At 38.9% G+C, this 240,195-nt stretch overlaps 24 protein-coding genes and 1 pseudogene across 36 annotated transcripts; 18 read left to right on the plus strand and 7 right to left on the minus strand.

Moving 5' to 3' along the window:
• Nucleotides 1–9,265: 9,265 nt before the first annotated feature.
• LOC106098922 (uncharacterized) lies at nucleotides 9,266–12,892 on the plus strand. Its single transcript, XM_019364309.2, has 6 exons — nucleotides 9,266–9,590; nucleotides 10,152–10,412; nucleotides 10,490–10,580; nucleotides 10,805–10,894; nucleotides 11,000–11,063; nucleotides 11,153–12,892. Exons 1-6 carry the CDS (start codon nucleotides 9,266–9,268, stop codon nucleotides 11,186–11,188), a joined length of 867 nt encoding a protein of 288 aa, XP_019219854.1. The 3' UTR covers nucleotides 11,189–12,892.
• Nucleotides 12,893–22,275: 9,383 nt separating this feature from the next.
• On the plus strand, nucleotides 22,276–61,669 carry LOC102076153 (sialic acid-binding Ig-like lectin 12). The gene is made up of 16 exons (XM_019364308.2): nucleotides 22,276–22,471; nucleotides 22,676–23,035; nucleotides 23,748–24,029; nucleotides 24,764–25,024; nucleotides 25,100–25,193; nucleotides 25,418–25,510; nucleotides 25,613–25,676; nucleotides 25,765–25,796; nucleotides 27,458–27,486; nucleotides 33,071–33,430; nucleotides 56,239–56,520; nucleotides 60,149–60,409; nucleotides 60,487–60,577; nucleotides 60,799–60,891; nucleotides 61,004–61,067; nucleotides 61,157–61,669. Exons 1-16 carry the CDS (start codon nucleotides 22,426–22,428, stop codon nucleotides 61,190–61,192), a joined length of 2,448 nt encoding a protein of 815 aa, XP_019219853.1. The 5' UTR covers nucleotides 22,276–22,425; the 3' UTR covers nucleotides 61,193–61,669.
• Nucleotides 39,990–47,138, plus strand: LOC102076258 (myelin-associated glycoprotein). 5 transcript variants are annotated; one of them, XM_025911835.1, is made up of 10 exons: nucleotides 39,990–40,288; nucleotides 40,615–40,730; nucleotides 41,895–42,257; nucleotides 42,918–43,208; nucleotides 44,882–45,130; nucleotides 45,598–45,858; nucleotides 45,973–46,063; nucleotides 46,549–46,641; nucleotides 46,747–46,810; nucleotides 46,900–47,138. In XM_025911835.1, the coding sequence occupies exons 3-10, from the start codon at nucleotides 42,146–42,148 to the stop codon at nucleotides 46,933–46,935; spliced, it is 1,197 nt and encodes a 398-aa protein (XP_025767620.1). In that variant the 5' UTR covers nucleotides 39,990–40,288; nucleotides 40,615–40,730; nucleotides 41,895–42,145; the 3' UTR covers nucleotides 46,936–47,138. The 5 variants fall into 5 exon arrangements, with proteins under 5 accessions (XP_025767620.1, XP_025767621.1, XP_025767618.1 ...); XM_025911836.1 differs by lacking the exon at nucleotides 40,615–40,730; XM_025911833.1 differs by lacking the exons at nucleotides 39,990–40,288; nucleotides 40,615–40,730 and adding an exon at nucleotides 41,712–41,782.
• Nucleotides 61,670–72,156: 10,487 nt separating the features above from the next.
• LOC100706774 (myelin-associated glycoprotein) lies at nucleotides 72,157–74,259 on the minus strand. The gene is made up of 4 exons (XM_003454350.4): nucleotides 74,100–74,259; nucleotides 73,936–73,988; nucleotides 73,481–73,858; nucleotides 72,157–73,384 (listed from the first exon to the last, which is right to left on the minus strand). Exons 2-4 carry the CDS (start codon nucleotides 73,973–73,975, stop codon nucleotides 73,107–73,109), a joined length of 696 nt encoding a protein of 231 aa, XP_003454398.2. The 5' UTR covers nucleotides 73,976–73,988; nucleotides 74,100–74,259; the 3' UTR covers nucleotides 72,157–73,106.
• A 1,545-nt stretch (nucleotides 74,260–75,804) lies between these two features.
• LOC100707044 (uncharacterized) lies at nucleotides 75,805–90,435 on the minus strand. Of its 4 annotated transcripts, none has more exons than XM_013277029.3 (10): nucleotides 89,192–90,435; nucleotides 78,765–78,881; nucleotides 78,569–78,629; nucleotides 77,908–78,300; nucleotides 77,794–77,814; nucleotides 77,652–77,702; nucleotides 77,448–77,568; nucleotides 77,029–77,103; nucleotides 76,690–76,768; nucleotides 75,805–76,588 (listed from the first exon to the last, which is right to left on the minus strand). In XM_013277029.3, exons 3-10 carry the CDS (start codon nucleotides 78,627–78,629, stop codon nucleotides 76,514–76,516), a joined length of 876 nt encoding a protein of 291 aa, XP_013132483.1. In that variant the 5' UTR covers nucleotides 78,765–78,881; nucleotides 89,192–90,435; the 3' UTR covers nucleotides 75,805–76,513. The 4 variants fall into 4 exon arrangements, with proteins under 4 accessions (XP_013132483.1, XP_003454399.2, XP_005472566.1 ...); XM_003454351.5 differs by lacking the exon at nucleotides 89,192–90,435 and adding an exon at nucleotides 83,793–83,928 and having other exon boundaries at nucleotides 77,908–78,294; XM_005472509.4 differs by lacking the exon at nucleotides 89,192–90,435 and adding an exon at nucleotides 83,793–83,928.
• Nucleotides 78,995–83,206, plus strand: LOC100697723 (uncharacterized). Its single transcript, XM_019364836.2, has 11 exons — nucleotides 78,995–79,518; nucleotides 80,017–80,107; nucleotides 80,189–80,323; nucleotides 80,480–80,557; nucleotides 80,739–80,887; nucleotides 81,101–81,237; nucleotides 81,316–81,409; nucleotides 81,532–81,864; nucleotides 81,943–82,123; nucleotides 82,313–82,440; nucleotides 82,542–83,206. Exons 2-11 carry the CDS (start codon nucleotides 80,026–80,028, stop codon nucleotides 82,860–82,862), a joined length of 1,638 nt encoding a protein of 545 aa, XP_019220381.1. The 5' UTR covers nucleotides 78,995–79,518; nucleotides 80,017–80,025; the 3' UTR covers nucleotides 82,863–83,206.
• Nucleotides 84,053–96,513, plus strand: si:dkey-238d18.4 (GTPase-activating protein GYP7). 2 transcript variants are annotated; one of them, XM_003454405.4, is made up of 10 exons: nucleotides 84,053–84,131; nucleotides 87,666–87,851; nucleotides 87,982–88,100; nucleotides 88,383–88,486; nucleotides 94,211–94,278; nucleotides 94,387–94,533; nucleotides 94,942–95,032; nucleotides 95,189–95,337; nucleotides 95,452–95,593; nucleotides 95,716–96,513. In XM_003454405.4, the coding sequence occupies exons 1-10, from the start codon at nucleotides 84,074–84,076 to the stop codon at nucleotides 95,882–95,884; spliced, it is 1,233 nt and encodes a 410-aa protein (XP_003454453.2). In that variant the 5' UTR covers nucleotides 84,053–84,073; the 3' UTR covers nucleotides 95,885–96,513. The 2 variants fall into 2 exon arrangements, with proteins under 2 accessions (XP_003454453.2, XP_019220383.1); XM_019364838.1 differs by having other exon boundaries at nucleotides 95,455–95,593.
• A 519-nt stretch (nucleotides 96,514–97,032) lies between these two features.
• On the plus strand, nucleotides 97,033–101,568 carry hsc70 (heat shock cognate 70). The gene is made up of 8 exons (XM_019364835.2): nucleotides 97,033–98,554; nucleotides 98,715–98,920; nucleotides 99,208–99,360; nucleotides 99,433–99,988; nucleotides 100,080–100,282; nucleotides 100,405–100,603; nucleotides 100,712–100,944; nucleotides 101,133–101,568. The coding sequence occupies exons 1-8, from the start codon at nucleotides 98,350–98,352 to the stop codon at nucleotides 101,313–101,315; spliced, it is 1,938 nt and encodes a 645-aa protein (XP_019220380.1). The 5' UTR covers nucleotides 97,033–98,349; the 3' UTR covers nucleotides 101,316–101,568.
• Nucleotides 101,569–102,011: 443 nt separating this feature from the next.
• Nucleotides 102,012–103,911, plus strand: LOC100707571 (chymotrypsin-like protease CTRL-1). The gene is made up of 7 exons (XM_003454353.5): nucleotides 102,012–102,154; nucleotides 102,392–102,495; nucleotides 102,621–102,700; nucleotides 102,781–102,862; nucleotides 102,962–103,142; nucleotides 103,335–103,465; nucleotides 103,660–103,911. Exons 1-7 carry the CDS (start codon nucleotides 102,019–102,021, stop codon nucleotides 103,819–103,821), a joined length of 876 nt encoding a protein of 291 aa, XP_003454401.4. The 5' UTR covers nucleotides 102,012–102,018; the 3' UTR covers nucleotides 103,822–103,911.
• Nucleotides 103,912–104,057: 146 nt separating this feature from the next.
• LOC100698257 (chemokine-like receptor 1) lies at nucleotides 104,058–106,259 on the plus strand. Its single transcript, XM_019364834.2, has 2 exons — nucleotides 104,058–104,467; nucleotides 104,822–106,259. Exons 1-2 carry the CDS (start codon nucleotides 104,458–104,460, stop codon nucleotides 105,862–105,864), a joined length of 1,053 nt encoding a protein of 350 aa, XP_019220379.1. The 5' UTR covers nucleotides 104,058–104,457; the 3' UTR covers nucleotides 105,865–106,259.
• Nucleotides 106,260–109,256: 2,997 nt separating this feature from the next.
• LOC100698519 (chemokine-like receptor 1) lies at nucleotides 109,257–111,473 on the plus strand. Its single transcript, XM_019364201.2, has 2 exons — nucleotides 109,257–109,395; nucleotides 109,905–111,473. Exons 1-2 carry the CDS (start codon nucleotides 109,386–109,388, stop codon nucleotides 110,906–110,908), a joined length of 1,014 nt encoding a protein of 337 aa, XP_019219746.1. The 5' UTR covers nucleotides 109,257–109,385; the 3' UTR covers nucleotides 110,909–111,473.
• A 2,789-nt stretch (nucleotides 111,474–114,262) lies between these two features.
• Nucleotides 114,263–120,547, plus strand: LOC106098924 (formyl peptide receptor 2-like). The gene is made up of 3 exons (XM_019364233.1): nucleotides 114,263–114,311; nucleotides 118,694–118,810; nucleotides 119,209–120,547. The coding sequence occupies exons 2-3, from the start codon at nucleotides 118,801–118,803 to the stop codon at nucleotides 120,288–120,290; spliced, it is 1,092 nt and encodes a 363-aa protein (XP_019219778.1). The 5' UTR covers nucleotides 114,263–114,311; nucleotides 118,694–118,800; the 3' UTR covers nucleotides 120,291–120,547.
• Nucleotides 115,257–116,308, plus strand: LOC112848138 (uncharacterized; annotated as a pseudogene).
• Nucleotides 120,548–121,706: 1,159 nt separating the features above from the next.
• Nucleotides 121,707–125,049, plus strand: LOC109204054 (formyl peptide receptor 2-like). Of its 2 annotated transcripts, XM_025911215.1 has the most exons (3): nucleotides 121,707–121,842; nucleotides 123,165–123,281; nucleotides 123,647–125,049. In XM_025911215.1, exons 2-3 carry the CDS (start codon nucleotides 123,272–123,274, stop codon nucleotides 124,726–124,728), a joined length of 1,092 nt encoding a protein of 363 aa, XP_025767000.1. In that variant the 5' UTR covers nucleotides 121,707–121,842; nucleotides 123,165–123,271; the 3' UTR covers nucleotides 124,729–125,049. The 2 variants fall into 2 exon arrangements, with proteins under 2 accessions (XP_025767000.1, XP_019219776.1); XM_019364231.2 differs by lacking the exon at nucleotides 121,707–121,842 and having other exon boundaries at nucleotides 123,106–123,281.
• Nucleotides 125,050–134,791: 9,742 nt separating this feature from the next.
• LOC100698787 (chemokine-like receptor 1) lies at nucleotides 134,792–137,944 on the plus strand. Its single transcript, XM_005472508.3, has 2 exons — nucleotides 134,792–134,862; nucleotides 136,406–137,944. Exons 1-2 carry the CDS (start codon nucleotides 134,853–134,855, stop codon nucleotides 137,482–137,484), a joined length of 1,089 nt encoding a protein of 362 aa, XP_005472565.1. The 5' UTR covers nucleotides 134,792–134,852; the 3' UTR covers nucleotides 137,485–137,944.
• Nucleotides 137,945–144,180: 6,236 nt separating this feature from the next.
• Nucleotides 144,181–146,525, plus strand: LOC100699060 (C3a anaphylatoxin chemotactic receptor-like). The gene is made up of 2 exons (XM_003454409.5): nucleotides 144,181–144,671; nucleotides 144,771–146,525. The coding sequence occupies exons 1-2, from the start codon at nucleotides 144,662–144,664 to the stop codon at nucleotides 145,829–145,831; spliced, it is 1,071 nt and encodes a 356-aa protein (XP_003454457.1). The 5' UTR covers nucleotides 144,181–144,661; the 3' UTR covers nucleotides 145,832–146,525.
• A 17,543-nt stretch (nucleotides 146,526–164,068) lies between these two features.
• On the plus strand, nucleotides 164,069–166,983 carry LOC100699330 (chemokine-like receptor 1). Its single transcript, XM_003454410.5, has 2 exons — nucleotides 164,069–164,172; nucleotides 164,274–166,983. The coding sequence occupies exons 1-2, from the start codon at nucleotides 164,163–164,165 to the stop codon at nucleotides 165,341–165,343; spliced, it is 1,080 nt and encodes a 359-aa protein (XP_003454458.1). The 5' UTR covers nucleotides 164,069–164,162; the 3' UTR covers nucleotides 165,344–166,983.
• Nucleotides 166,984–169,419: 2,436 nt separating this feature from the next.
• On the minus strand, nucleotides 169,420–174,552 carry lin37 (lin-37 DREAM MuvB core complex component). 3 transcript variants are annotated; one of them, XM_019364542.2, is made up of 10 exons: nucleotides 174,140–174,542; nucleotides 173,842–173,917; nucleotides 173,704–173,757; nucleotides 173,531–173,560; nucleotides 173,170–173,255; nucleotides 172,871–173,031; nucleotides 171,487–171,618; nucleotides 171,284–171,354; nucleotides 170,742–170,819; nucleotides 169,739–169,872 (listed from the first exon to the last, which is right to left on the minus strand). In XM_019364542.2, coding segments are annotated over exons 1-10 (723 nt in total). In that variant the 5' UTR covers nucleotides 174,174–174,542; the 3' UTR covers nucleotides 169,739–169,871. The 3 variants fall into 3 exon arrangements, with proteins under 3 accessions (XP_003454459.1, XP_005472564.1, XP_019220087.1); XM_003454411.3 differs by lacking the exon at nucleotides 170,742–170,819 and having other exon boundaries at nucleotides 169,420–169,872; nucleotides 173,704–173,754; nucleotides 174,140–174,552; XM_005472507.3 differs by lacking the exon at nucleotides 170,742–170,819 and having other exon boundaries at nucleotides 169,420–169,872.
• A 126-nt stretch (nucleotides 174,553–174,678) lies between these two features.
• proser3 (proline and serine rich 3) lies at nucleotides 174,679–179,170 on the plus strand. Its single transcript, XM_003454412.4, has 13 exons — nucleotides 174,679–175,073; nucleotides 175,150–175,258; nucleotides 175,351–175,622; nucleotides 175,796–175,944; nucleotides 176,040–176,143; nucleotides 176,638–176,723; nucleotides 176,798–176,931; nucleotides 177,029–177,258; nucleotides 177,335–177,837; nucleotides 177,940–178,084; nucleotides 178,472–178,643; nucleotides 178,750–178,831; nucleotides 179,005–179,170. Exons 1-13 carry the CDS (start codon nucleotides 175,033–175,035, stop codon nucleotides 179,054–179,056), a joined length of 2,079 nt encoding a protein of 692 aa, XP_003454460.3. The 5' UTR covers nucleotides 174,679–175,032; the 3' UTR covers nucleotides 179,057–179,170.
• On the minus strand, nucleotides 179,073–182,351 carry hspb6 (heat shock protein, alpha-crystallin-related, b6). Its single transcript, XM_025911492.1, has 4 exons — nucleotides 180,906–182,351; nucleotides 180,652–180,809; nucleotides 179,759–179,881; nucleotides 179,073–179,674 (listed from the first exon to the last, which is right to left on the minus strand). The coding sequence occupies exons 2-4, from the start codon at nucleotides 180,805–180,807 to the stop codon at nucleotides 179,519–179,521; spliced, it is 435 nt and encodes a 144-aa protein (XP_025767277.1). The 5' UTR covers nucleotides 180,808–180,809; nucleotides 180,906–182,351; the 3' UTR covers nucleotides 179,073–179,518.
• Nucleotides 182,352–182,604: 253 nt separating this feature from the next.
• On the minus strand, nucleotides 182,605–184,721 carry psenen (presenilin enhancer, gamma-secretase subunit). The gene is made up of 4 exons (XM_025911493.1): nucleotides 184,564–184,721; nucleotides 184,114–184,191; nucleotides 183,801–183,905; nucleotides 182,605–183,056 (listed from the first exon to the last, which is right to left on the minus strand). Exons 2-4 carry the CDS (start codon nucleotides 184,172–184,174, stop codon nucleotides 182,917–182,919), a joined length of 306 nt encoding a protein of 101 aa, XP_025767278.1. The 5' UTR covers nucleotides 184,175–184,191; nucleotides 184,564–184,721; the 3' UTR covers nucleotides 182,605–182,916.
• Nucleotides 184,722–186,310: 1,589 nt separating this feature from the next.
• On the plus strand, nucleotides 186,311–216,939 carry kmt2bb (lysine (K)-specific methyltransferase 2Bb). 2 transcript variants are annotated; one of them, XM_013277028.3, is made up of 36 exons: nucleotides 186,311–186,715; nucleotides 188,118–188,196; nucleotides 188,363–191,938; nucleotides 192,042–192,223; nucleotides 192,401–192,520; nucleotides 192,709–192,895; nucleotides 193,234–193,465; nucleotides 193,561–193,628; nucleotides 193,705–193,950; nucleotides 194,108–194,214; nucleotides 194,503–194,646; nucleotides 195,173–195,286; nucleotides 195,442–195,588; nucleotides 195,666–195,758; nucleotides 195,841–195,958; nucleotides 196,045–196,158; nucleotides 196,354–196,538; nucleotides 197,534–197,635; nucleotides 200,616–200,726; nucleotides 200,859–200,935; nucleotides 202,705–202,919; nucleotides 203,007–203,110; nucleotides 203,544–203,681; nucleotides 203,826–203,984; nucleotides 204,120–204,237; nucleotides 204,344–204,422; nucleotides 204,529–204,689; nucleotides 204,784–204,942; nucleotides 205,044–208,077; nucleotides 208,843–208,943; nucleotides 209,110–209,244; nucleotides 209,348–209,600; nucleotides 210,117–210,224; nucleotides 210,466–210,549; nucleotides 214,277–214,406; nucleotides 214,526–216,939. In XM_013277028.3, the coding sequence occupies exons 1-36, from the start codon at nucleotides 186,386–186,388 to the stop codon at nucleotides 214,799–214,801; spliced, it is 11,586 nt and encodes a 3,861-aa protein (XP_013132482.1). In that variant the 5' UTR covers nucleotides 186,311–186,385; the 3' UTR covers nucleotides 214,802–216,939. The 2 variants fall into 2 exon arrangements, with proteins under 2 accessions (XP_013132482.1, XP_005472575.1); XM_005472518.3 differs by having other exon boundaries at nucleotides 186,311–186,691.
• A 341-nt stretch (nucleotides 216,940–217,280) lies between these two features.
• igflr1 (IGF-like family receptor 1) lies at nucleotides 217,281–220,078 on the minus strand. The gene is made up of 8 exons (XM_003454414.5): nucleotides 219,828–220,078; nucleotides 219,549–219,750; nucleotides 219,290–219,317; nucleotides 219,166–219,210; nucleotides 218,734–218,803; nucleotides 218,565–218,642; nucleotides 218,226–218,318; nucleotides 217,281–218,064 (listed from the first exon to the last, which is right to left on the minus strand). Exons 1-8 carry the CDS (start codon nucleotides 219,928–219,930, stop codon nucleotides 217,739–217,741), a joined length of 945 nt encoding a protein of 314 aa, XP_003454462.1. The 5' UTR covers nucleotides 219,931–220,078; the 3' UTR covers nucleotides 217,281–217,738.
• A 398-nt stretch (nucleotides 220,079–220,476) lies between these two features.
• kcnj20 (potassium inwardly rectifying channel subfamily J member 20) lies at nucleotides 220,477–228,919 on the plus strand. The gene is made up of 3 exons (XM_003454415.5): nucleotides 220,477–221,691; nucleotides 222,525–223,761; nucleotides 226,763–228,919. The coding sequence occupies exons 1-3, from the start codon at nucleotides 221,557–221,559 to the stop codon at nucleotides 227,125–227,127; spliced, it is 1,737 nt and encodes a 578-aa protein (XP_003454463.2). The 5' UTR covers nucleotides 220,477–221,556; the 3' UTR covers nucleotides 227,128–228,919.
• Nucleotides 228,920–229,281: 362 nt separating this feature from the next.
• Nucleotides 229,282–239,846, minus strand: zbtb32 (zinc finger and BTB domain containing 32). The gene is made up of 6 exons (XM_005472503.4): nucleotides 239,649–239,846; nucleotides 239,214–239,541; nucleotides 235,589–236,640; nucleotides 234,428–234,531; nucleotides 232,663–232,827; nucleotides 229,282–230,556 (listed from the first exon to the last, which is right to left on the minus strand). Exons 3-6 carry the CDS (start codon nucleotides 236,608–236,610, stop codon nucleotides 230,327–230,329), a joined length of 1,521 nt encoding a protein of 506 aa, XP_005472560.1. The 5' UTR covers nucleotides 236,611–236,640; nucleotides 239,214–239,541; nucleotides 239,649–239,846; the 3' UTR covers nucleotides 229,282–230,326.
• Between the last annotated feature and the right edge of the window lie 349 nt (nucleotides 239,847–240,195).

The raw sequence follows: 240,195 nt of genomic DNA on the forward strand, positions 1-240,195 counted from the left end.
AGATTTCTTCAGATTTCAAACTCTGGAAATGAACCACTTTTTTCTCTCGTCATATCTTTTTTTTGGATTTCCACAGAGACCTGAAAATTTCCATGACTGTTCACCAAAGCCTGCTGTCTCTTACGGTGAAAGAATGATATCGATACTCCAAATAGATTTAGAGTTAGAAAGCGTTGTTTGAGGGCAAGTCAAGGCAGTTTTTGCTTCGCCTCTACTCAGTTATGGTGCATTAGAAGTCAAATATCTTTAATAATTCATATTTTAATGATAAATTGTTAATACTGTAAGATTCCCCCATCTCTTCTGAACAAAACGGTGTAAGAATGACCGTTCTAGCCCCTACGGTTAGGAAATTATAGCCATTTGTTTGAGAGGAATCCTCACTATGAGAAATAGACTGCAAAAATCCTGCCTCTCTCTGTTCTGAGTGTGTGTAAAAACGGCTGCACCTGTTTTGGCGGGAAAAAGTACACAGCCTCTCTGATTGGTGGATTCAAATTTAGCAGCTCCCAGGCTGCTTGAATGACCTAGCAAGTTGCTCCTCTCTCCCTGTGTGTGTGTGTGTGTGTGTGACAGAGAGAGAGAAAGAGAGGGCGAGACAGAGTTTTTATGGGAGCATCTTATTGTATGATTTAAATTCAATATATTTAGACTGGTTGACTGAATTTGATCCTGTGTGTGTCTCTCTGTGCATGTGTGTTTCCATATGTTTCCATATTTGTGATTGTGTGACTGTTACACTTTTTTTGCTGAGTTTTTTTTTCATTTAACAAGTACATTTGAAGGACCCTTAGCATGTTCAGCATTTTTTCAGCTGTCCAATTTGCTTTTCCAATTTTTCTGTTTAAGTTATTACTATTGTGCTGAATCATACTATTTCTGCTATTTTATAAGATTTGTGCTAAATATAGTATTTCTGCCAAATATAGTATTTCTGATTAATTATAGTTTTTCTACCAAATCATATTACAGAATTTTTGCTTTTTATACCATTTTTATAGGATATTTATATTGCTTAATATAGTATTTCTGCTTTTTATAGGATTTGTGCTTAATACAGTATTTCTGCTAAATGTAGTATTTATGCTTAATCACACTATTACTATATATTTGTGCCAGCTTCCCAGCCAGCCAATCATATCTGCGGTCTGCAGTTTCTTCTCTCGTCATATCTCAGCGACGGATGTACAAAGGGCAATGAAAATCGCAGTCAAAGTACACCAAAGTCCGCTGATTCACCCAGTACAAGAATTATGCTTCTAGTCCACCTAGTTTTTGAGTTACATGACGTTTTGTAACTCCAAAAAACGGCGCTCTTTGACTCTCACCGCGATCTAATTCTGATTGCTCATCACCCTGTTTCCCAAGAGCTCACTGTCTTTCCCACTGGCGCAGCTGGTAATGACACAGGTCTGCAACCCGAAGGTCGTTGGTTCAACTCCACCTTGGACAACATGTTTTTTGCCCTACAAATTAATACACTATCACAGACCACTAATTCATATTCATCATTTATTACAATTATGAAAACTTTTTACCAGCTTTTCTAATATGGACCTCACATTCTTCTTAACACTCCATGGCACAAATACTCTTCCCTTTAGGCTCTGTGAATGTGTGTGTGTATCAATATTTCTCCCATTTTAAAGTATTACTCCTCCATAATTGTATTTCTCTTAAATCAAAGTACTTTTACTACATCTTAGTACTTCTGCTCAATCATAGTATTTCTGCTAAATTATAGTATTTTTGCCAAATCATGATTTTTGTGCCAAATCATCAGAATCGTGTTTATTGGCCAAGTATATGTGCAGACAAATACAAGGAATTTGGTTCCAGTAGATGGTGGCTCTCGAGCACAGCAATGTAAATCTCACACACACACACACACACACACACACACACACACACACACACACGCACCCACACACACACGTATCTATATATACATTACACATGCATACACATACATACACAAAGCTGTGTAACCCAACTACAAATAACTAATCTAAACGTATATACATAAAATACAGAAATGAAATGAGGTGGAATGAATACTACAGAATGTACATAAGGTGCAGATGCAGTCTGGCAGTGGGAGCAGTGTGACAGTTCAACTGTTTAGAAGGGAGATGGCGAGGGGAAAGAAACTGTTCCTGTGTCGGGTGGTCCTGGTCTGCAGGCTTCTGTACCGTCTGCCAGAGGGCAGCAGATCAAAAAGTCTGTGTCCAGGGTGTGAGGGGTCTGTGATGATTTTCCCTGCCCGTTTCCTGGTTCTTGAGAGGTACAGATCCTGGATGGAGGGCAGGGGGGCGCCGATGATCCTTTCTGCTGCCCGTACAGTCCGCTGCAGTCTGCACCTGTCCTGTTTAGTGGCTGCACCATACCAGACTGTGATGGAGGAGCACAGGACAGACTCAATGACTGCAGTGTAGAACTGGATCAGCAGCTCCTGTGGAAGACTGTACTTCCCCAGTTGTCTCAGGAAGTACATCCTCTGCTGGGTCTTTTTGAGGATGGAGTTGATGTTGGTCTCCCACTTCAGGTCCTGGGAGATGGTGGTACCCAGCAACTTGAAGATCTCCACAGTCGACACAGGGCTGTCTGATATGATGAGGGGGGGCAGAGTTGAGGGATGTCTCCTGAAGTCCACTGTCATCTCTACAGTTTTAAGAGTGTTCAGCTCCAGATTGTGCTGACTGCACCAGAGTACCAGCCGCTCAACTCATCATAACATTTGTGTTATGTTATAGTATTACTACTAAGTGGAGAAATTTCTAAAATGTTACAGTATATGTGCTGATTACAGTTTCTGTATAATAGAATTTTGGCAAATCTCCTCACACCAACACAAAGTCTGAAAACTGCATAGAAAGTCAATGGAGAGCTTGTTCAAAATCATCGCTGGATTTCTCTAATGAGAGGCATTTTCAAATCGTCATATCTCCTTAACGCAGCAAAGTTAAGACATGAGGATTGTGCCAATATATCTTCAGACACTCCTGACGCTCACAATTCAAGAATTTCTTTCTCACCTATTACCATTTGGCCATGAATTGGGTTTGTTTGAGGGTAGGAAATTCATCCCTCGCTCAGATTTCTTCAGATTTCAAACTCTGGAAATGAGGCACTTTTTTCTCTCGTCATATCTTTTTGATGGATTTCCACACAGACCTGAAAATTTCCGTGATTGTTCACCAAAGCCTGCTGTCTCTTACGGTGAAAGAATGATATCGATACTCCAAATAGATCTAGAGTTAGAAAGCATTGTTTGAGGGCAAGTCAAGGCAGTTTTCGCTTTGCCTCTACTCAGTTATGGTGCATTAGAAGTCAAATATCTTCAATAATTCAGATTTTAATGATAAATTGTCAACACTTTAAGATCCCCCCCATCTCTTCTGAACAAAACGGTGTAAGAATGACTGTTCTAGCCCCTACGGTTAGGAAATTATAGCCATTTGTTTGAGGGGAATCTTGACTATGAAAAATAGACAGCACAAATCCTGTCTCTGTGCTGCATGTGTGTAAAAACAGGTGCACCTGTTTTGGCGGGAAAAAGTACACAGCCTCTCTGATTGGTGGATTCAAATTCAGCAGCTCCCAGGCTATTTGGCTGCTGCTGCTGCTAGTGTGTGTGTGTGTGTGTGTGTGTGTGTGTGTATGTGTGACAGAGAGAGAGAGAAAGAGAGGGCGAGAGAGCGTTTTTATGGGAGCATCTTATTGTATGATTTAAATTCAATATATTTAGACTGGTTGACTGAATTTGATCCTGTGTGTGTCTCTCTGTGCTTGTGTGTTTCCATATGTGTACATATTTTTGATTGTGTGACTGTTATACTTTTTTTTGCTGATTTTTTTTTCATTCAACAATTACATTTGAGGGACCCTTAGAATGTTCAGCATTTTTTCAGCTGTTCATTTTGCTTTTCCAATTTTTCTATTTCAGTTATTACTATTGTGCTAAGTCATAGCATTTCTGCTGCTTTTCAGTATTTGTGCTTAGGCAAGACACTTCACTCGTTGCCTACTGGTGGTGGTCAGAGGGCCCGGTGGTGCCAGTGTCAAGCAGCCTCGCCTCTGTCAGTGCGCCCCAGGGTGGCTGTGGCTACAACGTAGCTTGCCATCACCAGTGTGTGAATGGGTGAATGACTGGATATGTAAAGCGCTTTGGGGTCCTTAGGGACCATAAAAGCGCTATATAAATACAGGCCATTTACCATGTCCATATTTGTAATTGTGCAAGTTATTACTATTATGCTAAATAACAGTATTTCTGCTACTTTTCGGTATTTGTGCTAAATACAGTATTTCTGCTAAATCTTAGTATTATTGCTTAATCATATTATTTGAGCAAAATCATAGTATTTGAGCATATTCTTTCTATTTGTGCCATAGCATAGTATATTTGCTGAATTACAGCATTTCTGCTATGTTGTACTATTTGTCCTAAATCACAGTATTTGTGCAATGTTTAGGTATTTTTGTTTAAATAAAGTATCTATGTAATCTTGTACCATGTTTGCTAAAATCCTGTATTTCTGAAAAGTTATCTTGTTTCTGCTAAGTTACAATATTTATTCTAATTTCTGCTGCTAAGTTCTGCTATGTTATTGTATTTCTGCCAAGTATTATGTTTTCTTTACGTTATTGCAGTTCTGCTAAGTAATTACATTTTTGCTAAGTTCTTATGCTTCTGCAAAGTTATTACAAGTTTTTGCAAAGGTTTTACAAATTCTGCAACTTTTCACCTTTTTCAGCTAGTTTCAGCTGACAGCTTCAGCTTTACAGCATCCACACTGCATTTTCGCAGGAAATGCAAATTTTTCTAGTTATTATTATTCTAGTTGCCACTTTTTGCACTTTTTTTGGCACTTTTCTACTTCCACAATTTTCAGCCGATTTTCACCGTTCAAATTTTAAACTATTCTGCTATTTCTGCTAATGTGCGCTATGACTTTTGGTATTTTTAACTATTATACTTTTTAAAATATTAAGCTTTTTTCCTTTAATTTGTCCCATTGAAATGAATGGGAAACTTCCGCAATTCTGCTAAAACTTGCTTGTTTTTGAAACTTAACTACTTTTTCCTACTTTCACGTAGAACAACCATTCAAACTTTAAAATGTTCACAAATTATTGGGCTATTCATTAATGATTCAGCTTTTTCATATCTGTTACCGTTTTACTTTTATCCCTCTTAAAGTTTTGAGTTGCAAAATTGTGATTTTTCAGAAAATACATGCGTTGTTATGGTTGCTATGCACTTGGCTTCCAGTGTGCCACTGTAGGTTTCGCAGTCTTCTCTTCATGTCCGAACAACTTCTTGCTACTTGCTCAATTTTCCCTCAACTTCCACAAATTATACATCAAAACGTAGGCATTTTTGCTGGCTTTCCGAAAATGTCACCATCATTGTTGTGAGATTTATAGAATTTTGGCAAATCTCCTCAGACCAACACAAAGTCAGAAAACTCTCCATAGAAAGTCAATGGAGAGTTTGTTCAAAATCATCGCTTGATTTCTCTAATGAGAGGCATATTCGAATCGTCATATCTCCTTAACGAAGCGAAGTTAAAACATGAGGCTTGTCCCCGTATATCTTCAGACACTCCTGACGCTCACAATTCAAGAATTTTTTTCTCACCTATTACTGTTCTGAAATGAGTTAGACTTGTTTGAGGGTAGGAAATTCGTCCTTCGCTCAGATTCCTTCAGATTTCAAACTCTGGAAATGAACCACTTTTTTCTCTCGTCATATCTTTTTGATAGATTTCCACAGAGACCTGAAAATTTCCATGATTGTTCACCAAAGCCTGCTGTCTCTTACGGTGAAAGAATGATATTGATACTCCAAATAGATTTAGAGTTAGAAAGCGTTGTTTGAGGGCAAGTCAAGGCAGTTTTTGCTTTGCTCTACTCAGTTATGGTGCATTAGAAGTCAAATATCTTTAATAATTCATATTTTAATGATAAAGTGTCAACACTTTAAGATTCCCCCATCTCTTCTGAACAAAACGGTGTAAGAATGACCGTTCTAGCCCCTACGGTTAGGAAATTATGGTCATTTGTTTGAGGGGAGTCGTCATTATGAGAAATAGACTGCAAAAGTCCTGTGTCTCTCTGTGCTGCGTGCACCTGTTTTGGCGGGAAAAAGTGCACAGGCTCTCTGATTGGTGGATTCAAATTCAGCAGCTCCCAGGCTGCTTGACTGAGCTAGAAACTTACTTCTCTCTCCCTGTGAGTGGGTGTGTGTTTGTGTGTGTGTGTGTGACAGAGACAGAGAGAGGGAGAGAGAGAGAGAGAGAGAGAGAGAGAGAGAGAGAGAAAGCCTTTTTATGGGATGATCTCATTGTAAAATTCAAATTCAATATATTTAGACTGGTTGACTGAATTGGATCTTGTGTGTGTGTGTGTGTGTGTGTGTGTGTGTGTGAGAGAGAGAGAGAGAGAGAGAGAGAGAGAGAGAGAGAGAGAGAGAGAGAGAGAAAGCCTTTTTATGGGATGATCTCATTGTAAGATTCAAATTCAATATATTTAGACTGGTTGACTGAATTGGATCTTGTGTGTGTGTGTGTGTGTGTGTGTGTGTGTGTGTGTGTGACAGAGAGAGAGAGAGAGAGAGAGAGAAAGAAAGCCTTTTCATGGGATGATGTCATTGTAAGATTCAAATTCAATATATTTAGACTGGTTGACTGAATTGGATCTTGTGTGTGTGTCTGTGTGTGTGTGTGTGTGTGTGTGTGTATGTGTGTGTGTGTGACAGAGAGAGAGAGAGAGAAAGCCTTTTTATGGGATGATCTCATTGTAAGATTTAAATTCAATATATTTAGACTGGTTGACTGAATTGGATCTTGTGTGTGTGTGTGTGTGTGTGTGACAGAGAGAGAGAGAGAGAGAGAGAGAGAGAGAAAGCCTTTTTATGGGATGATCTCATTGTAAGATTCAAATTCAATATATTTAGACTGGTTGACTGAATTGGATCGTGTGTGTGTGTGTGTGTGTGTGTGTGTGAGATGATCTCATTGTAAGATTTAAATTCAATATATTTAGACTGGTTGACTGAATTGGATCTTGTGTGTGTGTGTGTGTGTGTGTGACAGAGAGAGAGAGAGAGAGAGGGCGAGAGAGCCTTTTTATGGAAGCATCTTATTGTATGATTTAAATTCAATATATTTAAACTGGTTGACTGAATTTGGTCCTGTGTGTGTCTCTCTGTGCATGTGTGTTTCCATATGTGTACATATTTCTGATTGTGTGACTGTTATACTTTTTTTTGCTGATTTTTTTTCATTTAACAATTATATTTGAGGGACCCTTAGCATGTTCAGGATTTTTTCAGCTGTCCATTTTGCTTTTCCAATTTTTCTATTTAACTTATTACTATTGTGCTAAGTCATAGCATTTCTGCTGCTTTTCAGAATTTGTGCTAAATACAGCATTTCTGCAAAATCATACTATGTCTGCTATTTTATGAGATTTGTCCTAAATACAGCATTTCTGCTAAATCATACTCTTTCTGCTATTTCATAAGATTTGTGCTAAATATAGTGTTTCTGCTATTTCTGCCAAATTTAGTATTTTTGATTAATTAGGGTTTTTCTACCAAATCATAGTACAGTTTTACTGCTTTTTATAGGATTTTTAGAGGATATTTATATTGCTTAATATAGTATTTCTGCCAAATATAGTATTTCTGCTTAATTATAGTATTTCTGCCATTTTATAGTATTTGTGCTAAAACATAGTATTTCTACTAAATGTAGTATTTATGCTTAATCATACTATTTGTATATATTTCTGCCAGGTCCCCAGGCAGCTAATCCTCTGTGAGGACTGATACATATAAAATTTACATATCAGGGCCTGCACGGCTTCCCAGCCAGCCAATCATATCTGAGGTCTGCCCTTTCTTCTCTCGTCATATCTCAGCGACAGATGTACAAAGAGCAATGCCAATCACAGTCAAAGTACACCAAAGTCCGCTGATTCACCCAGTACAAGAATTATGCTTCTAGTCCACCTAGTTTTTGAGTTACACGACATTTTGTAACTCCAAAAAACAGCGTTTTTCGCCTCTCACCGCAATCTAATTCTGACTGCTCATCAGCCTGTTTTCCAGGCGCTCGCTCTCTTTCCCAGTGGCACAGTTGGTAATGACACAGGTCTGCAACCCAAAGGTCGTGGGCTCAATTACACCTTGGGCAACATGTGTTTTTTCCCTACAAATTAATACACTATCACAGACCACTAATTCATATTCATCATTTATGACAATTCTGCCAACTTTTATGATTTTAGCAGCTTTTCTAATATGGACCTCAGATTCTTGTTAACACTCCATGGCACAAATACTGTTCCCTTTAGGCTCTGTGTATGTGTGTGTGTATCAATATTTCTCCCATTTTAAAGTATTACTCCTCCATAATTGTATTTCTGTTAAATCAAAGTACTTTTACTACATCTTAGTACTTCTGCTCAATCATAGTATTTCTGCTAAATCATAGTATTTCTACTATATTATATTTTTCTTTCTAAATATAGCATTTCTGCTATATAATTGTATTACTGCTATGTTATAATATTTGTGCTAAACCAGAGTATTTCTGCTGAAACATAGTATTTCTGCCAAATGATAGTATTTCTGTCAAATTACAGTATTTGTGCTAAAACATAGTATTTTTTTTTTTTAAATTTCAATATTAATAGTAAATTACAGTGTCTCTGGTAAATCGCAGCATTTCTGCTATGTTGTACTGTTTTTCTAAATCATAGTATTTCTGTAATGTTTAAGAATGTTTGGCTAAATATATTCTTTCTGTTATCTTATACTATTTCTCCTAAATTCTTGTATTTTTGAGAAGTTATCGTGTTTCTGGTAAGTTACAATATTTCTGCTAAGTTCTGCTATGCTATTGTATTTCTGCCAAGTATTATGTTTCCTCTAAGATATTGCAGTTCTGCTAAGTTACTACATTTTAGCAAAGTTCCTTTGCTTCTGCAAAGTTTTTACAAATTCTGCAACTTTTCAGCTTTTTCTGCTAGTTTCAGCAGACAGCTTCAGCGTTCCAGCATCCACACTGCATTTTCGCAGGAAATGCAAATTTTTCTAGTTTTATTTATCTTTAAGCTTGAAATCAGACTCAAAACCCTTTACTGTGAACAGTTTATTAAGTTGACCAAAATTTAAAGTTGCATAAAACATAAAATCAGCAGCTGTACTGGTTAAGTGCATTTGTATTTCCATTACAGTAAACTTACTGCCATGATGGAGTTCTGGTTTATGACCACAGTCTTTTTTGTTAACACAGGTCAACCCGATTTATCTGTGCAAGAGGAGGTAAAGGAGGGTGAGAATGTGTCTGCATCCTGCTCCGTGTTTCACTCCTGCCCCACATATCCACCTTCTTTCATCTGGAGTCACTCTGGAGAACAGCACGATCAAACACAGCAGCTTCATGAAGGCCAGTGGAATTCAACATCTACTCTGACCTTTCACCCAAACCGCTCTGATCACAACAAGCCTTTAAAATGCAAAATAACATACCATCATGGGCTGTACGTGGAAACCTCTAAGATACTTCAAGTAAAATGTAAGTATACTGCAGATTTACCAGGGTATTAACCATTGTAAATAGTATCCAGCTTTTATAAACTAAAATATTATTTACAATTATATTAAAAAATAAAAACGCAATACAATCAATAGCAATCAATCACACTGCATGCTTATTTCACACCCAGGCATATCTTTGCTACCGTTCAGGGCCCTGTTCATTTGAACCCTCTTGGGTACTCCACACAGTGATTACACTCATCGAACAAACGAGAAGGGTCAAAAGTACTGTAAGAATCACCTAGTGTATGGAGAAACAATAGCATCAACAATTTATTATGTTAGAAGTAGTTTTTCTCCCAAACACAGCTGTGTTACACATGAAAACATATTTATTACTTCATAACATTTGCAATTTCTTGCAATAGTTTAATTATCAGGGGATTCAAAGTAGTCACTAAAAAACTTAATACCTGAATTGCTTCAGTGATGCTAACCCTGTCAGCAGCTATGAGTGGCACAGTTAAACTGTCAGCAGAAATGCAGTAGGGCCCCTGTACTGCACTGCCATGTCCTATTATATTTCTTGTCCTTAAAGATGCCCCTGACATCAAGACTTCCTCAAAGTGCTCCTCCGAGGGCGGCGTGGTAAAGTGTGAGTGCATCGTAGAGTCCGAGCCTCCCAGCATGGTCTATTTTATTCTTGGTGACAGAGTCATGCAAAGCAGCAAAGCAGAGAAAAATGGCTCTGTTACTATTGAGACTCTGCAGACAGACTTTGGGTCTTTCAGCTTTGTGCACTGCCTGGCAAACAACAGGCTGGGATATGACAACATCTTACTCTCTTTACCTGTTAAAGGTAAGAAAGACTTAGGATGGGTTGATCTCTCTATTTTTACTTGTTTAAAATACTTAACATAGTTTCTTTGTCAACAGACAACATGCAGAATATTCTTATCTCGTCTGGAGCAGGTGTGATTTTGCTGATTATTTTGATAGGAAGTGGAGTGGGAGTTGTTAAAAAATGGTAAGTTGTCATGAACATAATCATTGCAGATAAACAAGTAAGTCATGTATGTGGGAGAATCTGTAAATGTTGCATATGTCTCAAATAATAGTCACAATCATGATTACAGCTATATGAGCACCAGAACAATTTTTTCTGTCCTGACAGCCGGTCTTTAATTTCAGAGGCTGTGAAAAGTGTCAGTTGTCTTTCTCATTTAACTAAAAACATGTTACTGCCAGCAGGGGGAGATCAAGAGACACAACAACCACTAACTTGAGCACCATGATGTCAGACAGACCTGTGGAGCTCCCTCATAGTGGCCCACCAAAAAGGTTTTAATTCTTCACTTCTGTTTGGAAAAAAAAAAAAAAATCTTACTCATAAATATAATTTTAAAGATGTGTCACTTGTTTTAATATTAGCTTTTCTTTCTGCAGGAAAATGAGCCGTAAGGACATCCCTTCCCCTGATGTGTACACCAATTATCCTGTCTATGGCAACGTAGGGATAAGTAATGTTTTCTTCATTAGTTCATTCATATTGTGCATGCATGAAACAGGGGAGTGAATTAATCTTGTTTCTCTGTGCAGACTGACTGGGATGAGTCAATATACGCCAATGTGTAGCATGTGGAAGACCAGCTGCAGTCCATGTTTGTGTCCTGTGATATATGAGTTAACAACGAGTCAAGGTTTTTTTTCAGTCTCATTCATTTTTCAATATTTATCACCTACATCTAACATATATAATTCACATTTTATTTGTAGAATACAATAAGTAAATATTAATGTCTAAAACTGTGATAATCTTATGATTCCTGTTATAAACTGCAAAAAACTGGAAGAAAGTCATTTCATCAGAAATCAGGTTTTTGGGGTTTTTTCTGTCATTTGTAAATATTTTGTTTATGAGAGATGGCACAATATCATGTGATCCCATTAAGTCTGGTGATTTTAGTTTTGTTTTTGTGAGTTTTTTTTTAATTCCTGTGAACAGTTCCTCTATCCAATCTTTAAATGACACAGTGCTGCCACCTGGAGCTTATTTCTCTCTCTCCCTCATTCGTATATATATATATATAAAATCAGTATATCCATGTAAATCAGTGACTGAACTCATATTATCCAGCAACTTAAGTTTTAAATATCTGCCCACCACCTCGAAGGCCAAAACTGGTTAAGATATTCCTTGATTAAACTTTGCATGTAGATTTCAACGATAAAATGGATAATTGATAGTTTATTCTCAGTGTTAGTATAATTCATAATCCTTTGTATTGTGATCCATATATTCAAATGTTTTCTGTTCCAGTTGATCATACTGAGCAATCTTTTGACTGATGCAGATCTTTTCTCCAGATGAGTTGTTTCTTTCAGTGTGTGTCATAAGTAAGTTTGTGTTTGCTTGTTATCTTGTTTATAGTCCCGTTCATGTTACTTCTTGATATTTTTTCCAGATCGTCCATATTTTTGATGACCAACACTTGAGCTTACACTGGGGATCCATTTAGTTTGATGAATATATTGCAGCTTGTAGTCCAAGTACTTTAAAAGTTTCCCAGTGTTTTTTAAAGGTTATGTGCTTCCCTGTTTGCATTGTGTTTGGTTAGATCCTCATTTATAAAGACAATATATCCTTCAGATTTCTCCCCCGTTTCAGCAGTGTGTTCTTGTGCTTCAACATGCTGCCCAGAACTGCCATTCACTGGACAGTTTCTCCTTGTCACACCACTCTCAGTTAACCCTGGAGATATTTATCTCTTTTAAGTTCTTTTTGTATTTTTGGAATTTCAGCCCTGGAGTGAAAAAGTCCAGGATCAGGGCTGCAGATGCTGTTCATCCATGGGATCATTGTCATGCTGAACAATGAATCTGCTGACAATCAGATGCTTTCCAGATGGGATTCCAGGATGGATCAAAATCTGATGATGCTTTTCTACATTCATAATTACATCGATTTCATTGGTCAGTAGATGGCTCAAGTGAAGGGCCAGATGCATTTTTCAGGTCGTCTTTTTTTCTTTCTCATTTCTTTCTCATTTTTGGGGCATGCTATTTCTGCTAATGCCCTCTACCTGTCCAGTTTTAAAAGACACACTGCACACCATGCGAAGATATCCACACCTTTCATCTAATAACTTTTTGGGAATCACGTTGTCAGTACAAAAATAATATTGCATAACTTTTTGTTGTTTATAAATGTACTGTCTAGACACAATTCATTCTCTGTAGATGTGCTTTTGGTCAAATAAATTCTATCCATTATCATACCACAACAGGATGACATTATTCCTTGCAACTCCTGAACAGTAAAGCTGTACAGATGTTTAAAGTTTGACATGTGATATGAATTAACATTTAGAGGAAGAAGTTATATTGAGGTAATATTATGTGAAACATGAACTTGGTTCACATCATATTCGAAATATCACAGAGCTCCGTTCCTCTTCCCCTCATCATAGAGAGCTTATTTATTTATTTTGTCTTTTGATATCGTCATATTCTAACTTTACTCTCAGTTTTCTGTATTTTATTTTATTTTAATTGTATTTGTAATTATTTTTATTTATTACATACCACGTGTTTGCAAGCAGAATACAAAAAAGACAAAACATTGCCGATGTGATCAGTTGTCCCCTATTAAAAACTTTCTAATTAGTCTTCCCAGACAAACACAGAAATTCCAGAAAGAAGCAATTAAAAAACTTGATGTTGTTTTTTTGTAGTGGGTTAGATTTGGCTGATGTTTGGTTATTGCATGGTGTTTGTGAACGCAGCATGAACGTTTACGCCTAATATAAGGAGCAGCTGTAGCCTACCCCCAATTCCTGGCAACTTGCACTCATTCCTGTTGAAGGCGGTGAAGATCACAAGCTGTCTTTAAATATTGCAGATCGGCTTCATTTCTCCTGGCAATTGCTCAAAGCTTTGTAACTGTAAAAGGGTGGTAAGTAGGATCCTGACTGTCTGCAGTTTGGCTTAAAGTAGCGTGGACCCTGGGTAACTGCTTTCTTTCTCTTGTTACAGGCCTACACGCAAGGGGTGGGTTTTGATTATCGATTTATCGATTAAAATTGATTCTAGCTTGGATAACGTGATATCGATTCATTAAAATCCTGAATCGATTTTTAAATATAACTAAATTTTAACAACCACCAAACTGCTAAAACAGTAAATGAGAGCAGGTACACGGATTCTGCACTAAGATGTAAACACAAAACACGGACCCGCCGACGGATCAGAATCAGTGAGATGTCGCCTTTCTCACCCGGCAGCACGGACACGGCCGGGGCTGAAGGCCGACAGCTCACTGACTCTGATGTTTCGGCGGGTCCGCGCTTTGTGTTTACGCCCTACGCTCGATTCTGAAGCTGTAGGTTTTATCTCTCTCCAAACAATATTGTAACGTTCTCAAGAACCAGACGTTTTGGTCTCAGTTTGTCCGTTTATTCGGTGACATAGGCAAACGGGCCGTTAACTCCGGGGAGAGTGCTCTCATACAATACGTCACTTCAGCCCCGCACAGTCACACACAACAACAAGGACCCCCCTCCCCTTCCTGCACACATTAGCTGTGTCCCAAAACGTAGGCTGCATCCTTCGGAGACCGCATTTGAAGGCCGATTACGTCAAAGCCAGGCGACGAAGGCTGTCCCAATTCGTCGACTCCTTCAAATGTGACCCACAAATGCGTCCTTCATTTCCCTGAATTTGAAGGATGGGTGGGGTGTGTCCTTTGTGGCCCACCATATCCCAGAATTCATAGCGCAGCCCAGCCAGTTCCAGTTTCCAACAATGGCGGCTGCTACTAAGTTTTAATATTACTCTTATTATTCTTTCTGGGTCACAAAATAAACTTTTAACATATTTTCAGAAAGTAGCCGTGTAAACTTCAAATATCTGCTTGGTTTATCAAGACATCGCATATTTGCAAAAGTGCTCCGACGTTTTCGGAGATGTCTGTTACCCACCAGCTCGATAGCTAACTGGGGGGTTCAATGGTCACTCGAGCCGGCGAGAGCAGCGGACTCCCGGCTAGATCGTTTTCAGACCCCCGCTGTCTTTCGCTACTCAGGTTAAACATGATATGTAAGTTACTCGGATAACTTAAAAATGTAATTGTTTGGCTTTTTTCTGTGTTTTATTTGTTCCGGAGTAAATCAGTTTGGCTGAGATCAAAGTTATTAGATTAGATTAGATTAAATAAAACTTTATTAATCCATCGGGTGGGTTCCTCCGGGATTTTCACACAGCTGAATAAATGTCAAAAAGAAAACTGATTAAACAGAAGTGTGAGACGGTCGAGAATTTACTCCAGTGTCCTGTTATATTTTAGATAGCAAGGAGCAGACAGGTGAGTTTATTAAACTCCACTGAGACCGCGGTGACGCAAATCTGGAGGCTAGACTATCCCATTTCACAGCCTCGCACTTCCGGCTTTCTCGGTCTTCGACGGACCCGGTCCACGTAGACCGCGAAGGCCGGGTCCTCCGAAAGATGCAGCCTATGTTTTGGGACACAACTATTAACTCCCCTTTTCCCTGCAGCACAACCAAACATGTAACTTAAAGAAACAACAGCGTGCAGAGATAACCAACCTGACTGTAACATAACATTTAACCATCATTACAATATTGACTGAACCAGCAGCAAAAGAAGATCCAAACTACGCTTCACATTTCGCTTCACATAAACATCGTCATGAATTCTTAGTTTTCCTCTTTTGCTTTCACCACGATAAAATCACACTTCCTGCAGAGCTCGTTGTCTCTCTCTCTCTCTGTGCACTTCAAGAACAGTTTCCAGTCTAAAAATCTCTGTTTTCTGCATTATTCGCTTGCTTATTAGGCACAAGTCTACCGTTTTTAACAGCGCTGTCGGCCGCTGTTTTTTCCTTTTACTTTTCCAACAAGAAAGCCTCATTTCTGCCGTTCAATAGATTACTGAACAAATTTAAACTTTTTAAAATTATGCAAAATTGCAAAACGCTTGGCTGTGTCTCTAATAAAACTTCTATAACTTTGCTCTGCTTCACTTCAGCAGCATCAGGTAATGTTCATGTGTTGATTAATGGTTTTCTTTCGATTTTGATTTACTGCATAATATTTTTAAGGTCATCTGCTATAAAATCCCAGGCCAGGAAAATCTCCTTCATGTTTTTCTGTGTTTTATCCTCAGTTACTTTGACACAAAGGCATCTGCTGTGATGCTTACACCTTTGATAAAGTCTCGCAACTGTCAGCTTTCTTTTTATAGACCAAGGGCGTAGATTTGGTTTTGGCATTGGTGGGGACTGATGATTCAACCACCGAACCCTGCCCTGTTTCTTTCTTTTTTTTTTTTCCTTTTTGTCTTTGCTTCTTGATTAAAAAAAGGAGAAATATAATTGCCTACATATGCTATTCTACATGCTTTTAAACCATTTAATATTACAATCCATAGTTTTATATGTGAAATATATAATGTTCAATTACTATTAAACAAATGACTAAGTATTTTAGACTTTAGTTTACTTCAGCCATATTCCATATAAATCAGGTATCATACAAAAATAAAAATAGCTTCAAATACAGTCATGACAATAAAAGAATATGACTTTAAGGACTTAACAACATTACTTCAGTTATAGTACACCAACATGTCTTATACATTAGCACTAAGGGAACCTGGTGGACATTGTACAGCCTCTGTAAACTAATATCCTGGCTTGCTCGAGGCTCCGTTTTCTCTGACAGTTTCAATCAAAATTAGAAATGCTACTCTGGGAGACTGAGATAACTAATAGTGCTGCCTGTTGTGCAGTTAGTTTCCAAAACACGTTATTCATGGTTACATACAATTTTAGACTGATGTGGGCCAAAGCCTAGCATAGCCTGTAACGTTATTGTGATGGACACATTTTATGAGTGAACTTGACTTTAAGTGACTTACAGGTTTCTTTGAAAAATACTTTGTTATATCCAGGTTCTTCCTTTTTGCTGCCATCCTCCTCTCCTCCTTGCAGGTCCGCGCAGCGCAGGCTTGTCGCTGCTATAACTAAACAGAGCTCCCTGAAAGGCACAGCCAATCACATTGGCCATATTTGTCACATGGAGTAGGACTCCAGTAGAGAATGTAATTTAACTCTTTCTGCACTGCTGGGTGAATGAGACGTTGACAGATCGTTTTTTTCTTTCTATCGGGTTTGTTTTTCTTTACTTGAAGAAATGAAATTATTGGTGGGGACAATTCAATAACCGCTGGATATTGGTGGGGACATGTCCCTTCCGTCCATGCCAAATCTACGCCCTTGTTATAGACAAAAAAATATGGAAATGTACTGATGCGTGATCAGAATTATAATATTTCTGACTGTCTGAGGCAAAATTTCCCCGAATAGAATCAAATTGTGGATCGAATCAATTTGGGACCTTGTGAATCGGAATCGAATCGATTCTAGAAATCAGTGACGATACCCAGCCCTTCTACACACTGCTGCTGTCTTGTTGTAGCCTTGTTGTTGCTTGGTTGCTGTCGTGTTGATTGGCATTTGTTTGTTGTTTTATAGTGTTTTAGTGTTAATTGTTTGTTATATTTTAATCATGCTTTTAAAAGGAGTTATATGTTAAAGGCTGTGTGTGTGTTGGTGCGCGTGTGTGTTTACTTACTGTTTCTGTGAATGCCTGTGAATATACACACCGGGAAGAAAGTATAACACACCATTTAAGTTGCAGAGTGGCAGTGAGCACTGCAGAGAGACTGCACGGGTGAGTAATTGGGGACACCCTTGGGCACTCCTCCCTGTAGGTTGCCTCCCCAAGTGGTGGTCTCCATCATTTTGTTGAACTATTTTAATGAGCTGATATTTTAACTAGGGCAGCATCGAGGCTGCGAACTTTGTTCCTTTAAGTAATGTTTGTCAATAAGTGTCTTAATTAACTGTTCAGTATTGCCATCCCTGCAACTTAAGTTGCTGCCTTCTCTGCAGCTCTTTATTTATATTTGTTTTCTCCCGTAATATGTGAAATGGACTTGTCACGCCTCTGCTTGTTAATAACGAACCTGTGTGCCATTTGTAACTGTTACAATGCTTACACTGGCTATTGTACTCCCCCCCTAGGTGGCGTTGTCAACACCATTTAGTTACCTTTACCAGTTTTCCTCCTTCACGCTGCCACATCGTAGTCAGTAGTTTCTGTTTCATTCCTAAGTCCGAAACGTTTGGTGTGCATTTGGCTCTGCGTCCCATCTCTGTGCCGCACTCTGCCCCCCTGGCTTCACGCCTGCTATTCTAACACTGTGGAGAGTGGGATTTATCCATCTGAAATCCTCACTCCACGAGCACACAACAACATAGCAAGTACACAAACACCAACTAATGTAGTAAAATAAAAGATGTACTCGAACATTGTGTTTACCTACACGTGTGTACCCATATAAACACTTTGTTTTTTTTGTTTTTTTGTTTTTTTACAAGAAAGCACAGAGTAAGGGTAGTGTAGTTTTGTGTAGTGTTACTGTGATGGACCGAGCAGCGAAGGAAACTTAGGCACAGGTTAAGTCCAAAAAAAGGATTTTTTTTTTATTTAACCCAAAAACATAATTGGTTAAATCATGCAAAAAGAATCAAAATCTTGGGCCCATAAAAGAGGTCAAAATAAGATAGCTCTACTCAAAGTTAACAAACCACACTGATAACGGAAACAAACTGACCTAACTTAACAAGACAAAGGGGAAACTTAGATAGCGGCTGATCAGCCCACAAAAACACAAGAAAGGGTAAAACACACAAAAGCTAACTAAAACTAACATAATGAACTCCAATTCCCCCCCCCATGGTCCAATTTGCAGTCTTCCATTAAAGCTTGCTCCGCCCCTTTTCCACCTCTTGGTTCCTCAATCAAGGGACTGGAGCAGCTGCAACTAAGGCTACGTTCACACTGCAGGTCTTAATGCTCAAATCCGATTTTTTTGTCTGCTTGTTGACACTACAAACAAAATGCGACAGCAAACGCGCTCTAGTGTGAACGCTCAAAGCAGCCCGCATGCGCAAAAGAAGACGTCACACACAACTTGCTCTGTTTAGACCCACACTGAAAAAAAGGGATTGGCCAACTCTTGGATTTACGTAAGCATCTTGCGTGTATTTAACATAAGTGCCTCATGCTTTAAAGTTAAGTGTAACTATATAGTGTAGAAACTACATGATATGCAGAGAGGCTAGATTAAATTGTTCATATCATGTTCGAGTGAAGTAAGTCAATAACTTTCAGTCTCGTACGCTTTGGATCGTGGTTTCAGGAAGGCATCCGTCTCAGTCAAATCAAGCAAATTGGGTGGTTGTTACATTAAAAAAGTCTGACTTGTAATTTGAACACAATAATATCATGTTTCTATAAACGTAATTAAATCATGAAGGATCTGTATGAAATTCAACAACTTAATTTGTTCTTGTTGAGATGACATGATACAATCTAGTAAGAGTGGTTAGTTGCTGATCTCATGAAATTCACAAGATCGCACGAGATGTCAAACTGCAGGGAAATCACTGGAGTTATAAGAGGCAGACAACTACACACACACCACGTGTATGCTGTCGCTATTTATTGTGGATTAACCTGTCAAGGACAAAAACGTACAACAAAATTCTGCATCAAGCCTTGAAATCATAGCTTTCCTACTTTTGTTAAGTCCGGATTGTTGGCATGGTGGTTAGTGCTGTTGCTTCACAGTAAGACGATCCTGGGTTCAAATCCACAATCTGGCTAGTTTGGACTGGTTTCTCTCTGGGTATTCTGGTTTCTTCCCACAGTTAAAAGTCATGCAGTTGTTAGGTTAATTGGTGATTCTAAATTACCTGTCAATGTAAGTGCAAATGGTTGTTTGTGATAGACTTGTGAGTTGTCCAGGGTGTACCCTGCTTCACAACCTATCACTTCAGAGTTATTTCCCAGCCCCCCTGCAACCAGGATAAAGAAAGGAGGATGGTAGTTGTTTAGATCCATTCAATTTTTATGGTAACCAGGATCTAGACTTTGTTGAACATTATATAATATGAAGAGAACATGTAGTATTTAAGTGACCAAGTAGTATTGGGGTATAAGTTATTGAATAGTGTTGAAATAAAATGACAAAATTGTGAAGGATTAAAATATTCCAAGAGCTCAACTTACTTCATCTAAACATGTTTCAATCGCGTTTTATGAACTCAAAATGCACGTTTATTGAATATGAAAAAGTTGTGTTGATTGAACTCAATTGTTTAAGTTTCTGCCAAAGCAAAACGTTTGTGTGCAACCAATGTCCACTATTGAATCAAGTAAATCCAACATGGCCTTTTTTTCAGTGCAGAGCATACAGTATTGTTTGACTGATTGCCCTTAATATAAAGACTTCGGACTTTATGTTTCCCAATTTTTGCTTTAAGTTATTTTGTTATTTACATAATAATGTAGATAACCTAATAATTATCCTTATTGCTGTTTTAGAGAAACGGTGCTTCAAAGGATAGTTGCAGATTTCTGTCAGAATCTGCAGAAAATACAGTACAAATAAAATGTTCACGTTTCTCCAACGTGGTCTTCCCAACAGTTTCACCGTATGGCCAGGAAGCGTTCGCGATGTCTTCTCCGGCGCTGATAATTGGCGTCTGTCTTGTGTCAGTGACGTAAAAGACGGATTCAATGCGACATGACCGTTCAAACAGCAGTTTTTTGACCCTATGCGACCCATATCCGATCATGGTATGACTGTGTGAACGGCACAAATCCGATATTTTCAAATCCGATCTGGGTCACTTTCGTATGTGGTACTGAATCCGATACATATCCGATGTTTTAGAAAGCGACTGCTGTTTGAACGGTCATGTCGCATTGAATCCGTCTTTTACGTCACTGACACAAGACAGACGCCAATTATCAGCGCCGGAGAAGCCAGAGGACATCGCTAACGCTTCCTGGCCATCCAGTGTAGATGTCAGTGAAACTGTTGGGAAGACAACGTGAACATTTTATTTGTACTGTATAATCTGCAGATTCTGACAGAAATCTGCAACTATCCTTTGAAGCACCGCTCCTCTCTAAAACAGCAATAAGGATCATTATTAAGTTATTTACATTATTATGTAAATAACAAAATAACTTATAGCAAAAATTGGGAAGCGTAAAGTCCGAAGTCTTTATATTAAGGGCAATCAGTCAAACAATATTGTTTGCTCCGGGTCTAAACAGAGCGCGTTGTGTGTGACGTCTTCTTTTGCGCATGCGGGCTGCTTTGAGCGTTCACACTAGAGCACGTTTGCTGTCGCATTTTGTTTGTAGTGTCAACAAGCAGACAAAAAAATCGGATTTGATCAAAAGCCTAAGCCTAAGGTAACTCAGAAAACAAAAGATTAATCATTCATAACAGTGTAAACTAAAATGTGCACACTTATTTTAGAATGCAGTGTTATGTGGATATGTGAATTAATTCTGAACCAAACCAGTTATTTGTCCTGTAAATTAATTCCTATATTTAAAGAAAAACAAATGTGAATGCAATGTTATGTATAAGCCTCTACACTAACATGGTGGATATTACCACTGTGTGGCTGTAAGTGCAGCCATCACAGTTACAAAGTGTTATATTCACAGGTTGTTGCTCACATTACTTTAGAAAAGCCACAACATAAAGAGTGAGATCTTGATGCACTGTCATGTGACATTGCACTTTACTAAAACAGAGCTTCGAAGAGAAACATTGCTGTCAAATTATAAATAATCCATTAATATTTAGGCATTCTATATACCAAAGAAGCTGGTTCCCTGTTAATTTAATGAGAAATTTAATAGAGCTGAAATCCAAACAACCAGAGAAATATTTAAATTAGGTTGAGTTTTTTTTGTTTTTTTTGCAATTTTATTTCTTTAGATACACAAAAAAGAAATGTTTTTTTCCACCGTCACAATTTTCGAGGCCACTAAAAATATTGGGGTGGCACACCATACACAGAATTTCCAGTTTTATTATGCTCTTGTCAAATATAGGTCACTTTAAATATGTCAAGAAAGAAAAGAATTATAGTCATAGTTAATTTTCTGCTATTAACATTGATAAAACTGAAAATAGGTAAATATGAAAACGAAATATAATTTTATAATATAATATATTTTTTTTTTACAATAACTTGTTTAAAGGAGGAATAAATATCAAATATTAATTTTTTGATGCACTGTAGGGTGTCCTTTTCTCACTTGTGCTCACATTTACTCTCGGGGGGACCAGTGAATTTTGGGGGATGGATGTGGGGGGGCTGTGTAACCACAACTCACTCTGAAAATGTCAAATATAAAACCTAAAAAAATACATACAATGATTAACCCTGCCATGTATGAAGTAGTACAACTTCAATCAGGATTTTTGTTTTAAGTGTTTTTATTTATCTTTAGGCATGAAAAGGTTAATAAAAATACTTAAAAAAAAATCCTGATCGAGGTTGTCATAGTTCATACATGACAGGGTTAAATAACAGTAATTACAATGAAACGTCATACATCAGTAGTAAGATTAAACGACCAGTGGGTGGCAGGGTATGGAGTTACACATCAGTGTCCAATGTAGTGGTTTATGTGCAAGTATACCACCAACACTGACACAAATACAAGGAAACAGCCTTTGAATAGCTGTCCACTGTAGTGACCACTATGAATGAAAGGGTTAGTCTAATTTTCGTCTCCATTTTTATTTTACATAACATGCAAAAAAAATAACATGAGTGTGATAAAATAGTTGCAGAACGTGTGAGGACAGTGGAAACTTCATGTCACGTGTTTCTGAAGGAAATTAAAAAAAAACCCACACAGACGTCCTTGTCACCATATTTGTTGGCGTGGCAGTGAGAAGAAAAGATGATCTTACAGTGGTCTTTGTTCTTCATGTACATTTACATTAAAGGTATGGATAGTGTATACCTTTAAAGTATAGCTGTAATCTTTAATTCTCACATTTTCATACATCTTTGTGTAATTTGTAATTCTGTAATTTCTGTATTACATAATCTTTTCTCTATTTTCACATACATTTAAATTTTCCTTCTAATGTTGGTAGTCTTATTCCTGTGTTTTGTTTCATCACATTTTACTCTGCACTTTATTACAGTTACTCCAACAGAAGCTTCATCTTGGACTGCTGCTGTGCCATCCTCAGTGAAAGGTCTCCTTGGATCATATGTGGTGATCCCCTGCTCTTATAACTACCCAGATCCAAAAACCAGTACCACAGGCTTTACAGGGATTTGGTACAATGACAATAATCAAGTGATCTGTCATTCTGATAAATCTCAAACGTTGGATCAGTTTCGGAGTCGGACAAAGCTGCTGGGAGACCTCAGCAAGAAGAATTGTTCTCTGATGATCGAAGATCTTCAACAAAGTGATGGAGGGCCTTTATATTTCCGGATTGAAATTAAAGGCTATGACCAGTACTCCTACAAAAATAACAAAGTCTCTGTTTCAGTCAGTAAGTAAAATAAATATGGTTACCAGTAAACTCTTGTGTTCTAGCTCTAATAGTTCTCTTTTTATTTCCATTATTTTTACCATCATGTTTGACGTTTGACATTCAGCATTCCTGAGCATTTTAGTTTTAGTGAAACAGGTCTGATCTAAGTCATTTATACTGATGTGAATATAAATATGAAGTGAATATTGTAGGGTCAGGTTGCAGTGCTCTGGAACATTTTGCATTAATTTTTGCAGACTTGCTTAAGTTGTTGAACTACTCATTCAAACCTAAGATGTAAAAAATGTATTTGTACAACTCATCAAATGATGATAATGAATCAAAATCAATGGCAAGAGCAGTTATCTTTATACTCCAACCATGTTATCAATTTTCTGGTTTCTAATTTTTGCCACTATAACAGGCTGCGTTCTTCATCGCTGCGTTCTTTATAAATTGTTTATTGTAAAACTACTCTTCTTCTTCTTTGTCAGTCAGATATTGAAAGTAATTATCACCGAGTTTATCTCTTACTTTATTTATCTTTAAGCTTGAAATCAGACTCAAAACCCTTTACTGTGAACAGTTTATTAAGTTGACCAAATTTAAAGTTGCATGAAACATAAAATCAGCAGCTGTACTTGTTAAGTGCATTTGTATTTCCATTACAGTAAACTTACTGCCATGACGGAGTTCTGGTTTATGACCACAGTCTTTTTTGCTAACACAGGTCAACCTGATTTATCTGTGCAAGAGGAGGTAAAGGAGGGTGAGAATGTGTCTGCATCCTGCTCCGTGTTTCACTCCTGCCCCACATATCCACCTTCTTTCATCTGGAGTCACTCTGGAGAGCAGCATGATCAAACACAGCAGCTTCATGAAGGCCAGTGGAAATCAACATCTACTCTGACCTTTCACCCAAACCGCTCTGATCACAACAAGACTTTAAAATGCAAAATAACATACCACAGAGGGCTGTACGTGGAAACATCTAAGATACTTCAAGTAAAATGTAAGTATACTGCAGATTTACCAGGGTATTAACAACTGTAAATAGTATCAAGCTTTTTTAAACTATAATGTTATTTACAATTATATTAAAAAACAAACAAACAATACAATCAATAACAATCAATCACACTGCATGCTTATTTCAACTGCACCGCAACCCAGGCCTACCTTTGCAACCGTTCAGGGCCCTGTTCATTTTAGCACTCTTGGGTACTCCACACAGCTGATCAAACAAACTAGAAGGGTCAAAATGTATGAAGAAACAATAGCATCGACAGATTATTATGTTAGATTTTGTGTTTTCAACCAAACACAGCTGTGTTACAACTAAAAATATATTTATTACTTTAGAACATTTGCAATTTCTTGCACTAGTTTCATTATCAAGGGATTCAAATTAGTCATGATGCATCTTTATTATAATCACTGTAAAGATGTCTGTTTTACACTTTTTTACACTAAAAAACTTAATATCTGAAGTGCTTCAGTGATGCTAACCCTGTTAGCAGCTATGAGTGGCACAGTTAAACTGTCAGCTGTCAGCAGAAATGCAGTAGGGCCCCTGCACTGCACTGCTATCAACAAAGATAGATGAGTCAGATCAAGCCCTGTTCAGCTCATGTTATGTGCTATGTTACACTAGACTAAATCCAAAAAGAAAAGAGATTTTTATTTCATTTAAACATATATAATATATGCACGGCTATGTCCTTATTATATTTCTTGTCCTTAAAGATGCCCCTGACATCAAGACTTCCTCAAAGTGCTCCTCCGAGGGCGGCGTGGTAAAGTGTGAGTGCATCGTAGAGTCCGAGCCTCCCAGCATGGTCTATTTTATTCTTGGTGACAGAGTCATGCAAAGCAGCAAAGCAGAGAAAAATGGCTCTGTTACTATTGAGACTCTGCAGACAGACTTTGGGTCTTTCAGCTTTGTGCACTGCCTGGCAAACAACATGCTGGGATATGACAACATCTTACTCTCTTTACCTGTTAAAGGTAAGAAAGACATAGGATGGATTGATCTCTCTATTTTTATTTGATAAAAAAAACTTAACATAGTTTCTTTGTCAACAGACAACATGCAGAATATTCTTATCTCGTCTGGAGCAGGTGTGATTTTGCTGATTATTTTGATAGGAAGTGGAGTGGGAGTTGTTAAAAAATGGTAAGTTGTCATGAACATAATCATTGCAGATAAACAAGTAAGTCATGTATGTGGGAGAATCTGTAAATGTTGCAATATGTCTCAAATAATAGTCACAATCATGATTACAGCTATATGAGCACCAGAACAATTTTTTCTCTGTCTTGACAGCTGATCTTCAATTTCAGAGGCTGTGAAAAGTGTCAGTTTCTTTTCTCATTTAATTAAAAACATTTTACTGCCAGCAGGGGGAGATCAAGAGACACAACAACCACTAACTTGAGCACCATGATGTCAGACAGACCTGTGGAGCTCCCTCATAGTGGCCCACCAAAAAGGTTTTAATTCTTCACTTCTGTTTGAAAACAAACAAAAATCTTACTCATAAATATAATTTTAAAGATGTGTCACTTGTTTTAATATTAGCTTTCTTTCTGCAGGAAAATGAGCCGTAAGGACATCCCTTCTCCTGACATGTACACCAATTATCCTGTCTATGGCAACGTAGGGATAAGTAATGTTTTCTTCATTAATTCAGTCATATTGTGCATGCATTAAAGAGGGAGGTAATTAATATTGTTTCTCTGTGCAGACTGACTGGGATGAGTCAATATACGCCAATGTGTAGCATGTGGAAGACCAGCTGCAGTCCATGTTTGTGTCCTGTGATATATGAGTTAACAACGAGTCAAGGTTTTTTTTCAGTCTCATTCATTTTTCAATGTTTATCACCTATATCTAACATATATAATTCACATTTTATTTGTAGAATACAATAAGTAAATATTAATGTCTAAAACTGTGATAATCTTATGATTCCTGTCATAAACTGCAAAGAACTGGAAGAAGGTCACTTCATCAGAAGTTGACTTTTTGTAGTTGTTTTTCTGTCATTTGATTTTTTGTTAATGACAGTGGCAAAATATCATGTGATCCCATTAAGTATGGCAATTTTAATTTTTTTGTGTGTGTTTTTTTTTGTGGTTTTTTTTTTTTTTTTTTGTTACCTGTTGCTGTGAACAGTTCCTCTATCCAATCTTTAAATGTTTAAAGTTTTCTTGGGAAAACTGCAGTTAACCCTTGACCATGCCTACATGCCTAAATGCACGGAGTAGCCAATGTGATTGGCTGATTATATATTTGTATTAATAAGCAGCTGAATATGTGTACCTAAAAAGAAGAGGCAAATGAGTGTATGTGAATTTATTCAACTTCAGTCATACTCTTGTTACACGCTGAGCTCTTCATAAGGATAATTATGGTGTACTCTACCTCCTGCCCATCTTTACCTCACACGGCATTCTACTTATAAAACGTTGTTCAGGGCTTCACATAAGCATGGAGAAAATTTCAAGGTTGACACTTTTTCCCACTTCCATGTGTTCATCCTCTTTGACTAGCTTTGAATGACTTCAGTTTAACTGGGCAGGAGTGAGAAACAGAGCAGGAGACAAATCATTCTCCTCCACAGACAAAGATGGAGACGTGGGATTACCTACAGAGTTGTAATATGAGGCCGGCATTAGTCATAATACAATGAGTTATGTGTAGTTTAATACTAAAACCTAAAAACCAGTTGTATCCATACAAATAACACAATTGACCTTTTTTTTTTTTTTTTTTTTTGCTTTTTTGTGATAGAAGTTTTTGTGTTTTGGTCATTATTGTATTTTTATTTATTTTTATTTATTACATACCACATTTTTACAAGCAGAATACAAAAAAGACAAAACATTGCCAATGTGATCCACTGTCAAAAAAAATTCTGATTAATTTTCCCACAAAAACACAGAAATTTCTGAAAGAAGCAGTAAACAAAAATGAAAGACAAGCCGTACCAAAACAGCTTAGTAGATGTCCAGATTGGCCTTCTTGAGTTAAATTATTACACATGGCCAAAAGATGGCTCTGTAAGACAAATAAATTCAAATTCAAATTTTATTTGTCACACACACAACCATACACAGTATTATAGGAGGTGAAATGCTTGTAGCTGTGCAGTGCCCGACCTTTAAATGACAGTAGGTTTACAGTAAGATATACAAATTTACAGGTTACTACAAAATTTACAGCTTTAACTTAGACATTTACAGTAAAAATGTGCAAATACCAGTTTACTTAAGAGATTATTAGTCAAAAGAAATGATAAATTATAGGAAGTGTGCAAGAAGAAAAACCAGAGTGTGTGTGGTGATGTGTGTGAGAGTCCAGTCCTACACCTGGTTCAGGGCCCGAATAGCCTGGGGGAAGAAGCTCCTCCTCATTCTCTCTGTTTTGGCCTTAAGGGAGCGGAAGCGCTTCCCAGACCTCAACAGTAAGAAGAGTCCATTGTTGGGAAATGAATAACAGAGTACTAACAGTGATTATAATTATTAATATTGAAGTGAAGTAAACATATATTTTTTATGCGAATATATAAAATGAAACCAGAAAGTATTTTTTTATTGAGTTTGTGTTGATGATATCGCTTGCTGCCCCTGGCTCTCTTCCTGGTTCTCTCTTTCTCTCTCTTCCTCCTACTCTGTTCGTGTGCTACTGCTGGGAGTGTAACTACTACTCCTGCCCCCTCTGCTCAGCATAAACACGAGGCTCACGTGCGGCGTGAAGTGAAAAAAGTGAGAGAGAGACAGAGTGAGAGGAGTTGTTCACTTAAAGAGCTGGCTCTAAGAGCCGTTTCGTTCATGACTGACACATCACTAATCCGATGAGAAATACAAACTTTACTGATTTATTTTTTGTCTTCAGACTCAGATATTAAGAGTGTGAGCTAGGAATACAAGAAATCATATGTGTTTCTTTAGTTGACTGGCACTCCAGCGTATCCCAGAGTTAATGGATGGTCCACCTGTTATGTGGAGTGTAGGTCCCAGGTGTCAAGGTTCCTTGAAAAATTGCCACATGATTTGAGGTCTAGTTTCCATCAATATATTCACCCTCAAAACATTCCCATTCATACACTGAGGGACTTCTTTCACTGGCTTGAATATGAGCTGCAGGTGCAAGTTGATACGGCACAGTTCAGCTCAAAGAAAGCAGTTGTTCCGAGAAGAGAGGAAAGGAGGAAGTTCACTGGTAAGACGACCACGATACTGTTGAAAACTAAGCCAGTGGGGCACCAGGGATCTGATGATCAGCAATACACCTCTTCCAATTAATGGCTAATTAATACTGTGCTGAAAACAGTCCAAAAGATTCAATAAGCCACATCAGTGTCTACTGTCTGTCTACTGTTTACTATCAAGTGGCTAACAAAGGTAAACAGCAGTTTTCCCAATCCCTACTAATTACTTTTATCTTGCTTCAGGATACATAATACCTGCCATAATCCAAAGACACATCTGCTTACCTGTATCTTTTTCTTGTTTCTCCTCTTCTTTTCTCTTTTTTTCTAAACCAAGGACCTGATGGCTTTGACCTTTTCTTGTCCATCTTCCATCAGTAATTTTGCACCCCAGTATCAACACCCACAACATAAACTAATAGACTAACAGACCTACACCGTGTATAGTTTTTTTTTCCTGGGATTTCACACAACCCAGAAATAATAATTAATACATACTGGGCTTGGATTGACAATATTATGAATGAAATGTGAAACTATTTAAAAGCAGCCCGCCCTCTCCACTTTCGACAAGTTGTGTGTGAGACTTCAGCACAGCATCAGCAGCAAGAATTGCATTGCAAATGGGCAATAGAAAACCGGTTGGTGCTCAAGCAAATTCCCAAAATGCGCTGGTATGATGTCGGGGCAGCATGGGTGCGAGCAAATTTTTTTTTGCCGATGCCATGATGCCGTCCCCACCACACTGCAACCTTGGGCAACCGTCCATGTCGCCCATATCACTTGTCTACACGTCATCACACCATGCAGCCCACCTTTACCCAAAGCTGATCAATTTCAGACATTCAAGGAGCTCCTTAAAGCTACAGCGCAAATTCTGCGTGAGCCAGCAGATGCCACTCTGACTGCAGAGGACTACCAAAGAGCAGAAACCATGCTGCTACAACATGTGCGGCAAGAGTGTTTCCCCTCTGAGTTGGTTCACTTACAAGAAGCAACACCTAAGATCTTGCTGTCTGCTCACTCTGGCTCCCGAGTTGGATACAAATAAAGGACTCATTTGTTTAGGGGGATGTCTTCACCAGAGTCTCCACCTGGACCAATTCACCATCCACCCTGTTGTGCTTCATCCTAAATATAAGATCACCCAGTTAATTATTAAAGATACGGATGAAGCCTTATGCCACCCTGGAGCAGAGAGAGTGTTTGCGGAAGCTAGGAGGTGCTACTGGATACTACTTTGATTTGATTTGATATACCTTTATTAGTCCCACAAGGGGAAATTTCATGTTAAGGCTGCCGACCTATTGCACGCAATGGCGGCGCCATCTTACCCTCCGACCATACATACATTACTCAAAAACATCACATGGGGAAGACAGGTCAGAGAGGTATAACATGGAAAAGCACAACACGAGGAAAGATAAGGAGAAAAAAATAACTCCCCCCCAGACTGAGCTCCAACAGGGAGATCAGTTTGAGAACAGAAAAAAACACCTCTGCACATAGCACATGAAAAAAACTCTAATACACCAAAGAAACACATGACAAGCAAGAGGGGCGGGTAAAGGGTGAGAGACAGCCAATATAGACAGTACATCCGGGCCTGCAGCCTATGCGCTGGTCTCCATGATCCACCGTCAGCATCAGAAGGGAATAAGCGTCGAAGGCGTTTGGAGGGGGGATGAGTGTATATCTGCATGTGTATATATGTCTGTGTGTGTGTGTGTATGCCCAGAGTTCAGCTGAGACAGTGTCCTTCGCCCTGCCAGGCTAAGTAAACAGTCTTCCAGCCAACCCAGGTGGCCTTGCATAGAATGGGAAGAACAGTCTCCACACAGTCGTTATCAGGGTGTTGTTGTTCAGCTCCAGCCTTGAGACCGCAGCAGGTGCTGAAGGGGTCTCCGCGTGAAGTGATGGTGGTTTTAACTTTATTGCGAACAACTCATATGAATTTCAAAGCTGTTCTAACAGTCCAACACTGGTCTCTCAATCTTCTACCTGCATGGGAGAATCACGATTCCCACAGTGGCCAATAGCCACTCAAAGTGTGAATCTGTCCTCTCCTTGCTGTGGCAATTGAAAGTGTAGTCGGAGAGTAATGCTGCTGTAGGCATGGTATGGACTTAAACAGAACTGGATTAATGCTGGCAAGTAACCACATCCTTACTCGCCAGCGAGAGTGTGTGTTCAATGTGGGCTTGTTGTAAATAAAGTTTTTCACTTAACACTGTGACATCATTCCACGTCTCTGACATGACTTTATTACCAGGGAACAGCACAGAATCACGTTTCAGAGATAGTGGACTAGTGTGTCCGCTATAACAGCAAGAGCAGAGAGCTCTCTTGGCACGTGTGGCGGAATTCCCTTTATCCATATGAATGTACACATGGGAAAGCAAGTGTAACGCATCACTGTTTCAGTGAAAGCGGCAGTGAGCACTGCAGAGAGACTGCAGGGGTGAGTAATTGGGGACACCCTTGGGCACTCCTCCCTGTAGGTTGCCTCCCCAAGTGGTGGTCTCCATCATTTTGTTGAACTATTTTAATGAGATGATATTTTAACTAGGGCAGCATCGAGGCTGCAAACTTTGTTCTTTTAAGTAATGGTTGTCAATAAGTGTCTTGATGCTGCCTTTTCTGCAGCTCTTTATTTACATTGTTTTGTCCAGTAAACTGTGAAATGGACTTGTCACGCCTCTGCTTGTTAATAATGATCCTGTGTGCCATTTATAACTGTTACAATGCTTACACTGGCTATTGTACTCCCCCCCTAGGTGGCGTTGTCAACACCATTTAGTTATCTTTACCAGTTTTCCTCCTTCACGCTGCCACATCTTAGTCAGTAGTTTCTGTTTCATTCCTAAGTCCGAAACGTTCGGTGTGCATTTGGCTCTGCTTCCCATCTCTATGCCGCACTCTGGCTTCACACCTGCCATTCTCCCTCCCGAGGCGTAACATCCCGACGTTTTGTCACGTCCCGCGGCGTTCCTGAGGAACGCGAAAGGTGACCTTCCGCGTTCTTATGGTACGCGCCGGGTTATGGATGAAATCCGGTGGAATGACGGTCCCGCGGTAATAGACGTTCCAGCCCTGTATTCCTGCCCTAAACCTAACCTTATCCCTAACCATAACCTTATTCGTAACCTTAACCAGCACTTTAATGACGTTAAATAGTGTTTTCGCAAGCGATTTTAAGGAAAAGATGAAACATGTGTAGATTGAGTCCAAAGGGTTCTCATATTTCCTCATTTTTCCGATGTCGTCATTTAGGAACGTGTTGGGTGCCCGAAAACGTAATATGTTGACGATTTGTCACCTAGCATAAAATGTTACGCTTTGGGAGTGAGAACGTGTTGCCTAATGGAACACTGTGGAGAGTGGGATTTATCCATCTGAAATCCTCACTCCACGCACACAACAACAACATAGCAAGTACACAAACACATCACCCAATGTAGCCAAATAAAAGATGAACTCGAACATCGTGTTCACCTGCACAAGTGTGTACCCATATAAATACTTTTTTTTTTTACAAGAAAGCACAGAGTAATGGTAGTAATGGCAGCTGCAAAGTTAACCAGTGCTGTCAATTAATAATCCAGTCAAATAATCCATTACTATTTTGGTAGTCATTCTATATACCAAAGAAGATGTGTTTTTTTTTTTTACAATAATTTGTTTATTAAAGGAGGAATAAATATCAAGTTAATATTTCGACGCACTGTAGGTTGTCTTCCTCTCTCTTGTGGTCATGTTTAATCTGGGAGACCAGCGAATTTTTGGGTGTAAGAAATGCAAAGACTAAAATGCATATCTACAATAACTCATACTCTTAAACATGTAGAGCCATCAAAATGGACTTTCTGCTGTGTGTGTGTGTGTGTGTGTGTGTGTGTGGGAGAGGGCTGTGTAACCACATTTCACTCTGAACATGTCAAACTGATGTGTAAATAAGGAGGCAAAGCCAGCAGGAAACCACACGCTGTGATCAAGCACCACCTATTTATAAAACCTAACAAAGAAAAAAATACATACAATGATTAACACTGCCATGTATGAATTATGACAACCTCAATCAGGATTTTTTTAAAGTATTTTTATTTATCTTTAGGCATGAAAAGGTTAATAAAAATACTTAAGAAAAATATCCTGATCGAGGTTGTCATAATTCATGCATGACAGAGTTAAATAACAATAATTATAATGAAACGTCATACATCTATAGTAACATTAAACGACCAGTGGGTGGCAGGGTATGGAGTTACACATCAGTGTCCAATGTAGTGGTTTATGTGCAAGTATACCACCAACACTGACACAAATACAAGGAAACAGCCTTTGAATAGCTGTCCACTGTAGTGACCACTATGAATGAAAGGGTTAGTCTAATTTTCGTCTCCATTTTCATTTTACAGAACATGCAAAAAAAATAACATGAGTGTGATAAAATAGTTGCAGAACGTGTGAGAAGGACAGTGGAAACTTCATGTCACGTGTTTCTGAGCAAAATGTAAAAAAAAAAAACCCCACACAGACGTCCTTGTCACCATATTTGTTGGCGTGGCAGTGAGAAGAAAAGATGGTCTTACAGTGGTCTTTGTTCTTCATGTACATTTGCATTAAAGGTATGGATAGTGTATACCTTTAAAGTATAGCTGTAATCTTTAATTCTCACATTTTCATACATTTTTGTGTAATTTGTAATTTTGTAATTTCTGTATTAAATAATCTTTTCTCTATTTTCACACACATTTAAGTTTTCCTTCTTATGTTGGTAGTCTTATTCCTGTGTTTTGTTTCATCACATTTTACTTTTTATTGCACTTTATTACAGTTACTCCAACAGAAGCTTCATCTTGGACTGCTGCTGTGCCATCCTCAGTGAAAGGTCTCCTTGGCTCATGTGTGGTGATCCCCTGCTCTTATAACTACCCAGATCCAAAAACCAATACCACAGGCTTTACAGGGATTTGGTACAATGACAATAATGAAGTGATCTGTCATTTTGATAAATCTCAAACGTCGGATCAGTTTCAGAATAGGACAAAGCTGCTGGGAGACCTCAGCAAGAAGAATTGTTCTCTGATGATTGAAGATCTTCAACAAAGTGATGGAGGGCCTTTATATTTCCGGATTGAAATTAAAGGCTATGACCAGTACTCCTACACAAATAACAAAGTCTCTGTTTCAGTCAGTAAGTAAAATAAATAAGGTTAACAGTAAACTCTTGTTTTCTAGCTCTAATAGTTCTCTTTTTATTTCCATTATTTTTACCATCATGTTTGACGTTTGACATTCAGCATTCCTGAGCATTTTAGTTTTAGTGAAACAGGTCTGATCTAAGTCATTTATACTGATGTGAATATAAATATGAAGTGAATATTGTAGGGTCAGGTTGCAGTGCTCTGGAACATTTTGCATTAATTTGCAGATTTCCTTAAGTTGTTGAACTACTCATTCAAACCTAAGATGTAAAAATGTATTTGTACGACTCATCAAATGATGATAATCAATCAAAATCAATGGCAAGAGCAGTTATCTTTATACTCCAACCATGTTATCAACTATCAATTCGCTGCGTTCTTTATAAATTGTTTATTGTAAAACTACTCTTCTTCTTTTTGTCAGTCAGATATTGAAAGTAATTATCACCAAGTTTATCTCTTATTTCATTCATCTTTAAGCTTGAAATCAGACTCAAAACCCTTTACTGTGAACAGTTTATTAAGTTGACCAAATTTAAAGTTGCATGAAACATAAAATCAGCAGCTGTACTGGTTAAGTGCATTTGTATTTCCATTACAGTATACTTACTGCCATGATGGAGTTCTGGTTTATGACCACAGTCTTTTTTGTTAACACAGGTCAACCCGATTTATCTGTGCAAGAGGGGGTAAAGGAGGGTGAGAATGTGTCTGCATCCTGCTCCGTGTTTCACTCCTGCCCCACATATCCACCTTCTTTCATCTGGAGTCACTCTGGAGAGCAGCACGATCAAACACAGCAGCTTCATGAAGGCCAGTGGAACTCAACATCTACTCTGACCTTTCACCCAAACCGCTCTGATCACAACAAGACTTTAAAATGCAAAATAACATACCATCGAGGGCTGTACGTGGAAACATCTAAGATACTTCAAGTAAAATGTAAGTATACTGCAGATTTACCAGGGTATTAACCACTGTAAATAGTATCAAGCTTTTATAAACTAAAATGTTATTTACAATCATTTAAAAAAGACAATAAGTTTAAAAATTTGGACTAAAAAATGATAAATTAGAACAAAATAGGGGAAGGGAGCACAAATAAAGAAATTTACAATTTATTTTATAGTCACAATAGACACAGTTGCCTCGCACCATCACTGAATTTGACAGCCCCCACACTACTCACCTGAAAACTTTATTCATGCTGCCAGTAAATGAAGTTCACCAGAGTTAATTTTTTTTTGTATTGAAAGGGGAAGCTGCCTTTTTATATACTATATTTCTTAATGATCTAATAATCAATCACACTGCATGCTGATTTCAACTGCACCGCACCTAGGCCTATCTTTGCAGCCGGGCAGGGCCCTGTTCATCTGAACCCTCTTGGGTACTCCACACAGTGATTACACTCATTAAACAAACGAGAAGGGTCAAAAGTACTGTAAGAATCACCTAGTGTATGGAGAAACAACATCAACAGTTTATTATGTTAAATTTATTTTTTCTCCCAAACACAGCTGTGTTACACATAAAAACATATTTATTACTTTATAACATTTGCAATTTCTTGCACTAGTTTCATTATCAAAGGATTCAAAGTAGTCATGATGCATCTATGTTATAATCACTGTAAAGATGTCTGTTTTATTTTTTGTTTTTTGTTTTTTTTTACACTAAAAAAAATTTAATACCTGAATTGCTTCAGTGATGCTAACCCTGTTAGCAGCTATGAGTGACACAGTTAAACTGTCAGCTGTTAGCAGAAATGCAATGTTACGTTACACTAGAATAAATCCAAAAAGAAAAGAGATTTTTTTTAAATTCATTTAAACATATATAATAAATGCAGAGCTATGTCCTATTATGTTTCTTGTCCTTAAAGATGCCCCTGACATCAAGACTTCCTCAAAGTGCTCCTCTGAGGACGGCGTGGTAAAGTGTGAGTGCATCGTAGAGTCCGAGCCTCCCAGCATGGTCTATTTTATTCTTGGTGACAGAGTCATGCAAAGCAGCAAAGCAGAGAAAAATGGCTCTGTTACTATTGAGACTCTGCAGACAGACTCTGGGTCTTTCAGCTTTGTGCACTGCCTGGCAAACAACAGGCTGGGATATGACAACATCTTACTCTCTATACCTGTTAAAGGTAAGAAAGACTTAGGATGGATTGATCTCTCTATTTTTATTTGATAAAAATACTTAACATAGTTTCTTTGTCAACAGACAACATGCAGAATATTCTTATCTCGTCTGGAGCAGGTGTGATTTTGCTGATTATTTTGATAGGAAGTGGAGTGGGAGTTGTTAAAAAATGGTAAGTTGTCATGAACATAATCATTGTAGATAAACAAATAAGTCATGTATGTGGGAGAATTTGTAAATATTGCAACATGTGTCAATATAGTTGTAGTCATGATTACAACTATATGAGCACCAGAACAATTTTTTCTCTGTCTTGACAGCCGGTCTTTAATTTCAGAGTCTGTGAAAAGTGCCTATTGTCTTTCTCATTTAATTAAAAACATTTTACTGCCAGCAGGGGGAGATCAAGAGACACAACAACCACTAACTTGAGCACCATGATGTCAGACAGACCTGTGGAGCTCCCTCATAGTGGCCCAACAAAAAGGTTTTAAGTCTTCACTTCTGATTGAAAACAAACAAAATCTTACTCATAAATATAATTTTAAAGATGTGTCACTTGTTTTAATATTAGCTTTTCTTTCTGCAGGAAAATGAGCCGTAAGGACATCCCTTCCCCTGACATGTACACCAATTATCCTGTCTATGGCAACGTAGGGATAAGTAATGTTTTCTTCATTAGTTCATTCATATTGTGCATGCATGAAAAGGGGGAGTGAATTAATCTTGTTTCTCTGTGCAGACTGACTGGGATGAGTCAATATACACCAATGTGTAGCATGTGGAAGACCAGCTGCAGTCCATGTTTGTGTCCTCTATATATGAGTTAAGAACGAGTCAAGTGTTTTTTTCGATGTTTATCACTTATATCTGTCATATATAATTCACATTTTATTTGTGTAATACAAAAATTCAATATTAATGTCTAAACTGTGATATTCTTATACCTATGATAAACTGCAAAAAACAGGAAGATGGTCACTTCATCAGAAGTCAACTTTTTGTAGTGTTTTTTCTGTCATTTGATATTTTTTTTTATGAGAGTGGCACAATATCATCTGATCCCATTAAGTCTGGTGATTTCAGCTTTTTTGGTGTTTTTTTTTTTTTGTAACCTGTTGCTGTGAACAGTTCCTCTATCCAGTCTTTAAATGCCCCAATGCTGCCACCTGGAGCTTATCCTCCCTCTCGCTCACTCTCTCGCTCTGATATATATACATCTCCATCCATTCTCTAACGCTTATCATTTTTTAGGTTCGCGGGGTGTGTTAGTGTGTGTATGTATTTATGTATGTATGTATGCATGTATGTATCAATTGATGGATAATAAATAATTACATTTTTACTTTTATCTTTGTAGACTTAAGTGTTATACGTTTTATCAGTGACTGTACTCATATTATCCAGCTACTTCACTTACAAATATTTGCCTACCACTCTCCTCCTCCACCCATGTTTTGCTAGTTTATATACCTGAGTTCATAAACCTCCATTTCAGTCCTATGTTCCTATTAACCCAGGTTTTACATATAGCAATGATACTGAATGCTTGTGAAAACTGGTTAAGATATTCCTTGATTAAAATTTGCATATAGATTTCTAATGATAAAATGGATAATTGATAGTTTATTCTCAGTGTTAGTATATTTCATAATCCTTTGTATTGTGATCCATATATTCAAATGTTTTCCGTTCCAGTTGATCATACTGAGCAATCTTTTGACTGATGCAGATCTTTTCTCCAGATATTTCTTTCAGTGTGTGTCATAAGTAAGTTTGTGGTTGCTTGTTATCTTGTTTATAGTCCTGTTCATGTTACTTGTTGATATTTTTTCCAGATCTTCCATATTTTTGATGACCAACACTTGAGCTTACACTGGGGATCCATTTAGTTTGATGAATATATTACAGTTTGTAGTCCAAATTTCCCAGTGTTATGTGCTTTCCTGTTTGCATTGTGTTTGGTTAGATCCTCATTTATAAAGACAATATATCCTTCAGATTTCTCCCCCGTTTCAGCAGTGTGTTCTTGTGCTTCAATGTGTTACTCATTCAAACATGCTGTTCTGCATAACTTGGCTGTAATGAGTGGTTCGCGGAATTGTGAACTGCCATTCACTGGACAGTTTGGTCTTTGTCACACCACTCTCTGTTAATCGAGATGATTATGTGGGGGAAATCCTAGGAAATCAGCATTTTGTGTAGTCGCACCATTGGACACTGGCAACCATACCGTGTTCAAAGTCACTTAAATCACATTTCTTCCCCATTTTCATGCTCAGTTTGAATTTGATCAGGTCATCTTGACCATGTCTAAATGCACAGAGTAGCTGCGATGTGATTGGCTGATTATATATTTATATATAAGCAGCTGAATATGTGTACCTAAAAAGAACTGGCAAATGAGTGTATGAGAATTAATTCACCTTCACCAGATAAATATTCCTGAAGAGTTCACAAAAACATTAAGTCCTGTAAATAATCGATAAAAATAGTGAAGACGGCGATGTCTTCCCTACGTCCTATCTCCACCACCTCTCACCAGCAGCCGCTGAGGGACAGGTGGAAAACGGCAGTCACTCTTCTTTACCTTTTACTTATTAGCTGGGCGAGACTTACCCCACAAGGGCAGAGCTCCAAACTCTGCCCGCTGCTGTCTTAGGCTCAAGTGTGCATCAGGTATCTCATCTCCCGCCCGTCTAGCATTACTTCTCCACTCGTTCCTCAGTCGCGAATTTCCCTCACTGTCAACCTCTCGCAGGATATCCTCCGTCCTCTCTCCACTCTGGCTGCCTCTTTCCGCTTCTGTGCCATTCTCCGCGATAACCACCGACCACCAGGCTACCACTCCATTTCTCTCTGCTCCATCTCTCATGCCTCTTCTCTCTCATCTGCCAGGTCCTCTTATTCGCCTCTGTGCCCTCCCAAATGTGTCCAATTAGTGATTAGTCTCTTTGGCACACATCAACAAAATATACATTCTAGGAAACATGCAGTCACTGCAAAGATGAAAACACTCAACAAAACAAAACACAGCAAACATCCAAACAACACATGCAAGTTTAAAACATGTCATGCTGCTACTGTTTAGCGTGACATCCGCTGGTCTCCTCTTTCTGGCGCAAAGTGGGCGATAAACAAACAAGAGAGACGGGACTTGCAACAGAAAAGCCGATCAGCTGATCATTGATCAGTTTCATGACTGAAGTAGCATCAGGAGAGGGAGGGGGAGAGAATGAGAGAAGAAGATGCAGCTGTGCAGGGAAAAGACAGAATAACTACAGCTTTGTGTCTTTTTTTCATTCTCACTGAAGTACGGGAAAAATCACCGTTGGCAGCCCACCGGGCATTCCAGCTGTGGCTCCCCACCAAAAGAGAGAGAGCGCATGCGAGAGAGAGACAGAGCTTCCTCAGTCAGTCTTCAGTCAGATCCACATCAAAATACAGCGCCAGTCGTCACAGATACAACTACGTTTACTTCTCTAGCGAATCAACTTGGTTCTCTTTGTAGTGGTTAGATTTGGTAGATGTTTGGTTAACGCATGGTGTCTTCCACGTTTGAGCGCAGCTTGAACGTTCACTGTTAATATAAGGAGCAGCTGTAGCCTACTCCAAATTCCTGGCAACTTGCACTCAAGGTTCAAGATTCTTTATTTGTCACATGCATAGTTATACAAGTATAACACACAGTGAAATGTATCCTGACACGCTCCTCAACATGTGCAAAAAAGGGGGGGGGGGTAGAGGAATAACATTATAATTATATATATATATATATAGTATATACATTGGGTGAATGTGCAGTAGTAGCAGCAAGCAGGTGAATTCTGTACATTAATATGAATAGACATCTGACTATTTTACAGAATGGACAATATAAACATATTTAAAGTTAAAGGAATTGAGTGTCTGGAGGAGAGTCTCAGTCAATTATAGATGATGTGAGAGGGCGGGTGTGTGTGTGTGTGGGGGTGGGGGGGTTGGTTTAGGGTTCGGATGGCTTGAGGATAGAAGCTCCTCTTGAGTCTCTCTGTCCTTGCCCGGATGATGCGGAACCTTCTACCAGATTGTAGAAGTTGGAACAGTTTGTTGCCAGGATGGGACGGGTCCTTCAGTATCTGCGTTGCTCTAGTCCGGCATCTCCTGGTGTAGGTGTCCTGAAGCGGGGGGAGAGCAATCCTGCAGCAGCGTTCTGCTGTACGGATCACTCTCTGGAGAGTGATCATTCCCGTTGAAGGTGGCGAAGATCACAAGCTGTCTTTAAGTACTGCAGATCAGATTCATTTCTCCTGGCAATTGCTTAAGCTGTGCACCTTGTAACAGTCACAATGGTGTGGTGTCTCTTTAATGTAACATAAGTCAAGGGGTTATGAGGTCATTAGTGTGCGCCACTGCCCTCTCTGTGATTTATGGGAACAACTTGCTTGCATGCGAATACATGTAGAGAGACAGACTTTATATGTTTTACCTCTCCAGAAACCTTTTGCAACGTTACGGGTTGTATGAACACTGTCTGTCATGTTTGATAAGCAGCAGCCATTCAACTGGGCCTTGTATGGTTGATGAAGAGAATGTGCATTAAAGGATATGCTGTGGAATTCCCAGTACCATTTTGATCATGTATTCTTCCTACTATCCTGCTAAGGTTTCTACCACCTTCTCTCAACCACTGAACACAACTCAATGCTACAAACTGTAAAAGGGTGGTAAGTAGGATCCTGACTGTCTGCAGTTTGGCTTAAAGTTGCGTGGACCCTGGATGACTGCTACACGCTGCTGCTGTCTTGTTGTAGCCTCGTCGTTGTTCCTTGGTTGCTGTCGTTTTGATTGCCATTTGCTCATTGTTTTATGGTGTTTTAGTGTTAACTGTTAGTTGTATTTGTATGTTAGTTGTATGTTAAAGGCTATGTATGTGTATGTGTGTTTACTGTTTCTTTTGTATCTCATTTACTGAGTTGTTTTTATATTGGTTGATTTATAAGGGTTTTTTTTTTCTTTACTGGTGTCACGACCACTTCCATGGTGGGGCTAGGCCAGTGTGGTGGAGTTCCCTTTTATGCATGTGAAAGTACACACTGGGGAGCAAGTATAACGCACCATTTAAGTTGCAGTGAGAATGGCAGTGAGGACTGCAGAGAGACTACACGGGTGAGTAACTGGTGGCACCCTTGGGCACATGAGCTAAAAATGTTATATTCACAGGTTGTTGCCCACATTACTTAGAAAAGCCACAACATGAAGAGTGAGGTCTTGCTGCACTGTCATGTGACATTGCACTTTACTAAAACAGAGCTGCGAAGTGAAACATTGCTCTCAAATTAGAAATAATCCATTAATATTTTGGTAGTTATTCTATATACCAAAGAAGCCGGTTCGCTGTTAATTTAATGAGAAATTTAATAGAGCTGAAATCCAAACAACCAGAGAAATATTTAAATTAGGCTGAGTTTTTTTGCAAATGGCCTGTATTTGTATAGCGCTTTTACTAGTCCCTAAGGACCCCAAAGCGCTTTACAGATCCAGTCATCCACCCATTCACACACACATTCACACACTGGTGATGGTAAGCTACATTGTAGCCACAGCCACCCTGGGGCACACTGACAGAGGCGAGGACACTTTAGGGTGTCCTCCTCTCTCTTGTGCTCACGTTTACACTGGGGGGACCAGCGAATTTTGGGGGGTGGTCAGTGTAAGGAATGCAAATGCTAAAATGTGTATCTACAATAACTCATACTCTTCAACATGTAAACATGTTCAACCATTACAGATAATCTAATTCTGTTGTCTGTGTGTGTGTGTGTGTGTGTGTGTGTGTGTGTGTGTGTGTGTGTGTGTGACCACATTTCACTCTGAGCATGTCAAACTGATGTGTAAATAAGGAGGCGAAACCAGCAGGAAACCACGCGCTGTGATCAAGCACAAACCATTTATAAAACCTAACAAAGAAAAAAATACATACAATGATTACGTTCATTTTCTTCTCCATTTTACAGTACATGAAAAAAAAAAGTAAGATTAGTGTGACAAAGTGGTTGTAGACTGTGTGAAAAGTAAAGAGGCAACTTCATGTCACGTGTTTCTGAAGGAAATTTTAAAAAACACACAGACGTCCTTGTAACCATATTTGTTGGCGTGACCGTGAGAATAAAAGATGGTCTTACAGTGGTCTTTGTTCTTCATGTACATTTGCATTAAAGGTATGGATAGTGTATACCTTTAAAGTATAGCTGTAATCTTTAATTCTTCTTATGTTGGTAGTCTTATTCCTGTGTTTTCTTTCATCACATTTTACTCTGCACTTTATTACAGTTACTCCAACCGAAGCTTCATCTTGGACTGCTGCTGTGCCGTCCTCAGTGAAAGGTCTCCTTGGCTCATGTGTGGTGATCCCCTGCTCTTATAACTACAAAGAACCACAAAAATACCCCAAAACCTTCACAGGGATTTGGTACAATGACAATAATCAAGTGATCTGTCATTCTGATGCATCTAAAACTTCGAGTCAGTTTCGGAATCGGACAAAGCTGCTGGGAGACCTCAGCAAGAAGAATTGTTCTCTGATGATTGATAAATTTACAAAAAGAGATGCAGGGACCTTTCATTTCCGGATTGAAATAAAAGATTATGAGCTGTTTTCCTACTCAAAGGACAAAATCTCTGTTTCAGTGATCGGTAAGTTAAATGAATGAATGCTAATAAATACAGTTACACTCAAATTTTCCACTCATAGTTTCATTAGTGAATTTTTTGATCAACTCTGTGAAAAGTGTTACGGTACTGGTTCATTATTTCTATGTTTCTGGACTAAATAGTGTTATCTGAATGTTCTACGTTGATTTCTAATTAGTGTCAGCTGTGTTTCCACCTGCTCGTTATCCTGTTGCGTGTTTTTATGTCCTCTGTTTCCCTCTGTTGCGTCTCTTTGTGTTCTGTGTTTTGCTTCTAGTTTCCAAGTTCCTTAGCTTAGTTTTTGAATTTTTTATTTGTTTTTTTACGTACAGCAACAAAGCTGCCTCTTTAGTTTACCCTTTGGTTTCCGAGTGCTGCGATTGGGTCCTGCCTTACCTGCCACACAGCAGAAAGTCAAATTATAGTAAAAAAAAAGTCCACATTATCAGATTGTTACATTTTTTTAATAAGAATGGTTATTTTTTTCTCTTATTCCCTTCTCCTTACCTTAATCTGTTTCCTATATTAGTTCTACTAATTACGGTATTTGGAAGTTCAACAACTCTTTTGACTTGGGTTAGTCTTCGGATTTGCAATAGACACTACTTAAAATAATCACAGTTAGTTTGGGTCTTAAATTCATGATCTTTCTTGTTAACACAGATGAGCCAAATCCCATTGATTTCTTTCTGCAAGACGAGGTAAAGGAGGGTGAGAATGTGTCTGCATCCTGCTCTGTGTCTCACTCCTGCCCCACATATCCACCTTCTTTCATCTGGAGTCACTCTGGAGAGAAGCACGATCAAACACAGCAGCTTCAGAATGACCAGTGGAAAGCAACATCTACTTTGACCTTTCACCCAAACCGCACTCATCACAATCAACCTTTACAATGCAGAGTTACATACCACGGTGGAAAACATCAGGAACAATCCAAGACCCTTAAAGTAAAGTGTAAGTGTGCACTCACAAATCCTTGTAGATGACAGAAGAAAATCCTATAAGTGTTGTAAAAATGATCACTTTTTAAAAATCTAGAATACAATGTTCTTTGCGGTTATAAAGAGAAGACTGTAGAAATCATAAAAACAGCGAGTGAAAAGTGAAATTGCAACAAACCAGGCTAAAGATGGCACAGACCAACATACTAAAAAATAAGGGTATTCTGATACTAGGCATGGTTGCTTTTTACCATGTGTGCGCAATGAGTGAAAATTGTTAAATTTAGAACAAATTAGGGAAAAGAAACATAAATACTGAGAATTACATTTAAAACAAAAAGTGTGCAGTGAAAAATTGAGGGGGAAAAGTGAGAAATTTTACAGTTTAATTTGTTACTCATGAATTGTATTTATTTTTTTTTACACAGAATGTGAAACTGTTTGTCTTTAAATATATATTTATTACAAGCTGGCCTAGAACAAAGTGCCATTTGATTGTGTATGTGGATGAGTTCATGTGATTTACAGTAAAAAGCACTCACTTTTATGACAAAAATATTATATGTGCAATCATGTTAAAGAATGCTTACACAAAACTCGAAAGTAATTTGAAAACTAAGCACAACCCAAGATTCAATCGCATTTAGAACCACCTTTGGCTACAATAACTTGTAAAGTAAGTAGCCGTTTCTCACATCATTTTGAAGAAATTTCATCTTTCACATCTTTAGAAGGTTGCTTCATTTCATTGAGGTTTGTGGACACTTGTTTATGCACAGCTCTCTTTTAAATTGTCACCACACAATTTTAATCTGGTTGAGATCTAAATTTTGACGAGGCAACTGCAAAACCTCAATTCTTTTCTTTGTTAGTCATTCTTTGGTGGGTAATGTCATTGGGATTATTAGCCATGCTGCCCAGATTTTTGTGGGATTTTTGCATTTTTTTTTTAACATTGCATTTTTAAAACATTTTTTAGCATTGCAGTCTGACTTTGGGTAGAATTTGCTGGGACATCAACTCCTGGAAAGACTGCAAACGCTCTTGAATGTTTCCTACAGTGAGAATAAGCTTTCACACTGTAGAATGAGAGACTTATTTGAAAAAGGGCCATATAATCCATTTCAGAATGATGGGCAGTAACAACCGCTTTTTTAATTTCACGGCTAATGTATTTCTTCCTTTGTGTTGTGGTTAAAACACACCCAAATGCTACAGACCTGCAAACTGCCAAAACCTCTGCTTGCTGAGACAATAAGTCATCTTTCAGTTGCCAGTAATTACACTGGATGAGCTTTAGCCACAAAGAACTGTAAATTCTATGCAATTCTATATGCATCCTTTTTTAAAATGCGTTTATGAATTATTTATGAATTAGTTTTTCTTTCCTTTTTGTTCAGCTAGTATTGGGGTTTAATGAACAGCGACGTCAGTCTAGTGGTATGACAATGAATCACTGACTTAAAGTCAGTGTAGTCTTAACAACTACTGGATTGACTGCTTTGATATTTTGTCAGTATATTCGTCATCTCCATAATATTGGTGATTTTCATCGACTTCCTGAAGTTTTTCTTTGGTGCCACCATCATGTCAGAATGTTGAAATAAGCTCAACCTTGACCTGACTGTATGTAAAATAGGATCAAATGCTGCACAGTAACATAAAGGACTACATGTTTATATGCAGATGCTCCAGTGAATGTAAAGGCTGAGTATCAGTCAGATGTGAATGAGGGAGAGACTGCACACCTGAAGTGCTCCAGTGATGCAAACCCTGTCAGCAGCTATGAGTGGCACAATGAAACTGGAGCTCTGCTGAATAAGGGACAAACCTACACAATGTCAAATGTCTCCAGACACTCAGAGGCCATGTACTGCACTGCTGTCAATGAAGAAGGACGAAACAGATCAAGCACCGTGAAGCTCAATGTGTTATGTAAGTACAAAATGGAAGAAATATAAAAACAAAATAGATTTTCGTGTCAGTCAAAGATAAACTTATTGGCAAAAATATTAGGCCACACCTATTAATCTTTAAATTCAGGTGGTTTCAGTCCCGTTGCCACTGGTGGATAAAATCAGTCACCCAGCCGTGCAGTCTGCCTTTGCAAGCATTTGTGAAAGAATGGGTCGTTCATTTCACTTCAGGGTGCTACTGTAATAGGATGTTACTGTTGTGAGAAGCCAGTTTTTGGAATATCTAGGAGGAAGAAATTTCAAAATTAACATAAAGTTACAAATCAATGTCACCGAGTACTGAGGCACATAGTGTTTAAAAGTCAACATCATGGCAACATGGCATGAGTTTAGAGTGCTGAGCAGCTACTTTTATCCATATAATGTATATAATAAATGCACAGCTATCTTTTATCTCCTAATTATAGTTCTCTATTGTCCTTACAGATCCCCCTGATATTGAGACTTCCTCTAAGTGTTTCTCAGAGGATGGTGTGGTAAAGTGTGAGTGCATCGTGGAGTCCAGGCCTCCCAGCATTGTCCATTTTGTTCTTAGGGACAGAGTCCTGCAAAGCACCAACGTAGAGACAGTTGGCTCTGTTACTACTGGGACTCTGCAGACAGACTTTGGGTCCTTTAAGTTTGTTCACTGCCTGGCAAACAACACACTGGGAAAAGCTAACCTCACACTCTCGTTACCTGCTAATGGTAAGAAAAAATTTCAATCTCAAGAATCTCAAGCATTAATTATTATCACTTTATATTTACATGGCAAAACAACAACAACAACAAAAATATTCAATGTGCTTTCTTTTTGAACAGACAACATGCAGAATATTTTCATAGCCTCTGGAGCAGGTGTGATTTTTTTGATTATTCTGATAGCAACTGGAGTGGGAGTTGTTAAAAAATGGTGAGTTTTAGAAAATATTTGTATTCCTGAAATGGTGGGCAGAAAAATCTACACAATAACAGACATTTTTAGGTTTTGACAGCCAGAAAACCTAAACAAGGCATCTTGCCTATGCAAATCAAACAATATTAAAGACAAATTCTTCCTTTGTTATTCAGTCAATAGAAAAAGCAGCACATAACACAGGAGTTTAAAAAAAGTATTCAGAGTAGCAAAAGAAGAAGCAGAGCACCATGTCTCTTGGAAAGTACAGAGGTGATTAACTATGAAGTCAGAGCTACAAATAAAACACAGACACAATCCTGTAGCTTGAAAGAAGAAGTCACACACATGCATTTCTTACTTCTGCTTTGGTGAGTTATAACAGTCAATATTTTTGTGAAATCCATCTCTGATGTTATTTGCATCTTTCTGAGTATCAGCACAGAGAGAGAGGCTGCTGCTGTCTTTCCCATGTTCTTATTTATTTTATTGTTTTCTGCCAGCAGGGGGAGATCAGGGGAGACACCAACATCTGACTTGGGCACCATGAAAGCAGAGAGACCTGTGGAGCTCCCTCGTTATGCCCCAACAAAAAGGTTTTAATTCTTCATCTTAATGTTAAACAAACAATCTCACTTGTGATTAAATATGATTTTAAAAGATGTGTAACTAGATTTAATGTTTTTGCATTCTTTCTGCAGGAAAGAGGACAGGAAGGATATGTCTTGCTCTGACATTTATGCCAATGATCATGTCTATGGCAATGTAGGGATAAGTAATGATTTCTTCAATAATTCATTCATAATGTGCATGCATAAACAAAGTGAGTGAGTGAATCTTGTTTCTCTGTCCAGACTGACTGCGATGAGTCAATATACAACAATGTGTAGTGTGTGGAAGACCAGCTTCAGTCCATGTTGTTATGTGAGTCAAGAAAAAAGAAAAACCTTAAACAATTTGAAATATTAATTGCATTTCATTTTCTTTCTAAAACACAACAAGTAAATACTAATCTTTAAAATTGTGCTTGTTGCTCTCAGAGGATTTCTTTATTTGTTATCAAATGATGTGCTTTAAATTATTACCAATAAAGTACTCTAATAATACCAAAGTTGTCTGGTTACTAAACATATTTAAACTTTGATTTTTATTTAACCCATTATATAAATGAGTATAATAAAAAAGGGGGGGCTTACACATAGAGACAGACAACCATTCGTACTCACATTCACACCTACGGGTAATTTAGACCGACCCCACTAACTGCATGTCTTTGGACTGTGAGAGGAAGCCAGAGAGAACCCATGCAAACACAGGGAGAACATGCAACCTCCACACAGAAAGGCCCAGCTAGGTGGTGGAGACTCAGGACTTTCTTGCTGTGAGGTGAGGCAACAGTGCTAGCCACTCCTACATAGTGCTGCCCTAAATAATTTCTTATGTAACAAAATATAAGAAATAGATCATTTTTAATAATAACTAATACTAATAATTATGAGTTATTATTGCAGCATAGTGTCTGACTCAGTAATGTGCTATCAATTATTTACCCTTAAGAAGATTTATAAAGTTAGGTAAGTCAATAACTATTTTCTTCATTATTTGAGTTCAATGACGTCTTTTATTATTTGTGTCGTGGGTTATCAAATACCAGTTAAGGTGGATAATGCTGGTCTGTCAGCACAGGTTCCTAAAAGATGTTTGGCCTTCATGCCACCGTTTTGGAGCCTGTTTCTAATAACTTGATCATAAATATGCCCAAGTGGAATAGAAAGGAAGAGATACCAATCTTGCTGGTATTACTTTTATGGCCTGCCTAGCTTTCTTTGTGTAACAGCCTGTCTTCTGGTATCTCCTCCTTCATTCTTGAGGCTGTCTTGGGAGAGGCAGCAGTAACATCAGCCATGATTGTATTCAGAGATTCGCCTGAACTATGTTATTTGCCTGATTTATATTATTTGAGTGAGACCAGTGGAGAGTGTAGCAGTTTGGAGTCATGATGTTGATACATGACTTTGTGTTTTCAGAACTGTGTGCCTAATTTCAATGTTTGTGTATAAAATGGGGCACATTTGATAATAGACTTGAAAAATTTGGCTATTTTGAAGATTGGAACTAAAAGTAATGGTTCCTGGGTCTCCTGAGTCTTGGACCCAGGATTTTGAGTTTCTTGTTAATTTGTTCTTGTTCTTGTTCTTTTTGGTTTTGAAAGAATTTGTTTGCTTTTTTTCTTTTCTTTTTTTTTTCTTTGCATTTCTTTTCATTGTTTTTTTTTTTTTTTTTTTGGTAATTTTGTTCATGCATTTTTCAAAACAGCGGGTGAACCAAAAAATCAAAATGTTCATTTTTTTGCCTCAAAACCTTTCAGACTTTGTAAACAGTTCTGCAAAGGTGCAGGCCTAATATAAATTGTTGTGTGATGTGGGGTCATGCTTGAAGTCGCCCCACCCGTGTGTAAAAGTTGATCTGAAGGCTGCAACAGAGCCATTTTCATGTATTATTTTTCCATATATCCTAATGGTAGATTAAGATCTTTACTCTTAATCAAAACCATAAGAAAAATCAAAAATATAATCCTGATCAATATTTTAACTGAGAAATGTGGTTGGAGTAGTGAACATGTCTGGTCTAATGTCTGGATTTTGTGTGTGGACATGATCCAGCTTTTATATTCACACCTGGGACTGAGAAGATAGGAACTGTGTCACCAATCCATTCATGCCCATCATTATAGATGATTTTGAATGAGAGAAATAGCATTAAGTGTTGTAATGCTCAAACAAAGAATCACATTTTGCTGATAGTTAATTATGCTTCTACTGATCAGAATATAACTCGGTAAATATAAATCTGTTTAACCTGACCAAAAGATTCAAGCAGTCCTTCTCAAATAGTCATCTGTGACCCCGGGGAACATGCTTCTTTTTCCCTAGAATAAAGTGTAATTGCACATCTACTACAGTAGGTGGCAGGGTTTTTGGCACCGAGCATGCTCGAACACACACACAGAGCACAGAGCAGGAGATATGAAGTGCCGTAAACAAACCCTCAAGAAAAATGGAAAAAATATTTAACGGTGACAAAAAGAAAGGCGGAGAGAGACGGAGATAAAGAAACAAACGAAAGTCTCCTGAAACCTAAGACGGGAAATATGACGAAGCGTATGTAGCGCTCGGTGTGTGTGTGGCACTCTGATCTCTGAATGTCTACTTTAAAAATTTCTATGATTTAATAAATGTATTGAGTAAAGTCTGATAGACAAACAGTTTTAAAGACAAAATGTTACTACAACTGGTTTAAAAGCGAATACAATAAATAACAAATGCTAAAATAAAAATTCTTGTGAAAATGTGCTAAGGACAAATCTAAGTAAAGTAACATAAAATGAAGACATGAAATAACCTTTGAGATGAGCAGTTCAGAAGATTGGATCTCAGAAGTCAACCATTGGAAATTTCAGCAGAGACACAAGAGGTATCAAACCATCACCAAAACTGTGGACTTGTGGACAATTTGGTTCTGTATTTTTGGCTTTTCCTGTTCATTTTGCTGGGTTGAATGATTCATTTAGAAGGTCGTGGATTTTCATCATATTTCCACTGAATGCCCACAGGGGATATTTTCCCTTGTTGGAATATCATCAACTAGGATGAAAAATAAGTGCATCTTGTGATCCAGTTGTACTTATTCTCTCCAATTTTTCTCCCCCCCCCAAAGATGAAGAAAAAAATTAGCATTACGTTAATTACATAGGTGTAATTGATTTGATTTGATTTGATTATTATGTTGTTATTATTATTATTATCATTATTATTATTATGTTAATATCATTGAAGCTACTGTAATAAAACTTCTTGAAATTAAAGACTAAATAGTGAACATTAACTTTTTAATCCTTTGTGAAACAGTAAAGGAAAAAAATATTTTGGCCGGGAGGGTGGGGCACGAAAATGAAAATAAACAGCTTGTAGTGTAGTATACACTACACTGTATATAGACAGAGAACTAGAAGGGACGTCTATGGAGGTGTGGTCCTGCTCCAGAAATTCAGATAAATTATCTCCAACTGAACAAGGAAATAAGATTAACTTGATAGGAGACACTGAAACACAAAATACAGAGATGAGACTGGAACAGAATGGGACACAATTAATTAAATACACCCAAAAAAGTTACAGAAACTCAAACATAAATAATCAAATAAAAAGATTGGAAAATAAAGCCTTCTGAGGCCTTCCCCAAAGCGCAGCATCAATTCATGCTTAAGCCATCTGCCATTATCTACTAGAAATGCTGTCAAACCTAAAATGAGGATGTGGTCTCAGCTAGTGAACTGTATGTTACTTCTTGGTATGTTGTTTCACCCCACGCACCACATTCCAACTTCACTCATTGCCTCTTGTACATATTGTCCCGTGCTTCCTTTCTCCTTTGTTGAATAGTCCTTGTTGTGTGTGTATGTATGTATATGTATATGTGTATATACATATGTAGATACATACATATACATCTACATATCTATATATCTATATATCTATCGGGTAAATGGTCACAACCAATCACATGCTTAGTGAATACTTCAGGCAGCAGAAACCAGAGGACCAAGAGGAGGAACCACTATGGAAGGACAGGCCCTTGCATGGTATGTACTACAGGCAGATAAAAGAATTGGCTGACATCCAGAGGTCCTGCCAGTTCCTGGACTGAAAGAGAGCACAGGCATAGTAATCATGGCAGCACAGGAACAATCTCTAAGCACAAGATCCAGAGGTGCTGGGGTCTACCACACCAGGTGCAGGCTGTGTAAAGATGCCCCTGAGACAATCCAGCACATGACAGCAGGGTGCAAGATGCTGGCAGGCAGGTCATACCTGGAACGGAATAAACAAGTGGCCAGCATAGTATACAGACACATCTGTGCTGGCTATGACCTGGAAGTCCCTAAGGCAAAACAAGAAAAGCCCCTAGGGTGGTTGAGAATGAACAAGCTAATATCCTGTGGCCAGATACAAAACTGGTGTTGGCTAACCAACCGGACATAGTAGTGGTGGACAAGCAGAGGAAGATGGCTGCAGTGACAAATGTGGCTACAATTAGCCGTAGCACCATATTAACACATACTCACAATATCACTTGGAAAGGAAGGTCAGGATGTGGTGAGGGGAATAAGGTCTGGAAAGGGCTGACAAGGTATAGCTAAGTGTTAATGCAGAAGTTTGTGACTGAGGCTAAAAGTTGCCACTGGCTGACCCGCACTAAATGTCAGGTGCACCGAAAGAGAACAGGTTTGATTTTGATTCACTGATATTTTAACTTTCAAGAACAATAGATATTGAGCCTGAACACAAATTTTGTCACTTTAATTATCTGACAAAAAGTCAAGAGATGGCTCAATAAGTAGAGAGACATTTAGGAGGCACATGTGAACCAGGACAGAGCTCATACATGAACAGTTTCTCTCACTATAAACACCGGAGAGGAACTGAAACTGTGAGCTGTGTCACTTTTTTCTATTCTGAAATGAATGTGCAAATTTTCTTTCGCAGTTGTGTATGGCCTAGTGAATAACACATAAATCTAATTGGTTTAACATCGTCTTGGTAATTTAAAACTCCGATAAAAGGAGAAATGGGACTACAAGATGTGCGAGGGTATTTTACGCATCCACAGCAGCTGCTGCTGCTGTTTAAGAAACAAATGAGCCGAAGACAAATTTAGTACCCAAATAAAAATAAGCAAACAACGAACAGGGCTTAAACAAGAATCTAAACATTTTAACAGAACAGTTAAAAGTGCCATTGACTTGAAGCTGAATTCCAATCAGCTCTACAGAAAGGTTTTACTCAGATTCATGATGTAAAGAACCCCCTACAGGGTTCTTGCCTGCACTTTACCATTGAGGCCACCCTCGGTAAGATCCACAACACAAAATACAGCATCGTACAGGAATATCTTTTTGCTTTCTCTCGTTACTTTCCTTTAGTAAAGACACCTTTAGTAAAAACTTGTCTTCTACTAATTATTTCTTCCTATTCTATGTAGACAAATCTAGATCTGTGGACTAATAGGAAACAGCTATTTCTTCTGAAGTTAATCTTCATATCATAAGCATATAATAGAATACATCAAATCCACAAACATAAACTAGTAAAACAAAAAAACCCAAGTAATTTGAAATTAATCTTTAAATGATTGTAACTTAAGTACAGATTGCCTTTGTTTCTGAAAAGCAGAAAACGCTGCATGAACCCAGCTGTAGCAAAGTCCAGGCTGAGTGTCAAGTTGTGGGTCAGTCTTTTTCTGTTCCTGCCACAAAATCCAGGTTACTTCCTCCTGGTTAGTCCAGCTTCCCACTCTTTTCCCAACACAACTGCATCCCATCATCTCCAGTTAGGATTCAGCATTTAAGGACCAGCTCATGGCCTCATTCCCTGCCGAAAGATCTTCTGTCCTGTTAAACTTTTATACTCCTTGTGCTCACTCATCACAGCCGGCCAATTGCTTTGCCAAAAGGTAGGGCACACAAAGCCTCATTCAACAGTGCTTTTATGTGTGTGTTTTTTAGCCTGTTTGATGACACAATAATGGGGTTACAATATCCCAACCTCTCAACCTCAGAATCACCTCAGATCCAGTTCACAAAAGAAACTAATTCTAACTTTTCAACAGTTCGAATAACATAAAAAGCTGATGTCGTGTCATTTCAGAGAATTGGGGCCTCATTTGTCTTTGGTCACGTCATTTATATATGTAAAAAATAAAATTCCCCTTTTGCAGTCTATCCTTCAGGCTCAGGTCCTCTATCAGAGGCCTGGGAGCTTGAGGGTCCTGTGCAGTATATTAGCTGGGGTCTGGGCTGGTGTGATAGACCCCAGCCTCTATGGATCTTGTGCTCAGAGCTTGCTCCTGTGCTGCCATGATTAGTGCCTCTGTGCTGTCTTTCAGTCCAGCTTTGTCTAGCCACTGGTAGGATTTCTGGATGTCAGCCACCTAATCTATCTGCCGGTGATGCATACAGTGCAGGGGTCTGTCCTTCCATGGTAGTTCCTCCTCTTCCTCCTCTTTCTTGGGTTTCTGCTTAGGGTATTCACTGAGCACGTGGCTGGTGGGGTGTTCAGGCCTATGCAGAACAGCGCTGGGGACAGAGCATCTCCTTGGCTTGATGGTGACTTGTGCTATGGGCTTGAAGTTGGCCTCTAGTGTTGTACGCCATAGTCCCATTGAGTTCCTGATGAAGGCTCTTAGGGTCCTGTTGATCTTGTACAGTTCTAGGCATTCCAGGCATTTCATAGCCCTTCTTGTAACCCAGACCTTCCCAAAGTGGGGGGCGCAGAGCCATTGCAGGGGGGGCGCGGTATGAAAAGGGGGGGGACAATGCTTGGACACTGCTAGCACGGGGCGCCCACACAAACGCAAAGCAGGAGATGAAGCATCACTGAATATGTTTCCAAACCACCTTCATTCTAAGCCAAAGACTAGAAAATATGGTGAAGCATATCTTCCCTTTGGTTTCACCTGCACAAGTACCAAGGTAGGTCTCCCCTGCAGAATTGGTTTTCCCTGCGTCGGGAGCAGCGCTGGGCTCTTCAAATCACGGAAAAACAGTATCCCACATTCTTGATTTTTAGTTCACAAACACTTCTTGACTAACTACTCCTGACATTTTGGAGATGTTAGCTCTTTATAGAGTAAAGTTACAGTGGGATACAAATAATATCAGGCTCATCCTGACACAATTTGTTCCCCCTGTCTAAATCAGGGACAAACATTGTCCCACAGTTGTTTATGTTTTTAAACCCATTTTGCACAGAGAGGCATTTTTTGAAAAATGTATTGATAGCAATGTTGAATATTATTACACAGGAAAAAAACAACTACATGTAAAATAATTACACCGTAATGCCTCTGCCTTTCTAAATAGAGGGACAGTAACTGCGTGTGTATATGTAAGCGTGTAAAACCTGAAGATGGTCAGATTAACAGTATTTTGTCTCTATCTGCCATTCTGCAATTCATCTCATGTAAACAATAACGTGACGTGAAAAAAGGCACGTACCTTTGACGTTGCGTGATGAACTCTGTATTCCTCGTCCACAGGTAAACACAAAAAAGGAGTTGGGGGGCATTTTTCTTGTAAAACAAAGGGGGGCCCAACAAAAAAAGTTTGGGAGTCACTGTTGTAACCAGTCCAGGCAGTGCACAGGTTGGTCAGCCTAGCCTTGCAGTCTCAGGTGACTGTTCTACTGGTGTTTCGCTCCTCTGATATTCTTGCCAATTCCTTTCTGTGCCCCGCTCATGTGCTTATGTGTGTGTGAATAAATATAGTTATATTATCTTAGGTATAGTGGTTGTATAGTAGTGTATAGTAGTGTTGGACAGAGTAAGATGGCCATAGTGATAGACATAGTGATACCGAATGACAGCAACATCAGGAAGAATGAACACAAGAAGCTGGAGAAGGACCAAGTGCTCAGAGAAAAGCTCCAGAAAATGTGGAGGGTGAAGAGCCACATGGCACAACATAGAAAAGCCACCTCGGCGAGACAAGGCTCAGCTGTTCATCTGCACCTAAAGGACAAAGGTCACTCTTTCAAGGATGCCAATGTTCACATTTTGGAAAGAGAAGACAAATGGTTTAAAAGAAGAGTGAAAGAAGCCATCTATGTCCTCTGTGAATGGCCATCTTTGAACAAGGTTAGTGGCTTACAACCTCAATTCTCTGCCATCTATAATCCAGTTTTGAGATCCCTTCCCAGACACCTTAACACCCACCCACATCCTGGGCCATTTGACCTCAGGAAATCACATGATAGGGTGGGGCTAGCTTTCATGGTGGGTTCACCTGAAACCTTGGCTGATTGTGACCCACACCCGTTTTCACGCCTTTGCTCATGTGATTAGGTAGAGGACAAATAGGGGGTCCACGTCCCTCTTGGGGGCACTCCCACAGGGATTAAAATCTGGGACTCTCCACCATTTGACCTTAGAACTGAAGAAGCTTCTCGGATGAGAGGTGAAACGTCTTAAAGCAACTTAAAGAAGTCCAGACACTTTTCTTCCAAGCTACTTAGACCTGGATCACTGAGACCTTTCAAAGACATACAATATATGAAACAAAGGTGAGATTTTGTGTTTGACTTAAATGTACTGTGTCAAAAGCAGAACAGAAACTGTGATGTCATATTTTTACAAAAAGAAATAACACCAGCTTTATCGCTTTATTTGCTGAAGTGAAGAGATGAATGCTTTACAGTGGCTTTTGTTGTCCATGTGCATTTGCTCCAAAGGTATGTGTGTTCTGTATAATGTATAAATTCTTATAATATACAGAGTTAAACAGTATGTGTTTTGTTTTTTTTATCTTATTTAGCCAAGGAAAAAAATTTCATTATTAAGATTTTGTCCTGTGCATTGTCTTCCTCTCATTGGTTGTTTTTGTTCTTTTCTTCATCACGTTTTGCTCTCAAATTTATTGCAGTGACTCAACCTGAAGCTTCATCTTGGACTGCTGCTGTGCCATCCTCAGTGAAAGGTCTCCTTGGATCATGTGTGGTGATCCCCTGCTCTTATAACTACCCAGATCCAAAAACCAATACCACAGGCTTTACAGGGATTTGGTACAATGACAATAATCAAGTCATCTGTCATTCTGATGCATCTCAAACGTTGGATCAGTTTCAGAATAGGACAAAGCTGCTGGGAGACCTCAGCAAGAAGATTTGTTCTCTGATGATAGATAATCTTCAAGAAAGTGATGGAGGGACTTTATATTTTCGGATTGAAATTAAAGGCTATGACCAGTACTCCTACAAAAATAACAAAGTCTCTATTTCAGTCAGTAAGTAAAATAATTTATTTTAAAAATTATTGTAAGCATGTTGTGAATCTTAGCATAACTATGTTTGTGAAAAGATAACATCAGTAATATCCAACGGATGTTTTCACTGTTTTGTTTGCAATAAAATAGGAAATATCTCTCCATTAAATAATCCCTATGCCCATCACTGTTTTTAATCTATTTTACTTTTCACAGTTAAATACTTATCAAATCAATTCACTTGATCAAAATTGAAAGCTGCATAAAACACAACATCAGCAGCTATACTGCTTAAGTGCATTTGTATTTCCAATACAGTATACTTACCATCACAACTGCATTCGGTTTATGATCATAATCTTTTTTGTTAACACAGGTCAACCCGATTTATCTGTGCAAGAGGAGGTAAAGGAGGGTGAGAATGTGTCTGCATCCTGCTCCGTGTTTCACTCCTGCCCCACATATCCACCTTCTTTCATCTGGAGTCACTCTGGAGAGCAGCAAAATCAAACACAGCAGCTTCACGAAGGCCAGTGGAACTCAACATCTACTTTGACCTTTCACCCAAACCGCTCTGATCACAACAAGCCTTTAAAATGCAAAATAACATACCATCGAGGGCTGTACGTGGAAACATCTAAGATACTTCAAGTAAAATGTAAGTGTACTGTATCAGTTTATACTAATCAGGGCTCTAGACTAACTTTTTGACATGGGCGCACCGGTGCGCCTAACTTTAAAAATTTAGGCGTACCGGCACAAAAGTTAGGCGCACTCAAATTTTTCAACCGCATCGCTTAACACCGCAGTTTTACATGTGCACTTTCTTTGGGGGGGGGAGTCCATACAGACAATATTCATTTCTAAATTATTAACTAACTAACTTGTGCTTAAATTGCTTTGTCAATATTGTAGAAAATGTTAAACTTAATCATCATCTTGGCTCCTCTGACGACCTGTTTGCTGCTGCCTGCTGCTGAAAGGCAGTGGGGAGAGGGGACACTTGGGCAGTGCATTTATTGAAGCATATAATGTGTTTTCTGGATACACTGCTGTTTTTTCAGCATTCAAAGATTGATGGCACCGTGTCAGAGCTGGCTATGAATTTCAGATGGATCAGTCCTTAACTTAACACAAAAGTTATCAATAGTTCTTTTCATCGTTTCTTATTAGCCGCAGATACATCCACTTCTGTCAGTCCTAGGCTGCTCACTAGGGCTGGGGATCATCACTGATTTCTATAATCCATTCGATTCCGGTTCTCAAAGTCCTGATTCGATTCAATTTAGCCTCAGACAGTCAGAAATATTATAATTCGGATCATTTATCAGTACTGATACACATGAGACTTCATCAGAATTGTGAACATCACAGCAGATGCCTTTGTGTCAAAGTAACTGAGAATAAAACACAGAAAAACATGAAGGAGATTTTCCTGGTCTGGGGTTTTATAGCGGATAACCTTAAAAATATTCTGCAATATTCTGCAATTTTGCATAATTTTAAGAAGTTTAAATTTCTTCAGTATTGAACAGCAGAAATTAGCTTTCTTGTCCGAGGTCATTTAAGTGAAAAAAAGAAAAAGAAAAGAAAAAGACAGCGGCCGACAGCGCTGTAAACAACTGTAGACTGGTGGGTAATAAGCGAATGAATAATGCAGAAAACAGAGATTTGAGACAGCAGCTCAGAATCTAGCGCAAAAAAGACGGAAACACAGCGCGGACCCGACGCATCAGAATCGCTAAGCTCCGACAGCGTGTCCGTGTTCGGGCCGTGGGGTGAGAAAGCCGAGAAAGACAAAGCTGATTCTGATGCGTCGGGTCCGCTCTGTGTTTACGTCTTTGTGTGGAATCCGTTAATGAATTGATATCGCCTTATTAAAGCTACTCACCTTTTCTCTTCCACCTGCACTTTCAACTGGACCACGGCCAATCAGAGAGGTCCCGCCCCTGACTATCTCTGATTGGTTTAGTCCACGATAGGGGCATAATGTGTGTCTGTTGTTGACCACACGGGGAGTTGCAGAGATTTTTTTTATTTTTTTTTTTTTGTTACCCGAAAATATTTGGTCGCACCTGTGCGACCAAATATTTTTTTTTAGTCGCACCACTGAAAAATTTGGTCGCATTTGCGACCAAATTGGTCGCACTCTAGAGCCCTGCTAATAGCAGATAATTCTACCAGTGCAGATAATCAAATCTGTTTTAATTGTGTGTGTGTATGTGTTTCCTTTTAATTTTTAGCTGTGCCAGGAAGGTTTTGTTTTTGGTAGTGGTCGTGTGGGGGTCCTTGTGTGTATAAACATGATAACTTGAAAAGTGCTGAATAATTCTGATAAAGCTTTGTAGGAGTCAACGTCAAGGTCGACTTAATGATAGACTGTTTAAAAACTTACAAAAAGCCTTGTAACCTAGAAGGTATGATAGAGTCCCAGTGTGGTTTTAAATCTTGTCGCAGTGCTGAGACGGCAGAGTTTTTAATGATATTCTTTTAACTGTTGACTCAGGTTGTTCTGTTGTTTTAGTTGTTTTAGATTTGACTGCCGCATTTGACATAGTTGATCATGACATTCTTTTATCGAGACTTGAGCATAATTTCGGTCTTAAAACTGCAGTTTTATAATGGTTTAAATCATAACTATCAGAGATGTCTTTTTCTGTTGCTATTGGGAAATACTCCTCTTCCTCTGCCCTATTTGTTGTGGTGTGCCAAAAGGGTCTGTTTTGGGTCCCACTCTGTTCTCCTTATATATGCTGACTTTGGGATCTATTTTTAGGAAATAAAACATCCCCATTCACTGTTATGCTGATAACATCCAAATTTACTTCCTCTTGAGACTGGATGTCTCTGTCCCCATTTGTCTACATCAGGGGTGGCCAACTCGAGGCCTCGAGAGCTGGTGTCCTGCAGGTTTTAGATATCAGCCTGGGTCAACACACCTGAATCAAATGATTAGTTCATTACCAGGCCTCTGGAGAACTTCAAGAAATGTTGAGGAGGTAATTTAGCCATTTAAATCAGCTGTGATGGATCAAACACATCTAAAACCTGTAACCCACTAATACTTTACTGTAAAAATATGCTAAGAATTGCGCTGGGAGACACTTAAAAGAAGTGGAGGATCTATAGGTTTTGTGAGGAAAGAAAAGATGAGAGGTAAGTGTGTTAGCCTAACTATTAGCCTAAAAATCCGTCATCAGTATGAATCATGATAAAACACACCTACCATGTTTTGGGTTCCTGCAACTGGTCCGTCAGGTTATTGTCTCCCCGGAAACACTTCCCTTGTGCTTTTGGAAATCTGTTTTTTCCTATTTCTGCTTTGTTTTTTCCTGTTTCAATTGTGTTTTGTGTGCTTTTGCAGCGTTTTTCTTATTGCTGGTGTTTTCTTAAGTTGCAGTCTGTTTGGCCTCTCAGGGCCACCATGTAGCTCTTTGTGATAGCAATTGTGAAAACCCGTTTTTATCAGTTATGTGAAATTGCCAGAGCGAAGCCTTATTTTCCTCCAAAAGACCTAGAAAAACTTTTTTATGCCTTCATCACCTCTGGACTGGACTACTGCAATTCTCTCTATTTGAGTCTTCAACACTCATCTCTCCATCGCTTGCAGTTAGAGCAAAATGCTGCTGCACGTCTTTTAACAGGTGTTAGAATGTATGAACACATCACTCCAGTTTTAGTAAATTTACACTGGCTCCCTGTCAAATATCGTATTGATTTTAAGATTCTTTCACTTACTTTTAAAGTTAAATGATATGGCGCCCAGTTATTTAAGCGAACTCCTCAACATGTATAACCCCAAAAGAGCACTGAGATCGTCAAGCCAGATGCTCTTACTACAGCCAAGGTCTCGATTGAAGCATAGAGGAGATCGGGCCTTTGCAGTTGCAGCGCCTAGACTCTGGAATAATCTGCCAGATGATATTCGTACTTCAGAGTCTATTCAATCTTTTTAAATTGCATCTTAAAACTCACTTTTTTAACGTTGGCCTTTAATTCAAGTTTAGTTTGAGTAGCATCAGGCTTGTTTTATGTTTGTTAATGCGTTATTTGTTTCTCTATTGTTTTCTCTTGTTCTTAATTATTTGTGAAGCACTTTGGTCAACTGTGTTGCTTTTAAACGTGGTATAGAAATACATTTTGATTTGATTTAGATCTTAAAGCTTTAATTTAAAGTTTGAGTACAAGTCAGATGTAAATGAGGGAGAATCTGTACACCTGAAGTTCTCCAGTGATGCTAACAGGATATGATAAATCCCCACTAATTATATTTCTTGTACTTAAAGCTGCCCCTGACATCAAGACTTCTTCAAAGTGCTCCTCCGAGAACGGCATCATAAAGTGTGACTGTATCGTTGAGTCCGAGCCTCCCAGCATGGTCTATTTTATTCTTGGTGACAGAGTCCTGCAAAGCAGCAAAGTAGACATAAATGGCTCTGTTACTACTGGGACTCTGCAGACAGACTTTGGGTCCTTCAGGCGTGTGCAGTGCCTGGCAAACAACATGCTGGGATATGACAACATCTTACTCTCTTTACCTGTTAATGGTAAGAAAGACTTATGATGCACTGATCTCTCTGTTTTTACATGGCAAAAACACTCATTATGGTTTCTATCTGGACAGACAACATGCAGAATATTCTTATCTCGTCTGGAGCAGGTGTGATTTTGCTGATTATTCTGATAGGAAGTGGAGTGGGAGTTGTTAAAAAATGGTAAGTTGATATGAACATAATTATTGAAAATAAGTGTTTGTTATTATTGCATCATTTGTGAAATAATAGTCATAATTACAACCAAATGAACACCAGAATGTATGTGTGTGTGTGCACATCTATCTATCCATCTATCCATCTATCTATCTAGTCTTTTTGGTCAGATGCTGTGACAAGTGTCAGTTTCCTTTCTCATTTAATTAAAAACATTTTACTGCCAGCAGGGGGAGATCAAGAGACACAACAACCACTAACTTGAGCACCATGATGTCAGACAGACCTGTGGGGTTCCCTCATAGTGCCCCACCAAAAAGGTTTTAATTCTTCACTTCTGTTTGAAAACAAACAAATCTTACTGATGATTAAATATGATTTAAGTAGATATGCAATTAGATTTAATCTTTACCTCTTGCATTCTTTCTCCAGAAAAAACAGCTGTAAGGACATCGCTTGCCCTGACATGCACAACAACTCTCCTGTCTATGGCAACGTAGGGATAAGTAATGTTTTCTTCATTAGTTCATTCATTTTGTGCATGCATGAAAAGGGGGAGTGAATTAATCTTGTTTCTCTGTGCAGACTGACTGCGATGAGTCAATATACGACAATGTGTAGCATGTGGAAAGCCAGCTGCAGTCCATGTTTGTGTCTTCTGATATGAATCAAGAAAAACATCCTTGCGCAACTTTATCGCATATTTCTATCATAGGTTTTTCACACTTTCTTTGGAAAATAGAGTAAGTAAATAGTATTTGTTAAAATGCTCTTGTTAATCTCATCTGATTTGAGACAACATTTCCTTTGGCTTATCAAATGATATTCTTTAAAAAATTACCAATAACGTATTGTAAAAATCTTTAAGTTGCTAGGTTGCAAAGGTTGCAGATTTTAAAAAATTCAATCGCCGAATTATTATTATGAAGTATATAACATATGACATTCTTTTTTTCACAAATGTGTAATTCACATTTGTACATTCTTACTGTAGATTTTTACAAACCTACAGTAAGAATGTACTCATGTTCAAAATTATCGCAACATATTGTCTGATTAAATTATGTATAAACTTGTCAAATTATTAAAAATGTTTTGAAACTGTGTTGTTCATTATTTATACTCAATATCATTTTTCTTTATTATTACCTTTGTTAAGAGCTGTTATGGGTTATCAAATACAACATCAGTCAAGTTATATGATATTGGTCTATCAGCACAGGTCTAGTTGAAGGATGTTTGACCTTCATGGGGTAAGGGTATTTGTGGAGAATAACTATAGAGTAGTCCTGGGCATTTATGCAAAATGAAATAAAGAACAAAAAAAGTGTGTTATTCAACCATATTTCATGTCTTACACAATCGTTTACACATAAAAAAAACTACCATCAGAATTGTTCATGTATGTTTTTGCTTCATGAAGCCATGTTACACATTCTATGCTAATTTCCTTCTGTTTCCTAGGACCAGTGCAATTTACTCAAGGCCTGTTTTATATTTTGATACATGACCAAAGTTCTTGCAATTCAATTTCAAGAAGTGCAACACGAGTGAGACTAATTGGTAATCAGGTCTGGATTTTGAAGGCCAGCATGCCAAGGTGAACAAATGTAGTAAATGCTGCTTTGAAAAACTGATTTTGAATATTTGATCAATACTAGTGGAATTGCTCAGATTTTATTAGTTTGATCTTTCTGTTGTTAGAAATGTGTGGAAAAAGTTTAATTCAAAGACTTACAACAATCATCTGGGCCAGAGACAGCTTGCTTTCAACTCAAGTTAACACAGACCTTTATATCAAAGATATTTAAACAGACTGCGACTCAGTAGTCAATGAAAATATTAATACTGGTCAGAAGATGGGGCTGTTAACCAAAATTTAAATGTAACAGTTCCTGAAAAGGTTCAGCAAAAAATTTGAATTTGAAATATTAAAAAACATGAACATGCAACAATAGATAAACTGAAATATGGTTTATTCTTCATTAAACATTACAAAGCACAAAATAAAACCAAGAAAAACATGCTCAAAAGTCACAGAGTAAAGCATGTGTGTGAAAAAAAAGGAAAAAAAAGTGATTAATATTTGAAGTCATATGAAGGTGATGTAAACTAACGGACACCATCAGTCCAGAAAACAACTGTTTTTTGTTTTGTTTTGTTTTCATGACATGGTGTGTTGTGCAACTACATTTTAATTTGAAACTGAAAACATCAGAAATTAACACCACAACTTTCAGGAATTCAGGAAGCTGGAAATCAGAGTTAAGGGGAAGAAGAACACTATGAAGAATAGTACAAAAAGTTAAGTAAAAAAAAAAAATCCTTCTTTGTTTTAATTTTTTTCTGATATTTTCATATTCTAGATACATATTTAAGCATTTTTTATTCATCTTTAGGCATGAAAAGAATATTTTTGAACTTCATTTTTTAAACATGTACTTTTAAAAGAGTTTTTTACATGTCGACTTAGGTGGACAATTTATGTGTACTCTATAGTGAGACATCAATGTCCAATGTAGTGGTTTATGTGCAAGTATACCAGCGACACTGACACAAATACAAGAAAATAGCCCTTGAATAGCTGTCCACTGTAGTGACCACTATGCGTGAAAGGGTTAAACATACCTGATTATATTCTGATCAGTATTAAGCAATTAAGCATAACTGACTATCAGAAAAAATACCTAATACCATTTCTCTTATTCACAATCACGTATAATGATGAGTTGTTTCACGGTACTGGGTCATGTGACCCAGTGTTTTTGAGTTTCATTGTATTTTGTCATTCATTTGTGTTCTAGTTTCAGTTTAGCTTATCTAGTTAATTTCTGCCATTTTAGTCCTTCGTTTTTTAGATCCTTTTGTGTCATCTCCCGCTGTAGTAAGTCTCCCTGGTTCGTGTGTCTACCTATCATGGTTCTTGACTGTGTGGTTCTTGTTGTCAAGTTCATGGCATGTCCGCGTCTCGTCATGTTTCCTGTTTATTCTGAAAGTCTTGTTTCCATGTCTGGGTGGGGTGGCTGTGGCTCAGGTGGTAGAGCAGATCAGCTATTAATTGGAAGGTTGGTGGTTCAATCATTGGCTTCCCCAGTCTGCATGCCAAATATCCTTGGGCAAGATACTAACCCCAAGTTGCCCTCCGATGTGTTCATTGGAGTGTGAATGTGTGACTGGCACTACTACCTTCTAGGTATCCTATGGAAGATTCTCATTGTATCACTACATGCAACACGCAGCTTCTGCATGCTACAGTGATTGTAAGATGACCACAAGGGGGCAGTACATAGTGGTGTGCAATACGTTTCAAAGCACGGGCGGGTGTCCTGCAGGTTTTAGATGTGTCATTGTCTGATCGAACACAGCTGATTTAAATGGCTAAATTACTTCCTCAACATGTCTTGAAGTTCTCCAGAGGCCTGGTAATGTACTCATCATTTGATGCAATGGTATTTGCCTGCACATAGAGCTTACAGTGCTGCCTGTATCATCATCATTAATTTCATCAATAATAAAGCATGGATCGTATCTTTTTAATCAGACTTACACTTTATTTACATATTCGATTAAAAATAAATATGATTTACTATTAGCTAAAACATACAGATAAACTTTTGATAAATATTTGCAGCTCTGGAGGCCAGTATCACTGAATTGGAGAGTTTGCTTTAAACCCTTGAAAAACCCCTAGCTAGCCAGGCCCCTGTAGCTGAATGTAACGCTTGCTGTCCCCTGGCAAACTGTCCCAAGCATCCGGGGAAACAGGATCGCTGGGTGACGGTGATGAGGAAGCATAATCTTAAACAGAAGCCCCAGATGCAGCACCAACATGTTCATGTGTCTTCCCCACTGGGCGACACACCAGCCAAGGATTAAATTCTAGTAATTGGCGATTCTGTTCTGAGACGTGAAGCTAGAAACACCAGCAACACCAGTCTTCCAGAGGCCAGAGCCTTCAATGCACATATTAGATTCAAACCACAAACTATATCACTCTTTCACAACAAATAATAACGCACACAAGTTGTTTCAATGGTAACAAACTATATTAATTATAGACAATGCTGTTTATCAACAGTGAAGGCATGGATGGTAACAGATTAACACAGGTGAAACTGCCCCTGACTAGATCGTGCAGAGTAAAAACACAAAACAACCACTCGAGGGCAATCTGCAGAACAGAAAATACCTAATTCCATCATACTGAGGGAAATTTAAAACTGCTGGCTAAGGGTAAATGTAAATTCACTAAAATCATGATTCCCAGCAGTAATGGCATCTGGTTACATTAATCAGAGGACACTGAAATCAATATTGAAAGGGTGTGTAACTTTGCCAAAACAATGTAGTTTTTTCTGGTCCCCTCCCCAATCGGACCACGAATGACAAGTTTAGCTGCATGTTCTCCTTAAATTGCTGTCTGTCTGAGTGGTGTCCCACAAATGATGTGGGCTTGATAGATAATTGGGAAACTTTCTGGAGGAAACCTGGTCTTATTAGGAGAGACTGCATCCATCCCACTTTGGATAGAGCAGGTCTCATGTTTAGAAATCTGGCCAAATTTATCAAAAACCCCTAAACGTGACTATCCAGAGTTGAGACGAGGAAGCAGAGTTGCAGTCAGTAGCGGTTTTAGATACGGGCGACACGGGCGGTTGCCCGGGGCGGCATCGTGGTGGGGGCGGCATCACGGGCATCGGCAAAAAAAAATAAAAAATTGCTCGTACTCATGCTGCCCCGACATCATGCCAGCGCATATTGGGGATGGCATAGGCACCGATCGGTTTTCTATCGCCCATTTGCTGGGAGTAAGGGCGCCCTCCGTTTGCGAGGTGCGCCTGCTGCTTGCGGCACAGGGAGGAGAGGGCGGGGCGGCGGGGGATTCTCTGGCTGGCTGGAGCAGCATCTAATAACCAACTCGCAAAATAAAACAAAATAAAAACAAACCAACAAACAGGAAAACACCGGACATTATGATAAAGACTTATAATTTGCACCGATGTTTTTCTATATTTCCCTCGGGATGAATAAAGCATAATCAGTCAATCAATCAATCAGTACACGAAAAGTGAGCGCGAGAGCCCTCGGTGAGCCTGCTCGCTGCTGAAGTCAAAGTAAACTTTATTGTCATCTCCGCTACATACAGTTCAGTATATAGAGAGACGAGACGACGAGGCTCCAGTTACAGCAGTGCAAGTAAACGAACAATAAATATTTAAGAGTAAGAAAATAAATATACACTTTAGGACTCGGGGTAAAGGGATCAATAACAATTTAAAATGTATATTTTATATTTTGTTGATTTAAAGTCTCACACACAACCCGTTTTTAAAGTTTAAAAAAGAGAAAAGAAGAGGAGGAGTGCAGCGACTTCCACAGTCGCTAGAGGCCGGGGACTGAGCCTATTTGCCTGACGCGCTGTCAACTTTACGCAATAATGCGAGAGGTGGAATTGCTTGCTTGTTTATTAAAGTGCTTGAAAAGTTTACAGAGCAATGTGATCGGCTCGCGATTCAAACTCTTAAAACATCACAGGCTCTAATGCAACAAGAGGAAACTCGTTGTGCTGCGGTCAACAAAAACTACGGCTACCCAGCCCTCCTCTGTCAAAATCAAACCAGTGAATGACAGACTGACAACGCCCTCTTAATGTCACCGCTACCACCCACGTGACTCCTGTTACACATCACCATAGCAACCAAACAAATGAAAACCCAGTGATCATTAAAATTCAATATTTAATTATGGCTCCTACAAGGAGAAACGAGCAAAAGATACAGGTAAGCAGATGTGTCATTGGATAAAGGCAGGTCATGTATCCTAAAACATTAAGAATACTTTCTTAATTATGTGGGTTACAGCTCCTCCAAGAAGAAATGGTAAAAATAGTTACAGTAACAGACTAAACTCCAAACAATATATACAATAATATAATATTAATATAATATTAATTAGTCATTGTCAATTGTTGATTTGTCCTGTTCTCATTGTATGACGAATTATGATGTCTGTTTAGTAGCCGTTTGCATACTATATTTTCTCTGTCTTCGTGTGTGTGTGTGTGTGTGTGTGTGTGTGGGGGGGGGGGTCGCCAGAGGGAGTGTTCGCCCAGGGCGCCAAATAGGCTAGGACCGCCACTGGTTGCAGTCTTACATGCCTCTCTGCAGCTTCTCTCGTCCTGTTATCCCCCAGAACCCCATCCCCTTAGAGACTGTGTCAGCTCCCAAATAGACAAGAAACAAACTAAAAACCTGCAAAAAATGACTGAAACACAAGAAATGACAATGAAAGAGCAATACAGTACATGTGGTCAGGTCTGTCATGCCCCAATCCTGGTTTCGGCACCACTGTAAACAAATGCACAACAGTCCCGACCACACGTTCACACTTTTCAGTACACTTCTTTATTGCGGCTGTCGACTTACACGCGCGGCTGCAGTTTTTCAGCAGATGCAGCGGATGCCCATATTATTAACATGACTGCCGTGAATTTCTTTGTTCGGCTTTAAAAGTGATTCCAATGCTAAACATGACTTCCACATGACTTTTCTGCCAGGTAACTTGCGCCCCACCTGTCAGAACTCTGCCTCCCACCAGTGGGGCGCGCCACACACTTTGAGAATTACTGGCATAACCAAACAGAAAAAGTTTATAACATTTCATAGTTAGCATCAAAGTAGTGGCTTTAAAAAGTTAAAGAAGAAAGTAAAAGCAGAAGAAAATGCACATTTAAATAAGCACCATAGTATGACATTACTCCACAGTATATGTGAAAAAGGTGAGATTGAGTGTTTGATCAAATTGAAGCAATGAGCATTAAAAGCAGAGTAGAAACCACACAAGTCAAGTTTCTCCAAAAAGAACTAAAAGCAGCTTTACGAATATTCACTGCTGTATTTGATGATGTGGCAGTGAGAACAAGAGGAGATGAATACTCTACAGTGGGTTTTGTTCTTCGTGTGCATTTGCACTAAAGGTATATGAGTTCTGTATATTGTATGATTTCTTGTATTATACAGAGTTAAACAGTCAGTGTTTTTTGTTGGGTTTTTTGTTGTTATTGTTGGGTGGTTGTATCTTAATCTCAAAGGCAAATAATTCTTTTTTTCCTTTCCCATTGTCACAGGATTTTATTTTGTATTTTGGAGGTTATCTTGTTATGCTGGTGATTATAAGTTAGTGTGTTATTTTTATTTAGGTTTTAGCGGAGGTTAAGGTTAGCCATTACTTATCATCTGTGTCCTTATTTTCTGTGTTTGGTTTCTTGTCTAGTCTGTCATATGTTTCAGGTCTGTTAAGCTCATGGTGTAATGTCTAAGTCTCCATGTTTCCTGTTTTATTTTGAAAGAGGTCATGTGTTCTGTGTTCATTGTTGTAGTTTCACTTTCCCTGGTGGCGTTGCCATGCTAATTTGTATCAGCTGTATCCCCAGTTGTTTCCCGTCCCCTGGTCACATATTTAGTCCGTGTGCCTTCCTTTGTTCATTGTCATGTCGTCTGTGCTACGAACCCCACGTCACGTCACAGTTATCCTGGCCGTGATCCTAGTTATTCTCAGAGTTAAAGTCATAGTTCTAAGTTATGGTTATTGTTTTGTTATAGAGTCATAGTTGCAGTTTTTTTCAGTTCTCTCACAGTTTAGTCTTCTTAGTATATGTTTTGGTTTTCCCTCATTCTGCCTTGTTTCATGCTTGTGAGTATCAGCTCCAAAATAAAGGCTCGCCTTGTGTTCAAGTTTAGTTTTGTCTTCTCGCCTTTGTCCGCACCTGGGTCCTCAGTCAACGTGAAGTGATATATTTAATCTCTCTTCTTCTCGATTGGTGTTTCTGTTTTTGTACTTCATTTCATCTCATTTTACTGTCAAATTAATTACAGTTATTCAAAGTGAAGCTTCATCTTGGACTGTAAAGGTGCCATCCTCAGTGAAAGGTCTCCTTGGCTCATGTGTGGTGACCCCTTGCTCTTATAACTACCTGCAATGTTTGTGTCGTCTGATATGAATCACGAAAAACATCCTTGTGCAAGTTTATCACATATTTCTTCAATTTTTTTCTTTCTCATTTAAACATGTCCTCAGTTTCCAGGTTTATCCAATATTTCTGTCATTGGTAATATGCTGTAAAAATTATGATGACCCGGTTATAAATATGTTTGACATCTATTTTGTTCATTATTTGTGTTCAGTAATATTGTTTTATTTTATGTTTTGGTTTTTTGTTTTTTTATGGGTTGCTGTGGGTAATCAAATACCACAGTAGTCAAACTGCATAATGATGGTCTTTGAGCAAACATCACACTAAAGGACACTGGGAACTTTTGACCATGCTTTTATCACAAATGTGCATATCAATAGCCCACGGAAGGAAATTTTGTAGAGCTTTTTCTGGAGCTCAATATGGGATAAGTGTAGATACAGTGAACAACAATACATGACGACACTCTTCTTCTTTGCACCAATGAACAGATACCTGTCCCACTGTGAGGCTGATGCCCTTCTATAACCCTGCCCACCTCTGCTTGTGTAACGACCTCTGTGCTGCTATCTCCTCCTCCACTTTTGAAACTGTGTTTGAAGACGCTCCAAACCTTCTCATGATGGCACCTATGGGTGTGCCACGCTGGAAAAGCTGTATGTTGGCTTAATGGACTGCAGGTACTTCATCCTGCCAGCAGTGACGAGGGTGCCAACAAAAAGTTTCAACAGGTACAACATGAGTAAGACTAGATGGTAGTCGGTGTGTTGGATTTTGTACACATGTGAACAAAGTGCACTAAATGATGCAATTTGTGTTCAGAAATATGAAAATTTGGTTTAGAATATCTGAGTGAGACCAAAGGAATTGTGGAACCGAATTTAGCAGTTTGGAGTCATGTTGATGATACATGAAAGTCTCTTTTTTAGAACTGTGTGCTAAATTTCACCTTTTGTGTGTCAACAATGGGAAGTCTTCATTGATTAACATTTCAGCTAGAATGTGACGCTGCTGCTTATATTAGAGTGGAGGTGATTCTAAAAAAAAATACAATCATCTGTAGCACAATATTAAAACATATTCACAATATAATCAATATAATTTGCAACCAAAGGTCAGAATGGGAATAAGTTGCAGCAAAGGGCAGTCAGGGTATGGCTAAATGGAGGCTGTGGCTAATGCAGGATTATGTGACTGAGGCTAAGAACAGTGAACAATCTTGCAAGAACAATAGAAGTTAAGCCTGAACACTAGTTTCTCACTTTAATTCGCAAACTAGCCAAGTAGTGCATCAACATGAGGCACATATGTGAAATGGTTTGTGTAGGAAGATGGATGGGAGGCATGTGTGAACAGCACAGAGTTCATATGCAAAGAGATTCTCTCGGCATAAACACTGAGGAGGAACTGAAACCAGATAAGCTGGATCACCTTTTTTTCTTCCTTTTTCTTAAATGAGCTCAAAGATAAAATGTCTTTCTTTTGGCATTGTGCATGTCCAGTGAAATAATTCTATAAACTACAATATTTTAATTGCTTCAGGCTTATCCTGGTAATAAAAAGTTCAGATAAAAGCAGAAATAGAACATCGTGTGACTTTATTAGCTGCAGACTTTGTTCAAGTATAGTTAACCCAGTCATGGCAGTATCACACCAATGTGTGTCTCTTACATGTCACCACTACTGCTGAGCAGAAACAAACAAACAAATGAGCAGAACATGAGAGATAAATGTGTTACCACAATTTTTTTTTATTTTTTTTTTATTTTTTGCAAAGATAAAGAACAAAATCTAAACATTTTTTCACAAAAGTTGAAAGTAGCCTTAACTTTGAGCTACAGTCCAATAAACTCTAAAGCCAAGTTCAAAGTAAGTTCATGCGAGAGGTGAGGAGGAGCCAGAGCAGTAAGAATGAGAAGTAGTCAGAGAGAAGGAATGGCATGATTGTGGAGGTGAGCCTAGGGACTTTGAATATTAGGACTATGACTAGTAAATGAATATAGCTGGCTGATATGATGGACAGGAGGAAAATAGATATATAGTGCATGAAAAACAACAGATGGAAGGGAAGCAATAGAGATAGTGGATACACTGGACAAAGGATGTTGAAGCAGGAGTAAAAGAGGAAGACTGTAATGCATGTAGTGAAGGAGGAAAGTAAAGGATGAGATGAGATGGGGGCAGATGAGCTGTCTGTTGGGGAGACCCCTAAAGAGTGCAGCCAAAATAATAATAATAATAGGACACTGTAGTGTCTCGAGTTTTGGAGAAATAAAGGCACATGTACATTCTTTTTATTAGCCTCGTCCAACACATGTAACTAATCTTTTCAAGTGCTTTGTATAAGAAGAAAGACAGATAAACACAAAATACAAGCACCTGTTTTTCTGCACCATTATTATAGCATCTTTAGAGGTCATGACACAGCACATTTCTTTTGCCTTCGTGCTTGATTAGCAAAGCAGGCGATGTCAGTTGTTTTACTGTTTAGAAAATGTTAAAGAAAAAAAAAGAAAGTAAAAAAAAAGAATAACCCAAATTGGAGCCACATAAGTAAAAAAATAAAATAAAAATGAATGCACAATGTTAGTGGTGGTGGTCTAGACTTAACAGCATGCCTAATATACCTCACAAAATTTGCACTGGAGAAATTTAGCATAACCAAATGGAGGAAAAGTTTATAATTGTCAGCATGAATCTAATAGCTACCTGCCTGAGATCTTTAAGAGAATAAAGATGGAAGCAAAAGCAGCAGATAGGCCCACCCCGCAATAAAGCCACAATAGTGATCTCACAGAAAAATATTTAGATACTAATTTGCAAATTCAAAAATACTGAAAATAATGTAATTCATCTGCACTCTGCAGCATATGAGACAAAAGAGAGATTTTGTTTGTGATAAAGTGGATGCAGTGAATATTAAAAGCAGAATGTAAACCGTACAAGTCACCTTTTATCTGAAGGAAATAAAAGCAGCCACACCATGTTTGTTACTTCATTTGCTTGCCTGTCACTGAGAATGAAAGATGGTATCGCAATGGTCTTTGCTCTTCATGTGCATTTACTTTAAAGCTAAGGATAGTGAATATATTTAGGAGTCATCTTCTCATGAGATGTAGACTTAAACAGTCTGTTTTTGTCCTGTTCATAGGTCTTGTCCAAAATATTTTCAGTATTAGTTCAGCTTTTCTGTATTTTGCCAATCATGTAGGCTCTTCTTGTCTTATTGGCTGTTTTATTTCTGTGTTTCACTTTATCATATTTCATTGTGCACTTTATCACAGATCCCCAAACAGAAAGCTCATCTTAGACAGTTGATGTGCCATTCTCAGTGAAAGGTCTCCTGGGTTGATTAGTTGTGATTCTCTGCTCATATAACTACCAGAACCAGAGGGGAAGGTCAGAAAACTCAGAGGGATTTGTAAAAATGTCCATAATCAAGTCATCTAAAACTCTGGAACTGAGAAAGGTGCTGGGAGACCTCAACAACTGTGTTTTTCATCATGTTTGACGTTTGACTTGTTTGGCATTTCTGAGTATTTTAGTTTTAGTGAAACAGCTCTGTGTCATGGCTGTGTGCGAGCAGGCAGGAAAAAGGACCCAAAATGCAGACTGGTGGAGGCGGAATTTAAGCTCAAAATCCACTGCTTTATTGCAGGCATAAATTAGGAAATGGAACAGAACGATGAGGGCATGAAACTGAACTACATAGGCCAGAATGAGGGTACGGCGCGACAAAGAGCAGGAGCAGTCACAGACATTAAATACAAGAGGAAAGCAGGGCAAAAGGAAAACACCTGGAAGACGCAGCTGACATCAATTAGCAGACAGAACAGGGAGACACCAAACTAGAAACGCTAACGTAGGGCACAGACTGTCAAAGCAAAGCAGGAAACAAACTGCCACAGAACAAAACCAATACTAAACACTAGAAATCTCAAACTACAAGAAAATCATAAAATAAAAATACACAAAACACTGGGTCACCGACCCAGGACCGTGACAGTCTGATCCAAGGCATTTATACTGATGCCATTTTGCATTCATTTGATTTACTTTAAATCATACATGAAAAAAGTGAATTTCTATACAGATCTTTACAGATTTGGGCAAAATGTGCTCTCTTTCTAGTCCCTGCCAGTACTCTTGCGGCCGCAAAGTTTCTGAATTGCAAAATATGTTTCATAACTACCTTATTATTTTTGTCTTATTACATGTCACATAACAACACCTCTTTCTAAGAATATTATTTAAGAATATATATGTATCAGATTTTTTAACTGCATTTTAACGTAAACATTTGGAGAAATAAAACGGTTGATCACTTATCATCCACCATAGATGATACACTAAAACATGTGTTTTTAGTGCAGACACACTCTGTGACGTCCACTCAAACCAAACAATCACAAAACCCCTTTGGGCTTCACAAATAGCAAAGCTATCTGTTTTAAGATTCACTTTAAGTAGTTTAAACACGATATATACCCCAAATGCTAAATTAAAACCTTCAATTAATTTACTGTGTAGAGTAAGAAGTTGTACTTAGATCATGCACTGGGTTCATATTAGAAGAATAATGGAGCTTTGTGCCTCCTTCCCCCCTCTGTGTCGCACTGTGCAGTTTAAAGGCTTGTTGAAATCGGTGGCTAAAGGCGGAAAGGTCAGAGTTGACACTGTTTGCCAGTTCCATGCATTCACTTTCTTCGACTGGCTTTTGATGACTCCAGTGTGACTCCAGGAGAATTGAGGAGGAATAGATGGGCAGGAGTGAAAAACAGAGCAGGTGGCATATACCTGATCATTCACCTCCACAGACAGAGTTGGCGGTGGGGGGTTGCCTGCAGAGTTGTAATATGATACCACTATTACTCAAAAAAGAACAACTTTTTTTTAAAATTTGCATTTTCTTTATAATTACTTTATAAATTACTTACGTATAACATCAATGGACACAGAGTTTTGTGTGTATGAGAAGCTTTTGTATTGTGGCATTTCAATCCTGAAGTAAAAAGGTCCGACATCAGTGCTCCGGACACTATCCAGTAGCATCGTGCAGTTCCGTGTTCTCAGTTTTGCCAGAAATTGAGTTCGTTTTTTGTACTCCACAGGCAGTTTCCATTTTTGGATAGAGGTTGCCAAAACCTTGTTCCCTTTCTTCCAGAATCCTAACCAGCTGTTTATGATCTTTTTGGAGCTAGGTCTGGGGTAATTATAGGTGCAGGGAATAACCACACAGGAGCCCTGCACAGCTGGAATGGTTGATGGTACGAGTGCCATCCACTGACTTTTGGCTGACTGGACATCATGAATCACTAATAAAAAAGATAGCATTGAATTACTTTCATATGTAGAAGGTAATGTGCTGTGCCACCACATTAAAGTTACTCACCAAAAAACATCAGAAATGAAAGGCACAACTTTAGTTTCATCACTGATGAGAACCTGAAAATAAAAGAGTTAAAAAGCATAAAGGAGTGAGGAAAAAAATACACATAGGTGTATTAAAAACAGATTTCCACTGCTGTACTTTTTGCAAATATTTCATTCACTCACCTCTGAATCCGTTTTAATCACTGACTGATCTTCACTTGTAGTCCTTGTGAGATTTGGAGTCGTGTGAGATTTGGATGCCATATTTGTAGTCTAGTTTTACGCTCAAAAGCTGTGTTACCATTTTTGTATTTTGATTGCTTATACCATGTGTTTACCAGCAGATGCCTTTGATACCGAGAAAGTTGCAATATGTGGCCAGCAGTCTGGCATTTAACTTGTTACATTTTGGTTAGTCTTTTTGCAGGCAAATGAACATTTCAGAGAACGCTGAGACCCAGGAGTGCACAAAAGCTACAGTTTCATGAAAAATAGCATGTGACAAATTACAAAGATGTGCATACAAACACATGTTGTTTAAAAAAAGGCTCTCATGTGATGTTACTGCAGGCCTTTTTAAAACTAAACTGAAAGCCTCTTACATAAAAGCTGCATAATGATGTAATGAACTGTTCATTTATAATGTTACCACATGTAAATGTGGTATTGGAAAAGATAAATTTACCACATTTAAATCAGAGGAAATAAGCGTTTCTTGTCCTAGCCTTCTTTGTTGTATGCATTGTGTTACATTTTTAAGTCAACATTCCACATAATATAACTTTCTCATAGAAGATGTAGAATGTTTCTTTATTGTAAGTATTTTTCATTGATGGCCAATTAAGTATGTTTCTCTATCTCTGGACACCGTTTTCTGGTTAGTGTTTATAAAGTAAACAAGTTAATAATGAATGTAACTCACTTTTCTACATTTGAAGATAATACTGACCTGTACATTTCTGTAGTTTAGTGCATGAAAACAGCCTAAAAGACAAGCTGTGGGAAGAAAACAGATTCCCAGCTATGACGATAAGCCAGTGCCAGTAATCAGGGCACTGATACGGCCAAGGTCGAGAACATTGAGTCGTCAGCACAATCTTGTCAGGCTCCTTGTATTTACTTTCAATGTCGGTTTACATGAAAATATCAGTGAATGGACTTGGTTTGTTTCAATGATGAGATCTTACTTCTGCTTGTGGCAAGATTACCTTGAAAAATTTGAACATCAACCAGTATTTCATTTTTAATGCCCCAAGGACACATGTTGTTTGTCTTAAACTTGGTTTTGAGTCCAAGAACATCCAAACATTACATTTTGCTCCTAAATGCAATTAAATGCTTTCAGTGATACTAAAATAATGTACACTCCGTCATGACTGTATTTTCTTCACATTATCTGAATAGTCATTTCATGTGGATAATAGAGTTTTCACTACGCTTCTTAAGTAATGCAACGTTCCAGGACTTCTGCCTCTCAGTAAGCATTGCCCATCAAAGTTAGAACAGAAAGCAAAAGGTATTAGCAGCATTTACAGTTTCACTCAGTTTAAATTACAAATAACCTCTACATATTTTCGCAAATTTCTTTAAAACTGCAGTCCGTCCATCTTTTTCAACCCTTTAAATAAGTTCCAGCAGACATGACACAGGATGTACCCAAAGTGAATGTAATTTTCACCCCTCACTTCTGTATTTTAACTAGTTTAGTTAAAATGGGTAAATTCCAAAGAAAAGAGAACTCCACTCAAGAGATATTGCAGCGAAGTTGCAAAACTGATGCTTGATTTCATTTCCTTTGTTACTTGGTGGTGTAACACTGGCAGGTTTATTTACCAAGGTCAAAGACACTGATGTAAAGCAAAAAAAAAAAGAACTGCATAAGATCAAGTATATTAATAAAGTTGCTGTTTTTATTTATTGTTACAAACTATTTGGCAAAGTTGCTGTCATCTGTATTGGTTACATTTTGTTATGCTCACCAACGTATATTGCCTGTGTTAGGCAAACCGGGCAAGAACATTGCAATGGGAGATTTCTTTAAAAAAAAACAAAAAAAACAAAGCATTTGAAAAAAAATGAAATCCTTCCTAATTTTCAATCCCAACAGGTTTGTATTCTCCCATTCCACAATATACCACAAGTAAGGCTAGGAGAAGACTCTTTCTGACAAAACTAACGTGGCTAGGGTTGGAGAAAGATTATTGTTACTGTGTGCCTACTGTTCCCCTTCTCTAACACTGACATCTCACTTCTGATTTTATGCTATATCATTGTTACATAAATTCATGTTTTGAAACAACATTTTTGTCTGACCATCTGAAGGTCTGCAATCCCAAGTACGCAAAAAAGGAATTATCATTGTTTTGCAATGCTGTGCAGGTTTTTGGTTTTTTTTGGTCATTTAGCGTGTTGTCACACTTTCATCCTTCAGTTGAACCCACAGCAACTAGTCAGGATTTTTTTTGTGCATATGTGAACACTCTCAAAAAAAGACAAAAAATATTAAGACCTGCCTGAAATGTACAGAGGCACATAGTAATACATACACATGAACATGTGTAGAAAGCATCATACACTAATGACATGCAGCTTTCCTTCTAAGTTCTGTAATCCACATTTGCATATATATTGTCTGCAGAACTGCTGTTTGGAGCCATGTGACCTGTTGGGGCCTGCAGAGACAAGAGGTTACATAAAAGTTGGCTTTAGTTATTTTCATCTTTGCTGTTAACTTCTTGGGACAGTAAAACTTGTATCAGTGCGGGTATTGTACCTTGACATTGATGTAAACAGGATCATCAATAGCTTTCCCTTCAGGCAGCTTCTTAGCTTGTGTGTCACAAGTGACTTCTCTAAAAAAAACAAAAAAAAGAAAGAGAGCAAGAAATTAAAGATGCCAGGTTGAGGAAAAGGTCATCAGAATTTTGTCACTGTGCATCAAATAAATGCATAATTATATCCTGATAACACAAATGTATCAAATGATACAAAACCAAATTACAATAATTACTTTTGGATTCATCATAATGACACATTCAATTAAAAATAAAAGAAATGTCAAGCTTCTTAGATGGGTACACATGTATGGTATACTTTTTCCATTAATGCAAACCTTTTGGGTGGGTTTGATAGTGCTCTGCTAAAGTTTGCATAGTATCCAGAGTCCTCCCTGGTGACACTGCGTGACCTGAGAAAATTATGATTACTGTTATTGTGGTTGTTTGTACATAACTAAAATTTAAACAATAAAGTTAACATTCGAAGCACTCTGGTATGTTTATGATAAATGAATATAATCTGCTTTGGGTTATTTCTCTCTCGTACTGTAGATATGCTTCACAGAAAGTTAAATTTCCACATTTAAATGTCTTTTAATTACATATATGCTTTGCTTTACATACCACACATTTGCCTGAAAAGTATCCAGATGATAAACTATGTACATCAAGTATATCAATCTGAGAAATAAAGCTCATTCATGTTTGCTGCTTGTAGGCCACACATTCAGTTTACAAATGATGAAAAAGTTACCTCTTGTATTTTATAAAAATAAATATCCCAGCAACAAGAAGAATAATCACCACAAGAACTGCTACAGGGATGGCTACAGACAGTATTGTTGCAAGGCTCGTGTCGTTTTCATTTGCTTTTGCTGCAAAAAATAATACGTTCAGTAAAGAAAGCTGAAGTACAGAGTGTGACATACTCAACAAACTGTGTTTATATTAAACTTACTTATTGTTGTTTCAGTGGGCAAAGGGTCATGAGTCATGTAGGAATCGGTACCTGTTGAAAAAATATTACACAGCATGATGGCAAATTTTAAAAAAGGCTCTGTTCAATGTAGATATAAATAATGCAGAAATGAAGTTAATACCTGGGTCAGAAGCCCCTGTCCCTGTGGAGGAAACATGCAAGCTATTAATTTCTATTTTTTAAATAAATACATAGTTTAAATCAAAATTTAAAAATAATTTATTTTAATTCTGACCATTCATGGAAAATGAGACACTGACAAGGTCCTTGTCGAAACTGTATTTATCTTTCTGCACATCAATTCTCACATAGATCGCTTGCTCAATATGTGTGATGTTGGTGATCTGGAGAGAACAGTTGCCCTTGTTCTGGTCTCCGATGAGCTTAGTCTTTCCTCGGTACTTCTCAAGCACACAGTCATTATTTGTGTTAAAAACAAACGCCCACTTGTGCTTGTCTTTGTTACTGCACTTAGTTGGGTCTTTTACTGATAACATTTTCCAAAAAACTGTAACATTATTAGTGTGGTATTCCTGTGGATAGCTAAAGTTGCAGTGTATGGTAACGGTTGATCCAGGTTGTGCTGTGATCGTTCTTTCGACATTTATTTTCCATTCTGTATCTGCAAGTGAAAACAAAGCAAGTCAGAGATTGCATTTATTTTTCAAAGGGTAATTTTAAAGCTATAATTTAGATTGTAGAACAAATTGTTTATTACAAAAGCAAGGCCAGCATTAAAACAGCACATTATATGACAGCTTCACCATCATTAGTGTATGAATCTGTGTAAATGGATGAATAAGAAGCATGTAAAGTGCTCCAAGTACTATATTTACTACATAGTGAAAGTGCATTTCCAATTTAAAACAAACACATGAGCTCATTATCTCACTCACCTTTTGAATTACAAGCCAGAACCAATACTGAAATGAAACCAATAAGGCCTGGCAGCTGCATCTAGCCAAAGCAAGACAGTCACAGGTTAGTAGACACAATCCTGATTCAGTTTTACAGAATCCTCATCACATGTAGCCAACATACTGTACAGCAAATTGCCTATAGTCTACTATTTAGCACATAGTAAATACTCACTGTGAGAGGAGGGAGGTGTAAGAAAATGATGTTCCTTTGTGCTTTCTCAGTATGTATTAGATCTCTGCACTGATGTGAAATGACATGGGTCTGTTTCCTGTTGCACTCTAATGATCACTTGAAAAAAAAAAAAAAAAGGAAGTTGGGAAAGAAAAGTGAACGCCGTCCCCACAGTAACTATGTTCAACTTTGCGGGCAAATTTTAAGCACATATACTGTATATCAGAAACACCCTCTTCCTTCTCTTATATCATTTAATTTTTACATATTAACCAAAGTGTAAAAGTCACACTTTGCTGAACTCCTCCCTTTTTCTTTTCTTTGATTAACATTTGTGAAAAACACATCAGGTCAGTGTCACAACAGCTGAGAAGTGTTTGCAAAACTGTCTTTTCTAACCCAACCCAACTCTGTCAAAAATATTAAACCAGACTATAATTTCTATTAATTGAGGAGGATTGAGCTTTACACCTGACTATATGGCACGTGAACAAAAGATAGATGCTACACAGCAAATCTCTGGAGTTAAATATTCTGGAGTTAGGCATAAAAGTGCGCAAGAGTTACATTCCAGGAGTTTATTTTTCACCTTATACTACAGTCAGTGTTGGGGAGTACTCTCAAGCGGTGTAATATTTAGGTGTTCATTCACTGAGTGCTAAGGAGTCTAATTCAACACGTTGCTGGTGTTGTTTGTCTGTCGACCGTTACCCTGCCTATCTGTGCTTGTTTCTTGGACACCGACATGTAGGAGGTAAAAATACTTTATTTACTTTGGGGTTTTCTGTGTGTGGTGTGACGTTATTTGTATATATTTGGTTACATGGATGCATAAGTAAAATATTAAGTTAACTATCACTACACGTGTTTTCTGCATGTTATGCGGATTCGGTGATAGCAGCTAGGCTAACATTAGTTAAAAGTTAGCTAACTAACTTATCTTACTGTATTTGAAGATACACAGTTCACGTTGTCAATGAACATCAGTTAGCCTTGCTTCACACTGAGATATGCACGCAACCCTGTCGCCAGACCTGAAAAGACAAGTACACGGCAAACATGCGGTCACATTGTCTGCTAAACCTAGCCTAGCTAAATAGATTTTAAGCAGTAGCTAGTGTGGACAGGCTAACTCAATGTAAGAAAGTGTTTATAGATTAAGTTATACACAGTTCACATAAAGTTACCATAAACAGCCTCTTCTTCTTCCACATGTTGTGTTTCATATTAGTAAAGGGTTTTTTTTCTGTAGGTGGCCAAGATGTTGATAAAAGTAAAACACAGAGAGATAAAGAAATATGTCAAATTGGAAGAAGTCAGCTTCACAGATTTTATGAGTGCAGGTAAGTTATACATGGTTTGTAATAAGTCATTAAAGTGGAAAGGATAATGTTGTTATTAACTAAGTGATGATTTTACTTCAGTGCAGCAGAAGTTTCTCATACCAGAAACTGCAGCACTGAAAGTCACGGATGAGCAGGGTATAGAGGTGGATGAGGATGTCTTTCCTGAACTTGCAGGAGTCAAAGAGGTGTGTTTTGTCATCTATACAGCTGAAGGTAAGTAAATATATGCTCTGATAGACTTTGTAGGATTTGATTTGTACAGCTACTTCTAAATAAACATTTTTAATTAGTTTAATATCCTGTGGTAACAATCACAAAATGCTGCTTTCATGGCTCAACAGTAAGTTGGATTTATCACATGCATTTCAGACATCCTGGAAACAGAATCATCCAAGAAGCTGCGTGACTGCTCAGACCTAACACACTATGTGACACTCACACCTTGTGGTATGTAAATGGTATATTACCATAATAAAATACAAAATAACCATCTGTTCTCCTGGGAAAAAGTATAATTTAATCAAAGCATACAGTTTACTGGCCCTATGTGTGTAAATGGTAGCTTTGTTGTGGTTGATTTTTGATTGTATATGCTTTATATTCTAATATTTTTGTTTGTCACCCTCAGATTTGACTGTCCTGAAGCAACATGTGGAAGAGCCCTCCTCTCCAAGTCTAACAGATACATTGTCTGTCTCAACCACCAGCAGTCAGGGCAGTGACACAAGTGATTCCGGACTGGTTCAGCCTCTATTGGAGAGCATACATGCAAGAAATGTAGATACATTACTTAATAGACTTATACTTGACTCTTTAGTTGTCAGTACTTGAAAAAGCTTAAACATGAAGATAAAACAGATAAGAGAAAAATAATTTGATATAGTATTTCTTGTATTTCATATGTATAATCCACAGATTGAAATCGTTGTTTGGGTTAAAATTGTCTCATTTTTTGTCAATTGTTTTGTTCTTTGTATCAAATGTGTTTAGACAGTGGAGCAGATTCTGACTTCCAAACCAGCAGGGGTGACTGTCATCCATGAGTATGAAAAAACTGGGAGTTTGAAAGATTCCACCAGGCGATTAATGGTGAACATCATTGTAGCTCACATGCGTGAAAAAGAAGGGTAAGAGGAATGATGTTTATTTTATTCATTTTTAAAACTTGCAAGGATCCTATCACAAAAACACTTCTGCTTTTGCAGGAGAACTGTAAGTAAAGCAACAAAGGAGTTTCATGCGCTTGGAATCGTGTCACTCTTCCCATCTTTGAAGGATCCGTACTCCAAAAAGGGATATGTGAGTTTGCTCTGCAACTGTAGTGTGTAATAAGACTTGCTCTCTCTCTGTCTCTCTCCCTACACATATATATAAATATATATACACACTCTACAATGTATGCAATTTCTTTCTTTCTGTAGGAGCATTTCTATGACATTCAGAGCAACAAAGGTTTTCTTGAGTGGCGTATCAAGACTGTGCAACGTCAATCCAAAACCCCCACTGCATCACAGAACAGAGTGGAACTGAAAGGAGGGCCCACATCACGAAGAACGTTTGGTTTAACTAATGACCAGCAAACAAGAGATCAATGTATGGAAGCCATGTCTCTTCTTCATCACACCACTGACCAAGATATAGTCTTCCAGAAGATGAGAGAGACATTCTACTATCGTCAGCAGATACTGCATGACCCACAAGAATCAGCAAACATTCTTCAGATGTTTCCTCGTTTTTTGGACACTAAAGGATTGGTAGGTGAACAAATGGGAATCTGAAAAATACTTGACTTAAAAAAATAGATTTTAATGGACATACTTCTCCTTTGTTAGATTTTGCAGGACTTTGCAATGATGTTTGGAGTAGAGACGGCTTCCAGGTTCCTGGAAAAATGGAACACCACTTTTAAAGACAAGGTTGCCAGGGAAGCCAGAGACCTTAAAGAGACTTGTCTTCTGAAAAGATTGCTGAAATCTGCCTTGAACCAAGAAATGGATGATGCTGATGAGCCAGGTAGTGTCCTAAAGTAACACTTTATTAGTGTAGTAATTTTAGTTTTCATTTTTAAAAGTTATCTAAAAAGCAGCAGTGTGCATAATGTTTGTATGGATCACTTCTTTTCTGCTCATACCCTCAACTAGTTGTTATATGTTTGTGAAGTTCAGTTCTATCTCCCCATTAACTCCTTAACACTGTCTGCAGAGTGGGACAGCGACATGGCTTCTCTTCTTGTTCTGCTGCACCTTCTCACACCACAACCAGCTGGAAGGAAACGGCCAAAGAAGATGAGTGTTGGAGAGGCAATAGATCATCTGGTTAAATTTCACAAGGTTTGTCAAGATAATGTGATCCAGTTCCAGATACTGTGGTTCATGGAACACTTTTTGTTAACCTAAGGGTTTATAAAGTGATGCTTTTTATTGTGTTTCAGTCCTGCCAGAGCCTTGAGGATCACCTCATGAACAATGAAGGAAACCCTCAGCCATATCTCCTGGCCACAGGGACTTCAAAAGCACAGGTTTTCAGCTTCTACATAGTCTTGGATCGAAAGCTTCTTCCATGTCAGTCATGTACATCACTGGGTGCATTTGATGAGCTGTTCAAGTGTCACTTCGTTTTCAGTGTGAAATATGAAGACGCTCTGTCCAGCCTGTACACATTTTTGCAGACCACTGTGTACAATATTGATGTAGGCACAACGGTGGAAAGTCCAAGAGTCAAAGAGTTGCGAGCAAAGCTGTTGAATAAGTAGTAACCAGGTTATGTATTCAAAATGCTGACCTGTTTTCTCTGTGCTTTATCCTTTGGTACAGCTTTACTTTTGTTCAGACATTTAAAACTAGTTCATGGAATGTATCCTGGCAAAAATTTGAAACTAAAATGTGGTCAGATAGGATGTTGTTTACAATTCTCAAGTTATTCTGGATTTAGAAGACATCTGGATAAGATACATGCTACTGTTAGCACATGTGTTCCTCATGAGACCCCTTCTGACCATGATACCTGAATATATATATAGAATGTCACACAATGTCTCAACTGTTTAGCTGCCATAATTGTTGCTGTTTTAATGTTGAATGTTACAGTGCTGTTACACAGAATGTATGTTAGTTCATGCAGCATTGAATTTTGAATATGACATTTTTAATAAATAAAATTCATACATTCATAATAATCAGTATGGTGTTTTGTAGTAATTTTCACCTAAAACCTTTTTTCATTTGATGAGTAACACTATAAAAGAGTTAATATCAAAATGAACTCTAGTTATGAGTTAAACTTTACTCTTTATGGTAGTAGAAATTTAACTCCATGAGAGTTTAGTTTTAACTCCTATAAAGAGTTGAAAAACCAACTCCCAGAAAAGAGTTACTCTAACTCTGCACGAGAGTTCATTCGATGGTCACGCATGTACACTCAAATGTAGTTAATCTGAACTCCCAGAGAGTTTATTCCAAAGACCAGAATTTGCTGTGTATTATGTTATTGAGAAAAAAAGACTGAGTTGTAAGTTGGATTAGACCTTGTGTGTGTTTTTCCTTATCACACAGAATGTCATGATCCTGGGTCATTTTGACCCAGCGTTTTGTGTTTCCTTGGAGTTCACTTTGTGCCTTGTGTTTATTCTGATTTTGTAGTAGTTTAGGGTTGAATCTGGAGCTCAGTGTTTTATCAGCCCTACCTGTGTCTGTCTTCGGTGCTCTGTCATGTCCTCGTATTGTAAAACAGTCTGTAGGTTTCCTGTTTTACTTTGAAGGCTCGTGTTCTGGATTTCCTGTTCTGTTCTGAAGGTCTGTGTCTGTTATCGTGTTCAGCTTGTATCCTCAGGTCGTCTTGTGTATTAGAATCAGCTGTGCTCCCACCTGTATGTCATTACCTGGTCTCCTTGTTTGTGTGTGTATATATATATAGTGGGTGTCAGTCTGTGCCTGTCATCGGCTCGTCTGTGTATCTCTGCGTTCCATGGTGCTTCGTTCCTGTCTGTGTCTCTCTGCCCCTCAGCCCTTTTGTATGCTCTCAGGTTTGTTATTTAGTTTATCCCAGTTTAGGTCTCCTTCAGTTATTTGTCATGCCTCACTGCCGGTTTGCCACCCTGCCACTTCTGTAAATAAACTCTCACTCATATCAACAGTCGGCTGCCTGCATTTTGGGTCCTCCTTTCATTCCACAACACGACTGCTGCCCCAGCCGTGACACAGAAGAGATTCTGTGAATTTGAAATGTTATACTTTTTGTTACAAGAAGTAATTATAGCTAGACAAATATTTGTATTGATGTCAAAAATTGCACAGCGTAGAGGTCAAATCAAATATATGGACCCACCTACTCTGGTGACCCCTTGTGAATGAGTGGTAGCAGACTGCAGAGTCCTCGTCAGGCCAGGACTCTGCAGTCTATTTACACCTACAGGCCAGTGGACACTGTTTCAGTGATGAGGATGTAACATCCTGGACAAGGAGGAACGCTGGTTTGAGCACGGAGTCAAGGAGGCCATTACCGTGAAAAGGGAAAGACCATCTCTGAATCGAGGAGGGGGCCTAAGGGTACATCTGTCACCATCTTACAATGCTGTGATTGCAGCCATTCCCCAACTCTCTGTGAATGGTACTCATGGCCATTGATCAGTGGTCTTTGATCAGTGGTTGTTTATCAATGGTCATTAGAATTTCTCTAATTATGTTGAAGGAACTGACCTCCCAGCCCATTGTTCCTTCAGTGGGCTGGTTTCAGTCATACTGTTTATAAGATTGGGGAAACCTGCAGTCAGCTGAGACTGAAGAAGTCACTTGCATGGGTGACGAAGCGTTTCTCCCACTGAAGACGCTACGTCCAGATGAACAGAATCAACTTTTGGAGAGAGTGGTAGCTTTCTTACTATAAGCTAGGTACTATTTGGTGTGTGGAGTGGCTTGATTATGCACAAAATATATGTGGTAGCCACATTCACTGGCCACTTTATTAGGTTCACTTTGCTGATACTGAGTTGGACCTCCTTTTGCCTCCAGAACTGCTTTAATTCTTTATGGTATAGATTTAACAAGATGCTGGAAACATTCTTCAGAGATTTTGGTCCATGTTGACATGACAGCATCACGCAGTTGCTGCACATTTGTCAGCTAGACATCCATGATGAGAATCTCCCAGCCGACCACCTCCCAACAGTGCTCTATTAGATTGAGATCTGGTGACTGCAAAGGTCATTAAACATAACAATGACTTCATATGAATTAACTTATGTTTAAGAAACCAGTTATGATATGATTAGAGCTCTTTGACATAGTATGCTAACCTGCTGGTAGCAGTCAAGATGGGTACACTGTGGTCACAGGGGGATAAAATGGTCCTCATCAATATTCAAGTTAGCTTTCAAATCTAAATAATCATAAATTGTTTTTTTTTATGTCATAAAACATTTCCCCCGCCATTTTGCTACCAGCAGCAGCCTGAACTACTTATACAAGACACGATGGATTCATGCGTTTATGTTGTCTTCTCCAAATTCTGACCAGACATTTTTATAGTTTTCTATTGTAATGAAAAATTTGGTCTTCTGCTGCTGCTGCAGTTCATGTGCTTGAAGACTTAACTTGTGTGTTCAGAGATGCTCTTCTGTATTCCTTGGCTGTAAAGTGATTATTGGAGTTACCGCAGACTTCCTATAACTTCGAAGAAGTAGCTGATATGAACTGCTACTCACTGGATATGTTCTTTTTTTCCCCAGGCCATTCTCTGCAAACCTTAGAGATGGTTATGCGTGAAAGCCCCAGTGATCAACGGTTTGGAAATACTCAGATCAGCCAGGCTGGCATAAGCAATAAAGCAATAAGAAAAAAACAAGTTAGCGAAATCCCTCTTCTGGGGGACATTTGCTAAATCCAACCACTAGATGGAGCGAGATATACGCACAAGTCCACTGTGAACTTTAGCACATGGGTTTGGACTCCACCTGGAATGTGGGGCAAACTGGGATCTTAAAGGTGCAGTCATATGACTCCCAGATGGCTGAATGAGAGTTATTCTCCCTGGATATGGTTTCCTGAAAGTCATTCCGACGGGTTTAGCAAAGTTAAAACGACTTGACCACGCTGCTGGAAATGAGTCTTGAATGATTTCAGTTGTAGCTCACGGAGGGAGACGAGCTGTGTTGTTTAGGAAGCGGTGGGCCATAGGAGGATGATTATGTTGCCTGTTATGTGGATGCAGCGCGAATGACAAACTTCACCCCTGCGTGGTTTAAAACCGCAGGCACACATGGAAGATCTAAACACAGGAAATCCAAGGCAGACCTCAGAGGAACAGTCGACAGCCAGCAGCCACCAGCTGCATGGAGGCTCTCAGAGGAGAGTAGCAGCGATCAGCTCTCCTGCTCTGGCTGTAGCGCGCCTCACTTTACCCAGAGTCATGGACGCCGAGGGGAGGGTCGACGAGTGCAGGAGACATGAAGTAAGACTGTTTGTCCGCACTTCCGTTGTTATACTTTAGTGAGTACGGAAGGCCAAGCAGAAATCTTGAAATATCTAATTATCGACGTTTAGAAAAGCAAACTCTTTTCTCATCTAGTTAATTATAAGTTTGAGAGATAATTGCGTTTTTCTGCATTGATACAGTATAACAGGACAGGGGCTGGCAATCAGCGCAGTCCACGAAGCAGCTGGATTTGAAGCTGTAGTTTCTCACACCGACTGCTGCTGAGGCCTCAGGTTGTTCTGAACAAACCTGAAGGGACCGCACCTGCTGATAAAAGGCGTGACTGCATTCGCTCAATGTGTGTTTTTAGAAAAATTAAATTTGACTCTTCGGAAAAATAAAAATAGGCTATAGTGTTTTGAGAAAATATACATGTGTCCATTTTAGCACCGTTTTGGTGTACGGTGAAAATATTTAACACGAACTTTTTTTTTTTTTTTTTTTTTAATGGTTTTCATTCCTAAGGATTAAGTCAGGTGACGCTTTGCCTCTGGGGATAAGCACAATCAGACGATTCTCTAAAGTCTAACATTTCACTGTTCACCAGACCCCCTGGAGCAAAGAACTCCAGCGTGACTACTGTGATAAAGCGGCTCCATTTATAGGGTTGGTAGGTTTTCTAGGAGTGAGATCACATGAGTGTCAATGGCTCCATAAACATATGCTGTGAACTGGAAGGAGCAAAGACGAAGAGAATACGTCTGTGTTCTAGCTGTGTTTTAAATGCAAGAAGACTGTCATCTCATGCCAGAACTTATCCGCACTTCAGCAATCCTGTTCAATCTGTCCTCTTTGTGGAGGAATGTTGAACTCCACCAGAGACTAAATAACCTCCAGAATAAGACGTTACAAATGGCCTCTTAAATATTTGTCTCAGCAGGCTCAAGCTCACTAAAATATGTATTTGCAGTCTCTTTGCTCTTTGATTTAAATCTAAAGTTTGTTCCTTTCAGGTTTGATCTTCCCATGCTCTCTTTCAGAACAGTGGTGACTGGTTTAACTGAATGTTAGGAGGTCATGTAATGATTTGTCTTCAATGCACAACTGTCCACTGACAATGATTGAAAGGTCTGCACTCTCTGTCCAGGTGGGGTGTGTCCATCTGAGCGTGGCCTCGCGTGGCGGTTTTTGTTCGGGATGTATCCATGCGGTTCAACAGCTTTAGAGCGCTCGTTGCTGCAGGAGCAGTTGGTCGTACGTTATCAGGTGATGAAGAGAAAGTGGCAGCACTTCCTCCCCTCAGCCATGCGAATGCACCTCAATGGCACTGATGGTAAGTTATATAGCTGTCAACTGAAAGCCACGTATCTTCCTTCTTTTTCAAATTTTTGTTACTATTCTTGTTTGTTTTTAACTGCCCTGATTTCTCACTCTTTTTCCTAAATATCTTCTATGTGATCAAGCTGAGTTGCTGGCAGCCGTCAGGTACTTTGACCAGAGACAGGCACAGACCCAGCAACAATCTCAGGACAGGTCAGAGGCAGTCAGAGTTAGAATGGCTTTTTTGGAGCTTCAGGCACAGGTCAGTTCAACTAAACATCCATGAGTATTATTGTGACCTGTCTGATATCTGGCTTTTTGCTTCTTTTACACATACTTTTCTCTACGCGCTATTTTTCTGCATTGTTTTTTGTTAAGTTATATTTAAAATGTTCCTTTTGGTTTTTCTTTATAGAACATAAGAACAGTTTAAAGTAGTAAATGCAGTGTATTTATTCAAATGAAACAACAGGATCTAAATTAGTTAAAGGGTTTGCCATTTACCTACTACCTCTTTGTACTAACTTTTCCTTGTTATAAACAGATATTGTTTGAGCGGGTCACATTTGACCGTGAGGAGCTGCAGGAAGCCATTCGAATCATTGATAAAGATGTGCCCCGAACCAACAGAGACCTGAGCTATTACCAGTAAGTCATTGTCAGTTATGGTATTTTATTTTATTTTATTTTTTTTTACTAACTTTGATAGTTGTTTAAAGAGGTGTGCAATCACTTATTTTGTCTGTCTCTCACCACTGATCAAGTACCAGATGTCTTTCACAGCAGCCAGCAGAAAAAATAAAAATCCCAATATCCAACTGTTTAAATTGAAGGACAAAGTAAGTTTCTACTCTATAAAAGGTTCGGGGCAAGACGATAAAAAAAAGAACACCACAGTTAGAGCTGTTCGATATGATGATATATATCGGATGACGATATGAAAACATCTATCGTTTCATATTATACGCTGTCATTTGTTTCGTTGTGTCGCAAAATAAGCTGGTTACGGCAATATTTTTTCATCGTTTTGATGGTCACTGTAGTGGCAATATTAATTTCTTAAAGTTTTCTCTTTCTCTTATTTAAAATAACCACACTACGGACGGACAAGCGGCTGTTTTTACGCATCGGTTCATTAGCAACAACAACGGTAAAACCATCGTGTAGCTCTGCCGTCCGCTTGTTTATTTACCACATAAACCTTTCACAATAAAGCTCAAGATCCTGTTAAAACTTTTCAAAATAAACTGAAATGATGGGAAAATACATTATTCGCAAAGATCCAATTTCAGAATATGCATTAAAAAAATTTATCTCAAATAAAAATATGAAGTAACTATAAATGGCGCTTACAGTCAACACGTGGACGCAGGCACAGAAAATACCAGCATGGCCAGTGAAGATGAGGCAGAACCAGGTAGCTCCAAACAGAAGGACCAGTCAAAACTAATCGAGGACCCTATTCCTAAACGAGGGGCTACCTCTGTAGTATGGAAATGGTTTGGTTATGAAAAGTCTGACACAGACCGCAAACAGGTTCCAACCACAGACTCAAACACAACAAACTTCCTCTAATACTTACGCAAGAATCATGTGAAAGAGTATGGAGAGAGTTTACGGATGAGAAGCCAAAAAGAGCTATCATATGCTAAAAAATAAACCTTACACTTAAACATTAGAACAGGCTTTTCTCCACAGCGCGCCATGTAATAAATACTTACAAAAACATGGTGGCTGTTACAACTTATGTCCAAAAAATATATATTTTTATGCATCGGTCAAAACACTCGACTCCAGGTACATGACAACTAGCTGAAAACACTCGACACAAGTCGAGTTGCCCGAGATTCACTGAAATTACAGAAAATGTAAAATTGTTGTGATATATTGGGATCGTTATCAGGATGAGAAATGTTTTATATCGGGATATGAGATTTTTTTGGGGGGGGGTCTGTCACATTATCCATGTTGGGGAGGCAGCAAAGCATTTTAACATTTTGGAGCCATATAGGTTCTGAAACCAACACTGGAAACCTTCATAAAGTATGCGGTTAAATGTTCCCTGGAGCACCTTGGAAATAGGTTTGAGTGGTGGTAAGGCATCATGGCAGTTGTTGTTTACACTTCTGATCATCTGATTATCTCAGCACTTTTAGCTGCTGAAAAGTTTGAAGCAGCTAAAACATTCCTGTAAAAATGTTCTTCTGATACAATACAGAGTGTCACAATTAACACAGAATAACTTCAACCCCCCCAAACATTATAATCAAACATTACAGTCCTGTTTAACTTATTTATCTGCTCGTGTGTGTGTGTGTGTGTGTGTGTGTGTGTGTGTGTGTGTGTGTGTGTGTGTGTTTAAAATAAGGGTTTTACTAACATTGACTCATCAGTGTAATCTCAGAGACACCCACTGCTGGACATCACATATTTATTTTGAGTTCAGAATCTGTAAGTCTGTAGTCTCCATCTTTCTAACACTGATACTTTGTCGGCAGTGAGACAGCTATCAGGTTGTCCACACGTTCACCTGCACTGAAATTTGTTGAGATTTCAATTTTACATAGATCTGTTGCATATTACTGTACCGATTGCTGTTAAAATGAAGTAAAACTGTATAAAGCTTTTGAATTAGAGGCCTTTCATCATCATTATACAGCAAGCTGCTGTCAAAATGGAACACAAAACTGTCACAGTGACCCAAAAGTGATCCATTATTAGGTTGAAAAATAACAGGTGTGCATCAACAGGTGTTCAAGCATAAGTAGTATAACATATGATGTAAATATAGACAAAACCTGTGCATGTAGGCCAACACAAATGGGGTATATAGGTCAACACGCATACTAATTCCCCTTTATATAAGCATAAAAAAGCAACACTTTCTTTAAAGATAAAACGCTTTTTAATTTCAGCATGATATGAAGACAGAGGGGAAATATAAAAGTGAGGTCAGAGGTGAAATGTGACATGATATTTGGATGCAAGCTATAACTTGATATTTAGAATCCCCATAGAGCAGTATAGCAGTACAAAATGTTACCAATATGAACAAAGATGCTGGAATTTTAAGCTTCTTTTTTGTGATAAAATTTGTTTTTATAAAAGTTTGACCTTATTTGACCTGGAAGAAGAGGTCCAAACTAATGTGATATTTAGAATTCCCATATATCATTAGTTATATGCCTATGTATGTTGGCAATACAAACAATGGCATTAAGAAAAACAGTTTTAAATAACTCTATACAGCATTATTATCATCACGCTGACCTTCAAATCAGTCTGACTTTGAAGGAGAGGTAAGAGTTTAAATCTAACATATTTTAAATCTTTATATGATAAATTCTTTATTTTGACAATACAAAACATGCTTGTCCTTACTCAAAAGAAATCCTTTTGAGTAATTATGCTTACCATCAGAATGACAATAACTGAGGTATGATCATGAGGTAAAGTGGTTATGGTACAGAGTTATAGAGTTGTACATTTAAGAGTTGTAGAGCTAAGTATTTTGTAATTTCACAGTGACTTAATAAATAACAATACAATATTACACAGAGTATAGATAAAGATTATACGGGGTATTCTAAAAATTTAAGGTACCACTCATTGTGGTACTGTACAGGAGAGAACTTATTGCACAAACAGGAAGACTATTGATCAAAGAGGATGTGGTAACGGTGGTAGAGAGGGGAGTCAGTGCAAAGTTCACCGTTGTACTGGTGCTTGAGAAGAAACTGTTTCTTTTTGGTCCCCTTTGGTCAACAAGTCGCTGTAGCTGATGCCAGAAGTGAGCAAGTTGAATCAGTCAGAACAAGGATGTGATGGATCCTCTAAAATATAAGCCAATCTCCAACCTTCCTTTTATCTAAAAAAAAAAAAAAAAAAAAAAAAAAAAATTCTTGCAAAAGTAGTAAAACAGATCATCTGCAGAGAATGTTTTTCAGTCAGGTTTCTGAGCTCATTACAGTACAAAAACAGTATTAGTGAGGGTTACAAATTATATTCTTATGGCCTCTGACAGTGGACTCATACATCTGCTTGTCCTGCTAGACCAGGAGTGGCGAACTCCAGTGCACTGTAGGTTTTAGATGTGTCCTTGAGCCAACACAGCTGATTTAAATGGCTAAAAATCCTCCTCAACATGTCTTGAATTCTCCAGAGGCCTCGTAATGAATTAATCATTTGATTCAGGTGTGTTGACCCAGGGTGATATCTAAAACCTGCAGCACACCGGCCCTTGAGGCCTGGAGTTCACCACCCCTGCAGTAGACCTTAGTGCAACATTCAATACTGTTCACCATAATATTTTATTACAATGTTTAAAGAATCCTGTAGGTATTAAAGATAATGCGCTGTGCAGTAGTATGAGTCATATCTATCTAACAGATTGAAATTTGTTCATGTAAATGGAGTCTTCTTCAAACACTAAGGTTAATTATGGAGTTCCACAGGGTTCTATGTTAGAACCAGTTCTGTTTATGTTGTACATTCTGTTTACATAGAAGGCATAGCATACATTTTCCCTGTTCTGCAGATGATACCCAGGTCTCCATGAAACCAGATGACGCACATAATGATCTGCCTCTAATGACCTCTAATTACCTCTGATTTCTTGCTTCTGAATTCAGATAAAACTCAGGTTTTTGTGTTCAGCCCTAAAAATCTTAGAAATGTGATGTCTAACCACATTAAACCAGATTAACCACATTTTCAGGTTTTCCTAAAACTCCCTCAAAAGCCTTTAGTTGTTCCAAAATGCTACAGCAAGAGTACTGCCAGGACTAGAAAAAGCATATTTCTCCTATTTTGGCTTCCCTGTTACATCCAGAATTGAATTTAAAATCCTGCTCCTCACATACAAGGTCTTGAATAATCATGCCCCATGTTATCTTAAAGACCTCATAGTACCATATCACCCCATTAGAGCACTGCACTCTCAGACTTTTGGTTTACTTGTGGAACCACTGCAGTTTGGATTTGGGAGACAGACGCTCTCTATACTTTTAAGATTAGGCTTAAAATTTTCCATTTTTTTTTGTTTGTTTTTGTTTTCACAAAGTATATAGTTGGGGCTGGATCAGGGGACCCTGAATCATCCCTTAGTTATGCCACTGCAATAGGCCCACACTGCTTGGGGCTTCCCATGATGCAGCATTTCTTCTTTACTCACCTTTTTCTCACTCACTATGTGTTTAATTCACCACTCTGCATTTAATTCAGTTTAATTCCAATCTATTTATATAGGGCCAAATTACAACAGTTGCCTCTGTCTCTCTTCCACAGCATGTCCTTAGTCCTGTCTTCCTCCCATCACCCCCAACCAATTGCAGCAGATGGCCACCCCTCCCTGAGCCTGGTTCTGCCGCAGGTTTCTTCCTATTAAAACTGAGTTTTTCCTTCCCACAGTCAAGGAAGTCAGGAAGTGAACAAGTCAAATAGGGCAGAGAGGACCTGGTGATCTTCTGAGCTGTATTAATTGATGTGCTGTAGCCTCCTCTCTGCTTCAGTGCAGCTCCTGTACCAAAACATTTAGACGCATGACACAATGGTCAATGAATAATCATTTCTTCACTGATTGGAAAAATGCCTCATGTATTGGCATCATGTTAGAGGTGATGATGTGTAGATTCCTAAGTCTTAAATACATTTCAGATTCTAAATTTGGACTAACTGCGGCTTAAAATTAGTTTTTGCAGATATCTGAGGGAGCTGGGGTAAGCTCCAAGGCCAGTGTGACACTGAACTGGAAAAGTGGGTGGGAAGAGGGAGAAAAGGAGATATTATGAAGGCCTTTCATTAATAAGATATTTATGTTCCCACTTTTAAATACAGCCAATAAATGCTTCTTTTTTTTTTTAATGTAGTTCTACTACATTTTTAATGCATTTTGACAAAGTTTTACCTCTTTTCTATGCAAATAACCCAAATCAGTGTTACTGGGTATGAATAACATTTAATGTTCATAATAAACTGCCTTTTTTTTTTTTTTTTTTTTTTTTTTCCAGTTTCTGTCACCTGCATTTTGTTCTTGACAAGCTTAATAATTTTAAACATTTAAATTTTGGTTAGGATTCCAGCTTGCTCTATTAAGGAAAATTGAAGTTGAGTAAATGATGACTAAGTGGACAACACTGAATAAAAACCCCTAACTTTGTTTTCTTAGCCTAACTTAAAATTATTTAACTGACTTTTAACTGAAGACTTAGTAGTTAAATGTCACATCTGACAATTTCTTCACGAGTGAAGGTTTAATTTGGGGCATAAAGCATCACCAGTGTTACGCATCAAAACACGTTTTGGCAGCTGTGTTAAACTAATTCTGCTTATTTATAACATACTAATATTGTTTGTGTCTGTGTGTGTTTGCAGGAATGAAGGCTTAGGCAATCTGTTGGTTCTGCGAGAAATCCTCATCACTTATGCTGCTTTTCATCCAGGTAAAAGACCTGAGTCAGGTTTGCTGATGCTGACTCGGTCTGGATCAGATGGATTTAAAGGTTTTTTGTTGAACTGTTTATGCATTGCTCCCTTTGCTGTAAATCCAGAGGTCAGTTATGCCCAGGGGATGAATGACCTGTGCAGCCGATTCCTGGAGGTCCTCGACTGTGAGGTTGACACTTTCTGGAGTTTTTCATGCTACATGGAGAAATTCTCCAGGGACTTCAGGGCCGATGGTCTACACAGGAAAATAGGTAGTGATAACAAAACAGATATTTTAAAAATTACTTTGACACCAAAAAGTGTTTTGTTTATATCTGCCACACCCACTGTTGTCACGGTGTAAGATCTGTAAATTGAACTTTCCTTTTCTGTTTTAGATAATACATTTCATTCAGCTTATGCACCGTAGTGCTCATATGCACCCTTGTTTTAATAGTTTAGTCAAGCACTGCCTGTTACTTTATGACCCCTAGTGGTCAAACAAAGACACTGTAACTTTGCTTCCAGAGTAGAAGTTTGATGGTAGGTCGGATATACAGAACAAAATCATATTGGACCAAAAATCAAATTAAAATAGAATTAAGTCTCTATAAAAACAAAAAAAAATGTTTTGTATAAATTAGTTTAGCTAAAGAATAAAAGTTTTTTTTAACATCTAGAGTTGGAGGCAGCTCTGCTGAAGGAACTGGACCCTCCGCTTTATGCTCATCTGGTGAAAGACAACATGGAGAGGTTTACATTTTGTCACAGGTAGATCTGCAAAGCTTTGTTTTTCTGTACTCAATTGCAGTTTTTCAAGTTTTGTTTTGCGTGGGTTTTTGTTTTTGTTTGTTTTGTTTCTGGTTTTTTTTCCCCCCCACACAAACGTCTTATTTACATGTAAGTACGTGTTGCCCCTCCTTTAAGGTGGCTGCTGCTTGGTTTCCAGAGGGAGTTTGAACACAGCGAAGCACTACGCTTGTTCGAGATCCTGAGCTGTGACCACCTGGAGCTCATCTCACAGCAAGTCGACCGAGCTCGTTACCAGGAAAGAGTAGCTCAGAAATTCAGCACAGGTAAAACCCGGAAACACAAAAGAAAAAGTAGAAAAAAAAAAAACACAAAAAAAACCTGCAAGGGGTTGCCTCTTTACTAATTCTTATTATGCCCTTGCCTTGTGATATTGCCAGAAGACGGTTCAGAGTCAGAGCTGCAGGCGATCAACACTGACTTCACCTTTGAGCTCTTCATCTGCGCAGCCATCCTTTTAGAGCACAGAGAGTCTCTGTTGCAGTGCCCAGATGACGTTCAGCTCCTCCAATATACTAACGGGTTTGTTTTTGTGCTGCATCACACGGCTCATCACAAATAAGATGTGCAGGTTAGTTAATGTGTGTGTGTGTGTGTGTGTGTATGTGTGTGTGTGTGTGTGTATGTGTGTGTGTTTTGTGCAGCCTTCAGGGGACACTGGACCTGAACAGTATACTGAAGAAAGCAGAGAATCATTTCTACAACTACTGCAAGCGCTGTGCTTGGGATTATACGAATGGTCGCTGCAGGCCTGATCGGAGCAAACACGAGGACTTTTTTTATCATCTCCGTAGTTTATTTGTTTTAAAATGATTTTATTTTTTTTAATGATCTTAGAGGTTGTAATCTGTAGCTGACAAATGATCCCTACATGCACTTTTTGATGCCACTTACTTTTTTGTCTGAGGGAAATGCACTAATGTACTGCTGGTTGCTGCTCACTTTAAATTTGCTCACTTTAAATTTGCTCACTTATCACTATGAGTACGTGTACACTATTTATTGTCTTATAGTTGACCAACACTGGGTGTGAGTTGTTGTGCGGTGATTTTTTTTTTTTTTTTTTTTTTTTTTTTTTTTTTTTTTTTTAAATGTAAGGCCTAATCTTTTATTACTTCACAGTAGGAGCTTTGTTTTATTTTTTTCCAGGTTATCAGTTTATAAATAAGCCCGGTCTCTTCGCTGGCAGTTATATTTAATGCTGGATGACACATGTGTCAGAGGGGCCTACAGTATGTGTACCACAGTGTCCAAGTGTCCAAGAAACCACATTGCATAACTGCCCTAAATAGAGAATGACAAACATGCACACTATGAATGTTTGGAAAAAAAATGTACCTCAGTAAAAGTGTTGAAGATTTTTATTCTGATGGTGAATAAGGCTGTTTCATTTTAATTTTTGAATCTTTTAAAATAAAAGATGACCTTGTGTTTTGAAAGAACCTGTTTTACTATGTGAATTGATTGAGCTGAATTAAAGTCATTTGTCATGTAGGAATGCAAAAGAAGATCCTCTAAGATGCCTTAACATCAAATGTGAATAACTGTGCAACTTCAGACACATAAAAAAGATGGACTTTACAGACGATTATAGCAAATGAGGTCAGTGCTATAAAAAATAGTTATGCTAAAGTGAGTTAATGTGCGCCATTTGCTTCTGATTTAACTGACTAATAGCTGAGGGAGTTCTGCAATATTTACAAGCTATTTTTAATAAAAACAGCGTCCTCATTCTTTACCATTTATAGAGTATGTGAACCTAATTATCAATGTTCAGGAACTACCTTTCTTCATTACAGAGCATGTTCTGTAATGCCTATGTTCTGTAAAACTGGGAGAGAACCACAGAGTTAAAAATAGAAAGAGGCTTTTGCATGGAAATCTATTTGGAGATTCGGAGAGAGAAGACGTGGGTCGAGAACTTTCCTCGATGGGATCACCTGACACCCTCTCTCCTTTGCACAGTCCTCTTTATACACTGGGGAACTGACACTCGTCCTCTTAGTCCGCCTGCCAGGAGAGGGGAAAGGAGTGCTGGAGAGAAGCTCAGACGGCTGTGTTGGGTGTTGAGCGAAAAAAAAGAATCATTTTAATTCTGTAAAACTGTTAAGCGCTAAAATTCAACAGGAAAGGTAACAAGAATAAAAAGCAGATATTGCTTTCTGGCCTGGCTTCATAGTCTGTCTTGCTTACTGCTTTCAACGTCTAACTGGCAGAAGTCAAATTCACAAGTGAGGCTTGCATGGTTCCTTTCAAACAATCGCATGACAAAATAAATCAAGTTCTTTATGAAGAAAAGTGCTCGCATTTCTCAAATTTCCAAAAAGGTCATGGGTGGTTTTTGTGTGGGTGGTTAATTTCCATGTAAAAACGGTCTTGCAACAAGTTTCAGATGTTGGTACGGTGCTGCCAAAACAGTTTGTCAGCATTTTCTGCTCTGTGTTACCCAACTGGATAACAAGTGATAATTCAATAACAAGTTCTGTTTGCAACAGATCTGGGGCCTTGGAGGAACAACGCTTGACACATTTACAGAAAAAAAACAGGAGATAAGCCAAGAAACATTATGCTCTGTGATTTAGTGTAATAATCAGCTGGGTGTTTGTGATTTTCACAGCTCCTGAAAGGGTCTTGCTCCCTTAGTTTGGCAGTTAATTCAAAACACGACTCCAAGAACTGTGATAATAAGAGGAATACTTTGCTAATCCAGTACTTTTGCTTCTGAATGTCAATGCTGTCCTTTTTTCTTTCACATCATTTGTTTTAAAAGGAACCAGGCCAGGTTCGAGTCTCTGATTAACTGATCCCTGAAAATTTTTGTCACAGTCCATTCATTACTATGCAGACATGATGATACCCTATATAGTAAGTGAAAGCTATTTAGAGCCAGCTGTCGGAAAATAGATACACTGGTCACTACTGCAGGATTAGTGTAGCACATTTAAAAGCTTGAGTAAGACACTCTAGTATTATGTTGCCAAGGCAGAAGAGCAGTAGCATATGTTTGAAGTGTCAGGTGGTCATTTAAGTCACTGTGGTACTGTGACAGCACGCCACCGCAAACCGGACCTCACGTGGTGGTGGTAGTGGTGTCTGGACTTATGTAACAGCACCAGGTTCACCTTTCTAGATGCTTACAGTAACATTTTAAATAACATTTTCACGCAGAAAATGTTAGAACTATAAAAATACAAACGGGTAATAATCCTTGGCTCAATAATGATGAGTATGTGCAAAAATGTGGGATTGCAGTACTACGTTTCTCTTCTGTGTCACAGATGTCTAAAGGACCAGCAGTGGGTATTGATCTGGGTACCACATATTCCTGTGTGGGAATCTTCCAGCATGGCAAAGTGGAGATCATTGCTAATGACCAAGGAAACAGGACGACACCCAGTTATGTGGCTTTCACAGACACGGAGAGACTTATTGGAGATGCTGCCAAGAACCAGGTGGCTATGAACCCAGCCAACACTGTATTTGGTAAGAACTTCAATACCCAACTGACAAATCGCTTGAAACAGTGATCAAATAAAAGTATTCTTTGTGTCCTCAGTTTATTACCACGTAAATCTTGTTGATACACTCCAAACTGAACATTACATTAACCAATTCTAATTTCTTCCATTAAATCTATTTCCAGATGCAAAGCGTCTGATTGGTCGTAAGTTTGATGATCCCGTGGTACAATCTGACATGAAGCACTGGCCCTTCAAAGTCATTAATGAGTCATCCAAACCTAAAGTGGAGGTTGAATATAAGGGTGAGATCAAAACCTTCTACGCAGAGGAGATATCCTCAATGGTCCTCACCAAAATGAAGGAGATTTCTGAAGCATATCTTGGCAAGGTAGATAAAAGTGAATGGATAACAGGATCATTGAAATATAGGTGGAAAAGTTGGGTTTTATGCAGAAAAAACCCTGCAACTATCAGCAAACTAAACTGGCTAATCTTTCTAAATATGAACACTTCTCGAAAATATAATAGCACTGAGGTTCCCCAGGTTATCTAGTGTCTGTGGTGTCTGTATAGTAAAATATAGTTAGATAAAGTGGTTCCTTACAGTTTTCATGTTTGCATTTTCAGATCTCCAAAGAAAAGCAATATTAACTTAGTGCCTTATTATCTTTATAGCCTGTGACCAATGCAGTTGTCACAGTTCCAGCTTACTTCAACGATTCCCAGCGTCAAGCCACCAAAGATGCTGGGGCCATCTCTGGCCTTAATGTACTGCGCATCATCAATGAGCCTACTGCTGCAGCTATTGCTTATGGACTGGACAAGAAGGTAAGCTAACCTTAAAATGTTCATCTTTTGCTATTTTGGCTTCCTCTTCGTAATTCTCTCCTGTTAATTTAGGTTGGTGGAGAGCGCAATGTGCTTATCTTTGACCTCGGAGGTGGTACTTTTGATGTGTCAATCTTGACTATTGAGGACGGTATCTTTGAGGTGAAGGCCACTGCTGGTGACACACACTTGGGCGGTGAGGACTTTGACAACCGCATGGTGAACCATTTCATCGCTGAGTTTAAGCGCAAGTTCAAAAAGGATATCATCAGCAACAAGCGAGCCGTGCGTCGCCTCCGCACAGCCTGTGAACGCGCAAAGCGTACCCTTTCCAGCAGCACCCAGGCCAGCATCGAGATCGACTCGCTCTACGAAGGTACAGATTTCTACACTTCCATCACCAGGGCCCGTTTCGAAGAACTCAATGCAGACCTGTTCCGTGGAACCCTCGAGCCTGTAGAGAAGGCCCTGAGGGATGCCAAGATGGACAAGTCGCAAATCCATGACATTGTCTTGGTGGGTGGCTCCACACGTATCCCTAAGATTCAAAAGCTGCTCCAAGACTTTTTCAATGGCCGTGACCTCAATAAGAGCATTAACCCTGATGAGGCCGTCGCCTATGGTGCAGGTGGGTCACTATATATTTCAGCTGTGGCTCAATAAAACAGAGCTGCTGACTGAAACCATCATCAGTTTAACTTTATGGAAAATCTCCACAGCTGTGCAGGCCGCCATCTTGGCTGGGGATAAGTCTGAGAATGTACAGGACCTACTTCTGCTGGATGTCACACCCCTTTCCCTGGGAATCGAGACAGCTGGAGGAGTAATGACTGTCCTTATCAAGAGAAACACCACCATCCCCACTAAGCAAACCCAGACCTTTACCACCTATTCAGACAACCAACCTGGTGTGCTCATTCAGGTACATCAGGGTTAAAGTTGTGTAACTGTTCAACCCTTTTTGCTTAGCTGCATTCTAGGTATTTGTGTACACTGAAAATGGACTCTGATACATTAAGCTACAATATGAATAATTGTTTTCAGGTGTATGAAGGTGAGAGAGCCATGACTAAGGACAATAACATCCTTGGGAAGTTTGAACTGACTGGTATTCCACCTGCTCCCAGAGGAGTCCCTCAGATCGAGGTGACCTTTGACATTGATGCCAATGGCATTCTCAATGTGTCTGCAGTGGACAAAAGCACCGGAAAGGAGAACAAGATAACTATCACCAATGACAAAGGTATAATTACAAAAATACATACTAATTCTTATATCCAGCAGCAAATGTAGCATAAAAAAATCAAATCCTATACATGAATGCAGGAAAACAAATTTCATTCTGTCACAGGCCGGTTGAGCAAAGAAGACATTGAGCGCATGGTGCAGGAAGCAGAGCAGTTCAGGGCTGAGGATGAAGTCCAGAGGGAGAAAGTGACAGCCAAGAATTCCCTTGAATCTCTCGCCTTTAACATGAAAAGCACCGTAGAGGATGAGAAACTCCAAGACAAGATCAGCCCAGAGGACAAGAAGACTATTGTGGACAAGTGCAACGAAGTCATTGCTTGGCTGGACAGAAACCAGGTAAAAAGCCATGCCTTAAAAGCAGACAGAGGTTCCTCTTTATCTAAAATTGTGAAAGCAGTGAGCATTACATTGTATCAAAGTTATGAATCAATATCCTTCTTCCTTTTCCTGTCATATGCTTCATGTCAACTCCTGACCCACGAAGCCTTCTGTCATAGAGTATATTTGCTCTTTTCTTTCCCCAGATGGCAGAGAAGGAGGAGTATGATCACCAGCAGAAGGAACTGGAGAAGGTGTGCAACCCTATCATTTCCAAACTTTATCAAGGGGGCATGCCAGGAGGAATGCCAGGAGGAATGCCCGGTGGCTTCCCTGGTGGTGCAGCAGGTGGCTCCTCTTCTGGCCCAACTATCGAGGAAGTTGACTGAACTCAGTGTTTTTTACTATTTGCCAATAGATATTTACTGTTTTTAAGGTATCACTTCAAATGTTCTTACCTAGTATACATCTAATAAATATCTAGTCAGGTTTATATCAAATGTTTTGGAATATCTAAGCACACAACAATTTCAATATCCAGATGCATATTTAGATGATTTAAAAGTCACACCTTTGTATCAATGCTTTTTATGCAAAAAATCAATAAATGTCAACAGTAAAATTCTGATTTGAAAACTGTAACGTGTGTTTCCTCTCATTCATGGTGAAACTAAGGTATGCACAGAGACACTCAACTTGCAGCTGTAGAAAAGTTCAGATAAAACTGGTTCCTGTTAACAGACCACATGTGATGTGATCAATATCTTTTTCCTGCCTATTAACAAGAAATATTTACAGGAAATATAGCCATACTGAAAGAAGCTTTATTTCTCTGTGTTAAAAAAGGTGAGATGTTGACTGCAAATGAGTTTGAAAGATAAGATGCAAGCAAGAGTATGTACCTTGGAACATCTTGATCAAAGGTCAAAAAAAGGTTTTCCTGTCTATAACATGACAACTTGTTGCTTTTGCCTTTTAGCAAAATTCATTTAGAATTCAGCAAAAACTTTTTTTTTTATCACCAGATGCCATTTTCCCATACTGTGGGCAGATGAAAGGGGGGGATTGTGGGTGGGGCATGGAGACCTACACATGCAGTTCAGGGTCAAGCGTATTGGATGTGCATATAAAAGCAAGTGTGCCCCACATCTGAAACTCAGGAATCACGACCAAAACACAAACATGTTCTTGATCATCAGTTGCTTTGCTCTTGTGGCCTCTGCATTAGGTGAGTTTTTTGTGACAAAGAAATCTGCTACCACACTCTGAGATCTGTGGTGGCAGTTGTGGATTTTACTCTTGTTGTTTGACTAGCTGCACAAAAGGAAAGTAAACACTTTACCACTGGTCAGCTGTGTGTGTAAATGGGAAACACAGTGAAGGGTTTTGTGCACCACTAAAAAAGACAATAACAAAAACACACACAAAATGAACTTTTAGCTTTTTTTATGTCACTGGATCTCAGGGTGTGGAGTGCCTGCTATCAAGCCCCAAGTGAGTGGATACAACAAGATTGTGAATGGGGAAAATGCTGTGTCTGGCTCCTGGCCTTGGCAGGTTTCACTTCAGGTAGTTTCAGTTATTTACTATTCACAAACAATGTGGTTTTGCTACAGTCACAATTTACAACAACTTATTTTATTTTAAATTAAAATTTAGACGTTTATTACAGATATGTGTTTTCTTTATTGCAGGATAGCACTGGATTCCACTTCTGTGGAGGTTCACTGGTCAACCAGTACTGGGTTGTCACTGCTGCTCACTGCGGTGTGAAGTAAGTCACTTGAGTGCTGTAACAAGACAAAAAGTCTTCCAACACTTTGATCATCCTCCTGATTTATTTCTTTTTTTTAGTCCATCATACCACCGTGTGATCCTGGGAGAATATGATCGCCAGTACAATAGTGAGCCAATTCAGGTCATGTACATTTCTAGGGTGAGCTATAATACAACACAAATGAAAGAAGTCTTCATCAAAGCCCTTGCCTGAATCGTATTATATTTGTGTGTGGTTTATCCTCCCCTCTTCATCTAGGCCATCACTCACCCCTACTACAACTCCCAGAACTTTAACAATGATATCACTCTTCTGAGGCTGTCCTCCCCAGCACAGTATACTTCCCGTGTGTCACCTGTGTGCCTGATGTCCTCCACTAGCAGCATCCCCTCTGGAACCAAATGTGTCACCACTGGATGGGGCCGGACTGGAGTAACATGTGAGTTTATTTCCAAAGGGTAAATTGAGATAATCATTTCACAATACACAGGGGTAAAAAACTTACACAAAGTTAATGCAAAAATAAATAAATAATACACACTGCTGCATAGTTCCTGGAGAAAAAAGCAAAAGGCTTGCTTTGCAATTTGACTCATTCTTTTTCTTCCTATTCCTTTTTTGTTTTTCTCAGCAAGCCCTCGCTTCCTCCAGCAGACTGCCCTGCCTCTGATCAGCCCTGATCAGTGCAAGAGCTACTGGGGTTATAACAGAATCACTGATGCCATGATCTGTGCTGGTGCTTCTGGAGTGTCTTCCTGTCAGGTAATAACCACTTCGTAATGATTATGACAATGATCAGAAATACTCTTAGAAGTCAAAATTTTAGTGGGTAGCTCAGAATTTTCAGAAAATGCAGAAATTAAATGCATCACTGCTGAATAATATCAAGAGCTTGATAAAAATATGTTTTTTCTCTTATATCAACTAAGTAAAAACATCCCCTTTGTCTGCTTTAGGGTGACTCTGGTGGCCCTCTGGTCTGTGAGAGCAGTGGTGTATGGTACCTCACTGGTATTGTGTCCTGGGGAACCTCTAACTGCAATGTCTACGCCCCTGCTGTGTATTCCCGTGTGTCCTACCTGCGCAGCTGGATCGACCAAACGATTGCTAATAACTGAAGCTTAAGACAAAAATAAATAAATCAGCAACACACACATGTGTAGGCTTCCCTTTAATATACTGCTAGCAAAATAAATAAGAGCACACCACGTTTCCCATCTTTCCATCAATGATTACAATATGATCGGTAAATGAATCACAATTGCATTAGTATTTTACTAGTTATTACTATTACAACTGACATTTGATGTTAGCAAATCACATGGTACTGATGTTTAGTGAATTTGTGACAAACAGAGCAATAGATTTCTAAAACAGCTACTGTTGGTTTGTTGTTTTTCATGCCCATCTGATAAGCCAGAGAGTGAGGGTGATTGGGTAGGATAGTGAAAGTGGTTACTATATACGGCATAGCAGAACTAAAATGTAGGAAACCACACACACTATACAAGACAGACCTTGTACACTATTATACATGTAAGGCGTCTCCTACTTTTGAAGCATAATTACAAAAGTGTTGTAGCATTAGCATATTCTGGGGTGTTCCTGTTTTTTTATCAGCTCATTTCTGCGTGCGTTGCTTCATTTGCTACTGCGTAAACTAAAAGGGAAGAGTAATCAAAGACTTCTAGAAGAGGCAGCAGGAGACTCAGACCAACTTAGAGTAAAGACAGAATCTCTCAGCTAAAAGAAACATGGGGACTGGTAAGATACTTTAAACAGACATTGACTTTACAGGTGATGTGATTCTTGATGAACAAATTATGCATGCCTGTTGTCAGTTCTCACTAAAACAGAAATTTAGTTAAAGTTGTGCAAATGTTAAGTTACACAAAGAAGTACTTCACATGACCTTGTAATATAGTGCCTAGATCATGTGCCAATACTTTAATATACATCTATAAACTCTACAAAGCAGCTATTTTGTGTGTGTGTGTGTGTGTGTGTGTGTGTGTGTGTGTGTGTGTGTGTGTGTGTGTATATATTATATTATATTATATTATATTATATTATATTATATTATATTATGTGTTAAAATAATAATACAATACTTCACAGGTCAATCTACACTGGAAGCAGCTTCGACACACATACAAAGAGCTGCCATTATCATGTACTGCTTGATAATTATAGTTGGAACTCTGGGCAATGCTCTGGTCATCTACGTGACAGGATTCAAAATGAAGAAAACAGTCAACTCAGTTTGGTTTCTCAACTTGGCCATAGCTGACTTCCTCTTCACGGCCTTCCTGATGTTCTCAGTCATTTCTCTCTCTCAGAGTCACCGATGGCCTTTTGGACAATTTGTGTGCAAGCTCAACACCTTTGTGAGTGTAGTCAACATGTTTGCCAGCATCTTTACTCTGACAGCTATAAGTTTGGATCGTTGTTTGTCCATCTGGGTGGTGGTGTGGGCACAGAACAAACGCACAGTCTGCAAAGCTCAGATCATATGTGTTGGTATCTGGGTGATTGCTGCGATCTGCAGCACTCCTTATGCCACTTTTCGCACTGTGTTAGGAGATAATGGGACATATTCCTGTAGTTATTCTTTGACACATGAACAAAAATGGAGTCTCCACATTTTTCGCTTTCTTATGGGCTTTGTGATCCCTTTCCTGGTAATAGTCATCTCTTATGTGGCCATAGGGATCCGTGCAATGCGCATGCAGAGAACAAGGAGAAGGAGATCTCGCAGAATCATTTTCTCCATCATTTTTGCATTTTTCATCTGTTGGTTGCCCTTCCATGTTTTCAGCTTTATAGATACATCTAACCCAGATCTCAGGAACATTGTTTTAATCGTGGGTCCTCTGACTGTGAGTCTGGCTTTTCTGAACAGCTGCCTGAACCCCATCCTCTATGTTTTCATGTGTGAAGAATTCATGAAGAAGCTTCGACAGTCCATATGTTTTGTACTTGAGAGTGCTCTGGCAGAGGACCATGTGTCATTTATGTCCACTCGCTCCATGTCATCAACATTTTCAAGAATTTCACGAAAGTCAGATGCTGCCACAACTTTAGAGAAGATCGACCCAGCTGCTTTTGAATCCTGCACAGAAAGCAAAGTGGTCATCACTGAAAAGACACTGAGCATTTAATAAGATCTCACCAATGATGAAATAAATCAGTAATGCAAGATGTTCATCTCATCTCTTTGAAACATATAATGTTGGTACCCTGGCTCTGATTATTATGGGTGTCCTATAAGTCTGTTGGGGTAAGGCATAATATAATTATGCATGAAACAATAATCAAATCAATTCAGTCAGATTAAGTTCTTGGATGATCAATTAATGTAACATATAACCCAATTTTTTTTAAAAGAAAATAAGACTTCTATGCTGTTGTTTTGAAGATATTGGATTTCCATCATTTGAATGTCAAAATTTTTGTGTCATTTTTATATTTGTATATCTATATACAGCTTCTTTATCCATGTAAATTACTATCAACATGTATAAAACTGTGACAAGTGACTGAACAGTGAGTTTTTTGCATTTTTTTTTTTGTCTGGTGAAGAAAAACATGATAAAAGGGTGCATTTCTCTGACAAACCTGACTTGCGCCCTGGTAACCGCTGTTTTATCTTACAGGATATCATGGTGTTGTATACCTGACTTCTTGCATTTGCAAAATGGAACACATTGCGTAAATCAAAGTACACCACAAACCATAAAAACATCAGTTTTAAAACAAAACAAAAATGAAAACAGGTCCCAAAAATTACCAACATTAATATTATTTGTAAGCTATTAAACTATGAAGTGTGGTACATGAACCTGACATTTAAACAGTTGCGTCTGTCTTATCTTGCTGCACAGATGTGCTGTGCTCGCTTCTTTTTTCTTGTGGTTTTTTTATAACCAGAGCAACACCTGCTTCACTATTCACGCTAAGACTAAAAGTGGAACTCAGTAGCAATAAAAACATTGTTACAATTTTTTTTTACCACAATGTTGCTGAGAAACATTTTGCAATATCGCTAAACACAAAACTGCAATCCTACAATGGCGGCTGTATGATTTACATTATTAGACTCCAGAAGTAAACATGGTCATGTGCTAAGTCAGCAGCATCTAAACTGTCTCTGAATTACATCCATTAGATTCTCCAAAACTGTAAAATTATACAATATTTATCTGTCCCTTTAGCACATTAAACCAAGTCATTGTTAAAATTCCAAATAAATCCAATATTGCTCAAGAAAAACAATTCCACAAATGCTACATTCAATCTGCCTCCTTTATTTACTATGAATGCATGCAAATTGTGATACACGTGCAGGTATTGGGGTTTCACCTCTGACTAATAAAGAAAACTAGTTTTAAGTTACAACCATGAAAAAAGAGGGAAAAGTTACAACCATGAACATGCCAAAATGAGTCATAATATACCTTATTACTTAGTACGATACTCTTAGGGACTCATTGTTAATACATACCAAAATAAAAAATGTAAAACTAAAAATGGAAGATTTACTTGATTTATTAATTTATTTTTATATAAATTATATTTGTTGAAAACATACATAAAGACTTTGATACCTTAAGCTAGTTTTATACCAATAACTCATAATGAAACAAGCATTTCCCAGTTTCTAACTCAATCCTCACACTCAGTTTTCCATTCTCCAGTGTGAAAATGTTAGAAGAAGGACAAGCAGTGTACTCAGAGTTGGCTAACAAGCTCAACCCTGACAACCCATCCTTCTGAACACATTGTCCCAAAACTGGTCATCAGTGATCACTCCCTTTGTTAAGCTGTTTAGAAATGAAACAGGTGTATATAAAAACTCGAAACGTCAAAGACTGCAATTGTCTTTGTCTAATGTTTCTTTAATTCTATATAAGTTAGTTAACGGGTGGCATTCATGGAGGATTTGAAGTATCAGTAAAATTAGATTTTGGAAAGCCAACAACTTAGACTCATCAGCCACTTTATTGGGCACGCCTGTTCAACTGTATGTTACGGCAAATTTCTAACCAGTCAATCACATGACAGCAAATTGCTGTAATGTTTGGTACTGCCTAGAAACCGGCTAAGGATTCAATATGCACTGACACATAGAACTGCAATACTGAGCAAACACCATCTCCATAGACACAATGGCCATGGAAGCAAAACAACACCATATCAAAGGCCTCTGTGCAAATGTGAGTAAATGCTGACTGGGCCTTTGTCAGTATAGGAAAAAATGTTACAGGAATTTGAGGACATATATATATATATAGACATTTATTCAGTTTTGTACCACTGTTTGCACCATGACAAGCAGACAAATTCCTCATTTGGGTAAAACCTTGGTGATAAATGTAATTCTGTTTGTGATTGTGATTCTGACGAGCTATTTCATCAGGCCAGGTCTCTGCAGGCTTTTGTGTCTAAAGTATCTGAAGCTTCACAAGTTCTAATGCTGCTTTTGGTACATATGACACAATAGGCTGACACAAGGAAAGTGTAATAGGAAAATTCTAGTTAACCCTCACATTTAGATTTAGGTGGTTAAAATTTCACTGTATGATTTCTGTATAACTTTTTGTATAACCTGCTTAAGATGAAGTAAGTATGTGTCAGCATGACCTTGTTTCACTATGTTATCTGCTAACTGTTTTGCTCAGAAGGATGATATGCATGGCCAGCACCAGGTGGTGGCCTGGGAAAGGATAGTGGGAGTCTTCTTTGTGCAGCAACAGCCCAGGTTGGACAAAAGACTGTTGTAACTGAAAAGATACACAGAGTTTGTGCGATGTTATAAAAGGGGCGCTGCGACGTCCCGAGGTTAGAACGCTCATTACCATGAACCTGTCATGTTTGGGAGTGTGTATGTGTGTTCTCCTGCGCAGTAACAAATAGTTTGATCACAGCTCTTTCAGTGTTGCAGACCTTATTTACAAAATTCCACAATAAAAGACAACAAAGAAAAGCACAAATATTAAAAATGAATGCAGACACATTTGCAACTGTGGTATTGGAGCTGTCCTGTTGGGATATATCTGCAGCTATTCAGTAATTTCAGTATTTGTTAGATGTAACACCTCTTTGTCATCTGGCCACTCTTCTGAGTGGCCAGTGAAGTATCATGAAGGCTGTACACAGAAACTGCTTTTGTTGTTGAGGTGCAGAGAGTAAAGGTGCTGCTGAGAATGTTATCCGTCTCTATCTTGGTGATTCCGAACCACATAATGAACGCTCACGTTACATTTTTTTCAGATGATTCTCTGTAAATCCTAAAGATGGCTGTGTGGGAAAATCCATGTAGATCAGTAGTTTCTGAAATACTCAGGTCAGGTCTTCAAGACCTTGCTACAAAAAGTTACTCAGTATGAAGTAAACAACATTACCACTTTGGTTTGATTGCTTTGATATAAATACTACCTTTGTAAGGCTTATTCAATCTGTTGAATTCTTTTGTTGTTTTAAGTTTGCTTTTCCTTTTTGCTGAATTAGCACGTTCTAGAGTGTTCCTGTTTTCTTTTCCCAACCCTTTTCTGCATGTGCATACTGCCTCATTTATAGCTGCATAATCTGAGAGGGAGGGTTAAACAAAGACAAAGAGCAAGCAAAAAAAAAAAGACAAAATCCACTTGGAGCAAAGACAGACTCTCTCAGCTAAAGAACCATGGGGACAGGTAAGATCATTTAAACATCTATGAGCATTTCTTTTAAACTGCATTAGGTGAATGATAACGGGATTTCTTGATAAACTGATTAATATGAGTGTGCCTGCTTGTTATTAGTTCTGAAGTTAATAAATGAATAAGAAATTAATAAATAAAAATGTGAAATTTCACAAGGAAATCTGTAAGTACTTCACATAATCTGGTACTGTATACATACATAATGTTTTTAACCTGATAGCACAATCGAATCTTTTTTGTTGTTTTGTTTCTTTTTTTATCTTGTTTTTCTGATATTTTATGTGATTTTTTTATGATCATAAAAGAAGTATGTATGTCACATATTCTGGATACTATACTAGAAGCTAGTATTGCACAGAATATGTGCTAGAATCAAGCACTATAATATACAACTATAAAAACTACATAGCCATGTGCACTTAATTAAAGATGCATTTTTTATCAGTTTCAACTAATGTCTGTGATGCATTGCTTTCTTTTTTTTTTATGTTTCGCAACAGGTCAGTCATCTGGGCTTGAAGCAGCTTCCACACACATACAAAGAGCTGCCATTGTCATCTACTGTGTGATATTTATAGTTGGAACTCTGGGCAATGCTCTGGTCATCTACGTGACAGGATTCAAAATGAAGAAAACAGTCAACTCAGTTTGGTTTCTCAACTTGGCCATAGCTGACTTCCTCTTCACGGCCTTCCTGATTTTCTCCATCATTTCTCTCTCTCAGAGTCACCGATGGCCTTTTGGACCATTCTTGTGCAAGCTCAACACCTTTGTGAGTGTAGTCAACATGTTTGCCAGCATCTTTACTCTGACAGCTATAAGTTTGGATCGTTGTTTGTCCATCTGGGTGGTGGTGTGGGCACAGAACAAACGCACAGTCTGCAAAGCTCGGCTCATATGTGTTGGTATCTGGGTGACTGCTGCGATCTGCAGCACTCCTTATGCCACTTTTCGCACTGTGTTGGAACATAATGGGACACATTACTGTGGTTATTCTATGACACCTGAGCAAAAATGGAGTCTCCACATTTTTCGCTTTGTTGTGGGCTTTGTGATCCCTTTCCTGGTAATAGTGATGTCTTATGTGGCCATAGGGATCCGTGCAATCCGCATGCAGAGAACAAGCAATCACAGATCTCGCAGAATCATTTTCGCCATCATTTTTGCATTCTTCATCTGCTGGTTGCCCCTCCATGTTTTCAACTTTATAGAATTAAAGGCTATGAATAACCCAGACCTCTGGACCATTGTTAGAATCATGGGTCCTTTGACTGTGAGTCTGGCTTTTCTGAACAGCTGCCTGAACCCCATCCTCTATGTTTTCATGTGTGAAGAATTTCTCAAGAAGCTTCGGCAGTCCATATGTTTTACACTTGCAAGTGCCCTGGCAGAGGACCATGTGTCCAGTCACTCTATGTCGTCAACCATTTCAAAAATGTCTCAAAAGTCAGATCCAGCTCCAGCTTTAAAAAGAATTGACCAGCCGTTTATGAACAAATCATAGTAAGCAACATGATCATCACTGAGGAGATTCCAGTCTCCAAGTAAGATCAACACCCAGCAACAAAAAACAATGTAACAAAAGGCAATGTAAAAAGGAATTAATGGATTTTTAATGCAAAACTTTCACATCAGATTATAACATAAAGTACATTCATGCACAGAAACACAAAGCACATGTTTTTGTCTTGTCATACTATTAGACGAGCAAGAAAGAGTCAGAGTAACTGAAAACCTATGTTATTGTGCTGCAGCTTTGAGTTATAGCTATTGAGTTCTTGATTAAAACAAAGTATTACATGAAGCATTTTTTGTTTTTTCATTCTTTGGGGAGGAGGGGTTGTTTTTGTTTCTTTTTTTTTACTTTATATTGTTGCTAGAAATTGGATTGCCATCATTAAATTTCCTTTGAGAACAGTTATATATGTTTCTAAGTAAGCTTTTAATACTCCTGCTTATCAACCATTTTTTTAAATGATCAGAATTCATAATAATGTCAGAAGACACTGAACTTTAATTGTGCTTTATGATTTTGTTACGCTTGTATATAAAATAAAAGAATAAAAACATTCTGACGAAGTGTATTTGTCTCTCTGCATAACAAACCTGGCTTAAATTACTGACTCTGAACTGTCTATCCAATGGATCCTCCAAAACTCTAAAATTAGAGTCAAGGAACCCCTTTTATGTGAAAAGAGAATGAGCATTTAGATCCAAGAGAGGCCCAGTGCACAAGGCCTATGTGATTACTTTGAATGTCAAAGGAAGAAATAATAAAATCAACAAAACCTATGTTGTTATCACCATAAAAGTAGCAGTTTTTTCCCAATATTTTATTTATTAATTGTGAATTGCCATTGATGAACAATTGAAAGAGCCTCACGTATGTTGGCACAATAGGAGGAAATAGTATTGGCTGATACATCACAGTCATAGCTCACAGTCTTTAACAATCTCAGTTTTTGTTTTTATTGTATGAAGACTTCTTCAAAAGATGTGTTTATCATAATTTTTCTCCCCTTGAAGGGAGGAAGTATGTAACTGTTTAAGTTTGTTTATCTGTTAGTTAGCAGTCTAGTGTCTAGAGATTTCAAAATATCAATAACAGCTCAAGCTGATTTCATTTTGGTGACAATCAGGTCGATGTAACACCAAATGTGAAAATCAGTAAAAAATTTTATATTACCCAGTTTTTATGAATTGTCTTCAAACTTCACAATAATATACTAAGCCTTTGAGGACATGAGTACCTAGGCAGGCTAAGCATTTGACCTTGCCCAAGGTCAAAATTGTTGTTGAACAAAAATTCCAGAAACTACATTGTGTAATATATCATACGAAAGGGCATAGAAAGAGCTGTAAAACACACTTTTTTTTCAATATGTTACTCTATGACATCACAATGATACTGTAACAGCATATTATAATAAGAACATCATAAAATATCAGAGTTTTAGTATAGGCCTTGGCCATCAGGGAAAATTGTGTTCTCTGAGCATTCTTGTTGATAGTCTGATATGACATTGTCAAAGGAGTTTGCAAAGAAAAGCGTCTGGACTTCTTTGAGTTGCTTGAAGATGTTTCACCTCTCATCCGAGAAGCTTCTTCAGTTCTAAGGTCAAATGGCCGAGAGTCCCAGATTTAAACCCAGTGGGAGTATCCCCCCAAGGAGGGACAAAGGACCCCCTGGTGATCCTCTAATCACATGCGCCAAGGTGTGAAAGTGGGTGTGGGACCTAATCAGCCAGGGTTTCGGGTGAGCTCATTGTGAAACCTGGCCCCACCCTATCATGTGATTTCCTGAGGTCAGATGGCCCAGGATATGAGTGGGCGTTAAGTGGGCGTTTGAGTTCCCTCCCCAGTTGCCTTAACGCCCACTCACATCCTGGGCCATCTGACCTCAGGAAATCACATGATAGGGTGGGGGCAGGTTTCACAATGAGCTCACCCGAAACCCTGGCTGATTAGGTCCCACACCCACTTTCACACCTTGGCGCATGTGATTAGAGGATCACCAGGGGGTCCTTTGTCCCTCCTTGGGGGGATACTCCCACTGGGTTTAAATCTGGGACTCTCGGCCATTTGACCTTAGAACTGAAGAAGCTTCTCGGATGAGAGGTGAAACGTCTTCAAGCAACTCAAAGAAGTCCAGACGCTTTTCTTTGCAAACTCCTTTGACTACGATGACCTGGATGACTGAGAACCTTCACAGACATCTGATATGACATGTAACTATTGGTTACTTTGTAACCTTGGTTCTCTGAGTGAGAGACTATCTCTTCACTCTGTTATGTATTTCATATGTATCGGGTATGAATCCACTTTAGTCATGGGGCGTGGTTACTTCTTTAAGACAGGACAGACAGGAGATCAGACAGCACCATGTCTCTGTGGCTTTTAAACCCCAAAACAAAAACTGATCCACCGCAAGGATCAGGTCCCCCGGCACAAACAGAGTAATGTAGTGTAGGTTGTTAAGTGCCAGGAGGATTGTCTTGATTTATACATCGGGTAAACAACCAAACAACCTTTAGTGAAGCTAATGCAGTGTTGGGGAGTACTTGTACAGGCATTACGTATTTAAAATACAAAATATGAGTAACTGTATTCCGTTACAGTTACCGTTTAAAAAGGTGGAATGGATTACACGGCGGTCTTTTCCTGTTTCATATGCATTAAGAGGCTCTAATGCCTGGGTCTCAGTCTCACGGCCCATGCCACCTCTACAAGCGGCCCACATAATGACATGAAGAAATATTGTTTAAAATTATTATTCAAAAAATTATCTAATATGAAGGCAATATGAGAAGAGTGTTACAGGCATTGCCCTATACCAGTTATGTGCAAAAAAATAAATAAATAAATAAAAGAGGAGAGTCAAAAAGTACGAGATGCCACCGACGAGAAACGGGAGATCGAAGTATGTAAATATAATAATAACCACTGCAGCCAGTACGTTCAGAATACGTTACTGTCACGGCTGGGGCAGCAGTCGTGTGGTGTAGTGAGAAAAGGATCCAAAATGCAGGTACTGGCTGGGGTGCGAGTGAGCGTTTATTTGTAGTGAAAGCAAAGTACAAAAGGAACAGGGAGCAAATAAAACCTAGACTGGGAAAACTAATAAACAAACCTGAAAACATAAGGGCACGGGGAGACATGCAGGGAAGACACGGAGAAAGGAGAGCAGGGAGACGCGGGGAATACCAAATCACACAGACGGAGCGATGAGGAACACAGGCAGGCACACACTATAAGTGCACACAAGGTAATGAGGGAATGACACACCAGAGGGGAACACAGCTGAACCTAATTAGACACAGACCTTCAAAATAAAATAGGAAACTCACAAACTGTTCTACAAACACAAACTCAGGGACACGAACAGAGCACAAGGGGGAAGAACACAGGTAGGAATAATAAAACACTGAACACCAGAACCAAACCCTAAGAACTAATTCAAAATCAGAAGAAACTAGAAAATAATACCAAAAAACTCAAAACGCTGGGTCACCGACCCAGGACCATGACAGTTACTCTCATTGAGTAACGTAACAGAATACATTACAAAATACATTTTGAGGCATGTATTCTGTAACCTGTAGTGGAATACACTTTCAAAGTAACCTTCCCAACACTGAGCGGATGGCACAACACAGAAGACCTAACTCGTCAGGCCAGGACTCCACAGTCTATTTACACCTACAGGCCAGTGGACACTCTTTCTATGATGAGGATGTACACATCCTGGACAGGGAGGAATGCTAGTTTGAGCACGGAGTCAAGGAGGCCATTTACATGAAAAGGGAAAGACCATCTCTGAATTGAGGAAGAGGACTAAGGGTACATCTTTCGCCATCTTACAATGCTGTGATTGCAGCCATTCCCCACCAACACTCTGTGAATGGTACTCATGGCCAATGATCAGTGGTCTTTGATCAGTGGTTGTTGGTCAATGGTCATGACAATTTGCATAAACCTGCGCAAATTTGCGTAACCTCCCTAAACCCAACACCCCCTAGAATTACTGGCTTTTTTATTTTCTGGTGCAAGTCCCGAGGTGTTAATCACCCCTGCTGAGATTTTCACAGGTCGTCAGCTCGTTTCTCCTCCAGCTTTTGTTGTGCAAACCACCCATTATCCTTGAGGCCTGGCACATTTGCATTTGCTCACTCAGAGTTGCTCAGATCCAAGGCAGGCCAAACCTCTGTGTTACAACTTTCAGAAATGCCTGGTAGAAATGCTTCAACTTACTCATGAGATTTTGACCACATTTCTTGCGGAAGTCAGAGCTATACTGAATGCACGACCATTGTTGCCAGCTGCAAGAAATGCTTGGTAGGGAGCAGCTGTTCCCTACCAAGGTTCGTTGTCCATTCACACAGTATATTGCAACCAAGCCAGACAAATTTGGGATCAAGTTCTGGATGGCCACGGATTTGGACACCAAATATGTCTGCAGTGCATCTCCTTTCTTGGGAAAAGACCCCAGTCGTCAGAAGGGAGAGAGGCTGGCAGAGAACGTGGTCATGAAACTGATGGAGCCGTTTTTGGATGATGGGAGAAATGTCACAACGGACAATTTCTTTACTTCACTGTCACTGTCGCAAAACAACGTTACTGGGCACGGTGAATAAAGTCCGGCGTGAACTTCCTCAACTTGCAAAAGATACTGCAAAGCGAGAGGTATTCTCCACTTCAGTGCTTAGAAGTGGCAGTGTCTCCTTGACAATTTATGCACCTAAAAAAAACAAGACCGTGTGTGTTCTAAGTTCCATGCACCAAGACGTGACGATCGGTGACGGCAGAAAGAGGAAACCCAACACGATAACAGACTATAACCACATGAAGGTATGTGAATGTGTGTACAATTTTACACCAGTGCTACAATGTTTTCTGATGTGTGCTATACAGCCTATAGAAAAAAAACATATACTCATGACTCTCTCTCTCTGCTTTTACAGTGTGGTGTAGACGTGTTGAACCAAATGGCACGGATGTATTCCGTAAGATCAGCAACACGCAGGTGGCCAGTAGCGGTTTTCTATATTATGCTGGACCTGGCGGCGGTGAATGCCTACATTTTGTACAAGGCATGTACAGGGTGGACAGGCAAAAGAAGATTGTTTCTGAGTCTTTTAGCTCAGCAACTTCGTTGCCGATTCATGCAGCACAAGGAAATATTAGCACAGAGGCAGGCTGCTGCAGCTGCTGCAGCTGCTGTGCCAGGGAGTGTAAAGACAACACAGTGCCAGGTGCAAGAGAGCTGCAACAGGAATCGCAGCAGGTTTACCTGTGCAACGTGTCAGAAATTCACCTGTACCAAATGCAGGGATGATGGACACTGGGTCTGCAAACGCTGTAAAGTTTGAAACACTTTGAAATAAAACAGACTTATGTACCCATATATTGTGAATGTGTGTCTTTTGTATGTAGGTTGTAACACCGAGGTTTGGCCTGCCTTGGATCTGAGTAAACAAATGCCAATGTTGCACACACACACACACACACACACACACACACACACACACACACACACACACAGCAAATCTGCATTTATTTGTCCCACAAGTGGAAAATCTGCATTGTCATTGCAAAAAAGTGGACAGTGCAGGACAAAAGCAGCTAAATAAAAACTGTACAAAGAGCACGGTATAGAAAGTGCACTATACAAACAATCTGCAAACATAAATATGGACAGGTGTATTCAAAAATATCTATCTCACAATATCTCACATCTATATCTACATATATATACACACACACAGATAGATAGATAGATAGATAGATAGATAGATAGATAGATAGATAGATAGATAGATAGATGTGTGTGTGTGTGTGTGTGTGTGTGTGTGTGTGTGTGTGTGTATAAATAGACTTTATGCATATTATGTAAGGTGTGGCTATATAAATATATGTACAACTCTGTGTATATATATGTTTATGGACAGGCATGCAATCTAGTGACAAGGATTGACAAGAACTAATATTGCATATGAGAAATATTGCACATAGAAACTGCCATGGTGTATTGTACGATGCAGGTAAGGAAGGAAAGTAGCCTTGAAGGAAAGGAAAGACCTGAATCTCTCATGGTTGGGGGTTGGGGGAGGGTGTGTTTGCACAACAAAAGCAGGAGAACGATGGAGTTGAAGACCTGTGAAAATCTCAGCGGCGTGCCAAGAGCTGTTAGGGTCGGGGGAATTTACGCAAATTTGCGCAGGGCTAGTAAATCTAGTAGTAGGGACTTGCACCAGGGAAAAAAACGCTCAGTAATTCTAGTGTTAATGATCAAGGAACCAACCTCACAGCCCATTGTTCCTTCAGTGGGCTAGTTTCAGTCATTGTGCAAATGTACTGTTTACAAGGTTGTGGAAACCTGCAGTCAGCTGAGACTGAAGAAGTCACTTGGATGAGTGATTAAATGTTTCTCCCACTGAAAACGTTACGTCCAGATAAACAGAATCAACCTTTGGGATTTACTTACCTGGATGATTGAGCATGCATCAAGACAACATAGATGTATTGAGTCGCCAAGTCATTTTCTCGATTCATGTATTTTACTATGTACACTAAGCAGCTTGATAATGTGAAATGCAAATTGTGATACATCTTCAGGTATTAGGGCTTCACCTCTGACTAATAAAAAAACTGACAAGATACTCAGTATGAGTGAGAAACCAGGAATGAGTCATGAAATATATCTCTTTATCTGTAGGGTGCTCTTAGGTAATTAATGTTGACGCATGGTGAAGCTAAAGTGGAAGATTTATTTAAAAATATCAATTGGGCTACACAATCAATTCTGAAAAGAAAATTAATGGGGTTTTTTGCTTTGTTTTGTTTCGGGAAGTGTATTACGCTTCTGTGGAGATTCACTGATCAAGCAGTTGGCTCTTAATGTGTCCCATAGCAAGACAAAAAAAATCTTCCAGGAATCTGTAACTCTCCTATCTTCTTTGTTTCCTTCAGTCCATTATATCACTTATTGATCATTTTAGTATTATTGTAGTAAGGAATATGATTATCATTTCAAATGGGAGCAAAGCACACTTTTAGTGTAAGGAACAACACAACACATCAGATCAATTCATCAAATCCTTTCTCTGTATTATATTTATGTGTGATTCATTCTCACCTCTTCTCGTGGCCATCACCTAATCCTACTACAACTTGCAGAACTTTTCACTTGCAGAATTGAAGCGTTCATGTTAGTTTTCCCAGTTTAGTTGTTGTTTAGCTCCTTTTGCGTTTTGTTTACTTTGTTTATTTCAACCTTAATAATACGGCTTGCTTTTAGTTAAAATTAAGTTTGTTTTCATACCTCATTTTGTCTGTGTTAGGGTCCAATCCATGCACCGGCCACTCAGCTGTGACAATAAAATTAAGACTGAACTGAACAGCATCATTTTTTTACTGAATTTTATTATTTGTATTGGCACTTGTTAACAACAACCTTTGCCAAACAGCCACTATAATGTTAATTGGTACATCTATGTAAAATTTTGAAATGAACTCTAAAACTATTAGCATGTGTGTGTCTTTCATGTCCATCTGATAAGTCAAGTGACTTTTTGCAGAAGCACAATGTAGGTAACCACAAACGGTGACTCTCTACAGCAAAATATGCAAGATGGGTACAATACATAGCTATAAAATAATACTCTTTTAAGACTTGTCATCACAAAAATGTTCATTCAGTTCAGGCAAATGTTGCTGCATTAGCATATTCTGAGGAATTACTGTTATGTTATCTGCTCATTTCTGTATGTGCATACTGCTTCATCTGCAGCTGCAAAAACTGAGAGGGAGGAGAAATCAAAGACAAAGCGCAAGTAGAAGCAGTAACTGATAGAGATCAACTTCCAACCAAGACAGACTCTCTCAGCTAAAAAGAACATGGGGACGGGTAAGTTAATTTAGTCTAGACATATATTACTATTTCTCTTTAAACTGCAATATGTGATCTTTGCAAGGTTATTTGAGTTCTTGTTAAACGGTTCAAAATGAGCACTCATACCTGTTATTTATCCTGTTATTAACCACAAAAGAAACTGAGTTAGATAAATGCAAATGCCAACTTGCACCCAGAATTCTGTATGTGCATCACAAAAGTAGAAGCTAGGATTGCATAGAATATGTGTTGGAGCCAACTATGAAAATGCATAGCTATATTTTGTTAATTAAAAATAAAATTTGTATAATTTGGCAACAAAAGTAATGAAATTCTCTTATTTTATCTGTTCATATAATATATTGTGGAAACATGATTTGTATAATACAACATTTTTTCTTTTTTGCTTTTAGATAACAGCACTTTCAGTGCAACTCAGTCACCTGAACAAGGCGCAGCTTCCACACACATACACACAGCCTCCATTGTCATCTACTGTGTGATATTTATAGTTGGAACTCTGGGCAATGGCCTGGTTATCTATGTGACAAGCTTCAAAATGAAGAAAACAGTTGACTCAGTTTGGTTTCTCAACTTGGCCATAGCTGACTTCCTCTTCACGGCCTTCCTGATTTTCTCCATCATTTCTCTCTCTCAGAGTCAACAATGGCCTTTTGGAGCATTCATGTGCAAGCTCAACACCTTTGTGAGTGTAGTCAACATGTTTGTCAGCATCTTTACTCTGACAGCCATGAGTCTGGATCGGTGTTTGTGTATCTGGGTGGTGGTGTGGGCGCACAACAAACGCACAGTCATCAAAGCTCAGCTTATATCAGCTGGGATCTGGGTGATCGCTGGCGTCTTCAGCACTCCTTATGCCACTTTTCGCACTGCATCAGTGAGGAGCAGTGGGGAAAGTTCCTGTAGTTATTCTGCAAAAATCACACACAAATGGACTCTGGACATTTTTCGCTTTGTTATGGGCTTTGTGATCCCATTCCTGATAATAGTGATGTCTTATGTGTCCATTGGTATCCGTGCAATGCGCATGCCGAGAACAAGGAGACGCAGATCTCGCCGAATCATTTTCTCCATCATTTTTGCATTCTTCATCTCTTGGTTGCCTTTCCACATTTTCAATTTTATAGAATTAAGGTTTAGTACTAACTTAGAGATCCTGGGGATTGTTAGAATGTATGGTCCTCTGACTGTGAGTCTGGCATTTCTGAACAGCTGTTTGAACCCCATCCTTTATGTTTTCATGTGTGAAGAATTCCAGAAGAAATTTCGACAGTCCATTTGTTTTGTACTCGAGAGTGCACTGGCAGAAGACCATTTGTCATTTCTGTCCACCCGCTCCATGTCATCAACCTTTTCAAAAGCTTCCCAAAAGTCAGACACTGCTGCCACTTTAGATCGGATTGACCCAGCCATTTATGAAAACATCCCAGAAAGCACAGTAATCATCACTGAGGGGATTCCTAGGACTGAATAAGAGTGCACCAGCAGACAATGAATATTGAAATGAATAATTGTTTTTTGTTTTACAAACAAGCACATTTTAATAATTTGCTCGTCTGCCTTCACATGTATATGAACTTGAATGAAATCCCATTCTAATGTATAGTGTTTAATATGATGTTAGCCCGCCCTTTAACTCATCTGAGAAGTTTAGGAGTGTGTTGACCATTCTTCCAGAAGCGCATTTGTGAGATTAGACACCAATGTTGGATGAGAAGCCCTGACTCGCAGTCTGGGCAAAGATGTTCTATTGAGGTCAGGAATCTGTGCAGGCCAGTCAAGTTCTTCAACACCAAACTCGTTTATCCATGTCTTTATGGACACAGTGCTTTGTGCACTCTCGCACAGTCATATTGGAACAGGCAGGGGCCATCCCCAAATTGTTTCTAAACAGTTGGGAGGATTAAATATTGTAAAATGTCTTGGTATGCTGAAGCATTTACAGTTCCTTTCACTGGAAACAAGGGGTTAAGCTACAATCTTGAAAAACAACCCCACACCATAATCCCCCAAATTTTACACTCGGCACAATGCAGTCAGACAATTACCATTCTCCTGGCAACCACCAAACCCAGACTTATCCATCAGATTTCCAGACTGAGAAGCATGTTTCATAACTCCAGAGAACCATCAAACAAACTCCAGAGAGTTTCCTTTTTTGTTTTCATGCTGTCAGTTTCCATGATTTGAAATACCATTGTGACATTTCATTTTAAATTATGTTCACTTTTTTGTATGTAAGTTTCTAACCATGTTTAACCAACAGGCATCATACTCTCACAAGAGAGTGATGTTTTTTTTATTGATCATTAAGGCCTTTTTTATTAACCTGTGAATAAAAACATGCTGATGTTGTCTGCATGAAAAAACTGGCTTACACTCTGCTTACTCTTATTTTATTTCACGGGATATTTATAAGGCTGTATACTTTATGTCACAGTGTAGTATTGAACACACTATGGAAATTGAAAAATAAAAGGAATCCTTATATATATAAATCCTTTAAAACATAACCAGCAGATTAACACATTCGATTTTTTGTAGGCTATTAAACTATGAAATACAGTCAAAGAACTAAGGATTGCCTCAGCTTATTATAGGTTTGTTATTGAACAAATGTGCTGTGCCCTTCTCAATTAGGACTTGTGGTTGTTGCAAAATCAAAATGGTATCGCCTCATTATTCGTTCTTAGACTAAAAATACAATTAAGTCAAGAATGTTTTAAAAATGGCTCCAAAACACATTTTTCTTACACAAGGATAGATGTAGAACTGCAAAGCAAAAAATTTATAACAGGTATGATGCTCTGGCCTTGTTATTGTTTGGTGGGCTTGTTTTTGTTTACTTTTGTCATATCCTCATTGACAGCTCCTCCCATCCATTGAAAGAAAACCTGTTTAGTATACGGTTTATATTACTTTCTTCTTATAACCAGGACAGAGGAGAGAAGAGAAGGTGCGGCGAGCAGAGGAGCTGAACAGTGAGATACCAAAAGAACAGGAAAGAAGTTATGAGACCAGGGCTGGTAAAGTTTAAAAACTGAACTAGATAAATACTGTCACAAATGAATACTTCATCAACATTTTAACATTTTTTTTAAAGTTTTATTCCTGCTACTTAAATTTTTTTTTTTAAAATTGCATCAAACAAGAAGAACTCAAATTGAACTGTTTATTGTTTACTGTTTATTTCCGCATCATTCTAAGAATTCAACCTTTAGTGTTCATAATGTTTGATATGTTATATAAATTTTACTATAAAATGTCATTTTAAAAAAAGTTTAAAGAGGTGCTGTTATCAAATGAAAATCCAAAACATTTCAGGGCTGGGCTTAGAGCTCAGTGTTTCAAAACCCTAACAATGCCCCTGGTATAAAGTAACAAATTTACTAGGAAATAAGAATAACTGAATGTGTGATTAAGAAAAAAGCAAAACTAATAAATTAATAAATAAACAGAAGAACATAATAAAAACGCACACCTGCAACAAGCTGTCATTTAGGATGGCACTGTGGTAGTAGAATCCTGAAAGAGACATTTGTGGCAATGATTTTGATATATGACAATTTATTTCATATTTTTCAATGATCTTACTGAAGTCAAGTATTCAGTGGAGAGTTCAGAAATTACAAAAGAAATAGCAATATCATTTAAATAAATTATAAACAAACCACTATTAATGCAAATGATTACCCAGTGCCATGTGCAGAAAGTAATGATGCTCATAGTAGTGGTATACACTGTTAAATGCATGACCACTGAGAAAAATCAACTGCTTGAGACAGATGGTATTCTATTATTTGAAAAGTGTCCTTGGGCGCCTCTACTTAGTTCTATTGAACATCTAGATCAACCAGATAATTACAGCTAATGTGCAAACACACAGAAACTCTCCAACACATACATGCAGGAAGGACTACTGTGTTTTTAAAGCACAGCTAATGCTAACAGCATTGACACATAATAACAACAGTCTTTGCCAAGCAGCCACTGTAATGTTATTTGGTGAATCTTTATGCAATAAGCTCTTAAATTTTTAGCTCTTGTTTGTCTTTTGTGTTCATCTGATGAGCCAAAGACTGTCTGTAAGGGTGCATGAATGTGAGTACAGTGCAGCACAAGAACAATGTAGCTAACCACAGTCAGTGATTGTCTACAGTGATATATGTACAACATTGGCACAACATACAGCTAGAAATAATACTCTTGTAAGATTTGTCCAACATTTTGAGTGTCATCACAAAAATGTTCATTCAGTTCAGGCAAATGTTGTTGCATTAGTGTATTTTGAGGCGTTACTATTAAATTATCTGCTCATTTCTGTATATGCATATTGCTTCATCTGCAGCTGCAAAAACTGAGAGGGCGGTGTAATCAAAGACCGAGCGCAAGTAGAAGCAGTAACTGATAGAGATCAACTTACAACCAAGACAGACTCTCTCAGCTGAAAGGAACATGGGGACGGGTAAGTTAATTTAGTCTAGACATATATTACTATTTCTCTTTAAACTGCATTATGTGAAAGGTTATTTGAGTTCTTGTTAAACGGTTCAAAATGAGGGCAAATACTTGTTATTAATTTTGTTATTAATCACAAAAGAAAATGAGTTAGATAAATGCAAATGCCAACTTGGACACAGAATTCTGTATGTGCATCACAAAATCTATTAAAAGAGTAGAAGTTAGTATTGCATAGAACGTGCAGGTGTCAAGCCCATTAATACACAATTTGGCAACAGAAGTAATGAAATCCTCTTATTTTATCTGTCCATATGATAAATTTAGGAAAAAATTATGTGGGTATTACAACACTTTCTTTTTTGCTTTTAGATAACAGCACTTTCAATGCAACTCAGTCACCTGAACAAGGCGCAGCTTCCACACACATACACACAGCCTCCATTGTCATCTACTGTGTGATATTTATAGCTGGAACTCTGGGCAATGGCCTGGTTATCTATGTGACGGGCTTCAAAATGCAGAAAACAGTCGACTCAGTTTGGTTTCTCAACTTGGCCATAGCTGACTTCCTCTTCACGGCCTTCCTAATTTTCTCGATCATTTCTCTCTCTCAGAGTCAACAATGGCCTTTTGGAGCATTCATGTGCAAGCTCAACACCTTTGTGAGTGTAGTCAACATGTTTGCCAGTATTTTGTTTTTAACAGCCATGAGTCTGGATCGTTGTTTGTGTATCTGGGTGGTGGTGTGGGCACACAACAAACGCACAGTCATCAAAGCTCAGCTTATATCAGCTGGGATCTGGGTGATCGCTGGCGTCTTCAGCACTCCTTATGCCACTTTTCGTACTGTTTCAGCAAGTACTGGGAATATGACCTGTTATTATGAGTTTAAAACTAATGAATCAAAATGGACTCTGGACATTTTTCGCTTTGTTATGGGCTTTGTGATCCCATTCCTGATAATAGTGATGTCTTATGTGTCCATTGGTATCCGTGCAATGCGCATGCCGAGAACAAGGAGACACAGATCTCGCCGAATCATTTTCTCCATCATTTTTGCATTCTTCATCTGTTGGTTGCCTTTCCACATTTTCAATTTTATAGAATTAAGGTTTAGTACTAACTTAGAGATCCTGGGGATTGTTAGAATGTATGGTCCTCTGACTGTGAGTCTGGCTTTTCTGAACAGCTGTTTGAACCCCATCCTTTATGTTTTCATGTGTGAAGAATTCCAGAAGAAATTTCGACAGTCCATTTGTTTTGTACTCGAGAGTGCACTGGCAGAAGACCATTTGTCATTTCTGTCCACCCGCTCCATGTCATCCACCTTTTCAAAAGCTTCCCAAAAGTCAGACACTGCTGCCACTTTAGATCGGATCGACCCAGCCATTTATGAAAACATCCCAGAAAGCACAGTAATCATCACTGAGGGGATTCCTAGGACTGAATAAGAGTGCACCACCAGACAATGTAAATTGAAATGAATTTTATTGAATTGAATGTTTTTGTTTTGTTTTGTTTTGTTTTTTTGTTTTTTTACAAATTTTAAACTCTTGCACAGAAATATAAAATGTCAGCATGTTAGTATGGTACTTGTCTGTTGTTGCACATACAGGGAATATCCCACTATGCTTACACAATGTTTACTTACAATAGTAAGAAAGAGGAGTTACAACTTTATTTAGCCAGAATACATTAAAACCTATGCGTGCTGCATCTCTGCATTAAAATTCACTAAAACAGTTTAACATATGAAGAGATTTTTGTGTTGTTTGTTCTGGGTTTTTTTTACTTTGATGCTGTCATTTTTCCATGATTTGGATTTTCATCATTAAATTTAATTTTAAGTGACTTTTATGTTAGAAGGTAGATGTAGCAAAGCAAAAAAATATAATACATCAATTCTTTCCTAGTTCTTCATGTCATGCCCTTAAGATACTGTTCATCTGTTGTTTGGCTACTCTTTGGGAAACATCTAGCTGTAACAAAAATACAATTTTATGCCTTTCAAGCTGTTATCCTTGGCATTTTTTCATCGGTAAATAAATGGGAACAAATAATGCTTATGAAAAAAGGTGCCAAAATTCATGAATTACAATAGTTTATTTGCTTGGTTGGCTGTTATGTGTAGACACCGAACTGGTCTGTCCCTTAAGTTAGTTGCAATTTTTGTGCTTTATTATGGTAAATGGCCTGTATTTATATAGCGCTTTACTAGTCCCTAAGGACCCCAAAGCGCTTTACACATCCAGTCATCCACCCATTCACACACTGGTGATGGCAAGCTACGTTGTGCAACAGCCACCCTGGGGCGTACTGACAGAGGCGAGGCTGCCTTGCAACCTTCCGATTGCAAGGCGAGCTCCCAACTCTTGAGCCACGATCGCCACGCATTATATATCAGTGTTAAGTGTGTTACGAAAAACATTACTCTGAAAATGGTTAGAGACTGAATGAGTGAAAAAGCAGCCCATTTCTAAAGAAAACTATTGGTCAAGACCCCTTCAAAAATTAAGTAACGAATTCTGACACCTTGGAAACAAAATATAAAGAAATGTATAAAGAAAACATGCTGGACAGTCAGTTTTGTTACATTTACTATTCAGTATGTAAACAAAAAGATGCAATAGTTACAGTTCAAGGAGCAGTGTGCTGAAGTTAGTATGAAAATGTAGTTTATTTTCTTTTTCCTTTTTTTTAATTGAATTATGATATTAAGGTCTGAGATTAGAAAAGATGTACATCCTTGACATTTAGCAACATTTAAAAGCCTTGATTTCAGTTACTTTATATTCAAGTATATTTTTTAAATATGCAAATGACCTTTTTCGGGATTTTTTTTTTTTAAATACATCATTAGGCCTTGGGTTGTGGAGTGCTGTCTTTCTTTCTTTCTTTCTTTCTTTCATAGCATACCATTTCCTGAAAGAACATGATTGTCAGCTCAATAGTCCTACAAAGAACAGTTGTAAGCAGTTGGTTACCAAAGCAGTAAAAATGAAGATCAAATTTACGGAAAATGGTATCAAGAGGGAGGATGTAAATTATGAAGAGAAGAGGGTCGAAGACTGAACCTTGGGGTACACCAGAAGTGACTGGGAATAGACGAGAGTGGAATGATTTGAGTTGAATAAACTGGGAACGGTCAAGGAGATATGATTTGAACCAGGCTAGGGGTGTGTCAGAGATACCAAGACAGGAAAGTCTGCTTAGAAGGACGGAGTGAGAGATGGTGTCGAAGGCTGAGCTCACCAAAAGGATTAGAATGTTGAGAAGACCAGAGTCAGCTCTGAGTAAAAGATTACTTTAAGTACAGCAGTTTCTGTACTGTGACATAATCGAAAACCAGATTGAAATCTCTCGTAGATGTTATAATTGACCAGGTGTGAATGAAGTTGAGCTGCCACTACTTTTTGAAGTATTTTAGAGATGAAAGGTAGATTAGAAATCGGATGGAGGTTGTTAACGTTGTTAGGATCTAAGGAAGGTTTTTTCATACTGGAGTGACTGAAGCAATCTCGAATAAGGAGCAAACAATGCCAGTGGTGAGTGAAGAGTGAATGATAGCAGAGATGAGTGGGAGTAAGGAAGTTAGGCAGGATTTCACAAGCCCTGTAGGCATAGGATCGAGATGACATGTGGCGAGCTTTGATTTACATATGAACTCAGAAATATCAGTTAAATCAGGAAGATGAAAGGTGGAAAAGGGCTCAAACTGGAGAAACGGTTCTGGAGAGGGAGTAGACACAACATTCGAACTGAGTTGCTGGTGAATGTTATTAATTTTTGTAGTGAAGAACAGCATCAAGGAGTTACAGGTTTCAGAAGAATAGAAGTGTGGTGGTAAAGTGTTGGGGGGCTGAAGAAGTTTGTTGAGAAGTGAAAACAGAGTCCTGGAGTTATCCTCACAAGAAGTGATAATACCAGAGTAGAAGCTTTGTTTAGCCTGGTTGATGGAGTCTTTATATTGGAGTACATGATATTTATAGATTTCTGCATAAACAGTTGAACCAGATTTCTTATACCTACGCTCTAGCTGCCGAGCTTTGGCCTTCAATGCTTGGAGGTTGTATAGGAATTTCTTTTATTTATGTATTATTCACATTATTTTATTGTATAATGCCTTGATGCCACTGGATTTTAACTGAGAGCCATGTTAGGCTCAGTGAGACTGAGGGAGCAGAGCGAGTGAAGGAAACAGAGTGAGTTTTTACAGGAGCGAGAGAATCAAGGACACTGAGTAAACAATTATTATAATATAAATTCAAATCATCAGGGGTAGAATAGTGGTCCGGAATCTGAATATTGTCCAATCTGGTAGTAAGAATGTCCATATCAATGTTCTTGATGTTGCGGAACGAAATTAGGCGGGTTGGCTTGGTAGAAGCGCAGCAGAGAGTGAGGTTAAATGAAAGGAGGAAGTGGTCAGTTTTGGGGAAAGTAGGAGAGTAAGGGAGTAAGGGTGTAAGACCAGAACAGCAGATCAAGTCCAAGGTGTGTCCTTTGGAGTGAGTGGGAAAGTCGATAAACTGTTTGAATTCAAAGCCCTCGAGATAGGAGAAAAGTCTCTGGTGAGCAGAAGGTTAGTATTATCCATATGAATGTTGAAATCTCCCATCAAAATAACATTTGGGGAGGGGGTTGAAAGGTGGGTTAGTAGGTTAGCAAAGTCACTGAGGAAGACAGAGTTAGATTTGGGGGGGCGGTATACAGTAGTTTTGATGGAGGGAATAGCTCCAGTCAGCTCACATGCAAGGCACTCAAGGGGACTAAAGGTGTCAACATTAACTGGCACGACTTTCAAGTGCTGGCGAAGAATGATCGTGAGACCACCCGCAATACCTGAGCAGAGAGGTTTCAAAAGGTAAACAAACCCCGGAGTAGTAGATTCATTCAGTTGAGAAAAGTCATCAGGTTGTTGCCAGGTTTTAGTTAAACAGAAAAAGTCAAACTTACAGTCAGATAGGAGGTCTTGGATGAGAGGTCCCTTATTTGTTAGTGAACGGATGTTTAGAAGACGGAAGTTGAGTGGAGTATTTTCTTTTTTGCTAATCGCGGTGGGTGCCCTGGGTAGATGGACTAGAGACTGGTGGTTGACAGCCTGATCAGGGTTCCTGTGAGGGCAGCGAGTAGCAGACCAACACGATTTCATTCCATTGGCGCTGTGAAAAATCCTGCAGGACCCACAATGGATATATCTCCGGCGAGGCTGGAAAGCAATGTCAGGGTGGTAGTGAAGCTCCGCCGGCGATCGGAGCGACAGCTGACCGCAAAGGCGCAGGAGCTCAGCGGCCATATAGTGAAGCAGTCCAGCCGTACAATGGTAGATGAGCATCAGGAGAATCCAGAATAGTGCCAACCAGCACAAGAACATCTTGGCCCACATCTTAGACGATGTAAAGGCGAAAGAGCCAAGCCGGCCGGAGCGACGAACAGGTTGGCTACAGTAGCTCAAACAGTTAAGCTAGTACAGCTCACTGAGAAGATGTCACAGCACATTTAGCTGAAGTAGTAGATGTTTCTGACAAATGATGTAAATCAATCCCTGGATTGAAATGGTCCTGAAGTGTAAATGTCCCTGTATATATATGTTGTTTTTTTTCCATGTTCAGTTTTTATAAAACTATATATCCATATGCAGACAAATATACATACAGTATCTCACAAAGGTGAGTACAACCCTTACATTTTTGTTAATATTTTGTTATATCTTTTCATGGGACAACACTGAAGATTTGCCACTTTGATACAATGTAAAGTAGTCAGTGTACAGCTTGTATAACAGTGTAAATTTGCTGTCCCCTCTAAATAACTCATCATACAGCCATCATTGCCTAAACCGCTGGCAACAAAAGTGAGTACACCCCTAAATGTCCAAATTGTGCCCAATTAGTCATTTTCCCTCACTGGTGTTATGTGAGTCGTTAGTGTTACAAGGTCTCAGGTGCAAATGGGGAACAGGTGTGTTGAATTTGGTGTTATTGCTCTCACACTGTCTCATACTGGTGACTGGAAGTCTAACATGACACATCATGGCAAAGAATTCTCTGAGGAACTGAAAAAAAGGATTGTTACTCTACATAAAGATGGCCTAGGCTATAAGAATATTGCCAACACCCTGAAACTGAGCTGCAGCACGGTGGTCAAGACCATACAGCAGTTTAACAGGACAGGTTCCACTCAAAACAAACCTCACCATGGTCAACCAAAGAAGTTGAGTGTGTTATATCCAGAGCTTGTCTTTTGAAAATAGACGTATGAGTGCTGCCAGCATTGCTGCAGAGGCTGAAGGTGTGGAGACTGCGCCTGTCAGTGCTCAGACCATACACACACACTGCATCACATGGCTATCGTCCCAGAAGGAAGCGTCTTCTAAAGATAATGCACAAGAAACAGTTTGCTGAAGACAAACAGACTAAGGATATGGATTACTGGAACCACATCCTGCGGTCTGATGAGACCAAGATAAGTACTCCAACATGATAACAACCCCAAATACACCTCCAAAAAAAGAACAGTGCCCTGATAAAAGAAAAAGAAAAGAAACTGAGGGTAAAGGTACTTGACTGGCCAAGCATATCTCCAGATTTACACCCTATTGAGTATCTGTGGGGCATGCTCAAATTGAAGGTGGAGGAGCACAAGGTCTCTAACATCCACCAGCTCCATGATGTCATCATGGAGGAGTGGAAGAAGATTCCAGTGGTACCCCGTGAAGCACTAGTGAACTCCATGCCCAACACAGGTAAGGCAGTGTTGGAAAATAATTGTGGCTGCACAAAATCTCGACACATTGGGCACATTTTGGACATTTTCACTTAGGGGTGTACTCACTTTTGTTGCCAGCGGTTTAGATGTTAATGGCTGTATGTTGCGTTATTTTGAGATGACAGCCAATTTACACTGTTATACAAGCTGCACACTGACTACTTTACATTGTATCAAAGTGTCATATCGTCAATGTTGTTCCATGAAAAGATATATGTAAAATATTTACAAAAATGTGAGAGGTGTACTCACTTTTGTGAGATACTGTTTATATGTAACTGTCTAACCTAATCAAATCCTGTTTTTTTTTATATGCATATTCTATATTATGTTGAATACTTTCCTTCTTGTTTTAGGTAACATCAATTCCACAACAGATCAATCATCTGAACAGGATGCAGCTTCCACACACATACAAACGACCTCCATTGTCATCTACTGTGTGATATTTATAGTTGGAACTCTGGGCAATGGCCTGGTTATCTATGTGACAGGCTTCAAAACAGTTTTTTTTATACGGGCGACACGGGCGGTTGCCCGGGGCGGCATCACGGGCATCGGCAAAAAAAAAAAAAAAAAAAAAAAAAAATTGCTTGTACTCATGCTGCCCCGACATCAGCCAGCGCATATTGGGAATGGCACAGGCACCGATCGGTTTTCTATCGCCCATTTGCTGGGAGTAAGAGCGCCCTCCGTTTGCGAGATGCGCCTGCTGCTTGCTGCACAGGGAGGAGAGGGCGGGGCGGCGGGGGATTCTCTGGCTGGCTGTTGCAGCATTTAATAACCAACTCGCAAAATAAAACAAAATAAAAACAAACCAACAAACACGAAAACACCAGACATCATGATACAGACTTATAATTTGCACTGGTGTTTTTTCGAAATTCAATACGCGAAAAGTGTACCACCAGTGTATGAATGTGAGCGTGAATGAATAATGGCATTGTAAAGCGCTTTGGGTGCCTTGAAAAGCGCTATATAAATCCAATCCATCATTATTATTATTAAAAGTGAGCGCGAGAGCCCTCGGTGCGCCTGCTTGCCGCTGAAGTCAAAGTAAACTTTATTGTCATCTCCGCTACATACAGTACAGTATATAGAGAGACGAGACGACGAGGCTCCAGTTACAGCAGTGCAAGTAAACAAACAATAAATATAAGAAGAGTAAGAAAATAAATATACACTTTAGGACTCGGGGTAAAGGGATCAATAACAATTTAAAATTTATAATTTACAGTTTGATGATTTAAAGTCTCACACACAATCTGTTGAAAGGGGAGGGGGGGGCGGCTGCTTCCAAATAGAGCACATTTCATTCATAATGATGTAAATCCAAACCCATTATGTATTCATGATTTGAATCCTGGGTTGTGTGAAATCCCAGAAATACACCTTAGACAAAGTGAATCTGTGAACTAAGATGTAGGTCTATTAGGTTATGTTGTGGTGATCCTCGGGTTGGGGGATTTGTGTTCCTACTGGAGTGCAAAATTAAAACCAATGGAAGATGGACAAGAAAAGTTCAAAGCCATCAGGTGCTCAGTTTAGAAAAAAGAGAAAAGAAGAGGAGGAGAAACGAGCAAAAGATACAGATAAGTAGATGTGTGATTGGATAATGGCAGGTCATCCTGAAAGAATCAGAATCATACTTTATTAATCCCTAAGGAAATTATGTGGATTACAGTTGCTCCAATAAGAAATGGTAAAAATAGTAACAGTAACAAACTAAATTCCAAACAATACATTATGTTACAGATTTTAATATTAATTAGTCAGTGTCAATTGTTAATTTGTCCTGTTCTCATTGTATGATGAATTATGATGGCTGTTTGGTAGCTGTTTGCATACAATGCATACTCTCTCTCTCTTCATATGTGTGTGTGTGTGTGTGTGTGTGTGTACGTGTGTTTCTCTGGCAAAATTCAGTATGGTTCCGACAACAGTTTTATGTTAATGTATAATCCTTAATATGTTTTGTGTGTGGGGGGGGGTCCGAGGGGCCCGTCCAGCAGCCTGCCTCCGCTGGAGGGTCCAAGGGAACCATCCAGCCTGCAGTGCCACCACCGGCTCCATTGTTTGCGTCCTGCCTCACCTGTTCCTGCCTCGTCTGGTCCTGGTGCCACACCACCGCCTCATCCACATCTGGCTCGGCGTCGGCGTCCACCTTCCAGGCCGCTGACTGGACTTTCTCTGCGGCCACCTGAACTGCTCGGATTTCTGTGCTGTCGACCCCCCGGGTCGCCCTCCTGAACTGTCTCTGTGGACTCTGTTTTGGTTATGCTCCGATTGTATATACGCGCTGTGTTTTCCTTTGCTCTCTGTTAGCTGTGTGTTTGTCTTGTACTCCTGTTTAGTTTCTCTGTTACCATTCAGTCCTTAGTTCCTCTGTTCAGAGTTTTCTTTTGTTTTTGTGAGTTTTATTTATGAGGAGATTTTTCCAGCAATAAAGGTGCGTTTTCAGAGTCCTGTTCTTGGGTCCACATTTCCGGCCTGCCTACCACACAGCATATCATGACAAAAACCTGGTCACCTATTTTCTGTTGGATGTAATCAGAGGACCGGCTGTTTGGGGGTAGCATTATCTTGTTTTCATATTTAATGGTCTAATGTCTCCTGACAGAAATAAGACCAACTCCCCTTCCACAATTTTCAGTAGCATCTTTTCAACTTCACCCTTCATCAGACTGCAGAGGACACTAAACAAATGTTTTGTTTCAGAAGGGGTAAAATTACTAAACATTACTGAAATCTTACCAAATCAAAGTTAAGGTTCTCAAACTGAAGCCCCAATTTGATTTTTACCAGCATAATTATGATATCTTGTTGAATTGTAAATAGTTGGTTTTTGTATTTTATAATTTATTTATTTTTTACATTTTATGTGGAGTGAATAAATAAAAGCATTGTGGCAGAGGTGTGGTCTTGTGTCTGCTGCAGAGGAGGGGTGACGCAGTGAGCTCGGAGGGAAGACACGGAAGCGTGGTGGGAACAGGTGTGTCTGGGCAGGTTGATTGATGATGAGTCTGTGTATTCTGTTCTAGTGACGGCTGGGCAGAAGTGAGGTGGCAACAAACCAGGATTGTCTGCATCCTGAGCTGAAAGGCTAACAAAACCACATTTTGTGTTGCCATAAATAAAAGGGCTGCTGCCCAAACATAGTGTGTGCGTGTGTGTGTTCCGGGGTCCTGTGTCACAAGCATAAAAAATTATTCATTTTGTGCATAATTTTATATTGTTGTTGATAATAAATTAATTAAAGCAACAAAACAACCTGAAATGCTGCTTGGGAGCCGAAAGAGCTGATTCTCTAAAAAGAGCTGGAATTCCCATCACTAGTGGCATCAATAGATGCCAATCAATAGCTCAGGATGTCCTCTTACAGGATATTGCAGTAGGACATATATGAATTACAGGAATGGTGCTTTATGTAAAGGTCTCACACTCATGTCCCTGGCAAAAATGAATTGCTGAGTCTTTGAAGAATATGCGAACCCAGGGACTCGTATTTGTCCACCACAACAATCCACTTCAACATCTTGCCCCTGAACAGACACAGGTCACATAGCCATCCTTTCCCTTAAGAAGTCAATCACCATCTAAGGTGTTATTCAGTTTCAGTAGCAGTTATTGCACTGAAGGTCTGATGTGTTGCTGTTTTTACTGACATTTCCTGTAGCTTCATGTTGCTGAGTCATTTTAAAAGCACAGAAATCACAGAAGGTAATCCTCACAAGGCAGCTGTAAGCTCACTGCAGCATTTAGATGATCCCCTCCCGGATTTAGTCTGTATGCAAATTGCAGAGGAGTCTCTCCAGTGCCTTCATCACATGTGATGTGGGGGCAACTGGATTATAGTCATTCAGTTCTGATGGTGTTGGATTATTCAGTGCAGAAACAAGACAGGATGTTTTCCATAACACGGGTATCTTCTCCTGAATTTCTGTTTTTGTATTTTGGTTCTGTATTCCTTATTTAGTCTTCTGGTTATGAAATTATATTTACATTCCCAGGCTTAGGAAGATGCTATGTTCTGTACCTGTAGTTTCCTGATTGCATTTTCTGTTGGGTTTATTTATCCCCTTTTGTATTCCCTTTCTATCCCTCCTGTCTTGCCTTGGTGCCATCCCTTCTGTGTGTCTGTCAAGCTCTGGTGTCTTTGTCTTTATAAAAGCTGCTGCAACACATGCAGGAAGGATTAGTTTAGAGCACAGCTAATGAATATTTTAACAAAGAAACCAAAACACCTTCATATGTTTCTCATCCCAGCATCATTGAGTACTTCCATATAGCATCGATATTTTACTGGATTTTACTACTTGTACTGACAATTAATAATAGTCTCTGCCAAACAGCCACTGTACTGCTGTTTGGTGAATCTGTGAAACATAAACTCAGACAGCTAGTGAGTGTTTGATAGGTCAGAGAGTTGTAAAAGTGTATGAGGAAGTATGAAAGTTAGCACAGTGTAGCAGAAAAAATATACTTAACCACAAGCAATGACTCTTATACAATATAATATGCAAAACACAAATACAACACACTGCAATAAATACTACTCTAGTAAGACTTGTACAACCTTTTAAAAGTAATCCAAAAATATTCATTTAGGTTCACCAAATGTCATGCACTTCTCTGTTGCTTCATCAGTGTATATTGAGGCATTTCTGTTATTTTGTCTTTTCATTTCTGTCTGAGTATTGCCTCATCTCCAGCAACTCAGAGGGAGGAGTAATCAAAGATAGAGAGCAAGTATAAGCAGCAACAGATAGAGATCAACTTAGAATAAAGTCTGTCAGCTAAAAGAAACATGAGTGGGGGTAAGATGATTTACTTTAAATATAAAATGTATTAGCATTGAACACTGATATGAATTCCTGCTAAAGTGATTTAGATGATGCATGCCTGTTATCATTTCTGATTACAACATAAATTAACTTAAACAAATTCAAAATTTCAGCTTGTATAAAGTACTTCACATAATCTGGTAGTATATTGGAAGTAAGGGTTGCATAGAGGATGTGACATGGTCAAGCACTTAGTTTTTTTAATTAACTGCATTGCATATGCATATATATGCACTACCAGTCAAAAGTTGTAGAACACCCTAATTTTTTCAGTTATTTATTGCAGTTCAGTTTAGATCAAGCTTGAAGTGGTGCATAGGTAAATGGTTGACTGCCACAGGTAAAAAAAAAAAAAAAAAAAGGTAAGGTTACCCAAAACTGAGAAATAGTGTATATTTCAAAATTATACAAAAAGACCTTTTTCAGGAAACACAGCAGAAAGTAGTGCGTTGCTACAGAAATGCTGAAAAAAAGGCAATTAGGAATGGAAGAGTGACAGACCCTTGTAACACTTAAAAATGTAGGTCTTTCCTACAGAGAAATTGCAAAGAAAGTCAAGGTGTCAGTGAGTACTTTTTCCTTCACCATCAAAAGGCACTCAGAAACTGGACAAACTCTGACAGGAAGAGGTTTGGCACACCCAAAGCTGAAATGACTGAATCAAAGGAAAAGTTTCTGAGAGTTAACAGCTTGCATGATAGGCAGCTTACAGGACAACAGCTTTAAGCACAGCCTAATATTAGTCTCAGTTTTAACTGTAAAGAGAACACTTCAAGCTGCAGATTTGACAGGATGAGTTGCAGCAAGAAAGCCATTACTAAGATGTCAAAGTAAGACAAAGAGGCTTGGGTTGGCCATGAAACACCACCATTGGACTACTGAATACTGGAAGAAGGTATTATGGACCTTCATCTGCATCCAGGGGTTCATCCTACAGCAAGATAATGACCCAAAACATAAGTCCAAACTATGCCAGAAGTACCTCAGGAATAAAGAACAAGATGGTAAGCTTGGAAACATGGAGTTGCCAGCACAGTCTCCAGACCATCGAGCTGGTTTGGGATAAACTGGACAGAACAGTGAAAGCAAACTAACCTTCAAGTGCCACATGTTTATGGGAAATTCTTTAACAGATATGGGAAGAACTTTCTGAAGAAATTTTGATTTCTATTGTAGAAAGAATGCCACAGGTGTGTTCACCTGTTATATCTGCCAAAGGTGGCTGCTTTGATGAGTCAAAAGTTTAGAAAACATTTTGGTCTATAAATTGATTCAATTATCTCTTATTTGTACTATGCTTTCATTTCAGAATGCAATGAGACATTAAACTGCATAATTTTCAATAAAAACAGAAAAAATTGGGATGTTATAAAACTCTTGATTACACACACACACATATATATATAATGCATGTAATCAAATATTATTTTTTGTTCTTTTGCCCTTTTTTTCTGTGCATGCTATATAATGTGTTAAATAATAATCTTTCTTAAAATACTTTCCTTCTCGTTTTCAGGTAACATCAGTTCCACAACAGATCAATCATCTGCACTGGAAGCAGCTGTGAGACACATACAAACAGCCTCCATTGTCATCTACTGTTTGATAATTATAGTTGGAACTCTGGGCAATGCTCTGGTTATCTACGTGACAGGATTCAAAATGAAGAAAACAGTTGACTCAGTTTGGTTTCTCAACCTGGCCATAGCTGACTTCCTCTTTACAGCCTTCCTGATTTTCTTAGTCATTTCTCTCTCTCAGAGTCACCGATGGCCTTTTGGAGAACTCATGTGCAAGCTCAACACCTTTGTGAGTGTAGTCAACATGTTTGCCAGTGTCTTCATTTTAACAGCCATGAGTCTGGATCGTTGTTTGTCCATCTGTGTGGTGGTGTGGGCACACAACAAGCGCACAGTCTGCAAAGCTCGGCTCATATGTGTTGGTATCTGGGTGACTGCTGCGGTCTGCAGCACTCCTTATGCCACTTTTCGCACTTTGTTGGAACATAATGGGGCACATGTCTGTGGTTATTCTATGACACCTGAACAGAAATGGAGTCTCAACATTTTTCGCTTTCTTATGGGCTTTGTGATCCCATTCCTGGTCATATTTGTGTCTTATGTGGCCATAGGCATACGTGCAATGCGCATGTCAAGAACAAGGAGACGCAGATCTCGCCGAATCATTTTCTCCATCATTTTTGCATTCTTCATCTGTTGGTTGCCCTTCCATGTTTTTAATTTTATTGAAGTAAAGCATATGACTAACCCTAAAACCTTGGCCATTGTTACAATCGTGGGTCCTCTGACTGTGAGTCTGGCTTTTCTGAACAGCTGCTTGAACCCCATCCTCTATGTCTTCATGTGTGAAGAATTCATAAAAAAGCTTCGACAGTCCATATGTTTTGTACTCGAGAGTGCTCTGGCAGAGGACCATTTATCGTTTATGTCCACTCGCTCTGTGTCATCAACCTTATCAAGGATTTCCCGGAAGTCAGATGCTACTGCAACTTTGGAGAAGATCGACCCAGCTGCTTTTGAACCCTGCACAGAAAACAAAGTAGTCATCACTGAGGAGACACCAAACCCCGAATAAAAACTCGCCGTTGGCAATATAAATTTGAATTAATTTTCTAATGTAAAATTTAATCTCAGGATGATTCAGATTGTAAATTTGTGCAAAAAAATCTAAAATGTCCACGTTTTCTTGTTTTGTTTTGTGACCCCTACTGTTTTCTTTAGATTTTTCTAACTATTCCAGGGGAAATCTCACTATATGCTCCATGCAGTAGTAAGAAAACTAAACTAGCCATAATAATAGAAAACCTATGTGGTTGTGCTGAAGCTTTGAATTGTGGTATTTAATTTGTTAAAATTAATTATGTAATCCATACAGTCATATTAAAATTTTTCATTTAAGAACAGCTTTATATTTGTGTATTTGAGTAGATTATTTCATGTTTATTAATATCAGCATCCACTGAACTGTAACCAGAGACTAAACTTTGAGCTTTTTGCATTTTTCAACCTGTGAATAAAAACATGCTGATCAAGTACATTTGTCTGCCTGCATGATAAACCTGACTTACACCTTGTTTTTGTCTTATCTCACAGGATCAATGCTGTATCCCGGACTTGTTGCATTTCATAGTACAAAACGTGGCATTCAAAACATGGTATACCAAAAACCACATGATATCAATTCAAAACAGAAGCAGAAGAAAAAAATAAGTGTTGCACACTTAGATTAAAAGGAACTGAAACCCGTGTAACTTTGTGAGTCTGACTTCACTGTATATTCTGCAATACATAGACATAGTACATTGTTACACATTTGTGCACAGTCTCACACAGCTTTTGCTAGGCACACTGCACTACGGTGAGTGGCCTGGCTTGTTTACTCCCACTAGAGCTGCTCATTTTAGGAGATACTCTCTCTTGTGGTGCAATGGAGGAATAACTACTCTTCCAGCGCTACATCTCATTGGAGACTGGGGCATACATTGTTTTAAAATCACTAAAGAAAATACCATATTAGAAAATTCAGAACCTTTTAACAAAATACAATATTTTAAATAAAAAAAATATGGGAGATCCCTTGTTTTTATCAATAATGCATTTCTTGTATTTTCACTCTTCCCTCCAAAATTTAATGGCGTCCCGACATTCTGACACTATCAGTCCTTATGTGGCAACTATTCATCGCCTGTAGGGCAGGTACATCTCTTTAGGAGTCAGAGTTCAGCATCACTGCTAGCCACAGTGAAACACATGGTGAAAACCATTTATATACAAAAAAGGTTCCAGGGAAAAGGACTGTTATTCATCTGTCCAATCATTTTCCTCCTCAGATTAGTGACAATGTTTTTTAAAAACAACATCACTATTAATTAATCTTTGTTCAGTAACGACTTTAGCTCTTGTTTTCCCGTTGTGGGTATTAATTAGGCACATAATTAACCACATTAATTGTCTTGTTTCTTTAAAAATTCATAATAAACCATACCTTACAGATTTTAGATTGTTATCAATCTCAAAACCCGCAGTAGCCATTTTTTATCTCTGTTGTTCTGTAGCAATTTAAAATTAATTGGTCCAAAGTCGTCTTCATCACAGTGTAGCATGGGCCATTTCTTTGTGGTAACATAAAAGCACCACTGATCCACTGCTCTGACAGGAAGTTGCCCAACAGAGATAAGTTTTCAGATATAACTTCGTCATAGATATTTTTAACACTTTGAGAATGTTCTTCTTCACTCGCATATTTATACTGTGTTAAACCCCCATTCTTATTGTCATTAATTATACTGTAAATTTGTTTTGGACATTGATTCTGATTCTAATTTATGTTAAGATATTTCCATTGCTCAAGCATGTCTCCAAAAAGGAGTTTGTAGTATGGCACACCAGATCTAGCTTTCCCTTTCAATTAGCCCCTCAGGGCCTTGTTCTTGTTTGTTTTCCTGCTCACACAAGCACTACACACGTTTTTGTAAAAAGAGATTTTCAATTTAATGCAAAGGTCAGGCACACCGTTCACTTTGCTTTTGTACATTAAACACCTTTTTGTTACCTCACGATTTGTTCCCCATATCAGTTTAACGCATAATTTATTGAGAACCATGATGACTTTCTGTGGTGGTGGAAACAGTGGCGAGGGATAACAATCTTGATATATTGTGGGTTTTGACACTGTCCACTTTCTGTCAAGGCAGGCAGGAGGGAAGAACCCAAATGCAGACTCATATACAGAAGCGAAAGTTAAAGTCAAAAAGCAGCTTTACTGCTGGCACTAGTAAACACAGAACTGAACTGAACAATACTACGAACAGAACACACAGGCATATATGACGGGACAGCACGACACTGACCAGGGGGAAGACTAGACACTATATACAGAGGATGAACAGGGGAAAGAGGGAGCAGCTGGGAGACACGGCTGGGGTTAATTACACATGACGAAAGCTAAACTGAATATGATGCACACAGACTGAGACTACCAAAGAAAAACAGGAAGTCCACAGAGACGCAGACAGACCTAACAGAGGAGGAATCACAAAAGCAAACCAAGACTAGAAATACAGAATCAAAACTCAAGAGACTAACAATGACACATCATAACAAAATCGAGGACAAATAATAATACAAAACCGAAAACACTGGGTCACCGACCCAGGATCGTGACACTTTCCACTAATCCAAATTCCCAGGACTTTAATTTAATCTTTAACCTCCATCCATATTATGGGTATCTTTACTGAGTAAGATGCTCTAACCTGGACATAACCTAGCTAGCTTTACAAAATTAACATTTCTACTCTCCTCACAAAACCGTAATGAAAACCTGAAACTTTACATTTTATGACTATTTTCCTGCAGTATTTAATGTATGACCTTGTCTGGGGTACTTCTTCATATGCTAAAGTAGGCTGTCCTAACTTGTGGTAAGTAAACATTAGGTTTTGTTTTCTCATTCTGAAAGGATACTTTTTCACACTGACAGGTGACTTGGTCAGTGTCCTCTTGGTCACTGCATTCAGTCTCAAGTTGGGGTGTGTGTTCTGTGTCTTTATTGTTCTCTTGTGTCTCTATATCCTCTTCATGTTGGTTGCTCTAGTATCACTGTTCCACTTTCTGGATTGAACTCTGATGCCTCTGTCCACCATGGCTTTTTAAAATTTTCCCCCTGTTCTGTCGGAGGTCCTCTGATTCCTCTCCATTCATCCTCATCCTCTGAACTGTGCTCTTGCTTATGTTCATGTTGTTTTTCTGTTGTTTTTTTTCCTCAGTTCTGCATGTCAGTTGAATTTTTCCACTGGCAAGAAGTCACATGACTGCAGGAGGTTCCTGTGGACAACACTGATATGCCCCTTGATATTTTCTGGCTTGATTTCATATACTGGGCTATCCTTATGTTTCCTTTGTGTCACCCAAAACACTTAGAAGACCAGGGAAATTCAGATCATTCTGGGAGGGCTATCTTCTCACTGAAATTTCAGACCAGTAATCTGCACTGTGGGTATAGCTCTGTACCAAGCGTTTCACTGCCATAGAAAATTTTCCCTGGTCGACTCACCTTATAGGCTGTTCCTGAGACCAGTAACCATTCTTCATGCAAGCCTTCCACTTCTCAGTATAGTCTTCATGGGAACGGCTTTGGGCTTTAGCTGTGAGACCAAAAATCATGTGAATGGGGAGTCTGGTGTTTCGCCAAAACAAGAGGAAGTAAGCAGTAACTTGTAAGCACCAACAGTAAGCAACCTGGCCTCGCTGCGCATACAGTTATAAGCATGGACCGCCTTTACCACAGATGCTTTCCAATCTGCTTTGCTCCCTCTGGGAGGTTGCAAAGCATGGCCAGCAGTATTCTACTGAATCTTTCTATCTGGCCATTTCCCCAGAGGTGGTATAGTGTGGTTCTGGATCCCTTAACTCAACTGTATTCTCCCAGCTTGGCAAAGAGTTTGTTTAAAAACTCTCTTTCCTGGTCCTGATGGAGCCGTATTGGAAAACCAAAGTTCAAGATGAAATCTCCAAATATTTTTTCTACAGCTGTTTTGGCACTTTTATTTCTGCAGGGGTAAGTCTGAGCAAATCACGTAAAGTGGTCCATTGCCACAAGGATATATTCATACCCTCCCTTACTTTTCTCTAACAGTACAAACACTGTACGCTGTAGTGATGTTGATCAGGGGACTACTGGTTGGCTTGTTGGGCCGCTTGTTTTTTAAACAGCTACACGCCTATGTTATGTAGTGTTCCATGTGCTGTCTTCATGTAGTTCTTTATAAACAAGCTTGGGCAGGAGTCGCTATGTTCCGCTGGGTGTTTTCCTGTACAGTTGACCGCCTTTATCAAGGTGCAGTTTCTGTTTTTCCCTTGCCAGGGCAGTTATCTCCTTGTTGCATTACGGGCAGAGCCAGGACTCACCTCCATGCAGCTAAACAGCCAGAGCCTAAGTCACACTGTTTAGGACCTCAGAAAATATTCTGCGGACTGATGGGACAAAAGTTGAGCCTTTCGAAAGTATTCAATCCCATTACATCTGCCATAAAACTAATACCATACCAACAGCTGATACTGTTATTGCCTGGTAAGACTTTGTTGCTTCATGATCTGGAAAACATGGCACAATAGATGAAAATGTTTATTCTGCTCTCCACCCAAATATCCTGAATGAGAATGTTCAACCATCAGTTTATGCCCTGAAGCTCAAACACACTTGTGTTATGTAGCATTAGGACAACAAAACACACCAGCAAACCCATCTGTGAGTGGTTAAAAAACAGGAAATGAAGGTTTTCGAGTGGCCTAGTCAAAGTCTGGACTTAGATACGATCGAGATGTTTTGGCATAGTCAGTCATGCTCAGAAACACTTACAGTTCTTGGTGTCAAGGATTTCACAGCCAGTTATTACTTTTTTACACAGGACTAGGTTGGTTTATTTGGCTTTATTTCCCCCTTGAAAATTAAAATGATAAAAAATGATTTCCTCACATTGTCTTTATGTAATATTAAAATTTGTTTAATGATCTGAAATATGTGTGGCAAATGTGCAAATGTTAGGACATCAAAAACTGTTTGGACCCCCGAGACCCCCTTCCTGGATGTCCCCATCCAGTCTGTGTATTCACAATCATCATCTATCTGTAAATAAACTCTTTCAACTTCTTTTGTGAGCCCTGCCTTTGAGTCCACTCACCAAGTGCCTGATGTGACGTGTCCAGTGATCACACATTTCATACCAGAGAGGAAGGTGCTGGGGAGGAGCGCTTTAAAATTGTGATGTTATTGTTACAGTTCTGGGAGTTGCAGTAGGGATCGATGATGGTATGAATGACAGTTTATTGTAGTTTCCTAGTTAAGTGAAACATTTGTTCTCTCGGGTTCAAAGTTGGTAGTGAATTTGATGTTGTAAGGTACATTTCAAGTGTGCTGCAGAGGTTCACGTGACATTATGGACTTTGGTCACAAGGTGGCAGAATTGAGAAAGGTGATGGCTAAGCTGTAAAGATTTTGAAACATTACATTGCCAAAAGTATTCTCTGTAAACTCCTAACTTGAGTGACATCACATTCTTCAAACTATAAGGTTTAATTTGAAGTAGGTCCACCCTACAAATCTTCGGGGAAAGCTATCCACAAGGTTTAGGAGTGTGTTTATGGGAAGTTTTTGCCATTCTTCCCGATGCACATTTATTAGGATGAGAAATCCTGGCTTACACCAAACTTTACACTTGCCACAATGCAATTAGACAAGTAGCATTCACATGGGAACCACCAAACCCAGATTTGTCAGTGGAATTTCCAGATGGAGAGGTGTGATCGGTCACTACAGAGAACAACTCTCCACTGCTTTAGAATCTAGTGCCAGCCTACTTTACCGCACTGCATCTGATGCTTTCCATTGTGCTTGGTGATCTAAGGCCTGGAAGCAGCTGCTCAGCCATGGAAATTCCATGAAGCTCTCTATAGGCTGTTTTCAGTTGACTGTGGTCTGCAGCAACTGATTCTGCAGAAAGTGACTTCTACACACCAACTGCCTCAGCATACACTGACCCCACTGTGTGATTTTCCGTTGCCTACAACTTTATGGCTGAGTTGCTGTTGTCGCTTAAACTTTATTATAATACCACAAACAGCTGACTCTGGAATGTTTAGTAATGAGGAAATTTCATGACTGAACTTGTTAGTAGTTTGTAGCATTCTAGTCTGGTACCACGCTGGAATTCCCTGAGCTCCTGAAAGCTTGCTGAAGCAGTCTGCATGGCTACATGCTTGATTCAAAACAAATTTCCCACGTGTGGGACTAATAAAGGTTATCTTATCTTATCTTATATACACTGTTGCCATGGAAGTGATCAAAACACCTAAATTCAATGATCTGGATGGGTGAGTGAATACTTTTAGCAAAATAGTACTGGTCATCTTGTCTGTTTCACTTCCACCTTTCTGTGAAGCTGTGTTTGCATTTCTCTGGGTGGAGCTTAACATGCATAGAGAATAATGATGTCATAATGCTGTGTAAAGTTCTTGGTAAATGTGTGTCTGCTTATGTGAACTTTTAAGGAGTTACCCGTCCATATTTACTTATGATCTATGTTTTGTATTTATTTATTTATTTATTTATTTTTTATTGACCTGTTGGTGCTAATGTCTTATACTTGCTTAGTGCCTATAGGCCACCATCAAAGGTAGGCAGATGCTTGGAGCCCAATGCCATACTTTGACATTTAACAATAGTTATCTTAGCTAGCACCTTAGTGTGTCTTGCTAGGCACACCAGAGTCTGTTGTTACTGAGTCAGGTGCACCAAACTGGGAGTCAGAGTGGGAAAAGCAGCAGTTGACTGCACTGTCTTGACTTCTTAGTACACATGACTGTTAAAGTTGATCAGTCAGTGACTTCCCACATTCACACCTCTTAATTTCACACCTCTAAAAGGTGTGAAAGCGGGTACTTTCCAGCAAAAGGAAAACATTAATATAATATATGTGTAATTACAAATAATTTCTCAGTGAAATATGATAACACTCTTAGTGAAATAAATACTGCTCTTCTAAGACTTGTTGAACCTTTCAGTTTAATCATAGAAATGTTAAATAGTATCCAGCAAATATATCACTCAGCCTTTCCTGGTGCATGAGCATATTCTGAAGTGTTTCTGTTCTGTGTTGCATAAACTGAGAGGGAGGAGTAATGCCAGCAAATATAAGCAGCAAAAGACGGAGACCAGTGCAGATTAAAGACAGACTCTCTCAGCTAAAAGGAACATGGGGTCTGGTGAGAAACTTTCAACATATATTAGCATTTCTTTTAAACTATGTCAGCTAAAAGATAATATGACCTTTTGATAAACTGAATAAAGTGATTTTGTTTTAGGTAACATCAGTTCGGCTGCAAATCCATCATCTGGACTGGAAGCAGCTTCCAGACACATACAAACAGCCTCCATTGTCATCTACTGTGTGATTTTTATAGTTGGGACTCTGGGCAATGCTCTGGTTATCTACGTGACGGGCTTCAAAATGAAGAAAACAGTGGAAACAGTTTGGTTTCTCAACTTGGCCATAGCTGACTTCCTCTTCACGGCCTTCCTGATTTTCGCAATCATTTCTCTCTCTCAGGGTCACCAATGGCCTTTTGGACCATTCATGTGCCAGCTCAACACCTTTGTGACTGTAGTCAACATGTTTGCCAGTATCTTCACTCTGACAGCCATGAGTTTGGATCGTTATTTGTCCATCTGGGTGGTGGTGTGGGCACACAACAAGCGCACAGTCTGCAAAGCTCGGCTCATATGTGTTGGTATCTGGGTCATTGCTGTGGTCTGCAGCACTCCTTATGCCACTTTTCGCACTGTGTTAGGAGATAATGGGACACATTACTGTGGTTATTCTATGACACATGAACAGAAATGGAGTCTCCACATTTTTCGCTTTCTTATGGGCTTTGTGATCCCATTCCTGGTCATATTTGTGTCTTATGTGGCCATAGGCATACGTACAATGCGCATGTCAAGAACAAGGCGACAGAGATCTCGCCGAATCATTTTCGCCATCATTTTTGCATTCTTCATCTGCTGGTTGCCCCTCCATGTTTTCAATTTTATAGAAATAAAGGCTGCGAATAATCCAGACCTCGGGACCATTGTTAGAATCATGGGTCCTCTGACTGTGAGTCTGGCTTTTCTGAACAGCTGCCTGAACCCCATCCTCTATGTTTTCATGTGTGAAGAATTCATGAAGAAGCTTCGACAGTCCATATGCTTTGTACTTGAGAGTGCTCTGGCAGAGGACCATGTGTCATTTTTGTCCACTCGCTCCATGTCAACCTTTTCCAGTGCTGCCCAAAAGTCAGACGCTGCTGCAACTTCAAAGAGGACTGACACGGCAAATTTGAAATCCTACACAGAAAGCAAAGTGATCGACACCGACCACTGACTAAGATTTCAACATCCGGCAATGTAAACTGAATTACATTATTTTTTAAACGTTCTTGTCAAATTGACTGAAACAGTGCACTCATGCACAGCTATTACAAAGTGTGTTAATTTGTTACTTGATGTTAAAGCAAATTATCCCACAGTAACAGTAACAGAAACTCTTTGTGGCTGTGCTTCAGCTTTAAGATGCAATTATTGATTTACTTATTAAAACAATCAATGTGACATAAAGTGTGATTTTTTTAAGGCTTTTCGAGATTACATTTAATAAGATTTCTATTTGTGTACATTACTTTTTCATCTTCAATCTTGTTACACCATATTTATTAGTATCTGCATCTATTACATTGGCGGGTCCAGGGCGATAAGTTCGCCTTGTAATCGGAAGGTTGCCGGTTCGAGCCCTGGCTCGGACTGTCTCGGTCGTTGTGTCCTTGGGCAAGACACTTCACCTACCGCCTACTGGTGTTGGCCAGAAGGGCCGATGGCGCGATATGGCAGCCTCGCTTCTGTCAGCCTGCCCCAGGGCAGCTGTGGCTACAACTGTAGCTTGCCTCCACCAGTGTGTGAATGGGTGGATGACTGGATGTGTAAAGCGCTTTGGGGTCCCTAGGCGGGACTAGTAAAGGGCCATTACACATTTATTGATATCTATGTATTTTTAATCTGTGAATAAAAACATGCTGATCAAATGCTTTTGCCTGTCTCCATGACAAACCTGATGTGCACCCTGCTTCACCGCTGATCTAACAGGATGTCACAGTGTTCTATATCTGACTTGGAACACACTATTTAAATCACTATGAAGTGCAGGAAATGAACCACAGAGTCACTCAGCTGGTTCTAGGTATCTTGCTGCACGCATATACTGTGCAGGCCTTTCTCACACTGGGACTCAATATGGCAGCAGTACCAATTACACTATTCACTCTAAATGTTTTTACTTAAAAAAGTTGCTAAAAGTTTGCCTTTCATGAGGATAGATATTGAACTGTAAAAGCAATAGTAAATATCAGTAATGTTTGGTTACTAAGGTTACTAAGGATCTCCAGAGGTAAACAAGGTCACTTGACAAGTCAGCATCATCAAAACCTTCTATGTTTCATATCCATTCGATTCTCCAGAACTGTAAAATACAATTCCTGTTTTGTATCTGATATATTTATCACTTTGCCTACACTACATTCTGCACTTAACATACATGAACAGGTCTTCGTCATTTGTGCCCTTTCTTCTACTAGCTGCAATTCTAGCAGTGTAAAAGACATTTTTATACATTTTATAAATCACCAAATTAATGCACACATTCCTGTGACAATGCGATGCACAGTTCTTCAGTGCTTTTAATGAGGTATGGTTTTTGATGGATTTTTCAGTCCAGTTCTTGTGTAATTCAGCATTCTTCAGCTATTTTTCCCTGTTTCCCTACCTTCAAAGTGGCTTCTTGACAGCCACCTTTCCACAGAGACCGTTTCTGATGAGCCTTCAGCGTGAACAATAGATGATCAGCTGAAGGGCCAGATGCATCTCTAATGTCTTGTGTCAGATTTTTGCTTGTTTTTTCCCCTAACTCTTAAGGACATGACTTTCAGATACTTTTCACTGAAAGAGAGTACTACACTATTTGACTGCAAATAGTCTGTAGGCCTGCTACTTCTTTTTTTTCTATATTTAGCCAGGTTCCTCATTTTTTAAGCACACAAAAATACAATTTTATGAATGTCAAACTGTGTCATCATTGACATTTTTCATAGAACCAACAAAAGAAATAAAAACAAATTATATTTTTGTGACAGTCTGCGAATAACAAATTGCAAACTGAAAGGAACAATTTAAAATGAGTTGCTAAGTTGTCTGTTATGTGTTGACACAACACTCATTCATCCCTTGAGCTAGATGCCTTTTTATACTTTAGTGATTCATAAGTCAGTGTTAAATGGCTTTAAAAAATCCTCTGAAAATGATCAGCTGAACTAAAAATGAATGAAAAAGCAACCGATTTCAAAAGAAAGACTTTGAGGAAGGCTGAAGACCTATTGCTCAAGATCCCTCGGTCAACGGCAAAAAATAGCAAAACATTACAAGAAAGTCAGATTCCTTGGAAGAGAAACCCAAGAAGCACTTAAAGAACACACACTTTCACCAACGCAGCTCACTCTCTGGGCAGCATTTACTTTTAAGGAAATAGTGCTGTAATTTTTAAATATTCATTTTTGTTTTCTTTGTTCTTTAAACGTAGCCTACTTTATAGAGTTTGTAGTGGAGTAAAAATAAAAGAATATGAGTTTGATCTTAATTGACCTTGATAAAAAAAAAGTCAAAAGTCCCGCGAAACGTGAGATTTAGTACCTTATATCCTCCTAAAATCAGCAATTAGATTTTGACCTCTGTCTGACTCTGAGACCGCTACACCAAGCAGCAATTATCTAATCTTTACGAGTTCTGCTGTATGATCAAGGGGACATCCTGCGCTTTCTATTGGTACCATATTTTGGGCGGTTGTGTATGAGATTGTGCAGATAAGTGCTTGAGATAGTGACGTGTCCGAATATGTGTGTTTGTGTTTGCATGTTAGTTCAGTCACCGAGTGTTCAGGAGTCTGACGGCTTGGGGGAAAAACCTGTTTCACAGTGTGACAGTGAGGCCCCGAATCCTCTGGTACCTCTTGTCAGAAGGCAGTAGGGTCAAGAGTGTGTGTGAAGGGTGTGTGGGGTCCTCCACAATGCTGGTGGCTTTACTGATGCAAGATGGTGTGATAGGTGTTTGTGATGGAGGGAAGAGAGACTCCAATGATCTTCTCAGCTGTTCTTACTATCCATTGTTGGGTAATAGGAGGAAAGATTAACGGCACCCTCTCAGATAGATTGCCTATGCCCCTCTCCTGTTTTTTTTTGTTCACTGAGCCTTTAGCACAAGAAATCAGACAAAACAATGACCTTAAAGGAATTAGAATAGCACCACAAGAACATAAAACAGGATTTTTCATTGATGATATCATCACATACATCCAAAATCTGGACTCGGCAGTTCCTAAATGTTTTACAGTCCTCGCTGAATTTGGTCAGAAGTCTGGCTGTAAACTTAACATTACAACAACACAGGTACATGTCAATTGTGCTCCAAACAGATCACTTAAACAAAAGTATAAACTAAAGTGGGATCTAGAAAATATAAAATATTTATAAAATAATGCAAAAGACTTGAACAAACTTTATGTGGCAAACTACTCCACTATTAACAGTAACTTAAATAGGGAGTTATCCAAGTGGCTGACAATAAATGTGGATTAGAGTTCAAGAATCAAAGTGATTAATATGAGGTCACAACCTGGCCCAAAGGCTGTGAGTAGGAAGTGGGAGGCCACACACAGGCTTAAATGCTTTAAGATATTTTAATGAAATAACATAAAGAAACCCAAAAACAGATTAAATGATACACAGACATGACTGAATGCACCATATCAGGACAAAACCAAGGGAGCCTAACAAGACTCAGAAGGAGCGCACACAGGTTGCTTTATAATACACTGGGGACTGGCCTTCTCAGGTGTGCTGCATCTGAAATTGGGTCAGCTCCACCTACTACATACCTGAAGGAGACAGGCAATGAAAAAACAAGGCCAGTCCACTGGCTATTACAATGAATATATTCCCCAGTCTCTCTACCAATCTGAATCCCAGACTCATAGTTCATGGGCTGGAACAAGCAAATATCAAGGTTCTTATGGGCAGGCAGGCCAAAGGTCAAATTCAAATCACTGCAGTTAGAGACGGAGCAGGGAGAATTTTCTCAAGCGAATTTAGAATAATATTTTTACTGGTGCTCTTCAGACAATGCTGCTAAATAGAAGGAGGTAGAGTGACCCACAGCAGAGTCCCACCTCAAGCCAGATTGGGAGAGAAACAGCTCGGAACCCAGGAAGAGGATAACATCACTGTAGCAGAAACACTAGCAGTATGGACAGAGATATTAAGGAGATGGAAACTGGAGGAAGACCGCCCTCTACTGCTGTGGCCTTCACGCACCAGCCTCTTCAGATCAGGATAAACTGACCAGACGTTCACCAGGTGGACTGAGAGAGGCATAACAGCAAGAGGTATTTTGACCAACAGATATATTTTTGAGACATTTGAAAAAGTCTCAAAATGGGAAAGAAAAATGCAAAGGGAAATCCCAGAGAGTGATTGGCATTTGATGTCCAAAACACAGTTCAGCTCCACTAGCTCAAGAAGCTGGATAGGATTTGGATGGAAAACTCTAATACGAAACTTTACTACACCTTATATTAAAAGAAAACAAATTAGCACACAACAACCGTGCTGGAGAGATTAATGCCAATTATCTACATGTCTTATTGTCATGTGATAAAATACAACCATTCTGGTTAGAAGTTAATGGAATCATTCATATACTTCTGAAATATGAAGTTCCCAGGGATCCACAGGTTTTATTCCTGGGTCTGATTAAAATAAAATAATGACATTGGCTGTAAAGAAGGTCATTCAAAGGTCGTTCAAAATACAGACACAATGTGTGAAAAACTAAGTACTCATTTCAAGGGAGTTAAAAAGAAAAATTGTGGCAAGATGCTGATAACCAAATGTACTTGATTACTTGATTTTCAGAAAGCATCTTTGCAAAAGCAGAAGTCTTTGCATTTTGCACATCTGGAACATTCACGTGTGAGTTAACAAAATGCCAATATAAAAATGTAAGTGTGCCAAAAATGAAAAAAAAAAAAAACATTTAATAGAAGTCAAGGAAGGAAATCCTTTTTCACAGCACTGAATTCACAAATAACCTGAAACCACAAACAAAAGCAGAACGAGTGGTAGAGCATTTCTATAGAAACACTACAGACAACATTCATACTAACAAGTTACATTATGCTAACAAGTTAAGTTCCCACTCTGACTCTCAGCTGGGTGTGTAAGTGTAAATGTAAGTAATTGAAGTGTAAATATGTAAGTGTGACAAATGCGCAAAATAATTTTTAAAAAAAGACAAAATACTTTTTAACATTACTATATTCACAAAAAATTGACACCAACAAGTGTCTCTTGTTTTTTTTTTGTTTTCATCAGTCCATCTGCAAGATATGCAGAGGCAGATCGTGTGGATTATTTTATGCAAGGACCCAAATGCAGACCAGAGCGAGATGAACACGGGAATTGACTGAAAGCGTGTCATTTATTAAGGCAGATACACCAAACGGGGGAAAACATAAATAACAAAATAAACAGAGGTACTGGGGAAACTAAAAAAAACTAGACAAAACCCAGAATACTAGGAAAAACCTTGGAAACACAGGAGGAACTCAAAAGAGCCACGGGGGAAAAGCAGATGTGACAACAGAGGTCAGGGGGAAATTCAAACAATATATACAGACCCGAGGTGATCAGAGGAAGTGGAAACACATGGGGAACAGAACTGATACAAACGAACATGACGCCAAAGGGGAAGCAAAACTAAACACACTGAACATAGACCACGAGACTATCAAAATAAAACAGGAAAAAAGCAGGCTAAGACACTCTGACTTAACAAGGGGACAGGGAAGTGACAATGGGAGACATGACACAGACATAACTATGGAACACATAAAGAAGACATGATGGACTGGGGAGAACACACATGACAAATAGGGGAGACCTGGCATGAGAAACAAGGGGAAACATGTAAAGAAGAGGAGGAGATGAAAACAGAGTGAGAGAGAGGAAGTGACACAAGGAACGAGAGCTAGAGGGACACGAAGGGAGACAAAACATCACTGAGACACACAAAGGGCGAGGGAGACTTAAACACCGAGGACATGACACTATAAACAACACAATGGGGAGACAGACATGGGAGGAACCTAAACAGACAAACCAAACTAACTAAAGCTTAAACTATAAAAGTTATAACATAATACAAAAGGCACATGAAACACAATGGTATTTGAGAAGTGAAATGACTGTGAAGTGAAGTGAGTGACTGAACTGGAGATGTTTTGTAAAGACGAAAGGTCCAAAATACCTTCAACCAGAATCCAGACTCTCCTTGGAAGCTATAGGAAGTGATGGAGGCTGTTGTTTCTGCAAAAGGAGGATCTACTAAATGTTGTAGATGTAATTTTTCTGTTGGGGTGCCCAAATTTATGCACCTGCCTAATTTAGTTTAAGTAACTATTGCACACTTTCTGTAAATCCTATAAACTTCATTTCACTTCTCAAATATCATTGTGTTCATCTGCTATATGATATATTTAAATGAAATTGCTGATCCAAACAACCAATGATTTATGAAAGAAAATCATGAAAATTATCAAGGGTGCCCAAACTTTAGCATACCACTATCAGTGTGTACTACCTGCAAGAAAGGGTGAACCAATATGAATATTTCTTAAAACTAATCTACAAACACATACAGAATCTGCAGCACATGCATGCAAGGTTTATTGTGCTTTACAGCCCAGCAAAGGGGATCCTAACAATGAAACAAAAACATGTGAATACATGTTTCCTATTTTTCCATTTATTAGTTCCTTCATGCAGAATCAGTATTTTATTGGATGTTAAAATTTTTATTGATATTTTATAGTAAAAGCCTCACAGTGTGCTTTGATAAACTGAGCTCATAAGTAGCAAGTGCTGCGTAGTTTTTTTTAATCTACTTCTTTGTTAATCTGATAAAACAGAGAGCCACTTTCACACTTCTAGGGAGGTGTGAAAGTTGCTGCATGAGCATATTCTGAGGTGTTTCTGTTCTCTGTTGCATAAACTCATTACAGAGAAGCAGTGACAAAATAAAAAAATTAATAAATAAAAAGAGGAAAAGGCAGAGGCCAATGTAAATGGCTTGTATTTGTATAGCGCTTTACTAGTCCCTAAGGACCCCAAAGCGCTTTACACATCCAGTCATCCACCCATTCACACACTGGTGATGGCATGCTACATTTTAGCCACAGCCACCCTGGGGCGCACTGCCGGACACTGGCGCCACCAGTAGGCAACGGGTGAAGTGTCTTGCCCAAGGACACAACGACCGAGACTGTCCAAGCCAGGGCTCGAGCCGGCAACCTTCCAATTACGAGGCGAACTCCCAACTCTTGAGCCACGATCGCAAATTAAAGACAAACTCTCTCAGCTAAAAGGAACATGGGGCCTGTTGAGATACCTTAGAACAAATATTCTTTTAAACTGCATCAGGTAAAAGGTGATATGATTTCTTAAAAGACTACATAAAGTCATTTTGTGTTTAGGTAACATCACTTCACCTGCAAATCCATCACCTGCACTGGAAGCAGCTTTTAGATACATACAAACAGCCTCCACTGGCATCTACTGTGTGATATTTATAGTTGGAACTCTGGGCAATGCACTGGTTATTTACGTGATGGCCTTCAAAAAAAACAGTAGAAACAGTTTGGTTTCTCAACCTGGCCATAGCTGACTTCCTCTTCACAGCCTTCCTAACTTTCTTGATCATTTCTTTCCCTCAAAGTCACCAGTGAGATTTGGGGGGAATTCATGAGCAGGCTCAACACCTTTGTGAAAAGTGTTGGGAAGGTAACTTTTAAAATGTATTCCACTACAGATTACAGAGTATATGCCCCAAAATGTAGTTTGTAACATATTCCTTTAAGTTACTCAATGTGAGTAACGTATTCTGAATACTTTGGATTGCTTAATATATTGTCATGCTGTCAACTACATGAATGAACTATTTTTGTGTGATTTATTACTATTACTGAACTGAACATGATTATTTGTAGCAAGCAGGTTGTCTAACAGTCTACACATATATGAACTAACCTCAGCTAATGCCAGCTAACAATGTTAGCTCGGTGGTGAGTAGCCTTCAGTAATAGTAATAAATCATACAGTAATCTGGTCTTTAAGAGATGACGTGATGAATCCTGCTTCCAGGCCCAAACAACTCTGCATTTATTAAGGCTGTTGTGTTTTTAACATGTTTTAATGCTTTGTATCTTGTTCTATTTAATCTCAACAAGCCCCTTAAAACAGTCAGTGATCACTGTCGGCCTCTCTCGGTTTTTATTACCACTATTCATTTTAAAGCTGAGTTATTAAAACCTCATGATGCAACTACATCCCAGCCCATGCAGCAGCATATTAATGACTAACCTCGTATTGTGGATGGATTATCTCAGTTGTTCTCCTCACTGACGTCTGTTTGTCTGTCTGTTTACAGCATCATGCCATGCAGTTGCATTTGTCCCTAAATATCGAGAACCCTCGTGTTAATTCTTATCGAGTGGAAAAAAGTTCATCCTTCAGCTTCACTGTGTTTATGTTATGCTAACATAGCTGTATCGCTAGCGATCACGTCATTATATACCAGCTAGCCCAACTTCAGTAACCCGACAAATGTCACCACTGTTTAGTTTTCTGTCTTCATTTATGTCGGAAGTGATAGCAGAGCTGTGTATCTTAATTTGTTTCAGAAATCTCTCAGTCTAAATATGGTATATTATATTTAGATGGAAACTAGTAAGCTGACCCTAGAACTGAAGAAGCTTCTCGGATGAGAGGTGAAACGTCTTCAAGCAACTTAAGCTTGCTTATCCAAATGTGCTTTAGCATATCTCAAACGACTCTGTTTATGGCATGTGCACAGAAAAGGCTTCTTGTGCATTACTGTCCCATACAGCATCTCCTCGTGCAAAGTGCGCTTAATAGTTGAATGATGCACAGTGACACCATCTGCAGCAGATGATGTTGCAGGTCTTTGGAGCTGGTCTGTGGGTTGACTATGGCTGTATCCCAATTCAGGGTCTGCAACCTTAAAGGCCGCATTTTAAGGCCGATTACGTCACAGCGACTTGACGAAGGCTGTCCCAATTCAAAGGCTGCTTGAAATGCGGCCCTCAAATGCGTCCTTCATTTCCCCGGATTTGAAGGATGGGTCGGTGTAGACTTCATGGCCCAACATATCCCAGACTTCATAGCGTGGCGGTGGGTGTGGATAATTTTGCCCAAAAAAACGGCAGACGGTTGAAGTGGAGCGGCCGAAGAGTAAACTCTTAAAAGTAAGTACTGAATATTATGTCACTTATGTGCAAATGTTTAATAATGAAGAACATTAAAACATTACTGTTGACCATATGTCGGCAAAGTTATGTGCCATTAGCAACGTTAGTACTTTGTGCGTTAACTTGGTTTTAAAGCCTTTACTGTAAAATATACGCAGTTCAATAGTCGACCTTAATCTTACAGAGAATGTGATGATTTTATGGATAATTAAAGTCAGTCATATATCCACAAACACAACAAGCTGAAAGTCAGTGATGCTGCTCGGTTTGCACTCCTGAATATCACGGCACAAGCAGGATTCACTGTAGTGTTAATGTGCAAAAGAAGCGTGTATTCCCGGAAATTCCGATAAATTCCGAGAATACGCGCTTCTTTTGTGGTGGAGGAACACCAAAGTAATTGCTTACGGAGCTTGCTTCTTTGACATCTTTAAGAGTTCTGAACAAATGTACGTCCTCCTCCAGAAAATCTTATGTACGCAAACGCGCGTTGCAACTTCTTATCTGGTGCGCGTCTTTTATTTTGACAGCGAATGCGCACCTGCGGACCACTTATGTGCACCCCTGGTTATATTGCTGCCTCTGTTCGGTGGTGTCGAGCCAAACGGACTTTAACGTGTGTTTGAACGAGCTGACGGTTCACTCGTTAAGCTGAAAGAAAGATGCTTTAATCACAGGAGTCACACATGTGTCCACTGTACCATCTGGGAACTCTTCTTGTTTAGCACTCCTAATAACACAAACACTAAATCCTCCTTCTCTTGTGCTGTTTTGTAGCAGTGTGTACACCTGAGACTGTCACCTGTCTGTCTGTCCTGCACTCTCTCTCTGTTTCTTTCTCTCTGATTGTGGAATAAAAGTATGAACATGTATTTATAAGTTACACTTGTGTTTGAATCCTGCAGCTTATCACACATTTGATTTCCATGTGTGACAACTGCAAGTGTCCAGAGTGAGGACAGACTGAGGGACCCACTGCTGCACATCATCTGTGAGGCTTTGCACCCCTGATGATCCACCAGGACAAACTCAGCAGTGTGTGAGGAAGAGGAGGAGGAAGAGCCAGCAGCAGCTGACAGATGGAGAGAATAGACAGACTGTTCCCTGTTTGTGAAGGACTGCTAGGAAAGTTTAACATAACTAACTGTCTGTCCTGAATCAGTCTTATTAGGTAATGTTCAAATAATGTTATCATTCCAGTGTTTTCAGTGTGGGAGAAAGTACTCAGGGCCTTCAGGTTACACACTATGAAAGGCAGCAACAAGTTTAATGTTCAGAAACCTAAAGTATGTATCAGCAGCAGAATGGAGCTAAAAATAAATGTTTGTTTCAGTTCTATGAAGCTTTGAGTATTTTGGATTAGTAGTACTGCTGTGTTTGTTGCATCATATTGCTGTAATTGTTTATATGCTTTATATATTCTGAGGTAAGTTGATCTAATAGTGTTACATCATATTCTATAAGGATGTTATGTGTTTGTATACTTTCTGCCCAGTTTGACCCATTTAGCAGAAGTCAGCCTGTTTAAGGCTCTGATATCTATTCTGTGTGACTTAAAGCAGTTATGACATGCTCTGATTTTCTCACCCAATAAAGGGATATTTCATATATCAGTCCACTCTTCATTTTAGAAACAGTTATCACAGCTCGTACATTTTCTTTTTACACATATATGTAAGCATTGAGCCAAATTTAGTAATGCCAACATATTAAAAGAACAATATTTGACTCTTATATATAATACATCTATATATACACTGTCAAAGATACTTGTCTTTGAGTGAAGATTTAAGGTGATAGGAAATATAAATAACTGCAACTTGAATCTTTACTGAAGCTCAGTATTTGACACAGAGTTCAAGCTCACTGCTGTAATAACTAATCATGATAAATATAATAACTTTAATATTGGCCATATTATATTTACATTGCCAAAGTGAGATGACTTTAGTCTAATGAACAACATTAGCTAATTGTTATTTACTAACTAATTTTTGAATGACTGTTCAGTACAGAAATGAAGCCCAACAATTTTTACAGTCCCGTGGTCTCAGCCTCAGATACTTAACAAATCACACAAAGCTCATGTAAAAGCAAACAAACAAATTTTCTCCTTCATTCCTGTCAAACGATGCTGTATGAAACCTTTCCAGTGGTTAGTATCATAGTTGCTAGGCAACCTGGGCAGCGCGACGGAGGGCCGGAGGCTAGACCGTCCCATTTCAGAAGCCTCGCACTTCGGGCCTTAGCGGTCTTTGAGTACGCGGCCCTTGTGGACCATTAAGGCTGCGTACTTTAAGGCTGCAGACCCTGAATTGGGATGCAGCCTATGACTGTTCTCACCATCCTCCGCCTCTGCTTATCTAAGATTTTCTTTGACCTGTCACTTCCGGCCTTAACTAGAGCTGTGCCTGTGGTCTTCCATTTCCTCAATATGTTCCTCACAGTGGAAACTGACAGCTGAAATCTCTGAGGTAGCTTTTTGTATCCTTCCCCTAAACCATGATGTTGAACAGTCTTTGTTTTCAGGTCATTTGAGAGTTGTTTTGAGGCTCCCATGTAGCCACTCTCGAGAGAAGACGCAAAGAGGAGAAAAACTTGCAGTTGACCACCTTAAATACTTTTTCTCATGACTGGATTCACCTGTGTATGTAGGTCAAGGGTCAATGAGCTTACCAAACAAATTTTATGTTCCAAAAATTAGTGCTGAAGGTATTCAAATCAATAAAACAACACGGGTGCCCAAATTTATGCACCTCCCTAATTTAGTTTAAGTAACTATTGCACACTTTCTGTAAATCCTATAAACTTCATTTCACTTCTCAAATATCGTTGTGTTCATCTGCTACATGATATATTTAAATGAAATTGCTGATCCAAACAACCAATGATTTATGAAGGAAAATCATGAAAATGATCAAGGGTGCCCAAACTTTTGCATACCACTGTATGTTTTTGTTTGCTTAAGATTAACTAACTGTGAGCATTAACTTGCACAAAATGGCAGATGTAGCAATGCAACAACGATACAAACTACTAAACTGGTTTTTATTATGGTCTCTGGGTCCAGTGTTTTGATTGAGTGATTTGTTTTCTCGTTTGTTTCTTTATATTTATATTCCCAGATTTTGGTTTCCTATCTATCCTGTATTGTCCCTATGAATTTGTGTATCTGTTGGGTTTAAGTCAACCCTGCTGGTAAACAGAACCTGTTACTGAAAGCAACCACACAGACACCAGTGTACATTTTACTTGCAAGGGGAGTGTTGGAGAGCAGTGCTGCGACTCGCCTGTCCAAGCAACTCCAACACCTCTGCGCCCGCTTCACTCTTTTATTGACAACAGAGGTTACACATAGTTCAGTTAACCATGTGACAGTTTTAAGGCAAGCATGTGTGTGTGAGCAATGTATACGCCTGTCCATGTGTGTGTGTGTGTGTTTCCAGCTATACCATACATAGACATACGACCTGAACGACCTGAATGAACTTAAACTGTGTGTATGAGGTAAGTCACCTTAAAAGAACATGGTGCTTTCTAAATGTATAGAAACATTATACACTACTTTTGACTAGTAGTGTATGTGGCTGTGCTGCAGCTGTGCAATTACTGATTTCTTGAATAAAACAATACACTTAACATGTAATGTGATCTGAAATTTTGTATTTGATAAATTTTCTATTTTTATACCTATTCTTTTTCTTTTTCTTAATCTTCAAGCTTATTAAAACGTGTTTATTATCCCCAGCATCCATTTCACAGCCGAAGACTGAACATTTATTGATCTTTATGCATTTTTAAAGCTGTGAATAAAAACATGCTGCATTTGTTAGTCTGCATTACACACCTGACTTACACCCTGTTGATCTAACAGAATATCACAACGCTATATACACTATAGACTTGTTCCATTTGCACAATGGAACACACTATGTAAATCTGACTACATAACAAAGTATCTCTTTGAAATTAAAAGCAAAAAGGAAAATAACTCCTTGAAAAATGTATTTGTAGGTTATTAAAGTATGGAGAGCAGAAATGAACCACAGAGTCCCCCAGCTGGTTCTGCTTCATATGCAGTAGAAACATGGCTTTAAATATCTCTAAATAACATTATCATCACATTTGCCTTCAGATCAATCTACTGATCTTTAGGTAGAGGTCAAGGGTCAAATGTCATGTGATATATTGATAGATTTTCATCTCAGACAGTACTGTCACAAAGCTCCTTGTTTGTCAGTTATGTGCATGTAGCCTTTACATTACTGCCATCTTGTGGCTGACAGCTAGACTTTCAATCTGCAGCTCTCCTTTTTTTTTTTTTAGGGCGTGCCAATAACAACGGCTGGATCTGGGTGAGTGGAGAGGACAGCAGCTTCTGGTAGTTTGTGCATGCACATTGTGGATAAACCGCAGGCCCTTGATGGTAACTGACGGGCAAGCTGGCTCTGCTTTCACTGCTCTGGGATCAGCTATGAATTGTGCTTCGTGTGAAAACAGCTACCACTAATAAGTAAAAACATTTCAGTGATTTACAATTTAACAGATGAGTTTTCTCTTGCTAACCACGATGGCCAACATCTTAGATGGAGAGAAGATGGAGCGTGAAAACATTTCTAAAACTTCTACTACATTAACAAGGAAAGGGGTGATGATGATGAAGAGGGGTCGACAGCTTGGAGCATGTTCAGTCTGTTAAAACAGACACGGAGAAGACTCAGCAGAACTTTCAGATTAGTTTGTTGAGTCTTTTATTGTTTTGTTATAATTATTATAATTATTTTTAATGTGCTTTTTTTCAGAGGTAAGTAATCCTCACAGAAAGGCCACTACAAGCATATGATTTAGAGTATTATGCTTGATGTCAAACAGAATATAAAGTATTTAAAAGGAGTTCCATCTTAAATATATGCAGTAATAATATTAATCAATTTAGTGCAAATAGGATACTTTTTTCCACAGAATAATTCTTTTTTACTTTCTATATTTTGTGCACAGTTTTCCAGTAATACAGTTATTGCTGCTTCTTTTTTTGAGGAATTCAGTTCACTTATATCATATTGATGCACATGTGAGGAAATGGCAGGACTCTAGTACAAGTGTCAAATGCAGTGTATTAGCAACAGGAGCTCAAAAAAATCTTGTTAAATTATGCACTTTTCTTAAAATTGATATCAGGAAACTATAGAATAGTTATCCCACAGCTCTAATAGCAAGAGGAATATAGACATAAAGTGGTCCTATAAATATAAGCAACCGAAATTCATATGCCTAAATAAAAATGTACAGAGATATGTATAAAATTTATATTCATAAAGTTATATTCATATTTAGTTACTTTACACAGCAATCTTACTTCACCACCATCTGCAGCTTTACCCAAAGCAAACACAAGCTCTTATACTTATAGCAAACGTGAAGTTAACATAGAACGGTGTGCACATGTACCCACTCTCTTTTACAGTGCTGCCACCTTGTGAACAAAGTCTAAAACTTGAGGTGAACTTCTACAGTACACTTGAAATGCACTTTAAAACATCAAATTCAGTTCAGATCAAGGACATTTTCAGGGTAAACAACAATGTAACACAAAGCTCTGTTTATCAATAATGTCATTACCACAAATTATATGCATTTATGTATCAGAGTATAGCACTGGTTTATGTGTGGTTTATCCTCAACTCTATCTATCTATCTTTGATCCCTACTGCAACTCCCAGAAGTGTAACAATGTCATCACACTTCTAAAGCTGTCCTACCCCGCACAGCTATACTGTGCTTCACCTGTGCTTCACCTGTTTGTCTACTCTCGTCCAACAGCAGCATCCACTATGGAACCAAATGTGTGGTCACTGGCTGGAGCTGGACTGAACAAACCTGACTCTATTTCCAAAGTTAAATTTGCATAAACATTTGCACAGTTTTCCCTACACAAATGTAAAAAAAAAAAAAAAAAACCCAGAACAAACACTGCTACATAACCAAAATATCTCCCAGAGAAAAATGGGGGGGGGTTGTTTGGTTTGTTGTATTTCATATCCAGTGTCTGTGAGGATTGTTGAAAGTGGGCAAAGTGTAGCAGACTGTGCTGAAGCTTTGGGTTGTAATTATTGATTTCTTGACTACAACAATAAATGTGACAAATAATGTGATTTATTTATTTTTTTTTAAAAAACAACTTTTAAGTTTTTAGGTGATAATTTTTTTATTTGCAAATGTAACTTTTCATGCTCAAGCTTTTTAAACCATGTTTATTAGTATTGGCATCCACTACACTGCCTTTATACAGTTAACCTGTGAATAAAACGTGCTGATTAAGTGCATTTTTCTGTCTCCATGACAAACCTGACTTACACCCGACTAATCACAGTGTGGTATACCTGACTTCTCCCATTTGTAAAATAGAACATACTATGTAAGTCAGACTACATGCAAAACACAAAATTATCAGTGTTAAATTTAAAACAGTCCCTAAAAAGTGAAGAAAAAAAAATCACAACTTCTGCCTACTGCACTATTCACTCTAAAACATCAATGTAAATGACGAGGACCCGACACACCGTTCGATTTAGGAGTTTTTATTGATTTTGCACGCATATAACTTCCTTGGTTCGGCATCCACGACACCCAGCTGCACACACTCCTTTGTTCTGTTCTCCTGCCTCACTATTAGAAAGGAAAAACCTCATTAGTCCGATCATCTCCACCTGAGCTCCGCCCCTTGAGCACACTGCACCACACCTCCCATGCAGCTAAGCCCGATGCTTTTCCCAGTAATTAGTAGGTCACCAGGTCATTTTACTGTCTAGTTATGCCCAATGAAGTCCCTCTAGCCCTAACAAACGATAATTGTCTTTGAGTTTCTCTCCTAGGGCTGCCTCAAGGGGAGGGGCCAGGTTTCCCATTCCAAGTGAGGTTATACAGCTCCAATCTTCCATTTCATCACAGCTGTCTGAATGGGTTTTAGTATGGTCACTGCTGGGACCAATTTGCAGTTGGAACTCATACCAAGGCCTATTGCCCAAGGGAAACACGGGTCCTGTTGCTTACAACTAATGTGCAAACAAATCTGTAGCACTCATATTTTACAGCACAACTAACGGGGATCCTAAAATTGAAACATAAAATACACAATTACCTTTGGGTTACTTTTGTCGAATGTGTTCATGTGAAGAACGCGTTCTTCAGAACAACGTGCATTCTGCCAATGCTGTACTTTAAAGTTTGTCAACCCTAAAGTACCTGCCCTAAGGTAAGGCAGTAAAATGCTGCCCTTGAGGACCTGCCTGGGGCTACAGACCACTGACAGATCCTCAATGACTGTCATTACTGTACTTTAAGGTTTGTCAGCCCTCGAGGACCTGTCAGTGGTCTGGGGCACCAAGCATTTGCCTGCCTCGCCTGATGGTGAGCAGTGTGTCTGATGGCGGCCTCTAACCCACACATCAAATATAGGCTATAACATCAACAGCTCAAAGAGAAGAAAAATCAAGACATGCGTCATCTTGTTATAGTATGGAGTGGTAACTTATGTAAATTGTGTACATGAGCAAACTTCAGTAAATTACATACACATTTAGTAACTACTACACAGCAAACATCCTCATTCTCCATGCATCTCTAGCTTGACAAAAAGAAAACACAAAGCAAACACAAACCCAACCCACAACAAAGATAAAACTAAAACAATACCTGTCAACATCTTTGTGGAGTAATCACTGCCTTTCACAATTTTGCCACCTTGTGGCCAAAGTCCATAGCTAATAATAATATTTCACATTACTCAGAAATTAAACTATAAAATTATGTGTTTGCCACCTGGATGCATATGCATCTTCTGTATTGCAGGATGGCGTAAGTCACTTATAGTGTCCCATAACAATACAATAAACCTTCTTTGTTTTCTTCAGTCCACTGTGGGATCCTGGAAGAATATGATCACCCCTACAATGAGGAGTCAATTCAGATAAAGTATATTTTCAGGTTTAGCAACAATACCACACGAATGAAAGCTCTCTTAAAATGCGAGCCCTTGTCTGAATGTATTTACCACCCACCAGCTACCTATCCACCTTCTTTATTGTAGAATGGGAGTATTTTATGTACGGTTTATTGCCACATCTTTATTCAGGCCATGACTGTGTGTCACTTGTTTGCCTGCTGTCCTCTATCAGTATTTTCTCTGGAACCAAATATTTGATCAGTGGATGAGGCTAGACTAAACTCAAGGTACATTTACATAAACATTTGCACAGTTTTGCTTACACAAATGAAATGCTAAAAATAATAATAATAAAATAAATAAATAAAAGTTAAAAAACCTAATATGCCATTAGACTCTTCATTCTTGGTCCTGTGATGGAATTTTCTGTTAATAAAGTCTGTAACGTGATCAGCTGTGGCCAAGCTTTTTGAAATACTACATGCAGGAGAGCTGACACAAATCAAACATCACAGTTCTACAGTCACGAGAGCTCTGTCCTGGGGACATTGCAGCTTGTCTTTTATACCTTCACACACACACACACACACACACACACACGCACACACACCTCCTGTACCTTAGAGTTTCTTTGCCACCCGCGTCGTTGCTGGGCAGAGAGCCACTCCCACTATCTTTCTCCAAGAAGCACCTGGCGCTGGCCTCTCTGGGAATTTTCATACAGTCAGCAGATAACATAGCTGAGCATGCTACACCATGTCATATTGACCTTCAAATAAAGGATATGCAAAACTCTGCGGTGAATTTCAAACACCCTAAATCTAAATGTGAGAATAAACAAAAAAATTTTTCATCACAGTCCCAGCAAGCCGATCCATGCTGATCCATCTGTGAGTCCTACCTGTAAAACTGGATAAACGAAACTATTACTTATCATTAATGTGCACACTAATGTGCAGCACATGCATGCAAGAAGGATTACTTTAGAGCACAGCTAATGGGGATCCTGTAAAAGATGAAAACACATGATTACAAGTTTCCCACCTTCCACACAGCATTGATATTTCACCTGATGCTTCTATTTGTTTTGATATTTCGTGTTGAAATCCTCAAAGAGTTACTAAATGAAAATGTAACATAGACACAATGCACTGTAATAAATGCTACTCTTTTAAGGTTTGTCCAACCTTTTTAGTGTAATTAGAAAATGATGATTCGGGTAGAGAAACATAAAGGTGTTTCTGTTCTCTGGTGCATAGTCTGAGGGGGAGGAGTAACAAGAGCAAATAAAAGCAGCAAAAGATCGAGTTCAACGTGGAATGAAGACAGACTCTCTCAGCTAAAAGGAACATGGGGAATGGTGAGATCATTTAAACATATATTAGCATTTCTTTTAAACTTCATCAGGTCAAAGGTGATACGATTTCGTAGATTTAAACATTTTTTTTGTTTTGGTTTTAGGTAACATCAGTTCAGCTGCAAATCAATCCTCTGGGCTGGAAGCAGCTTCCACACACATACAAACAGCCTCCATTGTCATCTACTGTGTGATTTTTATAGTTGGAACTCTGGGCAATGCTCTGGTTATCTACGTGACGGGCTTCAAAATGCAGAAAACAGTCGAGACAGTTTGGTTTCTCAACTTGGCCATAGCTGATTTTCTCTTCACAGCCTTCCTGGTTTTCTCAATCATTTCTCTCTCTCAGGGTCTCCACTGGCCTTTTGGACAATTCATGTGCCAGCTCAACACCTTTGTGAATGTAGTCAACATGTTTGCCAGCATCTTTACTCTGACAGCCATGAGTTTGGATCGTTATTTGTCCACCTGGGTGGTGGTGTGGGCACACAACAAGCGCACAGTCTGCAAAGCTCAGCTTGTATGTGTTGGTATCTGGCTTGTTGCTGCGGTCTGCAGCACTCCTTATGCCACTTTTCGCACTGTTTCAGAAAGCAATGGGAGTCATTCCTGCCACTACAATTTTACAAGCAAGGAATCATCATGGAGTCTATATACTTTTCGCTTTCTTATGGGCTTTGTGATTCCATTCCTGGTAATACTTGTGACTTATGTGGCCATTGGCATCCGGGCAATGCGCATGCCGAGAACAAGGCGACAGAGATCTTGTCGAATCATTTTCGCCATCATTTTTACATTCTTCATCTGCTGGTTGCCCTTCCATGTTTTCAACTTTATAGATACATCTAACCCAGATCTCAGGAACATTGTTAGAATCGTGGGTCCTCTGACTGTGAGTCTGGCTTTTCTGAACAGCTGCCTGAACCCCATCCTCTATGTTTTCATGTGTGAAGAATTCATGAAGAAGTTTCGGCAGTCCATATGTTTTGTACTTGAGAGTGCTCTGGCAGAGGACCACATGTCATTTATGTCCACTCACTCCATGTCATTAACCTTGTTCAAGACTTTCCAAAAGTCAAACGCTGCTGCAACTTCAAACAGGACGGACACGGCCGATTTGAAATCCTTCACAGAAAGCAAAGTGATCACAGAGGAGACACCGAACACTGACTAAGATTTCAACATCAGGCAATGTAAACTGAAATACATTATTTTTTAAGCATATCAAAACTGAGTTAAATAGCACACTCATGCACAGAACTGTGTTAATATGTTACTTCATGTTAAAGCACAGATTTACTTTTAACTGCTCTTACTATTGCAGGGAGTATCCCACAGTACTCTCTTCAATGTAAGAAAGAAAAGTTACTACTTCTCTGATCAGTCTTAGTACCAGAAAAACTATGTGGAAGTGCTGCAGCTTTGGATTGTAATTGTTAATTTATAGATTAAAAAAACAATGTGACTTTTATGTGATTTTTTTTTACTTTCAAGATTACATTTAATAAGTTTTCTATTTGTGTACATAACCTTTTCATGTTTGAGGTTATTAGGCCATGTTTATTAGTATCAGCATCCATTACCAGTGTTGGGAAGGTTACTTTTAAAAATGTATTCCACTATAGATTACAGAATACATGCTCCAAAATGTCATTTGTAACATATTCTGTTAAGTTACTCAATGAGAGTAACGCATCCTGAATATTTTGGATTGCTTAATACATTGTCATGCTTTTTACAACTACATGAATGTACCATTGCCGTGTGACTTATTAATATTACTGAAGGCTACTCGCCATACCAATACCAAACTAGATTTTTAAATAATATAATATAATATAATATGAGTAACATATTAATTAATATAATTAATATAAAATGAGTAACAGAAGGGTGGACATCAGGTAAGGCTGCACTTCATGCAGTGATCTCATATAGAAAACTATTTCTGTATCAGTAATATGTTTTCTTTTTGTCTGCTTTCAGAATTGCACGTGATCATTTGCAGCTAGCAGTTTGTTAATGTTATCCATCAAGTCTAACAGTCTGCAGTCTATTATGAACTAACCTCAGCTAAAGCCAGCTAATAATGTTAGCTCAGTGGCAAGTAACCTTCAGTAATAGTAATAAATCACACAGCAATACTACATCAAAGATACTGAGGTGGCTCATAACCAGATAGCTACCACAACTAAAACAAGGTAGTAGTTGCAGTAGACAAATTTTATTTTTTTTAAAAAGAAGTTACTTCCAGATGTTTCTTTAGGTTGGAGTCTTCTGACCCTGAGAGCAACTTTGTTGCTGGCAAACAGAGTTTGCATTGAATGGTCAGATTTCGCCCATCCCTTTCTTCTTTAAATGTGAAGTTGTGTCGGAATTTCCAAGTAAGAAATGCATTCCTGTCCATGCACTGCTTTCTCTGTTGTGCTGGCTCTGGGTCCATTGTGTTACGGATGCCGCCAACATTAACAGGACGCTTACATTAGAGCCTCTTATTGTGTGTTTGTTTGGGTTTCTGGCAAAGCGTGGAATTACCAAAATTAGCGAGGGGATAGCCTAACATATGAAACAGGAAAAGACTGCTGTGTAATCAATTTATTTCAACAAAGTAACTGTATTCTAATTATAATCGTTTTAAACAGTAACTGTAGCGGAATACAGTTACTCATATTTTTTACTTTAAATATGTAATGCTGGTACATGATTTCTCTTACTCCCCAACACTTTCCATTAAACTGTAATAATAGATTTATTAACACTTATTGAGCTTTTTGCACTTTTTTAACCCTGTAAATAAAAACATGCTGGTCAATTTGATTATCACTGTAAGACAAATGCCCCAGGCCTGAATAGATCAACGTGCACTTTGCACCTACTGTATTTTACAATGCTGCCACCTTGTGACCAAATTCTATAACTTTAGGTAAACCTTCACGTTTCTTTGTACCCATCCAGACCTGGTTAGAATGTACAGGGACTGCTTAAGGCGGAAAAAAAAAATCTGTCAATCCTCCTCACCCTTAACTTTCTAATAACTTGTTAGTAATATCCCATGATACTTTAACTTCCCTTACTTAGGGCAGCCCATCTCCCACAACCCAGAAGGAGCACTCCACTGTTTTCCAGCAGAGAACCATGGCCTCAGACTTAGGGGGGCTGACTCTGACGAAGCCAGCAGAAAAGCATCATCTGCAAAAAGCAGGAATGTTTTTCTCAGGTCCCCAAAACAGACACCCTCCTCATCTGGAACTCCTCTGGGAAAAATAAGCAGTGTGATACTCTAATGTTTAGAACACACCATCTTTTTTGGTCGGCCACTCCACAAGCACAATTCAAGATCCAAAGATCCCTCCCAACTATATTAAAGACATGTATCAAGCAAGAGAACCGACAATGCCCAGACCCTTTAGCATCTCAAGATGATTCTCAATCCAAACCTTGCACCTTGCAACTGGAAAGCTTCTCAATTACTCAGCAACCTCTGCCTCCTCCACAGAGGATATTTTTTGGGGAATTGGAGTTCCTCAAAGTTATCTTTCCACAGTCTTTTTCAGCAACTGTCCTTCCTGACCATACATGACCTGAATAAAACCTTTTTTTCTTGTGGTATTCACCCAGCAGTTTGTCAGAATCTCCTTGAGATTCAGATCTCCTTGCTGAAAGTCCTCCTGGCCTACTCACACAAGATTTTACTTCTGTTACTGCAGAGACCACAGCCCTTTTGGTCCTTCAATACCCATCTGCTGCTTCAGAAGATCCAAGGGCCAACCAGGCCTAGAAATCCTCCTTCTTTACCCTGACTGGTGTAAACCACTAGTACCCAGCAGTCCATCTCATCCTTAGGTTGCCACCACAACAGGCACCAATAACTTTATAAACACAACCTCTGCTCCCTGGCTCTGCAATGGAGGTCTTAAACATGGAGTGAAAGACCATATGGAACGGGGCATCTGCCAGACACTCCTAAATTATCCCATTTAGGTTTTCCAGGTCTGCCCAGACAGCCTTCACCATCAGGTAATCCAGTTCACCATTACTAATCACATTACCTGAGTATCCACAAGACAAGGCCTCAGATGACAGAACTATAAAGTCAATCACTGACCTTTGGCCTAAAGGGGCACTGACACCAAGCACACTTATAAGCAACCTTGTGCTTGAACCTGGTTAACCTGCTTAACACATAATAATAAAGCACCACTCTGATTCAGAACAAACATGCTATTCCTCCCATTCACCCCTCTCAGGTGTCCCTGTAATTGTGCTTGTGAGTGCCAAAGTCTTTTAGAAGAATTGTAGCTGGCAAGATATTCCAAGTAGGCCAAGTAGGCAAGATATTCTGAACTAAAATATTCTGAACTATAGATGTGATATTATTTGTTCTTAAAAGTAAAATAAAGAATTGGCAGGTGTAAAAAAGGCTATTTGCAGAAGATGAACAGTCATGTCTTTAAAAAACTGGTGGAAAACATCACACAAAGACCTGACACAGGACCTGAGAGATGTATTGGAGCCTTCAGTTGATCAATCTACTGTTCACTGAAACTTCATCAGAAATGGTCTCAGTGTAAGGGTAGCTGTCAGAAGCAGTCCTTGTGGAAGGGAAGCAGGGATAATGGAGGGGGCCTATAGAGTCACAACAGTGTTTCTAGCCACTCAGCATAGAAAACACAGTGGAGGCCCCACCATGGATTGGTGCTGCATTACCACCAGTAGCGGTGACGATCTTGTCAAAACTGAAACATGAACGCAGAAAAGTGCCATGACATTTTGATCCACCTTGTAATATCACCTGGAAAGCATCCAATTCCCATAGCTTTATTTTTCAGCATGATAAAGGTAACAGTAAAAGCATACCTGGATAGAAAAAAAAAAACCTGTTAAACATTATAACTCAGGAATTGGCCTCACCAGAACTCAGATCTCAGCAATACTGAAGCAAAGTGGGATCATCTTGACAGAGAACTGACGAAAAAGACAGCTAACATCCCAAGTAGAGCTTTGAATGTTCTTCAAGAAGCCTGGAGAACTACACCTGGAGACTACTTAAAGAAATGACAAGAAAGCTTGCCTAAGAGAGTCCAAAATATAAAGTTATGAAAAGCGGCTCAAGAATTTTGCACAGTCCTGTATTTTACTCTATACAAAATGACATGCAAATGTTAAGACATAAGCAGGTATTGGTACGTCATCAATAACTATACAAATGAAAGAACTGTCATGATATATACCTCATTACCTGTAGGCTGCTCGTTAACACACGCCAAGATTAAAGAAGTAAAACTAAAAGTGGAAGAGATTTAAATTAAAGCACTTTAATACACATTTCATTAATCTTGAGATTTTACAAGTCATTGTGTCTGGAAAATACTACTGATGAAACTGTTATTTCAACATATACACTAGATTTTTATGAATAGAAAAAAAGAAGAAGAAACTGTCACACAACAAAATGAAGCCACAGATGATATGTGGTCTTTTAAGGCTCAAGCTCATGTAAACGATTTTCTATGAGTCAGACTGTGTAGAAACAGGTGTATTCAAGCACTGACTGCAAAGACATTGCTTCTTTCCAACCAAGTCCTCTCTGTACTGGAGAGTTACAGAGTAGCCAGTCAGTGATCATAGAGCTCCTTCATTTCCTTAAGGACCTTTATGCTCTCACTGTATCTTAATTGATTCTTGTTGGAGCACTCCTTCCATCTATGAAAAAAAAGAAAAGAAAAAAGAAATAGTTCAATTGTGCACATTTTACCTTTTCATTGAAATAAACTGAAATTATGTTATTTTCCTTCTTAAAAGATTCATAAAAACTTTCATACATGATGCTTGCTACATAACTAAATCTGATTTTGAACATTTCTAACTGAAAAGTCATACACAGTTTTCATCCAGCAATAAAAATATTAGAAGGAGGAGGAACGGTAGTTCAGAGGTGGGCTAAAAGTTCAATTCTTATGAGCCAGCCTTTTAAAGTAATTTTTCCCATAACTGGTCAACTGTGATTGCTCCTTTTGTCCAGCTGTTTCCAAATGAAACAGGCACATACTAAATTTTAGTGTGTAGTCTTCCTTCTTAATTCAATAAAGTTATTAAACAGCAGGTGGCACTCATGGAGGATCAAACTTTGCAAAGTTATATTTTGGGTCCCATGACAAAGATTACTTCATACCCACAAGACGACGGCTCATCAATCACCAAAGACACTGAACAGAGTAAACAGATGATGTTTAATTGTGAGCATTATTGAAGGTCATATTTTTACATTTCAATATTCGTAGCTCAGTTTATTATAAAACCTGTGCCTTTGTTTTATGTTTTCTTTCTTTCTTTTGACTTTCTAGAGTCACTGAACACCCTGACTGGCTGGCTTTGCACAAGCTGTGAAATCAAACTGTGAAAGATGCAATGACTAACTTCACAAATCCACCTGTTGGAGCCCAAATCTGATCAGATAACATATAGGTGTCTTTCAGGAATACTTATAATCCTCTATATTAAAAAAATGCATAGAATAACTACACCGTCTGTTATTGACAAATATTGTTTTTGTGAAGGGTAAATACATTTACCAAGATGACAGCAGTTTTACTTCACGGGCACCTTGGTTGTACCGCAGTACCACACACAGCGCTATGCTGAGCTGACACCTTGACATTAAAGGGAAAAAAATAGTTTGGGGTTTTTTTTAAAATGCTATTTATGTTTATGTTTAGACAATTAAATATTAATTTATTATTTGAAACGTATTACAGCCATCTTATAATTTGGATTTCACCAGTTAGTCAAAACAGCTCATAGCCTCATTTATTCATTTCTTTGTTAGCTCTATTCAGCCTGTCGCTGTCCTCTTGTGGTAAATCACACTGTAAAAACTTTTCATTATACATTAAAAGATTTGACTTCACTCATTTGTACCTGGTCATTAATGTTACACCCCTTTCTCCCTAAAGAGTTGGTGAAATTGACAACATCTGAATAAGTATGTCCAGAGGTGAAGCCTTAAACAAAGTTAGATGTTTACAGTGTGCAGCTCAATAAGAGTGTGACTAAATCATTTCAAACCAAGAACATATTATTTTATGTCATAAATGACTTTTCAAGAAAAACATACTTTTGCCTTATCTTTTTCCAACGTTCCATGTGGTCACATATGAGAGAACCTGATACAGCAACATCTGTCAACTGTGAAAAGAGAGGTAGTTAAATTCATGGCTTTGTCTTATTACCTGAAGACCTTCATGTATGAACAGATCTGTAAAATTAAACAATCACAATGCCACAATAACTTTGATGAAAGGCATATTATACAAGAACCTTGGTAACAGTTGGTTTTTCAGTAGGTGGGATCCTGAGATTGATGGGTTCACCAGAGGAGTTGACTGGACAGGCAGTCGGAGGAGGAAGTCGGTACACATTCTGACCTTTACCGTTGATTGTGTCCGTAACCTAGGGAGAAAAAAAAAAAAAAAAAAAAAAAGATTACTGCTAAACGCTTATTTCCAACAACAATACTTAGTGATGCCATAACATGCCATTTTGTTTTTGGGGGGCACTTACTAAAACAAAAGTACGAGTACACAATCAGATAGTGCACCTCACAAACAAACAACTCAAAAATATCGTCACTGTAGGGATCATCCATTAAAAACAGTTTCATTATATCTTATTCAGATAACCTTGATTAAAACATGCAAATGTAACAGTCAGTTACATTTGCACTTAGGCAAACAAAAGAAGACAATAGTTTGGCACACAGTGTACTGCAATGAAATTAACAATTAATTTAATTACATTTAATTAATTACATTAGACCTTGTGAAACAACAATTGATTGAATCAGGAAATGATCAAATTATGAGATTGCAAAAGAGTTAAGGCCCTTTAACATGAGATGGGGCATGACCTGCGCTAACCGCTAATTAGAGCGAAGGACCCCAAATTTGTGTTGCACTGGCCGCTCTGCTTGTGCGTCATTTTTTGCGGCCGCTCTACATATACTAGATGCGTCTGCTCCTTTACATTAAAAAACATGTATGTCTCTGAATCATATCGTCTGCAAGATGTTTAATTAAATTTTTTTTTAAATGTATTGTTCATTCATAAAGAAGAAACCTGTAACTATCCTACTAGTCAAGAGTGTGTCATTTCCTCAACACTGCTTTTCTCTTGAGGTCCCCAAAGTCGCTGAAATGAAAGACTTACTCAAAGGCTCTGGAGATCCCTATATATGCACATAAACCTGTGTCAAAAAGTTCATCAAACTCAGATACACACAGAATGTTTTCCTTAATCATTTGGTTAAACTTAGAGCAGCTGTAGGCATTGTTTCTATTGGTCACGTGAAGGTAAGTCACAACACGCAGTGCATGCACGAGTACTCCTCGCTGGCACGCTTGGGCTGTGCTTTGCTCAGCGCTTTGGTTGGCACAGCAGTACAACGTTATTGTGTGGCGCAAGCAATAGAAATGAACGGGTTTCAGAGCGCAGGGCTGCGCGTCCCACATCCTATGTGAAAGGGCCCTTACACTCTACCCTGCAAAGTTCCACATTAGCAAAATGTAAAAGACCTCATTTTAACTTACTGTAGATGCATGAGTGAAGTATAACTTTAAATCAATGTGCCTCTGTGTTTTTTTGTACATTTGTTGGTTGTACATTTGAATAAAATCTCCAGCATCTAATCCATTTATGATCCTACCTCTTCCTCTACCATGCTCTGTGGGGAGCTGGGGGAAGCAGCTGGTTCTCGAACGGAAGGATTATTCCTCATCCATGCACGGCAGATAGGATACAGTGGGGTGGCGGTGTTGAACTGAGCCAGATCCACACTGCGGTCAAACAACTTGATAACGTAGGCATCTATTAAAAGGAGAACAAGAGAAAAATAAATTAAAGGTAAGAAAATGGTCACAAGTGCAACAGACAAGATGGTTACACAGTAACCAAGGCACATCAAAGACAAATTCCAATCATTTTTCATTATTTTCATTAATTTACTTTGTTTATGCTGATTGCTTTCTGGAATGCTCTCATCCATCTCTTTTCGCTTCTTTCTCCGGTGCTGTGGAAATCGAGCCGACGGTCTGCAACAAATAGATTTTTTAAAGTAATAAATTTTTGGAGCTTAAAAGAGATTCAAACTAATTTCTCATACAATTCAAGTAAAATTATATTTTTTATTTCCAGACAAAATGATAAAAAAGTCTAAATATGCCCTGTTTTAAATGCCTTGGTATTTCTTTGTGAAGCACTTTGTGATCTTTGTATTGGAAGGTGCTATATAAATAAAATTTTACTTACTTAGTAATTACAAAAAAGTTACTGACAAGTCAAGTTTAACTAAAACATAAATACTTGCCTTTTTCCAGCAGATGTCGGTGATAAATCCCTAAAGAGAATGGTGGAATATGCATAAATTGCAATTAAAAAATAAATGTTGAAGTAAAATCATTGAATCAGCGCACCCAATTGTAAAATATTCTATTAACAGATCATTAAAAACTAAATAAAACCAAAATCACTGGTCCATACTTGTTCAAAGAGTCGGCTGACAATTTTCCCGGATCACCTTCATTTTGTTCCCTGCTGAAAACATGTTTATATTAGTTTTGTTATTAAGAATAACTCGATTCTATAATAATTATATGCACAACAATTAATTTTGCTAACCTTTCATTTTCGCTCTTCTCTACCAGTCCCTTTAAGACAGCATCTAATTTGCTGCGCGCACCAGCCCCGTCTAAGTCTGCAGAAGTAATAACGAAATAATTAATGACAACAACAATACTCACTTTGGGTGACACTCGCCCCCTGTATTACTTAGCTTTTAAGAATCCTGTATAATCCGAACCACTCAAACTTACAGGCGAATGTACTCCAAAACAATCCAAAACAAGAATTTGTACCACACAAAATTTGGAAAAGCTGAAAACACAAGGCTTCAGGAAATATTGAGAGCTGCTGTTACCTGGCCTTTCAGTCTTGATCTTGACGTGTTGCATTGTGTCCGCCTTTCTATAGACACCCCGTGGGAACTGACGGACTTGTAAAACCACACGGTTGCTGTTTCGGTTCTTTAGATTTACAATAAATTATGTTTGATTCCTTGCTAACGGCGCCGTTAGCCAAGCTAGCTGTGGGTACCGTTTACAACCAGTTAGCTGTAACCACTGGTTAACAGTTAAGCTATATAACGCTATTCAAACCATTAAGCAAATAACATTTATCCCTATCGACTTCCATATAGTTAATAGAAAGATACAGCACAGCAGTCGTTTATGATTTATACCAAGCTTTGCAGGGTAATGGCCAAACTACTGTTGCTAACTTAGCTTATTTTTGACAAACGCATAACCTTACTAGACTTTCCTCTTCCGCGCGCTGCCAATTTCCTATTAGCTGATTGGTGCCTGTGCAAACAGGGCCGCCTATATGATTGGTCAAATGTTATATCAATCATTTTTAATTCGTTCCCTATTGGCTGTATGTCGTGTAGTAAATAACGTTCGGCATACACAACAAAAGCTCTCTTCCACTTTCATCGAGAATGTACTGGGTTTGTAAAATAAACGCGAAGTTACTATGTTTTTAGTCAGAACGTTAAATTGGAATGATAAATAGATGTTCATAGAGCCTAACGGAGAAGCGTAATTTATATTCTGAAAGGGAATTTCTGGCATTTGAAGTAACTTTGTGTGTAGACAAGTAAACTCGGAAGAGTTTAGTAATGGGGCCATCGTCTTTTTGTTAGCTAAGTAACCCACTCAGATTAACACGTCAGTCCTGATATGATTTGGGGTGCACGAGGTAAACCAAGCCCACGTTGAAACAAGGACTGTGTGTGCTTTCTTGTGGTCGTTGATGTCTCATCGGTCACCTCCAAAGGTTGCTATGAATTCCAGGTGAGGATCTAATGACACATTTTGTAGCACCCTAAACAGAAGAAGTTATAGTTAGTAATATGTGTTCTTCTTACAGTGGACCTGTGTTCACAAAGCAGAATCCCTTCCCAGCAGCACCCAAAGTGAGGACGGCACACTACCACCCATCCAGCAAACAACCCCTCTCAAAGAAAGAGAAAAAAACTGTATGTTTTATTGTCAAAAACACTTAATATACTGCAAGAAAAACAGATTCTCATTGTGATATATATATATCCCTTTTCTGTTCTTCTTGCAGACACTAAGTCCTGTACGTTTAAACCAGCGATCCAGAACAAAGTTACATAATCTAAACCGAGAGAGCCAGCAGCTGTCTAAGAAGCATGACCGTTTTTCCTCCATTGATGGACAACCTGTTCTTAAAGAGTCCCAGGCCTCCACTGTCGTTGGATTCTCTCCTGATAGAAATACTGCCTCATCTGACATGGACGAACCCAAACAGTCTGGAAAAATGGGGAAATCCAGTGTTTCCCAAGTTCAAGGAGGCCAGGAGGATTCTGTGCTGGCAAAGTATGTCTTAATGCCTTATGTAATTTTCTTAAACAGAACTAAAAAAATAGTTTCAAAATGACAACGGGACAATTTTTCATGATTAAATATGACAATGTCATAGTGACCCTGATTATTTTTATTTCATTTTGCACGTGACTTCTTGTAACCAAATCTGACCTTTGCTTTGCCAGATACGTAGAGCGTTTTCGCCATGGTCGCCCACAGAGTCGAGAGGAGCGCCATCAGGTGGCTTCTGCCAGTGGAGAAGAGCAGGCTCCTTTTTGGTGGATGTCACATTCATCACCCAGCAGTTCAACACCAACTAAAACAACAGACGAAGGTACACTTTATTTACAGTCATTGGTGTATTTTATTCCCCATTACCAGCTGCTTAATTCTATCAAATCTTTCTGTGTACTTCATTTCTCTGAAAAGATGTTATCCAACTTCTGAAAGAGGACCAGGATCCTGCTCTTTATGATCCATCTGCACAGCGTGACCGTAACAGATCCCTTTCTCCCTACAGAGGATCCAATAGTGTAAGTTGTATTTATAAGCTAAGAAGAAATAAGCCATAATTTATCAATTTTTTTATAGCAAATGTGCTTCTGTTTCTTGAAAAAATAACAGATCCATAAGATAGGGGGAAAAGGCACCACCAATTATTCAGTTTTTATTGTTTGTGTATGATGTCACAGTGGATTATGGGGTTTACATTGTCCCTTGATTTACACCACGCATGTCCAAAGTGCCTGGGATTCTGATTGTTTGCAGAAGCAACACTTTATTCCGACTAAGTTTGCATATAAACATTTCCATTTCAGCACCACACTCCATTTGGAGGTCTATGTGTTTATTAAATGCCTGGGAAGTCGCCGTTTATGCAACCAGATTTGACACGTTGTTCAGCCTGCTAAGAACAAATGCATCACCCTTTTAATTAAAATCCTTTTATTTATTTATTTATTTGGGAGGATTTATTTACACAGTATTGCAAGTCTTTATATGAAAAAACGTGTTTTTTGTTTCCCAGCTTTTGTCCGACACATCCCAGGGTGAATTTGATGACAGGGAGATCCTGCACCTTCAAGAAAAGGCCAGCAGACTTCTTCTGAGGGGGTATGAAGACCGTTGAGCAATATTAAAGATAAATGGCTTGAGTTGTATTAACTTTTTTTTTTTTTTTCTAACAGTGAATGTTCTGTGAGTGATGGATCTGTCCCTGTCAGCTCAGAGGGGCTGGGATGCTCAGATTTCTCCTATCCCATCAGTATAGATGAGCCAGTGAAGCAACCTTTGATTCCCAGTTTATTCAAAAATACTACTGGTAGGGAAAGAGTGTGGACTAGAATACCTTTTGTTATTTATAGACAGATTCTATTTTGCGTGCTGCTGTGTTTTAAACAGTGTGTTAACATTTACAGCAAAGGCCAGCTCAGACTCAGCTCATGGTGTGTCCTTCCAAAAATCTGTCATGCCTTCTTTGGTGCCTCCTACCCGTCCAGAGGAAGACATATTGTTCCAGTGGCGTTTAAGGAGGAAAATGGAGCAAGCCAGAGAGAGGCCCCTGTCTGTGCAAGCCTCCAGTCCTCATGCATTTAGTTGGCAGGCAACGAGGTTAAGCTATCCCTCCATTAGTGAACAAGCTTACAAGGTTGGAATCAAACTGTTTGTTACATTATCCATATTCTTTGCACAAATTTACAGAATAACATTAATTTGCTCTTCAGGAACAGCAGGGTACCCAACCTCCTCAATTCTCACAAAGAGATACTCATTCACACATCACTGCTGCCCAGCCAGAAACCACAGAGGCCCAGAGGTTCTGTCCCCCAGCTCCAGGTCCTTCACTATTCCCCACCATCAATGTTTCTGGTTCAGTCCCTCAGCCGCAGAGCATTGCCCACGTTCCTTCCCACATGCATTTTCTCTGTGACGTCTTGCCATGTCCCATCCAGTCATCTCATGCCAAAGTGCACCAGAGCATTTCACAAAGGTTAGACGAGTCACAAACCAAAGTTCTTCACAAAAAGACCCAAGTCCCTGAAAGCCTTGGAGAATTAACTCTTTGTGAACGCATGTCACTCACTCCACCCACGCCATCTGAGAGAGAGTGGCCTGATCACCAAAAAATGTCTGAGAAGAACAAGAAAAAGAAAACGGGGACGAAGCAATCAGAGGTAAATGGGAAGGAGGAAGCAGTGCTCGCCAGACAGCATAAGAAATCAGCAAGGTGAATTATTGAAACATGGGCACTGTTTAAAAGTCTTGGTGATAAAAATATGTGTTTGATATATACCGTTAACATTTTGTGGGATTTATGCTTCACAAACAGGAATTCATTACATCAAAAGCTTCCCAAAAAGGTCACATCATGTAAAGAGCAGCAGCAACCAGAGAGAAGACAGGAGCTTCCCAGTGAAAGCTGTGCTGGTGATCACGAACCACCACCATCCCCTATCCACAATGCATTAGGACAGGTAAACATGCAAATGTGCAATTTTATTTCTTTATTTGAAGCCACAGAGGCTGTGTCCATATTTGGGCTTTCTGGGGGGGTTTTTTCTCTGCAGTATATTTGATAAACTGAAAGCTGTGTGTTTGTTCTCAGACTTTGGCAATCTATGATTGTTTACAGATCTTAATTAATCATTTGTAAAGGCCATTGACAGATCTGGTCTTTAGGAGACTGTATATATTAAATATTTAAATAAAATACACACAAGTTTTTATTGAATATAATTACAGGTCTACCTTCACTATGCATGTCTGCACATATTTTTTGGATGCCAAACTGGTCATAAGGTTCAATGTGATCAAGGTAATTAATATGCATTAACTTGGGTGTTTTCATTTGACCTTAACAGGTAGTTTCAGAGGTACTGTTTCCTACGGTGGATTCCTCTTCTCCGAAAAGGATTCCTGTTTCATCTGATTCTCCTTCCTTCACCGTCGCTGCACCTTCACCATCGCCAATTCCTCCAAGCAATGCACTGAACTCTATGGAAGTCATTTCACAGCTTTTCCAAGAGGCCGAAGGTAAGCTTATGGTGGCAAAAGGCACCAGTCTTTAGCCCGTAAACAGCTGCATAAATAGATGCTTTTAGTATCTGTCCTCTCACTCAGATTAAACTTTTTGTTTTAGATTCGGATGAAAAAGAGTTTGGAGATGATCCTTTGCTACAAGTTCTTCGCAAACAGAGAAAATGGGTGAAGGAGCAGATCAGGTAAAACGGAATTAGATTATCACCATTACTGTAATGATTAGAATCCTTTCCTGTGTATATTTCTAGCATTAATTTATTCTTAAAATCTCTTTGAATCGGTTGACAGTCATGTTAACAGAGTCGATTGCCAGAAAAAGAATGATTTTTTGTTGTTGTTGTTGTTGTTTTGTTAGTGAGGTGGACTCCATCTTAAATGAATTCGTGGAAGAGCAACAAGTTACTTGAAGAACATCAAGAGACAGTTTTTGTAGTCACATTTATTTATTTTTTATTTTATAAAGAAATAAAGTTAATTTATATTTTTGAGGACATTTTTCTACAATAAAGGTTGGAGATGTGTCTCGGTGGATTATTATTCACAACACTGTGCATGTACAAAAGTTGCACACAAAAAGCAGGAGTTGGAAATGCCAACAGAGAATATTTACAAAGTAGAGTGGTTACTTGAAACATTATGTAACATTGAGTACTAGCAGAGCAGTATATACAAACCTTGGAGTGCAGGGAACATTAGAACCGTGCCAGGAACAGAGCAGATATGTGTTTTGGCACACATCAAGTTCTGCTGGGAGTGCAGGAGCTTGAAGTTATTGCCGTTTTTGTCAGTGTGGCCATACAGACTTCCGCTGATTTATTTTTGTGTATGGTAAGGATGGCAGAGGTTTTAGTGTTGGCTGTTAATGCAATTTAAGTAAGAGGTGTGTAGCTCTGAGTGTGCAGCATAGGTGCAGATATGATAAGGATCCCATCTGGAGAGACCGCCGACTCTAAAGCCATGGTGTCCACTCCCTTTGGAATGCGGTAGCGACGGTTAAACTGCCGTGTTGTAAATCCAGGGCCGTCCTAACATAAAAGAGATGAAAAGTGAGGTGTGTAGCACAAAAATGGAGAAACAAAATATATATCCATGTACCTCAGCATACCAACCTTTCTCTCTTCATGCTTTCCTTGCACTTCTACAAAGTCTCCTATGACTTTGACGATCAGGTCCTCTGGGTTGAAATGTTTCACACCAACTTGAACTGTAAATCCACTGTCATCACAGGTCACCTAACAACAGGAGTAAACACTTCTGCATGATTAAACAAGACATAAAGTTCCTTATAGCAGCCTGTACTCAGTAGCTATCCTTAACCGTATTTCAGTGTGAGGAAGCTGAAAACAGCTTTTTAATAAGATGTGGATCTGACTGAAAGCTCAGAAAAATGTAAAGGACTCCTTTTTTTTTTCTTTTACTTCAAGCCAGGGGTTGGCAAACGTATCCAGGGGCCAGAATTGGCCTGACAAAGACTCCAATCTGATCCACTGAACTAGTTTGAAAAGGAGGTGGAGGGGATACATTTTTTTTTTGTACTTTTACCTGTATTTTTGGAGGTTTAACAGCTTTTACTCCTGATAAAGACCTCCCCCATGGCCATTCATTTCTACACTAAAGTATTAAAAATAAATAAATCTATGAATAAGCAAAAAGTGTTACCATTACAGGACAGTCTGTGCAATAAGCAACCAGGACTTTTTCTGTAATTTTACACATTCAATTTTTACAATTTAAGAGCCTTGATGACAAATGTCTTACATTTACTACAGCAGGATTTCTTTATCAGATGTAATGTTTAAATTCTTTTTTTTCTTATACTAAGATAAATCAGGGATATCTGCTGGTTAAACCTCTTTACATTGACAGAAAGGGGAGGTTTTACCCACTTAAGGTCAGGCTGTGTTGTAGATGGTTCACAGTGTAAAATGAGTTAAAATGAGAACCATGGACATTTTATACTAACATATGTTAGTATAAAATGTAAATAAATTAAGTGACCTACCTCTGCAGAGCTGGAATTATCAGTCTCTGGAATGATTAATTTTGGGGACCAATTATATTGTCCATAAGTCCCGTTGAGCCGTGGAATAAGAGGTGGTAAAACCTTCTCCCAGGGGATACCACCAGCTGGTGTAGTGGGTGGCAGGATGAAGTCCATTTCTAGTGGGTACAAAGTTTGAAAAATCAAGAGTTGACTAAACAGCAGTTAAGCCTACAGCACCTGAGGCTACAAGACATAAAGCACTGAGCGGTTACCTCTGCTTAAATTCTCTGCGCAACGAGTGGAAAGAAGAGCTCTAGTTACTGCGCTTGTGTTCTCTGCGTGTCCTGATTGAGCCTCAGTGAGCAGTGATGTGCCTCTCTCCTCTCTCGCCTCGTGGCTCCTGGATGAGACTGACTTGTTGCGTGCTGCGTGTTTTATAGTGGAGTTGCATAATAAGTTGGGAATTCATCATGGGACACCTTGCTTCTGTTATGTTCTGGACTGCGTACCCTTGGGTGTTCCAGCATGGTCACAGATAAACGTGTAGGCCTATTATTTTGAGGGTGACACAGCTGTCGCGGGCTTATTGTTAATTAACGTTGTTATTGGCCATTATCAAAGTTACAGCATGCAGACTTTTTACACGGTCAGTGGCACCAACGCGGACTATTCATGTGTAATTATCAAAGCTGTTAAGAGCTGTATGCCTAAGGTCGGTTGTCAAGGAAGGTTTGTCCAAAAATAAATTCAAAAGACGACATTAACCCTTGTTGGTTGACACCAGACGGACAGTGACAGCAGGGGCGTGCTAAACACATGCTAGAGCATGTGTACTACCAGTAAACCACTGTTCTTCCCCATAGTTATGAGAGGTTTTTTTAGACCTTTAGCAATGTAATGTAAATATCATAAAATACATTTAGTTTGCATATTGCTCAAATTTTGCCTTATTTTTATTGACTGCCAGTAAAATTTTAGATTTCACTTTAAAATGTTTGTTTTAACTTAACTTTTAGCTCTACATAGTCAATTCCCCGGTATATCTCTGACCTGTTGAAAGCTCGTTCTTCTTCCCGAACACTTAGGTCTTCAGTTCAGAGGTTGCTGTAGGTCACATGTACTAGTTTCAAAACTCATGGTGATCGGGCTTTGCAGGCAGTGACACAGAGGTTGTGGAATTCTCTTCCAACGTATTTAAGCTGTACAGAATCCACTGACTCATTTAAAAAGCAGCTGAAGACATTTCTATACAGACAATCTTTTAATGAACTTGTTGCTTTATGTTTTCATTTTATTGTTTTTCATTATTATGTTATTTTTATTCCTGGTTTTATTGTGAAACAATTTTTACCTGTGAAAAGTGCTGAATAAATACATTTTACCTACCTACTAGTTTTTTTTTTTAACCACTTCAGTCCTAATACATCAGATTTAATGAGTCAGTTTTATAAATGGACTGCCTGCTTCACTTAGTGTACCCTCTGTGTTAATGCTTTTTGTTTTTAGTGCAGTTCAGTGAAGCCAACTGTTATATATGGTTGCCACGTTTCTCCCTGTTAGCAGTGTCATTTAAGCTTGGACTGTGACTAAAATTGGCCCTCAATGTTATGACTCATAAAGGATGACAGGGAAGTGGAGACATTTGGAGGGCTTAAGTTATTGGATTTCACAACAGGCGCCAGTGGTCATCTGGGCTTTGGGAGATTTGGCATATGTGACAATGAGAAGTATAAGGAGACAAAACAGTTCACTGATCACGTATGACAAAAAAAACAAAACACAACTATACAGGTTTGTGCATTTAGTGGTATAACAATATTCTAACAACTTCCAAATTCGACTGAGTAAGAGTAACTTGGCAGCATTGGGGACACTTTTTATTTATTCACACATAAGTAAAAATTGTGCACAATCATACCATACCACAATAAACAGTTAAAAAAAAAAAACATTAGTGAGTTGTTCATTATCTTATCAATACAAAATTTCCATGATCATAAACATTGCCTATTTCAAAAGATGAATTACCCTTCTCTAAAGCCAAATAACTTACTCAAATGCCTTGGTGAGCACAGAAATGGTTTTGGGTCCTACATTGTTTATCTTGTGAAGATAGATAACATTTATTCATCCATTTAGTTGGATTTAGTTGACCAGAAACTAGGAAAACAACTCCACTGTTGTTCAGGGAGAAGTTTTTTTTGGGGCCCATTACAGTGGATCATTAGTTTTACTGAAAAGACCAATCACTTGAAAAGATGGAAAAAAAAAAAAAAAAAAGCCTCAAGGGATACCTAGGGGAATGGTAAAGGAGAGGTAATCTCCCACCTCCCCCCACTCTGCTCTGAAGTGCTGGTATATGGTGATCCACGTGGTGAGCACTGCTACCCATAACAGTAACCCTAGCGCTGAACGCTTCACATCTAGACAGACAGAAAAACAAACAATAAAATTATTTACTGTCAAACAGTGGTCAAAACAACATAACAGTACAGTATAAGGTTGGCTGCTTAAAGCATTGCTTTAAAAACAAACAATTCGTACATGGTTATAGGGCAGTGTTTTTAAAGCCAACTATACAGCATTTGGTCTGTATGTGGGGAATTATTTTATTTTTCAAAAACAGAGGATAAAACCTTCTCAAGTTCTTATCTGAAAATCAGAATTTAAGCCCAAATTATACTATACAAGGCCACATTATCATAAGGATTATATTTGTATTAATATACAAATAGTATTTACTATATTATTAAAAACTAATTTATTTTTAAAATCCTTTTTTCCCCCTTTTGGGTAAGAGATCATGTATATTAATGAATATGACTTCTATGAAAAACAACCAGATCTAAAAAGTTACTTGGTCAACTTTTCCTACAAAAACAAACTATTTCATTGTCTCAAGCATTATGAAAAGTGCAGTATTACCCAAAACTCTTTAAGATAAATAGGATGAAGACACACTTTGTAATGTGCAAGCATGTAAAATGAACATGGAATTCACACTGACAACCTTTGTCAATATCATGTCCTTGATTAAATGTTTATTGAGGAAACAAATTGAATCCTACAAGAGTGACATCCAAAGAACAGCTACTGAGAAAAAACTACAAGACTGAATATTGAATAGAGTGCAAAACTGACATTTTTTAAAAGGTTCTGAAACTCACATGCTTTTATCTGTAGCTGTTCAGTGTAGGATGGCTTTAAAAAGGCCTCCCGAAAAAACCAAACAACATTGACAAGCCACAGGAAGGGGAGAAATGCAAAGCCACCTGGAGAAATCAATAAAAATATTAGACAGAAATAATCATTTACTAACCACTGAAATATTATTAGGTGCATTAGTTCAAACCTTCGCCTTTACTGAAAAAAAAAAAAGACTCACAGCCAGTGGAACTACCCTAGAATAAACAAAACAGAAAGGGGAGGAACAATTGTATTTTAAAAAAGGAACATGGGGATTAATATTAATACTCTCACCAAGATAATATTTTCGGCAAAGGCTGAGCTTCTCCTCATTGGGCAGTCGCTCCAGGTTCATAGTGATATTGTACGTTCCTGCACACAGAAAGAAAACAAAACAGATTACAGTGCTAGACTGGCTCTGTCCAGCATCCAAAAAGAATGAATATTTTTGACAAATAAAGGAATGCTTGTTATACAGACATTTAAAACACGCTCTTCCGCTGATTCTGAGACGATAATAAATCCGCTTTTTACCTTTTGACCGCTGAGCTAGTTCCTCAGATGACTGAACAATTCACCTCAGGCTAAAGTTAGCAATCGTTAGCTTAGCAAAGTAACATAAAGGCGTTACAAAATCGCTTGCTGTAAGTTTCCAGACTAACTCTCCAGATTGGGTGAATGTCGTTATATAGTGTTTCCAAAATTATAAATATCGTACATTAAGGTAATAATGTAATATCTTACCTTATCGTTTCACAGCCAAAAGTTAAAGAAAAACAAAACAATCAACACTTCCTCCTCCTTCTTCTTCAGAAGGGCTAGCTTCTTCTTCTTCTTCGAAGGCTAACGCCAAGACTGAGGTGTTTCAGCGCCACCTACTAAGCTGGGGTGGTACTACAAGAATCTGCAATCTGCTGCACGGAATTTGAGACTGCTCCCGCCTCACAAATAACCCGTTGACCCTAAAAAAAACATTTTCTACGGTCACTGGTACTTATTATTATTAGTAGTAGTAGTAGTATTTCTCTACATTTTATTTATTAGTCATGTGTCCCTTTAAAAAAAAGTCAACAACTCAGAAGTACTGCAGTGCCACTATTAGTACCCCTTGCAGTAAACTGAGAAATGAACAGGTGCTCAATTCAAGAGTATCTGTTCCAGTGTTTCCTTCTCTTGACATTTTCCAATTTCCCCTGCATCATGCTTTCTTTATAGCTGCATGGTTGAATTTAATCCTACTCTAAGCCTAGAAAATATTTTACACATTCCATTTATTCAAATTACCTTGCCTTGCCATCCTATTTTTTGTGTACTGTATATGTCTTTCCTTTATCCCGTTGTCCCACCAGTGATATGCATCTTCATTCTAAGCACTGTTGGTGCTTTTGGTCCCATTTTAAAAAGTGCCACCTCTACACTGTCCTGTTTAAGTGACTAGTTTAGCCCCAGTGTCTGTCATTTCAGAAAAATAACACTGGCAATCTTTTTCTTCAAAATATAAGTATAAAATTGAAATAGAAAAAGAGAGAAGGTATAAGATATTAAGAAGAGAAAATAGATACTCAAATACAAGTTTATCGTAGAGACAAAATTGGGCTGATGTCAAAATAAGTAAAAAATGATCAAATAATGCAATTCATTTTAGGGCCATCTTATCATTTGCAAGTTTTAACAATTTACTCAAGAGATTAGTTTCATTCAGCTCTCTGTTTGTGTGCGGTTTAGATGTAAAATACCTACGTTTGGAAATAGTAATACAAAAAAACTAAAAAGTAAAACAATATAGTCCTGATAACGGAACTCACTAACCTTTAACCTTTTTTTTTAAACTCTGATGTTACCTGAATATTTTCATAAAATATATTGTTCCTTTTCCGGTATTTCCTTACCCTGATCAACCAGGTCCTCTTATATCGCATGATCTGCAACTCTGTTAATTAATTCCTAATTAACAATAAATAAACTAATTAAATGAAGGTTTAAACACCTTCATCGTTAGCCTTTGATTATCGCAATATGGATTCATACTGCCACCTAGTGTTTGACAATGTGTATAGTCAAGAATTCTGGTAGATGTAACGCATTTAACACAGTTCTCCTTCAGTGTAATTTCATTTCAGTGCTACCTCTGTCAATACTGTTAAATGGAGCGATTAAAAAAAGACGGTCACTGCTCTAATAAATGAACACGAAACTCACAATATTGTGCTAAGTTGCCACCTCTGCTTTGAAGATGATCTTGAATGCTGTTAGGTTCCATTTAATTATCCCAATTGTCTTGAAACGCAAAAAGAGACAACATTTGACCTTTTTTTTTTAATTTAATTATTTTTTATGTTTTAATAGTATATACAGCTAAGCAACCTTTAAATTTTAAACCATAGCCAGGAGTGTCAAATTATAATTTGACGTACAACCGCACATGTACACGTCACTTTCCCCTCGCTAAGTGGGAAAATAAACTCAATTTCCCATGCAGCACTGCGGCTCCCCCCCTCCCATCTCGCGCCTTCCCTCTTGTCTCTCCTCGAGCTGCTAGCCGTCGGTGTGTGTTGTTGTTGAAGCAATGATGGCGGCAGCGGGATGCGGATCAGCAACCGCGGCTGCCGTAGGAGGCCAAGGTGGAACCGCTACGGCCAGAGGTCGTTTTCCCGGTCGGCCTTGGTCATCACGCAGTCGTTTGCGTTCTGAGAAGCGTTGGCAACTCGGGCGATCGGGCTTAGAAGCTGATGATGTGACTAACGGAGGGCCAAGGCCCGCAAACCTGGTTCTATCGTTAAACGAAGACCAGTCTCACTTGCGCTTGCTTGGAATACAGGAAAGCCACAAGATCCTTGGCCAGGCTGGATACAGCTCTAGTGGGAGTGAAGAGGTGAGGTCCCACACCCACCCAGGAGTTAGTATCTTTATTTCATCTTCTCACATTTTGTGTGATCGTTAATGCACAAGAGAGAGAGCAAAGCACAACAGTGTGACTGCTTAGTACCATGGAGAAATGTCAACATCCTTCAGGCTAGCGTTAACTTTAGCTTCAAGCTTGCTAAGCTAAAACTGTATGCTAAGTGTTAGCACATTACATTTAATGAACAGCGTAACACAAAATAAGCACTTCAGCCAAAGCAGCAAAGCTGTTCAAGTCACAGCAGCACTGTTGCTTAATTTGCTACCAGAAATGTAAAAAATTTAAAGGGTCATAGCATGCATAACTGTAAGAGTTTTAATTGTTAAAAAAAACATTATGCGGGAACGCGAGTTTGTAATCAGGTGTCTCAGTTATTTCATGTATGGCCCACTCGTTATAGGGCCAGAGTAGCAGCTAGCTAGCTAATAGTGAACACAAAGAAGGGGAAGGATAGCGCCTCCGTACCCCGTACAGTGGCTAACTGCTAACACTTCTGTTTCATACGCTCCATAGACTCGGGCAGAGTAGTCTGCTTATCTAACGTTACTTTAAACAAGACCACACATATGTCGGAGCTTATTTGTACCACATAGATAACTTTCACAAATTAGTTTGAATGCTTTATGGAGGCTGGGTTTGCTAACCGCTAGCTAATGTCACCAAACACGTCAGGTTTAAATGGTGGTGCAGAAGTGTGCCAAAGTCAAATGCAACCTTGTTGGAATCGAAAGCGTTCAGACTCACCTCATAAAGTTTAAGTAAAATGCCAGTTCGTAAGAGTGGCGCGGTTTGTATCAGTTAAGATCCCAGTTGTGGGTATGGGGATGTACAGTACTCGAAGAGAATAGTAATTACAGGCAGATTTACCAGCAGTTTTTTTTTCGTAGCTGCTCATTTGACATTCATATTAAACCTGTTGACGTATCTTGTTCGATTAGGTAGTAAACGGTCTATATTATGTAATAACATTATAGGAAGTTTTCCTACTCAGCCACGTGTTTTTTTTTCTTTTTTTTGTTGCTGCTACTAATGCACAACGTATTCATGATATCTGTATAACAACCCACAAGGGATGAATGACAGTAGTTGGTTTCAACCTTATTTAGAAAGAGCAAAACAGTCATGTACTATTGATGAGTTTCATTTTAAAAAGTCAGACTAGTTTGCTATATTGTTAGAAAAGCCCTTGTTCAGATATGCTATGATCCACATATATTGATTTGTTAATGTGTTAAGTGTTAAAAGCATGTGCATGCAAAGGATTTTTTTTTTCTGCACTGAGGATGATTAATGTAAAGATTTAAAACTTTTTAGTTATTGTTTATCCTGATGGTTTAACAGTTTCCAGCAGAGTGCAAAATGACTTCAAGTGTTAATTGCGGTTTTATTTTTCAAGGGGGATGACTTCAAAGGATTTGAAGCTGAGACAAAAGGTTCCAAGGGACCCATATTGTCTCAACAAAATTCTTCCAAAGGTAAAGAGCAAGCTGTTATTTAATGTCATGAAATATTTGGTGTTATTTGTAAATAACCCACACATTAGGAAATGAATTAACCACGAAATGCAATATAATGTATGACTTTTTCCTATATAGTTTTGTTGTTTCGATTTTGTCTTTATTTAATACTTTTGTTTTGCAGGTGATGCTGCCAACACAAAATCGAAACGACAAAGTGAGAAGCTACCGCTTAAAACGCCAGCAGTGAAGGCAGCTGCACCACCTGATCCGATAAAAGATGTAAAATCTTCGGAGCAAATGCACGACGTGTCCCTCGAAGCAAAACCAGCAAAAGATTGCAAGAAAGGTTCGAAAGGAAAAAACACAATGGATCGACAGCCCGCCAAGAGCAGAGCTTCATCAGCAGCACCGAGGATTACTATAAAGTTGGTGGCCAAAAAGAAAATCAAAACCGTAAAGGAGCCTCAGAAAAAATCTGCAAAGAAGTTGAAGATGAAAGGAGATCAGGATGAGCCTAAAATCAAGGACATTGAGGGTGACCAGATTTTAAGTGCTCATGTCAAATTAAAAGCTGAACCACAAGAGGATGAACATGGCACAGAAGATAAAGGAGGGGGGACGGTACCTGTGAGAAGGCGTGGGAGATCTGCTTTAAAAACAACAGAGCCTGTATGTCGGACTAGCGCCAAAGTTGTGGTTAGTGACCAAAAATCAAAGGAGAAAGAAACTGTTGACCAACTTGATTCTGTAAAAGAGAGCGGGACTGTAGAGCCAAAATCACACGCAAAGAAATTAAAGCATAAGGAAACTGCTGCTGGCCAGGGTCCTGATGTTAATCAACTAGTGACTCGTAGGAGCAATAGAGTCACAAACCCACTCTCTAAAAGAGCCTCAGTGAGCGCACCTGCAGCAGAAAGTTTGAGTACAAGTGATGCCGTTGTAGCAGCGTCCAAGTCAGAAGATTCGCGGACAGCAGAGGCCAAACCATTAGCGGGAAGTAACAGACGAAGGCAAAGCAGGAGGCTGAATAAAAACGATACAGTGCCAGAAAACCAAGGTCTGTCATTGTCAGAGACTGATAACTCAGCTGTGCAACCCAGTGACAGTTTGCCTTTGAAAAATGAGGACATGAGGATCCCAAGCTTAAAGTTAATAAAGATCAGAAACCCTAAATACGATGCACAGGCCGCGGGGAAGAATGCGTCTCGAAAGAAAAAACGAAGAAAATTTATCTGGACTTTGACGTTAGTAAAGGGAGGAAGCCAGACACCACGCGCTGAAAACACTTTCACGGTAACACCTAATGCTGTAAGTGAGGTTGATCAGCCCGCTCTTTGTGATACCAGTGTCAGTGAAAATTTAAAGGGAATTGATGATGAATCCAAACTTGATGACACAGCTCCACGGGAGAGCGAAAGCACTGAGAAAAATGAGAGTAATCAGAAGGATCCCCAAAACAACACTGAGGAGCCGTTGGAGGAAAAGACCTCTTTACAAGTTGAAGTTGCAGTGGAACACACAGCTGAAGCATCTCCACAAGAAATCACTAAAACGGACTGTGGGAAAGTTGTCCCCCCTCTTCAAATTAAAAAGGTCTCCTCTCCTGGCAAACATAAAAGTTCAAAGCCTTCTTTTTTAATTCAGCAGGTCAGCCCTGTGGCTGAAAAGATGTTGGAAAGAGAGGAGAAAGAGGATGTTTTAATAGATCAGAATGAAACTAATGAGGATAAATCAGCATGTCTGGATGTTGATGTCACACCAACAAGGAGGCTAAGGAGGAGAACATCAAGCCTTGATTCGTCACCAACAAAGTCTGTCAGTCAGAAGCCGGTGAACACTCCAAAACGAAAGCTTAGAGCAAGTGTACAGGATGAAGATGCCCCACAGATTCACGTTGAAGATTCTTCTCAGGTTTCAACTGAAGATTCCAGTTCACAAGTTCTTCCCGAAAACTCTTGTCTCGATTCGACTGAGGAGCCATCGCAAACGACCTGTGTAAACTCCTCTGAAATTGTTGACAAAGATACCTCAAATATTGCTGAAGACCCCTCACAGGTGCCAGGTGACGCTTCCCCACCAAAGGTGGAGAATGAGGTAGAACCACAGATTAATGAGGCCGAACCACAGTTTAGTGAGGCCAAAACATTGCCTGTGCCTTCCAAGCCTAGAAGATGTAGGAATAACAAACTAGGGAAAAAGAAGTCTGTTCCCAGGAAGAAGGCTGTCGTTTCCACTGAAACTGCTGCCAACACAGAGCCTGTTACAGTTGACGCTACTAACACAGAGCCTGTTCAAGAGGAAGACACTCAGCCTTTAGTAACAGAAGTAAACCAGCCGGAAACAAAAGAATGCCCTCCGCCAGAGACCAAACAGGACCCTGTGTCAGTGGAGGAAGAGCAGATACAGCCACCAGTAAAAGAAGAAATGGACATTCAGTCAATTGAAAGTCAGCAATCTTTGTCACTGGAATGTCAAACGAGTGATCTAAATGCATCAGTGGCATCTCAGAAAAAAGGAAAAAAGAAACGTAAAAACTTGATTGGTCAGCGCCAGAAACACAGACATAGGAGCAAAGATGGAAAATTTGCCCCACTCAAATTACCTGAAAGTGAACAAACTGACAAGGGAGATGGTGACATTTCTACCCCACTGGCAGCTAACGTACCATCCCCAAGCTCCAAACTTATTGGGGTACATAAAAAGTACAAAAAGAAGCAGTCAAGTCTTCAGTTTATTGGCTCTAAGAGACCAAAACCTAAAGTCATTTCCAAGCTGATAGATATAGGACTTGACAAAGATAGTTTGAAGCAGGAGGAAACAGACACATTAGTTGATGGGGGGCAGGCAGATGTTGCAGAGGCTCAGCGCAGTAAGTCAAAGTTCATAAAAAACATTAAGCACTTCATAATGCCTGTGGTAAGTGCCAGATCCTCTCGGGTGATCAAGACCCCTCAGAGGTTTATGGATGATGCAGGAATGTCTGTACTGCCTCGGAGAAACTCCCCAAAGAAGGGTTTACAACTGGGCTTGCAAATACGTCCAGGAAAGAGGCGAGATGATGGGACAGACAGAGCAATATCTCCAATCCTGCCAATTGACGAGGAGGACATATTGAGTGAAGCTCAACTGGACGTTGATCTGTTTTCAACTCAGGTCCTCGATGAAAGTATTGATCTCGCCGATAGCCTGTTTTCTGAGAGAAAAAGTGTCAAAAATGATAAGAACAGGTCCCTTCTAAAGAACTCTAGTTTTAAGTGGCATCCTCCAGAAGAGTCAGGCAAGGAAGTGAATACACTGGACAAAACTCCAGAAAACAAAGGTGAGGATCTTTTTTCACTGACACCAGTTGATAAGCCTACAGAACTATCTACTGACCTCCTTGATGTTCAGAAAAAGAAAAGCTGCCCTAAGTTCACTAAGCAAACGACTCACCTCAAGATATATCAGAGGCTGAAGAAGCCACACCTGGGACTTAAAAGCAAAACCCCACCAGAGCCCGATGGTGCGAGCAAACCACTCCAGCCTCCTGTTGATTTAGCAGAAGGACTTGATGATGAAGCCATGAGCATTAGTCTTAGGCAACGGGATACAAGCGTAGAGAAAGACAAGTCCAAGCTTAAGATCGAAGACCTCGATACTCCTGGAGTAGTTAGAAAAGTTTCTGTCTGTGTTAGGACTACTAACCCAAAGTCACTCACATTGCAACATGGCCAAGTGGAAGATATAGCTGCAAAAGACACTGCCCAGCCTCACTCAGGTAACACCATACTACTGTTAAGCAACGTTCGATTCATCACTTACACAATCGTGCAAACAAGACTATACCACAGACCTGAAAATGGCTTGTATTGCTTCCACAGGAGAGTTGCAGTCGGTACAGAACTCAGGCAGATGTGGGGGCATTTCTCTTGGGTCTGTGGAGAAGGGAGTACCACAAAGAGCACGACTCACTGGTGCAAATAAAAGAATGTTCAATCTCCTCAGGAAAGCCAAGGTTCAGCTTATTAAAATTGACCAGCAGAAACAGCTTAAGTCGTCCGGGGTAAGGTCACCGTCACCACAAGCGTGTTTTCAATTCATTGTATGCATTGACTGTTTGTTAGTAGCTTAACTTGGCTTAATAACGTGTCACAGAGGAATAACACATCATATGAAGACAGTTGTTTTGATTGATACGTTATGTATCAGTGTTTTGTTTCTTTTCCAATTAACCTTGCAGCTGTTATCTGGCCCGGCTGGAGCCAGGTCTCAAGATATGACCTCTAAAAGACAAAGGAGGAAGCAGAGGGTACAGCTTCATTCTGACGTTCCAGTCAAGACAGAACCGCCTCAAGTACAAGTAAGCGTGGAAATCAATAGCCCGGAGGGGAGCGAGCATTGATCTCACTAAAAATCTTTTTTCTGTCTGTGGTTGTACCAAGCGGATAAAAAACCCCTTGTGTTGAGCTGAAATTGAACAATAATATAAACGGGGAAGCTCATCCCGTGTAAACTAAAGCCTCATGACATTTTTTTTCCCTTCCTCAGCCGCAGGTCATCTCCCCACTGTGCCAGGAGTTCCGTAGAGCAGGAGGTCCACGTATCAAGCACGTGTGCCGTGCTGCATCCGTGGTCCTCGGGCAGCCACGTGCCATGGTACCAGATGATATTCCCAGACTTAGTGCCTTGCCACTGCATGAAAGATCTGGCATTTCCCCATCAGCAGTCACTAAAGGTAGATATGACCGATGACATTACACTGCTTGTCTGAACAGTTCCTATAAACAAATTTGTTTCCTAGCTCAAACATAAGTAACACTAACTTCCAGCAGAGGATAATGTTTGTACAACTATTTAGTTTTTATTTGATATTCACTGTAACCAGACTTGTCTTGATCATTTATATATTTAGTGCCTCATCATTGCATCTTTACTATTTTTATCTATACCGCTGCTGTTTGATGTGGCTGAGAATGCATTTGGGAAAGAGAAAAAGAGCTGGTGTTCAGATAAGCTCAAATCGTGCATGAAAGGCATTATTTTCCCATTCTTATTGCATTTTTGTTCTTGCAGATGTTGGTTCTCCATCTGAATCTGACAGTCCCGGGCTGTCAGATCCAAAGGTCACCAAGGTCAAGAAACCATCAAATTTCGTGAAGCGGAAAGGACTTGGACCGTTTGGGTACCGATCTAGAAGGTGTGGCGTATGCAAAGGCTGCAATCACGAAGAGGATTGTGGCAAGTGCATTAACTGCCTGGACAAACCCAAGTTTGGTGGTCCCAATACCAAGCGGCAGTGTTGTGTGTAAGTTACGTTTGGTAGTTTTTGTGGAGCGTAGGACAGTGTGGTGAATTCTGATTTATTCTAAAAATTCCTATTTATTTTATTTTAACCACAAGGTATAAGAGATGTGACCAAATTGAGGAGAGGAAAGCACGCAGATTAAGTGGGAGAACGGCACCCAAAGGTAATTTTTCCCCTTCTGTGCACACTTCATGTTGCAGTAGTTCTTACATATCAGTGACACTACTGTTTTCTTTTAGGTTCCTCTAAGCGAAGGCGATCCTCTCTCAGTGGGGGTCATTCAAGTAACGACGAAGGGAATGACTCACCGTCTGGTCTCCAGAGTGACGGCCACAGTCCGTCATTGAGAAAGCAGCCGAAGCGTGTCGTTAAACCCCGTGTCTATTTTGACCTGGTGGATTACGACTCAGATCTAGATGATAAAGCTCTCTCGAGCTCTGCCTCACCAGCAAGGAGAAGAGGTGTCGGACCCCGTTTCAGTCAAGGTAAATTAATACTCAGCGACTGCTTGACAGAGTCTAGTTGCTTCTTTTGTTAAGAAGAGCAAGTAGCTGTGTAGACATTTAAGTTTGGATATTGTTTACTATTAAGAATACAAAGCCTGTTACTAAAATAATTTGTTTTTTCCATGATGTCCTCAAGACTTTGTGTCGCTGGAAGGATTCTTGGGAGACATATCAGATGATGAGGTCAGGCATCGAAAGTCCAGTTCTCACCGTGTGCCGTCAGCTCGACGTAAACCTGAGAAGGTGTGTAATTCTGGATTTAATTGGTGCTTAAACTGTACTTGACTTATATAATGGAAATTTGTGGCAATTGTATAGAAGTATATTGAAGTTTGCTGGACAAAAAATGTCCAGTTCTGGCACGCTGTGCTTAACATAACACTCGTTACTGTTACTGAGATTGTAGCAAACAAACCAGAAGTTTCTGCACAAAACTGTCTCAGGATTTTCTTACATTCCCTTTCTTTTGCTAATTTAATGCAGTGAATTTTAGCAATCAGCAATTTAATTAGCGATTATGCATGTCTGTAGGTTGCGGTGGTCTCTCAGGGTCTCCAGTCTCAGGGTCCTTTGGAGCAGACTCCTCCCAGTGTCCTGGCTGCATTGGCCCATGGATTTGAGCAGCGAACTGTTGAATCTTCTAAACCTACTCACAAAATCAGGGTTGATTTTAAGGTAGGTTTTTTTGTTTTGTTTTGTCTTTGTTTCATATATTCCTAAATTCCAGAGTTGTATTCCCTGTCGGAAACTAATAACTAGAGTTATGTATTTGCAGACATACTTGGTTTCTTATTTTCCTTCCTCAAATATTATTTAGTCCACAGACGATGTACACACAACTAACACCTGTAATAATTTAAAATGCATTTCATGATTTCACGTTAGTATAATGTTTTGCCCAGCAGAGGTCAGTGTTAATCTAAATTCCCACATGTGCAGTGTTGCAATAAGTGATTCAGTCGAGTTTTGTTCCTTCTGATCTGTCGGATTATTTTTTTAATCTATGAATGTGTACATGTGTGAAAATGTAAATTACAATCTGCATTAAATTTAATACACAAAGTTAATCCACAGTTCAATCAACAACATAGTGTAAATATCTATATGGGCATTGATTACAGGAAAGAATAGGGTAATTATAACTACTGTGAAAATCTTTAATTTTTTTGTATTTATTTTTTTATTATTATCTCATTTTCAGGAGGACTGTGCTGTGGAGAATGTCTGGAATATGGGTGGATTAAGTATACTGACCTCTGCGCCTCCCATGCCACCCTATGTCTGCTTCCTTTGTGCCAGTAAAGGGCAACACGAGGTAACTGATGACTTTAAATATTCAATCTCTTGCTTACAACCTTGTATTTTCAAAAAAGTTTAGATAAACATTAAACACTTCATGATTCAGATAGCAAGGCATCTTTTTTTGTAATTTACATGTTTGTTTTTTTTCCTCTGACCCTCATTTTACAGATGCTGTATTGCCAAGTGTGCTGTGAACCTTTCCACAAGTTTTGCCTTGAGCCAGCGGAGCGCCCCTCAGAGGAGAATAAAGAAAACTGGTGCTGCAGACGCTGCAAGTTTTGCCATGTGTGCGGAAGGAAAAACAGGCTCTCAAAGGTAAAAACATTTTATTTGTCTTGTTTCGCTTTCTTATTGGTATGTACCTAATCTGTTTGCTTCCATGTCTTCCTCAGCCTTTATTAGAGTGTGAACGATGCCAGAACTGCTATCATGCCTCCTGTTTGGGACCAAACTACCCAAAACAAAACAAGAAGAGGAAAGCCTGGGTAGGTTACTCAAAAAAAAAAAAAAAAAAATTAGGGATATTTACTACAACCTGCCCATTTCTCATAGTAATATTTTGTGCAGGTGTGTATGACATGCACCAGGTGCAAAAGTTGTGGCGTCACACCAGGGAAGAGTTGGGACACTGAGTGGAACCATGACAAAGGACTATGTCCAGATTGTTCAAAACTCTATGACCAGGGTGAGGTGACAGTTTAACCTTGACAATAAGTTTATCATTTGGTGAATTTTCAGCTTCTTTAACTTGTCTGAATGTCTCTTTTTTAGGTAACTACTGTCCAATCTGCTTCAAGTGTTATGAGGACAATGACTATGATAGTCAGATGATGCAGTGTGGCACCTGCAACCATTGGGTTCATGCCAAGTGTGAGGATCTAACAGGTGATTTTTATTATTGACTCTGTAAACATTGATGGCATACAGTTTTGAAGCTTCTTAATACTGGAACAGCATTACCAAACTTAAATGTTATCTGCTACTGTCAGCTGAGTATGAAAGTTTTTCTTAGATTGCATTTGTGAATTTTGATTATGAGCAGATTCCATCCAAAATATCTCTCCTGTAAAATAATTTCAGATGAGCTGTATGAGATCCTGTCCAGCCTGCCAGAGAGTGTAGTGTATTCATGTCGACCATGTAGTGTGACCCAACCCAGTGCCTGGAGAGAGCTTCTCTACATTGAGCTCAGGGCTGGGGTGGAGAAGGTGCTAGCATGCTTGCTTTCGTCCACCCTCACCCAGCACCTTGTTACCTGCTCACAGGTAGGAGACTTTGCTTCTATTTTTATTAGTGATGCACTGATTGACTTACCGGGGACTGGAATCAGATGATTTTCAGTGTTCTCGACACCAACCGGTGACCAGCTGTTCACCCTGATATATGTGCAGTTATGAGCTGGTCCATTTCATGCATGCACAACATGCACAAGTGCTCATGCGCCCACTCACAGCCATATGTTAACATGTTGTAAGTGAAGTTTGCTAAAGTAAACTGCAGGGTAAAGCACTACGAAAACTTTTGCCGAAAACTTAATCAGATGCTTAACTCAGTCTTGTCCAGCTGAACATGGACATTTTTACAGAAGCGAACAAAAGAAAAGTGGTAAAGATAACCAAAGCTTAAAGAAGCCTTGGTATGAGCAAACGATCAAAGCAGTTACAGGAAAACTTATGGAGACAAGTGAAAAAGAAAAAAGAATCAATGTCCTGTTATCTGTTGAATTTCTACACATACTGGAAAATGATGCAAGTCCCTGACTCGTTTTTTTTTGTTGTTTTTTTGTTATATGAATCTGCTGCACTTGCTTTTGTTTACTAAAGGTAAGGTGAATTATGTCAGTTAAAGGTGGGTGCACAGCAACACGTTTTCATGTATGTGTTCCTCTGTACAGCAGTAGAGCACTTTATTTTCAGTTGATAAAGTGAGAGAAGTTCCTGTAACTTACTGCATCTTGGGATAATTTGTGAAGTTTAATAAGTTTATTTTTTATTATGAACATAAAATACATGAGTCTTGTTTTTATATGTTGTCCATTGTAGTTTTTAGAAAGAAAACTATAACCAGGAAAAATCAGTATAGGCTGGTCACAGATTGCAGTCGGTTCATCTCTAATTTTTATGACTCAAATGTAGGTTTTTATGCTAGATATCATTAAATATAGCTACTAAAATGTTTCCGTTTACTGTATTATTATTATTTTATTTTAGTAAAGTACTCAAACTGCATGATGTTTAATTTTCTTCAACTTCTGTTGTAGTGTGAAAGATCGGTCGACCCTGACAGTGGCATAGAAGGAAAGCCAGCCTGTGACCTCCGAGCTGTAGGAAAGAAGTTTGACAAAGGCCTTTATACTACATTGGTGAGTACATAGCCCCTTATTTAATGTCACATAATCAGTTCAAGTAGATTAACTGGTATAGAACGTTGTGCTTCCATTTAAACATTAGGTCTGTACCATCATAGTAAAAAATGATGATCATGATCGTTCAGTTTTTATTGCAAATTGTAAACCGAACATTGCTTTCACATTTTCATATCTGTACGAAAAATCGGTCTTCCTTATTCTCCTTATGTTTTTCACTCCTTTCATTATACCTGTATGATGTATGCACATAAAACAGTGCAAGTTTTGCCACTTTGGATAAAGAATTGCTTGAGCAAATGATCTGTGTTTGTCTAATATGTTGACCATTTTCGTAAAGCCTTCGTTACTCGCCTCATCTGGTTTGCACATAACGTTTTCCAAATAGAATCCGATTGGCTGGTGATTTCAGTGCACCCCTGTGAGCTACATGAACTGACTCACTCTACAGGCTTATTTTTCTGGACATGCGAGTTGATGCTAGACCAGGGGTCAGCAACCTTTAACACCCAAAGAGCCACTTGGACCCAGTTTCCATGCAAAAGAAAACACTGGGAGCCGCAAATACTTTTTGAAATCTAAAATGAAGATAACACTGTATATATTGGTTTTTTTTACCTTTATGCTTTGTGTGAACAACTAAAGTAAGTAAGTAAAGTTTATTTATTAAGCGCTTTTCACAGACAGGCAGTCACAAAGCACTTTACACAAATATTAAAATAAACAATACAATCAATAGACATTATACACAATGTTAAAGATCAAATGTAAATAATGTAAAGAATATAAAATATGTAGATCAACAAAAGGCTTGTTTGAACAGAAAAGTTTTTAACTGCTTTTTAAAAGAATCCACAGAGCAACTAAGGTGTGTTGTTTATAAAATCCATGAAGTGCTACAGAGAAAATTACATTTTATTTATGTAAATAACATATTTTGAACTCTTAAAGAAATATAACAAAAGGAAAGAAACCCAGCTGAACTAAAATGATCCATGTAGCAAACAAAAACTGTTGTGAGCCGCCACCCTTATATCGTCTTCGGGCTTTTGGAGCCTTGACCTGACTTTTAAAAAGTAATTGGAAAAAAGCTCTATGCTGCTGAAAAATGAAAAATAGATATTTGCAAAATTCTGCCTAAATATGTATTTTACCTGGTTAATGTGTGCGGCGGGGCGTGGTCTGCAGTGCCGCTGCATGCAAGTCGGACGCACCTGAGCGGCAGCCGCAATCGCACCTCGCCGCCTTAAAGTCTGTGCTCTCGGGCTGTGAGCTGAGACGCTACAGCCGGCTGTATGCGTACAGCAACTGTGTGTGAAAAGTAGTCAATAAAGAGATGCTGAAAAGCAAGTTCATGGAAACATCGTCAGGTCTGCCGTGATATGTTTACAATAAGATTTATGGTCCTGAACCTCTGCGCACAGCGTCTGCAAATCGGGGCTTTCATCTTTACGCAGGACTGTAAGCTGTCATCTGTGAGGCATGAGCGGTGTTTGTTTTTAACATAGTTCACGGTGGAGAACAGCTGCCGATATAATGTGGATCCGAAGATCCATAATTGGCCTACCTGGGGTCGAAAGTCTCGATAAATGCACGGCTTCAGCAAGTGTGACGCTTATTTTGAGCGATGAAAAAATAATAAGATATCATTTTATTTTTATATTTCAAAATCACAATAATCTTCCAATTTAGAACTACAAGTTAAAAAAAGAACTAAACACAAATAAAATACACTTCAGCTAAATACTTCTAATTTATTTTCCCAAACCACCCGGAGCTGCAAAATAAAGACTAAAGAGCCGCATGCGGCTCCGGAGCCGCAGGTTGCCGACCCCTGTGCTAGACGATTCACATTAGCAACCATTGCATGTTTTTTTTAGCCTTCATGTATTCAAACAGCAGTTTGTGAGTTTGTGGTGTATTCTCAGGCGGTTGAATAAATTAGTTGTGTTTTGCTTTACAGTGCAGATGCACCACACTCTGATTTCTTCATGGTTAACATAATTTATGCTAAGTCTTTCCCTGCTGCTGTGCATAGTTCAATATTTTGAGTCATTCTTATATCTGTCTTTGAGTGTAGTTTCACATGGTCAGACTAGCCCAGGAAACTTCAAACTTGGTGGGGGGAACAGCTGTGTTTGGCACATGGTCATGTGCTGATTTAAGAAGCCCTTCATTTGCTTTTGCATTTTAATTAGCAAAACATGCATTTTAAATATTGCTCAATTTAATTGTGGAATGCCAAAATCGTCATCTAGATTCAAATTCAATTAACTGTACAGCCCTGTTATGTGATGTAGAATGGTACAGTGGTCCCTCGATATAATGCAGTTCACCTTTCGGTCGCGCTATTTCGCAGATTTTTTTTGGGTGCAATTTTGCATGCTTTTTTTTTTCGTTACAGCGCATTGTGTTCTGTGTTCTCATTGGCTGTAGACCACTGTCAGTCAGTCTCGTGCCCTGTGTCCTGTACAGTACAGAATGCGTTCAGCTTGTCAAATTTATCTAAAGTTTCAATCGCTAGCAGTGTGACTCTGAAGTGCTGCACTGTATGTTTGTATTTTTTCTCCAACAAACACAAAAATGTCAATGAAATGTTTTGCCCCGTCAAAGGCAACCATGGGTGCTTTTGGTTTTATTCTATAATACTGGACTTATTTTTCCACAAAGGATTGAACTTTGAGGGTGTTTAAACAAGAGAGAAAGTGTAAAATGTTCAAGCCTGTCAGAGAAAAAGTGTATAAAGTGTGTAGTGAGGGGTTTTACAGCCATAAAACAGCTATAATAATTGTAAAAAATAAAGTTGGCTACTTCGTGGATTTCACCTATCGCGGGTTATTTTTAGAACGTAACTATAGCGATAAACGAGGGGCCACTGTAGTCACATTCTTTATGTTGTATATGCAGCTGCCTCATCAGCACAAGATTGAACATCTGAAGAACACCAAAATATTTTTTCTTTCTTTTTTTTAAATAGAAAATGTTCCATGAGGATGTAGTTCAGGTGGTGCGAAAGAGGCTAGAGCAAGAGGAAGATCTTCCAGAGGAGCGGAGACCTACTGCCTTGGCACGATCCTACTACTTAAAGGTGCTGCATGGCCAAAAACACATAAAGTCTCCTGAAGTTATGCAGAATTGGCTTTAAGCATGATTTATCTTTTTGTTTGTTTGTTTTCAGTTTTGTAACATTTATAATTACTGAGTGATTTTTCTCTTTTAGCTGCTCGAGGAGGTATTTAATTGGTTCAACAGCCAAGACCCAAAGGTGTGGGACCCTTGTACCAAAGATTTGCCAGTGTGAGTATTACATTTTTAACATTTTATAAGTTTAAGAAATACTCCATTAAAGTTATGTACTTAGAGTGTTACATACCTAGATAGTGTTGAAGTACGCCAACTTCACGGATTATTTTAATGGTAGCGATCAGGCAGAGACTCTTACTTCCAAAAGCGCTTTAGAATAAAATACAAATGCATCCGAGACCTAGCTAACTAGCCTACTTCCGCTACGTCTAGCGAGGTCTGGCTCACAACTGGAAGTCAACACAATCTTATGGGTTCGGTGTCCTGCCCATTGTACCGCCCCCTTCAACTGTCCTGCCTCTGGTCTTCCCCACCTCAGCACTACAAACAAAATCCTAAGTTTACACGTAGCTCTCTAATCTTCTCTACCTACAATGAAAATATAAAAACATGAGTCCATAATCACATTTCCCACAAGCACCCCTTTTCACAATAGATACAACAGAAATGAGCACATCTGTGTAAAACATCACCTAAGTATAAAATTAGCTAAAACCATGTCTCCTTATAGTAAAATTTAAAAAATACTATTTAGATTTACTATATTAGAAGTACAGGCTTCACTGTAGATTAGATATTATTAATCCCTCGGGTGGGTTCCTCCGGGAAATTCCGTTTCCGGTAGCACTGCACCAGCAGAAGTTGCAGAAAATGAGCAGAAATATAGCATATTTACACATATATAAATACAGAGACATATAAATACAGAGACATGTATAAATACAGAGTATATAATAGGGATAAATAGGAATAGGAATACCAGGAAACTGTACATTTCAACTATTGTGAATAGGAATGTAGGAATACCTTGCAACCATTGAGGGGTTTTTTTAAGCAAGACTGAAATCTTTATTTTTTTAATCATAGGTCCACCTTTCTTTGATGGCATAACTTAATCTTTGTCAGCAAAGAAAATGCTAGTGTTGCACAGCAGAAAGACAATCTGCCTTTGGTCTGAAAATATGTCTCTTAGGTTCTCTTGGCTAGAGATGGTGCATTTTTCTTTCTTTCTTCATGAAATAATCCAGAGGTCTTCTATTAGATTCATGTCAAGTGATCGGATCATAGTTTTTCAGTTCTTTTAATAATAATAATAATAATAATGATGATAATGGATTGCATTTATAAAGCACTTTTCAAGACCCTCAAAGCGCTTTACAATTCCACTATTCATTCACTCTCACTTTCACACACTGGCGGAGGCAAGCTACAGTTGTAGCCACAGCTGCCCTGGGGCAGGCTGACAGAAGCGAGGTTGCCATATCGTGCCATCGGCCCCTCTGGCCATCACTAGTAGGCAGTAGGTGAAGTATCTTGCCCAAGGAAACAATGACCAAGACAAACAGGGCAGGGGATCGAACCGGCAACCTTCCAGTTACAAGATGAGCTTCCCAAGCCCCACTACACTTTTACATATATGTCCAACACTGTGAAATGTCTGGTGCTCATTTAATAACTGGCTGGAAATCACAGGTCTACTTACTTTTGTTTCAATGACAATAGGTTTTCTAACTTGTGTGGCAATCATCGCCAGAGTATTTGCTTTAGTTTCTAATTTTGAGCCTTTATTATTAGTTTAAACCTGCAGTTATTGAGATACAATACAATAAATAGAACTGTAAATATTTCAAGTGTTAAAAATTTTTATCAAGTAGGTAAATTTAAGTGGGTTTTATCACTTCTGATGTGTGCTGTATAATGAAAAGGGAAAGCACCATTCTGTTTTTGTGCTGCTTCAATTTTTGAACTTCTGAACTCTTCAGGGGGATGTTGTCCCAGGCTGTTCATCCTCCTACAACAGAGCATGTTTATGCTCAGTGGCAGGAGAGAGAGGATCTTTCATCTAGAACTCCACTGGGACTCCTGCAGGAAGACGATGGGCAAAGCTTGGATATAAAGGAAGAAGAGGCTCTTTCTCCAATGTCTAGGGAATCATCAAGCCTGAACCACTTTAAAAGCAGCAGACTCAAATTCAAAGGTGACATATTTGGTTCATGAGAACATGTTCTTTATTTTCTCTGTTTTTTCTCTTCCTCTAAATATTTACTTTTGTGTGTTTTCTTAGGAAAAAGAGGTCGGCTTTCAAAAGCTGATCTAGACACTGGATGGTCTAAAGATGATGAGAGACAGTGCTCTTTGTGTCAAAAATATGGAGACCTCAAATCAAATGTAAGTAATTCCCTAAACATTAAAATTGAGTGGTTTTTTTTTTTTTCTTCTTCTTCTTTTTCTTTTTTCTTTTTTCTTTTTTTTTTCTTTTTTTTTTTTTTTGCCCCCACAAGAAGAAAAAAAAGAAAAAGAAAAGAAAAAGAAAAAAAAAAGAAAAAAAGAAAAAAGAGAAAAAGAAAAAGAAAAAAAAGAAGAAAAGAAAGAAAAAGAAAAAGAAAAAAAGAAGAAAAAGAAAGAAAAAAGAAAAAGGAAAAAAGAAGAAAAAAGAAAAAAAAAAGAAAAAAGAAGAAAGAAAAGAAAGCAAAAAAAAAAAAAGAAAGAAAGAAAAAAAAGAAAGAAAAAAAAAAATTGAGTGGTTCACAGAAGAATGCAAACCCAATTCACTTATTTTTGTAAACTATTTCATGTTGGATTGTTTTGTTTCCTTTCTCAGGAAGCAGGCAGGTTACTGTATTTGGGCCAGAATGAATGGGCTCATGTCAACTGCTGCCTGTGGTCTGCAGAAGTTTTTGAAGAGGACAATGGCTCTCTGCTGCATGTACACAGCGCTGTCACCAGGGGGCGCTTGATGGTTAGTTGTTATCACCCTGATAAACTGAAAATTGCTTAAAATCTGAAGAGTTGAACCAGATCAGTCTTTGTCTTTTTATTGTAATTACGTTAACCCAAACTTTATTCTTCACTCTTCACTATCATTAACCCCAATCCTCTTCAGCGATGTGAACGTTGCAATCAGTCGGGTGCCACTGTGGGCTGCTGTCTGACATCTTGTCAAAGCAACTACCACTTCATGTGCGCCCGCTCCCGTCAGTGTGTCTTCCAGGATGATAAAAAGGTCTACTGCTACAAACACCGACATCTCATCAGTGGCAGGGTAAATTCTCCTCTCCCATCTCGCCTCTTTCACGATTTAAACAAGTTTGAAGTACACTTTTTTTTTTCTTTTTTTTTTAAAGAATATTTTTATGAATTTAAACCCTAGTCTTAGTTACGTACTTTTGTTTTACAGATGATAACGGGTCAGGAATTTGAAGTAAACCGCAGAGTGTATGTTGATTTTGAGGGGATCAGTCTCCGCAGAAAGTTCTTGACTGGGTTGGAGCCAGACCTTATCAACGTGATGATCGGTAAGCTGTTTTGTTTTAGTTGATTGCTTGTTTGAGCCCTTAAAGGTGTTCATTAGAATCTGCTTTTGTTAAACTCAAAATCGGTCTCCACATTGTTACGGTACAGGTTCCCTGCAGATTGAAAATCTAGGCGTGCTGACAGAACTTTCAGCGAACAAAGGAAAATTGTTTCCTGTTGGTTTTCAGTGAGTTGGATTTTCTGCTTTTAACATTAATTATACTTGATAACACTTGAATATATAAAGAAATTATATTTGCAACATTGAATGAATTTCCCCCTTCCTTAATAAGGTGTTCTCGGTGGTATTGGAGTACGGTTAACCCATTGCGGCGGTGCAAATACACATGTACAGTCCGAGAGGTCCGACCAATTGTCCCAGAGAAGCCAGTTGAGGAGATGCCGAACCAGGGAGATAATCACACCATTGCTCACAGCCCCCGTCCAATACCTGGTGTGTGGTTTGTTTGTTTGTTTTGTTTTTTTTAAACTAGGATGCCCTAATAAGTGATTCGGTGTATTCATAAATCATTTCTATCACTCTTCAGTATCCAAAGCTCAAGACACTGTTATATCAGAGTGCCACCCCACAATGGAGGAAAACTCTATTCCAAGTATCCACCCAAAGTCAGATCATGGTGCAAGGCCAAAGATTCCCCAACCCAGGAGACCAGCTGGAGGAATGTCAAGACCTCTGCCTTCCCCAGGTATGATAGAAATTGTAACCTGTTCTTGTTTAGAAACATAATAAATGAACCATCACAGAATGTAAATATAACTCTGCTGATTAATTCTGTTTTCCTTTTAGGAGTAGCCCAGCCCCACCACATCCTGACCATTAGTGATCTAGAAGAGACTCGAAGAGTTCGTCGCCACAGCCCACACTCACAGACAACAGGTCTGCGCAGTCACATGTCCCCCCCTCCTCTGGGTCCTGTAACTGGACCAGTCACTCTCCGCACTGGAAAAAGTTCCCTCCCTACTTCCCCCTTGTTCCCACTTGGTGCTACAGACAGCCTAATAAATTCTCCGCCATCCCGCCCTGTTGGAGGTAGAGGTTCTTCCTCAGTACGATCCTCGGGGAATACAGCCCACTGTAACTCGTCATTCTTTCCCCAGTCTCCCTGGCAGGAAGGTGCTGGAAATTTTCCCTCTCAAAGTCTACCCTTCTCTTCACCTGTACAACATTTACCCAGAAGTCGAATGTCGTTTGATCTAAGCCAGTCAGACTCAGTTGAGGTGCCACACAACTTCTTAGCTTCACCAGAGCCAGAGGATGTCTCTCCAGCAAATGGTACGTCACCCCAGGAGGATTTGGACCAACAGAAAGATGAAGAAGAGTTTCCCTACAGTTCATTTCACAAGGACCCCAGCTTGAGTCTGGGCCAAGAGATGCGGACAGAACTTGAAATTGAAGAAACACTCTTGAATGAGGGTGTGGCAATGAATTGTGGGGGGCAAATAGTGGTGGATGGTGATGATCAAGAGGAATTTTGGGGACCAGCCCAAGAAGTACAGAAGAAGAAGACCCTTGTTGCCAGTTTGCCACGGTCTGCAGCCTCAGCCAGGGATGACCTGGGCAACACATCCTCAGATGAAGATATGGAGCACTATTTTGACTTCTCTCGCACAATAGTCAGCTGCCCGGGATCAAAAGATCACTCCAAGTCTCCATCCTCGCCTTCCCCTCAACCTATGGCTCAACTGGATGGGGTAGATGATGGTACAGAGAGTGATGCAAGTATAGCAACCAGTGATGATGCTCAAAAAGTTAACAGTCAAACCCAGCTACAAGCCAAAAAACTAAATGATAAAAATCTTCCTGACTTTGAAATCGCTACCAGCACACAACCTCCAAAAGCATCATCTGATGATAAGCAAACGGATTCTTCTCCAGTCACAATTTCAGAAGCCAAGAAAGATTCCCCTGAAGGTCCAAGCCAAAATGCACCTAAATCTTTTGATACCAATCAAAGTTCCGAAACCCCTTTAGTAAACCAAGAGTCCATACTTTCTTCTCCAGTTGATAACATTCTGCCTAACTTAACTACAAATGTGCCTGAAATCCCATATTCAGAGGGGTTATTGACAGGTTCCAGTTCAGGGTTGTCCTCTGAGGTACCTCTTCTTCTTGAGAGATGTGACACTAGCTCACAGTTCACCGAAATGCTTCCTGTGCTGCAAGACACACCACTTGAGACCCCTGAACCTTGTAAAGCCCTGAACTCATCACCTGACTGCAGCAGCTTTGTATCACCAGCTGAGGGGGCTAGTGTGTTGATGAACGACTTGACACCTACTGCAGTAGAGGCCCCAGTAGCAGGTTCTGCTGATAACAGTCAGTGCTCTCTGTTGGGTCTTCTTCAGCCTTCCCCTTTAATGTCAACAGATGTACCAAACCCGTCCCAAGGACTTGTAGACCCTCTCCAGATGTATTCTTTGCCTACTTTCAGTCAACCTCCCTTAACAAGCATTACATTGCAACCAGTGACTGCTGTACAAGAGTCAACAACTTTACCGTCCCTGGAACCTGCTAAACTGACAACTCTTAGTCCCGTTGGAGATATGACACAGACACTACTAAATGTCATGCCTCAGAATGATCCAGGCCTATCAGCTACTGTTTCTCTACCGGTGTATGCCACACAAACACAGCCACTAGGCTCTACAGCTGTCAGCATTGTTTCCTCCTCTGCAGCAATATCGCCTCTGTCTGGACTGTCAACACACTGTTCAGCTGCTCCCACACAGGTACAAACCAACTCAGCTCCGATGATCCTAAATGGTTACAGTTCTTCTGTCCAGAAGGAAGCTACAGCTGGCCATACAATCTCCATCAATTTCGCTACACCCAGGCCAACTATCGAACCTCAGCAACCAGTGGTACCCCAGGCATTACCGGGTCATGCCATTCTTACTGTGAAGGAGGTGGGAGGTCCAAATGTAGACCCTACACCACATGTGCTACTGGTGAACCGCCTTGGGCAGATCTTTGTGAAAAACCCTGAAAGCAACACTTTCCAGCTGCCTACTCCCAACTCCCCATCCTACAACTGTGTCACTCAGATTGCTAGCCTTTTGCAGAGCAACGCACTGTCAGCCACACTAGCTGCAGCTGGTAATATGACTCCTACACCATCTGTGGCCAATGTGACGACAGTACCTCCTCCACTAGTCACACCTGCAGTTCAGAATCCATCTGCTGTCACACAGCTGCTCACACATAAAAACAGTGACACAATGGTAACAGCCAATGTGAAGAAATCAAGAAAAACTTCAAAAACACCAAAAGATGAAACTGCTCCAGATTCAAGAAAACCAAAGAAGAAGAAGGATTCCAGCGGGTCAAAGAAATCTAAGTCCTCCAAGGCCTCGGGGCAGCCTGCTGTGCCATCTGAGAATCCTCCCATGAGTCCTGCTGAAAGTGCCCAAGCAATTATTAATCAAGCAATGGCGAGTAACTACACCCCCAAGTGGAGTGGGCTTCGAACAATGAGCCCTTCCTCACTGGTTTTGCCACCCGGCCTGTTAATTGAACCAGATCCTCCAGAGTCGCCCCGCTCTCCATCACCACAACCTAAACCAGTTCCCCCACCCCGCCCTCGCACCCATGTCCGCATGAAAAGAGTGTCTTCGCTTTCAGACCGCATTGTCACAAAGAAATCTAAGGTTGACTTCCTGCAACCGGAGCCCGTCATCGAGGATGAGGAGCGTCGCAAACCAGCTTTTCCAAGCATCTCCAGCAGGGCCTCAGGAGTCCGAATCAAGACCCCCACAGTGAAAGGAGTACTGAACCTGGACGAGTTAAAAGAGGAGCATCTAAGTGATTCTGATAGCTCAGGGTAAGTTTTTACCTATCTGAAGTCATTTTTTTAGCTGCTCTGCTGGTTATTGTGTCAGTGATCATTTAGGCTGACGAAAGAAAGAAAAATTCACGTAGTCAAGCAATTGCGGTGGTATTTTGCTATGTTTCCAACTCAACCAACCATGCCTTTCAATTCTTAAATACAGTCCACTTCAAAGAAGTCGGGACGCTGTGTAAAATGTAAATAAAGCATTGCAGTGACTTTTAAATTATTTCAGTCCATTGCTTAACTGAAAAAAGTACAAAGGAGTCATGAAATGTTCATTGTTTTACATAGGCTCATTTTGAATTTTTTGCCACCAGCATGTTTGAAATATCTGGGACAGCAGTGAGTTTATCACTGTGCCGCGTCACCTGTTCTTTGAACTAGACGCTGTAAGCGTTTGGAAACTGAGACCACATTGCTGTAGTTTTGAAAGTGAAATGTTTTCACAATCTTGCTTGATATCGCATTTCAGCAGCCCAAAGACAAAACCTACAAATCCTCTATACATTATGCAGTTTTTATTCAGCTTTAAAGGGTGCCTTCGTAGATGTGCAATTTACCCATGCAGTTAGTACTAATGAGGGCTTGTACTACCTCAAATTATGGCTTTCATGGAGTTTGTGGATAAAAAGTCTGATGATTGTTCTTCTCTTTTATAGGAAAACAGTGATTTTGCGTCAGAGAGCCTGAGAAACAAATATTTACATATATGAAGTCATTTTTTAAAACAAAATAATTTCCACTTGTTTTTCCCAGATCAGAGCCTTGGAGTTTCATGTCTGTGAGTGAACAAGGCAAACAGCAGGCCTGGGAACCAGTGGGACACAGCACACTGACTGACTGGAAGAAATATTCTGGTATTCTTGAGTTAAAACTGTATAATTTCACGAGTTTAAAAATACCAGCCACATTTAATATATTACTGATTAATAAATGGTACCTTTTCGCTTCAGCGTCCTTTAAATGTGTTGAATTGTTCAAGAACAATGTGAAAAACGAGCTGTACGGATTGTGTGTTGTTAGGCGCTGCTTCTGCGTCAGATGACGAACCACCTCCATCTGATGATGAGGGATGTCCAACGAATAGAGACCAGCCACACTTACGATTCGAGATAACCAGCGACGACGGCTTCAGTGTAGAGGCAGACACCATTGAAGGTAAGGCCAATGTTACATTTAAAAAAATTAGCATGGAAATTTTCTCGCTCTTTATGCTCAGTGCGTTGAGCTAATCCCATCTAATTGTCAACTCTTTCTTCAGTGGCTTGGAAAGCCGTCACAGATGGAGTGCAGGAGGCTCGAGCGATTGCAAGGTTGAGGCCACTGACGTTTCAGTGGCTCAGCGGTCCACGTATGCTGGGTCTGGTCCATGACGCAGTGGTGTTCTTGCTGGAGCAGCTTGAAGGAGCTCACCGTTGCCAGCGCCATAGTTTCCGTTTCTTCAAACAGTTCAGCCAGGAGGATGATCTACCCGTCAACCCCAGTGGCTGTGCCCGTTCGGAGCTTTACCTTAGGTATGTTTGCCCTTTAGCTTTTTTAGCGTTAGTACCTGCTTGTGACTTGAGGCAGTACAACTCGGCTTGACTCATTTTCCATTACAATTGAGCAGCACCAATGTGCGTGGGGTTGTTATAGCAACAGGCCCGGCCCTCCTGTGGCGTCGTTTGTATGCAACACGAAGGCTACAACAAAGATGGACGTCAAGGCGATATAATTCCTGCTCCCCGGCGTGTGGTTTTTCATTAGACCACCATGGTGTTGTTTCTGTGCCATTTCCCTCATCACCGGGTTTCAAAAATGGCAGTTTTGATTTTTGGAAGAAAAATCCAAACTCAGGGTACCAGTACTATCAATTAGGTGACAGCTCCAGGTACTGTCACCTCATGTAAAGCCTTAAAAACTGTTTCGAGCTGTGCCAAGCCACCCAGAGTAGGTACTAATGGAAAAGGGCTGTTGGATTCCTCCTGGAGAGAGTGAGTCAGTTCTAGAAGAGCAATATCTTTCTAACAGCATTTCATTTGCTCTAACAGGAAGTCTACGTTTGACATGTTCAACTTCCTGGCTTCTCAGCACAGACAGCTTCCTGACATTGGGCCTTACGATGATGAGGAAGACGAGGTTCTTTTGAAGTCCACAAGGTCAGGCTTTAGTTTATGTTTCCTGGATTGTAATGCCATTTTAGGACTTTCAAACCGCTTTTCTCTGAAATATGTTTTGCAGCTTGATATTGAAACTGCACACCACTTTTTTTTTTTTTCAAAACTAAAATATACTTTTGCATAAATGTATTGACTATTGACATTTGTATTTTTTTTTTAGTATGTTGCAAAACAGTAGTGTTGAAGTTTTGGGTCAATTAATTTCTGCTCCCTTTATCAGACGAGCCACCAGTTTGGAGTTGCCCATGGCCATGCGCTTTAGACATCTGAAAAAGACATCCAAGGAGGCAGTAGGAGTTTACAGGTGAGTTTCATTGGCAATCCATCATTGCTACATAAAATGCATTGCTATATGATGCTTAAAATACTCAGTTGATAACATCATAGTTTTAAATCTGTCAAACAAAATTCACAGCCCTAGCTGCAAAAGCCACAAATATCTAAAAAAAAAAACTGAATTTGTTTCACTTCTTAATCTTAATGGCAGCATGGCATTCAACTTCCTGTTGCATGTGATGAACTCAGAAATCTAATTGTGTCATCTTCTGTTTCTTTAAAACCAACACAGGATATGACTTGTCTCTCTTTGGAATCTTATCATTTTCACACTTCGGTTTGATTCCAAAAAATTTCCTATTGATAAGATTAACAGAGAAAACCAAACAGTCCCTGTCACGAGCAGCGTGAGCAGGAGGATTCAAAACTAAAAAAAGCATCCTTCAGTGATCTTCAATGAAAATTCAGCATTGAAGTCCAGTTTGCTTTATTTTGTTCCAGTATGGATGACTCTTTGAAAATTTTCTGTTCTGTTTACCTGTCTAATTTTAATATGTATGAATATTTTTTACAGTGTAGTATAGAATTGTGTCTGTGATCATGTTAATGGAAAAGCAAGTTGGAGAAAATACTTTAGCCTTTAGCTCTACCAGAGGTTTCTGTATGTTAAAAAGGAATTTTTCTTTTCCCCTGTCACCAAGTGGGGTTTCCTCTCTATTACTGTAGGGTCTTTTCCTTACAATATAAAGCTTTTACCATCCTGTGGTGATGAGAACCATGTGACTTAAATGGCATTAGCTTTCATAAAACAAGGGTGATATATGGATAGTCCTGTAAATGCAGTTGCAGGTAACAGCTCTTTGGCAGGTCAAATGTGTCGTTATTGCTATCCAGACAACAGAATCACACCAAAACATTATTTCACACACATGGACCATATTAGCATACATGCACAACAATTCTTTGTGCTTTTTTTAACATTTGTTCAAACATCTGTTTCTAGTCAATCCTAATGAGGCTGAAGAAAAAGCAGCCCTTGGCAAAAGAAACAGTGCCTTGGCCAGACATTTTGGAGACAGCCTGTTCAACAACAGCTTTAAAAAAAGAAAAAATACAAAAACATTCAGCTTTCCTTTAACTCATTGTTTATAATTTGGCCGCATTTAACACTTTTTGAAAGTACTTCTGCAAGACATTGACTGCGCTGTGACCAGTGTTGGGCAAGCTACTTTGAAAAAGTAATTCAATTATAGTTACTAGTTACTTCTTCAAAAAAGTAACTGAGTTAGTAACTGAGTTACAATATTCTAAAAGTAATTAATTACTTGGAAAAGTAACTATTGCGTTACTTAAAAAAAAACAAAGAACGTTTAACCCCCCCGGGGTCCAGGGTATAATTGGCCATTTTTTTACTACTCTTGATTTTCCCTCCACATTTTACCTTTAAAAACTATTTGCTTTGCCTTGTTTGGTATCATTCTTTTTAGCACAACCTCGCGTGCCTGAATTTACAGTTATGTTCTCATTTTGTCATACTGTATAACCCGAATTGATCTAAAATCAGACAAAAACCATAAAATCAGAGTAGAAAAAGTTATATTTTTACTGTAACAACCACAAACATGTTTAATGAATCATATTTCATAACTTCAAATGCAAATATTAATTGTCAATTTTAAAATCCTATGCACAAGTTTTGCAAACAACAAATTTATTTGCATCCATTTACCTTGATTTTTTAAATAACCATTTCAAACTATTTACAGAACAATCAGCTGTTCTTCAATAAGATGCCACACAAATTATTTGTGCCACTCCAAAAAAATATTTTGTGTCCACTACAAAGGAGAACATCACAGCCTGATACCTGCAGGTCTGACAGCAGCAGGTGTATCACTCCTGTTTTCTACCTGGAGACAGCAGTCGCCTCATTGTTCTAACACACAACACAAAACTATCCACAACACTACACACTAACTACACAAGACAACACATTAACTACACACTCCAAACACGCTAAACGTCACAAATCTCACATCTCAAAACCCGCTCTCTCTCTTTTTCTGCTCTCTCTCTCCCTCTCTCTCTCTCCGTCACTCCTAAAACTTACCCTGTTTTTTATTTTTTATTTTTTGCTCGTAAGCAGAGAGTGCTTGCTAGCGCTAACGTGGCGAAACTATTGAGGAAAAAACGCCGCGTATATCTTGTTTATCACGACTCTGGTTTTACGTGGCCTATCGACACAATTTAAAAACTGGTATATATCACCTTGTTGCTTTGTCTTTAAGTGGTCACGTGATTGACTTACCACGACTACTTTATTCTTCCTCAGTCAAACAGCAGCACTCGATTGTTTTGTCCCCTGAGCTCCAGGTGTTGTGCTAGACAGTGATCGTGATTGCCGTCCGCGGGAGCGCGCAGCTGCTTAAAGCTGTAGCGTCCAGATTACTTACAGCTACTTCCATGCAACTGATATAAGATGCGGTAAGCTGAACACAGCTTCAACCGTCTGTTTGTTGAAAAATAGTAACGGACCGCGTTTCCTTGTTAGTAACTGTAACGCCGTTGTAACGATAGGAATAGTAATTAGTTAGATTACTCGTTACTGAAAAAAGTAACGCCGTTACTTGTAACGCCGTTATTCCCATCACTGGCTGTGACCTCACTAAATTTCTAAGAAAGAAGGTCTTGTTAAACAGAAAACTTTTTTTTCACTGCACAGTACTGCTTTGTCACTCTGTAATGTCACTGCTAGCCAGAAAGCACAAAAGGAGAAGTGGTGGGGGTGGGGGCAATACTGAGAAGTGTCAAAATCTAGTGACAAAGAGCATGTAGTGTCACTGCTTTGAGGGAGAGGGAGGTCGTATGTTACATTCTATTTGGCTATAGCTCAGGAATATTACCAGCTACAGCTAGTGTGGCTGACAGTGCATTGCTCTGCAAAAGGCTAGCAGTCTGAGTGTTGCAATCACAGTTGTAGGATGGTGGAGCTCAGACCAGCTGATCAAAAGTGTTAACATGAAAAAGATGTTTGAACATCTGTTAGCAAACACAGAATTGTTGTGCATGAACATCACTGAAGGAGTTTTGAATCCTCCTGCTCACGCGGCTCGTGAGAATGTTTTGGTTTTCTCTGTTAATTTTATCAATGGGAAATTTTTTGGAATCAAACCGAAGTGTGGAAATCATAAAAGATTCCAAAGAGAGACAAGTCATATCCCGTATTGGTTTTAAAGACACACACTGAAGCAATTAGATGTCTGAGTTCATCACATGCAACAGGAACTTGCCTTCAGTGCATTCATTGGAATTTGAATTTGTGTGAATATTAGATAGAAAGTAGACAAAGCATAGAGAAAAGTGCTTGTAAGAATGTGTGTGAATTGGTGAATGAAGCATATAATGCGCTTTGAGTGCTTAAGTAGAATAGGAAAAGCTATATAAGAGCTCGTCCATTTACCATTTATATTAAAATAAGACAAAAAAAACAAACAAAAAAAACAATAATACGAAAAAGATCAAAGTGGCTGATTTTGGGTATATATTTTGGGTATAGCCCTAGCTCCTGTGTTTACCATGTTAGTGCTTGTGTGCCAACATTCATGCGAAGGTAAAAGATTGTAAACTAAAAAAGTGGACAAATTAACGTTTGGCCTGTATCAGCAATATAATATACAAATGTGTTATTGTATAGATTTTTAAATATCTTCCTATTGCTTTAGAATCAGTTTTCATCTTGATAACACTTCCTGTAGGTCTGCTATCCACGGCCGTGGTCTTTTCTGCAAGAGGAACATTGAAGCAGGAGAGATGGTTATCGAATATGCGGGCATCGTCATTCGCTCCGTGCTCACGGACAAAAGGGAGAAGTACTATGATGGGAAGGTTTGTGCGTCTTCATCATTGTCATTCTAGTTTTGGTCAGGTATTTCATAGCAACTGACGGCTCATGCTGAAAGAGTTCATGAAAAACACCAACCAGGTTTCATTTCTGCTCCCTGCAGGGTATCGGTTGTTACATGTTCCGCATCGATGACTTCGACGTGGTGGATGCGACTATGCATGGCAACGCGGCGAGGTTTATCAACCACTCATGTGAACCTAACTGCTACTCTCGAGTGATCAACGTGGAAGGTCGGAAGCACATCGTCATCTTCGCTCTTAGAAAAATCTACAGGGGGGAGGAGCTCACCTACGACTACAAGTTCCCCATCGAAGACGCCAGCAACAAACTCAACTGTAACTGTGGGGCCCGGAGATGTCGTCGTTTCCTTAACTGAGAAATCTCTTGGATACAAAAAGGGGGATGATCCTGTTTACTAGTAAGCCTTAAATTGTGGTGACACTGGATTGGGGCTTGAGGAAGCTGCGGTCAGTCTGCCCAGCAGGGGGATTAAGCCACTATGAGACTAGCCAGAAACATGGCTAGTGAGAAGTGAGGACATTTTTTGTTTTTTGGGTTTGTTTGTTTTTTGTTATTTTGTTTTTGTTTCTTTTGGGGGGGTCAAGCGGAAGAGGATGAGAACCAGCACAAAAAACAAACTTTGCAGAGTTTCTTGCCTCGCAGTGTACTAAAAGGTATGACTCCCAGAATAATGTAATTGCAGCTGTAAGTAAATCAGAGGAAGTGATTTTGGGTGTTCATGACAGCCAGAGATTTCAAAAATGTGGGGAGTTTTTGGATTTGAGCAGATAACCTCAGATCAAGCCTTATCTGTCACATTACATTACAGCTCCATCCCTGTAGTTGTGAAGTCAGTTCTCAAGCCATACATCACCCAGACCTTTATTTGTACGATTCAGTACTTCTTATGTTAATTCTTTTTCTTTTTTCGTTCTTTTTTGTGAATAACAGAAAAACAAAACAAAAACATGGTGCTAAGCTTTTTAAAAGCTTTGTCTTTAGTTGGACTCAGATGTCTTGCGAATCAGGAATTGTTTAGCTCTTTCTTTACCCTCCTGAGATCTTAAATTTATGCACTCTTATCAGTCCTGTTGTTATCTGTAAAATCTCACATTCAAAACCTGCTATTCGTCACCCACTTTCTTCCTGTATGGAGTGTAAAATTAGTGTCTGGTTTCAGAGCAGAAAAACAGTGTCATACAGATGTCCTCTTGGTGTTTTTTTTTTTCTTTCTTTCTTTGGTTGTTTTTTTTTCATGTAAAGTGTATGTAGCAAAACACTACCCAAGCCAAAATTGAAGATTTCCTTCCTTTTTCTTTCTTTTTAAAAAAAAAAAATATATATATTTTAATACTCTCATGGCAGATGCTCATCGATACCTATTGCAATAAGACTTTGCTGCCCTGCAGTTGCACACAAGTACCCATCAAACATCCAAATTATCTTCATCTTCGTGAAATCTTCTGCAGTTTCTCTTAATCAGGGAGGGCACTGGTGTAAGGCATTGCTACTGAGCATGTACATTGAGCTCCTGCACCGTGATGGTTGAGAAGATGGTGCAGGTGTGAGACTTTTCTAGGTATTGCTGCCTTTAAAATAATGATTGTTGTAAGTGGATGTTCAGTGGTGTCATTGGTGAGGCTAATTGAATTCACACACTGTTCAAATTGGTAGTTATATTTATTCATGTTTTGATTTCTATTTTAAATGGTTAAAGGTTGTGCTTTGTACAAATTGGTGGCGGTCTAGTGAACCCCCCCCTCCTTCCCCTTTCCCATATGTATGCTTTGTTTACACATCATGTCTTTTGTTTCACTAACTTACTTGAATTTTTTTTCTCTCTTTGGGGCAGTTGTGGTGTGAGATTAAGCCTTTATGACAGATTGTTCTAAAGCAGGTATTTTTAAAGAATCTTTATTTTATTTTTAATTTTATTTTTTTTATGTAGATTACTGATGGTCTTAGAATCAGCCACAGGAGTAAAGTGAGCACTGTTTGCCTACTCAAGCCCATAATTATGTTTTCCAAAATTATGTCATGTTCTGTCTTTTATCACCCACCCACCACTCCCCCCACCTTGCATGTCCAATCACTGGGATGGAGCCCAGATTAACTTGTGTCAATCACCTAGCTGATAACAAGAACAGAGTCACTCCCAACTCCTTGCAAGGATTCTACCTCAGCTGTTTAGACAGATGTTTGGGAATACTGATGCAAAAAGAGAGGATGATGATTTAAAAAATAGCTTGGTTTTAATATCCAGGTGTGTGTGTGTGTGTGTGTGTGTGTGTGTGTGTGTATTTGGAAATGTTTGTCATTTGTATGTATGTATGTGCGTGTGTGTGTGTGTGTGTGTGTGTGTGTGTGTGTGCGTGCCATGAAGGATGCAAGGCACTAGTCAAAACCTGAAGTTATCATGACCATCTCGCCCAGAATCTGTTAAGAAAGCTGTATGTTCTATATACACATATATATAAATATACATATAAATATATATATAGTAGGGTTATTTTAAAGTAAGTGTAAAAGACATCAAAATGAGAAAATATGTGCTCTTTAAATTTACGTCTTTGTTACCATGTACAAATAAACCCTGAGTTTGTAAATATTTGTATACATATTTCTAAACCTGTTTAATTTTTCTATGCACTTTTTTTATTTATAATGTTATTTGCTTAATAAAGATGTTAAGATGTTTGATGAAATGACGGTTTTTATTTGTATAGGTTAGTAGTATTATAAAAACAACAACAATGGGAAACATTAACATTTTTTTTAATAATTACTCATTTGTTCTATTCTGACATGTATACTGTCGCGGTAAATATGGTGCGAAAAAAAAAAAAGGAACCGTGTGGAGTTTTGGTTGAGTTTAATGGAGGAAAAGCCACCTCGTTAGCTGGATGGGTAAAGATAAAGCCTGGCTGAAATTCTGTTTCTGTGCTTTATCCTTCATGCATGTGTTAAGCAGTTTATACGGGATACAGCAGTTGAGGGTAAATATTTTCCAGGAGGTAGGTAATAATACATTAATTATTCAAACGTAATAACATATGAAGCTGCAAACATGGAAGAAGCTATTTAAATCATTATGGAATGCTTGACTTCCCCCGTCATCAACTTGGACGGATAATGCCTGCGTTTATCGCTCCTCTCCGTGTACTTATCTTTTCCACATAAGAACTCGGGAGACCTTTTCCCACTCTTCGCTCTAATTCCTGGAATCATATGATGCATCCTACTCTGAGTTTACTTTAATAAAAAGAAATTGATGAATAACAGCAGCCTTTATGGGTGTCAGACTGAACAGTCACTACACTTCACTCTTATTTATTTTAAGTTTTGCAAGAGCAGCTATGGCGTCATTACGCTCCATATGTTTGAGCAGTTTAGCCAGGTGCCCTACAGTCCAGTCAGGGTTCTTGCAGGTCACTCCCTCCAGCACAGCTTTTAGGGGGCTTTTGCTGTCCTTCATAGAGTAGGTGTAAGTAATCCAGGTGGAAGGGAAGGCGCAGTGCGACGCCAGATGTTTTGTGCTCTTTCTTACGTGGCTCTCTGGATCCAGCAAAATCACCAGCTCTTCTAAAACATCCAAGTTGTCCAGCACGGTCTGTAGAGGTGCAGACAAGATGTCTGGACCTGAATTTTGAAAGGAAAAAAAGAGCATCGGTGAATGAAGTCGGAGACTTTCATTCTTAAACAGGAACACAAAATGGCAGTTTCCGCCCACTTTTATCCCTCACTCTACAGTGGTTTGTATAGGCGTTGCACATTTTGAGATAACATTAAGTTCGACTCACTAAGTATGTCCTCTACGTCACTGCCATTAGATGAACCAGTCAGGGGGGCGAATCCGCCATTTATGTGTGATGGTTGCCTGCAAAAAGCCTTTGCTGTTTACGTAAGGCAAAGGACAGAGAGTGTCAGAATCACATTCACCAGCTTTAAGCTAGAGGGTATTTTAATGTTATTTTAAAACTAACCCGACTATTTTGGTTGTAAAATTACATTCGGTGACATTTTATGGCAATTTCTCATTATAAACCCAGTGGTCAGCTTTTATGTCGTTTCCTAAGTTCCTAAGACCTTGATGTGTGCACATTTGTTTATCTTCGATCGTCTAGTTTCGGTATACATACCTCTTTTCCGTTTGAGACCAAACACATAGCACATGGCAGCAATCAGAATGGAAATTAAAATGGCTAATGGTACTGCCCCTGCAGACACAGGAAAAAGTCAAGGTTACATTTAAATGTAACTGTTACAAAAGGTGTCTGGGATCCACAGTGAAACGCACGCGTAACTTACAGTGTGTCACACTGTGTGGAGATGATGGTGGTGAGGTTTGTGTCAAGGTAGGTCCTTGATATGCTAGAGTCTGGAATGAAAACAGAATGAATGTTTTGGCTGTTGCTAATGAGGAAGAAACTCCTTCTTAACCAGCTGTCCATAAATATCTTCTGTTGCTTCTTTCTGTTATGTTTTATATTTTTAGTACCACTACTGCCACAGACAGGCAACCCCTATATATGTATTTATTACTGGTAAAATAAATAAATAAACCTAACTGTTTTATAAGGATTTAAAAACATTTTACTCTGATTAATTCTTAGATTTGAGTTTAGTTTTACAAGTGGGTTCATTTCGTTTTGCTAAAAGTAAAGAAGAATGACGAGAAGAAGCGCACAGGCTTCATTTGTAATCCATGCATTTATCATTCATTTAATATTTAAAGTTTACCGTTGATGCACTGCTAATAGGAGATGACACATCTTGTGGTGGTTTCTGTGAAGTGAAAAAGAAGTTGAGGTAGTAATGGCCATTTGAATACCCAATTTACACTAAATGCAAGAAGCCTACTCACTGTGACAGGAAAATATGTCGTCGGGATTCTGCAGAAAAACAGAAAGGGGAGGGGGAATGAAAGTCTGTAGATAAAACACAGCGGGAGTTTACAGAGGAAAGCGTAGCCAGAGCGTTCTTATTGGGGCTGCTTATTAAGCCGCAGAAGAGATAGTGAAACACACACACACACTTTGATGAAAATCCCCTGCGGTTGAGAAAGACCTTCACATCCCCTCAGCTGTTTACCTGTTTCTCACGGAATGTGCTTGTTGTCTTACCTTTGTGTAACAGGCACCTTGCCGCAAACGGTGTCAGCTGTTGCGTTGCAAGGTTTCTCAGTCAACCCAGACGGACACGTGCTACAGGGTTTGCAGTGGATGCCGCTGCCATTGTTAAAAGTGTTTGTCTTGCATGGTCTTCTTGTTCCCTCATGTCGCCCTCCGTGATCATCATACCCACAGTTGGGGGTAATTTCATGACCTATATGAATTATAATATAATATAATATAATATAATATAATATAATATAATATAATATAATATAATATTTGACCTACCTGGCTTTATAGTGTTATTCAAACACGAGATGCATTTTTGTTGCTTCGAATCCCAGAAGGTTGTTAGATCGTGGCATCTTTCTGAGTGTGGAGTGTAAGTCATCGTTGCTGAACTGAACTTTAGAGCAAAGATTCTGTCTCTATAACAGCCGCATAGCACCACCCCTTCTACATAAGTGATGATTTTCTGGGTGGTTTGTGTGGTAAGAGTTCCGTATTAATCCTTTACATTTTACATGTCATAGTTTCTTCTTTCTCGCCGTCCCAAATGTTCTGATATGTTTTTGTTTGTTTGTTTGTTTTTTTAATGAAAGCTGGTCAAATGTTAGACCAGTTTGATATTAGGATGCAAGCAAGGGACAATTCCCAATTATACAAACTATTTCGGAGTGAAATCGAAATATTTAAACTCACTCCGTTATTGGGCTATAAAGTGACGGTGTAGAGTTTAAAATGCCCTTACCCTTTACTGAGGCAAAGGTAGGGGAGTTGTTTTCTTAAGGGGGTCGCCTGTCTGCGTGTTTGCTTTGGAACCGATATCACGGATGCGCCTCCCTTCCTCCCTTCGTGAGACAGAGCAGGTCGTGTACTAATCTGACTGGAGTACCCTGGCCAAGGACGAGTCAGTGAAAAAAAAATTACTGACTTTAGGAATTTTACAATGTGATACATTGTGTTGATACAATGTCAGATGACTTTCACAACTGCTGACATCCAAGTGGCTACTTTTGTGTGTTGCAATGGTGTGACTTGTCACCGGCGTGACATATAAGTCACTTGTGCGAGTAAAGGCTGGAGTGTGAGAAGAAAAGAGGAATAAAAAAGGATGTAAAGAATTTGCACGTTTTTTGGTTATTCATTTTTAAAAGCTGAACTTCACTTATCACGTCAACATTTGCCAATAACAACCACCTACTAATGGGCAAACATGACATATTTATAGTGTTTATGCACGACTGACGCCTTTTAAAAAGCATATTATCGTTTTCATTTCATTTCACATACGGAATTTAAAAAAAGATCCTCTGTAAGGATTACGTAGATATTACCATGATCTCCCCCCCTGTCAACTTAATATATCTGACCTCCGGTACATTTCAAACTTTCTGCCGCGTTAGATTCATTTTTAGCCTTTTTAGGATTATTTGAACTATGCCAAGGGTCACATAACCTTAGTACTCTGTCCTTCCTATATAAGACAGTAGCTGAGTCCACTCTACCCTACTCTGCAGAAGGCTGAGACAGCATGATTAGGCTTAGTCCAGCTTACCTAGCTAATGCTTTCTGTTTGTGTGTGTTTTGCTCGTCAGTGTCCATTTTTCGGTCTCTTTAGAAACATTGCCTTAAAAGGAAATGCTTTGCATCTGGCCACCACAGAGCTACTCAGAGAATAGTTCATTCTGGATGTAACCACTGGATTAATTTTACTCTGAGTCATCCAGAAATTACCTCAGAATTTCATTGCCAGTCACGATGATGCTAGCAAGAGTAATAATGTTGACTCTATTATTGCATGTTTAAAAGTCCAAACCCTGATGAAAATCTGGTCTTCTGTTCTTGTATTTTCAATCCATGGGAAGACTTTGCACTCGATCACAATTCTCTGCTGCAAGTGATTTTTACTTTTGGATTTCTTTGATGTGATCGACTGGAAGAAAAGACTATGATCTGGAGAAGACATGCTGTCCTGGCTCCAAGTTGACATAAATGAGTAGGGTAGCCACTAGCCATGGAACCTCCCACGACCACCCAGGATGAACTGAGGGGACGGCGAACATCTATGCCCTGTCAACCGAAATCTGTCATGGTTGTCCATTCCACACCTTCGGGGGATGAGGTTCAGTGCAAGAGTTATTCAATAAATGTAAGACAGTGAGTTTTGTTTTCCAAACTTTTTTTTTCCCAAAATGTCTTTGTAAAGTCAAACCTGAAAGTTTTTTGATTAAAAAAAATCTTAGAAGTTGGTCACACACAGTCTTTTCCAGTTTGCCCTTGTGTGATAATATTATGAATGTAACAGTTTTCATAGCACTTTGATGAATTTTTGTATGACGATGTTTCCACTTTATTTCTGAAGAACAAAATAGCCTTTGAAAAGCCAACCTCAGTCTTATTTTTGGCTAAGTCCTGATGTGCACAATAGAGGACATTCTGGCCTTTCCAATGATATCTCATGTGTTTGCATGGTCTCTTTTAGCTCCGGTGAGGCAGGGAATCACAAAAAAAGTTAAACTGAAACATTTTCCTCAGTTCTCAAGAGACTATATTTGCATTATCTAAGTACTTGTGGGCTGTATTATGAAATGCTGATTTAATAGGGTGATTCATATTTTGATTTCCAAAAAAAAGGACACTTGGCCCAGTCATGAACAACTTTAATAATACTGTTTGCTTAAAGAAAACTTTAACATATTTAAACAATGCCTTCTCTGTGTGGTAAATGAATGGTGAAATAAATAATGTAATATAGGTTTTTAGTCAACAAAAGTCACTAAAAGTGTCCTAAGTCAACAAGTGCAAAAAAAGAGGATGTTTGCTCCCCCTGGATTTACCATGTAGCTGCTTTTTCCCCTGCATTTTTTCCTCCATTCAGCCATAACCTAATTTATCCACAGTGAGGCTGGAGTCTATCCCAGTGAACTGAAATGACCTCCATAAATTTGCAAGCACACTAAAAATCTTTTTTTTCCCTTCCAGCCAGAGACAGACACACCTCTTCCTCTCCCAGACATCATGCCAGGGACTTTTTCTGACCTTACAATAGCAAGGCAACGCCACAAAAGCGCAACAGATATTCCTCACCGAGGCAACATTTCTTTGCTTCCCTCTTACACTCATTGTCTTATAGATAGAGAACAAGACCTCTTGCGTCGTTGCTCACTCAGGGAGACCAAGAGTGTTTCACGTTACCCTCGCCATGCCCTCAGTGTGCCTGAAATCGGCTGCATCAGTCCCCTTCATGTCATTACCCACAGTCCGCTCCACAGCACGCCGCTCTCACCGGCAAAAAGCAACATATCCAGCCCTGCTAGAGAGATGGAGAAGCTTGCAAAGGCCAGGAGTAAACTTCTAGAGAGTGAAACTAACCAAACCCCTACCATCGCTCCAGAAACAAGAGAACAACTTCGCTATGTCGCCAAAGATGGAAAGTGCAGAGTCAACCTTTGTCATATTTCGGAAAGGGGCCGTTTCCTGTCTGATATCTTTACTTCTTTTGTGGACCTCCAGTACAGATGGTTCTTATTCGTCTTCATGATGTGCTACATTCTCACCTGGTTTTTCTTTGCTGTGCTCTACTTCTTGAATGCTTTCTTTAGAGGTGACCTAGAAAAGGTGAAGCCACTCAGCACCCCTGAAGAAAACCTCATAGACCCCACACCCTGCTATTTGGGTGTAGATGATTTCATCTCTGCTCTTCTTTTCTCAGTGGAGACACAGCGCACCATTGGTTATGGGTCACGCACTGTGTCTCCCAGCTGCCACGAGGGTGTGGTGCTGGTCATGACGCAATGCATTGTTGGGTCCATGATAGATGCCCTCATGGTTGGCTGCATGTTTGTTAAAATATCCCGACCTAAGAAGCGAGCGGAGACACTTCTTTTCAGTCGCACGTGTGTCATTGCTAACCGGGATGACCAGCTCTGCTTGATGTTCCGCCTGGGAGACCTCAGAGAAAGTCACATGGTGGACGCAAAGGTTCGTGCAAAGTTAATCAAGTCTCGGCAAACAGCAGAGGGAGAGTTCTTGCCTCTCGAGCAGACAGAGATTAACCTTGGTTATGAAACTGGCTCAGACCGACTTTTCCTGGTGGAGCCTCAAGTCATTCAGCACAATATTGACTGCGACAGTCCGCTGTGGGAGCTGGGTCCAGAGCAACTCAGAAGACAGCAGTTTGAGATAATCATTATTTTAGAAGGAATTGTTGAGGCCACAGGTGAGTAATTGAGTTTATTAATAAAAAAAACAACAACAAAAAACTACTTCTACCTCCAAAAGTCCCATTTTAGTATAAAACAACTGCAAAACATTTTACTTTGACTTGGTTTTTGGGGAATGGGTTTTTTGCAAGAATGTCATTGGAGGTGAGAGGAAGCATGTTCAGTGGGAGGAAGCATGGAATTTCCATAGAAAAGCTACGCAAGTACAGAGAAATGATCAAAACACCTTTCAGAACAACCCTCTCGATCTGAGGCTGCAGTGCTAATCATTTCCCCCTGCACTGCCACTTAGTAGCCTCATTAATAATAGTTTTCAGGAATCAGGAAACAGGGATGCAGTGTTCACTCAGTCATTGATTTTTTTTTTCCTTCACTGTAGGGCTACAGAAGAAGGATTTTTTGTTGTGGGTCAGACATCTAAAAAAAACCACACATGAAAAAAAATCCCACTCACTGTTTCTGGAAGAGGGCTTGGTAAAATTTAGTAATACATGAACATGACTAAGGTTTATCCTAATTATTTACAGCTGTTGACTACACCCAACCTCGTGGTTCTCATACAGTCGTTACAGTTCAGTTTTACACTGCTCTTTTGCTGTGTGTGCACTCTTGACACACAGAAACCTGGGATACCCCTGTGATAAAAAAGTAACAAAATTCCTGTCTTGTACTGGAAGAGAAGAAACTCTGATCTTTCTTACTTTGAAGCAGTTCTCTTCAGTTGTCTGCGTGCAAGCTTACCATCCCATATGTGAGACAGCTAACAACTGATTCAGAAAAAGTTCTCACAGCCAGCTGGAAGCTTCTTTTTTATTTACCTCATGTTTGCAACATTTTAGTCTGAACTATTTTTATGGTTTTGCAGACACAACTTAGAATGTGGCTGCAGAAACTCCCGGGGCCCGTGTGGGGGTTATTTGAGGTAGTGTTTATTTCATCCTCATCTGGAAGTTAAACACTTGCAGATGTTTCTAATCTTTTGTTTAATGTTTCTCCACAAAAATGTCCTTGGTACTGGCTGCACAGCTGTTACTGGCGTGGATAGTCAGGTCAAGCAGATAAATGCTGTAATGTTTCAAGAACTTTTCATTCAGGTCACGGTTTACTTTGTATAATGAGTTATGAGTTAGTAAGAATGAAGAACATTTAAAAATGTTTCACGGTTTAAAAAAAAGCTACTTCCACTGAAACAGCGACAACAAGCTTCCCCTTATTTAATTTCCAGCCTTCTGAGCTGTAAAAGCACATTGAGGTTAAGTGTCATAAAAGACAACAGACTTTGATGAAGCGTCTGATGAGTAAACTGTGCAATTTCCTAAAACTATGATTGTTTGCCTAGAGAAAGTCTGTCTACCAAGCTTCAAAGTTTAAATCTTGGAATATTTATGAGAAGGCCAACAAGTCGTTCAGTTTCCTGCGTAAATGATGGGAAAACTGTCTTTCCACAATGTCGTCAGAATATAAATATTTAACAGTTTATTTGACATCTGTTTGACATGGAAAACAGTGTCTTATTCACTTGCAGAGGTATTTTTAATTAAAAACAATTACATATCTACATCTGAGTTTCCTTTCCCATGTAGTGCTCAAGCTCAACTGCATCATTCCGAAACTATCAGAGTGGTGACAATATCTGGTATTGTCACCACAGATGTTTTTTAGGCTTTTTTTTTTTTTTAAGTTTTATTTCTGTTGTTTTTTGAAACCCTTTTTTCTTCTTAATTTTAGACTTTGTCCACCGTTGTGGAAATAGGTGCAAAATAACACACCACCAACCTAAACTTCTGATACTGCTTTTTTTTTTTTTTTTTTGCGTGGTTCCTAAAGATTCTAGATAGTTTTCTTGCTGCAAATTATGACCTTGTGGTTTGTTTCATACATTCTTCAGCAGCCGTGAAAAAAAAGTGCATGCTTTTTCAGTTCTAAGATTTTCCAACTAGGCCATAATAAAACTCAATAAAGATGAATAACAACAGACACATATCACATGGTATCATGCTGTGTCATTGTTTATTTAACAAAAACTGAAGCAAAATGCAGAAGCAGTGTGTGAAAAATTGAAGTGCATATAATTATTCCGGAATTTCCAAGCATCAGCTAGAAGAAGTTAGGATTGCAGGTACGTATTTATACACAAGTCTCGCAGAGCTCAAGCACAACATTTCAAACATGTTAAGGTCCAGACAAAATAAGTTGTATAGTGAAAGGCCACTGCAACACTGTGGTTTTTTTCTTTTTCAGCCATTCTGTTGCAGATTTGGCTGCTGGGCTTAAGATCATGATCCTCTTGCATGACCCAATATGGGTGAAGCTTCAGCTGTCAGACAGCTGGTACTAGATTTTTCACCCACTGCTTCTGCATTTTGTCTCACTTTCTGTCAAAGAAATAATGACACACTGCAATAAATCATCATATTTTCCTTTAGCCTGGAAGGAATAGACAATTTTTCTTATTAGAATGTGTCAAACCTTAGACTTGAAGGAGAGTGTGCTTTCTTTTTCATATGACTGTAGATTAGGTATTCAAACCTTTCAGTGATGCTATCTTTGCAACTTAAAATGGGAATCAAGTTCAAATAGAAACTGTTCTTCCAAATAAAGTGTTGCCAATCTCAGTTTGAAAGAAAATATAATTTCTTATGGTGAAACTCTTTAGGAACAACAAACTAAGTAATTTGTACATATTTCTAGTAAAATCAAAACCTTCCTTTTTCCCCAATACTTCTGCGGTTCGAAATTGTTAATGTCAATGTAAAAATAAAGCAAACCTCACAAAAAAAAAAATAAAATCAGTATCGCTCATCTAAATTTGGCCAGTTGGTACTTTTTATGACAAGTTCCTACTTTCTTATTTTGGTAAATCCGAATGTGTGTGGATTCAAACACACCAGAGACATCTTGTGGCAAATGATGTGCACTTCAGTTTAAGACGGTGATTTCACTTGTTTGACAGAATCAAAACTAACAGGCACTTCCTTGCCATTATTTTAAACACAGGGATGATGTGCCAAGCCAAAACATCCTATATTGAAACAGAGATTGAGTGGGGTGCTCGCTTTGAACCATGCATGACGCTGGAGAAGGGCTCATTCAGAGTGGACCTGCGTCGATTCCACACCACCTACAAGGTACCACTACCTAACTGCAGTGCCAGCCAGGCACACCAGCTAATGGCTCTGGCTGACTGCAAAGTCCAAAACCACAGAACCTGCCAAAACTGGGAAAGCTGGACAGAGGGAATGACTGAAGAAGACAAAGACAAGCAACCACCCCATGGAGGATTCACTATTGATAACATTCAGGAGGAGAGAGCATCAGAAGGCAATGAAAGTGAAGAGGGTACAGAAAAAAGCATGGCATAAGACATTTTAACCTTTTTAAAGCTGAATTGGTCATGAACAGTTTCTCAGTATGAAGCTTTTGTTTTAAACAGATGACACCAGCATTTCACTGTAGAAGGACAGGTTTAAATATACATAATAAATATTTTGAATTGACTGTTTGCTAACTTTGTCCTAAAGTATTGTTGGCACTCAAGTCCAGCTTTACACTATAGCAATACACATGGAATTTTACAGCATAAATTCTTGCAGACTTACTATTCTTAGGAAACTTGAAGCAACAGCCAATTCTTGATTTTAGTACTTACTGAAATGTCTTTTTTTCTCGTCTGTGGTATGTCCAAGACAAACCTGCGTTTAATCTCATGCAGCTAAATAAATAGCAGCAGTGTATTTAAGCATTGCAATGTTGTGTTAGTTACTCCCTGTGGTTTCGGAGGAAAAGGCAAGAGAAGACTATGCAAGTGGTAAAGAGAGCTTTTTAACATAACAGATGAGAGCAGGCAGCCAATAAGGCCTTAGCCAGGCTTCCTAATAACTCTCCAAGGTACTTTGCTAACATGACACATGCAACATATTTCTACTTTTGTGTTTTTGCTGCCAAAATTGACCTATGATCACAGTTTCAGCCACTGGTTTCGACAGAAGCCCGAAAGAGTCGCGCTTGCAACATGTTTCAAGTTCTTTTGTTGTAATTTTGCCACAAAAATCTGCAGCATATGAATAATCAGTAGTATGGTTCACTTTAAAGCAAAAATAAAAAATAAAAAAAATAAATCGTTTTGTAAAAGTGGTTGGGAAAAACAAGCTTGGTGAGAATATGATGCATAAATGTAAATGACTGCATCAAAATGTCAAATTTTACAGCGGTTGTGTTATTTTGGTGCTAAGCTCCACGTGGCTACATGGAGTTTGCACCTTTCTGGCACGATACAGTTTATTTACACAAACGAAATTTGACATGATCTGTGACTGGTATTGTACCTACGGACTTGGTTCTCGTATCCCCCCCCTCCCAATTGCCCGGGAATACCCACTTGCGACTGCGTCACTTTCCGGCTCCTACGCAGCAGTCGGAGCTGATAGCGCCCACTCACAAAAAAAAGAAAAAAAAAATTTAACCAGACGCGCCGCAACGCGTTTCAGAAGCGTACTAGTGTATCTCCGCCTCGTATCGCTTAAAATAGTCCCCCCCCCCTCTCTTTTTTTTAACGGAAGCAGCGTGAAGCTGCACAGAGCAGGGAAGGAAGTCAGACACAGGAGCGGCACCGAGAATCCGGCCACTTTTGTGCGCGCAGACGTCTTCTATTACGCCCTCTGCGAAACCGTGCAAAAGACGGAACTGAGCTGCGCGACTTTTAACAAACGTAATCATTTTTTTGCTGCGAGGTGCTGCACCGCTGTTTGGATGAAGTACGGCCTTTGTGAGATGCACCGTACATGTACTAAATATAAGCAAACACCGCCACACATCCTCACGCAAACACACAATATGTTACTTATAAGGCCATTACATTGACTTTAACCAATACCAAACAGACCGACTGGAACCAAACCTTCAAAAGCGGACCAGGAAAACAAATGCATGTCTTTACAACATGTACTACCACCGCATTGATCACAATTGGACGGATCCTGTGTGAGGTTCTAATGGCTAACTGAACATTTAGATATATTATATCTAAATTATATTATAATTATTATATTATAATATAATCACATTATATCATAATATAATGTGAAACAAATTCTCAGATTCTGATGTGTTTAGTTAATGGGACCTTTCATCTTATTATAGCACATATATACACACTCACTCACTCACTCACTCACTCCTGTATATATATATATACTCCTATATATACATAGGAGTACATATATATATATATACATATATATATACACACACACTCATGCGTGTGTATATATATATATATTTATATATATATGTACACACACACACTCATGCGTGTATATATATATATATATATATATATATCATTTTGCATTTTATTTTTATAACTACATGTATTTACGTCAATGTATGTATTTAAAAACAAGGTGAAAAATAAGGGTACTTGCTATGTGTAAGTAATGTAAACATTTTTCGCTTTGCATTTTACATTTATTTACCTCAACATCTGTATGTATGTATGCAAAAAAATTAGAGTGAAAGATGAATAATGTTTATTTATTTATTTCACAGCTAATACACATTTAGGATAATGCTGTACAAATCAACCAATACATTTTGATGGAAACAGACCCAAGAGCTTCACTGAAAACTCATTCCAGGAAGCAGTGTGCAAACATACATAATATGTATGTAATAATTTCAACCCCGAAACTTGTATGGACCTTTTATGGAGGTATTTCAGTTGGCAAGCCTACCTCTGAGTGACCTTTACTACAGCACGTCCAATAAAGAAAAGAAAGCGCCCGGCTATTCTCACTATCAAGCTTGGTATAGATGCAAAAGCTCTGTGATAATACTCTTATTATAATCTAACTAGTTACTATTAATGAGAGGACAGGTGTCATCTTTGCTAAATTTTAGCCTCCTTTAACCTGTTTTTGTTTTTTTTTGTCATATTAACATTTTTGCTGCCAGTTCTCTCAGCAGTACTGCTACAGCTTAAACTCATCTTGACTGTTTCTGGATAAGTCTCCTTTCTTTCTGTCCAGAATAAGATAGATTTGGACATTGTGTTGCATATTTCAGTTGAAATTTGTCGTAATGTTACTGTGGTTCTCCTCAAGAGGGTGCTGTAAACCTAAGTCACACACACAAAGATTATACGACAGTCAAGTGATAATGAAAGTCGGAGAGAAGATGCCTGCGTCATTCGATGAGGATAAGCTGTTGATGTGGCTTTAATGCATGGTAAACACTTTCAATACCTTTTTTCTGACATGTCACTGGAAATTAGTGCTGTATTGATCTGTTCTGTAGTTTTGACGGCGAATACAGAACAGTTTCAGTTTGTATACAAGTTACTGCTACACTCCAGTTTGTAATCCTGCATTTCACTTAGGGGTAAGTGTTTAATGGCCCTCTGGATTTGGATACATACTTTTTTTTAAAAATATTACCTTTAGAAATATAATTGATGCTTAGCTGTGTGTAGGCTATGTAATGACTATAGCTGAGAGGTACACATTACAGCTACACTCTTGAGAACTTTGCGTTGATAGAGGCAGTTGGATTGTGAGGCATAGCTCAGATGTGGGAGATGTACAGGTAGGTGCTGTTGATGCTCCAGTCAGGGGGGAAGTCTTGCACTGCGTGGCTCTTGATGTGTCTCTGCATGGCGACCAGGCTGCTGCAGAACTCCAGGCACACTGTGCACTGGTATGGCGCGGCCCCGCCGTGAGTCCGCAGGTGCTTGATCATGGCCGAGTAGTCCCGTGAACGTTGACCACAGAGGCGACACTCGAATGGTTTTTCGCCTTGAAGCAGAGAGACGAAAGATCAGGGTAGGGGGCACAGGAAGGAAGAGAAAGGAGGTGGAAGAGAGGAGCGCTCACTTGAGAAAGGGTGTTTAAAACATATTTATTTTCAGCGTTTTACAGTCTATTTACCGCGGGCCTCTGCGCAGTAGACGTAGTATGTGGGGTCATGTTTTTTTGGGTTGTCTGTATTTATGTAGGCTGCATACGTCCTTGAAAGCCTCAAGGGATTTTTTTTTTCCTTTTTCATAATTTGTGCAAACATTCACTTGTTATCAAGAACAAACTGATGAATTTGATTGTCAAAGTCAGTTTCACACAGTGAACTCTCAAAGTACCTTTTTTGGCCCTACTTCAAGAATTCATCAGATAAATAAAAGATTTTGTACAAATGTCTGTTAGGGTAAAATTACATTCTATATCTGTAAGGTCAAAGGTCAATTTTACTGTGCCATTATCATTTTCTGTAAAAACGTTTTTTTTCCCCTGATCACTATTAAATGTCATGACCAACAGACTGTAATATAGACGGTGAGAACACATCTCACAATTTGGATACTGAATTGGTTCTAATCTGGTTGCAAATGTAAATTTTATTGGTTGGCATAAATTCTGCTGTACATGCAATGTTTAATATTTAGTTAAATCCTAAAACTGTTTATTGGGTCAATTTTTCTTTCGCTCTCAACAGATACACTTCTTAAATGAGTGAACATAAACTGGGGCACTTTTATGCAAATCATCCAGCTTTGCACCACATGCATCTGTTTTCCACTAAGTCGGTTTTTCTATTTGATTGTAGGTCAAAGCAACACAAAATGAAATAGATAAATATCAGCTTAGTCATTCAGAGAAAAAACTTACATTTTCATATTAAGAAAATGTGCTGACGAAATCTGTGCTTATAAGAAAGTCTACATGGTTTAACAGGTAGTGATAAAACTCTAAAACAAAATCCTTTCCAAAGAGCTTTTAAACATCTAAGTGTGTGAATGCCTGAAAAACAAGTGACTTATTTATGAAGTAATATACCTGGGAATTTCTTTTTTTAGTGTCTTGTTTCAGTCTTTCAGATACTCGTTGATATGTGAGACATCAAAATTGCTCTTAAAAGATGTTATTATGTAGCAGATCTATCCTAGAACACATTGGCCTATCTGAAAGACCGACTCATGTTCATTACCATTTCTGTAGCTAAACAGACCTCAATTTAAACTAATGTCCTTTCCATCAGTGCAATTCATTTTTAAATTGTCTTCTTTTGCTTTAAGCTTCTGAATCCTACAATCCCAAAAATCCAATATGCTGAGCAAATTCTAGACATTCATCATGGTGAATATTTCTAATGTCAGTGTCTCCAAAGTAATCTTAATAATAAAGCTTTAAGGATGGTGTGTTTTGGAAATGTATTTTCTTTACTATTTAGTATTTTCTCAATGTATAGTGTTGCTTTGCAATTAAATACAGACACAATGCCCTTTGTTGACTAGATTCTCAGTTGCATGCAAGTTTCAAGTCTGCAAGTTTCATATTCTGCAAGGTTAGCTTCATAGTATTAGAATGAGTGGAAAACTCTCTACTTCCGAAGATGTTCTGCAGTAATGCACATGGGCCCGGTTGTACATTTAAAAAGAGCAGACACTCTCTGAAAAACACAAAAACTTCTTAGTTATTATAATGAGGATACTTAAAAAATGATATAACAGTGACAGTTATTCATAAGTTCCTTAATTTGGCTGTAGCGTGCCATGCCATGTCTCTGATATGACTTTCCAAGTCCCAGTGACTTAAACAACGTTAGACCTTTATTGCTGTTGTTATTTTCAAACATGCTTTTTAAAGTCAGAGTTGGTAAATACATACTGGGCAGATTTATCTGACTTAATTTTGTAACTAGGTTAACACTTGTGACTAGATTTTATTTAATTTCTTTTTTTTTTCTAAATTATTAGTCATTACTGTGGGTAATCATTGTCCATCAGTGTCAAGCTAGAGGATTCTCTGTTGCTCTAGAAATAGAAAATTCTCACATCTGTGCTCCCGTATGAAAAGAAATGGTAAATAATCTGATACGCTGATGCACTGCTGTTGAAGAGATGCGCTTACCAGTGTGTACTCGGTGGTGTGTGTCCAGCTGATGTTTGAGACTAAACTTCTTAGGGCAATGTTGGCACTGATAGGGTTTTTCTCCTCTGTGGTCTCCTCTGGTCTCTGATTCATGCGGTGTAACGTCTCCTCGTCCGCAGAACCGACATCCTGTGCAGGTTTTGCCTTTGAAAACAATCAGATTTTAAAATAAAAAACTGATCTTGGTATGCATATTGTGGTGACATTTTCTGTTGTAACTTGTATGTTGTCAGATGGAAGCTGTTTGCATCGGTAGCTGGAATGGAACTACACGACAACAAGATATTGCATAAATATGGCTGAATCTATAGTAGAGCTGCCACGCTGAACGACCAGGTAGTGGATCGCCTGGAAATGTATCTGAAAATAATTTTGAAAATAACTCGATTAATGCTGGGATGTTTGTATCTTGCGAAAAAAGATGATCTAACGGGCTCACAGCTGGCTCTGCAAAATTGTGTGTCAATTGATTTCTTGATAAATAACTGTCAGATAACTGTTAATGATAATCCCGCCTTAGCTGATATTAGTAGTCATGCTCACAGAGTCTCTTGCTCTGACTTGCCAACCCAACCAGCTGTTTCAAAATAAATAACCACAGTTTTTGCCAGACCTTTAAAAACCGATTTTAGTCACACAGCATTAGACATACAGCATTTCACTTGCATTTCTGAGGCACATCTATTTTTGTTAAGCATCCTGTTGCGAGACAATAAATTCAGTTGGTATGAGCTTACCTTCCTGTCACTATGCACGCACATCACCTCTAAAAATTATAAAGGTGCGATTTTTGAGGTTAAGGTAGCACCACTGAAGCTTTACACTACCTTATATTTTTTAGGGTCTATCAAGTAAAAACATGGGCCTCGTAGTTTTAGACAGGATGCTGAGAGGAGAAGGGGGTGTACTGTAGTAGGGGAAATTGAAAGAATAAACCACAACAATCGAACACTTACCACTCTAAACACAAGCTACTGAGACCTGTTGTCATTAGTGCATTTCCTGTCCAATATATCACTTCTTGCTAAAAAATACCTAACCTCATATAAGGTTTGAACACTTCTCTCTCTGCTTTGTAAAGATCTAGAAATAATATGTGTGCTTCTTGGTTAATTTTTACAAAATAATAATACTAATGAAGATGGTTTTACTGCTATCCTTACTCTATGCAGCAGCAAGAAAACTCTGAATTTTATTTAAAATGCAGCTGCTGGTAAGACACAGTTTTACTGTTGCCTAATCTGTTTAAGCATGATCATAATGTTCCATTGAGCAAAGATATTCACCATCTGATAAAATATTTATCAGGCTGATTGTACACTTTGGTGTGCACACACTCACCCACACAAACATGCACACACACAGATGGTGTAACTAATTTTTGTGTGGATGAAATTAATATTAGAACGACATAACAAATCAATATGTTTGACTTTTTTGGCATGGGACAAACCACTGTTGCGATGCAGTACATACTGTACTGCATGTATCTAGCTGTATCTAGTAACCACACTACTGCTCCTGCTGCACCCTGCTTTCAAAAACCACAACTCTCTTTATCACTTTCCATTGCGTTGCTACACAGCTGGAGTCTGCAGAGGTTAGGGGTCATGAAAAGAACTTTTTACTTTTATCTTGTTAAAATGATCATTTCTACACAGGATGATCACTTTTACAATAATAATGTAGCTTCAGTGTGTTTTGATTATCGAAAGCGTGTGTTTTGTGTTTCTCATATCATTACCTAACTGTGTAGAGACTGACTCCCGCAGCACCGGCTCATTGTGTAGACTGCAGTGTTGGCACTCTTGACCTCTGTCTCTGCTGGCTTTGGACACTTCGGGGTAACTGAGGACACACAAATTAACAGTTGCAAAAAAACAAATGTACTAATTATACCTTTAATTTAAAACGGAAACCTTCATTTGTCTCCCAAAGTCACAAACCGCAAATATATTTTAAAAAAAAAGGTTTCTGTGTGCCGACTTCTAAGGCACACCTTCAAAATGGCACATGGAAAAAAGTCAGTCTGCATACGTTTTACTGCTTTATGTGTTATCACAAATTACGTCCCTTAGACACTTAAAACTTCCTTCCTCTCAAATTTCAACCACAATATACTTATAAGTACATGCTCAATGCTAAAGAAAAAACTGAAAAGAGGTAGACCAGTCTAAACAGTAAAGGAAGATTTCAGTGTGTGGAAACTCTCGAATTTTGCAAAGGAGGGGAGAAATTTAGGGGGCTCCCCGTTATGTTCTATTTGGTTTTGCTCAGAGGAACACTGCGCAATGTGTATACGCTAAATTATCACATAAAAACAAGGTGAAGTGGGTTATTACTTTTTGTGTTAATGCCAGTGATGATGATAAATGAAACTTACAATAAAGGAAGAGTATACATAGTATATATATATATGTGTATATATATATATGTATATATGTATATATATATATATATATATATATATATATATATATATATATATATATGTATATATACACACATATATATAGTATAGTATAATATATATATATATATGTAGATAGATAGATAGATAGATAGATAGATAGATATAGATATATGAACATTTATAAATGTATCTTTTTTTTAGCCCTTTTGCGAAGTGGAAGCTAGGATGATAGCTTCTCAAAAAAGAATTTCACAGACCTGGACTGGCAAGGAAGGGTTAATGGGTGAAACCGATGTAGCTGGAAAATGCAGGAGGCTTGTTAACACATATCTACCCAAAAAGTAGTGAGTCAGGTGTGGTAGCTGTCGCAAAGGAACAATTGAGCAAATCGGGGGATTCTACATTACTCTATTAGAGGAAAAATTTGGAGATAATGAATAGGAAAGAAAAGAAAAAACAAGTTTCCAAAATCATGTCCGAACTGTGTCTTACCTTGCTTCACCAGGTTGAACAGTCCCAGGAAATGCTTTCTGGCTCGATCTTTTTCTTTTTAAAAGGCTCTGTTTGATTATGTTTCCCATTCGAGTCGGACCAGCGTAAATGTTTTGTGCATAGCGGGGGTGGAAGCCTGAGTAGCCCATTACGGGGTTCTGACCTGGGGTTTGAAAATGAGAACTTAGTAGGGGGAACATTTGGGGACTGGAGAGAGAGTATGGGTAGGGTATAGAGGACTGGTTGGGTGACTGAAGAGGATGAGCTGCAAGTAAGCTTGGATAGTTTTCTGCTATCCGCCTCAAGGTGCTCACAGAGTCCCACATGTTTGTAGAGAAAGTCCACGGATAAGAGAAAGAGGAATTGCTACTGGCAGGCTTGGCAACAGCACTGTTTCTGCTGTGAATTGGTTCTGAAATAGGGGAGAGTTTGGCCTTCTTTCTTGGGGGTGATGGACTGCTGTGGGTCTTAGTAGGAGTAGAGGGTGAAAGGTTTTCCAAAGCAGTGCTTGCCTCATTCCCAGGGAAGGACCTCTTAAGCAGTTTATCCTCATGAAATGGACTTGCGTTTGGATGTTGATCTTGTCCCTCTGGAGTCTCCTTTTCTACTTTGACATCAGTGGTTTTGTCTCTTTTTTCCTGCTTTTCTGCCTTGCAGTCAAGAGTGTCCAGCTGCTTCCTGCATTGATCCTCCAGTGGCTGCATCTCCAGCAGTTGTGCAGCTTCTAACAGTAGGTGCAGATCATTCACAGAGACCTCAAGAGTTTGCGTGTAGGTGAAATCCAGAACTTGCTGGAAGGTGTGAGGTGAAAAATACTCTAGAGTGCAGCGTACAGGGCTGTCTATGTCTCCGTGGGCTAGCTGCTGTGCTAAAACTCTGCTAGCACAGGCTAGTACTAGACGATGAGCCCTGAAAGTTTGACTCTTTACCGAAATTATAGCATCACAGAGTGACCCTGAGCGGCGTAAGGCATCAGCCTGCTCCAGGAAGTGGAAGTATTGGGTGTTGTTGATTCTGATCATGTCTGAAGTTGTAGATGTATAATCAAAAGTCTGAGAAGAGAAAACCAAAACCAAAAGAGATATCCCATCAGATTATGCCCACTCTGTCTGAAAGTTTGTTCCATCTATTTGCCACATTGCTATGTGACATTTCTAGAAATGCTAAATTGTATGTTGGAAAATCAGATTGAAAAACAGCAGCACGGATTGGCTTGTGATTAACAGATATACCTCTCTGTGGTTTGTACTGTTTTTTTCCACCCTTTCCAAAGAGCATTACCTATAGTGAAAGCTGAGGGGGCAGAATGTACCCAACATGATTATTACAAAGATATTTATTATTTGTGTAATTATAAAGAACCGGTCTAACTCAATTTCATTTTCAGGTACTTTTTAAAACTGTTTTTTAAAAGTATTCTTTAAAAAATTCTGTATATTTTTGTAGAGTCATATTTGCAAGAAAACTTTCCTCAATCACTACTGTGTCTGTTATCATGTTTGAATGCCTGGCTGCTGTGTGGAAATGTACTCTTATGTGAAAGCTTTGATATTCAGAGTTCACATACACACTCTAAAGCCACAAAGCCCTAACAGTATATGAAACCATGACTAATGACTGTACACGCGTAAACATGAGTAAAAAGTTTGAACATCAACAACAATAAGACCATATTTGAGTACAATAAACATCAGATGCAAGATATTGCAGGGGTGGAATATGTAAATATGTAAGTATTTTTTTGGAATTTAACATTAATATTGAGAATACATGGATGAAGAGGCTGTGGCTGTACGCTAAAACTACCGGATGCCTGAGAGTTTGTCATCTTCACACCGTCTGAAGTCTATAATGAACCTTTATGATTATACAGTGTGCGGTCGGTTTCTGAAGCAGAGGTCACAAGTACTGTGAGCTATTTCAGAAAGTTTTTTTTGTTGTCTTTTTTTGCGCAATTGCAAACCCATACCCGTACCTCGATGGTGACTGTAAATGAAAAGTAAATGTGAAACAAAATGACATTTACTTGTCTCATTACTGGAATTTAAAAAAATATGTGCATAAATGATGCACCAATCAAAATCTTTTGTCTTGCGTAAAAAGTCACGAAAATATTTTACATAAGCGATTTAATCTTTTAAAGCCTTTTAAAAGCATTTTAGCTTGCTTTAATTCATCTCAAATTATTTGTAGATTTTATGTTTGTCAATTATTTGGCTGTGTCTCATATGTAGGTAAGTGGTATAGCATGGAGCAGTGAGAGTGAAAGTGACAGTGGCGCAAGGCCATTATCGAAAGTACAAAGTTACTTAGTTTTTCTGTGTACTTGGGTTCGAAGGCAAGCTTGAGGTTTCATTTGAGCATGCATTTATCAGGTTTTTTAAAAAAACAGTCAAGACAATAATTAAAGGTGTATTTCTAAATAAACAGTGTCGAAAGCACGCCGTAGGGAAATTAGTGTGCAAATCAAGCTTATGTCAGTTTAGTGAAGCGTATCATCCGCATAGATGAATATAAAGTCCGTTGACCCGTATTTCCCACTAGGACATTTACTGCTTCAAATACACAGATATATAAAGTATGTGCGCATATAGTGCTTTGATTTTGCAAAGCTACATATAAAATAACTTTCTTTTCAGAACAATGAAAATTGCTGGTGTACAATTTCGCCATTTTCCACATAGTCATTTTAATTGACCTGCATTTACCTTAAAACAGCGCCAATAATGATAATAAAAGACAATGTTATTATTAAAACAGTTATATATTTGGCGTTTTAGTTGTCACAGTGGTGACGACGATATAATTAAGCAGACTAACATTGCACGATGTATTTATAATCATTAAAAAAAAAAAAAAAAATTTTAAATAACAACATTATTTTAAGTCCAAGTAGCTTTTGGTGAAATGTGTCATAAACAAATCTTTGAGCTGTATATTGGTGTTCTTGTCTCACTTGCAAAGGCCTTTCAGGATTATTGATGTCTTTCAGAGTGCATTATGTGCCAATTCATGCACTTTCGTTTTAACTGTGATTAGAATGTGTTTTCAAATACTGTGCTGGCTTTCTGGTGACATTTATATAATTCCAGTAGTACTTTATAATTTATGATTGTTCACTGTAGTGCATATAGAGGTGCTCTCCTGGAAGCTGCTGGCCTATAAATGTTATTTTACGCTGTGCCCAATGTTCACGCTAACCTGGTTTAAATCTATTTGTCTTAATCTAACTGTTTATTTGTCATAAACTGCCTGGTATAATATATTGTTCCCACTGCAGCTGCTCGGATCAATGTAGACCTGAGTTGTGCCATAGTTAGCAGGGGTTTGATCTCCTTTTAGTAAAAGTATAATCAATGTCAATGTAAAGACTTACACATTTGACAAGAGAAGTAGTTAAAGTAAACCCTTCCAGAGCTCACACGTAAAGCACTAGAGTTGAAACCCAATTTATAAAACCCTCAACGGGCAACATATCAGTAGCACAGTGCTACGTTGTGTTTACAGTAGATCAAAGATTAGACAGTTAAAAAGAGCAAAGATGAGAAATGTTGAGGTGCATCTTCTTGTGGTTTCAAGTGTTGGAAACCTAAGAAGCAACAAGCTGCATGAATGAGGCACTTACCAGATGTTTAGTGAATATTCTCCAAGGCGAACGATGAGCTACCTCGCATCATGACTGTGAAGCGACTTCTAAAGTGACATGTCTGTCAGGGCACAGGTTATACTGTGGGCCAGGGTGGTTTCCTCTTTTGTCTCTTCAGTCCCTCCTCTTCATGTTAGCTCTCTCTGATTGGTGCACTGATTACAGTGCTAAAAGGCTTGCCTTTTGTGATTAAAGATGGGGACTTTCTGTTAACTAAACCAGTTCTTTGTTAAATTTTGCTTTGCTCAAACCATGGAGGAAGTTTTGATAAGGAATAATTTCTGCTTCTTGTATAAGCATCATACAGCTGTTGTTGTCGAATACAAAACACAAACCAAACCAAATTAACAATGAAACTTTTTTGAAAATGAGAGAGAAAAATGAGGACAGTGGTTGAATGGTAATGTTGCATACCTGTACATGTTGTACATGATTTCCTCTCCTCCTACTTCATTTGCTGGTCACTACATTAATAGACTGTTCTCTGCTGAGACAAAAACCACTTCAAAGACAGTCATCTGTGACAGGAAACATACAGACCAAAGCCCAGTGGTACTGATATGTAGGGCCGAGCTTTACTAAAAGCTGCGCTCTGAAAATAGAAATATCTGCTTTGGCCTTTCGATATGTCAGATGTTGGCGTGACAACCTGTAAAAATAGGCCAACTGTAGCGAGCTGGTCAGTTTGTCAGCCCGTGATGGTTGAATATACTCTGTGCCTTTACTTGCATTTAACTTTTTGTTTTGCCATATTCCTAAATTAGCTTTAATTATCAAGCTAGTTATTATGTTTTCTGCTACATTTGTAAAACTTGAAGGTTGTTTCTTTACATTTTTTATTCAGCTCAGGGGGAGACATCATGTGATAGAAAAAACATGCAGATGTGCCATCTTTTTAAAGAATTCTTGTTATACAGTGTAATTTGGGCTCTTCATGCAGATCAACACAGATGAGCATTTT

This window comes from Oreochromis niloticus, linkage group LG11 (assembly GCF_001858045.2).
Source record: "Oreochromis niloticus isolate F11D_XX linkage group LG11, O_niloticus_UMD_NMBU, whole genome shotgun sequence".
In the NCBI taxonomy this organism is placed as follows: domain Eukaryota; kingdom Metazoa; phylum Chordata; class Actinopteri; order Cichliformes; family Cichlidae; genus Oreochromis; species Oreochromis niloticus.

Bases quoted from the DNA above. Each gene is read 5' to 3' on its own strand.
- LOC106098922 (XM_019364309.2), top strand. From the start codon at position 9,266: ATGGAGTTCTGGTTTATGACCACAGTCTTTTTTGTTAACACAGGTCAA. The intron at 9,591-10,151 runs GTAAGTATACTG...TTGTCCTTAAAG, and splicing joins TAAGATACTTCAAGTAAAAT to ATGCCCCTGACATCAAGACT. The intron at 10,413-10,489 runs GTAAGAAAGACT...CTTTGTCAACAG, and splicing joins ACTCTCTTTACCTGTTAAAG to ACAACATGCAGAATATTCTT.
- LOC102076153 (XM_019364308.2), top strand. From the start codon at position 22,426: ATGATCTTACAGTGGTCTTTGTTCTTCATGTACATTTACATTAAAG. The intron at 25,194-25,417 runs GTAAGTTGTCAT...TTTTACTGCCAG, and splicing joins GTGGGAGTTGTTAAAAAATG to CAGGGGGAGATCAAGAGACA. The intron at 25,677-25,764 runs GTAGGGATAAGT...TTCTCTGTGCAG, and splicing joins ATTATCCTGTCTATGGCAAC to ACTGACTGGGATGAGTCAAT.
- LOC102076258 (XM_025911833.1), top strand. From the start codon at position 41,737: ATGGTCTTACAGTGGTCTTTGTTCTTCATGTACATTTGCATTAAAG. The intron at 41,783-41,894 runs GTATGGATAGTG...ACTTTATTACAG, and splicing joins CATGTACATTTGCATTAAAG to TTACTCCAACCGAAGCTTCA. The intron at 45,859-45,972 runs GTAAGAAAAAAT...CTTTTTGAACAG, and splicing joins ACTCTCGTTACCTGCTAATG to ACAACATGCAGAATATTTTC.
- LOC100706774 (XM_003454350.4), bottom strand. From the start codon at position 73,975: ATGAAACTAAAGTTGTGCCTTTCATTTCTGATGTTTTTTG. The intron at 73,859-73,935 runs GTGAGTAACTTT...CTTTTTTATTAG, and splicing joins TTCATTTCTGATGTTTTTTG to TGATTCATGATGTCCAGTCA. The intron at 73,385-73,480 runs GTAAGTAATTTA...ACAACTCTGCAG, and splicing joins TGTGTCCATTGATGTTATAC to GCAACCCCCCACCGCCAACT.
- LOC100707044 (XM_013277029.3), bottom strand. From the start codon at position 78,629: ATGCAGCTGCCAGGCCTTATTGGTTTCATTTCAGTATTGGTTCTGGCT. The intron at 78,301-78,568 runs GTGAGTGAGATA...CTTTGTTTTCAC, and splicing joins TCTGGCTTGTAATTCAAAAG to TTGCAGATACAGAATGGAAA. The intron at 76,769-77,028 runs GTTTGCATTAAT...TGTTTTTTTTAG, and splicing joins CTATCAAACCCACCCAAAAG to AGAAGTCACTTGTGACACAC.
- LOC100697723 (XM_019364836.2), top strand. From the start codon at position 80,026: ATGTTGATAAAAGTAAAACACAGAGAGATAAAGAAATATGTCAAATTG. The intron at 82,124-82,312 runs GTAGTGTCCTAA...CACTGTCTGCAG, and splicing joins GGATGATGCTGATGAGCCAG to AGTGGGACAGCGACATGGCT. The intron at 82,441-82,541 runs GTTTGTCAAGAT...ATTGTGTTTCAG, and splicing joins ATCTGGTTAAATTTCACAAG to TCCTGCCAGAGCCTTGAGGA.
- si:dkey-238d18.4 (XM_003454405.4), top strand. From the start codon at position 84,074: ATGGTGCTTCGTTCCTGTCTGTGTCTCTCTGCCCCTCAGCCCTTTTGT. The intron at 84,132-87,665 runs GTTTGTTATTTA...CTCTCTGTCCAG, and splicing joins GCCCTTTTGTATGCTCTCAG to GTGGGGTGTGTCCATCTGAG. The intron at 87,852-87,981 runs GTAAGTTATATA...TATGTGATCAAG, and splicing joins GCACCTCAATGGCACTGATG to CTGAGTTGCTGGCAGCCGTC.
- hsc70 (XM_019364835.2), top strand. From the start codon at position 98,350: ATGTCTAAAGGACCAGCAGTGGGTATTGATCTGGGTACCACATATTCC. The intron at 100,604-100,711 runs GTATAATTACAA...ATTCTGTCACAG, and splicing joins AACTATCACCAATGACAAAG to GCCGGTTGAGCAAAGAAGAC. The intron at 100,945-101,132 runs GTAAAAAGCCAT...TTCTTTCCCCAG, and splicing joins CTTGGCTGGACAGAAACCAG to ATGGCAGAGAAGGAGGAGTA.
- LOC100707571 (XM_003454353.5), top strand. From the start codon at position 102,019: ATGCAGTTCAGGGTCAAGCGTATTGGATGTGCATATAAAAGCAAGTGT. The intron at 103,143-103,334 runs GTGAGTTTATTT...TGTTTTTCTCAG, and splicing joins GGGCCGGACTGGAGTAACAT to CAAGCCCTCGCTTCCTCCAG. The intron at 103,466-103,659 runs GTAATAACCACT...TGTCTGCTTTAG, and splicing joins CTGGAGTGTCTTCCTGTCAG to GGTGACTCTGGTGGCCCTCT.
- lin37 (XM_005472507.3), bottom strand. From the start codon at position 174,173: ATGCAACACGTCAAGATCAAGACTGAAAGGCCAG. The intron at 173,032-173,169 runs GTAAATTAATGA...TCCTTTTAATAG, and splicing joins AAGCAATCAGCATAAACAAA to ATGCCTACGTTATCAAGTTG. The intron at 171,355-171,486 runs GTTCTTGTATAA...CTCTTTTCACAG, and splicing joins AAAAACCAACTGTTACCAAG to TTGACAGATGTTGCTGTATC.
- proser3 (XM_003454412.4), top strand. From the start codon at position 175,033: ATGTCTCATCGGTCACCTCCAAAGGTTGCTATGAATTCCAG. The intron at 176,144-176,637 runs GTAAGTTGTATT...TTTGTTTCCCAG, and splicing joins CCTACAGAGGATCCAATAGT to CTTTTGTCCGACACATCCCA. The intron at 178,085-178,471 runs GTAAACATGCAA...TGACCTTAACAG, and splicing joins TCCACAATGCATTAGGACAG to GTAGTTTCAGAGGTACTGTT.
- hspb6 (XM_025911492.1), bottom strand. From the start codon at position 180,807: ATGGACTTCATCCTGCCACCCACTACACCAGCTGGTGGTATCCCCTGG. The intron at 179,882-180,651 runs GTAGGTCACTTA...TCCTGTTGTTAG, and splicing joins ATAATTCCAGCTCTGCAGAG to GTGACCTGTGATGACAGTGG. The intron at 179,675-179,758 runs GTTGGTATGCTG...CTTTTATGTTAG, and splicing joins GAAAGCATGAAGAGAGAAAG to GACGGCCCTGGATTTACAAC.
- psenen (XM_025911493.1), bottom strand. From the start codon at position 184,174: ATGAACCTGGAGCGACTGCCCAATGAGGAGAAGCTCAGCCTTTGCCGA. The intron at 183,906-184,113 runs GTGAGAGTATTA...TGATTTCTCCAG, and splicing joins TTGCCGAAAATATTATCTTG to GTGGCTTTGCATTTCTCCCC. The intron at 183,057-183,800 runs GTGAGTTTCAGA...CTGTCTGTCTAG, and splicing joins ACAGCTACAGATAAAAGCAT to ATGTGAAGCGTTCAGCGCTA.
- kmt2bb (XM_013277028.3), top strand. From the start codon at position 186,386: ATGATGGCGGCAGCGGGATGCGGATCAGCAACCGCGGCTGCCGTAGGA. The intron at 186,716-188,117 runs GTTAGTATCTTT...TTATTTTTCAAG, and splicing joins GGTCCCACACCCACCCAGGA to GGGGATGACTTCAAAGGATT. The intron at 192,224-192,400 runs GTAAGGTCACCG...TTAACCTTGCAG, and splicing joins AACAGCTTAAGTCGTCCGGG to CTGTTATCTGGCCCGGCTGG.
- igflr1 (XM_003454414.5), bottom strand. From the start codon at position 219,930: ATGACTTACACTCCACACTCAGAAAGATGCCACGATCTAACAACCTTC. The intron at 218,804-219,165 runs GTAAACTTTAAA...TTTTCATTCCAG, and splicing joins CTATTAGCAGTGCATCAACG to ACTCTAGCATATCAAGGACC. The intron at 218,643-218,733 runs GTAAGTTACGCG...CTGTGTCTGCAG, and splicing joins TCCACACAGTGTGACACACT to GGGCAGTACCATTAGCCATT.
- kcnj20 (XM_003454415.5), top strand. From the start codon at position 221,557: ATGGAACCTCCCACGACCACCCAGGATGAACTGAGGGGACGGCGAACA. The intron at 221,692-222,524 runs GTAAGACAGTGA...TTTCCCTTCCAG, and splicing joins GCAAGAGTTATTCAATAAAT to CCAGAGACAGACACACCTCT. The intron at 223,762-226,762 runs GTGAGTAATTGA...TTTTAAACACAG, and splicing joins AGGAATTGTTGAGGCCACAG to GGATGATGTGCCAAGCCAAA.
- zbtb32 (XM_005472503.4), bottom strand. From the start codon at position 236,610: ATGATCAGAATCAACAACACCCAATACTTCCACTTCCTGGAGCAGGCT. The intron at 232,828-234,427 runs GTAATGATATGA...TTGTTTTCAAAG, and splicing joins GTCAGTCTCTACACAGTTAG to GCAAAACCTGCACAGGATGT. The intron at 230,557-232,662 runs GTAAGCGCATCT...CTCTGCTTCAAG, and splicing joins ACACCACCGAGTACACACTG to GCGAAAAACCATTCGAGTGT.